Source organism: Homarus americanus, unplaced genomic scaffold (genome assembly GCF_018991925.1).
Source record: "Homarus americanus isolate GMGI-L3 unplaced genomic scaffold, GMGI_Hamer_2.0 scaffold54302, whole genome shotgun sequence".
NCBI classification, from domain to species: Eukaryota; Metazoa; Arthropoda; class Malacostraca; order Decapoda; family Nephropidae; genus Homarus; species Homarus americanus.
In genome coordinates this window covers 120,001-342,500 of record NW_024751286.1, presented here as the reverse complement: position 1 = coordinate 342,500, position 222,500 = coordinate 120,001, and the positions used below count along the sequence as shown (strand labels likewise).

General features: G+C 39.3%; 7 protein-coding genes and 2 long non-coding RNA genes across 29 annotated transcripts in view; 7 read left to right on the top strand and 2 right to left on the bottom strand.

The window, feature by feature from the left end:
• Positions 1–38, bottom strand: part of LOC121854589 (carbonic anhydrase 2-like) — a 5,706-nt gene extending 5,668 nt beyond the window's left edge. Inside the window, exon 1 of the mRNA XM_042349280.1 lies at positions 1–38. This exon is cut by the window's left edge and continues 37 nt beyond it. Coding sequence (XP_042205214.1) covers positions 1–18 — 18 coding nt within the window. The 5' untranslated portion in view covers positions 19–38.
• A 2,275-nt stretch (positions 39–2,313) lies between these two features.
• Positions 2,314–7,090, top strand: LOC121854592. The gene is made up of 3 exons (XR_006086581.1): positions 2,314–2,542; positions 5,459–5,553; positions 6,782–7,090. It is a non-coding gene; the product is annotated as an uncharacterized LOC121854592 (long non-coding RNA).
• A 3-nt stretch (positions 7,091–7,093) lies between these two features.
• Positions 7,094–24,382, bottom strand: LOC121854591 (elongation factor 1-delta-like). Of its 10 annotated transcripts, none has more exons than XM_042349282.1 (10): positions 24,281–24,382; positions 22,307–22,406; positions 20,660–20,725; positions 18,463–18,612; positions 14,197–14,271; positions 11,451–11,547; positions 9,153–9,328; positions 8,373–8,565; positions 7,963–8,078; positions 7,094–7,184 (listed from the first exon to the last, which is right to left on the bottom strand). In XM_042349282.1, the coding sequence occupies exons 2-10, from the start codon at positions 22,394–22,396 to the stop codon at positions 7,146–7,148; spliced, it is 1,002 nt and encodes a 333-aa protein (XP_042205216.1). In that variant the 5' UTR covers positions 22,397–22,406; positions 24,281–24,382; the 3' UTR covers positions 7,094–7,145. The 10 variants fall into 10 exon arrangements, with proteins under 10 accessions (XP_042205216.1, XP_042205218.1, XP_042205221.1 ...); XM_042349284.1 differs by lacking the exon at positions 24,281–24,382 and adding an exon at positions 23,906–24,028; XM_042349287.1 differs by lacking the exon at positions 14,197–14,271.
• A 2,710-nt stretch (positions 24,383–27,092) lies between these two features.
• LOC121854581 (respirasome Complex Assembly Factor 1-like) lies at positions 27,093–38,803 on the top strand. The gene is made up of 4 exons (XM_042349263.1): positions 27,093–27,312; positions 29,107–29,210; positions 34,040–34,169; positions 37,274–38,803. The coding sequence occupies exons 1-4, from the start codon at positions 27,202–27,204 to the stop codon at positions 37,313–37,315; spliced, it is 387 nt and encodes a 128-aa protein (XP_042205197.1). The 5' UTR covers positions 27,093–27,201; the 3' UTR covers positions 37,316–38,803.
• Positions 38,804–45,055: 6,252 nt separating this feature from the next.
• On the top strand, positions 45,056–95,659 carry LOC121854579 (zinc finger CCHC domain-containing protein 7-like). Of its 2 annotated transcripts, none has more exons than XM_042349262.1 (9): positions 45,056–45,200; positions 49,812–49,990; positions 55,841–55,966; positions 56,923–57,062; positions 59,487–59,635; positions 88,225–88,269; positions 89,149–89,324; positions 92,072–92,154; positions 93,649–95,659. In XM_042349262.1, exons 2-9 carry the CDS (start codon positions 49,888–49,890, stop codon positions 93,907–93,909), a joined length of 1,083 nt encoding a protein of 360 aa, XP_042205196.1. In that variant the 5' UTR covers positions 45,056–45,200; positions 49,812–49,887; the 3' UTR covers positions 93,910–95,659. The 2 variants fall into 2 exon arrangements, with proteins under 2 accessions (XP_042205196.1, XP_042205195.1); XM_042349261.1 differs by having other exon boundaries at positions 55,826–55,966.
• Positions 68,592–70,067, top strand: LOC121854580. Its single transcript, XR_006086580.1, has 2 exons — positions 68,592–69,264; positions 69,296–70,067. It is a non-coding gene; the product is annotated as an uncharacterized LOC121854580 (long non-coding RNA).
• Positions 95,660–110,145: 14,486 nt separating the features above from the next.
• LOC121854587 (ras-related protein Rap1) lies at positions 110,146–160,155 on the top strand. 8 transcript variants are annotated; one of them, XM_042349272.1, is made up of 4 exons: positions 110,146–110,432; positions 150,956–151,146; positions 155,093–155,221; positions 157,993–160,155. In XM_042349272.1, coding segments are annotated over exons 1-4 (567 nt in total). In that variant the 5' UTR covers positions 110,146–110,431; the 3' UTR covers positions 158,239–160,155. The 8 variants fall into 8 exon arrangements, with proteins under 8 accessions (XP_042205206.1, XP_042205211.1, XP_042205207.1 ...); XM_042349277.1 differs by lacking the exon at positions 110,146–110,432 and adding an exon at positions 128,563–128,726; XM_042349273.1 differs by lacking the exon at positions 110,146–110,432 and adding an exon at positions 141,041–141,125.
• Positions 160,156–161,079: 924 nt separating this feature from the next.
• On the top strand, positions 161,080–169,405 carry LOC121854585 (nuclear pore complex protein DDB_G0274915-like). Of its 4 annotated transcripts, none has more exons than XM_042349266.1 (5): positions 161,088–161,593; positions 162,091–162,201; positions 163,902–165,174; positions 166,771–167,015; positions 169,219–169,405. In XM_042349266.1, the coding sequence occupies exons 2-5, from the start codon at positions 162,091–162,093 to the stop codon at positions 169,237–169,239; spliced, it is 1,650 nt and encodes a 549-aa protein (XP_042205200.1). In that variant the 5' UTR covers positions 161,088–161,593; the 3' UTR covers positions 169,240–169,405. The 4 variants fall into 4 exon arrangements, with proteins under 4 accessions (XP_042205202.1, XP_042205204.1, XP_042205200.1 ...); XM_042349267.1 differs by lacking the exon at positions 169,219–169,405 and adding an exon at positions 168,167–168,355 and having other exon boundaries at positions 161,091–161,593; XM_042349268.1 differs by lacking the exon at positions 166,771–167,015 and having other exon boundaries at positions 161,080–161,593.
• A 12,436-nt stretch (positions 169,406–181,841) lies between these two features.
• The window catches only part of LOC121854586 (serine-protein kinase ATM-like), a 134,334-nt gene continuing 93,675 nt past the window's right edge, over positions 181,842–222,500 (top strand). The window contains exons 1-17 of the mRNA XM_042349271.1: positions 181,842–181,886; positions 184,759–184,846; positions 185,909–186,034; positions 190,027–190,156; positions 192,837–193,007; positions 195,461–195,714; positions 198,652–198,802; positions 199,044–199,246; positions 204,260–204,432; positions 209,013–209,147; positions 209,864–209,971; positions 212,557–212,665; positions 214,321–214,401; positions 214,576–214,660; positions 214,886–214,992; positions 217,342–217,578; positions 221,967–222,067. Of these exons, the coding sequence (XP_042205205.1) occupies positions 184,781–184,846; positions 185,909–186,034; positions 190,027–190,156; positions 192,837–193,007; positions 195,461–195,714; positions 198,652–198,802; positions 199,044–199,246; positions 204,260–204,432; positions 209,013–209,147; positions 209,864–209,971; positions 212,557–212,665; positions 214,321–214,401; positions 214,576–214,660; positions 214,886–214,992; positions 217,342–217,578; positions 221,967–222,067 (2,237 nt within the window). The 5' untranslated portion in view covers positions 181,842–181,886; positions 184,759–184,780. The remainder of the gene's footprint in view (positions 181,887–184,758; positions 184,847–185,908; positions 186,035–190,026; positions 190,157–192,836; positions 193,008–195,460; positions 195,715–198,651; positions 198,803–199,043; positions 199,247–204,259; positions 204,433–209,012; positions 209,148–209,863; positions 209,972–212,556; positions 212,666–214,320; positions 214,402–214,575; positions 214,661–214,885; positions 214,993–217,341; positions 217,579–221,966; positions 222,068–222,500) is intronic.

Below are 222,500 nucleotides of genomic sequence, written 5' to 3'. Positions count from 1 at the left end.
CACAAGCTGTTGGGACATATTGAGTTGAATGATGATGTCCCTTCAGTGTGGCGGCCTAATATACCACCACTATCACCACCCACCACCCCTTGACCTAGCCTATTTACATTATCTCAACCTTATTCTCAAAGAAACACTCGCTTTTCCCACCACCACACCCTCTAACCACCACCCACCGCCCACTAACCCTCTCGTGGCTGACCGCATTATGGACTGTGTGTATGTGTGTGTGCTAATAATAATAATAATAATAATAATATAAGGGCGAGGGCATAGTACCAGATTTCGTCTGTTGGTACATATATTCTTTCTCCTTCCTCCATATTAATGTTTAAATAAATTTTGTATTTGTATATTGTGTCTATTATTTACCTACAGTATCTACCGTTATTTCTTCCCTATTACTTGATACTATCATTACATATACCCACGAGCCTCCTCTCGTCACGCTACCAATGGTTATAAGTATTAGAGCAAAGAAAAATGTTATAAGAGGCACGGCCCTTATAGGAGAAGGAAGAAGTCCCCCAAGATCTTAAAGACGCCTCCATCGTCAATATTTATAAGAACAAGGGAGACCGGTCAGACGGTGGCAACTACCATGGGATCTCACTGCTGTCCATAGCCAGCAAGATTATCACCTGAGTCCTCCTATACCGACTTCTTCCTGAAGTGGAAAACTTCCTCCCAAATCCTCAATGTGGCTTTAGACCATGACGAGGCACCACTAACTTGATCTTTGCTGCCAGCCAGATACAGGAAAAGCGCAGAGAACAGTATCAATACTTGTAAATGGCCTTCATCGCCCTTACTAGGGCCTTCGACTCGGTCAACAGGGTAGCCATATGGTAAACCCTCAGTCGTTTTGGTTGCCCGCCATAATTTATCACCATTGTAAGGGAACTCCAAGTAGGCATGAACGTCAGTATCCTGCACAATGGCACCGTCTGAGTTCTTCTCCATCCAAACGGGGGTAAAACAAGGTTGTGCTCTCGCACCAACTCTCTTTTCCATTTACTTGGCTGCCTTCCTGACTCGTGCCAGTGCCAATTTAGACGACTCCATCAGGAACAAAGGTGCCGGCATGCTTCCATCTCTGAACTTCAGTAGGCACACGATCTCACCCTCATTGCTCACTCTGCACACAACCTACAGGGGATCCTGAACACCTAAACAGATGCGTAGGCATACTTCGGCCTTGAGGTGAATGTAAGACTCAGATTCTCTTTTAGTTTGCTCCTGGTTCAGTCACACCTCCACCATCCAACTAGATTAATGGTACTACACTCTCTAATATTACCCACTTTCAGTATCTTGACTCTCGCCTGTCCATCACCGCGAACATCAATAAAGAGGTTGAACATCGGATCAGATGTGCATCTCAAGCCTTTGGCAGACTCTGTACTCGTGTCTTCAGTTGTAAGGAGCTGAAGTTATCTACAAAGTTGCACGTGTATCATTCAGTGCTCCTCCCAATCCTGCTGTATGGCAGCGAGACATGGGTCACATACAGGAGACACCTCAAGGCACTTGAAAACTTTTACCAATGTAGTCTATGTTCCATCCTCCGAGTTCGTTGGGAAGACAAAAGAGCAAATGCCAGTATTCTCGCTGATTTTAACTGCAGGAGCATCAAGGCTACCATTATCCACGAAAAACTACGTTGAAGTGGCCATGTTGCCCACATGGACGACAGTAGACTGCCAAAACAGCTATTTTACTGTCACCTAATGAATGATGAACATAACGCTGTCTGGCAACAGAAAAGGTGTAAGTCTAAGGAAAAACCTGAAAAAGTACCAAATCGACTCGGGTCCCTCACCTGGGAGATACTCACTCCACATCCTAACGCTTTGAGGAGCACCACAGGAGGCGTCAATGCTTACGAGTTACCCCGACTGCATATCAAGGCAGACAAGAGCCAACGGCGAAAATACGCTCCTGCCCTAGACGTAGCCCCCCACACAAGCACCATCTGTGGACGGCCCTGCCGGTCCCGTATCGGCCTCTCGAGTCACCTCAGAGCTCACCAACGATGGTGACATCTTTAATAACTCATATCATTGTATCATAGCTGGATGATCATCATACTCAATTTTGAGTAACAGCAAAGTAGTACTGTAGTAGTAGTAATATTGGTTATTCGACTTATTACAGTATTTGTATCTTTACTGTTAAATAAATAACAGTGTTGGTTATTATTACAATTTTACAGAACCAGATTTAAGTCATTATCTATTCACCAATTAAATAGTCTTATATAATGTCAATATAGTATTGTCAATTATCCACTGAACATCATTCATTCCCAGTAGAAATCGCATTTATGTCTGGTATATGTTGTCGAAGGGCTTGGTTTGTAATCAGTTCTAGCTAGTTTACAAGTCCTTGCTCAGAGTCTATGGCCGGCGAGAGTCGCCCAGCCGAGACGAGGGTAGAGAGCAGTCATTAGGTGGGATCATGCCCAAGACACACGTCCTCTTGTCCTACTGAGAGTTAGTGTGTCCACCCCTAAGCAGCCTCTGTACACTCACCTCAAAAGGTATGTGTCTTCAGGAAGCAGAATGAACCACTGGAAGGAACTCTGTTAATTCTTTGGTTCAATTTTGATTTTCAACCCATAGACAAAGCTTCTTACAGCGCCAGTTAAACAACACAATGCCTAGTGTAGTCGCCGGGAGTGTCCTAACAGGTGGAGCTGTTCACGTCTGATGACTTTATACATAAATCACTAATGTGAGAGCAAGCTTAAATTATGATACAAACATATTATAAGATTAATACTGTAGAAAATAATATTTGGTTATTATACTTACTTATTGTGAGTAAATAAGAGAATCGTTATCAGGGCAAGTTACCACATTATGTTTGGTCATTGTTTGGAAATACATATTTATTGCAGCCTTTTTTTTTTACTCGTCAGACCTGTCATTAATGTTATGTTGTAATGTATCTGCACGTTTGCAATTTAGGAACATGCAAATATAAATTCGTTTTACTAACAATGATCAGGTTAAAATTGTTTACCTTAAGTCTTTCACATCTTCAGGTGTTATGATGTCTCATTATCTGGTGATGTCAAGCAAGGCAAGGCGAGTGTGCCCCCCTACAGCCATTACCTCTACACATTGGTGGTCCCGAGGTTATGTTGATTTTCATCCAGGATCTACTGTATAATTATCAGGCCCGTCGTTTCCTGCAGTTGTGTGTACAGTAACATGCTATGACACACACACACACTATATATATATGATAAGTCCAAATGCATGCGGCCTCAATATACTGTACACTCAATACTCCAATAGTCAAAAGAAATGGGACCCTGGACTTCCACATAGGAACAGGGAACGCTACCACGACACCACAGGGACTACAAAAACTGACGTAGACTATGTTGTTTATCACATAAAGCCTGGTCCTTCGTCTTCCAAAACAACATTTATGAAATCTTACCTAGTTCATGAACTGGGCAATTTATATGAAGAAAAAATATTAAAATTCACATAGGTACAAATAATTTTACTTTTATTTCACATTTACAACAAAAAATTAAATTGAGTAAAACAAATATTTTGCTAAAACATTAAAGACATCAGTCTGGAGGATACAGGTAGAATTCTTTATCAACCTTTTCATATGATTCATAGATAGGACATGCTACATCTACAGTGGCACTTTCTAAATCCTTCACCTCTATAGATACTCTGTGTGGGGGCAATTCCACAACTGGCTAGTTCACAAGCAGCTGCTTCTACAGCCCGTGTGAAAGCGAAAGCATAAACGCGACAGACATGCAAATGAAAGTAAAGTGACTTACAATGATTCTGTGTATCATGCTTAGTTACCCTAACTAGTGAAAACTCTTTTGAAACTAAAATCAATTGTGTGTGTTAGTTAACAACCAGATGATTGGCATTTGCTTTCATTGAAAATGGTTCCAAGTGCCATGCATTAAATTTCTTCTCTTATTTTAGTGGAATGTGTATTAGTATTTCCTTGTGCATTAAGGATGCTTCTAACAAGGGGCAATAAAATTTCACCTCCTGCTCCTGAACGATGGGGGTTAGATGACAGTCAGATTTAGCTATATTTAAAGAGGCAATAAGTTGGCCTATTGGCAAAAGTTGTGCATCTACACAACCCAAACCTGCAATCACTAAGTCAACTATGAATATATCATTGGTTTCTGTGAGAGCTTGGGTAGTTGTTTTGGCTGCATGCAAATAATCTGTAAAGCATACTAACCATTCTACTAGTGTAGGCATTGATCGAGTTAAGCCACGGATAATACGAGTTAGTTGATTAGTCTCGTCTACAATTGCATTCACCTTAGAGTTCAGAGACTGTATTACCCTATAAGACTGTGCAATGACACTTCTGCTTCATGACTGCTTGTGAAAATGCTTTCATACATTTTCCGGTGCATGATGCTTATAAGACTCTTCATCATACGTATCGTTCTGTAGCGAGATGTTTTGTTGAGGGGTTGTACTGTAGATATGTTTGGTTGTTGTCCAAGATCTTGCTGGTCGTGCATAGCTGCTTCACTGTGGACAGCTATCGATCTCAGGTGTACAGGTTGTGCAGCAATCCAAAGAGCTGCTACTTGACAGTTACGACATCCTCCACCACAAGTAATTTACCCACTGGGGAAACTAAGGGCCAAATGCAAGAACTGACATCGTGTACACAATGCTGTGGTATCCCGGTGGTTGTAATACGATGGAAGTAAAGTTTACCGATTATTCAAGAAGGGTCATGGTGGTTCCCAACCGTCGGGTGTTGTTACTACTTCATTGTGGTGTAATCAGATGATACCAACTGACGGAAGACGAGGAGGTTGGTATGCTGCGACCATCAAAACTTTGGCAGTGGCACGAGTTACCAACATGAAAAACTTGAATCCCAAGCTAAGGTGCACCTCATTTTCCTATTTTTTGGATTATAAGCCAATTCTGGGTTTGAAATATGATCACTTACAGTGAATATAGGTAAATAAAGCCTGTGACAACCATAAGGACATAGGAATAGAGTGTAATATCTGTTCCTTCCTTCTTTGACCTTATTAAATCTAACAATAAAGTATTAAGTTTGTCACCAACTTGGGGTTGGGTGAGGGTAATAAAGAGAACTATGGCCTGTTCTGTGGATCAAGTCAGTAGAATATAACAAAGTACAGTATTAGGTATTATAAGTAGAGGCTGGCAGATGTTCCCACACAAACATGGAATTCTTTTAAAAAGAACAATAAAATTCTTCATGTGATGTTCTATATGAAGGATATCTTATAAAAAATATTATTCCTTTGCAGATTTATACAATTCATGTGCATCCAATTCTATTTCTTTTCTTTTGGTTACAAAATATTGTTCCATCGTAGTGGTCATCGGGCGGAGGGGAGAGTACCACGAAATTCTCCCACGTTCCAATAATGAATCGCACTTTTTTTTTTTTTAAGTACCGAGTGCTTCTTGCAAAGCAACCATCGGGATACCACAGCATCGTGTACACGACGGCAGTTCTTGCATTTGGCCCTAACTTCCACTAATGATGGTAACCATTTAAGAGTTTAAGTACCTTATCTGTCCATATCCATTTATTAGTCCATTCATCGACTGGTAGTTTCCATGCAATAACTGTGTCACTTATACCTTCTTGAGGCTAAAACTGTAAACAAGTAGTAATTATTTGTGCTGGGTTCAAAATATAGTACTGTACAGTAATGATCTGTAAGCCTCAGGCACTCCTGAAAGTACAACCATGGGAGAAGTATCAATTTTTCACAGTGGATTATCTCCCTGTAGCTATTTTTCTTCCACTGTTATTAACAAATATCCTTCACAACAAGTAAATTCTCTTTTCACCTTAGTATTTGACCCTTTCTATCCAGTTGCCCAGTACAGTACAGTACTCTGAATCCTTCAGTTCTAAGGAAGAATTAGCTATGCAAGCAGAGGGTACTGGTTATGAATGACCAAAACTTGCTTCTGACAGTACATAGACCTTAACCTGGCGGTAGTTCGTGGGGAGGTTGTCTAACTAGCGGTCAAGAACATCATTTCAGTAGTAACGTCAGCTCATGGTTGAATGGGATAACTGCTTTCTCAAGTTAAGAGTTCCAGAGGCCATTTTCACAGTGGGTGTTAAACAGTAAAATTACTTGTATTACACTTCTTCACCAAACTATACTAATGATGTTCGTCTATATTGTAAGAGACCTCACTGGTTAACATTCATCCCTGACCATCCTGCCCAAACCTACATCCACCTACTACTATTATTATACATGTGTAATATCAGAAGTATTCATACTAATGTAAACCCATTTCCTATTCATCATCCCGTTTTTATTTCTTACAGAAGCACAAATTTCGACATATAATGACCATAATCTTCACTTAAATTATAAAAAATCTCCCATTTCATATAGGAGACAACAACTGTACTCGTGATCATTTGAACCTCCCTTACTCCTGTAATCCAAAGCTTGAATCTACCAACCATGATCCCATCTGGCATAAGATTAGGGTTCCATAAAACTCTACCTTTTTGTTTTATCTAATAATTCTATACTCTCACTTCTTAACCAAATTCAAAATTTAAAAGCATAAGTTCTTCCAACCACTTACCCAAAGTTATGATCCATAATGATTTTGAAGTCCGCAAGATACTTTGGTAAAAATGTACCAAATATTATAATTGACAGTGGTAATCATATGAGTGATAAGATTAGTGAAAGTAATTATGGGGAGCGATAAGAATTAACGTTGTTCTGTTACAGGCGAGGAGACGCTGGCGAGTCGGCTCGTGTCTTAATGAGGAACAAGACGTGTACAGTACATGATGAATTGGCTTGAATTTCACCCAGGCTCCTGGACGATAACACATGGCAGTACCCGGCAACTGATCGCCCTAAACACACCAGAGGCAGTCTGATCCAAGCCAAACCTGTAACACGTTTGACTATGATCGCCCGGTAAGGAGATTAACCGGCCACGTCAACTCCAAATAAACTGCATCGCGGCAGGTTAATCTCCTCACCGGGCTATCGTAATAATAATAATAATAAAACAGGAGATGAAAAATTCAATCGTACTTATATAAACTGACTTCTTTATTCAATTAGCACTGGAATGAATAGCATTTCAGACTTTGTTGAATGCAGCGATGTCAACACTCTGAACCTGTGGAAAAATAAATAAAAATTAAGGATTGATCGTGGAAACCCCTCTTCATAAACTGGTCAGGGAGGGGCCAGGAGACTTGCCACCCATAGATTAAACCCCTTCACAATACGGACACCACTTTTAATAATTGATTTGGCTAACGCAAGATCATTTTATTCAACTCAGAAAGGGGTTCATACACAAGGGGGTTAAAGGTTTTAACCCAAGCTTGAACCTAAACAGTGACAGATGGCACTATCAATTGGTACATCTCTCAACCTAAACCATCAACCTGGGAAATCCCTGCCAGTGACTGTCAGGGATGGAGTGTTCATATTAGAATACATTACTATTAGAAATCCAAGTATGGTGCAGTGATGTCCCCATTAGCCGGAACAATTGGTGCAGAACAACTCCGGGAATGAGCGAATCCGGGGTCATGAGACGAGTCTCTCAGAGCTGGAAAAAATCCCTCGTCCCCGGAATTTTCCGAGTAATGGAAAAATGCTCTTGGAAGTTCCAGAAATTGCCCATTACATTATCTCTCGAACCCGGAAAAATATCCCTCATCCCCTGAATTTTCCGGGTAACGGAAAGATTTTCTCAGAATTTTCCAGAAAATTTCAATTCCGGCTATCGGAGAGTTCCAAGTTTGAGTGATTCCGGCTAACAAAGATATTACTGTATTTGTATTCCTATTTGAATCCTCGGGTAAAGTATTTCATATTTATAGGATTATTAGATGAATAATAATTTTTTATTTACAGAAATAACCATACACTGGTCATCTACTTACATAGTTCTCTATTTCTTGAATCTTCTCACTTAGATCATCTATGGAGACCTTTTCATCTTCCACCGTACACAGAATGGAAAGTTTCTGAATTCCATAAGCTAATGGCACCAGTTTTGCTGTAGAATTACAAAAAGGATAAAAAGTTTTTTAAATAACAAGATGTGACAAGTGTCAAAGGTAAAAATCATTCATGAAAATTAATCAAGAAAAATTACGGTAATGGGCAATAAATGACGCCTACTTACATTCCTCCAATAAATCCACTGCTGACTACACAACTTCTCTGGAAAACTAAGTCATCTCATTTGATACTGTACTAGTTTTCTCCTTTTTAATCCTTTACATCCACTTTTATCATCCATGTTGCTTTAGTGTCTGATATTATTATGAATAACAAGAATCTCACTTACCAGCACCCCATACGAGACCGTCCATCACAATTTTACGGACTTCTGTTTCCATGACAAACATATCTGTCTCGTCATCCCAAGGTTTGCAATCAAGCAGAACTGAGGACTTTGCAATAGGACCAGGTTTCTTGGCTTTCTTCTCTGCATAGGCCTTTATTCGCTCTTCCCTTACGCGTGCTGCTGCTTCATCGTCCTGTTGATAAAGAAGGTTTTTGTGTATTTAAACAGCATTAAGATTACGGACCTAAAACCACCAACAATTTCATTAATTTCAGAACTTTTATGATTTTCATTAAATGAGGATTGAATCACTGAATCCTTATTTAAAGGCACTTTGACAAGCAAATGACCCAGGGGGCCAGGCCATGAGAGTCTGTCAATGAACAAGTGCAGGATCTCATGATAAGAATTCAATAATTAGAAAAAATATTCAACATTAACTACCCCACTAGCAGGACAAGGTTTTCAAACAAGATAGTTGCTTCAGTAAGGGAACATTCATTACTCAAAGCTCAATTTTATATATTGAATCCCCCATTGGTGTCAAGAACACAATCCACACTTACCTTTGGATCTGGAAAACATAACCCTGCCCCCAATCAGGTGTATAAAATTGAGGAACACACAGGTTTGCACACACCTCACTCCAAAAGATTAATAGCTTCAACAATCTTCCTCTTGGTCAATGAGGGTAATCCAATACTTCCAACAAAAGCATTATGTACTCAGGGGCAGCAAAAATGATACTTAATATAATTCTTATGGGAAACCACTACTCACCTCATCATCAGATCCAAACAAGTCAACGTCGTCATCATCATCATCATCCTCTGTTTCCATTGGTACGGGCTTTTTTGGAGAGGCAGAAGTTGGTGCTGTAGTGGTCTTGTCGTCGCATTCAAGCATTTCTAATCGCTTTGTTAGAGTTAGGATTGTCTGCTCCAGGGATGATACAGCTGGAAGAAAATGAAGTCAAGTTAAAAAGATAAATGAGGGATTGTTCTGAATCCTATTTTCTAACTGAACTGAGGCTGGGAAATTTATACAGACCACAAAGTCTACGGAGCTGAAAACTCTGCTTTCAAGACCTGAAACTGTGACAAGATATCTGAAGAAAAAATAAATAAATAAATAATAAAAAAAAACAGATCAACCTTCCCATCCTTACTGCATTACTTGAATGGAGGAATTTGGTATAAAAGTTCTTCATACAGAGAGAAGACTAAGAGCTTTTGCTGCCAAGTAAGCACATGCAAGCCTTAATCTTGTTTCGTTTTAACTTGAACGCATAACTACAAAGTAGAATCAATTGCCTCCATTTCATCCCTGTAAGCCATCCCAATGAGAAGAGGGAAGGGATTTGGGTCACCTGATCCTGGTTCAGTTACAAGCTATGATTTCAGGTTCAATCCCCCATCTCTAACTTAATGTCAGTATCGGGCAACTCCTGTACACTTAAGCAAGCTTGAAAAGGACAGCAGGAGTAACTGCCTGAGCTACAGCCGCTTGTGCAATATTGCACCCTACTCAAAGAGTAACACTACCTAATGACAATAAAGGTAGGACTAACCTTCCAGATTTCTGAGGTTACTCTGTAGTGCCAGATAATGTGAGGAGGGGGAAGACAAAGAATAACATTACTGTAATATTTTAGTTTTAATATATAATCGATTGTATTGTGGAGTTTTTTAGTGTAGTGGTTCCTTTTAAATGGATTTTTACCTTAACCGTTTCACATTTAGACAGTTGGACAAATCTCGCCCTATTGCTGGCTGATGACACACATATTGTGTCATCCCAATCTGGTTGCATTATCCATATCTCAACAGCCTGCTGGCTGACAACACCAGCGGTGTCCACCAAAACTTGGTTTGTGACCATACCTGAGACAAGCCAGCAAGAGGGAGTCAGGCTCTAAGTGATGTAGCCAGTGAGAGGGAGTCAGGCTCTAAGTGATGTAGCCAGTGAGAGGGAGTCAGGCTCTAAGTGATGTAGCCAGTGAGAGGGAGTCAGGCTCTTAGTGATGTAGCCAGTGAGAGGGAGTCAGGCTCTTAGTGATGTAGCCAGTGAAAGGGTTACCAATTGTCAGGATACTGGATACATAGTCTACCCAACATGTCACCAACTTATTTGTCAACTTACCACATCCGTAACCAACACTCTCCCATACTATCCAACACCTAAGCAAAGTCTGCTATCAGGAGAGATTTCAGGCTATATCATTTCTGACAGCAGACAGTACAACCCGAGCAAATATAGACTCACCTAACTCGACAAATTATAAAAATTACTTAGCCCATAATGTCCCACTTCACTATAAATTTCTCCTAGTTACTGGTGAGTATAAGATAGCATGTAGTAGTAGCTAAGAGATATGTAGTATGCAGCATAGTTTTCCATCTCATGCAAGCCAAAAAAGGGACAAAAAATTCAATTTCAAAAGGCTTCTCACACGATTGGATGTTTGTAAGCTTCGTGCATACTCTGATGGGAGCGCCACGAATAATCACGATAAAAGCAAGATAAACTAATGGCAACTCACTTTTGTCACATGAATGGTGGAAATGTTTAGCGGTCGTTGTCTACCAGCTAGTACACATCTGCAAACTCATGCTAATCAAAACAAACAACTTGAGGATTTATATGGATGAAACTGTCAAAATATATTAAGTGTTTGTTCAATACTGTGAGAAATATTCCACCAACTGCTTTCCTTTAGCATGTTTCTCCCAAGGACCAGTATTAAAACTGAATTAGCAAAATAAAATCAACTACATTTTTTTCTTTTATTGCAAGATTCTGTCAACCCTTGTGGTGCTATTATTGCTGTAGGATGATCATAAACATTTGCTTGTAGTCATTAAAAGCTGCATTTGACAATATACTAGTGCCTTGTGATGTTCGTGGTCAAGACGAGTGCTCTCTCTCTCTCTCTCTCTGCTTCTCAAATTCTCACACATTATTTTTTTGTGCACTGCAAATGGCTAAAGATCCCTCCAAAAGGAAATTAGTTTAAAAAAGTGATATTAAGTAAACATAGTTCTTTAAAAAAAAACTGTTAAATAATATTGTACTCACTTGATGAAAGATTTTTATTCTCCCCTTCTAGCTTGGTGATGCGGTTCAGAACATCAGAACTCGCTCCACTACCACCAGCAGAGCCCGAGTGACCACCCTGTAGATCCAATTTACTATTATATGACATCTCTTAAAATCTATGCTAATTATTGAAGATAAACTTTTGCAGAATAATACAGGATGCTCATTCAACTAACATGAGCAGTAATAGTGAAAAAACACCTCAATATGAAAATCACAGCTTGTTAAGTTATGCTTGCAGTTCTTAAAAGTAACAATCCTACATTATATACGTTGTAACTACATCTATGTTTCTATGATTACAAAAATCAACTCAAAACTGATAGTGAAGCATTTATATGTAATAGCAACATGCCATCCAAATATGCTGCTCCCATATCACACTCCTCATACATACACTTGTCCACATAGACATCAACTTAAGCCAATTATAATATATGGAATGTCCCAGCCTTGAACCCAGAACTATCTGACTATTAAACACATATCTGTTCTTTAAAAACTGACAACAGGAAAGTGACCAGAAACATTAGTCTGAAAATATGGGATTAATGTAGGTAATTAATTCACTACCTCCATATTTCATCTCTGCCATGTTCTGTACAGTAAAAAACAACACCAGAAGGCAAGATGACTGAAATAAGACAATACTACACAATAACTTTATATCAACATAAGAAAAAAATAAGTGGCAAAAGAGTAAAGGAAGATATAAAATAAAGAATAATTACAGCAAGCTTCTTTAATAAACTTAATTACATTTTATAAAGAAATCAATAGCAGGCAAAATCATCATTATAAATTATAATAATTTAAAACAACTTAAGACAAAAAGGAACAGATAATCCCCAATAAAATTATTCACAAGTGCATATATAAATACTGTATTATTAAAACTGAACTGGAGTGCACAAGCAAGCAGCAACAATAATAGAATTAGCACGTCCAAAAAAACTACCATACAGTATGGAGTTGAAGGCCAACACTGTTCATTATTCCTCAGACAGTTTGTATAGAGTTGATCAAGCAAATCAGAAACATTAAAAAGGGGAAGAAATGACACAGAAGAACATTGAGAATTTATTTCTTAATTATAATATATATATATATTATATACAATACAGGTATAGAGAATGCAACAGGAAGGGTTAAAACAAACAGCATCATTCCACACACAAACACACTTCTCACAGCCTCGACTTACATACAAATATAATCTCATATCTCTTAGTGATTACAAAACATCACACCAATTCACTTTACAGTATATGCTAAGACCAGTCATCTAGTGTGTTTCTATTAGCACTATGATTAATCCACAATACAGTCCCTAACTTACAAAACACCTCCAGTATAGTACAACCCTTCCATTGCTCTTCCCTCATTCTAATACTGTATTTCCAATCATCCACATCTCCCACCAGGAAGAAAGAGGTTGATGACAAGTCCAAAGGTCAGTTACCCCTTGCTCGGGTATTGAATTGAATTTCAACTTTTTATCTCTTACATTTCCTCACTATCTTAATGAGAAGTACTGTGCTGTACTGTGCTGTGCTGTACTGTACTGTACTGTGCTGTGCTGTGCTGTACTGTACTGTGCTGTGCTGTACTGTACTGTACTCTATAAAGGTATCTGGAGGAAAATTCTGGTGTCAATAAAATTAGGTTAAAATACTTGACCCTTAAACAACAGCAATTGTAAATAGATGAACACCTTTTGTTCGCAGCGACAGTGATCATCTATGAAGTGGAGCAATATTCGCATTCTTAAATTTCCGGATACCTCAATTACTACTGTAGCGCTTTTCAATTTTGCAGTCAAATATTCATATTTTGTGGCCGAGTGCCGGTTGCTACAGTATTTATTTACATTACGCAACAATACCATTTTTGAAATACATGTATTTCAATGCTCTAATTTGACCTGGCAATAAATAAAATAAGAGGCTGATCATGCCAGAAAATACAGACAATGTATCAATAATGATACAGGTTCAAAGATGGAGCACATGGCAAGGTCTTGATCCCCCTTCCTCCCACTTTGTCAGATACACCTATCTTCCCACCCATTGTTCATGGCTCTTGTTAAGCATACAAGAAATCATATTACACCACAGTATTCAGTGAAAGAAACTTGTCAATTTTACAAGAAAATATTCATAATTTTACCCATTTTTTAAAACCCTCAACTTTCCCCATTAGAGCAAATAGTCTACCTAAAAAACTCCCTATTATTTAAGGTTTAATTAAACATCCCTAATCACTGTACACTGATACTCCTCAACCCATTTTCATATCACTCTTCGTCCAGATACACCATTCACCTCTTCCACACACACTACAGCATCTTACCCTAAATTCACATGTCTCTTATTATGCTGCCCCTACCAGTGTTACTCACCATCTATAAACATCTGTAATCCTAAAACATCCCAGATCATGCAGTAACAGGCAAGACCTAAAACTGTTCATGCTGGTAAAATTAGTCTCTTTAACAATATGCATTCACCCTCATGCAACAGTGAACATGCTTGATGCAATTACAGTCCATAGCAAGTGAATCAGGTGTATTTATAATGCCTAAAGAGCTCAACTACTATTGGTCTCCAGTATGATGAAGAAAATAATCAGAAGGACCTAAAACAACATTACCCAGCACAAAGCAACAATGTACCTACAGAAACATGATATACCATTAAGAAGTTCACTTTGAGGACCTACTCACAGAGACAAGGGAATTCTGTATTTCTTGCCGTGCCTTGGCAATCTGACTGACCAGGGATCCTAGGCCCGAACCTCCCTGGGAGACACAGGAAACCACTGTTAGATCTTCAGAGCAAAAGCATATGAAAAGTGGCCTCTATTACCCTGAGGCAAAAAATGCACCCTACCTTGAGAATTATAGTAGATGAAGAACTGCAAAACATGGAAATTTATTTAAATTTTTTTTTCAAGAAAGACCATCTCTAGATAAACTAGTTTAGCAACACAATGGCAATTCTAGTGTTGTAAGTAAGATTTGATGAATGTGCCTGAAAAATTTTGATCTGTGTTTCTGTAAAGGTCAAAATAAAAATATAAAAATATATAAATGTAGTATACAGTACTGTGGATTATAAGCAATACTGGGTAGACTGACCTTAAAACAACCCACACGAATAAGTGCATTAATTCCATCCTGTTCTATGACACGTACCATCCTTTCATATGAGGGCAGGTTGCAGGCCAAGAGTTTTGTTGGCTTTTATCCACTCATAAAAATAATGGTTAAATCAAGGATAATTTATCGACAAAGGCAGCCAGCTCAAGATCTAATCCCTTTATCAAGATCCCTTTCAATAGACTCTTACAGATAACAAATACGTATACATGTAGCATTAGTTTGTGGCTGTTTGAAAAAATTAATAGGATTACTATATGCATTTGTCATTTCTAGAGACAGGTATATACAGTATGCAGATTTTCTCAAACTATGCGATATATATGACAACACTATGTAATTAATATGAATCAATCAATTTGCCACCAAAAATGAACCTCACCGGTCAATGATGCTCACCTTAAAATGAACGGTACAGAACAGAGAAATGCACAAGTTTATATAACACAAGTAAATGTGAAATTATTCAAATTTAAATCCTCCCTCTTCAAATTACACTTCAAAGCAATCTGGAATCATCAGTATTCAATATGTACAGTAGAAACTAAATTCAATTTCCCTTTAAAAACTGAGAAGTAAGGGTCTCTGTCAGTGTTTTTTCCTAAATACACTACACATACTGTGCAGGTAATCCACCTTTCTGCTCCTACCACAGTTCTGAAGTACTAGTACAGTGGTCCCTTGATTGACCAACGGTTCAATTAACGAAATTTCGGTTAACAAATTAGCTCCCATAAATGAACAAAACTTAGATTAACGACAGCCTTACGAGAAACACGCTTTGTTGTGTGCATCAGTTGATCGGCTAGTCCGACAATACAGTAATCGGTTCTATGTTTATATTCGTTTCCAGTGGAGTAAATATCAAGAAAGTTGTGCTCTTGAATATTTTTGCATTTTTTATATAAAATTGTTGGTCATTCTAAAAGTTAGTTAACATATTGATAATATATACAGTACAGGGAACAGTTTTTGTGTGCCCATCAGCTGATTGTATCACCCAACAACGCTTCTCAGCTTAACTTTGTTTACAGTGGAGTGAACATCCAATTTGTTGGTCTCTTGAATATTTTTGCATTTTACATTAAAATTATTGGTCATTCTGAAATTTAGTTCACATATTGATAATATACAGTACTGTACAGAAAATATTATGAAACATGAAGAAGGCATTAGAACCAATGCACTCTGTAAAGAATATGGCATGTCATCATCACCCGCCTCTACAATCAGCTGTTTGATATGTAAACAAAGCTGCCGGTAATACGACATACACACCTCAAAGTAAGTTAAAATATAGTAATCTATTGTTTTTTATTTATTATTATACAGTATACTGTACAGTACAGTACTGTATTTAGTCTATATTTAATATTTTGTTAATTCTATTACCGGTATACAGTACTTTGTATGTATACTATTATTGTGAGTTGGAACCAATTCCCCAATATCCCATTGAAATAATAGATTCAGTTAACGAAATTTTCGGTTAACGAACGAATCGAGGAAATAATTGAGTTCGTTATTAGAGGGACCACTGTACTGTATTCTCTATCCTCCCTTCACAGTTGAGGCCTTAGTGTCTGTCCAGCTTTTCCCTCCAAAATCCTCTTCCATATTGTACTCATATTAATATAAATCAAAGCTAATATAATTTCTCGATTGTGAAATTTTGATGAGTACAGCACTGTACATGATTACATAACATAATAATATACAGGGATCCCATGGAGGGTTGTCCTGTGGAGTGCTTTTGTACAGTTATACGGCAATATTAAAAATTTTGTATCTTGAAATGTACCTGTAATGTTGTTTGTAAATTAATAAAATAATGAAATATTGTAAATATGAACTGAAAGTTGCTAACACTTGAATTTGGCATCAATCCACGTGTCTCACTCATCTTTCCTCGCCAAAACCCTCAAGAGTGTGGGTAGTATGTGACGGAGAGAGAAAAACAGCAAGGAAAAATATGGGGGGTTAGTGAGAAAGTCATTTCTGCAAATCATGTAGAAAGGCAAAACTGAAGGTAAGTTAGTATCATTCACCTCACAATAACATAACTAACTAAATATAGCATTCCTTCTAGAGTACCATCAGTTAAGAAGATTTATGGAGAGAAAGAAAATCAACTACACACAGCTTAAACCACTGCACACCAGTGAATTTTTTTTTTAAACCATCAGCATCCAGGGTTCTCAAAAACACTTGAAATAAGAGACCCTTTAAAAATATAAGAGGTGCCAAGCTGTACCACTGGGGCAACTGGAGAGTCAAAAGCCTGCCATTAGGGGCAGGAGGGGGGGGGGTTAGTACATGTTTATCGGGACATGACTTACATAACTGTACAATGTCTGTGGTGTTCACATACATGCTTTATATTATGCAAACCAAATTTTAGCCAAGAATTACATAGACAACACAATTAAAGATTAGACACTGAAGTTTCAGACACATTTTGAGAACCCTGAACATCCATTGTGCCACACAAATGAAAATTTCAACAATAAAAAAAATATACTGTATATATATATATATATATATATATATATATATATATATATATATATATATATATATATATATATATATATATATATATATATATATATATATATATATACATAAAATAAAAAATTCCTAGGATATAATTATGTGTGAAACATGTCAGACTAAAACTAACTGGTAATGTTGATGGAGACCTCAACTTTAGTATGGTACTAACAGTGTATACCTCAAGGGGCCAACCAATGTTCAACAGTCCAGCTAAAATGACCTGCCTATTATACTTACTTGGGATCCAATGTATCATGTATGTCCATCTTGTCTTGGAAAGCTTAATAACTCATACAGGTTTAACCATTAATGAATCACACATTATTAACACACATGGATCTCATCATATTATTTATACCAACAGTGATCATGTCTAAAGGTACAGCTTACGATTTTTGTACGATAAATAAATGTCATATTCCAATTATGAGTTTAAATTGACAGACACCTCCTTAAGAAGTATAGATTTCTCCACTCCCTAGCTTACAAAGAAGATTTACAGTAATACAGTATAGAAGAATTAAGTCTAGATTGTAAAAGGGCTTTAAAAATGTCAAGTTTTGTACATGATAGCAATATATACTGTACTGGTAATGTGAGAAGTGTGTTAAACATTCAAAAGATCATTGTTTAAATTTGTCAAGTATATAAATCAAATTTAAACAAAATGACATCAATGAACAATCTATCACCAGACAATCTGTAAACAACAAAACTAAATAAACAATATTAAAAGAAAAAATCAATTAATGTTAGTTCATTGGTATACCATTGTGAGTTATTACACTCCGTTCACACCATCAAATATCTAGGCTCATTTTAATAAGTGAAATGAAAGAAATTGAAATTTGAGAAACCACATAACTACCAAATATGGCTTGACCCCACGGATCACTTTGGTTAGCAACGTGGCCTATAATCCCAAGACAGAAATTACCATCAAATACTTCGTATCAAAGTTGAATTCAAACCATTGGAACTGAGCTGAACTATCGAGCGAAAACCAAATTTGACACAGACAGGCAGATGGACAAATTCACTTTATATCCTTTCAAACTTTATTTTTATTTTTTATAATAATATCCTATTTCAGAATTTAACAAAAAACCCAATATATTTAACAAATGAAGGGTGTGTCAATTGCAGCTAGTATTAATGGACTCGTTGGTTTAATCGACACACAAAAACACGATCACAAAATGCACAAGCTTCCACATCAAGTAGCAATGTGACACCGGTTAAAATGAGCCTTGATCATGCCTTTCATCTGACAACCTCACTCTGTTCCTCTTGAGAGCATATGATGTGTGATGGTTCACACTCTTGAGGTATATTAATGGTAGAAACTTGTACTGTTTCCACACAAGAGGATACCATGTGTTGATGGTCGTCTGCTAATACTTCACCTTCATTATCCTCCCCACACTAAGGAATCGAGATAAAAGCTTAAGAATAAATGCAATTGAATTTTTTATCTATAGATTATGAGCTGCAAACCTGGTTCATTTTAAAAATTAACAAGAGATCCATGGTTAAGTCAAGCAATAAAAATTATCTTTAAATGTTCAACACTATTTCCCCACTGAATATACAATCTACAGTATAATTAGATTACACGGTGATCTTTCTCAGATGATTTGGAGGGGATAATGGCAGAGGTGGCAGGGACTGGTGGGTCAGGGACTGCAATGTTAGTGATTTAAACTAATGTATTACATCAAATGAGGAAGAGATAGGATGGTTGATAGGTCAGTGAAGGAATACTAGAAATACTGTAGGAGAGGAGTTGTAACAGCCAGCCCATTATAAATCCCCTGGGTTTTTTCTTGAAGACACCAGCAACTACACAACAAAATATAAATATGCCAGCACAAACACTCATCCTCACTGGATGTGATCTGCCTGTATGGGGAGCAAAATGACAGCTTCTCTAGTTATCAAATGACTCTGTTCACAGTGAGGTGCCTGTGGGAGTGAATGTTTCTTTTTTTCAGTGTTTCGTGAACCCACACTCTTTGGTTTATATCTTCCTCGTCCTAAAATATATCAATAAAAAACATATTTATCAAGGCAACGATATAATTTTAGAACACGTCCACTCTCGGAGCACATAAACAAAAATCTGCCCGTGTGGGTAGATTACATTCAGTATGGATGGGCCTTTAATCATGCAAAAGAAAGTCATCACCGGAATAAAAGAAAACAAGATATTCCTCTAAAACAGTGAAGTATCATTATTTGATTCCCTTTGCACACAAAACCTTAATTATACTGAAATCTACAGAAGAAAAGCAATTGCATCATTGCCAAATTACATAACAAAACTATCATAAAATACTGTACATACTGTATAACTGTACAGCATGTACTGTCTCCATACCCACCTACATGAACACTTCAGGTGCCAAATGCTTCTTAAAACACAATCATACATCAAATTAAAAGGCTGTACAAACTTCTCTTTGTACAACAGTGTTAAATAATGCTTCCCTCTATCCCATACAAATCAACTATAATCTGCAACAATTTGAATTTTAAAAAACTTGGGACAAAACTTAACCATATAAATTGTACAAATAGGAATAAATTCAAATAGAGCACATGTTGTTCTGAGCTACAGACAGCATCATTTCATGAATGAATGTAAAGTAAGCTGAAAATATAGTATTACAGTGTTTAAGTCTGCAGAGTAAGTCCAGTGTAATTATTTTGTTTAAGGAACTGTAAGCCTCTTATGATGATTGAATTTTTTGTGGTAAGTAAAATTGAACATCTGAAGCACCCTGCTTCTGCCCTAGACATTCACCTCATTGTGTTGAGCGAAAGGTTAGCAATATCTACAGTATCAATATTTTATGAATGTCAATGTAATTATCATGTACCCACTGAAGTCAAGGTACTGTATACACACACAATACAGTACAGTAAACCCTCCAGTTTGGCGAATAATTAGCGTTGAAAAAACTTCGCCAAACCAGAGGTCTTAATCCAATGGGAAAAAGCCTAATTAGTACCAAGGGGCCACACCTAAAGTCTCATTTTTTCCTATTTTACCCACATAAACCTATATTTTATTGCTGAAAGAGAATAATTTATTAGTTAATCAACATAAACATAGAAAACCAACCTTAAAATTAAAGTTGAGGAGCTTAATGTACACTAAGCTGGTATCTGAGTACTTTTTCATTTTCTTCCTAACTCGATATTCATAAGACTTTTTTGTCTTTGTTTTTACCCCAACATTTGAACCGCCCGGGCACTCAGACGGTCTTTGACCACCACTATAAAAAAAAAAAAAAAAAAAAAATGGGGGGGCCACAAAGACCAAGGTCACTCAAACAAGCAGTGGGATGTGTGTGTGTGTTGAATTAATGAATCCAACTCAACTATATTTTCTGTATTCCCAAGTGTTAGTCAATAAACAAATAATTCAGTTTACAAACTAAAGTTAGAGAATGTCTTTCAACCTTACCTTGGAAACTACCCCTACTGGCCTACCTGTGCAAGGTTGCCTCACACAGGGTGATCCTATGGCAGGCTATATAAAAATGGGAGGGATACTCTTTAGCTAACATGTAACATAACATTAAAGAGTAATTTCTGTATCACAAACATTCTTTAGTTAAAACAGTACAGTACCTGATAAATAACAAGATGGTAATTAGTAAATGCTACAGTAACACACAAGTACTCTATCTAGAATTTTATTTAATTATAAAATAATTAAAAAGAGGCTCTAGCTTGTTTGCCAGATTTACCAATGCCGTGGGTTGTTTTAAGGGATACAGTACCAGTATAATTTGACAAATACTTTTACAGCAATTTACAGATATGAAGGAAATATTCATGCAGTATATGTTATCAGCAGATTCATCCTCAAGAGAGATTAAGTCAGTTCCACAAATGCTTTTATTTCAAAACAGAAAACTAACTTGGCTTATATATCAACTTTAACAAATCTTACCTTGTTGCCCATGTTACCTCCTTACCAAACTTTCTCCAATTAGTTTCCAATTCTTTAATTTTGGTTTCTCAGTAACTGCAACATCCATTCTGCTGTGGATAGTTTAAACTCAACTAATTTCCCACCAATGTTGCTGTGCCTCCAGGCTCATTTCTTGCTCCTACTTTCTTCTTTATCCAATTATTAATGACCTCTCTACATCCCTTCAGGCAAAATACATTATTTTGGAGACAATGCTGAGCTACTCAGGTGTCCAATGTACACACTCAATAAAATCTTGCTCCACAATAGTTAAATACTGTAACAGCACAGGCAAGTTAAATACTGTAACAGCACAGGCAGTCTCACTATACACACTCCCACTACAGGTACAGTAAGTCCTCATTCAACGTTGCCCCCAACAACGTTGTTTCCTTATAACGTCACTACTCTTTAGACACCCATGATTCGGACAACTTCCCGCCGATTCGGTATAATGTCGTCACGGATTACTTTGTAAGGCGCATCATTCTCTCTCATCTGGCGTGCTACGCTTTCACTCGCGGAGCGTCACAGCGTCCCCAGTCTTTGTCTCTGTCTTTTCAGTGGAGGTAACATCTTGCTTGAGACTCTCTTCAACTAAATGCTTTTTTTTTTCTGTGTTTCCAAGCAAATTAGTGGTCATTTTGAAATTTATTTTACATATTGACAATATGTAATGCAGTGCAGTGTTGATTTAAAGAAAATAATCTTGAATTACACCAAGAGAACTAAAATTTATGGGTGAAATGGCACCATGAGGTGACTTCTCTTCCACCCCAATGCCTTCTCTTCTCCCTTTTCCTCCACCCCCATTCTAATTCCCATCATCATCATCATCATCCAGGAGCCTTCTACAAACACACCTCAAAGTAAGTGTACTTTTCTACCTTTTTTGTTGAATTTAGGCAATTTTCGGTGAGCTGGAACCAATTACCCAAATACCCATTGAAACAATGGTTTCGGTTAACGAGCAACCTTCTAGAATGGATTGTGCTCGTTAACTGAGGGACCACTGTAGTGCAATGGTAGAATTGGATCTGGGGCCAGCTAAATAACTGGTTAGAACATCAACATATGACCTAATGTTTATACATACAATAATTCAAATTATATATAAGGCACTACAACACCCACCTGAGCCTTGTTCTCATAAAACTGTCGCTCTGCATCATCAGCACGCCACTTGTCAAACCAGATGTTTTCGTGAGCAAGTTCTAAAGCCATTTTTGGTGTTCTGAAGAATAAAAAAATTATTTTAATACCTACAGTATTTACTTTTTTAATCTAAGTAAATTCAAAGTTTGTAATATTAATAGCTACCAAAGTCATTAACTTCCAATACTATACAGTAAAGGACTTATGGGAAGGCAAGGGATCTACCCTCAGTAAATTGAAATGGAACATTCTAGGATTATTGAATTCAGTGTTTTTAGTCACTACCAGGTGACAGACAGATGATACTGGACGTAAAAAGTTAATATGAATTACGTTAACCTTAAATTCACAGTAACTAGGCAAGTAATATCTCCATTAGCCGGAACCCCTCTTTACCAGAACCCTCTTAACCGGAACCCTCTGATAGTCGGAATTGAAATTTTCTGAGGGGCACATTTTCTGGAAAATTCCGAGAAAATTTTCCATGTACCCGGATAATTCCGGCGATGGGGGATTTTTCTCCCAGCTTTAAGAGTCGTCTCGTTACCCAGAAATATCTCAATCCCAGAAGCGCTCTGCACCAATTGTTCCGGCTAACAAAGATACCACTTTCGGCAGTTAAAACTTTTTGAATACAGGGGTACAAGAAAGGCTGATCTCTACCTCAGATTAGCACACATTCACCCCATCAATTGTAGTTTTCTCACTTGGGTTTTCCAGCGGGGTTTCTTCCCAAGAAATAATCTGTCAAAATCTTTTAAACAGGCAAATCAAACCTATCAAAAGTGGAAGGGCCAGGGATACGTAAGAATTGGATAGAATAATCGTGTTTCTCGTAAAACTCGTCAATAAACTTTAAATAGTCGTAGGAGCACAAACGACAACCAACCTCCACCACGGTCATTATGAAAGTGGTCAATGAAATTAAACTCGTACCCAGGCTGTTTCCTTTGAAAAAAATCAAATGCAATTGGTAGAAAAAAATCCGAGTGATGATATCAATACCTCATTGGCCACGAATGGATGACACTAGTCAATATTGCACATGCGTGATGCACAGATAACATCTCCTCACAGACGAAGACTGAAAACTACTTAAAATCAATTAAATTAAATTGTGTCGCCATTATCCATTTCCGCCTGGTATATATGGGGTTCAAAATGCTCAGAATAGGGATGTAGTTTATAACTTCGGGAGCGTTATGTCTGAAAGTAAAATAATACCGAAAGTGCAGTGAAATAGGGATATGGAATGCAGGCTTTAAAATAGTTACATCTCATTACATAAGTCTGATATTCCATCACACAAACATTGCACTACAAGTACATATTTCACACTATGAATATAAGAACATAAGAATGGAGGAAACTGCGAGAATAGAGTGAGAATATTGGCCAACTCATATACAGTTAGTTATGTTACCAGTATGACTAACATAACTACTTGATTATATGCCACCCAATATTCACTCTATTCATATATTAAAACCAACCTTATCCACGTTTCTCGTAATTGTGTACTAATTGACACTCCATCATATTAAACAGAAAGTACTTAGCCAATCAGAGCACACTCACGGTAAAATAGCCTTTGTAGGTGCCAGTCACGGTAAAATATCCACTGCGTAGGTGTAGTTCATTAACCACATACAACACACTTATCACCAAGACATAATTCGATTCTTAACAATAAAAAAAACTTAATTATGCATCTAAAGTTTGCCTTAGATCAACCATGTGTCCAGTAGAAATATTAATAGATATTTCTACCTTGATAAAAGTCCGGCGCAGATGATCAAAAATTCCCACTGGATATTACTAACTAATCATACTTCTCATCTACAAGAATTACTTAAGTCTTCATTTACTAAACACTCTTAGGGATTTAAGGAACATTAATGAGGATCTTGTTCTAAATCAGAGAGAAATAACTGAGGTTATATTGAGACTTACACCTAACAGACCCCGCGTGGACTAACTGGGGTGACGTGAAGGGTCGTTCCTCGCCCCTGGTCCCCGGTCCCTGTGTCCCCTTAACGTTAACCGGGAACTTCAAACTAGGTAATCCTCTTTATCCTCTTATTACTAGCCGGGCGCTCTTGCTTGACACACTTGCTCAAGGTATTGGATATTTGGACCCATATTATGGAACGGGGTGGTAATATCGACAATATTTACCTAGATTTTGCCAAGGCTTTCGACAGTGTACCCCACGAAAGGCTGAAAATCAAACTGGAAGGGTACGGAATTCGGGGAAATGTCCTAGCGTGGATAGAAGACTTCCTACACGACCGCAAGCAGTGTGTGGTGATTAATGGTACGAAATCATCATCTGTACCTGTCATAAGTGGGGTACCACAGGGTAGTGTATTGGGCCCGCTGTTGTTTGTTTGTTTCATAAATGACATGCCTGACGTTGTACACTCCTCCATACAAATGTTTGCCGATGTCGCCAAGTTATTTCGGGAAATTAAGAACCAAGCGGACTGTGAAGAGCTGCAGAAGGACCCCTGTGGGCTCCAGGAATGGCCGAAGGAATGGCTGCTGAGATTCAATGTCACGAAGTGTAAGAGGATGCACCTGGGGCGTACCAACGGTAAGGAGGCGTACCATATGTCCCAACGGGATGAAGAAAATGTACTAGTTGAGACTGTGTGTGAGAAGGACCTAGGTGTGTATGTTGACAATGAGCTGAAGTTCTCGGGCCATTGTGAGAAGAAGGTAAATCAGGCAAATAAATTATTGGGTCTTATAAGAAGGTCGTTCAGATATCTAGACGGTCCGTCCCTCGTGACGATCTTCAGGAGTGAAGTGCTTCCCCATCTGGAGTACTGTCACCCCATCTGGTCCCCGAGATATGCTAGGGACTGTCAGTTGGTTGAAAATGTTCAAAGGAGGGCCGCCAAACTGGTGCCTGCACTTCGGCATCTCAGCTACCCTGAGAGATTGGAGCGCCTGAACTTGCCTAGCTTATACTACAGACGGGCAAGGGGGGACCTAGTTGAGGTATAAGCATCTCAAGGGGCACTACTCAGTTGAGTGTCCTTACTTGGAGCTGGCGGACGCTCGCCCCACAAGGGGTCACAGCTCAAGATTGAAGAAGCCGCAAGTCCAGAAAACCGTGAGGGCAAACTTTTTCGGAGTGAGGGTTGTAAACTCTTGGAACAATCTACCAGAGAGTGTTGTGACGGCACCGAGTGTGAGCTCTTTCAAGACCAGACTTGACCAACACTGGAGCGGGTTCAGGTACATTCAGGAGCCGGTGCATGCCCAGTACTTGCCAACAGTGCGTGACAGAGACGTGACCGATCGCCCGGGTGGCTAACGAGCCGATCAGTGGCGAAGAGGATAAAAGTGAAAAGTAAAAAAAAAAGTGTTGGTCAAGTCTGGTCTTGAAGGGCTCACACTCGGTGCCGTCACAACACCCACTGGCATATAGCTCCAAGAGTTTATAATTCTCACTCCAAAAAGTTTGCCTTCACAGTTTTCTGGACTTATGGCTTCTTCAACCCAAAGCTGTGACCCCTTATGGGGTGGGCGTCCTCCAGCTCCAGGTATGGACATTCGACCGAGTAATGTCCTCTTGGACAGGGGCGTCATTTTTTTTTTGAGGGGGGGTTGCTGAAGGGGAACTTGCCCCCCCCCCTGCAAGACCTGGCTTGCCCCCCCACCCCAAGACCTGGCTTGCCCCTCCCAAGGGCTGTCTTGCTCTCCAAGGAAATTTTTAATTATATTTATTTTTCATATAGACGAATTTGGATTTGGTGAGAACTCTCAATGGTATATTTACTGTGCATAATTAAACAAAATGATAAGTATTCATCTATCTGTATCGTTCCCATTGCCTGTCATTTATAAACTGAATAGCAGCAAGAAAGTAAGTCATATTGCTAGCAACTACACAGTCCACACCGCCCAGATGCAAATTGAAAATATTAAACGTGTTGGAAGGTGTTCCCTCAGTTACAGGTAGTGGATTCCTCCCCTAGGTCAACCAGTGCCGCCTTACATGACGGAGGTCAACTATTAAGCCACGCCTACCTCCGCTATATAAGACTTGACCTCGTGGTGACCTACCTCTACAAAAGCACCGCAGCGGTCGGTAGTCAGGTCAGAGGGAAAACTGACCCAACCTTCTCACCTGGTTACAAATCTTCTTATTATGATTAGTAGGGTCATTACCTATACTTGACCTCTGTGGACTTGTTCTCACCCTCCTCTGTATATATATATAACTTGTTCTGCACTTCTATTTTAGTCTGTACTCACCCCTCAAGATGTGAATTACACGAAAGTGCTTGGGAACTTAGTGTTTCCTTGTGATTATCAGCATATATATATATAGAAAACTCCATTGTGAATTTCCCTCCTTACCTCCATCCTATATTGTTCGAGGTGTTTAATAACTGTTAAACATTGAGGTCCTGGTTTTATCATCTAATTGATTTAGAAGTGATTTTATTCTCATTGTATCCTTAATTTTACAACCTATTATTTATAGTTGGTCGATTTTTTTTATAATAGTTTGAAATAATAAATAAAATAATATGTAGTATTTTGTGTAGCCGGAGCAGCAAACACTGGCAGGAGAACATAGAAGTTTATGGAGAATAATTAGAAGAAAACTACCTTCTTTATCTCCGGCTGTTGTACGGAATGAATGAAATAAATTAAATAGAGAAAATAAATAAGTAAATGAATAAATAAAACATCTGTGGCCGTAATTAAATGAGAGTAGCTAGACATGTGTACGTGGGAAGGGTTTACTGAGACTGCTGGTAGTACTTAGCAGGCCTCCACCACACTACCACACTCTACCACAGCTGGCTGAATACCACTAGTCTCTATAAACTATTAAACATTAAGTAATAATTATGACAACCAAGACAAAAGCCACCCATGAGAGAAATGGTGTAGGTAAAAGTCAGTGTCTTGGTTCAGTATTAAATAGAGCTTTTACCAGCAACTCCCAATGGCCAGACAAAGTGAGTATAGTGTCTTCTCTCTACCCTAAAGCACGGGGAAATTTATACTAGTTCTCACAAAGTCAAAACTATGTGTTGTTTAGTGTAGTTTTAATTGGTTCTGACCTTGATATTGCCTATTTTTTTTTTTTTAGTTATCCCCCCCCCTTCTACCCCTAACATGATAGGGGGGGGATCCATTTCGTCACCAATATCAATTCCGTTTCGTCACCACTAACAGTCAATGGTATTAGAGATAAATTGTAAGTTATTATTTTACACAAACAGTAATTACATATGTATACAGACTACTGGAGAAGTATTGTGTTATTACTATACATGATATTAATATAACTACTTTACCTATCTGTAGTGATGATGGGTGGTGTTATATGTAGTGATGATGAGTGGTGTTATATGTAGTGATGATTAGACAGTAAAATAATAACAGTTTAATGCTAAAAAAATATACTTTGCTGTATCGTTGTAGTGAAACACACGGTGGAACTTACATACACCGTTAATGAACTATTGATGGAAGAAGAAGTTTTGGGGACTGAACAGTGAGGTCGGGTATGTTAGGTCATTGTGGTTTCCATTTTTGTGTTTTATATCATGATATTAAGTGTAGAATTAATTTCAACCAATTCGGACAATTCCTTCTGGCGGTCACCCTCTTCTACACCTTTACCAAATATAATTTTGTGCCACAAACTTAAGAGAATAAAGTATTTTTTGCTTTCTCTATATAAATGGAAGTACAGAATGAAATTTCATTTTCGAACTTAAACGAATCTGGTATTATCGTTTCTGTCATGCATTGAATTTTAGGATAATGAGTTAGGTTAGGTTGAAATTATGGTTATTGGTGTGTTTTGAACAACTTGAAATTAGTTGCATGACCGAAACAATAATTTTGTATTTTTGGTAGTAGTTTCTTTGGAGTCACAGGTTTAAGAGAATTTAGTTTTCTTTTTTGAACAGAATTGTTGAATTTGTAAAATTAAACTAATATGTATAGTATTGTAATGTCTCTTATGTTCCCTTTTTCAAAACACTGAGTAGTGAATTTTTTTATGTATTCGGGTAGATATTGCATTTGCCGGATAGTTTAGAAAATTCGGCCCAGATTATCCAGCCGGATAGTTTAGTTTGTGTTGTTTTCTGTATAATAGGCGAGGGTAACTACTGCACAAGCTTACACCTGCAACAGTCTAATGTCTTAGATGGTCATTCATCTCTCCATATATATATTTTTGTCCCTGTGAAACATTCAGGTTCACAAGGAATACTATTAACATTACCTTCTCCACGAGCAACTGGTGATGTACTGTACTGTTATTTCTGTCAAGTTGAGGCTTGGTCTCCTCTCTTTTTGTGTGAGAAGTATAAATCCTTGGCTTCTAATTACCCTTTTTTGGGGCTATTGTTACTAAAAGGATTTGGGAAATTAACTGATTGTTAATATTAACTGTGGCAATTCTTGTACTCATATAATTATACTATACTGTACTCAAAGCATATAGTTCTGGCCTTGGTCATAGAGTGGAATTTCAAGTGTAATCCTTCATTTGTCCTCCAGGTGTTTCAGGATCAAGAAGCTTATTAACCCCCTAGCAGGCAGGGGCAGGGGCTCCCTTCAGCCGAAAATCATTTGGTGTTAGCCAGAATAAAATATCTAAGGAATATTTTGCCATTTAAAGGGTTAATTGTTGATAAATGTAATACTTGTACTGTACTGTTTTAACAAATATGAATGACCAGTAAATATTGACAGGATGCAAAAAGATGACTGACTCCAGTAATTATTGACAGGATGAGTTCTTGGATGTGATATACTGGGGTCGACAAGTGCTGGGAATCGTGTTGGGGCTGGTGTGGGGCTTCATCCCACTCAAAGGCTTCATTGGTCTCTTTCTGTAAGTTGACAATTGTTATTAATATGTACGGGTATACTGTACCTACTGTACATATTGGTAACTTAGGTTGCTATTAAAAAGGTAGTTGCAGTATATATTGATAACATTAATCACTTTTTATCTAGTTTTAAGTTTATTTGTATAGAGCAGCTAGTTAACTGTAGTACAGTATCTCGGTCATATCACTTAATAACTTTTTTGTTTTTGCCAAATGAGATTATATTTGTACAGTCGTGGTCAAAGGTTTACTCCCAGTGGTGAAATTGAGTCACAGGAATGAGTCTCTGAACTGACTTTTTTTTTTATGGGAATTAGCCCACCCGGGCACAGGTCATCGACCCACAACGGGGCCTGGGGGCGGCGAAAAAATAAGAGTACAGGTAAAAAGAAATTAAAAATATAAAGAAAAAGCGAGAGATCAATCTCGACAACTACCATGGATCGGTTCTCAAGGAAGCTAGAAATTAGAGAACAAATTTGGGGAGAAAACCATAAGAGGGAAGTTTAGAAAGTAAATACTTGTGCCACACCCTGTCAAATGTTTTGGAGATGTAGAGGGCCAAGGCGAAAGAGGCGAGCAAGCACAGGGGCCAGAACTTCAGAACACGAGGGGTTATTCCGTCCGGTTCCATGTGCCTTACTCACATCCAACCTGGATAACACACCAGCAACCCTGCGAGTGGAGATTTTAGGAAAGTGCATAGGTTCAGTAGCAGGAGTAGGAGGGATAGAGTTTGAATCGTCTAAGATTGAGTTAGAGGAGAATAAGGTGCCAAAGAGATTGGCTTTATCAGGGGGAGAGTTGGCTATAGAGTTATCAGGTCGGAAGAGAGGAGGAATAGAGGGAGTGCAGAAGTTATTACAAATGTTTTGGTTAAGGACCAGAAGGACTTACTAGAAGAGTCAGTCAGGACAGCGGTCTTTCTTTTTATAAAATTCCGCTTCTCCCTTCGAAGAATAGCCTTACAGCGATTCCTAGAAGTAATGAATGAGGAGCGGGCAATAGGAGAAGGAGATAGTTTCATAACTTGATACGCCCTATCTCTCTCCCTGCATGCAAGAGAACAGGAGCGATCAAACCATGATTGTAAAGTGAAAGTTTTGGTAGAAGATAGTATAAATGCACTCATACCGCCCTGTATAACCCCAGCAATGCTGTCAGCACATACCGAGGCATCCCGAGTGGAGAAGCAACATACATCTCGAGGAAAGTCGAGAATTCTTGCAAGGATTGCCAGCTTGCCCTCCGAGAGTACCATAGTTGGTGCGGGTGTGTTGTTTGTCTACAGTATTTGGGGTCAGTGAAACTTCAGTTTGGGAGGGAGCAAACTTTTTACTATGGCTGTACATTTAGCATTTTATATTTTCTTTATTATAACATGTTAAGTCTTCATCCTTAACTAACTAACTATACTATTAATACAAGTAATTTAAGAGAATTCTGGGAATTTCAATGACCTTCACTTTTCAGTGTTTCCAAACCCCAGCAGATTATATATCAGATTTATATTTTCAAATTACACAATTAACTGTACAAATCAAACACTAAAATTCAAATGTTCGCTTAATAAATTCATGACTAAAACTTGGTAATGTAACATATCAAATTTAACATCATGCTTGTTTTTTTACAAGTTTAATTAATCATAGGTTTATGCTTTGTACCATAGCTGTATGATATATCAGTGCTATACAGTTTAGGTACAGTATAGCCAAACAGTTTTTATGAAATTTCAAGGAACAAACTCAAGAATGTAAAACACCCTATTTACTTTAATCATGTCTAATAGTAATGTTTTGGTTGGTGTTCAGCTGCAGACTGGTAATGATTGCTCCAGGGCTTGTAGTCAGGGCTGCCAAACATCCTCTCAGGGAAAAATGCTGATTTTAGATTGAGAAATTGCCAATTTTTGCCAGGCTTTTCCCAATCAATTTTTTTCTTCTTTTATTAAACATTAATAAGATTACCTGCAATCTTTACTGTTCAGTCACTGTGGAGTGGTGACCTCTGTGAGCCTGAGGAGGGTATATTAGCTGCAGCCCAGTTTACCCATGTGTTAACACAGTTGTACAACCAGCCGAGTGCTCTACTGTATGTGTAGGGTTAGAACTCTTAATCGCTTTACAATAGCAATAAGGACTAATCAAGTTATTTTATATTTATATTTTCCCTGCCACAAGAGACCTTAAAAAAGGTTTTCTCAGAAAGAGGAGATGCCATGTAAAGCAGGTTATTGTCCCATGTTCATCGCTCCTCTCACCAGTCTGGTTGTAACTTGGGACAACAGTAACAACCCACTTAGGTCCCAGCCACCTCACTGATGTGTGTGAATGTATCTCTCCTGCATATAGCAACTCTAGCTGGGATTAGATAAGTGAATTTGTATTTGCTTTGGCATTTGTGAAGACCAGTTTACAGCTTTGTCACATTGTCAGTATTTCTTAAGTTGAGACGGCTATCCTCTGTTTTTTAAGTCAAGAGTTTTGGTATGGCCCAATGCTGTTGACACTAAAGTACTGTACAGTGTCATGAGCTAACTCAGTAAATAAATTAGCCTCTTGTGTCTAAATTGTTTTTTTTTAATCCAGTTATAGATATCTGGTCCTTTTGTGAGAGAGAGAGAGAGAGCATTTAGTGCTGTTGTTCTAGCTTGTGTGGAGCTAACCATGATTCCATGCTGCCACCTTGATCACCAAAGAACTAATTTTCTCAGCAGCTCCAGTTTCACGGTTTTTGTGCCTCATGGAAAATTGAAATGCCCCTTCAGGGGATGCGTGCCCTTCGTGGTGTGCACGCCCCAAGTTAAGCCCCACAGGTTTTTAATGCACCTGGTGTGGTTTGACTGGTATACGGTATTCAAAGGTTTGGACACGAGTCCCCCACACGCTGTCTCCTCGAAGAGTATTCATAAGGTCACTTCGGTTCTTCACCAGGAAACTTGAGGGGGGTCTGTACATCAGTTAAATAGATTTGGGTTATACACTACAGTATAATGAGAGCAGTTTTGGTCTGAAATTATTTCCAATTTGTCACACTTACAGCTTCTTATAGTTTCACTACAAATGAATCAGACAAAAGTTGTGTTCTATGTGCTCCCCAGGTGCAGAATACTCATACAGTTAAGTACTTCTACCTCAAATATTCTTGTAACTGTTTAGCTAAAGCAGTGCATATGTTTTATAACCAATTGTGACATGCAGTTTAGTGAGATCAGCATCACTGTTTTATGGCCATTTTCTACACTTACATGTAGTAACTGTAATTACCTGATGGCTTGGTGTACTGTATAGTAGTGGTTGCCAATAAGCAAAGTTAAAACAAGTTTTATGGCTGGAGGGCCTTCCTGTCTCCAACTCAATTTTACATGGGAGTTTTAAGTGCTCTCTAAGTTGGTAAGGGAGGGTTACTAATCCCTAATGTAATCTTCTCTTATCATTGAATTCTAGTGTGCAGCGCAGATGTGAGTGGTAAGTGTAGGGCCGTGAAGTAACTTGTCAAGTTATACAGTAGTAATGAAATATATCAAGTGGACTTCAATGGTATATACAGTACAAGCTGTGCAACATCTTGTAAAGTACAGTATACTCTCGATATAATGGGATCCGATATAATGAACTCTCGATTTAGCGGAAGGAAATTTTTCCGTTAATTTTCACTCGATTTAGTGAACTAGTTTGCTAAATCGAGATAAATTCCGTTAATATGCTCACACCTACGGAGACACCTCAGACACGTGATATGTATATAGAAACATTATTCGTAGCTTACCATAAACTAGAGCGTTCGGTGTTTGTTTTAAATTTTTTCTATAATTTCCAAACTTTTTTCCAATTGATAGCTGTACGCTTTTGACTCTTCCCCCACCACTTCCTTTCTGAGACTTCGGAGAGACTTTCAGCATGATGGCTAAGCACAGTAGTCAGTTGACCGAGAGGTAGCAGTGAGCAACACACACGGTGGCGGCAGGACACAGACTGACCGGATGTAAACAAACCCCACGCGCCAAACAGCGCATTTGGCACTGAATTTAATGGAATCACACTAGATTTAGCAAACTAGTTCGTTAAATCGAGCGAAAATAACGGAATTTCGATTTAGCAGACATTTCGATTTAACGGAAAGGGGTGGCTCAAATTAATTTGTTAAATCTAGAAAATACTGCTTTAGAGTTGTGGTAGTGCTGTAATTCTCTACAGTATATCAGCGTGGGTTGATACAGTGTTCTTTGTGATACATTGTACAGTATATTCCACTAATCAACATCAAATTCATAATTTTACCAAATTCTTGGTAAAGAGATTAATTTTATTTGGAACATTGATGACAACACTGATGGTGGAGACAAAAGCTTATGTTTTATGTGAGGATGTGTTATGGTTAGGACAGTACTGTACCTCATTCTTCCATTATTCTAGTCGGCTTTCTCTGATGAGCAGCAGCTTGGCAAAGGAGTCACGTTAGAAATGCTGGATAGGCTCTGAAATCTTGCTTTCTAGCTAAGCTTGTAACTAAGTGGCAGAATAAATGAGTAGATTGACTTCGGAGTCAAGGATGACAGCCCATAACATTGGTGTAAGGCTCAACCCTAATTGTAAATGCTGCCTCTTTTAATTTTAGTCTCCATCTTCAGAGAGCAGTGGCTGTAACCCAGGAGGTAAAATGTGCTGTCAAACTCCAAATTTTGGCAGGTATAGTATAGGAAGCTACTTGGTTTTAGGCTCACACAGAAAGCAGGATTTCAGGATCAATCCTTCCTTTTGACAGATATTATAATGTACTGCACTAATTTAATTTTTCAACAAATATTATTCTCTAATTTTGTTTGCAGGTTTTGTGTTATTAATGCAGCCCTTATATACTTCTATGCATCAAGCTTCCAAGGTATTGATGAAGAAGAGTTTGGAGGAATGTGGGAACTTACCAAAGAAGGTTTTGTCACTTCATTTGCTGGTTTTTTGGTAAGGCTTATTGTGTATACATTACTGGATATTATTATTGTTGTACAGTCGTGTCGCATCCTACGCGGGGGTTACATTCTGAAGAGGGCGTGTAAAGCCAAAATCACGTATAGTCAAAATTACCCTTAAAAATCCCTTAAAATACAGTCCTGTGCCAGAGAGGTCAATGTGTAATGCTGGGTTATGTATCGGCGAGATTGCAAGACAGATGGGAGTCTCGAGATCGACAACACAGTGGTATGAAGAGTCTGGTAATTCAACAGGTCTTCCCAGATCAGGATGGCCTAGACCATTGGTTCTTAACCTTTTTAGGGTCATGCCCCCTATAGCAGTTGGTCCTCATCTCCACTCCTTCCTTCATATAAAATTCTAAATTTAAGAATTAAAAAACAATTTCCTCTTGAATTAAATAGGAAAATTGAGAAAGTTGTCGCGGGCGACTGGCACTTGAAACTGCTGCAGTCAGTGTTGACAAATTTTCAAATGTGAATCATCATACTGGAGCCTCAAAATTATCGTACACTTCCCAACATTATTACTACCTTAATTCAGTCAATTTTAGTGGAATTTTACATTTTGATTGACGTAGTTAACATTTATGACATTTTGAAGTATCTGTGGTGAGCGAGGCCCCCATGAAGATGATACACACCTGTTTAGGCCATTCCTTATTTTGGCTCTGGGTTCGCGCACACCTTGGAAATTACTCGGGGGCATCCCCTCCCCCCCGGTTAAGAACCACTGGCCTGGACTGACCAGCACAGCAGATGACGCGAGGATTGTGGCAGACATTCTCAACCATCCTTTCACCAATATGGTGGGCACGAAGGAGTGGCTGCGCTTGGAGGTCTTTGCTAGTACACTTAAGTGATGACTCCATGGAAGTGGGATCCACCACAGGGTCTCTGCTGTTAGGGAAAGGCTACAAGAACAACACCAGGTTGGGAGACTATAGTTTACTGATCATTATGTGGGGGACGACCAGGACTTCTGGACAACCACAGCCGTCTTCATTGCTGGAGACCCGATAACACCCGTTATGGCCGGCAGCGTGTTTATCAAGAAGCCATGAGCGGCCGCGTGACCGTAAACATATGGGGCTGGATCAACCTCAACAGTGTGGGCGAGTTGGTGGAAAAAATTTTTTCCTTCTGTTTGTGTTATAAATATATATATTTTTCTTTAGAGGTAACATGTTTCTTCCTGTCCTCATTTAAACCACTTTTATTTAACGAAATATTTAATATTTATTGTACTCAGTTCAATTGAAAAGAGATGAAACATAGTTTACTCTAACAACTTTTACCAATTGGAATATATGGCACACTTCCAAACAAAGTAACTTCACAGTCACCGTAACATAGTTCAATCTAAATCTTAGTCTGTCCTCTCACGGTACAAGAAAAAAAAGATGCAAAGTACAATGTAAGATGCTGGCTAGTATTCGTGGAGCCTTGCAGTGACGGGTTTATGATCGACGAAGAACCAAACTCGGCCGTGGTGCGTGGGTAGGCTTGGAAGTGAAGGTAAAGATGCATAGGGTTAAGTATTGTTTTCTTATAAAATGTCACCGACTTAACATAGAAAAATATCAATGACTATTCGATGGATATTGTTAAAGTGAATTTTTTTATTGTATATAGCGAGATGGTCTTAGTTTAAGACCATTGTTAAAGTGAAATATCGTCGAATGGGATATCCTATATCGAGGTTTACCTGTACTATAAAGCTATAAAATAAGAAATGTGAAGAGCATGGGTGTGTATTCTCTGTGGGTCGTGGTAGTAAGTGTGGAAGCAGTGGGCAGTTTGTCAATAGCGCACCTGGCAACTCGACTGGTTAGGCCTATTTCAGTTTAAATGTGCACTACACAATCACCTCTGCTGTAGGTTTACTTTATCCTCTTTGTCAAGTTGTTTTTAGCAGAGAGTATTTAGGAAAAATAATGAAAGTATAAAAAAGCTGAAGTTATACATGATAGTGCACATATTACATCGCAGCCCGGGTGGGATGTGCTGACCGACAGAGGCGCACCCCCTCCCCTGCTCAGTACACTCGGCAACTGAAGCTGAGGGTGGAAGTATCTCCTCCAGCCATATGCTCCTGCACTCACTGCTTCGTTCTTTTTTCCCCAAGGCCAAGCACGTAAAGTTAAATGTGTGTACGATGCAACATTTACTGTATGTAACTTTATACAAGATAATCTCCAATAGTTTTATAATGTACATCATGTATTTTTTTACTCCAAGGAAATATCAAATATAATTTACACAACTTCTTAAAAGAAGTACTGTGGAAAGATATGTAATTATCAAACAGTTTAACTAAAGTTACTAAGTAAAGGTTATGGCCTCGGTGATTGACTGTTGAGATCCCAGCATGCTGAGCCCCCCTTGACAAAGCCCTCAATTGTTGTTAAGTAGTTTAGCTGTACATTGGAATTTGCTTTTTGGAATCTGACGTGCTCTGGACTGCACTACCATTCACCAGAAATATTTTTAAAGGTCTGGAAAAATAAAGCATAGGTTTGGAAAGTTTGTGTGTTTGTAAGTGTGGTTGAACATCTGTGCATGGGTGTTGTACTGCACATATCTCAGTCGAGCCCTTCCTTCGTACATACATGTATCAGTGCATCTCACCTCACTACCTACACTCATTTACATGAACTTTTTTAAAAAATTAATAAAATTAAAGAAAATTCTTCTGAAAAGAACAACACTTGGTCAGTGAATGCTGTGCAGTGGTCTAATTAGATTTGCTGAAGGCCTAATGAGAGGTACTCCATCATATGAGAACTAAGACATCTTCAATAGAAAAGAGTCATTAAATTTGTATTTTAACTTGGAAATAAAACAATAATCTGTATCAGAAGGTACTCATTCAGTATTGTTCCTGGAGAGAGTTTTCAGCAAATCAGCTTACAACAGGGTGACGGTAAGTGATAAGGAGATGCCTTCCTAACATCATTATTTATTAACTTTGAGTGATACTGTACATGATGGCTCCATTTGGCTACTTGTACACTTAGACAACTGATTAATGAATTTAACCAGATTTAATACTGTACAGTATTTGCTTGGTTTAATATATTCATTCTATTTCAGGTCATGTGGATAATCCTGTATTCTGGATTACATTATGACTGACGGATCTAATATTGCAGTATACCGGTAATTTTTGGACCACACACGTCATCTTTTCTTCATAAAATTATTTGGGCCAAACAAATCAATATGAACTTATTAAATAAGAATTACAGATACTTGTACATCACTTATCTTGTGAAAGGTGATAGTCATTATTAAAATCCATATTGGAGATTGTTATTGCATTAGCATGAAAGACAACATTGTTGAAAGGTTTATAAAGTACAGTATGTGTTGTGTATCACTATTTATTTACTTGTTAATAAAAGGTAATGGAAGTGTATGATGCATAATATGATGTGTCCTCTTTACTTTATTTTGTTTAATATTTCATTTGTTATTTTGTTGTAAATACTGATTAAGAGTATCTTCAATATTAGCTTTATCTACGCTTGGTAAAGACTTGATAGTATAGTACAGTATAGAGGTAAACTTATAGTAAATAAGACTATTGATGTTGAGAGTTGTTATATGCATTGATAAGTATTGGTTGTATTATTATTATTCACCTTCTAAAATAACTAGACATATTGGTAGTGAATACATGTACTGAATAAACACTTGAGGTGATGTAGATTGTGTGATGAACACGGCAGTGTGTGTGAGACCTGGAGTGTTCCCTAGTTGTGTTATATCAGCTGGGTGTTCAGTGTATATCCAACATGGGGAAATACTCAGTGTTTATCAAGTATAACAACTATACTAAGTTTTTACTTCCAATAAAGATTTTAACCATCAAACATAATGCTGGTGTGTTAGTCTCTGGTAAGCATGTTGATCCCTTTGTGATGTGTTATATAACAGGTGATTGATGGAAATATGCAGTGGTACCTGATAATTATCCATGTCCAGTATTTCTTTCTTCCATGAACTAGTATGACTTAATTATATGAAGAGTGTACAGTACAGTACTTGAGGTGTTTTACTGGTAACTATTACAGTAATGGAAATAGACAAGATATTTAAACAATGCACTTGCTATATTTCATCAAGTTCAGTGAAGTTCTCTCCCCACAGTTAAAGTTAAATATTGACAAATTTATGTTTTGTCGCAGATGAAAGTTTGCTCCCACGGTGAAACCGAGTCACTGGAATGAACCTCCGAACTGACTTGCCCTGACTGTAGTCTGGTGCAGGTGTGCCGTTTTATCTCATTTGGGCTCAATACTGCTTCAGTTTAGGAGGGAGCAAACCTTTGAGCCTGACTGTTCATACTGTACCCTATCACAAAATATCTTCCATTTCATTACGTGTTGGTGAAAGTGATCATCATACACAACATTGTTTATTGCAGCTTGTGTATTAACATACACAGTGTATAATAAAGTTATATGTATATACACACACTTTATAGTTTGCTAGTACAGTAGGACACCACTTACATAGTATTTTCACAGAGCCTTGAGCTCCTTCCACTGTGTTTTAGTTGAATTACAGAAGTTCTTTCTATACCATTTTTATGGAATAAATCATGTGGAGTCAATGTAATTTGTTTGTTTTTCTTATATCATGATTAAAAGTTTTGATGAAAGAAGGTGTAATAACTTTTGTCTAATTGTTATGGAATGATGATTTAAAAATGATGGGAATCGGGATGAATTTGTAATGCGTTAACTAAACTACTGTACAGCCTCCACAATCTGAGTAACAACACAAATCTTGGAAAGAATTATTTAACTTTAAAAAAAGATATCTTTCATATCTTGCAGATCATTGTTATTACTGTCACGTCCAGCCGCGCTGCACTCAGTTTACGTGTGGCCATTATTAGGTGCAGACGTACCTGTTCTCTTGTGACATACGTAACACACATTGTGAGAACAATACTCAAGCAGTACGTTTTGGTAAAGCTGCTACGCCACCAACTGATCCTTCAGTCTCAAAGCCTGTGAAGTCTTGAGGTAAATCATTTAACAGATCACACACAGGTAAGTCTTCATCAACAGTGCTGTCATCGCCCTCCTGAATGTTGACACCACAGGTTACACCACACAGCCACAGGTAAGTTACACCTGTTCACACGCTCTGATCAAAACAAATCGCCCCGCTCATCGACGTTATCAAGATGGTCGCCAGAGTGACTATCAACTTGTACTATTGATCGTTATTGTGTTGAAATGTATCATTAATGTGTTGAGGTGTCGCATTTCATTACTGTCGTTATTGTGATGAATCGTTAATGTAAAACTCATTAAAGTTAAATATGTTCTGTGCTGTAAGACCTCCGATAATGACGGTTCTACTCACGACGATTCATATTTAAGACCCTGGTTAATTTAGGACCCAATTCAATTTATGCTATTACTTTCTTCGTATTTACAACGAAAGTAGAAAAAATTATACATTTTCATATAAATAACTAAATCCTGGTATGTATTATAAAAAAAAAAATGCCTTGTGCACGGAGGCTACCGGGCTTGTTAGTATAAACAATCTCAGCTGGCGGGCCCTTTGTTTTCACACCTGCACAGGAAAAGGAGAAAACTTTCACGTTTCTTACGGCATGTTTTACATCCCTATTCAACATGAGCAAGAAAGTAAATGATGGTAGTGTTGTTTCAAAAGCTAATAGAAAGTGTATAAGCTTAGTCGAAAAACTAGATGTGTTAAAACGATATGAAAAAGGTTAGAGGTCTGTCGATATTATATGGAGCAAGCAATGAACATATTTTCTGAAGTGGATCCATTAACAGAACAAAGCCTTAAGATTAAAATAAACAACACAAATGACCTCTACATAAAGATGTATAATGACAAAAGAAAGCAACTGTGCAAGGTTTTTCAACAGCTTTATTATTCGAAGGCCTAAACCAACTTCAGCTATACCATTAACTTCAGCATCATAAGCAGCTTCAACAACAGCTTTATGGAAAGCTACAGCTTCAGCCAGAGTTGAACCTGATGACGTCGTCATCCGAGTAAAAACTCACACGGCATCAATGGCTGTCTTTATGTTTTAGACTTTACCACAATTGGTGAGTAAAATTTTTGTTTTACAGTCATAAATATTATTTAAAACATATATGAAGAGTAAATAAGTGTTGCTTTCATATTCTTATGTAGAGAAATGACGATATGTTTTCACATGTACGCACTTATTGTTCATACGTTGGCGTTCCCAATCGTCTCACTTTATTTCTTTACCATTAGTGGTTAGCTACCTCTATTGTTCCATTTATTAACATTAAATGACATTCCTTAAAACATTCCCTGTATATATTAATTTTTTTACATTAATTCTACTGCAGCTACAACCAGGGTCTTATTTTCTTAATTTTCTTGTGTAGAACTACAGTGAGTTCTGCTATAACGCGTGTTTTGATAACGCGATTTATGAATAGAGGAACGATATTTGTATAACGCGAACGCTTGTTTGCTGTAACGCGATTTTTGCTTACTATTTCTCCAATTTTGTGGTATTAACTGTGAATATGGTAAAGAAGAATATCTCCAAGAAGCGTTCTGGTGATCGCATTCCCGGTGATGATCGTTAAAGAAAGGCTATAACACTTGAAGAGAAGCTCGATGTTATCAACCTCAAAATTACCCTTCTCCCCCATCAAGTTATATTCATATTTTTTCAAGGTAAAGTGTTGCATTTACTGTATGATTTCATTATTAGATATGAATGTAACATTTATTTAGACTGTGCTATCCTTTGTGTTAGGCTAACTACTAATTTTTTTCGATTTCGAGTAGTAATCTGCACCTAACCCTATTTTCTCCATAAGCCCTGTTATTTCTATAACGCGATTTTCTATAACACGATATTTTACAAGAACACAACTATCGCGTTATAGCAGAACTGACTGTATAGTCCCAGACACCTGAACATCACCATATAAAATATAATAACTCTGGTTTGGTAGCGATGAGAAAACGGACGCCTCAGATGGGAGACTCAACAAAGAAGGCATAGCTACATGTTTGTGGGCTATTGAGCGTAATATGAATAGTCTGATTTTACGTTAACTGACGTGTACGACCGTGGTCATTACAAGGGTGCCGTCCATTTTCTCTGACTTCCTGAAACCAACCTCTCTATAAAGTGAATTTGAATATGAGAGAGAACACCATTGTTTTGAGTCAACTTCGATATGTCTGATTACAGTTAAAGCATTCAAGATCCTTTGTGAGTGATGTTGAAAGCTTTAACTGTCTTTATTGTTATAACACTTGTTAAGTAAGTGAGTGTCGAGTCTGCCAGTCCGAATGGCATCCCATGATATTGTCCCTGGGGATAGCCATGAATTTCCAAATGCTACTGAAGTTAGATTACAGTGGTCCCTCGGTTAACGAGCGCCTCGGTTAACGAGTTACCTTCCATAAGATTCTTAACTTCGGTTAACGAGCAATCCCTCGATTAACGAGTTTCTTACAAGCCGACCTCAACATGTTTTCGCTTGCATTGGCGGTCCACCAGCTGTAGTATTAGTCCGCCAATACAGTAATCGGTTTTAGGGCTTAAATTCCTTACTATTTTAGTAAATATCAAGAAGTTAATACTACAGCTGTATTCAATAATTTTAAAAGTTTAATAATAAATTTTTTAGTCATTTTAACAATTATTGAACATAATAGAAGGTAATGAAACTAGTTTTATGCGCGCCATCCAGCCTCTCAACACACCAAACAGGCGTCAGTCTCTCTGTCTTTTCAGTGGAGGTAACATCTTGCTTGAGACTCTCTTCAACTAAACGCTTTTTTTGTGTTTCCAAGCAAATTATTGGTCATTTTGAAAATTATTTTACATATTGACAATATATAATGCAGTGCAGTGTTGATTTAAAGAAAATAATCTTGAATTACACCAAGAGAACTAAAATTTTATGGGTAAAATGGCACCATGGGGTGACTTCTCTTCCACCCCAATGCCTTCTCTTCTCCCTTCTTCTCCACCCCCATTCTAATTCCCATCATCATCATCATCCAGGAGCCTTCTACATACACACCTCAAAGTAAGTGTATTTTTCTACCTTTTTTTGTTGAATTTACGCAATTTTCGGCAAGTTAATCCTCGTCGTGTCTGACCTAACACCTGACCCACACCACATGAGCTCACTGGCGTACTTGTTTGAAGTTGTTTCCTTAATCCTCAACAGGTTACAGGTTGTGTGTGTGGCGGGGGGCGCATAGCAAGGGTGTAGCTCATGACGTGGCCGTGATGATGTGGGTCAGGTGTTAGGTCAGACACGACAAGGATTAACTTGCCGCCGATACAAAGGGATGGATTAACGTCTCCAGTAGCTGCAGATATGGGTGATGAGCAGACCCAAAAGTGCCGCCCGGGCGGATCGTCCCCGCCCCCTAGCTACGCTAGTGGGTCCAGGATATTCAGGAGCTGGTGCATGCCCAGTACTTGCCAACAGTGTGTAACAGAGACGTTGTAGTGGATTCCTTCCCTACAACCACCGTTGTCGCTGACTAGCCGACCTCGTGGTCTAGGTCAGCAACCAGCGCCGCCTTACATGACTGAGGTCAACTATTAAGCCACGCCTACCCCTGCTATATAAGACCTCTCCTTGTGGTGACCTACCTCTTTCTACCTACAGCCACCAGCAAGCAACACCTCCTCCTCCGCTCCTGCTTGGCGGCTCCCGCTCCAGCCGGCGACCATGGCGACCCACAAGCTGGTCCTCTGAGCACCCTCACCAACCAGCTCTCTCTACTCAACGCTTATAACCATGCTGCCTTCCCAGCACCAAGCTGCACTGTACATCCAATACAGTATGTAAACAGAGAGCACATTGTGAGTTTCCTTTCTCCATCTCATCCTGAGTGTGAACCAATATCCCGTACCCCACAACGTAACCGATCGTCCAAGCGGCTAACGAGCCGATGAGTGGTGAAGAGGATTAAAGTAAACGTAAAAAGTACGATATTTAAACACACTTGCTCAAGGTATTGGATATTTGGACCCATATTCTGGAACGGGCTGGTAATATCGACAATATTTACCTAGATTTTGCCAAAGCTTTCGACAGTGTACCACACGAAAGGCTGAAAATCAAACTGGAAGGGTACGGAATTCGGGGAAATGTCCTAGCATGGATAGAAGACTTCCTACCGCAAGCAGTGTGTGGTGATTAATGGTACGAAATCATCATCCGTACCTGTCATAAGTGGGGTACCACAGGGCAGTGTATTGGGCACGCTGTTGTTTGTTGGTTTCATAAATGACATGCCTGACGTTGTACACTCCTCCATACAAATGTTTGCTGATGACGCCAAGTTATTTCGGGAAATCAAGAACCAAGCGGACTGTGAAGAGCTGCAGAAGGACCTCTGTGGGCTCCAGGAATGGTCGAAGAAATGTCTGCTGAGATTCAATGTCACGAAATGTAAGAGGATGCACCTGGGGCGTACCAACGGTAAGGAGGCGTATCATATGTCCCAACGGGGTGAAGAAACTACACTATTTGAGACAATGTGAGAAGGACCTAAGTGTGTATGCTGACAATGAGCTGAAGTTCTCTGGCCATTGCGAGAAGAAGGTAAATCACGAAAATAAATTATTGGGTCTTATAAGAAGGTCGTTCAGATATCTAGACGATCTTCAAGAGTGAAGTGCTTCCCCATCTGCAGTACTGTCACCCCATCTGGTCCCCGAGATATGCTAGGGACTGTCAGTTGGTTGAAAATGTTCAAAGGCGGGCCACCAGACTGGTGCCTGCACTTCGGCACCTCAGCTACCCTGAGAGACTTGAGCGCCTGAACTTGCCTAGCTTATACCATAGACGGGCAAGGGGGGACCTAGTTGAGGTGTATAAGCATCTCAGGGGGCACTACTCAGTTGAGTGTCCTTACTTGGAGCTGGCGGACGCTCGCCCCACAAGGGGTCACAGCTCAAGATTGAAGAAGCCGCAAGTCCAGAAAACTGTGAGGGCAAACTTTTTCGGAGTGAGGGTTGTAAACTCTTGGAACAATCTACCAGAGAGTGTTGTGACGGCACCGAGTGTGAGCTCTTTCAAGAGAAGACTTGACCAACACTGGAGCAGGTTCAGGTACATTCAGGAGTCGGTGCATGCCCAGTACTTGCCAACAGTGCATAACAGAGACGTGACCGACCGCCCAAGCGGCTAACGAGCTGATCAGTGGTGAAGAGGATAAAAGTACTGTACAGTAGAATAAAAGTAAACCGCCTCAATCTTTGCTGAAGTTTTGACGTACCAGTTGGCTGAAAATGATATTTCAGGTTTTCTTTATCGGGAATTAGATTATCACTTAGAATAACACTTATTTCTTTAACTCTTATAGTGTAAAGACACTTGAGTTAAGAGTAAGAGAGAGAAGTAGGAAGTGGAGTATATTTACTCGGGCAACACTGGTCGGGACCCGCGCGCCAGTTCGTCCTGAATGACCCGGGAGCGACATGTTCGTACTGCTACTGACTGACATTGTCACTCCCACCTATCATACAAATCCTTAATATTTTGATTATCAAATATTGATTTAAAGTCAGTCACTTATCAGATTTTTTTTATTATACTACTTCTCACACGGATATCGTTAACAGTCTGTCCTCTAAATACATGTTTTGGTGAACTAATATGTACATAGACTACTTCTAACGCCTTACATTAATTATTCTATAATTTAAATCTGATACAATAATAATGTTGTACATGTTTTGGTGAACTAATATGTACATAGACTACTTCTAACGCCTTACATTAATTATTCTATAATTTAAACCTGATACAATATTAATTTTGTAACATCGCATCTTGTGTATAGTGAAGGAAATCGAACAGGAGGTGGCGGCGTCTTGTTAGCGTGTCGTGTGCAGCAGCGGGTGGTGGTGCCGTGTGCAGTGGCCGCCCTCACACAGTCACCCAACAGTACCTCCAGTAGCCTGACTGTGACACCTAACTCTTAATAACAGGTGAGGAACATCACAAGTGTTATTTATAAGTAATGTAAGCAATTATGCGGTAAATGAATGGTTAGTTGGCGGTGTGTGGGCCATGTGGATAATTGGATTAGTGATGGCAAGTGTATTAGTGTAATGTTTGTATATTGTTCCTCCATGTGTGTGGTGGTGGATAAATGGAGGCGCAAAATATACAGTGATGAAGGTAACGTGGTTGTGACCTCCTCTTTATACACAGTAAGTATTGTACACCAGTTATCTTCTTCTTTTAAACTGACTTATGTTGTGGTATTGTGGTAGTGACACTATTACAGCCAGAGGTGTAGTGTTAGGCCTTAACTGGGAAGATGTCTTTACACACCCTTACTGTACAGCCTTAGTGCACACAACTCTGATACAAAGTCAAAACTATGTCTTGTTTAGTGTGTTTGACCTTCATATCCGTCTGAAATTGCCTGTGTTTGTGTATTTGTTTTAGCTATCTGGGTTTGGGTGGGGCATTTACCGACAAAAATCATGGCCAAGCGAATATAATGTAAGAACATAAGAATGGAGGAAACTGTAGTGGGCCTATTAGTTCATACTGGGCTGTCCCGTTAACACCCAACCCCTATTGCACATCCAGCGTGTTCCAGTTAATGGTGATATTTGGTAACTTGTTCCATTCATCCACTACTCTATTACCAAACCAATCTTTACCTATTTCCCGCCTAAATCTAAATTTGTCTAATTTAAAACCATTGTTACTATTTCGCTCCTGGTTGGGTAGTTTGAGTACCTTGGAAATGTCCCTTGTTCAGCCCTGACTTCCATTTATACACCTCTTATCATATCACCCCTCACTCTGTCTCAAGGGAATGCAAATTAAGCTGCTTTAACCTGTTTCTGTACTCAAGGTTCCTAATGCCCGGGATAAGTCATTTCATTCTCCTTTTTTTGGATGACCAAACCTAACTCGCCATATGATGGAATTGCTTATGTCTTCCCTTATTGGCCTGGTTCTGGTTCATTGTCGGATTTGGGGTCTGTCCATATCGTCACCAACCCGTTTCTTCACTATTTTTAACTCGTTTCATAACCACTGCTTTACCCGTTTCGTCACCGTTTCGTCATGATAATAACTGTTGCTTGGGATAGAAAAATAGTAGAAAAACACAAGACAATTTATTTAAGACGAAAATAAAAAAAAAAAATTTAATACGCTTGCAATCATCTACAATACATTGGATCATGCAAGCATCTCAATAAGACAATTTATTAAAGACGAAAATAAAAACGTTAGTAAATTTTTACTTGACATGAGTCTCAAGCGGTTGACCAATGTGTTTTTCCAGTGTCTTTTGGTGTGTTTTAAACGAATCTCACCTTTTTGGCAGAAAATGCTAGTTTTAGCCTCCTCCCCCAACAATAATGGGAAATTGGGGTTTATGGGTGGGGGAGAAAACTAGTCATCTGTCCTAACAAAACCTAACCTAACTCCTAGCAGGGGCTATGCCCCCAGACCTCCTGAAGGCCTAACCTTACCGCCCCCAGACCCCCTGTAGGCCTAGCTTAACCTAACCTAAATGTTTCGGTAGTTGAAAACTTGGGGGGCGCGCCATGTCCGAAAGTACAATACCTTAGAAGTGGAAGGGCCAGGGATACGTAAGAATTGGATAGAATAATCGTCTTTCTCGTAAAACTCGTCAATAAACTTAAAATAGTCGTTGGAGCACAAACGACAATCGACCTCCACCACAGCCATTGTAAAAGTGGTTAATGAAATTAAAATCGTACCCAGGCTGCCAAATGTGATTGGTTGAAAAAAAATTTGCATGATAATATCGATACCTCATTGGTCAGCCAACATTGTGCATGCTTGATGCGCAGATAACATCTCACAGGCGAAGACTGAAAACTACTTAAAATCAATGTGATTCAATTGTGTCGCTATTATCCATTTTCGATCAGTGGTAAAGAGGTTAAAAGTAATATACTGTATACACGAAAATAATTGTTGCTTGAGATAAGAAATAAAAAACACTTAAGATAATTTATTAAAAGACGAAAACAAAAACATTGTTAATATGCCTGCAATCATCTCACTGCTCGGTGCTGGTGCTAAATCACCTTCATTTGAATTGAAACAGTTTATTTAGCCAGATAATAATAACATTATTAACATGGCTGAGCCAGTTGAGAACCTGGGCTCTCTTTTAGGGACCTGATATATACTATACATTTATCTTAAGGAAGTACAGTATTATGTAACATTTAGTATCATCTGGAATAGTACAATAGCATGGTGGTAATAAGAACATCTCATAGTGTTACCACGGTTATCACTTCAATATTTATTATTTTTATTTATTTATTATTTTTACTTATTTATTTTTTTATATATACATAAATTACAGTGGAATTGAAAAACAAATGTATAATGGTCTCTTAGGAGGCATATTTAGGGGTAAATTATAAGTATTTAAAGGTAAAATACTGTAGTAGCAACAGCCACTAGGTGAGCTATGACACCATCCCGGACTATTGAGTCTCGGATTAGCAAGGTCCAACCTGTATAATATACCTTTGGTGCTGATGCAGGTTATTATAATACATGTACTGTAGTTCACAACATTCTCTGGCAAGTTATTATTTTATTGCATAATAGTTCAAAACTCACAATTTCTGCCTTTAATTTGAGGCTGTGACCTCTTAATGTAAAGAAACCTTTAAACATAATACAGTATTTTTAGTATATGTACTGCCGAAGCAAGTACGTATATTATCTTTAACCCTTTAACTACGGTGACACCACCATTAATACCAGTACTGTACTATTTTATTTGGTGAACACCAGTCTATTTTATTTAATACATTTTTAAAAGTTTAATAAATAGCACCTGTATATAGTATCAAACAAAGACAGTCAATGAAAACTTAGTTTCCCAAGACTTCAGTAGTGGACAGCACGAGTGGGCACGGCAGAAGTCTGCAGGCCACCACCATGCTATTTCGTTATGAAATGAGAAACTTAAATCTGAACACCCGCAGTCCAGGAAGCAGTTGCTCAGACTCATACTGAGTAAATTTGTTAAAAAGTGGTGCCATAAGAATGTTTTTCTAGACAGGGTACTGTATTCCCGGATTTACAAAAGGGTTCTGTTCTGAAACATTTTGTAAATCAAAATGTGTGCTGAGAAAAATCCCTTAAAAAAATCGTAAAATGGTACAAAAGTTGTTTAATAAATAGTTTTAGTTTACACAGGGATTATACACCAATAATAAGTACTGTTCAGGTGTTCCTTAATATCTGAATGAGTTATTTTCATCTTGAAAGCCATCCATTTATCAATTATTTGGATAGTGAATACTGTAATGATATAATTAATGGGAAATACTCTTATAATAGGCTTCGGTGACTGACCAACATTATCTCTTCAGTTTGCTGTTTTGGTTTATTCTTTACACAATTGCTGAAATATTAAAAGATAATAAAGTAAGTAAGACATGTACAGTACAGTCAGTTGGTACAGTGTTGTAGGACAGTAATGTTTCAATCCCCCACTGGTACTGAAAGGTTTGGTAATTTACAACCATGCTGATATTTTTTTGGTGGTTAGAAATACTGTACAGTACTGTATGTCTATAGGGCACACCTTGCATTTAGAAGGCAATTGGTGTTGCCATGTGTGTGTGTACACCTTGGCACCTGTGTGTACATTATTTACCAGGGTGTTGTGTGTACACCTTGGCACCTGTGTGTACATTATTTACCAGGGTGTTGTGTGTACACCTTGGCACGTCCTCAAATATTTCTTCTAACATTCATGTTGACGTTTAAATTTTGGGATACATTATAGACATGAAGACTTCAGTAAGTCTGAATGAATGTTTGCATGAGTGTATGATCAAATATGGGAATTAATGAAATTCCCTGACACTGCAGTTCTCAACTATTTTTTATTTTTTTTTATTTTGGTAAAAATTTGATTTTAGATGAGAAGCTGAAAGATATTGCTTTCTTTTGCCTTAAGTAAAGCTTAAGAGAATTGGTTGATAATAAATTTTACATGATTTTTTTTTTTTTTTTTATGTGCATTAATACAATACTGTACAGTACTTGGTGATTTATTCCTGGACAGTTGCTCCATAGGCATGATTGATTGAGGAAGAACACTCGGGCATTAAGTACCTGTACACCTTTGAGTTTGCCGTGGTACTTGCCAGATATTGTAGTGCTCTTTTTTAAACAAACTTCATGATACACCTGCATCTCATTGATTTGTTCCTATACTGTATATACACTGTACTGGAGATTGTAGCTACTGATACCTTAAAATTTGTAACACTCATAGGCTTGGCATTTTTTCCTTGCCATTCTACAGGTGTTACACATTAAGGTATTCTCTGGTAGTGAAGATACTGTACAGTAACAAGGTCTCTCTCTATGGCCTTGTTCTATGCTTCAGACGTGCACTCGTAGTATTTCATCAGTTGTCGCCTTTTACTGTACTGGGTGCAGTTTTTGTCTTGCCCTATACAGTACAGTTTATCTCACTTGGATATTGTCATTTACTACTACACATTTGACCATCTGGAAAACCAAAATGTATAAAAAGGGTGATGGAATATTGTACCTTCCAGATTCTGCAAAACAAGTAGGGTGGAGGAGGAGCGTGTGAGGAGGAGAGTTTGAGGAGTCTCCATTGCCTGAGGTGTCATGTCAGGCTCTAAGTGCTACAAATGCAACCGCATGGGACACTTTGCTAGGGAGTGTCCCATGGGTAGTGGTCCCGGTCCAAGGGGACGTGGTGGTCCCAGGGGTAGGTTTTAAACATAATTATGGAGCTTATTTGATATTCATGTTGTCTTTTGCTTTAGCACTGTTAGCTATACTGTATAGTAAGATTGGCAAATTTGGTTGTTTAGTTAAATGAATGTTATGTATCATTGGTGTCTACTTTCTTGTATATTCTTCATGGTGAAATTCTTGTTAGACAATATACTGTACAGTAATGTGCACAGTCTACACTTGGGCAAGGTGTTATTCTTAATATTGGTTAACATACAATCACTAACTAATAATGTTTAGTTTTTTATTTTTATTGTTTTAATTTTGCAATTAAAATATTTGCATTAATAATTTTGGAAGTGAAAGGCAATGAACACATTCAAAATAGCCCCTTAGTCTTGTTTCTCCATCTGTCTCCCTTTCTCTTTCCCATTAATGTACAGTTAACATTTATTTGTTTTTATCACGTGTAGCTTTACTGTTTTGGTGCAACAGCAAGAAAATACTTTTTCGGTTGTGAAATTTTAATTATTGTCCACTTCTTGGATTTTAAGTTTGACTTGGCAAGTGATTGTTAATTATGTTCATCCACTATACCAAAGTGTATACCAACGGCTATAGTATATAATGGTTGCCCCTCGTGTAATGAGGATGGCCGGCCCAGGGGTCACTTAGGCGAGAATTTCTTTGAAGGTGTAGAAGCTGTCGCCAACACAACAACCACACCCTAAGTTAACGAGTTGCATGACCCAATGTCAAGGGATTGTCCAAGAAGACCGGGCAACTCGCCAACTATACCGGCTAACCATTACCCCGGAACACGATCCGCAAATCGATTAACATCCAGGTTCCTAATTACTGCTGGGTAGATAGAGGCAAATGGCATAAAGAAACTGCCCGGGGATTGAACCTGGGTCTGCCTGCTTGCGAGGCAAACATGCTGACCGTTACACCACAGGTCGCCACGCAGCATATGTATAACAATTGGAAGACTGGTTTGTACTGTACTTTGAAAAAGTCTCTGCAATATATAGTATTGAGTGTACAGTCAATCCAAAAATTATTTATATATTTATTTATTTATACACACACACACACACACACACACACACACACACATATTCCCCGACTTATGATGGGGTTAGGGACCCAAATCCAGTTCGTAAGTGGAAAATGCAAAAATATTACATAGAAAATCTAAAATGGGTGTCTCGTTTTCTTCTCAGCACCACAAAACTCTCACTTTTAAGCTTGCCAGCCATTTTAAAGGGAATTACAAATGCAAATTTTGTCAGTACACAGCGCAATCACTAACGTCGGGACTCGAAAATACTTAATTTAAAAAATAAAATTTGGTACGACTGTGGCGGTCACATGTCCGGGTGGTTGTAAACCGAGGAGTACCTATATATATATTACCGAACCCTATTTTTTCCCATCTATTATACAGGTAACTTGCGTTTTACACGCTTTTGATTTAAGCGTTTTTTTAATAATGCGATTGTTCAGTTAATACCAAAATCTAATTTACGCGCACCTATTTTTTAAATAAAGCCTCAAGACAGTTAAAATTTGCCGCGCGTATTCGCCTGACAGTGGAGTCACATGTGATGCCTGGTGAGGTGCTTGTAAGTTATTACTATAAAGTTGCAGTCATATCAACAATGATTTTAATATTATTAATAATGTAATAATAAACATTATTACTACTAATGATGAAGATAATGATGATAATGAAGTATTCTGTACAACAACTGTGACCACGTCCAGCAAGCTTCCCGGGTATCACTTTCTCAGTTCACACCAGCACTACTTTTTCTCTGCTCTCATTTGTTGTGTGTTTATCACGTACCTTTTTAGTGTTAAACGCTGTTTTCCCCGTTGAGCATGTCAGGAAAACGTCCATCTGCCTCCTCTGGGGCGCTTAAAGCTAAAAAGGCACGAAAAACAATCGTATTGGACGTGAAATTGAATGCGATCACCCGCCTTCAGAGAGGAGAGCGTGTGTTGGAGGTTGGCCGCGTGCTTGGTTTAAGTGAGATCACTGTTCGTACCCTGTGTGGTATATGATGGTTCCCCTAACCTGTACCATTTACATGTGTTCTTATGGGAAATTCTTTTTTAATTTATGCGTGTTTTAATTAAGCGGTTGTTTTCAAGAATGTAACCCCTGCGTAAAACGAGAGGTGGGCGTATTATTATTCATCCGAATATTCAATATTCAAGTGAGCTAACCCACACGGCTAGTGAGGAACGCCTGTGCTGTATACAATGTATATTCTTCTGTGTTGTTATTATTATTTGCTCATAAAAAAGATATAAGGTACTGCTGTACATGATGTACAATATATGGGTACTTGTGTGGGTGTCCTTAAACATTTCATTGTTCAGACACAGTACAGTATTGTACCGTACTGTCTTGGATAATTTGGTGTTTGTTTTGATATTCCACGTGAGTGTATATCATCAGCAGATATTTCAGATCACAATTCATGTGTTTGTTAAAGGTCTTAATTATTTAAATGGGTCATAAGCAGTGAACTAGTAGAGATATTTGAGTGTGAAAAGATCTATTTTTGTACAGAAGTATGTGCTACAGTTCTGTATTTTACTTCTTGACCTCAAGAAGTTCTTCGAGAGCAAAAATATTGAAGGAATCGCCAAAGTAGAATGCCTGCTACACGGAATTATCAAGATCACGTTCGCAGATATTGGACAGGCCAGACAACTCGTGGATAACGACACCGTCAACGGCATCTAGTTGCTCTCATTTGCTTATGGCTGGGAGTTATCACCCAAGAACTAGAACAATTACTAGACCGACAACTCGGCGTTATCAAGAGACTGTCCGAAACTACAGCACTAATCGGGCACCCCACGACCATGCCCAAGGAAGTTCAGTTGGCCTGGGTTACCATCCCAGTCAAGTCATGCATCAAACTTACGCACTGCTACAAATGCCAGAAATACGGACATACCGCACACAAGTGCAAAGTGGAGGAGGATGTATGCCCCAAGTGTGGAAATACCGGGCATCGCTACACCTCCTGCCCCAACCAAGAGAAGAAGTGCGTAGCCTGTGGCGGCCCACACTCCTCCGCCGACAAGCTAACAAATACTTTGTTGTCCAGCAGCCAAATGGCATTGCGATATTTTATTTATATTTTTTCTCATATTTACTGGTACTTAACTACAGTGCAGTATATACAGTGAAACATTAATTGGGGGCCCAGCAAGGTGATCTGGATTAGCCAAAATCCGGATTACTGTACATCCAGTTCAGGAGCACGCATATTCCCACCCTTTTTATAAGGCTTTTTGCCGCTAATCATCCACTCATTCCATTGTTCACGAGCACGATCCTTGAATGGTTTGTTTCGATAAACCGAGTGGTTGTACAACTGAAGTTAATCCACCAGGAATAACTGCAATGTCACTGTTGTTCCTCGCCATGCTGGTCTCTGTTCCCTCTGTTAAATTACTCATGAACATATCCCATACCAAGAGGTAACGCCATTTATGATCAATCCATAACTTTATTCTTTGTTCGTCTGTCCACCCTTTCTCGTTGGCGTGAACAAAACCTCCAGCCGGGGACTTGATTTTTGGCATTGTTTTCCTCTTGAAAATTATCATTGGGTTCAGCTTGGTTCCGTCTGCCATGCATGAAAGTGCTTCTGTAAATTGTGTGTCTTCATGTTCTGTTGTTTTCACTAACACTGCTTTTGCCCTTTGTATCAACAGTATGACTACCGACCATGTCGAAGTTCATGGGTGTTTCATCCATGTTCCCGATGTTGCTTAATGGATAACCGTGTTTCTTACGTTGTTGTATTACGCAGTGATGGAAGTTAGTAATTTTACAGTCAAGAGCTGCTGGTAATTTTTGCGCTATTTTTGTTTTCTGACTCCGTACTAGATCATTTCTTTCCATAAAATGGCTACATCATGAAGCAGTGGCTTTGAAGTCATTGCTGTGCTCTTGGTTTGCTTTAGCCCACTTAAGTGCCCACGGACCATGTCTACTGCATGCTTCTCTAGATTTTGAAAACTTTTGCCAAACTGTCACTCCCTACTGTACACGCACGGTAATATCTCCGTTAACCGGAATCCTTCAAACTCTGAATTCTCTGATGGCCAGAATTGTAATTTTCTGGAAAAATCCGAGAAAATTTCTGAGGCTCGGGGATTTTTTCCGGGTTTGAGAGTTGAAAATCGGGCGCAATTTTCTGGAAATTCCGATAAAAATTTTCCAGTGTCCAGAAAATTCCAGGGATGGGGGATATTTTTCCGGGTTAGAGAGATAATGTAATGGGCAAGTTCTGGAACTTCCAAGAACATTTTTACGTTACCCGGAAAATTCCGGGGATTGAGAGAGTGGTCTCATTACCCAGAAGTCTCTCATTCCCGGAAATGCTCTGCACCAATTGTTCCGGCTAACGGGATACCACTTGCATATACAGGTAACTCACGTTTTACACACATTTGATTTAAGCGTTTTGGAATAACGCTATTGTTCAATACCAAAATCTAATTTACGCGCACCTATTTTTTAAATAAAGCCTCAAGACAGTTTAAATTTGCCGCGCGTATTCGCCTGACAGCGGAGTCACATGTGATGCCTGGTGAGGTGCTTGTAAGTTATTACTATAAAGTTGCAGTCATATCAACAATGATTTTAATATTATTAATAATGTAATAATAAACATTATTACTACTAATGATGAAGATAATGATGATAATGAAGTATTCTGTACAACAACTGTGACCACGTCCAGCAAGCTTCCCGGGTATCACTTTCTCAGTTCACACCAGCACTACTTTTTCTCTGCTCTCATTTGTTGTGTGTTTATCACGTACCTTTTTAGTGTTAAACGCTGTTTTCCCCGTTGAGCATGTCAGGAAAACGTCCATCTGCCTCCTCTTGGGCGCTTAAAGCTTAAAAGGCACGAAAAACAATCGTATTGGACGTGAAATTAAATGGGATCATCCGCCTTCAGAGAGGAGAGCGTGTGTTGGAGGTTGGCCGCGTGCTTGGTTTAAGTGAGATCACTGTTCGTACCGTGGGTGTTCAGGTTTATCACTAGTCATAAAATGACACCAGAAATTTGAAAATTCTCTTTAATCACCAAATTGGTAACAGTGCTTCCCACCCTATATTTCAAGGAGCACAAAGTTACATAGATAGTGATTTGTTTTTGCAGAAACACCAATAAGATGTTGGCAGCATCACAAAGCATAATACGGTTTCCATTAAATGGGTGCTTTGCTACCTAACTGTTGTACAGTTTATTACAGTTTGATTTCTGGCACTTACTGTAGGCCTACCCTTTGACTGTACAGTACAGTTTAAGGGGCTTGTGTATATATGTTGCCACATGAGGTTTTCTTACATTCTACAATGGTGCTCTTGTATCTTATGTTTAGGTCACTTGAAAATATTTGCTAATTGTACATTTCCCTCAAATGTACACATTGTTATCCTCTTAATGATGGGTTATTGTGTCCTGCTAATACAGTACAGTACAGTAGTGTTTATTTTTAAAAGTTAATGATATATGTATCATATTGAGTATAGCAGTCACTTTACATCTTGGGTTAAGATTGTTAGATTTAGTTATTTCTGCCAGAGTTTTTTCTTCTTTTTAGAATGACAAGATTGCAGTTACTCTCTTGTTTATTAAAGGACAGAACTGCAGGTCATTCTTGCTAATAGTGTTAGGTAGATGCTGAGGTTGACTTAGCTAAAATTCCACACATTGTGATGTGCTTTTGTAGCACATTCACTCAACTGTGGTGCTTCTCACATATTACACATTATTCCTCCGTTATTAATTCTGAACTTGGTCACACTTTGTGACTTCAGACTTCTACTCCCTAGAAAAGTGCTACAAGTGCAACCGTCCCGGTCACTTTGCTCGTGACTGCAAAGAGGAGGAGGATCACTGCTACCGTTGTGATGGAGTCGGTCATATTGCTAAGGATTGTGAACATTCCTCTGATGAACGTAAGTCTTATTTTTTTCACCCAACATGGCATAGTATACAGTATAGTCTGAACATTTTTTAATCCTGGGGCATCAGTATCTCCTTATTAGAATAGTCTTGGAAACCTGGTTATAAGCTGTATTGGTGCTTGAGAAAGCAGCCTCTTTTAAAGATATTGTAATAAGTACAAAACGGGCAATGACGCATTATTTTGAAGACCCATAAACCCATGGCCCCGGTGGAAACAGTTATAATTGGTTATTCTTGTTCTGTCATATTGGTAATTTTAACTAATTTACAAGCAAACAATTAGATTAAATCTTTCAAATTCAAGGTACTGTATGTTAAAATTTCAGTACTGAACATTTCATCATAAAATTCCCATAAGTTACTGTCATTGCATTATACCCTGAGTGTGTCACAAGTTTCTCTACCAAAGAAACCAATACGTAGTTCATAACACCAGTGTCCTCAAACTTACATTATGGTATTTATTGACACCAGTCTTTACACTATTTACTCCCTCTCGCAGTTATAACCACCATAAACCACTCGACACCATCATTCACTACTTCCTGGATGTCCTTCACCTTTACTGTACTTTGTGTGTCCATACATCCCTTCATTAGTCACCCACCTGTTATTCATGATCCAGAATCAGAACTGAAAACTAGAATGCAAAAGATGACACACTTTGTTTAAGGTTGGGATATTTTTTGAAGGCTTAGAGATGTTCCAGTTACTTTATGTAAAAATGTTGCAGTAGGTAAATTTTCTTAAACGGCAGAATTTATGAAGTAACCTTTATTGGGTCATATTTAGGATTGCATAGAAAGTCTCCACACATGTGATCACACACAACTTTTGCTTTCTGTCGTCGTTTAATGAAATACTGTATTGTTATGGGGGGTTTCTACAAATATAGATACTTGAAAGTTAATGTAATAGGGTAATTATGATTTCTTCTTTTTTTCAGCTTCATGCTACAACTGTTCCAAGATGGGTCACATAGCTCGTGATTGTCCCGAGCCAGAGCGCACCTGCTATGTCTGCAACAAAAGCGGTCACATCTCTCGCCAGTGCACTGAAAATAAGAGTGAGAACCGTAATGCCAAGGTAAGCAGCGTGTAATCCTGTTTTCATTTTATTATATGAAATATTTCTTCATTTATGTGTAAATATTGTTTAAGGAATCCTACCCAATTGTTTAGATCTCCCACGTTTGCTGATACAGTTATTGAGGTGAATTTTGACGTCATGCCAAAATCTTCATCATCATCACTGTTTTATGGCCATATTCCACACTTGATGTGGGTTAACTGTGATTACCTAATGGCTTGCTGTAGTGTCCCTCTTGCTATCAGGCAAGTTTTATGGAGTGGGTACTGGGTACTTTATGTGGGACTTCAAAGACTCCTCTAAACCTGCAAGACAAGGTTGCTATTCCATGTGGTAATGAAAGATTACCTGCATACTTGGGTATGGAAATTTGGGCCACACCTTGTGTACCATTTTTTTTTTTTAAGATACTGTATAGTTTACTAGTATGTTAACCCTATGTATTACAGTAAAAAAAAGTAAAAAAGATAGTGGCATTACACTCACAATACCTATTTTCTGAAACCCACGATGAAGAATTTGGACAGAGCTCCCCCGTCAGTGCAAATGAAGCTTCAAGGTTGAAGTCTGAACCACCAAAATTAGTCTCATTGTTTACCAACAGATGGTGCACATTCCTGTACCATATCTCCACCTTGTAAGTCTCCTTCCCCACTGTCCCTATCACATGGTGCCAGATCTCTGCCCCATCCATAAGGCCAGAGCAGCCAGGGAGTGGTCAGGAGAACCTGCAGCTGCTGGACTCACCTAGCAAGGGCTATGATAGCAACCCCATAGAAAATATTTGGGCAGATAAGGTAACATGTGGGAGCCAGACAGGAACTCATGTCTACAGTATATCAAATTTGTATCTGGGATGTGGCAGGATGCTGATCAAGAATAAGTGTGGCCAGGAGAATATTAATTAATAAAAGCAATGTCATCGATCTACGTCTGGGTGGATACAATAATGTTTCTTAATTCGTTACCGTAGAGTTCGATACCTTCACACTGGTTACTTACAGGAGATTATGGTGTATCTACGTAGAAGTTCACTCCACCACCCGACATGCCATGATTTATACTTGATAAATGATGATTTAATAAGTTCCATTAATTTCCAACATCCATCTAAGTTATTGGTTACACTTTGTCTTAACCAATCAGTCATTACCTTTAGTAATAATAAGATAGGATCACAGGTACGGGCAGATAATTGCACTTACGGTACATTTATTTGTCAAGCTTCCATACAATGATTTACAATTTGCATGGATATATGAATCACTCACATTTACGCTGTAATGAAATTAATCTTGTAAATAGGGAATTTTCAACCTGGGGAGGCACATTTGACTACTCTACTATGGGTATGACTTAACAGAGCCTTAATTGCTCTTGTTGCAACCAGGCTTTCACACATGATCTTTCCACAGGGAATAACAAAACCTTGGGTTAGCACACACAGTCTCGTGTCACTGACAGTCCACAGGACGGGGTCGAGGTAAAGGACTCTGTGTAGCATCCCGTTCCCTTCAGGAAGGGGAGGTCTTAACTAACCCATGGTCTTGGGGATAATGGCTAAAAATGTGGTTTTTGGGGTGTGAGACACAGTGGACAATACAACACTGTTCCCCCCCCACACAATAGACTGACTCTCATGCCCACTAATGAAATAGTGATGACTGAGGCACGGCTTGCCTGGTGTCTTATCTCCCGTAAAACAAACAGTGGGGTTGGGTAGGCACAACGCAACCCATGACAAGCAAAGATAATGTTTTTATTTAATTCCGTGAAAGTAATATCTTGTTCATCCACCATTATGGGCAGGCCCTGGGTGTCAGACAGTTTCAGTTTGTGATGTTGTGTGATGAATGCCAATTAATTTACAGATTATTAACCATCACACTTTGAGGAATATATAATCCTTCTCTTGCATATTATTCTGTACTCACACTTGATCGCGTAGCTAAGTGACTGACTCCCAACATTGAGAAATGGTACACCATTTGTTGGTAAACAAGAGAATAATTTTGGTGTTCAAACTCAAACCTGGAAGCTTCACTGTAAGTGACAGGGATGAATTTTTGTAGATGCTGAGCAAAAAAAGAATAAGCCAGAATTATATGTGGATATTTGGGTACCTCCACACAATCAAATGTTAACTGGTTAATACAGTACAGTATGGAAATTCAAATTAGGTAACAGAATTGTGTGTGACCTTAAGTGTGTTACTGCTTAATCTCAATTTATTGAAGTTTGTTGTAATATTGTACTGTACTGAATATTTTGTTGTCTCTTACCTATATTATTTAACATTGTACACCTCACCATTTGTGGGAGTGATATACTGTTAAAGTGCTGGACAGGTTTTCTTCACTGGTAAAGTTTATGCATCTGAATTTTAAAATGGACCAAATTTCACCTAAATTATCATTCCAGTGTTACGTGTGTGGCAAGATTGGACATATCTCGCGCGAATGTCCAATTGGAGGAGAGCAAGAGAATGAAAAACGGTGCTATGTGTGCGGCGCTGGTGGCCACATTTCCCGTGCTTGTCCTCAAGGAGAGAGTGATACAACTTGCTACAGGTAGAGGAAATGCATTATTTTTTTATACTAGGGTTAAAAACTAGAGATAATTGTTTTCTAAATACAGTATCTGTTAAGAGGAGAAATGCTGTTAAATTTATTTTTAGGAAGTATTATAAAGGGGGTATGGATGTAGAGGGAAAATGTTGAGTTTATAGAAGACATGTCTAGAGAATAGGCATGGGGGTTGAGAAGCTAGTGAGAGTACACCTTGGGCGGGTGACTTGATGCAGTGTATCATGAGATTAGTTTTCTACTGTACTACATGTTCACCTTTTGTGGTCCAGTAGTTGTAGTAGGCAGAGTTTGATTGTATTTTTATTTTATTTTTTTTATTAAATAAGTTTTCAGGAGGAACAGATGTGGTACAGTAAACCAGAAGTATCACAGTTTGTTATTTCGGGGTTATCGTGGGGTGCTGGTGTTATTGTTGTCTGCGGTGTGGGAAATGGCTGTAAGAGGAAGAGACCAGCTGGTGCGGCCATTGTTGCCTCTCGGGGATGTTTTGGCTGTTGTCACTATTGGCTGTAACTGTCTGTGGATATCTTGGCTGTGAGTATGTGATCACAGCTCTTGTTTTCAAAATAAAAAATAAAAATAGTACAATATTGTGAATTTTAACATAAAATTTTAATTTGAAGTACAGTAAATAAAAATACAAGGTACCATATTATACTAAATGGTAAGAAAAAATATGGTTGACAGTAAGGGTAAGAGTATGTCATGTGTAAGGAGTGATCTTGTCCTTACTCTCAACAATATAACATGTAATCACAATTGTCTTTAAAAAATTTCCTATTCAGAAGAATTTAATGTTATCCAAATTGTGTGTTCAGTAAACCCCAGCTTTTGTGATCCAACCAGTACAATGGTTGGTGCTTTGTAGTAGCTTCCAGAAGTGTGAGTGACAGTATCTTGTGCCAAACTAACTTGGGAACTTATTTTTCTGTTTCTGCAATGCTGGAATTAATTATCACTGTGAAGCAGGCCATCATTGCATATTTATGGACATTTAGGCAGCAAATTTACAGGGTAGAATCTCAAGAGAGACTTGTGTCACGGGTATCTTAACTTGTGGATGGTTGTGCCATGTGCCTTTGCATGATGGCAGACCAGCAGCTTGTGTTCCTGCTATGTACTGATGCGTGATTCGGTGTGAATGTGCCGCTGACTCTCCCCTACTTGAAAGATACACGAACGCTTTCACCAAGTCATGATGGCAGCCATTATCCTTCAGATGGTTGCTTCCATACCCCTGTATCATCTGGTTGTTATCTGTGCACTTGTGTGACGCTTACATAATGGGGTAAAAAAATCTTGTATATGTACATTAAGTAACATCAGAAAAAAATAAAACTTTTACAAGCAACATTGACTACCCACTCCAGATATTTAACATGCTTTTAGATAATAACAGGTCTGCTTAACAATTGTGGACACATTTAGTTTGAGTAAATGGACAGCGACGCGAACATCTCTACGAACCGATCGGCCATTTGTAGCTTTAGACGAGGGACGTGGCTTACGGACCGGGTTAGCCCGGAAATACTATAGTACCAGCCACTGCTATGTACGACCTTATTATTTCCCAATGCAGAGAACATCTTAGAAAAACCAATATTTGGCTTCCCTGTGATAGAGCTGTAAATAACTTCATCTTGATACCTTTTTTGTTTTTGTTTTCTCATAATAAATGGCTTCTCTCTTAATGATTGTTATTGTTAGGTTACTATGTTCTGAGAGGGAGGAAGGAGAGAATATAAAGTGAGACATCGTCTTCAATACTACGCATTCTTTTATTTTTGAGTTAAATTCGGAGCATTCGACGTCTGACTTTCGTATACTGTAATTCGTACGTGGTCTCGGAATTTATTATAAAAGAGCTCGGGAATACCTCGTTATATAAAATTATAGAGGATGAGCTCTGCATATTTGGCTGCATGGGAAACACTCGCCATGCTGCACTCCACACTTACTTAGTCGGTCTGGTGTTTATTATTGTTGTGGTCGGCTGTGTGTTGACTCACTCCACCCAGTACATGGACGTGGGGAGGGAGGGTGCTGTAGCGCCCCAATATTTTGGGCGTAAAGTACTATACGTTGTAGCACAGAGTATCTAGGCCACCAGAAGTAATAATCATCACTCCCTGGTAACATGTGGTTCCTGCTGTGCTGGCCCAGTAACACCCAACAACCTTCCCCATTCATGTCAGGCCAGCCACTGTATGCTTCCACTATTAAGGTAATTCCAATGTTGTAGATTTTATTTTATTTATAGTGTAATTCATTTCATCTGAAGTCCAACTATCTGACTCTTCCAGGTATCCCAACTTTGTGCCCTTTGGTAAAAACTCTAATTTAGTCCAACAATCGGAAAACAACTGAAGTGTTTGTGTGACTAACACATGTAGCGCTGTAACTTCTTTTAAAAAAAATTGCTGTGGTAAATAATAAAATTGATACACAGCATATCATAAAGTACCGCAGCACATATTTAATGTACAAAAAATAGCTCCTTTCACACTCGACCATCATCTAAGTGACGCCATAGCTCAGCCAGGCAGTCAACCAGCTGACTGAGACTTGTGTGTGTGCCGTGACGTCACATGGGAGGGAGGGAGGCGCGTGAATCAGCCACGCAGTACAACTCACTGAGTGGCCTTTACATACGTTCACCTCACACACACACCTATGCTCTTCATTTTTCTTATTTTATACATTTACATTATATTTTCTTTATTTCTAAGCCACATTAGAGTATTTTAATTTCAACTCTTTTGCTCTTATAAAGAAAACTGGTTTACGAGGGTGGACTGTAATATGTGTTTATTTACATACTCAGACTTGAATTATACATAGAGAAAAGAATTACTTTTGTTAAAATTTATTCTGTATTTTGTATGACCAAATTACAGTAGTATACATAAGTGTTTTCTGTTATGTAATGTTTGCTTTCCTTCACCTCTGTCACCTACCATTCCTCTGTGTCACCTACCATTCCTCTGTGTCACCTACCATTCCTGTCACCTACCATACCTCTGTGTCACCTACCATTCCTCTGTCACCTACCATTCCTCTGTGTCACCTACCATTCCCCTGCATCACCTACTACAGCACTGCCATCTTCACCTGCAGTGCTGGTAAGAGTTACTTTTTGAAAAATAGTAATTACATGTATATGTTTATGGGCCGATTATTTATTGTTCTATGTGTGTGTGTGGGGCTATAAGTTGGAATTTGGGGTAATTCACTAAGGCCAGAGCCCCATGTACTGAGTTATCAAGGTTTTACTGTATCATATTATTTATTTTTATTTATGAAGAAACATCACCATAAGAGGCTGATCATACGAAAATATAACCATGAATAAATAAAAACAACCTGGCAAACATGGCAATGGGAAGCGCCTCCCCTCCCACCTGCACCTATTAGCTCTCTCTTGGCCTATATCATATATGATTCAACCATTACAGTATCCCCATTAAAGACAATACATATTCTGCATGAAACACTAGCCATTGTTTATGGGTTAAACAGAACAAAATATATAAAACAAGTACGTAAAGATGTTTTTATTTAGTGTATTAGCTGCTGTAGATGACACACTTATGTTCTTCAGGTACAATTCAGTTTGAGGCTCTCTTACACAACCCTGTGTGTTTATTATTTTGCACTTAAACTTTAAACTGTAATATTGGAGAACACATTAAAGGACAAAGCTTTGGTTTATGATATGGGTGTGAATGAAGCTGTGTGTGCAAAGATTGGTATTTTTTACTCCCTTGGAGCTGTGGGGGATTAGTGGGTCTCATTTAACTGACCTGACCTAACCTGATGCAGTGTCAGGTGGAGGTAGGGTGGGGAATTAGTGGTCTCTGATGGAATGCCAGGTCACCGTTTTTTGGATGGGGGGTTAGTGGGTCTCGTAACCTGAAGTTGTCTTGAATAAACACGAAACCTAAAGTATTTTAGGGGAGATTGTGATAAGTATAAATGAGCAAAGTTGTATCCCTTCAACATTACTTTATATAACATAAAATATGGAGTGAGAAAGCAGAAAGGTGTGGGTGATTAGAGAGATGGAGTGGAAATGAGTGTTGCCAAGCACTCCTCAACAACTGATTTTTAACTCGCTACCACACAGTCATACATGCAAATTTGTCTTACAATAAGACCTTCACTCATGCATGCTGTCTTAATTCCATTGTTGTGTGTGTGTGTGAAGGTATGGGTGGTGGGGTGTTGGAGGATGATGTAAGGGTGGGTGGTGATATGAGCTGTGTTACAGCAAAGACAGTGTGGCATTATTTTTCCAAGAGTACGCGATGTAGCTCGTAGTAGCTGTAGTTATTTACCCAAACGCCACGGTACACTTACAGTGTTGTTCATACTGTGAACATAATACAGCTCCTCCCCGACTTACGACCTGCTCGATATACATCCACCCGCACTTACGACCTGCCTCAGTCGTACCAAAATTTGGTCAAATTACGTATTTTTGAGTCCCAAAGTCAGTACACAAACAAAATTTTCATCTGTAATTCACTTTAAAATGGCTGGCAAGCTTAAAAGTGAGAGTTTTGTGGTGCTGAGAAAAAAAAGAGACCCCCATTTTAGATTTCCTATGTGTTATTTAAGCATTTGCGACTTACGACCATTTCGACTTACGACCTGGATGTCAGTCCCTAACCCCGTCATAAGTCGGGGAGTACCTGTAATGTATACTACTGTACTACTATGTTGTATATATTGTACTCACCATCAGATCCTGTCATCTTTAGCCTAGAGTAGGCAGACACTGTTCACTCAGCTGACTGTAATACATAACTGTAATCTCATCTTAACTTGTGGTGAAGGTTGGGTGGGAGATTAGTGGGTCATGTTACAAACCTGACCTGATGCAATGTCATGTCACCCATTGTTGGTTGGGGGATTAGTGTGTCTTATGACCTGAAGATGTCTTGAATGATATTATTGTTTTACCTATGAGGTATATACATAGTACTGTACTGTGCTCTGTTGTATTTGAAGGGTACAGGTATTAATAAGCACAGATTATTACATTAGACTCTGCTGCCATATGGCACCATGAAAATTGTGACCAAGTCCCAAGTTGCTGATATGACTTTCTGCCTCATTTACACACAATTACAGGGTCTCAATTGTTTCTTTTACTATTGACAACACAACAGACATGTATTGTTTCTCACTTGATTTTTTTTTCATTTTTGTAGCCTGCCCGGCTGGGCTACGGTATTTTGCGGCGTACAAGACTCACTTTTTATTTAAAAAATATACCTTGAAATTTACCATGTGTCTTCCACGACGCTAGTTGATGGGTTGTAGCGGAGGTTTTCTTAGGCTCAACTGAAATCAGCCCCTTACAAAGACTGTTATCTCATTACTTGGCAATTACAAGTATTCTCTGTACTATAAAACAATTGATTTAACTGATATTGTTGATATACAGTGGTCCCTCGGTTAATGAACACAATTCGTTCCAGAAGGTCGTTCGTTAACCGAAACCATTGTTTCAATGGGATTTTGGGTAATTGTTTCCAGCTCACCAAAAATTACATACAAACTAAAAATAAATGCAGTAAAGTACACTTACTTTGAGGTGTGTATGTAGAAGGCTCCTGGTTGATGATGATGATGATTGGAATTAGAAGTGGGGGTGGAGGAGAAGAGAAGAAAGTCATCCCAATTATATGGAAGGTTTAGATTCCGTACAATCTGGCCGTAAATCAAAATTTCATATAATGAATCTAATTTTCCCCAAGACTGCCACTATATAGATGGAGGTGGGTTCCTACACAACTAAATCTTGACTTTACACCATCACATATGCACAGCACAACAAACTTTATTAATATTGTTCTATCCTGAACATAATAATGCAGAAACAGCCAGTAGAAGAGAGGGGTGTGTAATAATAATTAACGGTTTATTGAAAGAGTATGGCAGCCGGAAGGCTGAAAGTACAGTTTCATAATTGGGGAATGGGTCTCTTGATTTACAAATAATATACAATTAACATAAGTGATACACATATGATATATAATAACTAGGTGGGGAGAAGCTCAAACTACAGGGCATTTCAAAACACTGACAGTGCAAAATGTAAGATTGACTGGGAGTGAATACACTGGTTGATTACAAGCTATTGATAATTTTTACAATGGTTGGGACAGGGCTGTTCTTATAGCGATCAGTTCGTGCTCGTATGGGCTGGATGCGGTTGTGGTGTAGATCAGCAATTCTCGGACGAGGGATCTCGGGTGGTAGTAGGAGCCGGTGTCGAGGATGGTGCAGAAGCTTCTCACCAAATTTACAGATGGGGTCGTGGTGATTGTCAGAGAGCCGAGAGGGTCAGTGTGTTGAGTGCTTCTTGATATGTGGAGTAGGAAGGGGAGAGAAAAATCTTGCATTCCCTCTTTTGCTCTTTTTCTAGGTGTAAACACCCTAAATGCCACCATTGTGTGGCATTTAGGGAGGAAAACCAGGTACGGGAGGCATAGGTGAGCTTGGGAAGTATGAATGTTGAGTAAACACTGAGGAGCTCGGGTGCAGGAATTCCGAGGGACTTGACTCAGCGGAGGAGGTGGAGACGGAAACTGGAGGATTTGATAACTTCACTGACGTGTGGTTTCCAATTTTGTTTGTTGTCTATGGTGACGCCGAGGAGCTTAGTGGTCTACAACCTGGAGTGTGTCAGGATCTAAAGTAATGGAAGGGGGTGGGACAACGCCGGAGGAGAGGTTGATGTGCATAACCATGGTCTTGGTATGGTTGATGATGTGGTTGTTGGTGGTCCAGTTTTGGAGACTGTTCAATAAATCCTGAAGGGCGGTATAGTCGGGAGCAGAATTGTTGACGCTGATACCAATGGTGGAGTGCGTGTGCGCACACGAGTAGTTCTGTACAAATCTGCATAACACACAGCCAGTGAGCTGTAAATGGTGCCATTACCACAGGTCATGAAGCTGTAAAAGTTGTGGAAAGATTATTTCAATACTGTAATTTAACTTAAATAGTATTATGTGAAAACATAAAATAAGAAAATTTGAGAACATGGGTGTACATGTGTAGGAGGTGAACATGTGTGGATGATGGTTAATTAATAGTGTGTCTGGCTAGTTATCTAGTTAAGACCTATTTCAATTTCAACACTACACCTCTGCTGTAAGTTTACTCTATTCCATTTGCCACTGATTGTTAAGTTAGGTTTATTAATATTTAAGACTAGCATAACATGACTTCTAAGACCAGTATGCTCTCCTAATGTGGTGTCACAGCGTTCACACGTCACCGAGTCAGCTGTGTTGCCCACTCTCACCATTGTCTGGAGGAAGCTATACTGTATTGTGTATATACTGTAGTACTGTATGTTCTTTTGTATTTTGTTTTGTGCTGTTTATAATTTTTATTGTTTATTATGGTAATTCTTATTTTACCATATTTTACGGCATATAAAACGCACTATTTTGTCTGAAAATGGCTAAAAGAATCCGCCTGCCTCCTATATAATGTTGTGGTCTCCCGTAGGGTAATGAATTTAAAAAAAATTAATTGTAAAAGCTGGATTTATAACTATAATATAATATAGTGTACTGACGATAATTCGAGAAGATTAGCATCCGTACAACAGACACCCAACTCTGCAGAACTAAGCAGCAACCATTTCTGAACTCATACTACAGTATCTATTAATGTCATACCAGCATCATTTATCTATAAGTACCTGATACAAATGAAGATTTACAGATAACTTTCTTTTCATATTTGTATCTGTTAACATCACTGCCAGCATTGTAGCCAGGTTAGACTCATCACTGTAACCACCAGGCCAAGCTGTGAGATGTTATGGTTGTTTTTCAACTTGAATTTTTGTGTAAATACGTGCACACACACACACAACCCCCCCTCCCCCTCCCCCTCCATGCACGCATCAGCCTGCATGCATATTGTGAAAAAGTTATCATACAGGCAGAGGGAATATAAATTTTTGTGCACATGAGTCAGTAGGCTCAGTGGGGGGGGGGGTGTTGCTAGGGAGTTGGTGGAGGTAGTGCTGGTCTGCATTGCTATGTCAAAGCAGGGAGTGTTTGCAAATGGCGATTGTGTTAAATTTTTATTTGGCCTTTATGGAATGAATTTATCTACATTTTTTATCTAGATTGTATACTAATTTCATTTGAAATAGCACATTGTTAAATAAGATAAACAAGGTAGGTAGTATGGTGGGAAAGGAGGTACACAGCAGTACTGTACAGGGAGTTGAGGGTTTGCTTCAGCCTTACCATGTAGACAGTTACTTTTACATCAGTGATAATATTCCTGACCAGCTGTGAGCTGTTATGGATGTTTTTCAACTCCTAATTTTGAGTAGATAGTTTTTTTTACATGCACACTTAATCTTTCATACAAAATGTACAAAACAATAAGATGAATAATTATCATAAGGTTAAAAAACATAAAGGGAATAAACTTTCAACATGTGTAGTGAAATGACAGTATTGATAAATTTTGTTGTCCAACAACCAAATGGCAATACAGTACTACACTACTTTTTTTTTCTATTATTTTTATTTATTCTTCACTTTTTTCTTTTTTTTTACAGGGATTAGCCCACCCGGGCACAGGTCACTGACCCACATCGGGGCGTGGGGGCAAAATTGTAATAATGATAATAATTAGTTCATAGTAAATAAAATTTATAATAAAAAATAAAATAATAATAACAACTGATAATAATAATAAAGAACCATAAAGAAATACAAATATGAAAAGAGATCAATAGTGAGAAACAATACAGTATATGTATGTTGTGTTGTCAATGGTAAGAAATAACTGAGACCCTGCAATTGTGTGTAAATGAGGCAGAAAGTCAGATCAGCAACCTGGGACTTGGTCACAGTTTTTGTGGTGCCATATGGCAGCAGGGTCTACCATTAGACAACACATTATGCTTCCAATATCTTCCCAGGCGGTAGTACCTCCCTGTTTGATGCTGCTTACTACTGTATACAGTATATTATTTTAAGAAAACTGGTTACAGGAGAAAAATAAATAAATTCTACTAAATATATACTCCTTGCTGAAATAGGGGGTGCATCTTATATGGCCCTGTGTCTTGTATGACGTAAAGTATGTTATTTTGGAGGGAGGAGGAAAATGTTAAGATTATTTTTATTTTCTTCTAAAATACACAAGTGTATTCAATTTTCCACCCAAAATTTCTGTTGTATAGCAAATCTTGCTTTCCGGTTTTTAAATTTTCGTCATTGCTCATCCATTTCCAGTGTATAGCAAGTTTTCATAAAACAGTCCAAAAATCAGGGATGACTGTAAATAACCGGTTGAACAGAAGAAATCCAAAGACCCGGTCTCATTGTGTAATCTAACTGAGGTACATTACCATTGTTTAACTGTTAACTGAGGTACAGTACCATTGTTTAACTGTTAACTGAGGCACAGTACCATTGTTTAACTGTTAACTGAGGTACAGTACCATTGTTTAACTGTTAACTGAGGTACAGTACCATTGTTTAACTGTTAACTGAGGCACAGTACCATTGTTTAACTGTTAACTGAGGTACAGTACCATTGTTTAACTGTTAACTGAGGTACAGTACCATTGTTTAACTGTTAACTGAGGTACAATACTATTTCTGACTGGTACCAGTAAGAGTTCACCTAAATGGAAAGTTTGAAGTGTCGTTTCATCTCTTGGATTGATGAAAATAAAATAACAAGTAATTATATTTGAGGTCAATATAAAAGTACTGTCATTAATTTGCATTATGAGTTGACAATTTTTTTCACCTTTGAGATGAGAATTTTGTGTGTCAGTACAGTACAGTGCTGGGGCTGCCCTAGTACTGTACTGTATGCAGAACGTTACTCTTATTGTCCCTATATGATTACTTGTTGTATTTGTTGCTCATTGTTTGAATGTCATGAAACAGTGGTGGGTTGGGGTGTGTGGCAGCAGAAGCAGTGGAATGCAGCTCAAGTTTTTACATTTAAATTTTTCCTTTTATTGGACTTCAACTGTTGCACCTTTTGAGGTTAGGAATGTCTGAAAATACTGTAGCCAAATTATGTCAAATTGCAAGTTATAGAGTTATGTATTATGAAGATATTACTGTAATAAAAAAAAAACATTTACTCATCAAATTTTTCAGGAAATATGGCTTTGATACTTAATGATTTATGGTAAGTGAAAAAAAAATGCATCTTGTGAATTACAAAGCCATTGGCCTCCTTCCATAAGCTATGTTTATTGCAAACAGATTGGGTTGTTTTAATTATTGTTGGCTAGACTTCACAAGCATAGGCATCTTGTTATAGACAAAAATATTAACTACAGTACTTTTTTTACTTTTTACAAACCTTTATAAAACAGAAATAAAACTACAAACCTGAATTCTTGTTTTCTCAAATCATAAATTTTTCAAAGGCAAAGTGAGATATGGATACAATACACTACAGTATTTGAAAAAAAAATGGATATTAGATCATTAGAGGTTCTAAAAATTTAACTTATGTTGGGTGTTGCTGCTGACCTACAGCTGTGTGTTTGAGGTCACTTGTAATTAAAGTGTCATGATGTTTGAGAGTATGGTTGTCTTAAGTGTATTTGTACTGTCTTTATATTTGTGAAATCATCACATAATATTTTCCTAAAGGTGTTCCATCAGCATCTATATCTTCCAAAACAAAATGTGTTGCTGACTTAACAAGAGAAAAAAATAAAGCAATTAATGTGTGGTGGGTAAAGGTGAAACACCTAGTAAGTTTAGACAAGAATATGGGATTGGTTTAATAACACTCCATGACATCAAAGGGTACACATGTTAAGGTTCTGTTTTGGTGCAGCAATAAAGCAAGAGAGAGGTGAAAGTTCAGCACAAAGTAATCTAAAAGCCCCAAGGTAATTAAAAATGTAATTACTGCACAGTACACTGAATATATACAGTACAATACACACATTATTCTTTTACAATGATAAATAATCCATTTTTTCTTATTGTTTATACTGTTTTCCAGTACAGTAAATGGAATTATTCGGTTTCCTGTTAGTTAAGTTAGTGTTATGCTTTATTCAGCAATGAGTAATAAGCTGCAGAAAAAGATTGTTGCATTAGTGGGAGTCTTTAGAATCAGGGATTGTGGAAAGACAAGAGGTTATGTTATGCTGCAGGACTGGAGGGGATAACATTAGGATCTGGAGTGAAGGAAAGAACTGTCGCAGAGCTCAGGTTTTGATACATCTGCTTTGATGTTGAAAGCAGAGGGAGGTGAGAGAGAGCAAATAAGGGAGTGTGGGTAAAATGAAATGGGTGGCAGAAGGATACCAAGGAGTTAGAAGGTATACAAGTAAACAATGGGTGAGTGTATGGAGCAGACTTGTGCATTAATGGAAGAGTTGTAGTATTAGTTTGGGGAAAGAACTAAGATGGTATTATAGTGCATATTTTAGGGATAGGTTGAGCAAAGAACTGGGGTGACGTGTTTTATCAGTAAGTTAAGGAGGCAAGGCTGATGTGGTTCAATGAGAGGTGATCAAGAGAGCCTAGGATGAACCAATCTTTGGGATGAATATCAAGGGGAAGACATGGTTGACAGAGAGACATGAGGCTCTTGAGAGTGGCACTTAAACTTATGGTTTGGCTATGAGGAGGATCAGAGTTAAGGTCTTCTTTTTTACGAGGATTAGCCCAACCGGACACAGGTCACTGACCCACATCTGGGCCTTGGGGGGCAAAAATGTAATAATAATAACAATAATAATTAGTTCAAAGTAAATAACATTTATAATAAAAAATGTAAAATAAAATAATAATAATAAAAACAAAAATTAAAAAAGATCAATAGTGAGAAACGTTATGTCTGTTGTGTTGTCAAAGTAAGAGAAACAATTGAGACCCTGCAATTGTAAACTGTAACCCAAGTTTCCTAGCCTTGATGAATATGATGTTCCACCAGTACATTCTAGGGGGAGAAGGTTCTTATCACTGTCAAGGTCACTGGTTCAAAGGTTGTGTAATATCTTTCTTTCACCATTCAACCTGATATTGTAGGAAGAGGAAGATCACTTGGATAAAGGTCTTATTTAATAGTTAAACGAGAATTTGGTTTTCACGTCATAATGTTAGTATCTGTTTACAGGTCATTTGGAGGTTATTGGGTTACAGTCAATGCTATTGTTATGTTTTTCAGGTTCTCTTCCTACAGTACTGTACGGTGGATTAAGATATAGTGTCTTTATAATTGAAAAGTTTCTTATTAACTATAGAGTACAGTACAGTGCTCCATATGTGGTGGCTGATGACTGTGTGGAAGTCGCCCCGAACAGTTGCATGGCTGCTACAAAGCAATAGCTAGCGCTCTAATGTTGACATTTGGGATAGGTTTTATTTCACCTTACAAATAACTTGAAAAAAAATTATTCTTCGCCTCTTTATGGTATGAATGCTTATCTTGTTCCTAGTTGATGTCTGCAACCATCATCCAGCATTACCACTGAATCTGCTTGTCACTGGGTGTGGTTGAGAGGTGGACTTATGGAAAACACTTGAGCACCAATTTTAAAATGGGTCTTACACTAAAATTATGCTGCTGCTGTTTTTATTGATTTGTGGACAATATGACCCTCAAATTTTTTGAGTCAGTTTGACTTTTAAGATCAAAATGTTAAACACGTCACAAGGAATCCTTTTGGTGCCGTCCTTGAAAATGGGTAGAGGCAACTCAATTCTTTGGAAAATGTCATTAAGATCCTTATATTGGACTGTATATGTCATGATGCTTGTTTGGTAAAGGATAAATTAACATTGTTTCATTGGTAATACAGTATAAGGACAGTTGTAGAGTACAGGTATCCCTTGGAGGTGGAAGACAGATGTTGTCTCATTAGTGGTGACCAATACTTGATTATTTGCACTGGGGACTTGAGGAGTGTTTGTTGTCTAATATTAAAAGTAGTACAAAAAAGATAGTCAAAAGTTGGGGATGTTGGCATGTGTAAACGTCTTCTGAGCGTTTATAGGTTAATCAGACTTCACGTTAACCTCCAACGTTATAATTCGGTCAAACTTGAATACAATTCATTTTAGTATTTCAAATAAATCATACATAGGCACTCCTAAATAAATGTTTAATCCAATATATGTTCACATAACAATCATAGCTATGTAATTAGTCTAATCTTAACACTTATAATGAGTACTTAATTTGCCATATTTCTATGTTGTCACAATGATAACTGATGCAATGGACTCGGTCTACCCGTCTAAACAATAAGTACACGTTAAACTTCCGTGTTGAAAGTCTCAAGAGAAACGGGTTAGGTGTTGACTCTATGATGGGGATAGCTACAGCGTCACATGCCCAGCCCTGGTTGGCCGACTTTGCTGCGTCAGGCGTTTATACACTAACAAGGTCCCCTTACTACCACCCAACACCTCACCTCCTCTGGGTCTCTCATCTCCACCATCTCAATACTCTATATACTGTTTATGGGCATGCACACCAAATAAACATGACATGACTTACAGCCTAACATAATGTTTGTTTTGTGTCATCCTACTCATTACTGCAAGTTTTATTCGCCTCTTGGCTCTTTTGTTGACATATTTGGTAAGAATCACCTGTGGAGGGCTGAAAATTTACCTGTGTGTTGCTTAAGGTATGATTTTATCGGTGAGTGGAAATGAGACCAATCCAACTTGCCATTGAGGAGGGCTGTCCTTTTAACTCAAGTGACCTTACCCAGATTGAGAAAGGTATTGGTCTTATGGGAAAAGGCGAGTCATTCAGAGATGGATGATATGCAGGAGACTAAGAGGAAGGTGGAGTGAAGGACATCTAGGAGAATGAACAGAGTGGCATTGTGTGAAGAAGGACTTGGTGCTGAAGGGTAATGCTTGGATCTAGCGGGGACATCAGATGGATATCTGGGGCTTAACGCGAGTAAGATAGTGAGTGGGTTGTGGCAGTCAAGTAGATAGTGCTACCCTCTTAACCTAACCTAAGGGTTGCTAGTTTGGTCATGGGGCAGCACCTGTTCACCCACCTGTAAATTGGTGTTCGAACTGATAATTGGAAAAGTGAAGGCAATCAAGTGTAGTGCAGCTCATGTTGCCTCCATGTGTACCAACATAATGTATTGGTCTAAAATTCCAGTATCCACACTACACTTAATGGGCTGTGGGACCCAGTTTTACCTTCACCATACAGTATTATCAGTCGTGTCTACTCGCACCTCTCCTCATTCTCTCCTTAAAACACGTGAAGTTATTATTATTATTATTTTTTTTTTTTAAGTCTTGTTTGTATACTAACAGTTGAAGTTCTTATTATAGGGGTGTTTTTGTTATCCATTCAACTATAGAGATATGATAGACTCATGATATAATAAGTTGGACCTCTTGGGACAATGAGGATTAGTGGGGCTTTTGGAAACTGTAACCATTTTTCTCTGACAACCTGGTTAGCAATTCTGAAGTTGGACTATATGGGACTCATGGCTGTCCAACTTATCTAGAATTCCGACTTGTGCCTCACCTCCCAGTAGGTGATTACTACCATCATTTTGCTGAAAAGTCTCTTCCAAAAACAGATGGGGGGGGGGGGTTGCTTACACTTACAATATGTATACAGTGGTCCCTCGGTTAACGAACACAATTCGTTCCACAGAGTTGTTCGTTAACCGAAAAATTTCTAACCGAATCCATTGTTTCAATGGGATATTGGGTAATTGGTTCCAGTTCACAGAAAAGTACATACAAAGTTAAAAAAACAAAACAAGGCAGTAAAGTACACTTACTTTGAGGTGTGTATGTAGAAGGCTCCTGGTTGATGATGATGGGAATTAGAAGTGGGGTTGGAGGAGAAGGAAGTGGGGATGGAGGAGAAATCATCTTTCAGGGGACCCATGCTTGATGCAGTAAGTCCATCAATAAAATTTTAAGTTCATTAGGTGTAATTCAAGATTATTTTATTTAAATCAACACTGCACTGCACTATATATTATCAATAAGTTAACTAAATTTCAGAATGACCAATAATTTTAATGTAAAAATGCAAAAATATTCAAGACACCAACAAAAATGTTCACTCCACTGTCAACAAAGCCAAATTGACACCTGGTGGCTGAGTCAAGCGGCTGATAAGCGCACAAAAAACTAGTTCCCTTAACTGCATATACTATCAATATTTTAACTAAATTTTAAAATTACTAATAATTTTAATATAAAAAATGAAAGAAAATATTAAAGAGCACAACTTTCTTGATATTTACTCCACTGGAAACGAATGTAAACATAACAGATTACTGAATTGGCAGACTAGCCCATCAGCTGATGCTCATAACAAAACGTGTTTTTCATAAGGATTTCGTTAATCGAACCTTTCGTTAACCGAAGGACCACTGTATACTGTATATTTAATTATACTGCATTTAGTACACTTGTATTTAGCGTGTACATTTAAATGTAGTTGATTTTGTAAAAGGTACTCCGCTTCAGCCCAAACTTCTGATAAATAACATTCATGGAGACCCCAGCATCGATTATGTCTCATATCTTCAGATTCTCTCGGTTGGTAGAGTTGTGAGCACGATTCCTTTTCTCCCAGTGGTCCTCAGTGGTGGTGTTTTGCTTTAGAGGCCATAATAATACACCAGGGAAGCAGTGCAGAATGAGCAATGGACACTGCTGCCTCATACAACTGCTGTGTGACAACCCCCCTTAATCCAGACCCTCATTCGGGTCGGCTCGTAAGAAACTCGTTAATCAAGGGATTGCTCGTTAACCGAAGTTAAGAATCTTATGGAAGGTAACTCGTTAACCGAGGGACTACTTTATTATTATTATTATCATCATAATTATTATCATTATTATTATCATTATTATTATCATAATTATTATCATTATTATTATCATTATTATTATCGTTATTATTATCATTATTATTATCATTATTATTATTAATTTTTCACCCCGATGTGCGTTAGTGTCCTGTGCCCGGGTGGGCTAATCCTGTAAAAAAAAAAAATAAAAAAAAAAAACATTTTTGAACTCTTAAAAGCATTACAATCTATTAATCTCATACCTGCAACATTTATTTTTCAATCTACAAATACCTGATACAAATAAAGTTTACCAATAACACTCTCTTCACATTTGCATCTATTAACATCGCTGCTAGCCAGGATAGACTCGTCTCTGAAACCACCAGGCTATTGGCCCAAGCTGTTGTTTTTCATCTCGTATTTTCGGGTATATATACGTAACTTTATTTATTTTTACCGAGATACGTGCATAATGTGAAAAAGTAAAAGAAATAATTGTCCGAAGGGCAAACACATAAAGGGAACATACATTTCTTTGCACACGAGTTAGCTGGTTTAGTGGGGAGCGGGTCGACGGTTGGTGGTGGGGGGGGAGCATCACCGTTGTTATAGTGAACAGGGAATACCTGTACAGATGTATATGCAAATGGCAGCTGTGTTAAACTTTCAATTGGCTTTTATTTGCTGGTTTGGCAATAGAGTATTTTTTGTTGTAACTTATTTACTGGTATTATTTTTATTTATTCCTCACATTTACTGGTACTGTATATGTATATTGTTTTAAGAAAACTATGGCCACAGGAGGAAAATACAGACACAAGTTTTTCCTGGTAAAATACAGTAGGTGATGTGTGGAGTCAGTGCAAGCACCATAGACAAATAGAAACACGGCAGAGAAAGGTGTGGTGTTGGAGAAGAGGATTGAAATCTGTACTAGTCGAATAATGAAGTCATACTCTGCATTGTGGAGCCCAGATGGGTGATGGAGAGCTGGCTGCCTTGGTGGTGATGGAAAGCTGGCTGCTTTGGTGGTGATGGAGAGAGAGTTGGCTGGCTTGGTGGTGATGGAGAGAGTTGGCTGGCTTGGTGGTGATGGAGAGAGTTGGCTGGCTTGGTGGTGATGGAGAGAGAGTTGGCTGGCTTGGTGGTGATGGAGAAAGAGTTGGCTGGCTTGGAGGTGATGGAGAAAGAGTTGGCTGGCTTGGAGGTGGTGATGGAGAGAGAGTCGGATGGCTTGGTGGTGAGGAAGGCCATCTTTCACGTTCTTCAGAGAGATGAATAAGATCACATTTATGAGTGAAGAATATAAGGTAAGAGTTGGCTATTGTAATAATTCAGCAAACACGACTACTGTACCCTGCACAAACCATAAATGTTTAACACAAGATTGAACTGTCAAGGTCATGACATGGTGGAGGAAAGAAAATTTTGTGGTGAAAAATTAAGTTGGTGATGCTCAGTGAGTTCATGTAGAAGAGAAGGTAGAAGGTTGTTAGGAGAATTGAGAGAAGAATGGAATGGTGAGGATTCAAGAGGAAATCAGTTGATGGATTTCCAAGAATGTCAAGTTTGAAAAATGGTGGGGAGAAACTAGAAACTTTTGGTGGCCATTTATGGTGAAGGAGAAGAACGACGCATGGATGAAGATGGACAGTTTGTCAACAGATGATGGATAATGGATACAAGAATGAGACATGAAGAAATCACTAAGACAGGCAAGAGATGAAGTGGAAGAATTATTGTATAGAAACTTTGATGAGGCATAGAGAAGGAAGATGATCAACTGCACGGCTTGAAACTAGGACGGATGAGGGAAAGATATTGGAAGTATGGGAAGAGTGAGAGTTTAGAAGTAGTGGTGATAATGTTAATAGGGGAGGAGACTTGTGTAACAATAATTAATTTAAGGGTAAGGAGGTAGCACTGAAATGATGTACTGTACAGTAGAGAGGTAATGGCCTAAGAGTGGGTGGAGATGATAATGGCTGTTAGAGTGCCAGAGGAGGAGTGATAGTTGCCAATATGGAAAAGCTGTGACATTGTGCAAAATCCAGAGAGCTATCTGGAGATCACACTGATAATTCTTGTGTTGAAGATGTTGGAGGAGAGAGTGTAAGGGGGAGAGAGATTGGAATTGAGTACTAGGGACCTTGGAAGTTGTAAGGAAGAGTTAGATGTAATGCTATTGCAGAGGTACCAGTAGCCATGTGAAAGAGGTTAGCAAAACATACTCAGGGTTAGTTGACTTGGAGGAAACTTAACACCGTACCCGAGGACGTCTGGTAGCATACAGGGACGGCGGCCAGACATGTAGTTGAAGGGAGTATTGAATATATCTTGAGTTCTGGCACTGTCTTGAGTCTTGTGCTTATTGTAGTTATGGAGCTGAGGAGTAGGAAATAAGGAAGGAAAGAACTACTCTAGTTTTAATTATCTCTAGATAACCCAATGTAGATTACAGAAGGGAGGTGCAACACCAGGAAAAGTTGGAGGGGTGTTGAGGTCTGTTTAGAAGATGTGGATTACCGATGAGTTTTGAGAAAACAGAAATACAGTGTTACTGTACTTTGTTGATGAAAATCAGGAATTGAACACACAGGTGGCAGAAGAGGGGGGGGGGGGTTAAGACCAGTTACATATGTAATGGTGGAGTAATATTGGAAAATGGAGGATAAAATGTGGAAGTAAGAAACGAACAGACATGTTGTGGTATGGAGGAGCGTAGCGGGAGTTACTGGTGATGAGATTGAGGAGGCAGCAGTGAGGAAGATATTGGCTAATTTACAAAGGGAGAGTGAAGAGGAATTAAATAAAGGCTGGTAGAGGTGAACTGAGATGGGCAGAGTATAATTTTGTAGTAGGTAGAGGAGGAGAGGCAGAGTATAATTATGTAGTAGGTAGAGGAGGAGAGGCAGAGTATAATTATGTAGTAGAGGAGGAGAGGCAGAGTATAATTATGTAGTAGAGGAGGAGAGGCAGAGTATAATTATGTAGTAGAGGAGGAGAGGCAGAGTATAATTATGTAGTAGTTAGAGAGAATGAATGAATGAATGAAGATTATGAAAGGATAGGAAAAATATTAGTTATGACAGAAACAGATAGCAGGTAGGGGAGTACTAGAGAGCGAGCACGGTGAGGGAAGTGTTAAATAATTGTCAGATTTAAATAGTATTTTTGCAGCATTATATTAATATAGATTATTGTTCACACCTTCCTCCTCGCCCCAAAAAGAATAGGATTTTATTTTTATCTTATGGTGTTTATTTTCACTCCATTAGAGTCACTATTTATTGGTGCAGGAATAGTAATCCATCTGTTATTCTGTATCCACTACTGTATTTAGCTTAGGATACAAACAAGGGCATTCTTTTTCCTTAATGTCATAACCTTAGAATGTTTCATGCTTGCTACTCACAACCACAAGTCACATGCTGTTTGTAACTTAATTTGTATCCTCTCTTATCAGCTAAGTTATTGATGTGAAATATGTTGTTTTTACAATCCCGACCCAAAGGATGTGTAGCATACAAAACTCATAACCAAGTTCAACGTCAAATGTCTTTCATTAGATATTGTACACAATGTTCGCTGAATATATACTGTACTGTACTCTACCGGTCTAAAGATTTCTCTGGAATTTAGTATGAATTTATATAATGACACAAGGATATATTTGCCCTGTCTGCCAGTACATCTCTCCATCAACCATAGGATTGGTTGTTCTCTGAATCATAAATTCTATTTCCACCTTAAAACTTAAAAAGCAAAGGTTAAGTTACTTTACCTGTCTTCCCTAATACAGTAAAGTATTGGAAGCAATTAACACAGTGTACAATATCAGTGAAACTCCATCTTCTGTGAATCATTAAAATACTATATACAGTACATTCTGTTGTCTGATGATAGCACATCCTGGGAGGCTGTTGTAAAGATCTCACTTTTTCTTATATTTATACAGTACAGTACAGTATACTGAATTAAGCTATTTGTTGTTTTATTGTATAAACTCCTGCCAGTTTCTCTTTCCTTATGTAAGAATGCCATACAATGTATTGTATGTGTATGTTAAAATATAGTATACAACAGTCTTGACATTAAATAAAATTAACCAAGACTTATCTTCAAGTTAAATACATACTGCACTGTACAGTATTAAAGTAAACATCAGTTCATAATACATATCTGACACACTTGTTTTTGTACAGTACTGTAATTATATTATAGAAATGTCAAAAAAAATTCACTTCATTAGCAAGCAATTTAGGATATTTGATGATGTTTATATATTATATATATTTCTTCATAAACAGTGCATGTAATGTATTGTATTGTACTGTATGAGGGAAAACTCTAGGTAAAAATAGGCCAAACTGGAAACTGTTTAGAAAGTTAGAGTAAGTTAAGATGTAGTCCCCTGCCTAACACATCATTATACAGTACAGTAGGTATAACATAATTGGGGGACTACTGTTTGCCATATTGTACCTCAAATTCACTCTGCAGTTGTCCTAAGAGTTATAAAGTAGCAAGGCTTTATTGTATTAATTATAATTAAAGTGGCTAATTGCATACAGTTTTTATGGGGTTGTACATTAGATTCTCATCAACTGTGAATCTACGTAATTTTAGAAACATTTATCTAAATATTAAAATTTTCTTTCGTGATGGCTGTTCTCCCTTTGATGGTTTACCTCTACACATCTTTCATAAGCGTGTCTTCAACTGTTAAGAAAAGACTGAAAAGAATGTTACTCCTGTCCCTAAACCTTGTTCATACTTTTTTATAATGACATTTTTCATTGGTTTTGTATTTGATAGCATTTTTCACAGTACAGCATAGTACCAAAATTACTCTGTCACACTTAAACCAGCTTAAACAGTACTATGTTGTAACAAATGTTCAGCATTATGCTTGGGTCCCCCACAGTAGCAGGTGCATTTATGTACAGTATGAGGAAACTTTTTCATACCTTACTGTAAATGAAGGGGTAAATTTCATTGTAATAGCTGACAAACATTGTCAGTGCTGTTACTGTTGCCACTATTTTATTTGTTATGTGTAACCTGACATCAGTGCTTGACACATGTGATCACTTAAGCAACTTACAAAATTCTTAAGTCGAAGTTTTAAATGCTGCTGCTGGGCCTTTTACATTTCAAACTCTTGGAGATATACAGTGACCTGTAATGTTTAGACAGGATTTTGCATTCGCCACCCTGCTTGAGTACCATAAATGGAACATGCGACATAGCCACGATAGAAGACTTTATGAGGTGTCATGCTAGTTTATTATGCCTTTATATGCATTTTCAGATGCAACCTGAAGGGCCATATGGCTCGCAACTGCCCAAAATGTTACATGTGCGGTGGCTTTGGGCATATTTCTCGCCAATGTGGGACGGTGGCTTAGACCGGCCCGACCCACTCCTGGTCTCTCCCTCCGAAGCTGTTGCTGCTGCTGCTGCTACCCACTACCATGACCCCCTGACATACACCATGGTGTAAACTGTGGTGCTGGGGCTGTTCAGTCCTAGCCTGGCTAGTCACTCTCATAGGGCTCTCCAGGCAAGAACTAGCTCACATCATGTACTCGGCAGGAAGCAAGTCAAAGTGTGTGAAAGATATTAAGTGGACAAATTCATTTATGTAATATTATTAGACAAAAGCCAGTGTAGTAGAAGAAAGGGTTTGAGGTGGAGCCAGATGGCAAATATTACATGCTTGGAAAATGCATGCATAGCAAGTGATATTTTGATCCTAGTGCTCCCAAACTTTCTAGACTTGCTGTCATTGGTGAAGTATAAGGTGGATAGGAATACCTCTGTTCCTAGTACCTGATATCTGAATTACTTGATCTTAAAAGTTGCATCTTTGTCTTAAGTTGATTTGTAGCTTTCCTAATGGAGTAAAAACAGTTGTCAAAGGAGCTGAGTGATGTGGAGGAGAGGGTCATAGGAGGTGGAGCTCTCAACAGCTCCTAAAATGGTCATTTTCAGCTTGCAAGGCAAGTGTAGCCAGTAGATCCTTGCATATTGAAACGTTTTTAAGAAAGTAATGCTGCAAGGGCTTCTTTGTTATTCCATATAGTCTCATCCACCTACATTGTTTGTTCATAGTTGTTCTTTGATAGTGATTAAAGACAATCAGATTATATACAATTTGAGATCAGGATCAAATTTCAAGTGTTTGTTCAAGTAATTAACAGTTTACAGCAAGACAATTTTTAGGATCATCTTGAATTTCTTTGTCGGGAAGTTTCATACTTAAAGTAATTTATCTGGTTTTAAAAGTTACTTTAATAATGAGCTTCTGGTTAAACAAGATGACAGTTCTTAGTTGATGTGACAGACTTGGTGTTAGGGGTGTAGGTGTAATTTTTGCTGTATATGAATTTACAGTTACTTTCATTTTGTGCTGATGACCTAATCATAATTTAGAAATGGTAAAACACGAGAATTTTCCATGGTAAATCTTCATACCATGTTGTTAATGTCATTATTGGCATTCTAGTCCTCAAGGTAACATATCAGTCATGCCAGGTAACTTGATCAAGATTTATTACAGTGCTGATTCAGACATTTTATTAGAAGCTAATTCTAAATCTGTCACACTTGTGAGTCACATAAAGTCATTTTTCAAGACTTTCTTTGAAGAGCTTAGTAGTAGTGTAGTAGTGTTATTCATTTGCCTTCCAGCATCAGTTGTGTAGGTGCTAGAGCCAGGAGGAAATTGGTTACTGATGAGTGAAGTGGTCATCAGCACAAAGGTGTTGCAAAGAGAAGAGAATTGTGAACACATTCATGAAATTGTCGTGGGAGTTTTTAAAATAATAAAAAAAATGAATCAAATAGAAATTTGTATAAAGAAGTAGAGGACAATACTTGACGATGACGACGGACTGTTCCGGTATTGGTTGGCACAGTCTAAGCACAGTAGTAGGAGATAGGACTACTAAAATGCCAGAATTAGAAGTAGGTGTTTACTTCACTCTTCTGGTTTGTGTGTTTTGGTGGTAAGCAGTTGAAGGTGAAGTCTTATGACGGTGATAACATAACATGGGAGGGTGTATAAGAAGGTGTAAATCCTGGCCAACTTGCTCATCCCCTTAGTTAAGATGTTTCGTGTTAATGAGGAGGAGAAGGATGGAGACGACAGTATTTGTCGGGTGGAGGGGTGGAGTGGAAGGGAATACTGTACTGTACTCACCTAACCTAATGCACTATTTCTCTTGAGTCTCAATTAGATTTTTTTTTTGAGGATTGAATGACAAGTATTGGCATGGGTGTCAAAGTGAGGTAGCTACCAGTACAAAGAAACATATTCTCTTCATACAATGCATTAAATGAGCCATTTTTCTTTGTGAACTATACTTCTTTTTCATTTTCTTAATATATACAGTACAGTATATAAAAAATATAAATTCGGGGTGTTTTATATTATAGTATAAATATTTTTTTATATATGATTTCCCTTCTAACTGAAAGACTTTCCCTGAGCCACTCTACCCTTCCTCCTGTGCCTGGGGAACCACTTACCTCATGGGTTCCTTAAAAGGTCACTATTAATGATCTTTCAACCAGTACCTGCACAGTCGCCCTTTTGTTGTTGTGAAGGAGATGTGGATTTGTGGGCTGACCAGCAAATGTGACTCTTGGAGACAGAGTAAAGAAAGCTCATTTTTTATTATATTTAGTATTCATAAAATATAATATCTGTATGAACCAAAAAGAAAGGCATCGGCTAATTTACATAAACAATGAAATTATAAGATTTAGAGGAAAATTTTTTCGTGTTTAACGGAGAAGGACCTTCATTTTTCTTTATACAGTATTGGTGAAAATGAGCCTTTTTGTGTGTGTGTTAAACCTCCAGGGGACTCATAGCTGATCATGACACATCTACAGTATATATAAAAATAAAAGTGAGACTATTTTGTTACTCTTGAATATTAGCGTTACAAAGGCGGAAGAAGAAGAAGAGCGGTTGATTACAAAGTCTTCTAGTCCTTAATTCCCACTACTGTAAAGTTATTGTTGTTCACATTTTTTACTCTGGATTTATGTGTGCATTGAAGAACTTAATTGTCCTCAGTGTGCCTGGTATTCAGCCTCAATAAACAGGTTCACATTGATATCTTGTCTACCATTTTATTATCCCTTTGTGTTTCTTTATAATTTATCTCGCCTCGTCTGCTTATCTTTACCTTCGCCCACAGCGGGTGGCTCGGCTACATGTACGACTAAGGTCTCCACGACATCCTCGGTGTAAAAATCTTGCCTGCAATACTTTGAGCTTTAAATGAATGACATTACCTACAGTTTTGGTTGTCACATAAGAGAAGCAGTTGCAGGCAGTGTCATGTGCTGTAACAATGAGATACGAAACCATTCATGAAAGATCACAGTAAATGGAAAACTGAAAGATATAATTAAAAATAGAGAAATGGGAGACAAAGAATCTTAAGGGATGGTCAAATACCAGTTATTAAAAAGAGTTGTAGGTAAAATTAAGTTTGTGTATTAGTTGTCAAGTCTTGTTTTAGTGATCTTTTCTCAAGCTACAACACCATCATTAAGTGGAGAGGCACCCCTCATTGTCACACTAGCTTGTTTGTGTGAGTGTGTGTGTTTTTTAATTGATGCTTAATGGACTTTTACTTGCTGTTCTTGCTTGACAGTACTGTACAGTATGTCAGTAATGCTTCTTCCAGTTCACTGTAGATCATGTACTTCTGTGTGTACTGTATTTTGCACTATAACATAATACTGTACAGTATTGACTCCCAGTGGTTCATCATTTCCCAAAGATTCTTGACAATGCTTCTAATACTTTGCTTCATATTTTTAGCTGAAGTACCTTGTTACCAGGCGTTGTTTGTGATGTTGCTTTAGGAATGTGATTATTGTTGTTTCATAGATTTCTGCCATTTACAACTTTACTGCCGGAACAAACTAGCAGAATTTTGTCTGATAAAGTTCATATTTAAAACACATAGCTTGGTATCTTATTGTGCACTGTGTTGGAAGCCTTCAGCTAACATAGCTGGGTATTTTATTGTGCACTGTGTTGGATGCCAAATTCTAAAATAGATATGCTAGGCCTCACCATTTCCTCTAATATGTCATGGAAGCCACACATCCTCAACATTGCTAAAGCTGCCGTCTGAAAGCTGGGAATGTTGTACTGATGCCGTAGCTCCTTCACTCCTGAGCAGTTGCTTCAAGTATATAAAGGATTCATTCATCCTAACTTGGAGTACTGCTCTCATATCTGGGGTGGCTCTTCAACTGTTAGATAGGGTGGAATCAAAGGCATTTCGTGTTATTAACTCCTCATTTAGTTAATAATCTTTCTTCCCTTTCTCTTCGTTGCAATGTTGCTTCACTCTTCTCTTTTACAGGTACTTTAACGGGCAATATTCGGTGGATTTGGCATCCTGTGTACAGCCGGCAAGGCCCTGGGCTCGTAACACATGTTTTACCCGTGGTATCCACTATTTCTCTGTGGATGTCGGTCACACTAGAATAACCCGTTATAGTACCTCCTTCTTTCCTCACACAGCCAAACTGTGGAATGCTCTGCCTTCTTCTGTGTTTCCATACTCATACAATGTCTCATTTTAAAAAGCTGGTTTTCCGGCATCTTCGTGGTGTAGGTTAATATAACCTTTTTCTTTTCTATTTTTTGTTTCTTTTTACTCTTATTTTTGTCCCCCAGGCCCCATTGTGGGTCGATGATCTTTGCCAGGGTGGGCTATTCCCCGTTAAAAAAAAAATGAATAAAAGTGCCCATTCAATCATCCTCGATATTCATTGATTTGGAATAACACGGTACCCTGAATTGTGAGCCAATATTTTATCACGGCTCAGTGATGGTCGGCGCCGCTGTGAGCGCAGGAATCGGTGAGTGAGGGATTTCCACCCCCACCCGCCAATTCCTGCGCTCACAGCGGCGAAGCGACGCTGCGTTGTATGCAGATCTAGTCTACTTGCTTTTATGTTTTGTATGATGATTTTATAGGTTATGAGTTACGTAGTGTTATTGCATATTGTATGATTTGACTCGATAAATCTGTTATGTTCTTTAATAATATTCCCTCTAGTATGTACATTAACATGTAGTATTAAAGAAAACATGTTGAACTAATGTGAAAAAATGTATGAAAATTTCACTCATCTAATCTATTTATCTAAACTAAAAAAATCAGTACATTATCAGAATTAAAAATACTGTATGTACAATAATTCCAAGATTTGACCTCGAGTTTGTGAGTTTGACCACCTTGCTGTCACCCACATGGAGGGCAAGTCATCTGTTCATTTCACAACCACACACACACTTTAATGTAATAGATTGCTTTATATTGGTTGGCTTGGCAAATTAACATTGGTCTCATGTATCGATTTTATCGTCTATTAAGTTTTTAATTTTTAATCGCACTATTTTATCGAGTTATTTGGTAGATACAGAAAACTCTTGAAAGTCCAGATTTCGGATAGTCGAACCCTTTCCAGGTAAGAAACAGTTGTCCAAACCCTTAAATATTTGTCGCTTGAAACTCCGCCTCGCACAGTCATTTGAAATTGCCGCCAGCAAGCAATCCCTTGGCCTCTTTCCTCCTTCGGACCGTGAGTGAGCAGTTTATTCCCCCACTCTTAGAATGGACTTGTCCATAATGCTGTACTGTGATTGGTTAGCTATAAGTTCAACACACATTCATTCAGAGATAAATGGTAAGGTTTTAGGTAAAATAATTCAAACAATGGTGAGGATGGTCCTCCTGGAAAGAGCAGAAGATGAGTATGTATTGCATCATCCATATGACTCGCACACACACTGGCACAGGTTCAGACACATTCAGGAGCCAATACTTGCCAACAGTACATAACAGAGACTTAATCAACCGCCCAAGCGGCTAACGATCCGATGAGTGGCAAAGATTATAAAAGTAAAGTACTAATTTAAGGATCATCGGGGGTTAATGAGTGGTTGCTTAGTTGCACAGTGGCCACCCGAAACTGGCACTCGGTAAAAATCCGGACCCACTTTCCCCCTAAATTGTCCAGACTTTTGAGGGTTTTACGTAGAAGTAAAATAATAAAAAATGTGGCAACTTTGCAAAAGTGAGAGGTCAGTTGCACAGACTGTGATTGGAGAAATTTACTTTGCTTATACTGTACATAAATATTTATGGCATGATGCAGCAACTGAATTTTGGTATTTTAAAACATACAAGCATGAAAACAATGTGTGCTTGTATTTATTATAAATACCAAGAGTTATGAACTGTATCAAGTGCCATAGGTATTTGTAAGCAGGGTACATGTTACCACTTGTGACTGGGCACACGCAACCCAGCCACACAGCTAACATGATGATATGTGTGAGCCATCTCGGTCCACCTCTACACAAGACCTCACCAACACTCGATACCCTCTTAGTTCTGAACAGGGTTTCCTATCACTCAAATTAGAATCAGTGTCAACTTACACATCCATCTCAACATTATCATTTCAACTCACTCTAGCCTGCATATGTCATCCTCTTTAACTGTCCATATTTCACAACATCACAATGCTCAGGCCAGTTACATCTTTCCTTTCACACAAGGAGAAATTCCTCTCAGCATCAATAAAGGCAACGGCTCCCCAAATTTCTTCAAGTCACTTTTGACTCTTGCAACTGAACTGGGTTTCAACACCCCACTCCAGCACTGATCATGTCACCCAGGTAACGGGTAATAATCCAGAGATATATACAGGGCCTAATGTTGAGCTTTTCCAGCTTTGAAATTTAACTGTGGGAGAAGATAAAATAGAGACAAATGAGAGCACTATATTGTGACTAACTTGTGGCCCTTGATTCTCAGTCGTGGTCATCTCCATCATCCACTTTCTATCACAGTAACTTCACCTACACCACTAATCACTTTGTTTGTGTTCACTCTCGAGTACAGTAAACCCCTGATTCAACACAAGATGGGGACTGACACTTCATACAAACTTACAATGTACAGTACAGTACAGTACAGTATAGGGTAGCAGACTACAGCCCCAAAACATACACAAAGGATTACTAAGATCACTTGATTTCACTTCAAACACGAATTATTTTACCTCAAATCACATTTTCATAGTTTATTAATAAATTACAGGTATAACTCACCTTTAATCTAAACAACTGCTCTGATTGAGCTCTGGGTCTATTCTGTACCATGCAAAATCAAACTTAACTACTAAATTGAAGAAAAAAGGAGTAATTTAAGGTGTCATGTTGCATCAATTGGGGACAATGTTAAATCAGGGGTCTCTGTATTCACTATGTTGCTCTCGAGTCAGTCAGCTGAAGTAATACAGTCCATCATGACTATACAGTGAAATTGTTCATTATCGTCACACCAATATCATCTGATGCTTTAACATTTCTGCAAATATTCGAGCAGCCTTTTAATTTTTCATATTAATGTTAGGTTTTACTGTAATATTGCAACAGGTGTAGTAAACTGTACTGTTCATAATTTAGTGGAAATTCGGTTGTAATTTATGTTGCTGGATATTGACACCCTTCAGCAGGGCTCGCTAAGTGAGTTTTATGGTCTGCAAACTGTTAATATGGAAATACTGTACCAGTTTAAAAGAAAAATTCCTTCAGGGTGACCCCGACATGATGTTCTAGTACAGTATAAGTTATGAATAAGGTTATTTTAATGGGTGTTTCTTTTTTCAGTGGTGTGAAACCAACATTCAAGCAAATTTGGCAGGATGGCCCCAGGTATGTAGAGTTGTAACAGAGCTTATTATACAGTACTGTATAAAAATAAACAATAACTGTACAGCATTTCATTGCAACAGATGCTGTTTGGGAATTTGAATGCAAGAGTTGGTGATGGAGACTTTGTTCAGGAATTATGTGTTGTCTTTAAAAAGAGAAGTTGGTTAAGGAATAAATTTATATGTGATGCAGTGGATGAGCCAATTCATATACCAGTACCAAGCTTATAGGTGTCTTTCCACGAACAAGTGGGCTATACAGTACAGTACTCCAGAAACCTGGTAAAACTAGAGATTGGTTCTCTCATGGTCCACCCACAGTTCCTGTATGGCTGATGAATCAGCTGCCTGAAGGTAAGACCTGCCATGTCATACACCACATAACCCAAGCAGGCTATGAACCAAGTGCGAGGCTGCTACCAATTATAAATATGGCGAGCAAAAAAGTGTATAAACTTTTATTCACATCTGCTCTAATAGTGCAAGAGGATAAATTTGGTACTGTACCATAATGATCCCGAATAAATTCTCTACAAAACAATTCCATTAAAAGATCCCCCTCCCAAAAAATAATATTTTAACATGGTATAATGATGAGGACACGATGCTTTTATCAAAAATAAATAAAAATAAAGAATTGTTGATAACGGAGTCCATAAAATCAGTTCCAATTAAGTTAGAAACACCATTTTTTTTACCCAAAGATCTTATCTAAAATTTGGTTAAATAAATATATTTTTAAAAAATCCAGATGTGTCATAACCAAGAAAGTGGAATTTTTCACCCTTAAATTATTACTGATATATGTTGGTAATTATTAGGACATGATAAGTGTAAAGAAACACACTATGTATACAATATTCATGTCTTTGTTTTACAGGTTTACTGACAGAAACTCACTTGAGCAGGAGTATGAAGCACGATGGAATTCCCTTTATGAAATGTACAAAAACAGGAAAATGATGTTGGAATCTGAACTACAAACAGAAGTGGGACAAATGGAGAGAAAATTAGCTATGATAAAACAAGAATATGAGGCACAAAAATTTAAGATGGGTGAGTAATTGTTCTTCAGTTTCTGTAATTCAACATATGGTTGGTAGGAAAGAGTAGATGTTTCTTGGTGATTTTGGCTGAAATATTGTCCAGCATGACACAGTAAGTTGTCTATTAATGACTGGAAGCCCTAAATTAAAGTGGGTGGAATTACTCTGATGATTAGCTCAACTCCTCTACAACAGCCCTGTTCCTTGAGAGGCTGTGAAGAATGGTAACTAATGAGTTGTGAGTTTCTTAAGCTGCCTGTTCATTATTTGTCATTCTTTGCCACAGAGTTGGAAGCTGGATCAACCTTAACAATCAGCGATGACCCTGTTAGAACAACATGTGTCACACACTTTGCTCATTTTAAGAATTTTGGTGCCTTTGGCTAATTATTTATTTGCTCTGGAGGGTTTCTGCTCTGAGCTATAAGTGATATCCCCATTACCCGGAACAATTGGTGCAGAGCGCTTCCGGGATTCCGCCATAATTTCCTCCACACACCATTCATGTTCCCTTCTGTTACTTCCTGCCATCACTTTCCAACGTTTTTAGCAGCGTTTAGTATATGATATCCACGCCAAAATTCTTTTATGGGTGGTTTTCCAGCACCAACTGTTTCTTCAATCAGTTGACACATGGCACGGCATAAATAATAGACCTTAAATGGTGATATAACGCCTTGGTCCAGAGGTTGAAGCATGGACGTGGTATTCGGTAGAAGAAAAACAACTTGTACATGTTCAGACAATTCATTTAGGTGAGCTGGGTGGCCTGAAGCATTATCTAATTGGACCAGTGCCTGGTGTGCTATGTTTTTCCTGGCACAATTTTCCTTTAACACTGAGCAAAAATATTTTTTGAAACTCAACAAAAAGCCATTGTCATCCATGCTTTACTGTTTGACAGCCAAATTACTGGTAAATTTTGTTTACACACACACACCTTTGAATGCTCTAGGGTTCTCAGAGCGATATATAACGAGAGGTTTGAGTTTAAAGTCACCTGCTTTACCACCTAAGAAGAGTGTGATACAATCTTTGGCTGCTTTGAATCCTGGAGCAGCCTTTTCTTCCGTGGAAATAGATGTCCGGGAAGCCAATATAGTCCCGTTTCATCAACGTTAAAAACTTGACTGGGCAAGTCACTGCCTTCCTCGATTATTTTGCGTAGTTCTTCTGGATAAGCAGCAGATGAATCACCACTTGCTGCCTCACCAGTGACTTTTAAATTATGTAACCCGTGGCGTTGTTTGAACCTAGCAAACTAGCCTCGACTCGCACTGAACTTTACGGTTGATGCACTTTAACTTATATTTCAATTTTTAAGATCATTAAACAATGCTAAGGCTTTCGTTTGAATAATAACCTTGCTTAATGGAGATTTCTGATTTTTTTTCTTCAGTCCATATACTTATATGTCTCTCCATTTCCTGCATAACCCCACTCCTGCTTTGTCAAACTTTATTGGCACTTAATGAAGTTGTAGACAGAGCGCTTTCTTTAATTTTTTCTTCATTCTTACGGATAGTTTTCACTGTTGATTCTGCCATCCCCAAAGCGCATGAAATATCCACAGACTTTTCACCCTTTTCATATCGTTTTAACTCATTTAGTTTCTCAACTAAGCTTATTCATTTTCTTTTAGCTTTTGAACCAGCACTACCATCACTTGCTCTCTTGCTCATGTTGAATAAAGACACGAAAATGCCCTAAGAAACCCGAGAAAGTTTTTCTCTTCCTCCTGTTCAGATGCGTGAAAGCAAAATGCCCGTTAAGCAGCTTCTGTTATGTAAGTAATGTTGGCATCACCACTCACCAGCCCGGCACTATCCGCGTGCAAGGCGTGCAAGGCGTGGTTTTATTTATTATTATTATTATTTGTGTGATGCATATCGGGATTTAGTTTTTATTTATATGAAAATTTACTTTATTTTGTTCTGTTTTCGTCGTAAATACGAATAAAATACCTGTGTAAATTGAATCAGGTCCTAAATTAACCAGGGTTTTAAGTACGAAACATCATTAGTAGAATCGTCATTATTCGAGGCTTTCCTGTACTGTACTGGTCAAGCCTAATGGATACTAATACGAGGTAAGAAACTGAGTCATTATTATTCTAACAGTCTTACTGTATAGCTGGCAGCAGGAACCACTCAGTAGGCAAAATTTACATGTGTTGTTGGTGATAAATCAGGTAAAACTAGAGTGAGGAAGCTCTGGAGTGTCAACATCGCTCTTGACAGGAATCATTTTTAAATGGGTTGATTCTGAAACCCCATCTTATAACAGAACCAGGAAAGAATAACCTATCCTTACTCTCCTTCTGAGGTCTGTGAGTTGTGAAGGATGATCCTGCTATGTAGCATAGCTTGACAGGTGAAGAACAGGTGATAGTGCATAAATTGTATGCATTTACAACTCGCAAGCTCCCTGCCTCCTTGGGTAACCTCTTCTTATCATGGATCAGTTAGGCTGATAATGAGATTAACCTCAACCACTTTAATTAGAGTCTCCTGGCCTTCAAGCCTTCTGGCTTTAGCAGGTACGGTATTGTCTTAAGTCAATCTCTCCGGGCTCTTATAAATGTGGTTTCAGAAAACATTGTGCACTCATATATGCACAGATACTGTACCAATTGCTTTATCTGGGTATGAAAAAGAAACTGTTGTTTTAATCCTGACCAATTTGTTTCTTGTAAAGATTTTAAGGTTAAATGAAATAAAAGATGATTCATCTGTCTTAACTGTTTAAACTTTTCAGGAATGATGGGGCCTGGAGAGCCGTCTCAGATGGGCAGACCTATGTGTGGTCCAGGTCCCCAAGGAAGCACCAGTAATGGAATGGTATATAGTTACATATGTTCAGTTTTGGTTTATATATATATATATATATATATATATATATATATATATATATATATATATATATATATATATATATATATATATATATATATATATATATATATATATATATATATATATATATATATATATATATATATATATATATATATATATAGTTCAAGTTTTTATGCAAATAGTAGGTGGTCAAACTATATAATATACTGTACAGTAAGATCTTGTATGTCGCGAGTAATATAGACTGGAAAAATTGCACCAAATTCAAATACATAAACTAATGGGAAAAATAACAATACAGACTGGCCACTTTACATCAACCTCTGATTTTCCCATTTATAACCTACAAATGATACACTTCCTGCCTTTATTGACTTGATTGTGCTTTCCGGGAACTAGTTTTTAGGCCTTCCTCAAGTAACCTAATCACACGCTGCTTATCCTGCATCAAGTACTTGGCAAACTTAACTCCCTTATGATAGTCCCATTTCTCCTTTTCCTTATTTGGCCGCTTAGGTGGGTCTGTCCCACCAGCACCAGTAGGACCCCCAGTAGAGGTTGAGGCCATTATCTTGACATAACAGAATTGGAGAAAACAGCGAAAATCACAGAGCAATCGACAGAAACCGCCCGATTCAACTGATCACGTGATGTAAACAGAGAGCCCTGGTGTAAGCCGTTATTAGTCCTCACTGCGCAACATTCTTTTTACTTATTCTTTTCATACAGTATTTATGGGTAACAGCTAAATTTGCAAAAAAAGAACAAAATTTACAGTGTTTCTCAAAAAACACTTCACAAACAAAAGACACGAATCAATTGAACATGTGATGTCAAACGTGAACTGTAAGCACTGCATAACCCCGCACCACGCTTAAAACGTTGGAGATGGATTCAAAACATTTAGGATGGAATCGCGCTATAGCCAACTTTCATATGCAAAGGTTCGCGTTTTACAAACAACGTTCCTCTGTTCATCAATCGCAATACAACCAATTCGCGTTGACAAAACACTCGTTATAGCAGAAATGACTAACTGGTATGAGGGCTGTGACGTCATTCAAGACGGTGGCCAACATTCAGCTTGCTGGATCTCACGTTCAGCTGGCTGGATCTTGCGAAGCTCACTATATTTTACAGCAAATATAAGGCTTGGTTACATTAGGTAATGCTCGCGAAATTCAAAAATGCGAAATGAAATCGCACAAAATATGAGATCCTACTGTACACACAATAATTTTAAAGGGTTAAAATTCATGAATTTCCATGGGTTATGTGCAGTGAATGATAGCTACCCAGCACATGCTCGTGGTAGGCTAACTTTACCAGTCAGCTCATTTATCCTGGGTCATACCCTTAGATTCTTATATATACAGTTGTTTGACTCCCGATTTTTCACTAAAAAAGACTTGAGTATTTTGTATACCTTAACCTAACCCTTTTAGATGTTGATATGATGGTTTTGCTTGCTTGTAGGACCACAGACAGGGAATGCCAGGTGATCGCTATGGAAGCCACTGTACAGGTATGAGGGACATGAGATTCCAGCAGAAAATGCAAAACGATTCCAACCAGAGAATGAAGGAATTATGGCAGCAGTTTAGCTCGGAAGAAGATCGCCTACGATCCCTGCCGAATAATTCTTTTCAGCCGGGTGGTATGGGCGACCAGCAGGGCATGAAGAGAAATGCAGGGGTTGGGTCTCCAGGTTTTGAAGTAAAGCGCCAACGTTATTGAGCTAATTACTCATTTTATTTCCCTTGCCGTAATTTTGGTGTCATGTACTGTACTGTACAGGATTTAAGGTGCACTAGTAATAGTAGTCTCTCCTCCAATTACGACGGGGTTCCGTTTTGACGACCAGGTCGTTAGTCGAACCGATGAAAATAATACGTAGTACAGTAGAGTCGGGATATATAGAGCTATATGTAACAAGTTTTTTTATATGGCGGCTACCAAAATTATCAAAATTTTCCAATATTTAGCGTCACATAAAGCCAAAAACGTATAAAGTCAAAAACACTCATGAAAATCCCCTAAATCACCCAAAAAATATGAGTTGAAAAAATTTACAGTACTTAATGTACTCTAAAAGACTAAAAAATTTATCTCTTGTACAAAATATATGATGTGTATATTCAAATTATTCGCTGTCTTGCAAGGATTCCAGCAATGTAATTTATATTCTGCTAACTTTAGTCTGTCACATTTTAAAAGATAAAAACTTTAAGCCTAAAAACCACAGTCACCCTTACCTGAAGTCAGAGAAGAGTTGATTTATTATGACAGCTGGGCCAGAGCCAGACAATGTTACCTAGTGGTATTTATTTTTCTGTCATATTGGGAGAGTTTACGTTTTTCTCTTATAAACTGTCAATGAATTGACATAAGAGGATATAATAAACATTGCTAGAATTCTTATAAGATAGTGATTAATTTGAATATAAACATGCTATAGTTTGCAATACACATACATATTTTAGTAATTATTTAGTACACTTGACTACAAAGGACTAACAATTTATCTCTTGTGCAAAATATGTGATGTCTATATTCAAATTATTCACTGTCTTACAAGGATTCCAACAATGCTATTTATTTTGTGGTAACTTTAGTCTGCACCATTCTATGTCAAGTTTAGTCACTTTTATTGGTCTCCAGAACCTAACCCTATTTTTCCCATTGATTACATGTAATTATATATAGCGATTTAGTATACAGCTCGACTGGGTTAGGGACCCAAATCCGGGTCGTAAGTCGAAAATGCGAAAATGATACATAGAAAATCTAAAATGGGTGTCTCTTTTTCTTCTCAGCACCACAAAACTCTCACTTTTAAGCTTGCCAGCCATTTTAAAGAGAATTACAAATGAAAATTTTGTCAGTATACAGCGCAATCACGAACGTCGGGACTCTTAAAATGTGTAATTTGAAAAAATTTTGGTACGACTGGGGCGGTCGTATGTCCGGGTGGTCGTAAGTCGAGGAGTAGCTGTATTGTGAACATCCTTGGACCCTATCTCGCTATACATCCCAACCATACTGTAATAATTGTAAAACTTTTACCTCTTTAATATACAAACTGAGCGGGATACGACGTGGATGCTGTACACACACGGCAGCGTGCCAGATGTTGTCTTACGGCGTCGTTAGACATTACGACCAAATGTCTGGACTCAAAAATAATGTAAAATATTTTATAATATAACGACAATGGCCGTCGTAAGTCGAGGAGAGACGGTATTCAAAAATTTTCTAAACAACCAGTTGGATGCAATTTAGCTTCATGTTAAACCTGAAGACTAACAACCAATTAAGTTATTGTGCTGTACTGTGTCAGAGGAATGATTTTTATGCACTGTACTGGAAATATTTGTACTGTAGTGTACAGGAATCATTCTGCAGTACAGTGCTGTATGCTAGGTTCATTTGAAGCATGTAATGACAAATGATTGTAAATTTAAAACAATGATTCCTAAAATCCTTAGAATTTTGTATTCATGTACTTTTTATCATGTTTATTTCTAACCTGTTGAATGGAATACAGGTACAGGGGGCCCCCCAAATTCACAGGGGTTAGGTTTTCAAAATGGCTGCAAATAACACTTGCTGACCAGGGAAGGGGGGGTGGGGGGTACATTTTTACTTATGTACAAAGAAATGTATATTCCCTTTATGTGTTTACCTGTATTGTATACCCTGTATATGTTTGTGAGTGTATACACACACACACACACACACACACACACACACACACACACACACACACATATATATAATACAATACAGGTAAAGGAAATTACTGTCTTTAGGGTGAATGGCTCCCTGTCCCAGCCGTGAAAATGCCGGCAACTTTAAAACTAGCCACAGACATTCTTGGGTACATCCAGGGTGTCATCCATGAATAATAGAGGACCGCAAAAAAAAAAAAAATCGCGAATTTGGGGGCCCCTGTATTTGAATAGCTTGAGTAAGATACTGTGTGAGGATGCAAGATCCATGGACCTACTTCTATTACTTAAGGATAGGTACATATACAGTAATGGTATGATCAAAGTTTGCTTCATTCATGAGACTGTATATATAGGTAAGATTATGTTAATGTTTTATGAATGTACCTTAACACAGTAGACCCGATACATTACAAGAGCGGGACCAAGAATTGTGTTATGTCGTACCGTGTGTTTCATTGTGAAATACAGTAGAACGTTTATTTAAAGCGATTCAATTTAAGATTATTGATTTAAAGAGACACCCACAATTAACGACAATGTTTTAATTTAAAGCGAATCTTTCCCATTTTGCACGAGTCAATCTGGCGCATCATATTTTAAATTTTGCGCCTAATGTTTCCCACCAGACGCGTCTCTGGACACGCCACACGGCTGCCCGCCACCCTCCCACACCCTCACACATCCTCAGTTCTCACACGAACGCTCTAGTGAACGGACATATTGTGTCACACTATATCCTACCACGTGCATCAACCATCGCCACTATGTCCAAGAGGCAGGGCCGGATTCAGGAGTGGGCAAAGTGGGCAGCTGTCCAGGGGCCTCCACAATCTGGGGGCCTCCACATATTACAATATTTTATTTATTTGTTTATTCATTTGGATCACTATCAATAAATATACAGTTAAGAAAAAATTCCTCAATGTTCTAATTTCCTCAATATAACTTCATATAGCTTCAAAATTTTCCAAAGAAGTGTTCAAATTTCAAAATTTTCCCGGGGGGCGCTGTAAGAACTCCCAGATGTTTAGGCTCGCTTCACTCGCCACCCCACCCTCTTGGGTAGTTATAATGAGGGGGGGGCCTCCACAAAGAGGCTGCCCATGGGCCTCCACAGGTCTAAATCCAGCACTGCCAAGAGACCAGCCACTACATCATTAACTAACCGAAAGGCCAAGAAAGCAAGGCAAGCAATTACACTAGAGCAGAAAATCAAGGTGCTGGAAGCACTGCAGCGAGGAAATGATGCTTCCTTCGTCCACAGCCACACCACTAGACAGTGCTGTGGATGACAAGCTGGTCGAGTTGGGTTCTGTATCTTCAGAGGATGAATTGCCTAACTAAAGTTGAGTGAAGATCTGTTTTTGATAGGATGAAGTAATTAAAAACTAAGTCGAGACGAAAGTTTAAGTACTGTTGAGTCAGATGAGACCACCGACAGGGTTGCCAGGCTCTCAAATGAGAAAAGGGTCAAACTGTACACAGTATATACTGTACAGTGGTCCCTCGGTTAACGAGCGCCTCGATTAACGAGATTTCGGTTAACGATTTACCTTCCATAAGATTCTTAACTTCGGTTAACGAGCAATCCCCCGATTAACGAGTTTTTTACGAGCCGACTTCAACATGTTTTCGCTTGCATTTGGCGGTCCACCAGCTGTAGTATTAGTCCGCCAATACAGTAATCAGTTTTAGGGCTTAAATTCCTTGCTATTTTAGTAAATATCAAGAAGTTTATACTATTCAATAATTTTAAAAGTTTAATATTAACTTTTTTAGTCATTTTAACAATTATTGAACATAATTGAAGGTAAAGAAACTAGTTTCTGGCGTGCCATTCAGCCTGTTAACACACCAGACAGGCGTTAGTCTCTCTCTGTTTTCAGTGGAGGTAACATCTTGCTTGAGACTCTCTTCAACTAAATGCTTTTTTTCTGTGTTTCCAAGCAAATTATTGGTCATTTTGAAATATATTTTACATATTGACAATATATAATGCAGTGCAGTGTTGATTTAAAGAAAATAATCTTGAATTACACCAAGAGAGCTAAAATTTTATGGGTGAAATGGTGCCATGGGGTGACTTCTCTTCCACCCCAATGCCTTCTCTTCTTCCTTCTCCTCCACCCCCATTCTAATTCCCATCATCATCCAGGAGCCTTCTACATACACACCTCAAAGTAAGTGAACTTTTCTACCTTTTTTGTTGAATTTAGGCAATTTTCGGTGAGCTGGAACCAATTACCCAAAAACCCATTGAAACAATGGTTTCGGTTAACGAGCAACCTGCTGGAACGGATTGTGCTCGTTAACCGAGGGACCACTGTATATAAGTCTATACTACAAAAAGGCATTTTATATATATATATATATATATATATATATATATATATATATATATATATATATATATATATATATATATATATATATATATATATATATATATATATATATATATATATATACACATATATACATATATATATCTATATACAGTATACTGTATATACATATATATATATATATATACACATATATATACATATATACATATATATATATCTATACAGGTAGTTCTGCTATAACGCGATAATTGTGTTCTTGTAAAATATCGTGTTATAGAAAATCGCGTAATAGAAATAACAGGGCTTATGGAGAAAATAGGGTTAGGTGCAGATTACTCGAAATCGAAAAAATTTAGTAGTTAGCCTAACACAAAGGATAGCACAGTCTAAATAAATGTTACATTCATATCTAATAATGAAATCATACAGTAAATTTAACACTTTACCTTGAAAAAATATGAATGTAACTTGATGTGGGAGAAGGGTGATTTTGAGGTTGATAACATCAAGCTTCTCTTCAAGTGTTATAGCCTTTCTTTTACGATAATCACCGGGAATTCTATCATCAGAATGCTTTTTGGAGATATTCTTCTTTACCATATTCACAGTTAATACCACAAAATTGGAGAAATAGTAAGCAAAAATCGCGTTATAGCAAACAAGCAATCGCGTTATACAAATATTGTTCCGAATTCATAAATCGCGTTAGAGCAAATTCGCGTTATCAAAACACGCGTTATAGCAGAACTCACTGTATATATATACATATATATATATAGGTTTTTTTTTTAAATATACATAGGTGTACAGTATTTATGAAAAGAATACAAATAAAAATAATAATGGACCATTCAACTTTTTGCAATTTATAAGTCTGTGGGGTACGTTATGTTTGGTTCACACTCAGGATGGGATGGAGAAAGGAAACTCACAATGTGCTCTCTGTATACATATTGTATTGGATGTACAGTGCAGCTTGGTGCTGGGAAGTGGCAGCGTGGTTGCAAGCGTGATGTAGAGAGAGCTGGTTGGTGAGGGTGCTCAGAGGAGGACCAGCTTGTGGGTCGCCATGCTCGCCGGTGGGAGCGAGGGCCGCCAGGCAGGCGTAGGAGGAGGAGGTGTTGCTTGTTGGTTGGTGTAGGTCGAAAGAGAGGTAGGTCACCACGAGGTCAAGTCTTATATAGCGGAGGTAGGCGTGGCTTAATAGTTGACCTCCGTCATGTAAGGCAGCGCTGGTTGACCTAGACCAGAGGCATACACTGGGGAATTCGCGGGGTCGGCTACTCAGCGACAAACAGCGTTTGTAGGGGAGGGATCCACTACAAGTCTATTACTTCTAATTTCCATTCATTTTCATTGATGTATCCAATACAGCGATACACACACCTCCAACATTTATTATTACTGTATATATTCTTGTATGATCAGCCACTTATGGTGTATGTTTTATCATTGATAATATAAAATATTAAATAATGTACGTACTATAACATGTATAGAAAAATGACAAAATTTGCGTGCTCCCCAGTCCCGGGTCCTCTGTGCGTGGGTGGCAAGGGGACGCTCGAGGTAACTTAGGTCGTAGTCTCGCGCAATGATTGGCTAATGCTGTCATGTAACCTCAAGGGACATCTGTAATTGGCTGATGCATCTTGTAGATCACCTCTCCCGTCACCCCAGGCTAGCATTAGGGCAAGCTTAATGCATAATTCTGTCACCAGTCCTACAAGGTTCATCTGTTGCTTGTTCCTGTTTTTTGTACAGTTTGTTGTGCAGTACTGTACAATTGCTGTACATAGGACTCAATCAATCTATAACACAGCGTTTAAGCTGTGTTAAGACGTCAACAGAACCAAAATGAACAAATGAACCTCAATACAGTACAGCACTGGAATTTTGGTGACAGCACGGGCCAGGAGGCAAGTTATCCACTTGTCCTCCCTCTACCACCTGTCATCTCCCCCAGCCTACGCACCCAAATTTAGTTTTGTACAGTATAATTCATATTCTATTCTTATAATTCATGATTCGGTAATTTATGAGGATGTTCATTATACAAATTATATAATGTTTTCTTTCATTTAAAATTCAGTAAGGAGTAAGAAGGTGAGGAGGGTGGGAGGGAAACTGACCGCACACCCCCAAAAAGGTTCCTTGTAGTCTCCCCATGCCTGTCATTACCATTGTAAAAAAATTTTACTTTGTTTTTTTTATTTACTAATAAAGATATGTTTACTGTAATAATCTGTGCTTATTAATACCTGTGCCCTTCATATATAATACAGTACAATACTTTTTATAATGTGTCAGTACTGTAATGATTAAATAAAAAACGTAAATTTGGCAATGGGTAAACTTAGCAGCCACCTACTCTCCTCCCAGTAGAGGGGTCTGGGAAGAAAAAATTGCCTTATTATTCGGTTTGTCATGTAATTTTGATATAAAATTAATTATTAAACATAATATTTTTTTCTAATGTGTTTAATACTTTATATTAACCAAGATAAAGCATACACCATAAGAGGCTGATCAAGCGAGAGTATATAACAATAAATGTTGGAGGTGTGTGTGTGTATCGCCTCCCTGCCAGCACCTTGCCTCACCCCTGCCTCCCTGCCAGCACCTTGCCTCACCCCTGCCTCACCCCTGCCTCCTGCCAGCACCTTGCCTGCCTCCTGCCTGCACCCTGCCTCCCTGCCCTGCACCTGCCTGCCTGCCTGCACCTTGCCTCCTGCCTCCCCAGCACCTTGCCTCACCCCTGCCTCCCCTGCCAGCACTTGCCTCACCCCTCCCTGCCTCCTGCCAGCACCTTGCCTCACCCCTGCCTCCCACACACAGCCCTTGCCTCACCCCTGCCTCCCTGCCAGCCCTTGCCTCACCCCTGCCTCCTGCAGCACCTTGCCTGCCTCCCTGCCAGCACCTTGCCTCACCCCTGCCTCCTGCCAGCAGCGCCTTGCCACACCTTGCCTCACCCCTGCCCCCCTGCCTTGCCACCTTGCCTCCACCCCTGCCTCCCCTGCCCTGCACCTTGCCTCACCCTGCCTTCCTGCCAGCACCTTGCCTCACCCCTGCCTCCCTGCTGCCTTGCCTCACCCCTGCCTCCTGCCACACCTTGCCTCACCCTGCCTCCCCTGCCAGCACCCTTGCCTCACCCTGCCTCCCCTGCCAGCACCTTGCCTCACCCCTGCCTCCTCCCTGCCAGCACCTTGCCCACCCCTGCCTCCCTGCCAGCCTCCTGCCTCACCTGCCTCCCCTGCCTGCCAGCACCTTGCCTCACCCCTGCTCCCCTGCCAGCACCTTGCCTCACCCCTGCCTCCCTGCCAGCACCTTGCCTCACCCCCTGCCCCTCCCCTGCCAGCACCTTGCCTCACCCCCGCCTGCCAGCTGCCTCACCTGCTCCCTGCCAGCCTTGCCTCACCCCTGCCTCCTGCCAGCTTGCCTCCACCCTGCCTCCCTGCCAGCACCTTGCCTCACCCCACCACAAGTCTGTACAAAAGATTGTATGTATGATGTGGTCGGGTATTAATTAATGAATAATAAACAATATTTTGACAATTGTAGTACTCTGCTATTCTTCAAATGACTGTCATTAACTATGCAATATTGCTTATTTATTATTTAATACCACAACATCACACCCAGACACCCATATTGTATGACAAATTTATGCGTGGTTAACTACGTGGTGGTGAATTAAAAGATCAGCTGTTGAGGAGCTTAGTGCTTGGCAACTCTGGTGCACTCAGGCGAATGGCAAGTTGTGAGGAGAGGGACGACCAAACTGGAGGTGAAAAAACACACCAAGATGGTGAAAAAACACACCAAGGATACGACAACAACAGCTAAGTGTACCAACCCTTTCAGTCCTTTGATAGACGAATTGGACGTGTTAGCATAGTCAGGGACAAGGCTGACAAAGAAGGTACGAAAACCTTAATTGTTGGCGATTCCCAGGTATGGTACCTGGACAGAGCTTTTGGTGGTAAAAATAAAAATAGGATGAGGGTGTGTTTGCCAGGAGCTGGGGTGGGGGATATAGTTGACAGGATGAAAATATCTTGTCTGGTAATGGGAACAAACCCATTATCTACCTCAGTGCAGGAGGCAATGATATTGGCCGGTGTAGGAGTGAGGAGCTTCTTGATAAGTTCAAGGCAGTTATAGAACGTATTAGGTCTAAGGGAGGGATCCCTATCATATGTGGTGTCCTGCACTAGGAGAGTTGGCAATGAATGACTGTCAAGGGCAGTTGGTGTCAACGGCTGTCTTGACGGATATTGCAAGTCAATATCAGTCCCATTCATTGACAACTGGGACAACTTCTACTGCAGAAGGGACCTTTATACTAGGGATGGTGTGCATCTGTCTAGGGATCACAAGATTTCATGTTGAGTATTACGGTAAGGACAGTGAGGCGTTGACATTTCTCCAGGAACACTGTGTGTTGCCAATTGAGGTTAAGTGCATGAACTGTAACCAACCCCGTAGCTCTCAAGCTGAGAAACAGCGACCTGTGGATGATGACCCCGAACTCGCAGTCTTCTGAGTCTAATTAAGGTAAGCATTACTGATTCCAAAACTTAAAATTTTAAAACCGCTGGATAACCGCAACGCTAATTTTACATAGGTTAGGTTAGGTCTTGTTAGGTTTGGTGTGATTAGCAGTAGAAATGAAGGTCGGATTCATTTAAATCACATAAAAAAAAACATGGGAAAAACATGATTTTAAATTAAAGAACAAGAAAAAACACAAAGATTTTCCTTTTTTTCGGTTTTATCTTAAAGTAATTATGAGGTGGCAAAATGCCATGGAACAGGCATTGGCAACCTTTCCTCAGTCATGGGCCGCATTACCATTTAGGTATTTTTCTGTGGGCCAACCCACCAAAATTCATATCCTACCTAACCCAAAATAATGCTAATATTGTATTAGCACTGAGAGTGAAACAGTTTAACGTCACCTCCACCTTACTGTTATGCCGAGGCATAATTTTGCATTATAACTTTGTAAACTAGGTGTTTTGATTGTTTTCTGTCCCATGCAGCAGTTATTTTGGCAAATTTAGTGAAATGTCCGTGTATATATTGATGTAGTGATTATGTAAGAATATTCCTGAATGTATTGCATCATTTTTGTTCTGATTTACTTATTATTGTAAGCCTCAATCAGAGCAGAACGCGTTGTGGTCGCTTTTCGTTTTCTGAGCCTAACACACACACACACACACACACACACACATATATATATATATATATATATATATATATATATATATATATATATATATATATATATATATATATATATATATATATATATATATGTGTGTGTGTGTGTGTTGATTGTGCTTATGTTATTTTCGCGTCGTATTTGACTTAATGAAGAAGGCGACATCATTGAGGTGCACCAGCTGCTGTGGGTATTTGGAAAGATGTGAACAACCCTTCACCGTGGCCGCACTCATCCCCCTGCCTCTCTCTCCTCGCTGCTCCTCTCACCTTTACCCTTTCTGTACTCACTCTCCCCGCTGCAACTGTGATGCTTCCCCTCCCTGGTGCTCTCCCAGCCTCACTCTCCCTACTCAAACTTTCATCATTCTCCCGGAACCTTCATGACCACGCCTCCACACAGAGCCTCAGTGAACACTGGCAGCGTATACATCATCACTCACTAATCTTATGAATGCTTCTGTTTGTAGACTTTTTTTTTCGTCGGAGGTAGAGTACACATTCTTATTCTTCCGTATACGAAACAACATAATCCTACTGTAGGCCAATCCTTAACCAGGAAACACAGAATTCACTTTAACTGTTGCATAATCAATGAAGAAATCTCATCAAGACTTTCCTGTCCTTATTCGACCTTCTACAGTTTTATTAGAATACTTCAAAAGAAATGTAGTTACGTACTTTTATATACAGATTTGCCTCTATGTGTGCACAGCTCTCAGATGCTGGTATCCCTTTCCTCACGATCAATTTTTAAGGGGTCAAGTAAGGGTTTGAAAGTTGGCAAGATACTCTTTTATGTAAGCTGTATGTGTAAAGAACACATCTATAGTGTGTCTATGGACATATATTCAGGCAGGTTGGGGAGAATTTTTTTTCGCATGTTTAAGTTTAGGGATCCAGAGTTGGTTTGACACTAATTTCCAAACCAAAAGACACACTGTAATCGTCCTATTTGCTAACATTAACACATAGGCTCCAAAAAACAGTAATATGCCAACTTTGAAATCCTGATTTGACCCCGTAACAAGTGAAACTATTGTACACCTCTGTATTTACCCGAGGCCGCCCTGTCGGCTCTTCCTCAAAGTAGGAATCTAATGCTTCTTGTTAAGCTCAATCGAATCTTACTTCATTTTATTTTGCTGCGGGTGATTCTGAATTGGTATCCGGCTTTAATACCGAATTTAGGAGGAGGATATATATATATATATATATATATATATATATATATATATATATATATATATATATATATATATATATATATATATATATATATATATATATATATATATATATATCATGTAGATCCACAATGGAGCGTGTGTTCAATAATATGAACAATATTAATGATAGTAATCACAAAACTTATCATAAAAATATAATTGATACTACTACTAATAATAATATTAATAAAAATATTGATAATACAGTACTGTACAGTTCGTCAAAAACTGTTTCTGTGGTTTTACCGCCTGTTGTACAATACTTGTTTTATGTTCTTTCGTAATAGTAATAACTTCGTTAAGCTGTGACAACACGGTTTTATACCAAACAAACTTGGTAAAGATGACAGAGGAATTAGAACTTGTGGGATTACTAGTCACCCGGAACCTATTCCTCGATAACAAACATGGGTGACTCGGGGTAATACAGCATCTCTATTACTATAAACTGCCCGTATCTTGTCGTTCACACAGCCGATGTAACTTTAGAATTTAACCCTTGTAATCATTTATATCTTGTGAGCTGTACAGTAGAGTCTGACCCCTGGGTGGGAGTGATGAACACTATTGCGGCCTGTATTCTCCATAGCTGAAGTGAGTGGGTCAGTGGTTGCGTCATTTCCTTATCCTTGTGTTTATAAATATGTTCGTCTTACTACATGTGGCCAAAAAGAACTCTTAACACATTTAATAGTTTAAAAAAAAAAAAGTTAAATACATCGGTAAACGTACGTGGCTTTCAGGTGTGAACACCGCGCTTGTTTCAAGACGCAAGGGAAGATTTCTTTTAGTTTCTTAATTCTGTAATGTCAGTCTATATCAGGTCATCCAGAAGACCATGAGACATTGTTCTTGCCATATTTAACAAAAGAAAATAATAATATTGCCCAAAATATAAGAAAAACCAGTTACATCACTTTCACCGGAGACGGTCGTGATCCTCAGCACCTAGAGAAACTTACTCTGCAAATCCACTTGCCCAGGGTACCCTTAGACATTCACCTTGCCATGTCTAGCAAAAAGAAAATCTGAATGCTAATAAACTCAAAAATTGACTTTATTTGCTCATGTCACCAGCGAAATGCCTGGCACTCCGCCCCTCCCCCCATACGAGACGTCAATCATCTGTCGGCCATTTATTTTTTAATATTCGGGTCACTTATTAATAACCCGAAATAGCCCTCCGAGCCATAATCCGAGCCATGTAAATTAAGATGAGATAACAAAGAAAACTATTATTTAAATATCCTAATAACCGGTTCCAATGGAAATGTTTATATCTTAAGAGACCGCCGTGTACCCCCAATGACGTCGTACCTTTAACGCCGAATATTTTTCGTCTCCCCATCGACCTTCACCAACTTTATCAAGCATTGCATTCCTACAATCATCCTCTTATAGCCTCAAGTATGGTAAGTAACGCACTTTTGTTTGTGATAGATAGATGCAATGCAACCAATATATTATCTAGGGAAGATATAAGATGAGCCAAATGTACCAGGTAGTTGCTGAGGCAATAGTTTACAAGTGTCATCTGTGACTCACGCTGATAATTACCATGGATAAAATTCTCCTACTATATTTCACTGTTTGGGTTGTTGTTGTTCCGGTTGTGTTTAGGTACTACCATTATTTGTAAGTTTACATTCGGTTACGTAAAATATTGTTTTAGAAGAAATGTTCGAACTCAGGGTTAGAAAAAATGACAAAATTGATTAATGATGTTTTCAATCACTCAATTTAAATCGTTTCAGTCCTATCATACATCACCAGAACAACAATAAACAGAAGTTAAATATACTATGGACAAATTTCTTAAAGAAATTCTCTGTAATAGCAATGCGGATGACCTGTTGATTTACATTTATCTTGGATAAGGCGTTCGGGTTACTAAATAGCAACCCGATGTTCGGGATTGATATTCTAGTTTGACGACATTCGGGCTTGCTGCCCCTAGTGTTTAAAAAAATGGCCATGTGACTGTCCCCAACTCACCACCTGACGCGCACGCGCGTCACTCAGGTGACGTCATTGAACGAGGCGGAACTGGAGTTTATGATGTTACAGTGATTTGTCCTTACTGTTTATAGTCCTTGAGCAGTATAAAGTAACAAGGTCGCTAAGAAATGTAAGAACATAAGACCATAAGAAAATAAGGAGTCTGCAATAGGCCGGTTGGCCTGTGCATGGCAGCTCCTGTCGAGAGTTACTACCACTCTATCACCCTTGAATCTATCCAGCCTCCTTTTAAAACGTTCCAGCTTTCCAGCACTTACTACAAAGTTGCTAAGCTTGTTCCACTCGTCCACCACCATATTTGTGAACCAGTTCCTTCCTATCTCCCTCCTAAACCTAAACTTATCCAACTTAAATCCGTTGCTCCGAGTCCTATCCTGCTCGGATATTATAAGAACTTTATCTATATCCCCTTTATTGATTCCTTTCACCCACTTAAATACTTCTATCATATCTCCCCGCACTCTTCGTCTTTCTAGGGAATGCAAGTTTAGTTTCTTTAATCTATCTTGATATGGAAGGTTTCTAAGTCCCGGAATCATTTTCGTCATTCTTCGCTGCACCGACTCCAGTGAATTGATATCCATTCTATAATAAGGGCACCAGGACTGAACCGCATAATCGAGGTGCGGCCTGACTAGCGCAAGATATAGTTGCAATAAGTCCTCTGCACTCTTATTACTTACACTTCTAGATATAAAACCTAATACTCTGTTTGCCTTATTTCGAACATTAACGCACTGTTTTCTAGGCCGTAGGTCCGGGCTTACAAGTACCCCCAAGTCTCTTTCACAAGTCGACTTCTCGAGGTTGATGTTGTTAAGGCTGTATACATTGACGGTATTTGTTCTTCCAATATTAAGTACGCTGCACTTGCTGGTGTTGAATTTCATTTGCCATTTTTCAGACCACCCCTGCAGTTTATTTAAATCCTCCTGTAGTGCATTTGCATCCTGTCCTGAATTAATCTGCCGCCCAATTTTGGTGTCATCAGCAAACTTGCTTATGTCACTGCTGATCCCAGTATCTAGATCGTTTATGTAGATTATGAACAAGAATGGGCCTAGTACTGACCCCTGGGGAACCCCACTGGTTACACAGCCCCACTCTAGTTTGTTATTACTAATGTCAAGACCGCTTTGATAAAGAAATGTATGTATACTGACGGAGAGTGCCGTACTTATAGTTTATACGTGAAATGGTTAGCATGCTCGCGCCTCGCAAACGAGAGGACACGGGTTTCGATCCCTGGGCAGGGTGAAATTATGGTCAATTTTCTTTACGCCATTTGACTTTGTCTACCCAACAATAATTGGGATCCTGGATGTTAATCGATTTGCGGATCGTGTTCTGGGTTAGCCAGTATAGTTGGCGAGTTGTCCGGTCTTCTCGGACTATTCCTTGACACTGACTGGGTCATGCAACTCGTTTACTCAGAGTATGGTTGTTGTGTTGGCCACAGCTTCTACACCTTAAATAAATTTACGCCAAGGTGGCCTTTGGGTCGACCATCCTTGCTACACGAGGGGCAACCATGTATACGTTGATGTATAATTACATTTCTACGTGTTATTGGTGTACACGAGGCAGGATACTGAGAGCTGCTGCTGTCACTTGTAATTGTAATTTTGCTGGTAATTCGCTTTCAGTTATGATCTGGAATGAATGAAGTACTCGTGTGTTGAGGCGTAAATGTCGTCTGCTGCCGACACTATTCATCTCCGTAATGGTAAGAATAATTATTGTGGAAAATCTTTAGGTCTTCATTCAAGGAAGAATATCTTGTTTTCCCTTTATGGGTGTATGTATCTCCTCGTTAATGTATTATATTTATATATTTATTTGACGTTGTATATAGAGAGGTGCCGGGTAGTGAGTCACGGCGTGCTGTGCGGAGGTCGAGTTTCAGGGGCGTCAGTGGGTGGCTTTGTTGTGTGGTGCTGGCGGGTGATGCAGCCATGCAGTCAGGGACGCGACAACTTACTGGCTATTACGGAATATCTAACCCGAACATGATACAGACCACAACAAACAGCTGAAACCTCTCACAACCCATTCCCGCTGGAGACAACCCCGCCTGTGACATTTTCTAAATCCTCCTCCGGTGTAGATCTGAGTGTTTACATCGTACTAAAACTTCCGGAATGGCCCAAAAAACCCTCGCAATAGTACCCAGACTAAAGTTGCTACATCTCACAAAACGCACCAGCCACTGTACTGTACCAGGTATTAGTGCAGCATACTGTACGACGTCCCCTTTCTTAATCAACTCTAGGATTATCCCCAGACAAATACAGTACATTATTTGGTCCCTAACTTTTAACAACGCTCTGCCGCCCCTCATACACCATTGAACATTCTTTTTATTTATTATAAGTCATGTTTGATGACGAAGTTTGAGTCACACGTGTGTGGGTATATGATATATCCAATCGGTCAGTGGTTCCCTTTACTGTGACCTGATGCCATAATAACTATCATCAATTGCTATCATAAAGTTGATGGAGGCATCTTTAGTTCAAAGACAAGTTTTATTGTTCACTCAACTCTTGCTTCACAGTTATAAACAACATAATTATAACCAGTGAGATGAGGTTGCTCCGGTGGTGCTGGACAGTGCCACCTGACACACCCGTCTGTTCCAGCTCTTGTTTACATGTTGGACAAAACCAGAGTTACCAGACTCGCGCAACTATGTTGTTTGTGCACTTTCTGGACAATCCTATGTTTTTGGCAGAATGCCTAATTACCACACACACAAAAAAAACACTGGGATAATTTATACCTAGTGTGGGCACCACTGCCAGTACTGTACTGAACTGTAGGTGGTGTGTCGTTTCTTCTGGAAACATACTGTAGTTATGTTGAGAAGCTTTAACAACTGTTCCCTCACATTTTACTGAATTAAAATAAAGTTGAAGAATACTGGAAATGAATGTAACTTTTCTTTCATTTTGTTAATTAAGTGAGGTGAACAGTGGGGCGCTGGTTGTACCACTTGTGTGTTGAAACACCCGTTAATAAATGTGTCGGCAACGCACACGTGTCCCCAACTTGGCCTCTTATGAGACTTGTTTGTGTAATGAGAGCTAACCACTGGAACACTAAGCTGGAAATATTCTCAGTAGTTTGATTCACCTTCGTTGGAAGTTGGAATGCCACAGAAATGACACAACAATGACGTCACATTGCTGACGTCACGCCCGCTCTACGCGGGAAGAAAAACTGGGAGCCCTATTCTCATTGGATTGTATTTTACTTATGTCAAGACTCAATTTTAACAGAAGAAACATTTGCACCATCACAACACTATAAAATAAAAGAGGAAGTAGTGAGTGCACGTCAGTTTAGCGAGGTCGACACTTGCTTATTACTCACTATTCGCACGGGCACTGTACTCACTAACGCTCGCATACGCTCCTACACACACACCCTCTCTACTTCTACGTACACAGTCTCCTTCATTCACGCCCAGGGTATAGAGTATCCCCAGACGCTTCCCCCCTGTACTCTTAGCCGTGAGTGCACGGGTAACTAAACTCATTATTTATTAGTGTGTGTGTGTGTGAATAAAAATTACTGGCGAGATAGTTCATACAAGTGATCCGCACTCTGCTTGTTGGGTATTACACCACTGCCCAGCCCATAACCTCCAGTGTTTGGAATCACAGTACAAGCGGACAGTCTTAAGGCAACATTAACAAGTAAGTACATATTTGTGCGTCGTTGTAATAAGTACAGCGTGATGGTGACTCGGTCTTGTAGTGTATGTTCTGGATATTACCCTTTGAATTATTATTTATTTTTTTTACAAGGGAGTTGCTGTTACCTCCAGAATGAGATAAAAAGTGTTAGATACTACTAACAATTAAACTTCTCATGAAAACTTAAGGCAATAATTCGTGTACATTATATACTAAAGAGCTAGTTGGAAAGTCCAAGAGAGATAACATTTTAACGTACCCAGAGGAAAGACCCCCCCCCCCCTGAGACCTACAGAACCCTAGGAATAATTTCTTAACTCCCAGGGGATCGTGGGGCGTCACGGTACAGTTGTTGGCTTTAGATCAAAATTTATAAAAACGAAAGTGTAGGTGAATACTAACCAACACTTCATACACAGACGTTACTTTATAGAGTTACGTTTATTATTTATAAGCAACACATCTGTGACATATTTTTGTGTGAATATATACAACATTCTGGAATAATATGGTTTTGTAAAGCAACAGAGAAACTACCTTTATGATGGAAATGAAAGACTAATCTTAAACGTCTGGCAGAAATTTGTTTTTTGCGAAACAAACACTGAGAAGAGCCTTGAGAATAATTCCAGGGAGATGAGAATGACACAGCATTCACTAAATAATTCCATTTCTTAATAGAGTCGAGAATGTGAGGTGTCAGCCACACAAAGGCCTCGTCCAACAAAGCCCGGATGCTGGGGAGCTCTGGGGGAGGGGGGGTTCTCACGCTCAACCCATGATAACTATCTCAGGTCATGTCAACCCTCGTAAACAATGACGCCCGGGCGCCAGAGTCATGCGGTAACTGTTGATAAGAGAACACAAAACTGGACCATTTAAGCGTAAACGTAAAGATAACATCCAGACGTCCAAAAATGGCGTCAAAATTTCATTGAGACTCTACCTTAAGGTAGCGAATATTTGGAATATTCTTGTTGGTCACAAAGTGTTGGTGCACGTGTGTCACAAAGTGTTGGTGCACGTGTGTCACAAAGTGTTGGTGCACGTGTGTCACAAAGTGTTGGTGCACGTACGTGTTGGTCCTTTTTATAGATATATATCACACAAATATATATAATAGTTCTGGAACTAATAAGTGGCTGGGCTGAAGTAAACACTGTGTTGGTTCTTCTTTATTGTAGAAAAATATAGTTTCACGGGTACTGAGTTCAGTTGAGAGTATATTGTACCTTCTCTGCTAAGTGAAGTGTCTTAGTGCACTTATAGGAGAACACTTATGTGAGGTGTTCACTGGGTAACGAGTGATATGAGTCTGCCCGCTCTCTCCTGCTCAGAGTGTGAGACGCAAGGAGGAGCGGGCGAGGTATTTGCAAGATCAACTTGACCTGTGGCTCAACTTCTGATGAAGTTACAGACCTCAGCAAGTATCACATGAACAACTACTGAGTCATTGTTGAATAACTTAGTGAATAATTGGGTATTATACATTTGGGTGAATATTTATAGAATGCAAATGATGCTGTTACACCGCTCGGCCACCTCCAACTGAGACCTCACGGTTTAAATCCTAGGTGTACCTCACCTTGTTACAAGAAGGTGTGCTTGAGCTAAACTTTTTCTTCGTGCACATGCTTTTGAAATTCCTTCCGAAAAGTCTTCTTAGAAACTTTTGTGTACCTAGAAGAAATCTTCCTGTAACAAATTATCATAACAATCAAGGAACTGATAAATATGATGGTAGGTATAATAAAACCAGGAAGGATTATACTGGAAGATAAATATAAAGGAAGAGAATCCTGTAAGTCAGGAAACTGTGTTTCATTAATATAAGACAGTGTGTACGTGTATGTGTGAACCTCTTTCTCACAGGATGTAGATGATTCATCACTATCCCCGAAGTGTGAGGTCAAGAGTGTGAAGAAATGTCCAGTGGCCATCTCACAAGAACATTTGGAGACTTAAGCACACACACACACACATACACGTACGCACGCACGCACGCACACACACAGATACATACATACACACAAAACACACATACACGTACGCACGCACACACATACATACACACACAAAACACACTTACACACACACACACATACACACACCCAAAACACACATACACACACACGCACACACACATGCACACACACACACGCACACACACACTCACACACATACATACACACATACAGACACACAAAACACACATACATACACACACAGACACACACATACACGTACGCACGCACACACACACACATACACACGCACACACATACATACACACAAAAAACACACGCACATACACTGCACATACACACACACTTCATTGACTTATCACATTTTCTTATAGTTTGTACCAGAGTTCAAATTCCTGTCATTTTCTCTTGGATTACACGAAAGCGCTTGGGAACTTCGTGTTTTCTTCTTTCCTTGTGGTTATCAGCATATACCTAGATCACGCGCACCTACAGTGATTTACTTGCATATATATATATATATATATATATATATATATATATATATATATATATATATATATATATATATATATATATATATATATATATATATATATATGGAGGAATTTCTTTAGCAGTGATAAGATTGGTCTTGACAGACCTGGTGAAGGAAGAAGGGACTGAACGGAACGGAAAGAAGTTGAGAGAGAAAGATGTAAGAGTGGCAGATAGGTGAGAGGTTAAAACTCTGAGAACGGAAGTAGTATGCAGCGCTGTCAAATACCCGAGGCGTATCGTCTGTTAACTCCACACACACACACGGAGGTTGGAAATATCAAGTCATTTTTTATATTGTCAAAGAAGGAGGAAAAAACGTTTTATTTGGGGCGAGAACCTGGGAATTCTTTGTGTACGAACAATATTGATGGTCCCAGAGTGTGTTATTGTCTATCTAAAGTGTCTGGTGTATGTTGAGGCAGAGTTGCTCCCTCCCTCCCACTCCGTCACCCACTTCACCTTTAACTCTTCTCCCGGTGTGGTTTATAAAAGTTTGGTGTGTGACTCGTACTTATATAGAAAGAGTTGTGAATTTTTTCAAATTCGTCGATGAATCACAAAAGTTTATGAAGTGATATGGTAAGGCAGTCAGTTTTATAATGTAGCGATATACGTTCAGGTAAACTATCAACCTTATGTTACCCTGTTATATCAAAGTTGACGTGTGGGAAGGGAGTATTTAATAGGACGTAAGAATAGATACGCTAGTGATGTGCTCTAGGGCTGATGTGTTGAGTGAAGCCAGGAGATGGGGTGTGTGCGTGACGCGACGGCTACACACAAGTGGTTCACTAACAGTGAGTGAGACATGCTTAATTTTCTTCCTCGCACGAAAATAATAATGTACAACAAACCTCCTTTCTTCCTAACATATTAAATAACTCGAAATACTTAACATACACACAGATATTCTAATAAGGGCAAAGGGAGGGTGTATGAGTGTAGTGTCTGCCCCCCCCCCCCTTGACCTTGATGCTCTCAACTCAGAGAAGGACCAGCACTGCCTCAACCCGCATCATCCGTCACTCTGAAACCTGGTCCTTTTATTGAGATCCTCGGGCGGAGTCTATATAATTTCTTGCTTTATTGAGACACTTACGTGAGTGTATAGATCACTTGGCCAGCCACATAAACATCAGTTTACCAGATGGTTTATCACCTGTGCACTGTACTGTCCTGTTCTAAGTACATAAATATAAAATCACGAAAAAATTAATAAAGTCCAAACTGTTGGGATTTATCGATAGATAATGTTTATATGGTATTTACGTAATGCTTAATATTCTTGGAAACAGAAAGTGGGGCGACGTAGAGAGAGAATGTATCTTAAAGGTTGTAGTTACAAGATGTCCCATGATAACTTTATCCAGCCATAACATGACATCCGCCCACAGTTCTTGACTTTCTGTATGTTGGGACACCTGGCGACATCCTCACTCACTGCTTACAGTGACTCTGTCTCCGTCACACTTATCCTGTTACAGTGACGCTCTGCCTCCGTCACACTTATCCTGTTACAGTGACGCTCTGCCTCCGTCACACTTATCCTGTTACAGTGACGCTCTGCCTCCGTCACACTTATCCTGTTACAGTGACGCTCTGCCTCCGTCACACTTATCCTGTTACAGTGACGCTCTGCCTCCGTCACTGATCCTATTACAGTGACGCTCTGCCTCCTGTTACAGTGACGCTCTGCCTCCGTCACACTGCGAGTCTTGTTACAATGACGCTCTGCCTCCGTCACACAGTCGCTGTTACAGTAACATTGGCACCATCACACTTCCTCTGGACAGTTGTCGTCACCTGGGCGTGATGGTGCAGCAAAAACACTGGTATACAGTAAGGTGTCGGTGTGGGCGGTGGTTCAGGGTGAAGAGAGAGAATAGTTCGACCATCGGTGTGGGCGGTGGTTCAGGGTGAAGAGAGGGAACAGTTCGACCATCGGTGTGGGCGGTGGTTCAGGGTGAAGAGAGGAACAGTTCGACCATCGGTGGGCGGTTCAGGGTGAAGAGAGGGAACAGTTCGACCATCGGTGTGGGCGGTGGTTCAGGGTGAAGAGAGGAATAGTTCGACCATCGGTGTGGGCGGTGGTTCAGGTGAAGAGAGGGAACAGTTCGACCATCGGTGTGGGCGGTGGTTCAGGGTGAAGAGAGGGAACAGTTCGACCATCGGTGTGGGCGGTGGTTCAGGGTGAAGAGAGGGAACAGTTCGACCATCGGTGTGGGCGGTGGTTCAGGGTGAAGAGGGAACAGTTCGACCATCGGTGTGGGCGGTGGTTCAGGGTGAAGGAGAGGAACAGTTCGACCATCGGTGTAGGCGGTGGTTCAGTGAAGAGAGGAATAGTTCGACCATCCACGACGGTGCTGTCAGCACTAGCTCATCACGATGCCCTAAGTGTGCCTCCTACAGCTGACATATTCCCCCACTTTCAAGGGGTCTATAAAGTCTATGAGCAGTTTAAAATATTAACAACTTCAGTTCTATAGGAGATAAAAACGATCTTTAAAATGTAATAGACAGATAAATTATTTAAGTTTTAACAAGAACAAAGAAATGTATTTATTGTAATTTCTTTCTTCTTTTGTTTCTAGATAATATAATCAACCCTACACTGTACGGAATGGCTTCAAAATCGTATTATGCTTTGTGGTGGTGGATATGTTGTATATTTAAATAAATTGTCTGTCTATTACATTTTAAAGATTGTTTTTATCTCCTATAGAACTGAAGTTAGTATCATTTTAAACTGCACACACACTGACACCCTTATAACGTGACCTGACCTAACTAATTCACTAAGCTCAATCTAACAACATAGTGATGTCGATGCTAAGTGACGTCATAGTTGGTATAGACCAATCAACGCATAGTATTTATTTGTTATAATTTGCTTCGCCAGGGAGCTAGTTTATTGGGCACTCATAGTATGTCCGCATACGAGTGGATTTTGACCCTAGTGGCGAGGGGTGAACGATTACGACAGTGTCAAAGGCTGTATATCATCATAACCTTTGACAATACCAACAGAAGGTGCAGGGAGCTGTGTCCACTGAATGCAGTAGCTGGCCGGTACCTGCAACAGGTAGTTGACGCGACAGAGTTCAGAAAAAGAAGAAAAAATTAACGCAACGCAACCTCTGTAATGAAAACGGAGCCAAATAAGTTGAAGCATGGTTGAGGACACAACAGGTGGCTGGTGCACGCCCCCCCCTCCCGCCACCTCCATCCGCTATTGACACTCACACATACTTTCATTTTTGGGGGAACAACAGAAACTTCTAAAACTTTGTCAACTCTACGTTCTTCAACACAGTATGACAGGCCCTTCACCAGATCTTATACAGCAGTAAAGACTATTATCACCATAGGAGCTGAACATAATATATAGTTTAATGCTTCCTTACATTTTATTGTTATGGCATTGTAAAATATTGTTGGAACATGTAGTCGGCTGCTACGAGCTGCATGGATGGCGGGGAAAAGACCTCCATGAGATAAATGACGGCAATAAACTCCATTAAGTCAATAAACAACTATAAGCCGCCATAACTACACAATATTGTTTACTTCATTGATCTAATACTATGATAGTTAATAGTGCATAGTTGGGTGGCATCCCACTCGGACGATTTTTTTTCTTTTTTGGTTACATAATCAGGTTAGGTTAGATCAGGTCAAGTTAGGTTAGGTCAAGTTGCTTAGTTCAGGTTAGGTTAGGTCAGGTTACGTTACAGAGCATAAAACATACGATCTATAGTTGTTGTGGTACAAGTGTGGTGTGTGGTGGTATTGGTTTAAGTGTGGTGTATGTGTAGTGGTAATGGTATAAGCGTGGTGGTAATGGTACAAGTGTGGTGTATGTGTGATGGTGATGGTACAAGTGTGGTGTATGTGTGATGGTGATGGTGAATGGGAAGGAGGGAGAGGCAGGATGTGGGTCAGCGTGGCACATCCTTCCCCACCGAGCACTACGTCACTAGACCGAGGAGGCGACACTCATGGTCCCTGTATTCTACGTGGTGGTGCATGCATATATTAATTCCTCCCCTGCCTGTAGTGATCATCTCACCAATGTAGAGAGAGCGGAGTGGAGGGAAAGATATTCATAACACGCTGAGGGAGGACACAGCGTTATCCATATGTCACCCAGATGGCAGTGTGTGGCGTGTTCATTACACAAACACAAGTTAGCCAGCTGGGATTTTACTCCGAGGTTTCTGTCTCAAGTCTTTAGTGGAGACACGGGGAGAGTTTCGTCAAGCTTAAGGAGAGCAAGGTTAACCAGTATGACCCTGGTGGAGGCAGTGGCTGCTAATTGAGGTCATGTTAGGACAAAATAAGGTACTGAGAGTGGCGAGCATGAACTTAGCATGCTTCCCGGATGGGCGCTGTAAACGCTTCTGCGCTTCACCTTGCACAGGATGTAAGGGGGTGCCCAATAAACTAGCCCCCTAGGGGACAATCTAAATCTAAATCTAGAGTGGCGTCAACCAAGGTGATATGCCCACACACATTATGGTCATGTTACTGAGGAAAGAACGCGTCTAGTTAAGTTATATAATAACTGGTGCACTTTCAAAAGAGATGACCGAACAGCTGGTACTAAATTACTGACGACTAAATTTATGTATAACAATGACATAAAGCGTTCTGAACCACCAAAGAAATCAAAGGATTATCTAGTACAGGATATTGTGTATAGTCAGTACTCAAGTTGAGGAATTGATCAAGTGTATGTAAAGAAACACGTACGTACTGTATTTGTTTTGAGCCTTTCGACTAGCTACACTACACACCTTCACCAGTGCTTACTTCTCCCTCACTAGCACTGTAGTAGCACATATAACCAACTATAGATGACACAATCAGAATCACAGTTTATTACGAAATACGAGTATAAGTCCCACGTGTTAACACTTTTAAAGGGATGTTTTGCCTTAATTAACCTACAGTAGATATGAACAAACACTTTTAAGACCAACAAGTTATACAGAGTAATTAATTCTCGGCCATCACATGTTGGGTCAAGCACAGAGAGTATCTGGTGTTAAGTGTTCATATCCCACACTGTGTTCCAGGTCACCTCATGATCCGGATGAGACAAACGCCCCTCCCCCCTCTCACTCACTCTTTCTCTTACAGCTCTGTAAAACTTTCTCCTATACCCCGGCGAGTGGTGGTGAGAGTCAAGCCAACACAAGTCCTGAACAACACAAATGTCATGTTTGTGAGATACGGTGGTTGCCTCTCATCCCACCTCCCCCCAACTTCCTCTATCCCGCCTCCTCTTCTTCCTCCTCCCTCTGCCCTACCCTGTTCCTACCCCCTCCCCCCTCTTGCAGGTGGTGATGTGGGAGGACTATACTACGTTATCTCCCCATCCCCAGTGTCTGGTGTACAATACTCGTCGTTGCAACCCTCCGACCTTCCCGCCATGTCCAGTCATTATCTCGTGTGTCTGCCGTGTGAGACATTTATAAATACCTCGCGTGTAGCTCATAGTTTATTATTTCAAAAAGTGTGGGAAGATCATTATAGCACCAAGAAACTGTTTATGAGTGTTGATGAATGAAACGCATAAAACAGTACAGTACAGTACAGTACAGTACAAGTAGTATACAGACAGTACAGTATAATGTAGTATAGTGTGTCATGTACAGTAGTATAGTACAGTATAGTGTAGTATAGTACAGTGTAGTACTGCAGTGTGTACAGTATACAGTACAGCAGTACAATGTTCAGTACACACAGTATATAGTATAGCATACAGTACAGTACAGAGCAGTACAGTACAGTACAGCATAATGCAGTATAGTACAGTGCAGTACTAATATAATGCAGTGTGTAGTGCATAGTATAATGTAGTACAGTACAATGCAGTACAGTATTACAGTACAGTGTATAGTAATGCAGTATAGCATAGTACAGTAGCATAGCATAGTACAGTAAAAGTGTACAGTGCAGTAGCAGTACAGTTCAGTATATAGTAGCATAGTACAGTAAAGCAGTATAGTGTAGTGTAGTATAGTGTAAATTAGTATAGTGTAGCAGTATAGTATAATGCAGTACAGTATAGTATAGTATATATAGGTATATATGTGTACAGTGCAGTACAGTACAGTGGTTACAGTACAGTACAGTACAGTAGTACACAGTTTCAAGAGGTTAATTTGATTTGAATTGAATTGAAACAGTTTATTTAGCCAGAAAAACAGATACAGAGTGGATAATAATAACAATATTAACATGGGTGAGCCAGTTGAGAACCTGAGCTGCACCTGATATATACTATACATTTATCTCAAGGAAGTATTATGTAACATTTAGTATCATCTGAAATAGTACAATAGCATGGTGGTAATCACTTCAATATTTATTTATTTTATTTATTTATTGTTAATGTTTATTATTGTTTATTTATATTATAAGTATATACATAAATTACAGTGGAATTGAAAAACATAAGTATAATGGGGGAGCAGTACTACATGGGGTTGTACAGTAATGAGGTTGAACAAGGGGACAGAGCTGTCAGGATTATGTCTAGTTGGCAATTATGTTTATTGCAATGGTAATTTCTATCTATTTACATGATAATTTCCGATAAAACGGTTTTGATGGTACAATAAAAGCAGGTACGATATATATAGTTCCAACTTGTACTCATAGTTCCAACTTGTACACAGTGTTCCAACTTGTACTCATAGTTCCAACTTGTACTCATAGTTCCAACTTGTTCACAGTGTTCCAACTTGTACTCATAGTTCCAACTTGTACACATATCTGATACAGTACTTACTAGCAGGTGTTAGTAAGTACAGTTGTTGTTTAGTAAAGGCTAAGTGTACAAGAGGTTATTAAAAGTGAGTCTCCTCCCATCTGCCCCCCCTCTTAACACGTCTTCTTTAGTGCTACCATCTCCCTCTTGGTATGGTATATCCTCTTAAATACCGTCTCCACCCTCTTGGTACCTCACTAACACACCTGTATCTTGCTCCCTCTTGGTGCTTCATTAACACACACCTGTATCTTGCTCCCTCTTGGTGCTTCATTAACACACACCTGTATCTTGCTACCTCTTGGTGCTTCATTAACACACACCTGTATCTTCCTCCCTCTTGGTGCTTCATTAACACACACCTGTATCTTGCTCCCTCTTGGTGCTTCATTAACACACACCTGTATCTTCCTCCCTCTTGGTGCTTCATTAACACACACCTGTATCTTGCTTCCTCTTGGTGCTTCATTAACACACACCTGTATCTTGCTCCCTCTTGGTGCTTCATTAACACACACCTGTATCTTGCTTCCTCTTGGTGCTTCATTAACACACACCTGTATCTCTAACATGTGAGTACTTTCAACTATAAAAATATATATAATTTTAAGTAAAGTACTAACACCTCCCATCCACCCATCTTGAATATAATATTTTCATCCCTAAAAAATACCTTTTCTTAAACGTCATAATCCCTAAAGTAAGATATCTTGTTCTCTTACTCCCTAAAAATGGCCTTGAACCCTTATAGAATGAAGAAGTAAGTGACCATGTTATTTAAAGGTGCAGTACTATTATTTAACTCTAACATACAATTATTATTGACTCATCAGATGTTATCATTACTCTGGTACGGCACACTCCTACAGAGATACACTACGGATCACCGGCTATTTTCAGCAAGCAACAAGTTGACGTGGGAAAAAATAGTTCGTTTCACACACACAATAGACGTCAAGAATACCGCTTGGGTCCTCGTCGCTATCTGAGCTGAGGTCTTGTGCACCCCACCTTCTGTGAACACACACTACTACTAATACTTTGCTGTCACTCAGAATCGAGTATGACGATCATCCAGCTATGATACAATGATATGAGTTATTAAAGATGTCACCATCGTTGGTGAGCTCTGCCGGTCAGGCTCAACACGTGCCTTCAAGAGCGCTACAGCACTCGGTATTCTCATTTTTTTTCACATTGTACTTGTATTATCTTGGCTAAATAATGTCTCGATGCTAAAAACACAGACTAATACGTAATAATGCACACAAATATACAGAGAGAGAGAGAGAGAGAGAGAGAGAGAAATCAAATAAATAACATGTTGAAGAGAAACCGGAAGAGAGGACGTACAGTTGTCATATTCGGTGATGTCACAAGAAACTGTGTCAGAGCTCTGTGTGTGTGTGTGTGTGTGTGTGTGTGTGGGTGGTGAGTTAAAGTATCAGCTATGCTATGTGGAGCGAGAGGGAACAACAGGTGGTCCTCCCCTCCATTCACACAATCATAGCTCCATTCATAGCAGCATTACCCCAGTTGTAGGCCACATGGCGGACGCTCTGAAGGCCGAGAGAGAGAGGCGGCGCAGGGGGCAGAGTAGACAGTCAAATGGAGAAAAGGAGAAGAAAGAGTAAGAGAAAAAGTGAAGATGACACAGAAAACATTGAACAGGAACAAGTGACGATAAACATTGAACAAGAGAAGATACAACACAAACTTCTCACAGACACACCCGAACAAAACACTAAACTATCAAAACATTATTGGATTGATCAAACCTTATATAGTGTTGACCTCATATTATGTTTCTTTGTCCAAAATGGTCATCAAGACAAACATCTATGTAGTAAATATCTGATAGGCTTGGTAGAGCGGACAGAGGCTTGTGTCTGTCTTGGTGGTTGACAAGCAGACGGAACACCATGCAACACTAAAAATATATCTTACTTATCTTTTAGAATGAGTAAGTTGTCAGGATAACAACGACATGGAGAGAGTTACAGTAGGTGTAGGCAGACTTCCCTCTCACCGTTACAGTGGTCAAAGAGTTCCTTGTTCCTTGTCTTGTACGTCAGTGTTCTCTATCCGGTTAACTTGCCGATCTGTACAAATTTTACCGGATGTTCGTTGTGTACTGGTAGAGACCGGATGTGTGTGAGGCGATGGAATATTAGTGATAAACATTATTTGATCAAGTCATAGCTTACTGTGACCTCTTCTAATGAAGTATTCTCTCAATTAATGTCTGCATCGCCATGGAATGTCCTGTACGGTACTGTACACACTCAACATTGGGAAAATAGTTTGGTTAGTTTATGTTAGTTTGTACCATAATAATTTATGGTGGATTATATTCTTAAAATTTCATTTCTATTTATTGTTGCCTTTGTGCGTTTATATACAACCAAGAAAATTCTACCTCGGATTATCTTGTAACACCCAGAGCCGTGGCCAGAAGACTGACCCAGTCGTCGGGGCTCTGTACAGTACGTGGTTGAGCGGGTAAATGGATTATTTAAAATTATAACTTCTTGCAGGCTGAATATATCTAAAGATAAAGTAATATTACTTGTATATCTATTCCAAAAGTTCTTCATTGACATTGAAGACCAAAACAAAACTTTTGTAAGTTGAAGGAAAAGGAGTTTATTAATCATTGCTTCTTGTTTGTGTAACAAGAAACAACAAGACATTTTACTAGGAAGAATGTGAACAGGTACGGTGGGTGTTGCCACGGCTGGTAAGCGCACGGTGCGCTTTAAGGCTTGGGTTGATCTACCATGTTAGAAGGTCAGCTGTGCTGTAGTTATTAACAGTCTGGCAGGATCCCTACACCGATAACACTACACTTCACAAAACTAATATAAATTGAATGTAAATATGTATCTTTATATTCTAGTACAGTATTATATATCATTCTTTCCTCTTGAAATAAACCCCACAATAAGACATAAAGCCTGGAGAACAAATCTAAACTTCTTTAGCAAAATAGCTCATCTCTGAAGACGACAACAATTGCCGCCAAAATCCCGCTGGCTAAAGACAGATGTTTCCAACCACAAAGATACCGGACACATACTGTACACTGCAGAAGGAAGCTCTTACTATACCAGAGCCATATAAACTCTTATTATATTAGCGTCATATAAGCTCTTACTATACCAGAACCATATAAACTCCTATTATATCAGCGTCATATAAGCTCTTACTATACCAGAGCCATATAAACTCTTATTATACCAGCGTCATATAAACTCCTATTATATCAGCGTCATATAAGCTCTTACTATACCAGAACCATATAAACTCTTATTATATCAGCGTCATATAAGCTCTATTATATCACCGTCCCATATAAATGCACTATACCAGAACCATATAAGCTCTTACTATACCAGAACCATATAAACTCCTATTATATCAGCGTCATATAAGCTCTTACTATACCAGAACCATATAAACTCTTATTATACCAGCGTCATATAAACTCCTATTATATCAGCGTCATATAAGCTCTTACTATACCAGAACCATATAAACTCTTATTATATCAGCGTCATATAAGCTCTTACTATACCAGAGCCATATAAACTCTTATTATACCAGCGTCATATAAACTCCTATTATATCAGCGTCATATAAGCTCTTACTATACCAGAACCATATAAACTCTTATTATATCAGCGTCATATAAGCTTTTACTATACCAGAGCCATATAAACTCTTATTATGCCAGCGTCATATAAACTCCTATTATATCAGCGTCATATAAGCTCTTACTATACCAGAGCCATATAAACTCTTATTATACCAGCGTCATATAAACTCCTATTATATCAGCGTCATATAAGCTCTTACTATACCAGCGCCATATAAGCTCTTACTATACCAGCGTCATATAAGCTCTTACTATACCAGCGCCATATAAGCTCTTACTATACCAGCGTCATATAATTATACCAGCGTCATATAAACTCTTATTATATCAGCGTCATATAAGCTCTTACTATACCAGAGCCATATAAACTCTTATTATACCAGCGTCATATAAGCTCCTATTATATCAGCGTCATATAAGCTCTTACTATACCAGAGCCATATAAACTCTTATTATACCAGAACCATATAAACTCCTATTATATCAGCGTCATATAAGCTCTTACTATACCAGAACCATATAAACTCTTATTATACCAGCGTCATATAAACTCCTATTATATCAGCGTCATATAAGCTCTTACTATACCAGAACCATATAAACTCTTATTATATCAGCGTCATATAAGCTCTTACTATACCAGAGCCATATAAACTCTTATTATACCAGCGTCATATAAACTCCTATTATATCAGCGTCATATAAGCTCTTACTATACCAGCGTCATATAAGCTCTTACTATACCAGCGTCATATAAGCTCTTACTATACCAGCGCCATATAAACTCTTACTATACCAGCGCCATATAAGCTCTTACTATACCAGCGCCATATAAGCTCTTACTATACCAGCGTCATATAAGCTCCTACTATACCAGAACCATATAAACTCTTACTATACCAGAGCCATATAAGCTCTTACTATACCAGCGCCATATAAGCTCTTACTATACCAGAACCATATAAACTCTTACTATACCAGAGCCATATAAACTCTTACTATACCAGCGTCATATAAGCTCTTACTATACCAGCGCCATATAAACTCCTCAACCCTATACTGGTTTATCAACTTTTTTCGCCCGTTATCTTTCGTCTTATCAGGACCTACCTGGTGGTTACGTCAGTGTCTCAACAGTACCCACTGTAATAATAATAATAATAATAACGGTTTATTTATAGAGTTGCAGCCGGTGGCTGAAAATATACAAACTTACATGTGATTTAGACATAATAATATACACTCAATACATTTACAGGGCTGTACAGTACATAAATCAGGAGTTGTTTATGGGATGGTGCTGTTCTTGTATCTATGTGTGTGTGTGTGTGTGTGTGTGTGTGTGTTTGTGTAATAATAATAATAATAATAATAATAAACCGTTTATTAATAGAGTTGCAGCCGGTGGCTGAAAATATACAGACTTACATTTGATTTAGACATAATGATAAAATGTGCATTGAATACAGTTACAGGGCTGTGTGTATATATGTGTGTGTGTGTGTGTGTGTGTGTAATAATAATAATAATTAACGGTTTATTGAAAAAATTCTGCAGCCCGAAGGCTGAAAATATACATTGGACATAAATGACTTATTACATACATTGGTGGTTTAACAAAAGCCTTCATTAAAGAAAGGTAAAGGAACACACAGTGAACATACAGATTAATGTAGGTGTTGAACAGCAAACTCGTAGTGTAGTAACTCCCTCCCAGATGGTGTTAGGAGGAACTCACGTGGTGTAGCAGTTCCCTCAGATGGTGTTATGAGGGACCTGGCGTGGTGTTGTAATTCCCTCGCAGATGGTGTTATGAGGGGCCTCACGTGGTATAGTAATTCCCTCACAGATGGTGTTATGAGGGACCTCACGTGGTGTAGTAATTACCTCACAGATGGTGTTATGAGGGACCTCACGTGGTGTAGTAATTACCTCACAGATGGTGTTATGAGGGACCTCACGTGGTGTAGTAATTCCCTCACAGATGGTGTGATGAGGGACTTGACGTGGTGTAGTAATTCCCTCACAGATGGTGTTATATGAGTGAGGTTTGGTCTAGGCCTTCCTATCGTAGACGGATTAACACATCGCTGGTTGTTGTTGGGTCTCACGGGCCGTTATCACTGGGTACCTGGGACCTCACTGTGTGAAGGTTAACTTGGGTATGACTGTTACTGTTGAGTTGTTCTCACTGACTTAAGCACTGTTCACCACTGTTCACCTCTGTTTAACACTGGTTCCGTTCCTTTCCTAAATGAAATTGTAACTTCTGGCGCACCTCGATTATCGGTTCAGTTTTGGTGCCCTTATTATAGAATGGATATCAATTCACTGGAGTCGGTGCAGCGAAGAATGACGAAAATGATTCCGGGACTTAGAAACCTTCCATATCAGGATAGGTTAAAGAAACTAAACTTGCATTCCCTAGAACGACGAAGAGTGCGGGGAGATATGATAGAAGTATTTAAGCGGGTGAAAGGAATCAATAAAGGCGATATAGATAAAGTTCTTATAATATCCGAGCAGGATATGACTCGTAGCAACGGATTTAAGTTGGATAAGTTTAGGTTTAGAAGGAAGATAGGAAGGAACTGGTTCACAAATAGGGTGGTGGACGAGTGGAACAAGCTTAGCAAGTTTGTAGTAAGTGCTGGAATGCTGGAGAGTTTTAAAAGGAGGCTAGATAGATTCATGGATGATAGAGAGTGGTAGTAACTCTCGACAGGAGCTGCCATGCACAGGCCAACCGGCCTATTGTAGACTCCTTATTTTCTTATATGTTCTTATGTCTGTGCGACTGAGCAGCCCTTTCTAGGAGCCATTCTGCTCACACCACATGTGGAGGGGGCTAGAAAAGGTGACCTAAAAACCCAACCCAACTGGGCAACCGCACCCAGTAAGGTTATCCTGCGGTCGAAAACAGTCAAATCACAGATCCAATCCAAAACAAACCATACAACCTCTTATGGTCGCTGAATTAAATGTCAGGACCCTTCTGGATACTGGCACAAATGAGCATCCTGAAAGAAGAACTGCCCTTGTGGCAAAAGAGCTGGCTAGGTGTAACATCAACATAGCAGCCATTAGTGAGTCCCGGCTCCCAGATGAGGGCCAGCTCACAGAACGGGGGTCTGGCTATACCGTCTTTTGGAAGGGTAAACCTGCTGCCGAGAAAAACCGCATTTATGAAGTTGGCTTTGCAAGCCGCCAACGCATCCTACACAGGCTAACTGAAACGCCTATTGGGATCAACGAGCGCTTTGTAATCTCGTGATCTTGTTACTTGCTCCATATACATGTTTCACTTGATACATCTCATCATGGTAAACTATGGATCGACTAGTGCCTGTTTGCACTAGTCGTACACATGGGTGTGGTGGGGGCGTTGCTCTCTTCAGACAGGATGAATGAACTACGTCCGTCGCGCCTGGATATTATAGTACCAACTGATGTGGAGGTGAACTTCCCACGCACGGTCAAAACACCCTTGACCTTTTATTAACTGACTTAGCAGACCTTGGCTTACAGACTTCCTCAGTGACCGACGTCAAACCATTCGCTTCCGAGGCGCTGTCTCCACCTTTCAGCCACTCACTTGTAGTGTCCCTCAAGGCACCAAGATGGGACCACTCTGCTTCCTCATGCTTATCAGTGATGCCCTGAGAGAAACTCCTGCTCGCTGGAAATATGTCGATGACTGCACTTTTGGGATCAGTGTTAACAACTCGGCTCCCATCTACATCGCCTTCCAGAATATATTGAACAGTCTCTAAAACTGGGCCACCAACAACCATGTCACCATTAACCATACCAAGACCATAGTTATTCACATCAACCTCTCCTCCGACCTTTTCCCACCTCCCTCCAATACTTTTGGCCCCAACACTCTCCAGGTTGTGGACTACACCAAGCTCCTCACCATCACTATAGATAACAAACTAAATTGGAAAACACACTTCAGTACAGATGTCAAATCCTCCAGCTTTCATCTCCACCTCCTCCGTGGTCTCAAGTACCTTGGAGTTCCTGCGCCCGAGCTCCTCAGTGTAACAATGTCATGAGTGTTTCCCGCCTGACGGTTCAAGCCAATCACAGGGACCTGTGAGGGTGAATGCCTTATGCCTGAACCAATAAGAAATCCTGTGAGATGTGACGTCATGAAGAGGTGACGCCCGTTTGTGGGCGATACAGTTTGAAAAACACAGTTCTGGTTTTGGAGAGAGTTAAGTGTGGGTGCGTGGGGGTGTCATCTCATATGGCGGAGTATAATGTCAGTACCTTTTAGGTTTTATCCGTTTCACGAAATGTATTGTGATTCATGTGACCCCTGGTTAGCTCGCTAGGAAGATAGGTTATTGTTTTGAAGTGTAACTGTTCATTTTGAGTAACGTCGTTAATAAACGAAGAACCATTATAATTAGTACACGATTCCCTTGTGTTGAGTAAAACATTGTCATGCATGAGCCATAAGGAATAACATAGTCCTATATCAGCCTATCCACCTCCTCAGTCTCCCCTTGGTGTGAGGGCCACTTCTTAACACCCGTCACCCCTCCCCTCAAACATAAACAAGTCTCCCAATCACATCATCTCACGAGTAATGAACAAAGGAGGAAAGAATTAAGAATAACGAACAGAGGACGAATAAAGAAGAAAAGAGAATAAAGTCTTCCTATTTCTCATGCTCACCTATGCCTCCCCTGCCTGTTCTTCCTCCTTAAATGCCACACAATGGAAACACCTAGAAAAAAATAAAAAATGCGGAAGAGGACATGCAAGATTATTCTCTCCCCTTCCTACTCCAAGAAGCGCTCAACACACTGACCCTCCCGACTCGCTCTGATCATCACCACAACCTCATGAGAAGCTTCTGCACCATCCTCGACACCAGCTCCTTCTTCCACCCAAGATCCCTCGTCTGCGAATTGCTGTTCGACACTACAACCAACCCATACGAGCACGTACTGATCGCTATAAGAACAGCCCAGTCCCAACCATTGTAAAAATTATCAACAACACGTGTGTGTGTGTGTGTGTGTGGTAGGCATCACAGTGCGGTAACTAGTAAGAGTAGTTGTTACAATAGTAGACTGAGAGGGGGAGGGGAGGGGGAGAACTTAGTACAGTGTGTGGTTTCCGGTGGCTTGTCGCTGCTCGCTGATGCCAGTCTTGTTGGTGCCGACGCTATTAACGCCACACTTTTAACACCGTGCTGGTTCACACACCACAACTTAAGGACTGTGCTGGTGCTGACACCGCTTCACTACCATCGCCTACTGACAAACACCAAGTGCCCTGACGCCTTCCAGTGCTGACCTGTACTGTACTGTACTGTACGTATATTGAGGGGCTATCCAAGCTCCTGTTCAGTATGGTATATGCAGGTAGAAAAGCAAGTTGTGTGTGTTGGCGGAAGTATATGAGAGTGAGTGAGACAATGTGGCCGAACTGACTGGTGATGACGCGGGAGGGAGGTGAATAGCCACCATCTTGACCCCCACACTGTCATACCGCAGTTCCTTGTATTCATTGACGATAGTAATATAATCAAAAGGTTGTGTTTGTCATTTGTGCCCTGATAACACACACACACATTTATACTTACAGCAGTTTCTCACACAGGACGACACTAGAACCCAATTGGTGTTGTGGGCAAATATTGTTATGTGTGTTATGATGTTTAACTTTGTAGAGAAGAGTGAAGCTCTTATAAGACTGACATTACTATGACATTACTACTATAAGGACATAACTTGATGTCTTATACTTGAAACATGTGAATAACAGCTACCGGTGAGACTTTACGTAGAGTTATGAGAAACTTCCATCAACCACTTTAGCTTTAAAATCAGTCTTCATTATAAAACGTTTCTTATTTTTACCTAATTTTTATTTTTTTTTCTGAGAATTTGCTTTAGTGTCATTCTTTACTTGATAAAATGGTGTGTGTGTGTGTGTGTGTGTGTGTGTGTGTGTGTGTGTGTGTGTGTGTGTGTGTGTGTGTCAAGCTGCTAGATGAACGTCACTGGCATCCAGATAGTAACATCCTGTAACGACTCTCTCTCTCTCTCTCTTATATACGTGTGTGGTCATATATCTATAAGAAGGTAACAATCTGTGTGAATGTATAAACGTATAGGTGTCCTGTGTTTATCTGGACATGTAAACTAATGTATAAGTGTGTGTGTGTGTGTTTGTGTGTTTGTATTTCAGCGTAAAAACTTGTACGCCCGTATACATGTTGATATACAGTAGTAACCTTTTGAAAGTTAATCATTATAACACACACACACACACACACACACACACACACACACACACACACACACACAGTAACCAGGTCTGTAACGAAACTGAATATTTTCAACGGGGACACAAACGGCAATAGTCTCCCGTTATCGACGCTAGAGTAACAGGGTGTCTCAGGAAAATACCATTGCGCAAAAGGTTATGACGTTGTGTGTGTGTGTGTGTGTGTGTGTGTGTCTGTGTGTGTGTGTGAGGTTTTGCGAAGTGAGCTTGAAATTGAATTGAATTGAAGCAGTTATATTTAGCCAGAAAAACACTGATGCAGAGCCGATATTAATAACAATATTAACATGGCTGAGCCAGTTCAGAACCTGGGCTCTCTTTTAGGCACCTGATATATACTATACATTTATCTCAAGAAAGTATTATGTAACATTTAGTAACATCTGGAATAGTACAATAGCATGGTGGTAATAAGAACATCTCATAATGTTATCACGGTTATCACTTCAATATTTATTTATTTTATTTATTTATTATATATATATATATATATATAAAAATTACAGTGGAATTGAAAAACTTAAGTATAATGGGGGAGCAGTACAACCTGGGTTGTACAGTAATAAGGTTGAACAAGAGGACAGAGCTGGATTATGTCTAGTTGGCAATTTTGTTTATTGCAATGGTAATTACTTATTTATTACATGATAATTTCCGATAAAACGGTTTTGATGGTACAATAAAAGCAGGTACTGTAAATATAGTAAGTGTTACAAGAAATATTAATACTTCGACAATAGATATTTTTTAAGAGATGATTTAAAGGAAGGGAGCGTAGTCTTTGCTCGGATGGGTGGGGGTAAGTTGTTCCACACCTTCACACCGTGATATTTTATGGAGGTCTGGGACTGAGAGGAGCGCATAGGGGGTGGTCTTAGTAGCTCTGGGTGCCTTAAGTTGTATCTCTGATTATTCCGGAACTGGAAGTAATTATTGTCAAGCAAGTGATTGATAGATTTGTAAACAAAGAGGGCACAGCAGTAAGTGTTAATATCTTCGAATTTTAAAAATTTCAATATAGCAAATTTTTCGTTTGTGTGATCTGTTTTTTTCAAGTAGGTCATTGTCCGTACAACTCTCTTTTGTGCAGTAACCAGAGATTGTGTTTTTGAAGAGCCAGAGGCCCCCCATAGTGTGTGACAGTGTATCAGGTGTTGGTAAACAAGATCATGATAGATTTCTTTCATTGCTGTGAGAGTGAGTGACTGTCGAGTGTGATACATGATACCGCACTGTTTATTGACTTTACTGTGAATGGCTTGTATGTGGTTTCTCCAGTTAAGTTTCTCATCAACAATAACTCTGAGGAATTTAGTATTTTGTTCGCGTTTGAGGACTGTATTACCAAGGTACAGGGGGTCCAAGTCTGGGGGTAAGTTTTTCCTTCTGTGAAAGATCGTGTAGTGGGTTTTCTCAAGGTTTAAGGTCAGTTTATTACGTATTACCCAGGTCCTGACTTTAGTTAATTCAGTGTTCATAGTTCTCATCAAGGAATGGAGGTCTGAGTTGCTGGCATAGAGATTACTATCGTCTGCAAATAAGTTGTATTTTATGAGTGAGTATACTGCCAGATTCTGGGGTCACTAATTCTAAAGGATAACTTAACTCTATTCTTAATTTTAAGGTCGCTGCCACAGACCCTCTGGACAGTATGTAGCCTGTTAGGTAGCGTGCAGAGTGAGCCAGGCATTGGGTTGGGTTTTTTCATTGACCAAATCGATAGTGGGAAGAAGGGTGAAACATCAAACATGTCTCAACTAATTTATTCCTTATAAAACATATTGCATCCCGTCAAACTACAAGAAGAGTTGGCCTTCCTCAAAAGAACAACTGTGATTTTCATTACACTACTCCTTAATACACGTCTTACATCAAATGAGTATCATTAACATATTCATTCTTCATAACAATCACTGACCTCGGTCATTCCTTCTGACTATACCACCAAGCACATCAGACTGCTCCACCTGTTAGAGTATAGCACCATATGTTACATTACGTCACCACATGTTACATCATAGCACCACATCCCGGGTACACTCCACACCTACAAGCATGGAACTCCTCGGTATTTCTAGGTACACATACCAGGTACCTCGTTCACACACTACTCTTGATGAGTAGAGAGGGGTTACTTCCCAAGTGACGACACCAGTACTTTTCCACGCCTGGTATTCTAGGTCGATCCAAGTGGCGACTGCGAATCTTCTCAAACATACTAGTATGTGCTCCTATTCCTGGGTGGTGATATGCAGGGATCCACAGGTTCACAGTGGAGGAACATAACGGTGTACAGTCACACCTCACATGGGGTGGCCCTCACAGTGTGGTCATGGCCGACGCCAGAAGACGCTCAGAACGCTTGATACCTGTGTTGGTGAGACGTCGGGCATCACTGAGAATAATGCCTGAGGGGCTCTCATCACCACACACTAGTACACTATGACTTCACTTTATAACATTAGGCAAGGTTTTAAGGTGTAAAATACTGCTAAATAAGTCTTTTTAGTGTTGCATGGAGCACGATGAAGGGCATTGACCTGTGTTGGTGAGAAACTGGGCGTCACTGAGGGCGATGCCCCGCGTCTCTCACTGAACTAGGCCTACAGTTTCCAATTTTTAATTTTCACTTTGATTTCTTATGGTTCTCACATCTCCATTTTTCTATCTATTGTGACCTTATAATTATATATCTTAATCCTAAATTACACAGTAAAGTAAGTCTCTGGTTTGACCGCTCTCGGGAAAATTAATTGGGCGATATCATTAACTCAAAACTGTAGCCCGGGGCACAAAGGACGTTACTTTGAACAAAAGCCGAACGTCAAATTTTCATGGCGTGGGCATATCCACTTCACTCAAAACTGTAATTAGGGATCCTCCCCTCACACATTGTATTCGTTGAACACAGTCATAAGATTCTCTGATCAATGTATAGTTCGTGGGTATACGTCACTTGAGATAACGAGGCGTATTGAGTTCACACCGATGCATACAAGATATTTCCTTTGAAGTATAGTTTCTGGATCACTTCCAACACTTCACATAGGTCTGATACATTTATCCTTTTACCAAATCAATGTTCTTTTATATTTTCATCTGATACTTGCTGTAGTTAGGTTCACTAATCGTTCACAGACATAAATAGAATGACCTTCAAACACGATCTACACTTAGCCCTTATAGCACACTAGTCCATATCGATTGGACTTTCCCAACCATCTTATTGACACCTTGAGTTCTCCTTAATGCTATGAGTACATAAACTTAATATTATATACCCGTACCTGAGTACAATTTGTAAAACAATTCATAAACACTCAGTAGGAGAGTTATCCTTTACCAACGTTTCCCGGTTTTTGATACTCTACAAGCGCGGTGGATTTGAATGTTATGTAGCGTAATATGAATCAAAGAGTTTTTAAGGATGACAATGATATGCGCAGTACATGAGCTGGCGTGGACTATGTCGCTTATGTACAACAAAAACAGTACTGGACCGAGAATAGAACCTTGGGGGACTCCATACAAGATTGGCGAGGAGTCAGATTGGTGATTATTATAGCAGACATGCTGCATCCTGTCGACAGTATTGAAGGCTTTCGAGAGGTCCAAGAATATACCACTGTGAACTGACTGTCATCAAAGGAATTTAAGATGTATTTAGTAAAGGATAGCAGAGCACTCTCAGTCGACCTTCTAGTTCTAAATCCAAACTGGGAGTCTGTAAAGATGTTATTGGCATTGCAGAAGGAATTTAGTCTATTACATGCTAGCTTCTCCAGTATTTTACTCAAGGCTGGGAGGACTGATATGGGAGGGTAATTCTTGAAGAGACCTTTATCCCCAGATTTTTTATATGCTGGGTGAACTTTAGCAATTTTCAGTTTATCAGGAAAGACACCACTAGTGAAGGAGGAGTTACAAATGTGGAGGAGAACAGGTAGTAATAAGTGGGCTACTTTCTTAATGATGCTCGTTGGTATATTGTCTTCGCCTGCTGCTGCATCTTTGGACATTTTTATGATGGCCAGTAATTCATCAGCTGTGACTGGGGATAAGAACAGCTCATTTTGCTGTCTGTTTTGCAGGTAGGCTCTAAATTCCTCATGGTGATCATGGATGTTCTCTGCAAGATTTTTGCCAACATTGAGGTGTGATGTGTGGTGAGGTGTGAAGTGTGGTGAGGAGGGGTGATGTGTGAAGTGTGGTGAGGAGGGGTGAGGTGTGAAGTGTGGTGAGGAGGGGTGAGATGTAAAGTGTGGTGAGGAGGGGTGAGGTGTGAAGTATGGTGAGGAGGGGTGATGTGTGAAGTGTGGTGAGGAGGGGTGAGGTGTGAAGTATGGTGAGGTGTGGAGTGTGGTGAGGAGGGGTGAAGTGTGGTGAAGCAGCGTGGGTAAGCTTCCTCACTGTGTACACTCACCAGAGCAATACACTCTATGGTCGCGTGACCACGGAACACGCCATAGTGTGATGTTCACACACACACACAGACGTAAGCTGTGATAAATTTATTCGTTATTTTCTTTACATCCATCGTTGAACATAGAGGATAACCTTACGTGTATCGTTTTACAAACAGGATAAAGAAGCACAGATGACTTTGGTGATTAAATAAGACCGGTTGATAAACTTTATTGTGTTTAATAATGAATAAGACGAGCCAGCTTGTGCTGTACACAGGTTCGGTCTACTCCAACTTGGATTTTTTTTAAATGGACGTAACTTTTTAATTTATAATGATTCTTATGTGTCTTTTGAACCTTTTTTTTTAACTTTTCTGATTTACTATAATTAGGTACATTAATTTTTTTTCATATACGAGGAAAATCCTTGAAAGTAATTGGTGAAGCCGGGTGACCTGCTGGTCGGACGTCAGTGTACCGGGCGAGCTGAGCTGTTCACGAGGAAAACCCTGACTTACATTTCCTTGATTCAGAATTTCCCAGATTGACGTCGAGTGTAAAGTTACTGAACGATAATAAAAAGAGAAACAAAATATTTATTTAAATCGTATTAGATAATGTCTTCAGCAATGGATATTAACACCATCGATTATTATTGCTCCACCGCGGCCTTATTTATCTACCACAACACATCTAATGGTCGCTGCGCCGACGGAAGGAGGATGGCGGCCTTTGGTAGTCTTATTAAGGGTTATGTTAAAGCCCAGTAATGTTCTGAGACCGTATCGCTCCTCGTGATGTTGCGTTTTACGTCTGAAAGAAGTGATCTGGGTTTACATTTTCTATCTTATACTGATTTTGAGTGTCTGTGAGGTTGTCTGCCCTGTCGTGTCTACTGTAGTTTAAAGAGCTTTCAGTCCCAAGGTGGTCACTGATTTGGTTCAGGAATAATTGTAGTCGCTTTCTGCGTTGCTCTTGTTTTGTAGTTATGAATGTGTCTCTAAAGATGAGGTGTTGTTTGTGTACAGCAGCTACATACTTCACCACATCTCTCTCAGGAAGATTTACAGCGAGTTCCTGTCTTTAATGATACAGTAATTCAGTGCATTAATGTTTTGGACAATATAATGACGATTTAGCATATTCTAGTTTAGGTACAGAGCTTTAAATTTAATTGAGGTGTGACCTAAATACTTGTGCATTATGAGTGATAATTATGTATTAACAGCTGTGATGTTGCTGTAACTTGTCTCATTATGTTTTTAAGTAAAACTTTAGGTGAACAAAACACTTGGCTGGCTGGACCTCCTGCTTACTGTTAGCTTCCGGTTTACGGTATAAATAATCATGAAATTAATCTAATTTAGTCTCATTATGCTCTAAAACACCAGACCCGGTACAGTAAGTTATTCCTCCTCCTCCCTCACACCCACAAGACTTGGCAATATTCTAGTGCTCCCCCCCCCCTCCCACTCACCCCCAGGTTATCATTAATCTTTTCTCAATTTCCTTGTTTAACCTTCGACACTTTCCTCCACTACTGTCCACCATCGTATAATCATATTCTCACAACTAGTTCAGAATAACAGTATTATTGTTCTTGTCCATTACTCCTCTACAGCAACCCGTTGGTTCATTTATTTCCTTGTTATTTCGAACAACAAACCAATTTGTACAATATTTCTCAAATAAAATTCACATTATGTACTAAGCAGTTATATCTGGGTATGGTGTTGGGGCACTGTGGTCTGGGTGTGGTGTTGGGGCACTGTGGTCGTGTGGTGTTGGGGCTTGTGGTCTGGGTGTGGTGTTGGGGCACTGTGGTCTGTGTGGTGTTGGGGCACGTGGTTCTGGGTGTGGGTGTTGGGGAACTGTGGTCTGGGTGTGGTGTTGTGGGCACTGTGGTCTGGGTGTGGTGTTGGGGCACTGTGGTCTGTGGTGTTGGGGCACTGTGGTCTGGGTGTGGTGTTAGCACGTAGGGTCTGGGTGTGGTGTTGGGGCACTGTGGCTTGGGTGGTGTTAAAGTACTGTGGTCTGGGTGTGGTGTTAGTACTGCAGTCTGTGGTGTTGTAGCACTGTGGGTCTAAAAGTTAGTACTGTGGTCTGGGTATGTGGTGTTGGGGCACAAAATCGGGGTGTGGTGTTGGGGCACTGTGTCTGGGTGTGTGTTAGCAATTGTGGTCTAAAAGAAACTGTTGGTCTGGGTGTGGTGTTGGGGGCACTGTGGTCTGTGTGTTGGGGCACTGTGGTCTGGGTGTGTGTTGGGGCACCGTGGTCTGGTGTGGTGCTAAAAATGTGGTCTGGGTGTGGTGTTGGGGTACTGTGGTCTGGGTGTGGTGTTAGCACTGTGGTCTGGGTGTGGTGTTGGGGCACTGCTGGTCTGGGTGTACAGTACTGTGGTCTGGGTGTGGTGTTAGCACTGTGGTCTGGGTGTGGTGTTAGCACTGTGGTCTGGGTGTGTGCTGGGGCACTGTAATCTGGGTGTGGTGTTGGGGCACTGTGGTCTGGGTGGTGTTGGGGCACTGTGGTCTGGGTGTGTGTGTTAAACTGTTGGTCTGGGTGGTGTTGGGGCACTGTGGTCTGGGTGTGGTGTTGGGGCACCTGTGGTCTGTGTGTGTTGGGGCACTGTGGTCTGGGTGTGTGTTGGGGCACTGTGGTCTGGGTGTAAAGTTGGGCACTGTGGTCTGGGTGTGGTGTTGTGCACTGTGGTCTGGGTGTGTGTCAGTACCGTGTCTGGGTGTGGTGTTGGGGCAATTGTGGTCTGGGTGTGGTGTTGGGGCACTGGTCTGGGGTGTGTGGTGTTGGGGCACTGTGTGTCTGGGTGTGGTGTTGGGGCATTGTGGTCTGGGTGTGGTGTTGGGGCACTGTGGTCCAAAAGGGAAAACCATGAATTGGGGTGTGGTGCTGGGGCACCGTGGTCTGGGTGTGGTGTTGGGTGTACTGTGGTTCAGGTGTGGTGTTGGGGCACTGTGGTCTGGGTGTGGTGTTAGCACTGTGGTCTGGGTGTGGTGTTGTGTACTGTGGTCTGGGTGTGTGAAGTTAAATACTGTGGTCTGGGTGTGGTGTTGGGGTACTGTAGTCAAAAGTTAGCACTGGTGGTCTGGGGTGGTGCTGTGCACTGTGGTCTGGGTGTGTGTTGGGGTACTGTGGTCTGGGTGGTGTTGGGGCACTGTGGTCTGGGTGTGGTGTTGTGGGCACCGTGGTCTGGGTGTGGTGTTGGGGCACTGTGGTCTGGGTGTGGTGTTGGGGCACTGTATCTGGGTGGAAGTTAAAGCAACAAAATGGGTGTGTGTGGGTGTTGAGCACTGTGGTCTGGGTGTGGTGTTGTGCGTACTGTGGTCTGGGTGTGGTGTTGGGGCACTGTAACTGGGTGCAGTTAGGGCACTGTGGTCTGTGTGTGTTGGGGCACTGTGGTCTGGTGTGGTGTTGGGGGCACTGTGGTCTGTGGGTGTGTGTGCTAGCACTGTGGTCTGGTGTGGTGTTGGGGCACTGTATCTGGGTGTGGTGTTGGGGGCACCATGGTCTGTGGTGTTGGGGCACTGTGGTCTGGGTGTGGTGTTGGGGCACTGTGGGTCTGGGGTGTGGTGTTGGGGCACTGTGGTCTGGGTGGTGTTAGCACTGTGGTCTGGGTGGTGTTGGGGGCACTGTGGTCTGTGTGTGTGTTGGAGCACTGTGGTCTGGGTGTGTGCTGGGGCACTGTGGTCTGGGTGTGGTGTTGGGGGCATTGTGGTCTGGGTAAAAGTTGGGGCACTGTGGTCTGGGTGTGGTGTTGGGGCACTGTGGTCTGGGTGTGGTGTTGGGGCACTGTGGTCTGGGTGTGGTGTTAGCACTGTAATCTGGGTGTAGTAAAGGTCAAATTCGTGTGTGGTGTTAGCACTGTGGTCTGTGTGTGGTGTTGGAGCACTGTGGTCTGGGTGTGGTGTTGAAGTACTGTGGTCTGGGTGTGGTGTTGGGGGCACTGTGGTCTGGGTGTGGTGTTGGGGGTACTGTGGTCTGGGTGGTGTTGGGGGGCACTGGTCTAAGGTGTGCGAAAATGTGTATCCTGGGTGTGGAAGTTGGAGCATCAGGTCTGGGTGTGGTGTTGGGGCACTGTGGTCTGGGTGTGGTGTTGGGGCACTGTGGTCTGGGTGTGGTGTTGGGGCACTGTGGTCTGGGTGTGGTGTTAGCACTGTGGTCTGGGTGTGGTGTTGTGCAATTCGTGGTCTGGGTGTGGTGTTAGCACTGTGGTCTGGGTGTGGTGTTGGGGCACTGTGGTCTGGGTGGTGTTAAAGTACTGGTGGTCTGTGTGTGTAAAGTTTAAAATGGTCTGTGTGGTGCGTTGGGGGCACTGTGGTCTGGGTGTGGTGTTGGGGCACCAGGTCTGGGTGTGGTGTTGGGGCGTTCTGGCCTGGTGTGGTGTTGTGGGCACTGTGGTCTGGGGTGGTGTTGGAGCACTGTGGTCTGGGTGTGGTGTTGTGGGCACGTGGTCTGGGTGTGGTGTTGGGGGCACTGTGGTCTGGGTGTGGTGTTAAAATGTGGTCTGGTGTGGTGTTGGAGCACTGTAACTGGGTGTGGTGTTGGGGCACTGTGGTCTGGGTGTGGTGTTAGCACTGTGGTCTGGGTGTGGTGCTGGGGGCACTGTGGTCTGGGTGTGGTGTTGGGCACTGTGGTCTGGGTGTGGTGTTGGGGCACTGTGGTCTGGGTGTGGTGTTGGGGCACTGTGGTCTGGGTGTGGTGTTGGGGCACTGTGGTCTGGGTGTGGTGTTGGGGCACTGTGGTCAACTCTCCGCCACAAAGTATTTTCACTCTACCATACCCCCACCAAGTCAGATTATCCTGCTTCATACAGTATAATATAATATCATCTTTGGTCAGGAGACGCCTTGGTGAATAGATCTTATAACAACGTTGGTCTCATCTCTCTCTGCGCCTTGATACAAGCCTTTACAGTCACAGCAGTTATCATATACCGTCACTCACCTCTTACCTCTCCATGGTTCAACACTTCCCATCATTATCTCTAAAATAAGTGAACAGTTTTCCTCGTATAGTTACTGGAGCATCACAATACCCCCATTAATCTAACCATTTTACCATCCTTGTTCCCTGACAACCTGTATCTCAGTATGTCTCCAGTTTCCAGCCATTATCTCAGCAACAAAGATAATGACTGTTGTATTAATGGGGAGGTTGAAAGCCTCGGTAATAAAAAAAAAAGATAAATATAATATTGACATTCTTATCATTCTTTTAATTCAAACGCCAAATTAGGGTAGAATTCCGGAATATCTGGAATGTAAATATCATTAGGTAGTTACTGCTTCAAAATGCCTGAATCATATTTCATTTGACTTGGACACTAGGAGATAGTTTCACAAGAGATGGACCGGTAGAGCCGCTCGTGTGTAAACTTATATTTCCTTCCTAACGTGACCATATAGAGAAAAGTATTATAATATTTTGACTGTATTGTTTTCTTGCAGAATGAATTATGAACAATATTCTTCTAGGATCCAACAAGTACACGCTAAGGCCACTCTTTCCATACAGATGTAATAAACAGGACAACCACACAGGCCGGCACCCAATGTTTATGGCACTTGTCAGGACCGGAGGGACACAATTAGTTACAGACCCAAAGAATAACATGTAAACCTATACTGTATAGGGTGAAAGCCCATACAGTGTGCCAACCAACCAGTGTAACAGAACATTAGGACCCGTGGAAAAAACCTACTCTGGTTGGAGCCTGAAAAGGCCTGTTTGACAACAGGATAGGCAGTGTTAGAAAAAGGGAGACAGTTTGGCTGTGGAAGTGTGAGTGGGTGGCCCGGCGACCGTCGATACTGGAGGCCCGGTAAAGGCCGATTCACATGACCCGTTTCTGTTCCGACCGTCAGGTCGTCGGCTAGACGCCCTCAACATTTCTTAAATGCATTTTAATGTAACTGTTCACACGACCCGTCATGCTGACGGCGGCAGGCGGCCAACAGCCGACCGACACGTCTCGGATTTCTTCTCGAGAAATCCTGGCCGGTTTGACGGCGTCAAATTGCAAATCTTTCTTTCGGGGATACTGCTTCTCGGCAGTTGGTGTTCATCTTTGCCAGGTCCATTTCGATTTTGTCTAGTAAATAATTAAACTTAGCCTTGGACATTCTGAAGTATTGGTAGAATTTTGCTTCATCATCTGCCAGTTCTTTGTAGAGGGTCCAGAATTCTCCCTCGCACTTTCTCTTTTTCTGTGACTGAGGTACCCATAACCTTTTCCTCTTTCCACGAACTTTTTCTTCCTCCTCTTCTTCTAGTAGAAGAGCAATTGCCGCCAAATTCTTAAGAGACCGACCGGCCATTATCCTCACACAACACTGAATGACGGTATCGGACGGACCGGGATTGTTTCATATGAATACACAACATTCTGACGGCGCCAAGCCGACGGCCTGACCGTCGGAACAGAAACGGGTCGTAGTGTGCACCTAAATGTTTTCCTGTAATTTTGCTGGTGTATAGTGATCTCTCCCCCCCCCCCCCTCACCGTATCTAGTTAGAAGTAGGACGAACGCAGGTAACTTCATTACACATCTTTGCTGAATAAACTTAAAAGGGCAGATATCTCTTTCCACTACCCTTCCTAACTAATACAAAGGGCTCCCAGTAGCAGATGGATGGCGACCAGAATATATATCTATAAAATAACGTGACCCCTTTAAATGACTACAGTACCGCCCCGACTGAGTAAAGGTAAGTAGACCACCAACCTTGTTATACAGACCAGACCAAGTAAATACCGTATTTCCCAGAAACTTAACACCTTAGTTAAAAGTCAATAGATAAGAGATTATCATGTGTACGTATACACTTCATCAGAGATAATGGAGAAAAGATAACAAGTTAGAGTAAACCCTGCAGTACTGTGGCAACCTCCCTCCCTCCCACACCACCTGCCCGCCCGTCCGCCCACCTGCCCGCCCGTCCGCCCACCTGCCCGCCCGTCCGCCCACCTGCCCGCCCGCCCAGTGCAGTGAGTAACAAGTAAGGAAACAAAAATTATATCGTGAGATCTTGAGAAAAAAGGCTTAATGAAAATATGTGGTGATAATGATCAACACTACGTCACTGTGTATAGGAGCGGGGTGCTATACACTCAACACTACGTCACTGTGTATAGGAGCGGGGTGCTATACACTCAACACTACGTCACTGTGTATAGGAGCGGGATGCTATACACTCAACACTACGTCACTGTGTATAGGAGCGGGGTGCTATACACTCAACACTACGTCACTGTGTATAGGAGCGGGGTGCTATACACTCAACACTACGTCACTGTGTATAGGAGCGGGATGCTATACACTCAACACTACGTCACTGTGTATAGGAGCGGGATGCTATACACTCAACACTACGTCACTGTGTATAGGAGCGGGATGCTATACACTTCTGTTGTAACTCTACCATACACTTGTTATAACTCTACCATACACTTCTGTTGTAACTCTACCATACACTTGTTATAACTCTACCATTGTACTCTTGTTATAACTCTTTGTTAACTCTACACATACACCATACACTTCTGTTGTAACTCTACCATACACTTGTTATAACTCTACCATACACTTCTGTTGTAACTCTACCATACACTTGTTATAACTCTACCATACACTTTTGTTATAACTCTACCATACACTTGTTATAACTCTACCATACACTTCTGTTATAACTCTACCAAACACTTCTGTTGTAACTCTACCATACACTTGTTATAACTCTACCATACACTTGTTATAACTCTACCATACACTTCTGTTATAACTCTACCATACACTTGTTATAACTCTACCATACACTTGTTATAACTCTACCATACACTTGTTATAACTCTACCATACACTTCTGTTATAACTCTACCATACACTTCTGTTATAATTCTACCATACACTTGTTATAACTCTACCATACACTTCTGTTATAACTCTACCATACACTTCTGTTATAATTCTACCATACACTTGTTATAACTCTACCATACACTTGTTATAACTCTACCATACACTTGTTATAACTCTACCATACACTTGTTATAACTCTACCATACACTTCTGTTATAACTCTACCATACACTTCTGTTATAACTCTACCATACACTTCTGTTATAATTCTACCATACACTTGTTATAACTCTACCATACACTTGTTATAACTCTACCATACCATATTAATATTTTTTTCTTTTTATAAACAGTATATGGACTAGACATTTTCTCTGCTTGTTCTTAGGTACTGTAGTCTCCTTCCCGAATTGCCTTTTAAAACCCATTAAAACCATACACAGTATAGTGTAATTGAGAAAAAGCAATAAAACTCATGTTATATATTATGAAAGACGAGAAGAAAGCAATAAAACTCATGTTATATATGATGAAAGACGAGAATAAAGCAATAATGATGGGGGAAAGGAGTGAGTCATCAGCCCGGCCATGGGACTGTACTTGGGTAATTTCTCTTCAAGGTCAACTTAAAAAGAAACCATAGCGTCTATATTAAAACTTCATTCTTTATAACTTTAATTAAATAATTATAATATATAAACATGGTTAATTATAGGTAATAGTGAGTGATATATATATATGTGGTGTGTGGGTGTGCGCAGCTGAGAACCATTGAGTCAGTTGAGGTTTGCCCGGAAGCGCTCTGGGAGAAGCCATCGCCCAAAATTGTAAATAATTCTTGATAACTAAGTGGGCTTCGGCCACTAGCTTTTTCTCTGTTTAGTTCTCTCAAAATCAGACAAAGGTAAGGCATGGCTGAGTTAGATATAAGGAGGTAATATGAGTTATAGACGTGAGTTTAATGGTGGTGAGGGAGCCAGGTGGAGGGGTGTTGGCATTTTGTGTTGCTGTTTGACTTAGCTGTTGCTGGTGTACGTCTGTTACTCTACTTTATCATTTGGTGGATGTTAGTGAGCTGGAAGGAGCTGTTTTATAGTGAATTGTGATTATGTAAGTGTTGTGCTTACAGTTACTTGTTGATCTGTGAGTAGCGTGTCTCATCATTTATTCTCTTGTATAATATTACTAATATAACTATCTGTCTCTCTTTTGCTTCATCAGTACTTTTAATAATTCACTTTGGAAACTTTTGTGTTCCTGTGAATGTTTTTATGTTGGTCAGTGTAGATATATTGTGTTGTGAATCTTCTATAACACACACACACACACCCACACACACACTATACTGCTACCACACACACACACCCTATACTGCTACCACACACACACACACACTATACTGCTACCACACACACACACACTATACTGCTACCACAATTAATCTAACCACCTTTCAACCCGTTTTAGTTCAGTTAGTCGTTAGATTCATTATTTCCTCCTATTATCACCATAATGGTAGTCTGAGAACAGCACTACCACTAAAAGTTGTTCGATTTTCATCATCTTTTCCACACATGTTCTTATCATTATAGTACGGTACCAGGTGAGCATTTTAAAAGAGGCGACATTTACTAGAACCTAGCCTAATCAACCAGCAAAACCTACCTAACCTTACCTAGTTTAATAGCCAATCCGGACCCCCCCCCCCCACCTTGCCATATTAAACAAAAGTATTTATGGTAAAATTATTGTTTCGGCCATCCACCTCTTTGTAATAAATGTCAGAATCGTCCAAGTCATCAAAAACCATCGGAAAAACATAATTTCAACCTAACCTAAACCTAATCACACTGGATGACCGAGACATGTAATACATAATTTACTTTTTGATATCTGGTCCCAAATGAAAGCCAATTTGTTGAAGAGTCAGGTGTAATTTTCTGTTTTTAATGGACGTGGGAATACTGTACTGTACTGTACTGGTCAGTTGTAACTAAACACGACACTCGGGGAGCGGTCCGACTAATTACCCAAATGTACCCAAATGCAGTCGCAATGAAGTCAAGTGATAATCCTACAAGCGTAAATCGGGCTGTGAATCACTTTTCGATTATTATTTGGTGTCATAAAGTCACAAAAAATTGGTAAACTTAATTTAATCTGAGTTAGGTTAGGTTAGGTTCATGCACTCGATCTATTAACTCAGATTAAATTAAGTTTTCCAATTTTTTTTACTTTGACACCAAATACTAGTCGAGAAGTGATTGGCAGTCCGATTTATTCATGTAGAACCATTATTTGACTTCATTGCGGCTACATTTGGGTAATTAATCGGACCCCTCGGGGAGTATTTATGGTAAATAATTTGTCTTCACGTACATAACACATTAAGACATCATTTTATTGCCATATTGTCATCATTTCACGGTTTTATTCTGCCATTTCCCTCATCCCCTGCCCACTACAAGTGATTTATGATCATAGAGAAAACTAAACGTATATAAAAAATAATTAGTAAAATAAAAAGTTGTCTTAAAATACTTAATATAGTGATGAGAACAACTTTGGAAAATCTAAACAAAAGGAACAAATTCTGTGGAAGCACTGTTGGCAGACATTACTGTTGTAACCTTCATTGTCCTGTGTCGGTACAGGACACCGAGGACAGCTCTAACATTTCATCACTAATTTGAGGAAATTTCTCCACAGAAGATAAAAGTATTCTTGCTTCGAGAAAATGGCAAAAAGTGCACAAGGAATATGCTTGGTGAATATATATGCCGGGTGTACTATGCTATCACTTAAAAAATTTTCCCAAAAGTAAAATATCGCTTTTATGAAAATAACTTGTGTAAACACATATGACAGATGCAGGGGAAACTTTTCGTTGTCAGCTCCCAGACGTAAATAATTGTAAAAATTTTAATCTGCAAGCCATTCCTCGTGCACTGTTCAAATTTGTCATATTCTCAAGGTAAGAAAGCTTTTATATTCTATGGAGAAATTTCTTCATTGATACTAAGGGGATGCTGTGGCCGTCAAGTATTTACCTGTTGATAGTACAGCCACTCCTAGACTTACAACCACCCGGACTTACGACCGCCTCAGTTGTACCAAAATTTTGTCAAATTACGTATTTTCGAGTCCCAACGTTAGTGATTGCGCTGTGTACTGACAAAATTCTTGTTTGTAATTCCCTTTAAAATGGCTGGCAAGCTTAAAAGTGAGAGTTTTGTGGTGCTGAGAAGAATAAGAGACACCCATTTTAGATTTTCTATGCGTTATTTAAGCATTTTCGACTTACGACCTGGATTTGGGTCCCTAACCCCGTCCTAAGTCGAGAAGTGGCTGTATTGTACGTGTGCGTTAGCTTGTTGGGCTGTGTTTGCTTGAGTACTGTATTGGTTAACATTATTTGTTTTCCATTGAAGTAAAATCAGTCAGAATATTTGTATTGTGCTGAGTTGGGTTATAGTCCAGATTAGTTGTTCCTTAATTACTGTACATACTGTAAGACATTACACCCTACAACATAATTGGGTAATTCTGGAGCAGATGGCTACCACCACAACGCGTTCTTCGATTTAATTAATTTTTTCCTTTGATGTTCTTTGGATGATGGTTATTAATAAAAATAAGACGACAATGCACAGAACCTCATAGAACCTGAACTAACCAACCAAAGAAACCTACCTGATCTTACCTAACTTCCTCGCTGATCCTCTGCCTCGCAGCCATATTAAACAAAGTACAGAACATTACTTACTTTGATATCTTTTGCAGTACCTATAATAAAAACTTTCTTTAAGCAGCATGGTGGTGGTTTTATATATTTAATTATTATACTGTAATTTATTTAATTTAGTTAATTTTTTTGAGAGTACACTTGGACAGAGTGACCTGCTCTGTCCGCATGCAAACTAAGAGCTGACGACAACCTGCATTTACTTTGTGGAGACGTCTTTTAAGCGTCATGATACATTTTTCACCGTGTTTTGCCCCGCAAAATCCTTCATCCTCTGCCCACTATATGTGATTTATGATAGTATATGGAGAAGTAAAAAAATAAATTCTTATTAATAATTAAAGTAAAAAGTTGTCGTATCACTTTTATTATTGACTATCACCCAAAGAATATGTGGAAAAGAATTAACAAATTTGAACAACTTTTTCTAGTGTTAGCCATCTGCTCCATGATTACCCAGTAATGCTTTCTTAAGGCCATTGCACATGTGCTTCCCAGACATTATTCTGGCAAGCTTTGTTCTCTACCTTCCCTGTGTGTGATCAAAACCAGAGGGTCCAGTCCTGGAGCAAACTCGAGTCAACATAAAAACTATTTCACCAGTTACTCTGAAAATTAATAATTCTTAATTTCTTTAAAAAATACACGAGAATAGTTCATACTACATTACAGTGGTCCCTCGATTAACGAACACAACTGGTCCCACAGAGTCAGTCGTTAACGGAAAATATCGTTAAATGAATCTATTATTTCAATGGGATATTGGGTAATTGTTTCAAACTCACAGGAAAACTACATACAGAGTACTGTATACCGGTAATAGAATTAACAAAACATTAAATATAAACTAAATACAGTCCTGTATTGTCTAGTATACTGTACAATAATATATAATAAACAATAAATTATCTAAACTCTTAATTTGAGGTGTGTATGTAGTATTCCCGGCGGCTTTGTTTACATAGCAGCAGCGCAAACAGCTGATTGTAGGCGCAATCAATGACGACATGCCATATTCTTTACAGAATGCATTGGTTCTAATGCCTTCTTCGTATTTCTTAATTTCTGCACTGTATATTATCAGTATGTTAACTAAATTTCAGAATGACCAATAAAATTATTCAAGAGCTCAACAAACTCGATATTTACTCCACTGGAAACAAATGTAAACATAGAACCGATTACTGTATTAGCGGACTAGTCGATCAGTTGATGCACGCACCAAAGCATGTTTCTCGGAAGGCTGTCGTTAATAGAAGTTATACTCGTTAGTTGAACTGAAAATCTTTATAAGAACCAAGTCGTTAACTGAAGTCTCGTAAATTGAACTGCTCATTAGTCGAGGGACCACTGTATTATATTTTATGGCAACGAGACGAAAATACAGTACTGTATTAAATAAATTTACATTTTGTACTGAAACTAATATCTGATTTGACTTCACCGTTTGTTTCGATGATTTGTCACCACACATCTACATCTCAGCTCCCAGGTCGTCGTTGCTCTAAGTTTTGATACTGGCTGCTTTCATTCCCTCTGGCTAAACATTGCCTCCATAATCACTTTAATTCTCATCCTGCTCTCTCATTATTAAAGAGCCATAACCAACGTATCCATTGCTAGAATAGCCCTCTCCTTGCTGTATGCCATCTATCTTTTATAGTTCAACTGAGCGTCGTCTGCTAGGTGCGGGAATGCTGACTGCTCTGCCAATTTAGGGCACTGTGCTATCACTTATGGGAAGCCTGCTCCACCAGTGGCACCCCGTTCGGGCAAATTTGATAAAAATTTTACTTCGTGGAATTGACGTAAAGCGCACACGCGATGCATTTTGTGTACAATAATAAATTTTTTATTTGTTCTGAACAAAATTCTACAGCCAATTCCTGACCTTCAACTCGGCCATGCCTTCCTCTCCACTTCCTTGAAGGCTGGATGGTTCCTTTCATAGGTTTTTATTTTGTTTTTTGATAAACAAGAAAAATAATAATTCACTGTATGGTAGCTCACCATAGGGTTTGTTAGGTCGGTTTAATTTTTAAATATTGTACGGATCCGTTACGTTATGTCAATGGCTGGTATATGTACCTCCACACTTAGAGTTAAGTAAACAGTTAATTTATTGTTAATTTTAGTACCTGGCAAGTGATTCCGTAAAGATGATCTCGGTTGTAATAAATGACAGTTAGTAAAATAGTAGTGTTTGGTTTGTTGAGAGTTCTATCTTAATACTTTTGACTGTACTATATTGTACAATCAAAGAAAACAGTCGTGTTACACCCTCCTTGCGTTCTGTTCTGAAACCCAATGAAGAAGAATTTGGGTGAAGTGACTGTGAAACTTAAGGTTTGAGCCTGAATGGGGAACCTTGCCAAAATTCTCTGTTTTGAGTTTCAGAAAATAAGGCACGGTGAGTGTAACATGACCCTTTTCTTTTGACTGCTGCAAGTCTAGGAGGAAGGGAATGAGTGAGTTTTGGTACTAAGAGTACTGTATTTACTCTACTACTGTAGGTTTATTAAGCATTTTTTTCAATAAGGTGGTGTTGGTAAGCATAAAGTTTGTATATTGATCAAATAGGGACTCATTGTGATGACTAGGTACAGTCAGCCAAAGATACGTCGACCCTCCACCCTGGCTCTCGTACTCATAATTTCATCTGGCAATACTTGGTGAACTGAGGCTGTATGTCATGGAGATTGTGATTATACTGGATCTATTTCCAACTGTATCACTCAGCATAAATATTAAACAGTCCAAAGGTATAATTTTTATAATAATAAACTGTTTATTGTTATTTATGATCATGAGAAGCTTCCAAATGTTTGTATATTTGCTTTAATAATGAAGAAATTATATTAATGACTTGGCAACTCAACTACAACCATGGCTGCCACAAGATTCTCAGATAAAATTTTCTTCATTATTAAAGCCAATATACAAACATTTGGAAGCTTCTCATGATCATAAATAACAATAAACAGTTTATTATTATAAAAATTATACCTTTGGACTGTTTAATGTTTACCCTGACAGTGATACAGCTGAAAATAGATCCAGTAATCACAATCTCCATGACATACAGCCTCAGTTCACCAAGTATTGCCAGATGAAATTATGAATACAAGAGCCAGGGTCTTTGGGTGACTGAGCAGTGTTTTGACTATTTACTTTACCAATTTTTACTCAGAACCTTGAATGAAAAGGTCACACTATGGTGTTTTTATCTTCAATTAAGTATTTGGTTTGGTATATATTTGGCCTAGCGACCTTTTCACGTTTTGTACTTCCAAACTCATAACATGAATTTTTTAGGGGGATGTTCAGAATTCCCTGATAAATTGTTACATTCTCTGATTTGGGGATGGTAATACTGTACCAAATTGATCTCAATGCATTTTTTATTCTGTACTTGTTTTATCACAATGTATACAGTAATGATATTTTTAATTAGTGTTGCTCCTTTTCCTTCAAGTATACGGTATGTTTATTAGTGAACTGAAAATGATGCTTGGCATACTGTAGGTTTAGTCCATGTACAGTACTGTAGTATAGAAAATATTTTAAGTATTAGCCAAGAGAACAGCAGTTTACAGAAGCAATTGCTGGAGCAGCCAATAGTCTGCGGGCCGTATGTTTGACACTGTTGCCTTAGTGTCTGGTACTGTACTGATTACCATTAGGCAGACTTCACTTCAAGAGGGCAGCCATTACACCATCACCCTTGTTTTAAGAGGATGATTCTTACTACAGTATTGTATATACTGTATCTAAATGGACCATGGTTGTTTTTGTCGCCTGTCTTAAGGACAACAAACTCCTTAGTAAGACACTACTGTATACTGTACTGTGTACTATACTATGAGAACCACCTGGCTGTAGGCTCCACCAGAAACTGGGATATCACGGTCCAACCTCCATTTATGCTTTCCATGGGCGCAATGACATACTGGTGAAGTTCTCATGTAAATCAGTTTAGTTCAGCTATCTTGGCCAGAAGTCCCCAAAACAAGAACATCTCTGGTAGAGTGAATATTAAAGTAAGGGATCATACAAATACCTGTACTGTAGTTACAACTATAGCTACATCATATTTTATAGTACTGTACTGTCCTTGGATGACCACTTTATTATACAGCACAGTATTGGGGATTAGTCTGGAAAGCACAGAAATATTTAGAAATCTGTAAATTTTCTATGTCTTGGAAAAGTATGATAAGTCTTTCATTACTTTTCATATCCATGTTTTTATGCTGTTATTAGTATTGGAGTAATATTTTGTGTGCTAGTTTATATAGCTTGCCAAATTTGCACCTGACTTGCAATATGTAGGTTGTGAGACTTTGTGGGGTGAGCATGTGTTGTGCATGACTGGAGCCAGGTTAAGGGGATTAACGAATTGTGGACTTGATGGTGATGAGTTGGGAGAGGACGGCTGCCATCTACAACTGTGCTAGAAGAGCTGTGATGTTGAGTAGTACACAAGTTTCTCGTGACTGTGCAAAAGTGTGTGTGTGGCCTATCATCTTGTATTTGTTGTAGAGAAGTGCATGATATCCAGTAGACTTGGAATAAGATTACTGACTGTTTGGCTGCGGATTTCAACCTGCAAGTTCTTACAAGTGAGAGATATATACTTGTATACCTGTACGTACAGCACTGTACAAGGTACCGAAGAGAGCACTAATAAGGATGCAATACAGTACTAATCACATGATAATTGTATTAAAATATTTCAAAAATAATTTTAATAATATTTATAGATAATGAACATTACAAATACACAAGTAATGTACCCACCAGTGCACTCAGTTGGCACTTGTGTAACATCACCTAGGGCCTAAGGGTTAAGCATATTAAGGTGTAGATGTGTACAGTATTGTCTTGGAGCAGGTTTCTTGAGTTGGTGACAGTGATTATGACCTTTAACCTTTGTATCAAGGTTTCTGGCATTTACCAAAAAATGGCCAAAATGGAATGTACTTTTTCCCGAGTTGTTTTTGTTGTGACTCAATTTGAGCGGAACATTAACACAGACTAGACTAATATTGTTCTGTACATCATTGGACTTGAAAAATGCTTATTGAGAAAGCTGTAGTTTTACTGTACCCAAGTCTTCTTCATTTGAACATGTTTAACCTCTTTAATGTACGATACTAATATTGTGATAAGGTAATTCATTATTGCCATTATTTGATTATTTATCTTATTATTCCCTCTCTTAGTGTCGAGGATGCGCGAATACAAGATCGTGGTGTTGGGGTCGGGAGGTGTAGGTAAATCTGCTTTGACAGTCCAGTTTGTGCAGGGCATCTTTGTCGAGAAATATGATCCTACGATTGAAGATTCTTACCGGAAACAAGTGGAGGTGGATGGACAACAGTGCATGTTGGAAATCCTTGACACGGCAGGAACAGTAAGTACACTACTGCACTTTACCAGGTTTAGTCAAAGTTTATTGGTGACTTGTAAAAACAAAGTTGTGAAATTTTCCTTCTTGTTGTCAATGAAGATATCACACAAAGAAATTGAGGGCTGTCTTTAATTCTGTACAGTGGGTTATTTCATGTCAGATCACTTCATCAATAAATAGGCTCTGAAATTTTTCCCTTTTGTTGGCACTTTAGAGGCAGACATATCAGTTTGCAGTTCAGTGGATGACTGTTTTGGATTTATGAGTCATTGAAGATCTTGCCATGTACAGTACTGTAGTGTATGGCAGTCACTGTCAGAAGTAATCCTGCTACCATACCTGAGAGCTCAAGGCCTTTCTACACAATGGATTACAAAGTGAATAGGGAGAGTTAAGGGTGCATGACCCTGGTAAGGTAGGAGGGCACAGGTTAGGGGCCACATACATAGGCGAGTGTAATTATGTGGTCTTAGAGGTTGGTGAATGTATCTTAATGATGATGGCCTTAATGAGCCTGGTAGTTGATGGGCCTAAAACACAACCAACCAGGAGGGCGGGTGTCACAGACTTAGCTATATATTATGCCTTTACTTGAGATTCTGGGGAGGAATGTGAATTAGTTTTTGGCAGGTAATGTGTCAGTAGAGTTGATAAGGTGTTTGGCTTCTGTGAGGGAAAGCCCCTGATATGACGACGTAAGAGAGGAGGGGGTCGTGGCCTGCTCACCACTAATAACACTAACAAGGCTGTTACTTGATCACTTCCATTTCTCGCCACTACCGTTTTTGAAAAGCAAATCACTATTAAGTGATAATAAATAAGAATGAAGTGTTGGATATAATGTGACTTGTCCACCCTGTATTATGTTTACTAGAATTGTGAAAATCAATGAGAGGTGATGAGGTGGTGGTGGTAGTAGTGGTGTTGGCCACTGCTCCACACCCAGCCCAGGATGGATGTTAAAGAACGTCGATTGGCGAGTCTTGGACAAATTATAGATTCGTGCTCGATGGCTACAACATGATAGAAATTGCAAGGGAGGTTGGGGTCACTGCGAGCCGTTGGTTAACCCGTTGAGAGGAGTCTGGGAAACTGGCTACCTTGAATGTTTTTAATGGTTTGCTCTCATTTGACATATTAAAATGACTATTTTTGGGTGTGTAACATAAACAATACTTGTCTGAACTCCTATTTCATATACTGTATGATATAATTTTAGGCCGGGGAGACCGCGATTGACAGGCGAGTAGGCCACTAGACGGGCTATTGAGATTCTGTATGACATGTGTTGGTAAATATTAAAGATAAACGTGATTTCCAGCTGCATTTAATATTTCTCCACATTAATGTTGTTATAAACATCTAATTACCATTGATTAAAATTTGACTAACAAGCTGAAAAAATGATAAGTATAAAATGGATGACACAATTATCATAAAATAAGGTTCCTTATTTATTTCTCTTTCAAGCTTGTAAATCTAAGATAATACATAGTGAAAAAAATACTTCTTTCCTTCTTTCATGAATTTCCGTTTTCTTCGATCCCTTCCTACTCTGATGAACAACTTCTATCGCTTACCCCCTTACCCCCACCCCCCAACAAACGGCCCTCGACTATTCCCCTTTCCATCCCACATGACTTACCATGCAGAAAGTACATGTTCAGGCACAAAGGTTAAGTGGAGTGGATGATCACTATTGACTGCGACTGTACTTGGTAAGATCGTTTCACATTTAGTCCTGTCTAGCCATGTTAATTTTTTTTTTTTAAGAATTGAACAATTAGCAAAGTTAAATATCTAATGAACCGGATTTTTTAAATCCATTGTAATTATTTTCTTACACTCTGGCCAATGAATGTAAGAGTTAAGGTGGGTAGTAGTAGGTTTTAGATATTTCAGATTTCCCAAGCTCCATATTGTTTATACGAGATGTTGTCTGTTGGCCCTTGACTACTATTGCGAATAGGAATATTGTACAGTATAATTTTGCATTGAAGCTCTCCCACTGTAGCACACATTACTGGGATGGTAAGACTGTACTTTTAAGGTATAGAGGGGCACCATCTGAATGGATGATGGATCTGGATTCATTTTCTTGGGAATTTTCTAACGGTGGACTTGCTTGGATGTCATAAAGCCGAGATTTTTTTATTAGCATTGATTGATTACATTTTCTCTATTAAAACCCTGCCTGATGTGCATTACAGGGTTGGGTTCACTTACAAGTACAGGAATCCCTTACTATTCAAATGCTGTTAGGTCCCTTAAAGCCATTAGAGTTTGAATGCAAAAAAATAATATAAATGGGAAAATGGGGTTTAGTTCCTGAACAACAACCACAAATTAGAAACAGAATAAAATATGTAATGGCAATGACTGTTATACAATGGGGTTAGGGATGGCTGGATGGTGGCGAGCATAAAACTAGTTTCATTACCTTCAATTATGTTCAATAATTGTTAAAATGACTAAAAAATTTAATATTAAACTTATGAAATTATTGAATAGTATAAACTTTTTGATATTTGCTAAAATGGTAAGGAATTTAAGCCCTAGAACCGATTACTGTATTGGCGGACTAATACTACAGCTGGTGGACCGCCAAATGCAAGCAAAAGCATGTTCAGGTCGGCTCGTAAGAAACTCGTTAATCGAGGGATTGCTCGTTAACCGAAGTTAAGAATCTTATAGAGGGTAACTCGTTAACCGAGGGACCACTGTAGAAGAAATGATTATAAGGAAAAACTAAGAAAATACATTTTTTACATCCCCATGAGTGAGAGTGTATCGTGGGGGATGAGGTGTTAATATCTCGGCCTCCTGCTAAGCTGTGAGCTGCGTTATTGTAATTTTTCAACTCGTATTTTCTGGTGGAGATTTTTTTACGTGCACATACAATCGTTCATACAGAAGTGAAAAAAAATTATAAAGGGATTAAGCATTTATTACGTGTGAGAACTAGCACAACAGGGGGAGTGGTTCTCTCACGACTGTTGTCTCGTGCTAGTGGCAAAATTACCAAATGGTAACGCAGTGTTTTTCCCTTCTTGTTTATTATTTTCATATATTCCTAACATTTACTGGTACAGTATATACAGTATTATTTTATGTACAAAGAATAGCTTCTTCCACACACAAACCATCTTCCTCTGGGCAACATGACACGTTTACCTGCTTAGCCTGGCAGTCACCGGGGACAGACAGAACCTCCCATGCATCCCGTGTGGCTTGCACGTGCTATCCCATTCCAATATTACTTCATCATATCTCTGAATATTGCGAGTTATTGTACATAACTTTTCCATAGCAGTAACAATGCAGGAAAAACATTCGAATAGCGACCATCAAAAAATTTATCTTTAGCCATTGCATAGTGGTAAATGGTGTGAGATTTTTATTATAAAACTGATCGAGTGTAAATTGATCCATCGTATAATGGTCATTGCCTTTATATTATAGGGAGTCCCCAACATAGGAACACCCGACCTACAGAGTCACAAACTGGTGCTACTATTTTCGGCGGTCGGCCTCCACCTCCTGTTAACAACGGTCCACTGGTCTGCACCAATTTACTTTGTTGTTTAACAGCACTTTATGTACAGTATTTACCTTATTTGTTATGTTTGGGATAATATTGTTGTTTTGTATGGCCAGGGTCCTGTTTTAACCTAATCTAACCTATGGAATTAACACTGTTCTGACTTACCAACAGAAACCAGGAGTGTAACTCGTCCACAACCAGGGGTCTCCTTTTATACGTAAAAGGTGTCTGTGTAATTTCACCATTCTGTATTAAGTTTATATAAAAATACATTTTGGGATCACACGAAGATTAACCACACTAACTTAACCCCCCAGGTAGCATTAAGGTAAAACTGTGGTGTCCAGTCATCAGGTGATTCATACTTTGTACAGAAGGAAGAGCTAACGTACTTTCATCTTTTAGGAACAATTTACCGCAATGCGTGACCTTTACATGAAGAATGGCCAGGGCTTTGTTTTGGTGTACAGTATCACTGCACAGAGCACCTTCAATGATCTGCAAGACCTCCGTGAACAGATCCTCAGAGTAAAGGTATGCAGATTTGGTTTGTTTTTGCAAATATCAGTCAAGTCATAATCCACATTTATGGTAATAGTATACAGGTTGTACCTCTAGTCCGGCATTATGTGGTCTGGAAACTCCCGTGGTCCGGAATGATTTTAGTTTGTCTAATAGGTAGATAGGCAGCTTTTTCTTTTTTTTTTTCTTCTTTTTTCTTTTTTTTTTATCTGAATTATTATTACTATTATTACAGGAGTATTAAATTTTTGCCCCTCAGGCCCCAATGTGGGTCAGTGACCTATGCCCGGGTGGGCTAATCCCCTTAAAAAAACAACAAAGCCGCGGGAAATTAAGGTTTGTTTACATCCGGCAGTTCGGCTGCTCTCTCTCTCTCTGCTTGTCTATACAGAGTACAACATTTAACCCTTCAATATATATGAGCAGTAAATAAGTGTTGCTTTCATATTCTTATGTAGAGTAATGACGATATGTTTTCACATGTGCGCACTTACATAAGCGCACTCACTTTTTTTTTACCATTAATGGTTAGCGACTTATATTGTTTCATTTATTAATATTAAATAACATTACAGGTACTTCAACAACCATATTAATTTTTTTACATTAATTTTACTACAGCTACAATCAGGGTCTTATTTTCTTGTTTTATATGTAGAACCAATCAGTCACTGGTTTTGTAAGCTTTAACATAAACAATGCCGGCAGCCGTCTCGTCTCCTCTAATATTCCACGTATTATTAATAAATTGTATTGTTAATTTTACACACACAAACATTAATTCAATAAAAACAAATTCAGAAACATTAATTAAAAAATATATATGAACAGTAAATAAGTGTTGCTTTCATATTCTTATGTCAAGTAATGACGATATGTTTTCACGTGTGCGCACTTACATACACAATCTCTCTTTTTTCTTTACCATTATTGTTACCTACTTCTATTGTTCCATTTATTAACATTAAATAACATTACTTAAAATACCATATTAATTTTACTACACCTACAACCAAGGTCTTATTTTCTTCAATTTTATATGTAGAACCAGTCAGTCACTGGTTTTGTAATCAACGAAAACAATGCTGTGTCATTTCCTCGTGTGTTTTAATATTCTACGTATTATTAATGAATTGTATTGCTCATTTTGCACACAAACACTAATTCAATAAAAAAGACATTCAGTAATAAACCATAATGAATCTTTTGTACATGAGAGAAATGACGCTGTTTACACGATTGTGCACGTCGTCTGCACGTTGTCAGGCCGTTCAAACCCGTCGAAATTCAAGTTTCCGCCGTCAAAATTTTTATTCATTTTTTTGTGTGTGTATTCCAATAAAATATGTTAAGAATTAAAAACTCGCAAAATTTGAGAAACTACTATACGATATTTAACCCTTCAATATGTCTTCAAAGAGACCATGATGCAGAGAAAGTGGTGCTAGTGCTTCCAAGCATAAGCACAAGTCACTATCTATCCAGGAAAAGGGTGAATTTCCATAGTCCGGCACCGGTCAGGTCCCGAGGTTGCCAGACTAGAGAGGTACAACCTGTATCTCATTTACATTTATCTTTTAATAGATTGAAACTATTATTTCCTGACACTAACTCAATCTCAGGATCAAAAGTCACTTTGTACTAAAACATTTTCCAGGTGTTTCTAGAATTAGGTTGACAGCTGACAAATGTAGCCAGCATCTAATCTCCTCTTGGTGAAAATGGCCATGGAAAAGGTGGACACATCTTGAACTGTCCAGGGTTAGAAGCAGATGTTAAACAATCCCGTTCATCAGTGATATTAAAGACTTCACTTCATTGAGCAAAAATAATCATTGGTAGAAAATTTTAAATGCATTTTTAGAATCTGTAGCTACCATTTGCTGTACATTTATTTCCATATCTTTCATTGTCATGAAAACCTTACAAAACAAAATATTTGGGGGAATTTCTATACAGTATACCTGTATAGTTGTGATATATACCTGTATATCATTTGGAAAGTGGAGGTACAATGTAGAGTAAAACTTGATGATTTTTTGATAGCAACAGTTTCAGAGAGAGACTTCCTGTGTGGACTTAAGGTTTGTTCCTCCTGTCTTACTCTAGATTCTAGAGTCTAGAACTTCTAAATTGTGTTCATAGGACTAATTGTTTTGCTCTTGGTGCTTATTGGTTCACTTTTCTAACTGAATTAAGTGTATGAAGTTGCTCACTCCCAGCATAGGGGAAATTGATCCTGAAATTTAATTTTATAGGGTAGAGTACCTGAACATCCCTTCCTCCCACGTGGGTGCTGGGATGTTTGGTCCTGATGCTCACACAAATATGAGTGAGCATACAGTACCTGTGTTTATGGTGGGCAGGCAAACTCATCAGTGTTCTTCCTTCTTTAGGGTACAGTACTGTACTGTCTGAACCTTCATCCAAAGTGGTTTACAACCTAATGTGACGGTGATGGATGTTATAATATTCCAGTTTAATATTTAGACCTGTCATAACAGCTCAAAATTTTATTGATGGGTTTATAATAATTTTTATGCAGGGTGAATATGTATGTGATAACCTACTTTCCGTAAATTTGTTTGACAGGTAACAAGTTTAACCTTTCATATACCTGTACTGTAGTGCTAATCTTTTTTAATTGTATCCTTTGTCCCAAGAGTTTTTATTGTCGGGTCTATTAATACGTGAATAAGAATTTTTTGAACGAGACATTCACTTCTCACTCGGGTAGAACTGATTGATGCTTACATTAATTTGTTTAACACTCTTCATTACAGGATACAGATGATGTTCCAATGATTCTGGTTGGCAACAAGTGTGACTTGGAAGATGAACGTGTAGTTGGTAAAGACCAGGGCCTCAACTTGGCTAAGTCCTTCTCTTGTGCTTTCCTAGAGTCCTCTGCCAAAGCCAAGATCAACGTCAACGAGATTTTCTATGATCTCGTACGGCAGATCAACCGCAAGTCTCCGGAAAAAAATCTGAAAAGGCCTAGTGGTCGTAAACCATGTTGCCTCTTATAAGGTTGAATATTCTTTCATATTAAGAATAGGTAAAGAATGTTTGGATGTTACGCCTTCATCCTCTCAGGTGTAAATTTGGTTTTGTTCTATTGCCAAGGCATGCAGCAAGTTAATCATTCCTAGGGACTTTTAGGTGTACTTATTGTGTCATCAGCAATGGGATATAAGCCAACCATTGACAAGTTCAGTTCATGGCTATAAGTGATTAAAGCATAATTTCATTTAGTACTATAAAGAATGCTGTTGAATGTTTGTATGTAACTGACACAGACAAAGCAACTCCTGGGGGAAATATGCATATCTTGTCAATAGAAACTTGGAATTGAAAAGGGAAAAAAAGGCTGGTGCCACACATGAACTCACTATTGTTTTGCACGCCATGATACGGTTTGTATAAACCTTAGAGATGTAATGGAGTTCCCCTTAAAAGTACTGTATAATTATGTGTTGGAAAATGTGCTCGAGCAAGCTAAAGATTTGGTACTTGAGAGCACAGTCGTGTTATTCAGATGTTTCATGAATGTGGTTGGTAGTACAACACAATATTTGATCTGCAAGAATGTGATGTAGGCATAACTCCTGTGAACAATATTTGATTTCTTTAGTCTCTCATGATTCATAAAATTCACTGAATATCCATGATTTTTCCAAATTTACACTAGTCTATTTTTTCTAGCACAAAATTATGGAATGTAATTGTTACTAATATTCAAGAGATGATTTCCTTTTACTTGAGAGACGTAAATTCCACTATCCATCCTCATTATACCATTTCATAACATTTGTAAGATATGCATTACAGGCATACTTTGAAGTTTGTACTAGGCCTCTAAACCTTATGAATTCTTGACCAGTTAATTTGAATTCATGGGGAATATTTTGTACCTTTCAGTAGCTTGTAGTTTGTTACCCGCGTAAGGTTAATACGCACAAGTTGCTTATGAAGGGACCCAAGAGGCAAACATCAGGTAGCAGGAGGATATTTTACAAAAGGTTGGGTTGAACATGTTGCTCCAGCTAGTTCTTCCTAATGCTGGGAGTGTATCAAATCATAAAAGATCTTACACAGCACCAATACTTATTTTAATAAGTTTTGTGCCAAAGTGAGTTTTGGTGAAGTGATATGAACAAGATTTGCCACTTCCTGGTGAACCTTAAAATGTGGAGAGGAATTTGTTGGAAATTGTTTTCCCAGTCTTGTGTATATCTTTCAGTGTTGCATCCTGGTAATGCCTGCAGTTTGATGTGGTGTTGTGTGCTAATTGTCAACTTGATTTCTGCTCTGCTGTCAACTAATTGCTTTATAAAAAGGGATTTGGATAATTTTTGCCTGGAACAGGCAAATATGTACATACCTTATTCTGTATATTATGTAATGCTAGAAACAGTTGATATAAACCCGACTTTGCAACCCCCGCAAGTGCGGCTTAGGATGTGTCGAGTGAGTTCAGGACAGCAGAAGCTCCAACATGAATGGTTCCCAATATTCATCATCACCGTTCAGGAGCCTCGCCTCTGGCCACTGCCGCTCACCACCACCCATCTCCATCACCACAAACTGTTCCTCCATAAATTGTGAATGTTGCAATGCAACGCTTCATAATATTGCAATTTACCAATGAATATTCAGTATCTTATACATTATTGTTTTCTACTGACTTTAATGCCAATCTTTATCATGTAAGAATATAGACTATCTAAAAAATAGCCCTAGAGATTTTAAATTTAATTGTGTAAGGATTTTCTAAGTAAATGTGATATGTATTTGCATTATTATTAGCAGATAACTCTAGGGTCATTTTAAGATTAAATTGGCTAGTAATCCATCAGAATATTAGCAGCTTTATATACTACTGGAAAAAGCTTTACTGTTTGTTTTCAATCTGATAAAGTGAAATATATATCGTGTACATTGTTCTTCTGATTTTCATTTTCATCCTGTTTGTTTTAAGGAATTGTACTAGCTTACAAGGTGACTATAGAACTGTGTGCTTCTCCTACCCTCTCAGGGGTAGAAATTCACATACGCCCCGTCGCCCGAGGCGATCAAAATATCATAAGGGCGACGAGCTTTTACTATTTTGCTGGTCTGGGATCGTCTGATGGGCGAGTGGGCCAATGACAGTGGTAAGACACACTCAATGTGTATAAGAGCTTCAAATAGAGAATACTATTAATGCTAGTTATCTTAATTGTATCACAGGTATTGCAAGTGGAAGGGATACCCATTTTCTGTATATAGCACTTTATACGAAAATGAAAATAAAATATACACTCAAATATAACTCGGATATAATGTAGTGCGATAAAACTGGACAAATGAGTTGGTGCAATGCCACCTAGAACACCAGGCCAGTTCAGGGATTGTATGACGTCACGCACAGATGCCACCGCTATTCATGTCGGTGTATGGAAACATTGCATTGTAATGAATAAACGCAGTCTAATTACGAAGACATACTATTATTATTGAGGAATTCACTTGTATACAAAATATATAAAAGCAATGACAGCGAAATTTAATACCTGAATGTATAATAGGCAAGAATAAAAACAATTGACAAGTGATGAAAACTGCCTTTCCATCAACAATCATGCCATTTATCAAAATATATATATATATATATATATATATATATATATATATATATATATATAGATAAAATCACACGGAAAAAGGGAAACAAGGGAGCACTGTAGTGGCTCCTCTCCCCAACTGAGCTCCGGCCTACCAGCCAATCACCGTACAGCTCCGCCGAGAGACTAGGTCTATGCGGTGGACGTAGGGGTACGATCACCGACCTAGTCTCAACCTTCAACCTCCAGCTCAGGATCAGAGCGTTTCACACCTTACCCTTAAGCCGCTGTGACTGGCCTTCTCGCTACGCTCACCCCAAATCCTGATCCTCGTAAATTGTATAAATACGGCCATGCCTGACCAGTCTACACTCGGCTACCGGCCCAGCAACATCTATCACAGCTCCTCACCCTACAGGACCTCTGAGCAAGCTTCTCCTTACCTAGTCACTCCTAAGCACTGCACTGTACAATATATATACAGAAAGTGCATTGTGAGTTTCCTTCCTCCATCCCATCCTGAGTGTGAATACAAACAAATTATACCCCACAGTACCTCCGTTGTTTCCCTTTTCCCGTGTGATTTTATCTTATCCACGCACACACACACTGATTAAAGTATAATTTGCTATTGTCAGACACGGAAATATTTTGTGGGAAAACTTGGGTTGGTAAGTGGAGTTTCCTGTTTGAGAGTGGCACCACTGTCTGCCCTGACACCTGACACTGACAGTTGGTCCTCAGCTGCTGGTCACTCTAGGGGTGTCTTCACGCTCTGGTGAGTTACCAATATTTTCCTACTTTTTCATCTCCAACAACATTTCTATATTATGATTTACGCCAAATACGACTTATAAACAAACTCTGTCTCTATAGTGTCGAAGGATTATTATTTTTTTTTTTTAATATAATGTGAGAGGATGTGCTTGTAGCCTTCAAACATCGCTATATTGTGATTAATTAATTTACTGAGCACCAGGCAGACATGTATAAAGATCTTTTATAATATAACCTTATCTAACATTCACTCTAAGATGACTATCTGTACAAATATTGAAGTAGAAGTATAGTTAACAGTATGACGCAATATTAAATAGCTGCCACATTATACCATCTTAACGTATCACTTAATATCCATTTACAAGATTACCTTAAGCAGTAAAAAAGTTTAAGGTAAATACTTGTCTTAATAAAACAATTAGTTCATACATCTAGATGCTTATATCCTCACTAATATAGTTTAGTTTGGTGAAATATATAATTATTCACTCACAGATGAGAGACATTACAATGCATCAGTACACAAGGTTTCAAGTCGTCTTCAGAATTGACGAAAATCCTGCCCTACCAGAGATGACCAGAATATTTGTGATAACTGCAATGGAGGTGAGGATTTTTACTGTTTTTAGTGGTTTATTATGGTCCCCGAGATTTGCTGGAGACTGTCAGTTGATAGGAAATGTGATATGTTCAAAGAAGGGCCACCAGCTACCCTGAGAGATTCGGGCGCCTGCAAAGTACCTATCTTAGACTACAGACGGGCAAGGGGGAACCTAATTGAGGCTTATAAACATCACAGTGGGCAGTACATAGAACAATCTGCCAGAGACTTTGATGTGACGGCACTGAGTGTGAGCTCTTTCAAGACCTGGGTCATAAACTCCTGCGGTAGTGATACTCTAAAGACTTACGAAGTCCACAACTCGATTTAAAATGAATGACTCTTCTTCGTAACTTATGGTGACTTTTGAGACCTCTGAGCTATTGTTTAGCGGAAATAAGGCCGTTTTCTCTACTATACTACCCATACTAAAACACAGAGTTGCTAGATGTACTTCACACTCATTAGTTAGAATTATGATTGAGAGAGAGAGAGAGAGAGAAAGGTGGTAAAATTGAAAAACTCGTCACATTTAAGAAAAAAAATCACAGGTTCTTGATTTAATACAATCAGTAGTATTATTTAAATGCACCTAACCTTAACATAACCTAACCTAACATTACCTAACGTTACCTAACCTAACCTAACATAACCTAACCTAACATTACCTAACGTTACCTAACCTAACCTAACCTAACATAACCTAACCTAACATTACCTAACATTACCTAACATTACCAAACCTAACATTACCTAACCTAACATTAGCTAACCTAACATTAGCTAACCTAACATTACCTAACATTACCAAACCTAACATTACCTAACCTAACATTACCTAACCTAACATTACCTAACCTAACATTACCTAACCTAACCTTAACATGTTATATCTAACTTAACCTAAACTTACCTTTCCGTACCTAACCTAACGTTTCTATTTTTGTAATGCATTCACAGAGATAATCAAAGGTTAAAATTTATTATAGTGCTACATTTATATATCATCAACAGATTTATAGATATATTTGAGAAATTATTATGAAAAAAAAATGTTATCTCTGCAAACGTATTTTTTTTAAAAAGTCGTTAAAATTTTTCTTGAGGTTAGGAAAGGCTGCTAAGGTTAGGTTAGGAAAGGCTGCCTAGGTTAGGTTAGCAAAGGCTGCTAAGGTTAGGTTAGGAAAGGCTGCCTAGGTTAGGTTAGCAAAGGCTGCTAAGGTTAGGTTAGGAAAGGCTGCCTAGGTTAGGTTGGCAAAGGCTGCTAAGGTTAGGTTAGGAATGGCTGCTAAGGTTAGGTTAGGAAAGGCTGCTAAGGTTAGGTTAGGAAAGGCTGGTAAGGTTAGGTTAGGAATGGCTGCTAAGGTTAGGTTAGGAATGGCTGCTAAGGTTAGGTTAGGAATGGCTGCTAAGGTTAGGTTAGGAATGGCTGCTTAGGTTAGGTTAGGAATGGCTGCTAAGGTTAGGTTAGGAATGGCTGCTTAGGTTAGGTTAGGAATGGCTGCTAAGGTTAGGTTAGGAAAGGCTGCTAAGGTTAGGTTAGGAATGGCTGCTAAGTTTAGGTGTGCCATCTTGATTCAAGGGTGTTACGGTTATTGTGACAGTGTAGTCTGGACTACTGAGTGGACAACAGTTGAACTGAAGTACCATTCACCACATTTTCAGTTGCTGTCATAAGTGAGTTTTATCATCATTGTATTTGCAGGAGTATGAAGGGACGTCAATGGAGGAACTTCGGCTCCATTACTACCAGACCAGACCAGTGTGTTGGTCACCTGAAAAAGACACCACCACCGGAGGATCATCTGATGCTGTTACTGTTACAGCTGATAGTACAGCAGCCATTACTGATACAGCTGATAGTACAGCAGCTGTTACTGATACAGCTGATAGTACAGCAGCTGTTACTGATACAGCTGATAGTACAGCAGCTGTTACTGATACAGCTGATAGTACAGCAGCTGTTACTGATACAGCTGATAGTACAGCAGCTGTTACTGATAAAATTTTTGGTTATCATCCCCCTTGTTACATTGGTAGAGCAGATGTTAAGGCTTCAGCTAAAGATATTCATACTTTCTTTGGTACAGCACCTGTTACAGACACTAACATAGGCTTTGGAAAACCTTCAGCTAAAGAACCTTTCTCTGTGTTTTGTAAAATTCGTGTTCGGTCATACGATCCCTCACTCTTTCATAATCCTGTTGCAACAAGAACCAGTACCTCCTCACTCTTTTATAGACCTATTGTAACACATACCAGTATCTCTTCATCCTTTTTTACACCTGTTGTAACAAGTACCAGCACCTCTTCACCCTTTTTTACACCTGCTGTAACAAGTACCAGTACCTCTTCATCCTTTTTTACACCTGCTGTAACAAGTACCAGCACCTCTTCACCCTTTTTTACACCTGCTGTAACAAGTACCAGTATCTCTTCACCCTTTTTTACACCTGCTGTAACTAGTACCAGTATCTCCTCTCCCTTTTTTACACCTGTAAGAAGTACCAGCACCTCTTCACCCTTTTTTACACCTGTTGTAACAAGTACCAGTATCTCCTCACCCTTTTTTACACCTGCTGTAACTAGTACCAGTATCTCCTCTCCCTTTTTTACACCTGTAAGAAGTACCAGCACCTCTTCACCCTTTTTTACACCTGTAAGAAGTACCAGTATCTCTTCACCCTTTTTTACACCTGTTGTAACAAGTACCAGCACCTCTTCACCCTTTTTTACACCTGCTGTAAGAAGTACCAGTACCTCCTCACCCTTTTTAACACCTGCTGTAACTAGTACCAGTATCTCCTCACCCTTTTTTACAACTTGTGCCACTAGTGTGTCATTCACAAGTCCTTCACCTGCTACAAGACAAGGATTATTTTGGTCGGTCAACCACCACTCTAATACCCAACTTTCAAAACTGGATACAGTGGCTGCGTGTACTCAGACGCCAACAGCATCACAGACATTATTTGAAGGTAAATATAGCATAAGGTGAGTGAGATATTTATTGTAGTCTCTCTCTCTCTCTCTCTCTCTCTCTCTCTCTCTCTCTCTCTCTCTCTCAGAGTTAATAAACACAATTCGTTCCAGAAGGTCGTTCGTTAACCAAAAATTTTGTTAACCGAAACCATTGTTTCAATGGGATTTTGGGTAATTGGTTCCAGCTCACCAAAAATTATATACAAACTAAAAATAAATGCAGTAAAGTACACTTACTTTGAGGTGTGCATGTAGAAGGCTCCTGGTTGATGATGGGAATTAGAAGTGGGGGTGGAGGAGAAGGGAGAAGAGAAGGAAGTGGGGGTGGAAGAGAAGACACCCCATGCTTCATGTTGCCATTTCACCCATAAAATTTTAGTTCACTTGTAATTCAAGATTGTTTTCTTCAACTCAACACTGTACTGCATTATATATTGTCAATATGTAAAATAAACTTCAGAATGACCAGTAATTGTACTGTAAAAATGTAAAAATAGTTTATGTTTAAGAGAGTCTCAAGCAAGATGCTTCCTCCACTGAGCAGGGACACACACTGAGGGCCATTTTGAGTGAGTCAAGTGGCTGTTTGGCCCGCTAAAAACTAGTTCCCTGTACTTCAATTATGTTAAATAATTGTTAAAATTACTAAAAATTTTAATATAAGACTTGGAAAATTATTGAATAGTACAACCTTCTTGATATTTACTCAAATGGTAACGAATTTAAGCCCTAGAACGGTATTGGCCGACTTATACTACAGCTGGTGAGCAGCCGAAAGCAGGCAAAAACATGTTGGGAAAAATTCGTAAGGAATTCGTTTACCGAAATTTTTTCGTTAACCGAAGTGAAGATTCTTCTGGAAGGTAATTCGTTAACCGAAATTTCGTTAACCAAGGTGTTTGTTAACCGAGGGACCACTGTATTTAGAAACCCATTATAAAAACTTGTACGGGGGTCTCCGGATTACGAAAGGGTTCAATTTCTGAGGATGCTGTGAAGTTGGATTTGTACATAAGTCGGAACACATGCTAAGTGTATACCGTACTTATGGAACAATATTTAAAATCCCACTTCAGTATATCATAACCTAAGTCCTTATATACATCTAAAATCACTTGATTTAAGACAAAAATAAAAATAGAATGACAAAGTACAGTAAATGAAAGTAAAAATTAAGTCAAGTAAATAAAATACCGGTATTGTAAATTTCAAGTTTAAAGTCGTTCGTGTCAGCGGGCGTTCGTAAGTCGGGGACCCCCCCCTTTACTGACCAGACTGGGTGTTTTGTGTTGGCAGTAAAAGCACAGTACTGATTTTATTACAATACTGTAAATATTATCTTGCTGTATTCATATAATTAAGTTGTAATCTATAAATATTATCTGACCTGTGTTATTTATATACAGAACAGTCTATGCTGAACCAATTGTAAACTTTGATGAGAATTTTTCTGAATGAATATTTATCCATCTACCCATCTGTCTATCCATTCATTCATCCATCAATCCATCCATGTGTGTGTATGTACAGTATCTATATATTAGCTATCACTGTTTGCATAATAAAGTGTTAATCTACTCAAACCTTTACAGGGCTCAACATAGAGGAACACATAACTTGCCCCATATGTTGCCAGATGTACCAACTTGAAACACGAGAACCTTTGGTGATGTCCCACTGTGGCCACACCTTCTGCCGCTGCTGTCTCCTCACTGTGGTTGAGAGAGATGGCATCACTTGTCCCACCTGCCACAAGCCACACAAAGGTCTTACTTTATCTGAGATGCCGGTCCTGTTTTCCATTCTTAGCATATCAGAATCTTACAGGAAAGTTAAAGTAAGTTTTGTGTGTGTGTGTGTGTGTGTAATAATAATAATAATAATAATAATAAACAGTTTATTTATAGAGTTGCAGCCGGTGGCTGAAAATATACAGACTTACATTTGATTTAGACATAATGATATAATATGCATTGAATACATTTATAGGGCTGTACAGTACAAAAATCAGGAGTTGTTTATTATTTTAACAATAGATGGGATGGTGCTGTTCTTATATCTATCGGTGCAGGCTCTTATGGGCTGAATTTTGTTGTAGTGGTGGACTGCGCAAGTTGGGTGGGGGGCTGCAGGTGGCAGGAGGTGGCGATGGAATGTGTGTGTGTGTGTTTTCTTTATACATAGCTCACTTAACCAAACCTCCCCATATTTCATCATATACAGTATAATGTTAATCACATACAGTAAGCCCTCCTCTAATGCGAGTTAGGTGTGTGCTGTGACGTCACATTGAGAGGGAGTGCAGCCACACATTTACATATACGTAGCCATAACCTACCGCCTCAACATACACACATCCCACACACATACTGTACACACCCAGGCTCTTCATTTTTCTTATTTTATGATTTTATATTATATTTTCTTTATTTCTAAGCCACATTAGACTACAGTAAACCCTTGTTATTTGCCGGGGTTAGGTTCCAAGGAATGGTGCGAATAGGCAAAACCGTGATTAGCAACTTGTATTACCTTGATGCACTACTGTACACCTACAGAGTAGAACGGTGATTTAATGCGAATCGATTTAAAATTATCGATTTGAAGCGACACCAACAATTAAGGATAACGTGTCAATTTAAAGTGAATCTTTCCTATTTTACGCTAGTCAAATCTGACGCGTCATATGGAAATGCATACTCCAGTATTTTACGTTTCCCGCCAGACGCCTCTCTGGGTACGCCACAAGGCTGCTCACCACCCTATGACCCCGCACGCCCGTGGCCCCGCATCCTCAGTACTCGCGCTGACGCTCTTGTGAACGGTGACTTGCCTAACTAAAAGTGGGTGAAAGAGCATGGTGAGTGGTAGAGATGGAGTGAGGGAGGCAAGCGGTGTGCGGCGCCAGCGCGACCACCCTCTCATATCAGCTGATCGCTGGTAAACAGACCATTTCGCGTCCCGTAATTTTAACTGTGTTTATTCTAGGAGATGGGCTGAGGTGCATCTGAGTAGATTCTCAATCGGGACAGGAGGAGGGCCAGTGATGCGAGGCAGCAGACAGTGCATTAACAGTACCATCCAGCTCTCAACTAGTCTTCAGGGAGTGTGTTGCATATATATCATTATGCCATATATTTGTCTCATATTTATTAGTTAATAAAAGTCATTCTAATATATTCTGTTTATCTCAAGTACCAAAATAATTGATCCCATTGAAACAATACTTCAATTAAGTACAGGAAACTAGTTTTTAGCGTGCCAATCAGCCACTTGATTCACCCAGAATGGCATCAGTTTGTGTCAGTTCTCAGTGGAGATAGCATCTTGCTTGACTTCTTGAACATAAACTATTTTTATGTTTTTACAGTACAATTATTGGTCATTCTGAAATTTATTTTACATATTGACAATATACAGTGCAGTGTAGTGTTGATTTAAAGAAAATAGTCTTGAATTGCACCATGTGAACTTAAAATTTTATGGGTGAAATGGCGACATGATGCATAGGGTGACTTCTCTTCCACCCCCACTTCCTTCCCTTCCCCCTTCTCCTCCACCCCCACTTGTAATTCCCATCATCAACCAGGAGCCTTCTACATGCACACCTCAAAGTAAGTGTGCTTTACTGCATTTATTTTTAGTTTGTATGTAATTTTCGGTGAGCTGGAACCAATTACCCAATATCCCATTGAAACAATGGTTTCGGTTAACAAAATTTTCGGTTAACGAACGACTCTGTGGAACGAATTATGTTCGTTAACCGAGGGACCACTGTACCATATTTTGCAGCATATATGACACACCCCCATTTTAGCAGGGAGTATTTAGGAAAATCTTTTGTGTGTAATGTATTTGGAAACAGTAATTTAGTTTATATGCCCCTCTAGTACACAATAATGTTGATCATGTGTAATGTTAATCATAAAATTTTTATTCATATATTATGTTAATCATATATAATGTTGATTCTATTTTAAGTTAATCTTCTGTAATGCTGATCTTATAAAAGTGGACTCAGTTTAGGTAACCTGTTGCAGGAAGAAGCAGAGAAGAAGTGATCAACACCCAGCTGTCCCTTGTCTCTCATGTAATGTACTGTACACTGAACCAAGAGTTGCTCTATAGACTGTTCCATCAAAACACTCGCCACAGTGAACAAGAGTTTGATATCTAACCCTTACAGGCAGCTAGGATTTCCCTACTCTGCCCCCACCTGTCTAAAATTAGAGTGCATGGAATATAAGATGTCCATCAATAATGGCCAGTCCCTGCAGTTAATTTCCACTGATGATCAGTGGTGGATCCAGACCGTCTTATATGACTTCTGGAAGTTGGTCGGAATTTGGGAGAGTATTAAAAAAAAAAAAAAAAAAAACACTCTTTTATTGTGATCAATAATAACCTCCTGCTAAATCTCAGTCGGCTAATCTTGCGCCCTGCTACGGAAAATTCCACGACCAGCCACTCCCCACTCCAGCCTGCCTGCACCCTCGCCTAATCCCAGTAGCCCAGTTGAACATCAACCCTTGGTGTAGACTGACCTAGTGTGACTTAACATATAGCTTCAGCAGCAGCTACGTCTGGAAGAAAGCAGACTACCACCAACTGTTTCTTTTCTAAGAGGTGAGTTAAATTATAAATACCTAAGTCATATACTCTTCAATTCAAGGTTTACCTTATTATTAAAATTGCAAAGATAATTTCTTTTCCCCATTGTAGCAACATTACTCACACTGGTAATCAAGCTCCCTTATATGGTTTGTGTACTCCCCATCCTTAGATGGAGCATTCTGTATATACTTTGGTCATAGAACAGGCAAAAATTCCTTAAAACTAGATAAACTTTTCAGAACCCCTCTCACAGATTGCTAATGAACAAGCACAAAATACAAGGACCATCAAGATAATTCACAGCTTCATAAAACATCAGTTGTAATGGGTTCATTGAAAGACTACTCCTGTGATTGACCAGCCAACCAAGGAAGGATAGAAACTAAACTCTACTCCGGTCCATCACCAAAACCATCATCCTTTGTGGAAAGCAAGGACTGGCCCTACGAGGACACAGAGGTGATGCCACCACTGAATCTGGAAACGGGAATCTTTCAAGTGCTGCTTGACTTCAGAGCAGAGGCAGGGGATAAAATTCTTAGAGTACTTTAAGAAGTGTCCTAAAAATGTTACCTATCGCTCAAAGACCACACAGAATGAACTTATAAATATATATGGCCAAATTATTCAGAAAGAAATCGTGGACAAGATAAGAGAGGGTGGTGGTATATTTGCTGTGATAGCAGATGAGGGTGTTGATGAAAGCAGTACTGAGCAGCTGCCTCTGTTCCTAAGATTTGTTGACAGTGAAAGACAGATCAGGGAGGAGTTTGTAGGGTATTATGAATGCCAGTCGGTTACAGGAGAGGCCATTGCAGATATAATAAAAAAAAAAGCTGTATGTGACCTTGGACTTGATTTCAACAAGTGTATTGGCTAAGGATATGATGTGGCTGAACTACTCCCAGCAACAGTGAGAAACTCGTAAAGTGAACAACATAACGTATGGGATTAATTGAAATAGAGACCGGGCCGACCCCCAAACTCCACTTTTTCAGACACAATACCTACGTTGTAGTAAAAATAACTTCTTAATTTTATGTTGGTATGCACACGCAATTAATAATTAAGAGAAATATCAGTAATATTCGGTTTTTTAACACATTAAGATTGTGAGAAATCGAAGGACTCCGGCGTCTTGGAGCGATGAGAAAACGGACGCCTCAGATGGGAGACTCAATAAAGAAGGCATAGCTACATGTTTGTGGGCTATTGAACGTAATATGAATAGTCTGATTTTACGTTAACTGACGTGTACGACTGTGGTCATTACACTCAAACATATTGGAACAGAAAATTATCTCTGAGTTTCTACAAAAAGAGTAGCAGGGTTATCCAAGTCATTTGGGGTGAACTCGTTTCTCCAGTCGATGTCGCCACAGTTAAAGTCCCCCATGATAAGGAGGTGGCTGGGGTTGAGCATCGCCTCGTTGTCTATTATGGCTCTTAAGTTCCTTTGATTTAGTGGGCCACAGTTTGGGGATCTGTAGATACACCCAACAATAAGTAAGTCCCTTCCTTTAATTTAATTTTACACCACTTGGACTCTTCAAAAACATCCTCTCCCTGTACCCTCGCCTGGCTGGCTCTAAGGTCTTGCCTACCATAGATAACCACTCCCCTCTTGCAAGTTTCTTGAGAAAGGTTCGTCAATGAGCCACGAGCCGGTGCATGCCCAGTATTTGCCAACAGTACGTAACATAGACGTGACCGATTGCCCAAGCGGCTAACGAGCCGAGTAGTAGTGAAGAGGATAAAAGTAGAATAATAATAATAAAAAGATATGATTAGGGTTTTTATTTATTTATTTTTTATTATTGGGCATCCCCCTACATCCTTGTCAGGTGAAGCGTTACAGCCCCAACAGGGAAGCATGCTGAGTTCATGCTTGCCTTTATGTCTCATGAGTTAAGGGCGTAGAAGCCTGAAGAGTCAGTGGTTTATGTCATCAAGTTATTGGAAGCTCCAACAACTTGTCCCTCAATGCGAATTAGCAACTTTCGACTTACACCAAGTACCTAGTTTACTGCCAGGTGCACAGGGACTAATGGTTCATGGTACTCTGTTTAACCCAGGATTATTAAATAAGTTAGAATTTTCCCTTTATATAATTTTTTTTTATAATTCTTTGAAAATTTTGATAAAATACGGGTATTAAGTGATTATTAAATCTTAATAGCAAATGTATTTCTCAATCTAATGTTAACTAAAGACTAAAAATTATAATATAAATTTGGATGTAAAAAACAAAAAATATATATTACAATAAATAAACTTCCATATAATTATGATATTAACGTAAAATATATTTAATCCTGGAACTGTAATATAAAAAAAATAATGTGCAGCTGTGCCGTTCGTGGTAGTTAGGTAACACTGCACCATAGGGACCCGTTCGTGGTAGTTAGGTAACACTGCACCAGGGACCCAAGCAGCTGACGAGTTTGGAGTCAAGGTGAGGTGTTATAAATTCCTCCTTTTCCTTCATTTCTGTTCATATATGCTCTGTAACGGAGATTATTTAATACCAAGACATTCATATAGAGGTATTGAGTAACTAATGACGGGGCATAGATCTGACTTAACTATATATTCCCTTAAGCTGTAGACGGTCGGTCACTACAAAACTTTTAGATGTCTAAATTTTACTTTTTATCTTCATCTGTGTATTAGTTTACAAGCTTTTGGCAGTGTTAATAGATAATCAACTTGTAGTACCTAGAGAAAACTTATATTGACGTGTTTGGTGGAATCACATATGACCTGAGCCGGGGGATGAACCTGGGACACAGTAATCAGTTAATATTTTAATGATATTGATTTAACCTTTTAAGGATGACACTTAAACTTTTAAGGACTAAAATTTAGGTAAAATTTGACTTGTTGCCACTATACGAAGTGAAAGTTGAAGCTTTTTCCTTTTTTTTAATGAACGAATTTGACCAACATTTCTGGTGCATATCAATAGTTTCTGAGATCAAACCCCCCCCCTATCTCACAATCTAGAGATTTGCCATAAAAATCAAAATAAAGTGTTCAAAATACATCGAGAACCATTGGCAAAAGTTTTCAACCTAACCTAACTGAGCTGGGGGTTCTGGGTGTGTACTCCCATTCATAATAAAATGTTAAATATCTTGCTAATATGTAATTTGCACCAGAAATTACCGATTGCACAATGAAACCTCTATTTAACGGACTATATGGTAAGGAAGTTCCATTATGTCAAGGGCCTGTTAGATGTGAAACCTCCATCCAATGGATTACAGTACAGTACAGTACAGCATTTGGATATAAAAGTATGTTATGGAGAGGTCTCACTGTAACTTGTAGTTATTTCACAAACACCGACACAAACTATTTAAAGATGAAAAACATTTTAATAAAATATATCAAGATGAATATAGTGCTGCTAAGGCAAGTTTTCGAAAAATGCCATAATTATTGTATAATAATCCTGTCAATCATTATCCCAGCATGGTAGGTGGGGAGGGCTTGAAGCAGAGGCAATATATGTACTGTATGGTACTGTTTATAACCAGTGCCCATAGTCACTTACGACTCACCATAAGTCCATATGATCAACCTTAAGGTTCAATGAGTGATTCACTAACATCTTATGATAGGGTTGAAAAAATCATTTGATTTAAATCAGATATTTAGAAAAAAAAATTCTGCCCCTTAGAAACAATTGTACTGTACATACAAAAATTTTTATCATTCCCAAACTGTACTGTTGTGTACTGTACTTGTATCAGTAGACTATTTAAACATGGTCATGGCATTATGCCCAGGAAAGTAAGGTACCCTATATTTATTGCAACAGCCAACTAAAACTGTCTGTTTTGACAAAAAATAATAATAATTCACATAAGCTTCTCCAAAGAACTCCTATTAAACAAGTGTATAGTAATGTTCTACAGTCAGTCCTCGACTTACGACGGGGTTAGGGACCAACGACCAGGTCGTAAGTCTGGACCTCCACCCGCTCTCTGCGTAAATGACCAAATTCACCACGTAATTAAAGCATTTCAATTCTGGCAAGGCACCGCGTAAATGACCAAATGCGTTAACCAAAACCGTGTAAATCCAGACTATACTGTATATGAATTTATTTCCAATGTATCAATATTAATCAAACATTATGTGTGAGCCTATTAGCTTGTACCGTCAACCGAGAAAAAATCCGACTATAGTACAGTACTGTACAGTACTGTACAATATGAATAACCCATTTTTTTAATTTTGTATATATATTTACACAGATGGGAGGAGAGGCACACTTCAAGGCACCTGACTGGCGCATCTATAAGGTTGAAAACGTACCCGAGTTGATGCAAGTGCAGCGGGCCCTTGCTTCACATGGATTAAAAGATCCTTGGCTAAGGTGAGTCTTATATACATTGTGAGATAACTAGTGTTGATAATGATATTGAAACAGTTTATTTAGCCAGAAAAGTACAGATACAGAGTGGATAATAATAACAATATTAACATGGCTGAGCCAGTTGAGAACCTGAGCTCTCTTTGAGGCACCTGATATATACTGTACTGTACATTTATCTCAAGGAAGTATTATGTAACGTTTGATATCATCTGGAATAGTGCACGTAACATGGTGGTAATAAGAACTATCAGAATGTTACCACAGTTATCACTTATTTATTTATTTTATTTATTTCTTATTATTTTTTTTTTACATTTATATTAGAATACTGTATACACATATTGAGGACAGTGCCACGCGCAATGGATAATGAATATCCATACTATTCCTGTACTTTGTCTTAATGACACTCATTGTTGAGAAGCCAGTCTCACAGAGGAAAGTCCATTATATAGAGGGTCGGTTAGGTGAAACCTCTATCTAATGGACTTTATAGAGATGAAAGTTGGTTATATCGAGGATCCATAAATATGTAAAAAAAAAAAATAATAATAATAATAAATCTAATGGACTATACAGAGAGCTAAATATGTTATGTGGAGGTTTACTGCCGTATCTGTTCTTATTTTGTATTGCAGAGTTTAATAATGTTGACTTTGATAATCCTCAGGAACGAAGTGTGGAGGTACGACCCCGGGTTTGGTACACACATGGGCCGCGTTAAATTGGCGCTCTTCAGAGGATTCAAGTGGGGATTGATCGCTGCCGTTGCAACTGTTGCTGTCGAGCGAGCACTTGGTGGGGGCCACGGTCATGGTGATCATCACTGAGTTAAATAATTTATGTTGGAATTACAGTACAGTTCCTTCTAGCTGGTGTTGTTAATTTACCCCAATTATATATATTGTATTGTAAAGGTAAGAGAAACAGTTGAAACAGAAGAAAGTCAGTCAGATCACCAACCTGGGACTTGGTTAGGATTTTTGTGATGCCATATGGTAGTAGGGTCTACCATTAGACAACACATTATGCTTTCCAGGTGGTAGTGCCTCCCTGTTTAATAGCTGCCTATTATTACCTACTGTTATAAATACTGTAGGCCCTTTTAGTAACAGTAAGAGACTAGTAATTTAAAATCTTAAAGAAAAGATAAGTGGAATTGTCGGTTAATATTTAAGTTTTAAAATGTAAATAAGACTTTGAATAATCATAATAAATTGTAATACTAAACTTTATTTTTAATTTTTAACCTTTTATCTTAAATGGATAACGGTTTAGATTTATTGGCATATACAGTAAAACGTCAATTTAAAGCGATTCAATTTAAAATTATTGATTTAAGGCGACACACACAATTAAGGACAATGTTTTAATTTAAAACGAATCTTTCCTATTTTGCGCAAGTTAATTTCGCGCCTAATGTTTCTCACCAGGCTACACGGCTGCCCTTCACCATCCCACATCCTCAGTTCTCACACTGACACTCTAGTGAACGGACATAATGTGTGACACTATCTCCTTCTCCATCACTCACACATCCCCAACATCAACCCACAAACCCCAACATCATACGGCAAAATAAACAATCAATACACACGCTCCCTCCAAAACCACCCACACACCCCCAACACCACCCACACACCCCCAACACCACCCACATACCTCCAACACCACCCACACCCCAACACCACCCACACACCATCAACACCACTACACACCTCCAACACCACCCACACACCCCAACATCATACACGCTCCCTCCAACACCACCCACACACCCCCAACGCCGCCCACACACCTCCAACACCACCCACACACCCCCAACGCCGCCCACACACCTCCAACACCTCTCTCACACATCTTGAAATTATCAGATCCCACTCAGGACGTGAGGAGGCTAGGGCAAAGGCAGGAGGACAAGCCCTGCCCCCTCAGGATCACACTAGTGAGTAAGGATAAGAAATGGGAAGTTATTCAGCAGGCAAAACACTTAGCAAGGAGCGATACATTTTGGGGCATTTTCATAAACCCAGATCGCACGGTAATGCAGAGTGAATGGCACAACAAACTCCTGGAGTCCTTGAAGGAGAGGAAGGAGGGGTCAATGAGGACCTGGGACGGATGTACTTGGATTATATACAAGGGGCGAGTAGTGGGAGCATGAGCGCCAGCACAGAACAATGGGACACCCGCCATCTGCTCTACCTCCCACCCAGGAGGAGGCGAGTGCCATGTAAACAATGTCATCTCTGACCACAAACCACAAGGGATACAGTAAACGAGGCAACTGCAGAGAATGGAGGAGGGCTGGAGACAATACCAAGAGCAGAGACATTACAGAGGATAATTTCCAGCTTGAAAGTCATGTACACTAATAATATGTTCCTCGACAAGAGAACAGAGTTTGTAACACTACTGAAGGTGTTCATAGTCATAATAGCGTGGTCAGTCCATTCAACACTTAATTATTTATATTATGCTACACCGCCCACGAAACATGTGTGAAACTTTTGAGTCCCCCAGTGGAGACGTCCGTTCTTCCCCTACTTCAGGGCATCGTAGTTCCTCTGTTTTCTCTCGAACTCTCTCAGGGACTAGGGTATTTCTCAGTACAAGTACGTACCTCATTTAGTGTTCGAGAATTGGAAATTGTGTGAGAATTAATTTATTGTACAGTAATTCGGTTAAACCTACCATGAGAAAATATTCTAGGTGTATAAAGTATATGTTGAAGGCATCATATATCTTTGTGTAGAGAATTTCGTGTTACGAGATTATGCTTTGAGTACTGATTCTGCCAGCTGTAATAAGTATGTTTTGTGTGTCCTTAAGCAAAGGCAATTCAAAACTGAAGTTATATCTTTTGATCTATGAACATCAGAGAATCCGAAGAGAGTAAAGAAAATGTTGTCAGTCAGTGTATTATAGAAATTAGATAGTGTTCTGAAATGTACGGTAAACACAAAACTCACTTATTGCTAGAACATAACGGAAAAGCTCAGTTATCTCATTGCGAAGCTCCGCCCACAGTACGCTGCCATTCTTAGTACTTCTTTTCAGTTTAATTCTTGTCTTTGAAAGCTGAGTCATTGCTTAGTTTAGAAACTTAACCTTAGAAAATTAAATTAAGCTCGTAAATTAATTTTTACATGCTGATGTATAGAGTAATGAGGTTTGTTGATATATCTGTGTAAGTTACGACTTGGTAACTCAGCATTGTGAGATGTTGGCTGGAGAGGAGCAAGGGACTGACCCTGACCTCACTCTAAGCCTCGACTCCAACGTTCACAGGTTCCTGTAGGCCAAGGGTGGTCATGTAGACCCAGGACGACATCCACACTAGTATTTGGAAATGGATGAAGGCCAGTAGGGTCAGACAGCGTCGCGAACACAGTTATGTGATGAGCTGGTCATCTGCTCTGAGGCCCTACAACATGCTGCAACACAACACAACAAGTCCATCATAATTCACACGGACTCGAAATCGGCCATGCAGGCGCTGCAACACAGTCAACCAAGAGACAATGTCCACATCTTAACCTCGATCCTCGCACAGCTACAGGAATTCCAAAGACATAACCGCCCTGTCGTCTTACACTGGATTCCCAGTCATGTAGGGATCGGGGGAAACGACGTGGCAGACAAAGCAGCCAAGGCAGCCACACGTTCTAGTAGCGTACACATTCAAGTTCCAGCAAGTGTGCAACAGATCAAGAATCACCCCAGAAAGACTAGCAAGCTCCACATCCAAAAGAGCTTCCTTCACGCATTCAACGCTGGTTCTCAATCAGCCAATTGGTACCTGGCGGCTACAAAAGGGGAACCACCTTTTGCAGACAAGAAAACACCAAGACAAACCCAAATCAGCCTTCATCGACTACGACTAGGGTACAAGTGCTCCTGGCAGATGATCGGAAATGACGTCATGGAATGCACCTACTGTCAGGAGCCAGCAGCCAACCCACTTGAACACTATCTCCTCGACTGCGAAGTCACACAAAGCCTCCGAAACAGAACTCAAAACTCCCAAGAAGCACACAACACCAGCGGCCACTCTAACCCGAAAGGCCCAAACAAACCACATTCACCACCTTCTCCGGGTCATCACACGATACCCACCACCCAGATAGCTTAGAAAGTATCCTCTCCCAGCAAGTGCGGACCCCAGTTCGGGGGGCGCGCCACTCCGAAACTGACCACGTCCAAGAGTGGGGGTTGGTGGTAAGCGTCCACTGATCGGGGGTACGCTCACACTTGCAACCTGCAGTATCCTTCCATATCTGCAGGTAGGACAACCTCCAATCCCAATCCGGTCTGGCTGCTCCAGGAGCTCCAGCCGGAACCACCGAACGGGCCGCCTATAGGCAAAGGCCCGTGTCGGACTACGGTCCGACAATCTCAACAACAACAACAAGCCAGGGAGGCCCTAACCCTCTCTCACCATGAACGGTTACGAGTTTGACAAGGTGGCGCGGATACGCCCGGTTAACCCAGGAAAATCCAAACAAATGATGGCCATTAGAACAAGCAGAGAAATAGAGATAATAAATAACTATGAACGAAAATGGAAGATAAAAACCAATGTCCAAAAACTCAAAATAATTCACATCCCAAAAACAAACCCCTACCCTACTTATTGTCAACAACCAACAAATACCATATGCTGCCAACAGAAAAATATTAGGACTCAAGATAACCAGAAACGGAATAATCCCCCACATCAATGAAAGAATAGCTATGGCAAAATCACAACTTACAAAGCTCAGAAGATTCCGCCAATTAAACACCAACACGCAATTGCACCTATACAAAGCACTGATCAGACCACATTTAGAATACCCTCCGATACCTCAGAACACAATCGCAAGAACAAATCAACTTAAATTTCAAGCAGTGCAAAATATAGCCCTCAGAAGAGCGGCAAAACACCAACCACCATACACACAAACAGCACAAGACATACACACAGAACACGGCATAGACCCACTCAACACCAGAATACACACCCAAGCAAATGCAATATGGGAAAAAATCCAGCAAGAACAGGATCCCATACTAAACCAACTGATTGAGGAAGACAACAACACATCGCACAGATGGTGGCCTAGAAGCAGAAAAAATGATAACTAAGAACCAGAGCCTCTATATACACAATAAAAAAAGAACCAAAAGATGGGCATAACTCTCCAGTCACACAAGGACCTCACAAACAAAGACCTAAATAGTTCACTAACACCCACAATAAAAAACTAAAAACGAAAAAGATGGGGATCATCCCTCCAGTGCCACAAGGACCTGGAGGGATCCGCCCCCCCCATCATAATATGCCTCAAGGAAACATCAAAAAGAACAACTTAGCTTAGCTTGGCTGAGACCGGCCTTCCCTAACCGCATGAGTCCTCTAATGCAGCACTGTTGACGGAAGACAAAAAACCCCGTCTCTGCAAGGTGGATAGCCCACCTGCTGTTAACCTCCTCCTCTATTTCCCACTTCTGAACTTTGCCTTGTACTGTACCCTTCTTGCACCCTCAGAGCTAATGCTCTCTTCTCTCCGTATCACCGACCGACCGGGAGGCCCTAACCCTCTCTCTCCATGAATGGTTACGAGTTTGACAAGGTGGCGCGGATACGCCCGGTTAACCCGACCTGCCCCAAGAAATTAAACCTCCTAGTTCTCAAGAAGTTCTTTGAAACTAATGGGATCGTGGGGGTTACCAAGGTGGATCGACTGAAGCTGCATGGAGACATCAAGATCACCTTCACCGATTATGGTATGCCCGTACAACTCGCGGAGATCCCCGACATCAGCGGCATCCCAATAAAAATGATTACCCACGATTGGGACAACCTGAAGATGGGAGTAATCTCCCACGCAGAAATTGCCCACGTGGACCAAAAAGAGCTGAACGAACTTCTCAAGGGACAACTCCTGTGTCAAGAAGCTGACCAACACCACTGCCCTCGCCGGACACCACGAAACCCTACCCAAGGAGGCTCAACTGGCGTGGATAACTGCCAGTCAAGCCTTACTGCAGACCAAAACGCTGCTACAAATGCCAGCACTACGGTCACACTGTCAACAAGTGTCAGGCGCAGGAGGACACCTGCTCCCTGTGCGGCAGCCCCGGACACCGCTACACCGTCTACCCTAACACAGTGAAAAAATGCGCTGCCTGTGGCGGCCCACATTCCTCTGCCGACCGGACCTGGCCCAAATGGAAGGAGGAATGCAGGATAGCCAAGGCTCGACTTGACAAGAAACTGAGCTACAAAGAGGCCCTCCTTGCTGTACACTCCCAAGACAAGAAAAAACAAGAAGAAAAGAATAATCAAGAAAAGAAGACCCAAGAAAACACGTTACAAAGAACCCAGAACACCACGAGACCCCAGGGGCAGAAGCCCACGTGGTCAAGCTCACCGTCTCCGACTTCTTCCACACCTACGAAAACCTAAGATACGAAGACGACAAAGAACGGGACCTAAGACACTTAGACGAGGAAGAACAGGACCCAAACACGACTGAATGGTCACTCCAAGAGAACAAGAAGAGGAGGAGAGCAAGAAGAAAATTAAACTTCCAGCTAACAAAAATACCAAGACATTTCCTCCAAACAAGAAAACACCACACCCAATCAAGCCGACCAAGTACTGAGAACCCATTGCCCAACCCAACACGCACCTGACGCTTGACCTGACGCTGGGTCCTGCCGCATCCGGGCGAGCTGCTGTTGCCTCCAACTTAAAACCAAAAATAACGCAAGCGGTGTTTAGCCACGGCACCTTTCTCTCCTTCTAAAATTCACTTCAATCCTCCCTTTATCCTTCCCCTGAACCTCCTTCCCCCCTGTCACTAGCATTTAAGTTAAGTCAAGCCAGGGAGGCCATTCTACTCTGACCTACTGGACCAACAAGACCTCTCTACAGCGCCTCACCAACCAGCTCCCTCAGAAAGCTCCTCGCCCAACAGGACCTCTGAGCAAACTACTCATCACCAAGTAACTCCTTAGCACTGCACTGTACAACAATATATATATACAGAAAACACATTGTGAGTTTCTGTTCTACCTCAATCCTGAGTGTGAGATATCTTACATGTACGTACGTTTGTGAGCCCATACAAGCTGCATTGTACATCTATTACAACATGTATACAGAGAGCACATTGTGAGTTTCCTTTCTCCATCCCATCCTGAGTGTGAACCAAACATCTCATACCCCACAACCTAATCCCAACATGGGACGGAATCCACACAAATTTGATACGAGAATTGTTCTCAATGGCAGTTATCACATTTCTTTTAATATCACATACAACTTTAGACATAGAACCTGACGGGCTCTTCATTGATTTCAAAGCACTTTGAGTGAAGTGCTGGTACTGTGCCATCGGTATTCCTGAAATGCTGTAAATTGTATGCAAATATTAAACAGTGAAAGCAAGGAGATTTTATTACAGTAGTAGGAGCCTCGAGCGACTAGAGAGGTATTAGGTAGTGCGTTTATTTATTATTTATATTCAAGAACTTAGAATATAAAAAATTATTTTGAAGTAATGTATTCTGTTCTTTTCTATAAGTGCAGCTATTTCTTACTGTAAACACTAGTTTATTATGCTACAAATTAGATTGTCATAGATTATGTTTTCGGATTGGCAACTGAGCCGGCCATCAAGGCCATGTGGCCCTGTCCCACTCAACTCACTCCAGGTAAACTAATGTGAAAATACATTATTAGATTTGAGAAAGAATATGTCCATGATTTAGAAAATATATTATCAACTGATTTAAATATGTTGGTTTGTAGATCTATGATTTAAAAAGAAATATTGACAAAGCTTAGTGTACAGATGGCGGTCTGTAGAGATGCTGTGTTGAGTTAGGCAGACAAGACAACGATTATGGTTGTCTCCTGAGAACTAGGCAGGATATGTTTGTTATAGTCTTGCCTGAGAGAAGCATACCTTAACATGTCAGTTCCCCATTTCGTATTAAAAGGTCAATTAAATATGAGTGGACCAATTAACAAGTAACATTGCTCTATACTAGTTCTGTAATGGGGTGACTGTTATCTATTATTTTACAAATAATTATATAAAGGAATAATTTATATTATTATAGCAACAACTATTTATTTACTTTAAATGTTGATGGTTTATATGTAGACTCACTCACTGTAGAGGGAGCTGTAAAACACATTGATTCATAATACTGTGTCTCATCTCTCCTACATAAACAGCCTTAAGGTATGAAGACACTAGACTCACTCACTGTAGAGGGAGCTGTAAAACACACAGGATTCATAATACTGTGTCTCATCTCTCCTACATAAACAGCCTTAAGGTATGAAGACACTAGACTCACTCACTGTAGAGGGAGCTGTAAAACACACAGGATTCATAATACTGTGTCTCATCTCTCCTACATAAACAGCCTTAAGGTATGAAGACACTAGACTCACTCACTGTAGAGGGAGCTGTAAAACACATTGATTCATAATACTGTGTCTCATCTCTCCTACATAAACAGCCTTAAGGTATGAAGACACTAGACTCACTCACTGTAGAGGGAGCTGTAAAACACACAGGATTCATAATACTGTGTCTCATCTCTCCTACATAAACAGCCTTAAGGTATGAAGACACTAGACTCACTCACTGTAGAGGGAGCTGTAAAACACACAGGATTCATAATACTGTGTCTCATCTCTCCTACATAAACAGCCTTAAGGTATGAAGACACTAGACTCACTCACTGTAGAGGGAGCTGTAAAACACATTGATTCATAATACTGTGCCTCATCTCTCCTACATAAACAGCCTTAAGGTATGAAGACACTAGACTCACTCACTGTAGAGGGAGCTGTAAAACACACAGGATTCATAATACTGTGCATCATCTCTCCTACATAAACAGCCTTAAGGTATGAAGACACTAGACTCACTCACTGTAGAGGGAGCTGTAAAACACACAGGATTCATAATACTGTGTCTCATCTCTCCTACATAAACAGCCTTAAGGTATGAAGACACCACAGTATTTGACGACGAGGATGGGATAACTTTGTATAGTAACATATAATAGTGACAGGTTGTGTAATTGGCACATTTAAAATGTATTGGCAATAATCTTGGTAAAGTGGAACAGATGGCTTACACCAGAAGGAGAAGTTCATTTCATTAATTTTGGGCAGTGGATAGTTTGGCGTAACGGCTAAGTTCCTACAAACGTTATTTTACTGTGAGTGTGCTCTGATTGGCTAAGTAATTTCTGTGTAATATGACTAGGGGTCCGCTCCCCGGCTAGGCCGGGAATCGAACCTGTGACATCTTGCTTGCCAGGCAAGAGCTACCTAACTTTCTCCTCCCGGCTAGGAAGTTAGGTAGTTCTTGCCTCGCAAGCAGGATGTCACTGGTTCGATTCACTGGCCGGCGGAAGTTGTTTGGACACTCTTCTTAGTCCCCCTGGTCCCTGTTCACCTAGCAGCAAAGTAGGTACTGCTGTAAATCGAAAGTTGCAAATTCGTATTCAGGGACAAGTTGTTGGAGCTTCCAATAACTTGCTTAGACATAAAAACCATTGACTCTTCAGGTTTCTACGCCCTCGACTCTTCAGGCTTCTACGCCCTTAACTCATGAGACGTAAGGCAAGCATGAACTTAGCATGCTTCCCTGTTGGGCGCTGTAATCGCTTCTGCGCTTCATCTTACACAAGAATGTGTGTGTGGGGGGTGCCCAATTAAAAACAAAAATTAGGTAAGGTTAGGTAGGTTTTGGTTGGTTAGGTCAGGTTTTATTAGGTTTTAGTAAATGTCGATTTTTATAATGCTGTGTGTGCTCCACCCTCGCTGCTGTGCTCCTCCCTCGCTGCTGTGTGCTCCTCCTCGCTGCTGTGTGCTCCTCCTCGGCTGCTGTGTGCTCCTCCTCGGCTGCTGTGTGCTCCTCCTTGGCTGCTGTGTGCTCCTCCTCTGCCGTTGTGAAGATGCTGATGCCGTCCCACTATGAACAAATGAATCCAGTGTTGACTGCTTGGTGCTACTCTTCTTCATCTCCTTATAGATCTCAGTGTAACAACCAAGACTGTCCTCAATGCTGTGTTGAACCTTGATGTTATGTGTATAAGGTCAACATTGTATATACAGTAAGCCTCTCTCAGTTCCTGTAAATTCAGTTGCCTCTGAAGATGTCTTGAATACAGACAAAAGCTAAGGTGCTCCAGTGTTTACTTAGTTGACCGAGAGTTAGCAGTGAAGAACACACGCGGTGGCCGCAGGACACAGACTGCGGATGTAAACAAACCCAGACGCACCAAGCGATGCGTGGTGCGTTTGGCGCTTGATTTAGCAAAAGAGTTCAGTAAATCGAGAGAATGTAACGGAAAGCTCGATTTAGCGGAACTTTTGATTTAACGAACAGGAGTGGCTTGAATTAGTTCATAAATCTAGAAAATACAGTACAGTATAGTATTGTATTTATAATACTTGTACAGGTATAAGTAGAATGGAAAAGTATTTTGATAAAGCTGTAATTAATTTTATTTTGTTTTACCGAGTTAGAAATTTCAAAGATTATCATTATTTCAGTTCCTGTACAGCTGCAGTAACAATGGCCCTGGAGGACATAAAACAGTGTTGCTTGCTGCTGGACTCCAATAGGGTCACAGACCGCAAGGTGAGGAACAGATGGAAGCTACATATAGCAAGCTTTATGTACATGGACTGTTGTCTTTATTGAAGTGTTGATACTGTAATCCTTAAATATATTTCATGCCTCCTATTGAAGTTAGGGAGAAATATAAATTGGTTCACTCTTTAATTTTCCAGGTGTTTGCCTTTCGAAATGTTATGTTTGGAGTATACAATCCCTCAAAAATTCTTTCAAGTAGCTTTATAAAGGTTTGTTTACATTAAAATACCCTGTACAGTCGACCCTCGTTAATTTGGACTAATAGGGGGGAAGGGTGTCCGTTTTAGCCGATTGTCCGAATTAACCGATTTAGGGGTTAATATTCCATTTTATTTCAAAGTCATTGTTTTCGTCACGATTTTATCCCACTTTCCACTGTAATACGTACGTAATTTCAGCAAAAATATTACATTTCCGTGAATGTATTATATCAAGCACAGTATGAATAGAATACCATTGTAATATAACAGTATTTTAACCGAAAACTACTAAAAAATCGAATAACATCTCAAGAACATCGGAAGGTTAGGTAAAGTCTTTTGTTTTCGTCATGTATTTTATCCTATTTTACATTGAAATACATCACGTTTCAGCAAAACTACTATTTATTTCCAAGAATATATTCATTCAGGCGCAGTTTAGGTAAAATATACGTGTGATGTAACAGTTTTTTAACTGAAAACGATTCGAAAAACACGTGCCCTCTAGCCCTGTTCAAGGAGAGGACTGGGAGAAGCTGTTTGGTGCTGCAGACGATGACAAGGAAAATGATTTGGATGAATTTTAATGAAAATATTCAGAAACATGGTATCGTAGTATTTATTCAAGTCAATTAGGATAGAATATTATTGTAATACAACAGTTTTTTAGCTGAAAACCAATCGAAAAGCGATTACGGTAACATCAAACACGGCTTAGGTTCGAGCAATTCAGATTTTCATGGTACGTATACGTATACAGGTGTAATAGATAATTTTCATTTAACAAAATATTAAGCAACGGTGTTTACGATGTATATTAATTTTATATCACTTCTCGACTCATCAGAAAGGGTGCGATCGGCTGCAGCATCTTTTAAATAATTCAAACATTGTTTCACATTTGGATACCAGGCCTAGTGACAGCTTCAACTGGGACCAAGTCTTCTTCAGTGTGAAGAAATACTTCCTCAAGGTTGGTGACGGTCAACACTGTATTAGTTTAGTTCAGCTTTTACACATTTTTAATAATAAATGGAGAGCTAGTTCACTTTTATACTGAAAATAGTTGTACAGTGACTGCACAATACATCTATAACTCTTAAAAGATGTACAACTTTTGATGATTACAGTGCAGTACAGTAAAGTATAGTACAGTGCAGTACAGTACTGTACAGTGTAGTGTAGTACAGTACTGTACAGTACAATGCAGTGTAGTACAGTACAGTACAGTACAGTGCAGTAAAGCACAGTGCAGTACAGTAAAGTACAGTAAAGTACAGTACAGTGCAGTACAGTACTGTACTGTACAGTGCAGTACAGTAAAGTGCAGTGCATTACAGTACAGTGCAATATAGTGCAGTACAGTGCAGTACAATACAGTACAGTGCAATACAGTTCAGTATAGTATAGTACAGTATTATACAGTTTAGTACAGTACAGTATAGCACAATATTATGCAGTATATTACAGTACAGTATAGTAGAGTACAGCATAGTACAATATAGTACAGTACAGTTTACTGGTAATGATTGGGTCCAAGTCAGTGCTAGAAAAACTTAGCACCTTATTTCTAAATCAGTACTATTCTGTACTCTACTGTACTGTACTCTATTGTACTGTACTTGGAACAAAAAGAGGTCTCTTGGAAAACATCTTGTATAACTCTGAAACTTCTCATAATAGCAATATTCTGCATACCTGTTCTGGTACCTAAGAGAACTTTTATTGTACTGTATAGTTTTGGGAAAGTTATGTCCATCTCCACAAGCTTGTTTATGACTTCTACATCAAAATTAATAATATTTTTGTGTGGTTTAGTGTAACAACCCACAAATGAATTGCAGTATAGTACATAAATTTGGCTAACAATCACTTAATTTTGAGAAATAGTAGACCCTTTGATATAGCACCTATAGTTTGACCAAAGCTATGAGAGAAAATTAGAGGTTCCGGTAAAGAGTCGCTGGTTAGGCTATAATTTTTATCACAAGCCAAGAGGCATATACAGTACAGTAATTGAAGCCAAATGCAACAATTCTTAGTTTGCATCGCCGTTTCAACTCCCATAATCCTTTAAGCTATCCGCCATCTTGTAGGTATAGACGCTATCATAAACAAACATGCGTACTCTGTAAACGTAAGTTCTACATAATGGTGAATTCATGTGTTGTCGGATGCCACAATACATCTAAGAAGAAAGACAAACCCTGATCATTCCTCACTTTTCCTGCTGTCAGTTATAATCAAGGAGATAAAACACAGGAATTGTCTACGAAGAGGAGGGATTTGTGGATTTCTTAGGTAAACAGAAAAGGGTGGTTGCCTTCCAAACATTTCAAGGTTTGTTCTGACCATTTCATTGAAGGTAGGCTACAGGCTTCTCCTGGACCGGCCATACAATTACAATGGGCACATTGTACTTCCCCACTTACCTTGACAATTAACCATGACTAATGGTGTGGCATTCACTCAAATGGCGAACTCTGCCGAACACTAGAATATTATCACCGAAGTTGGTACACTTCACTTCTTTAACCCATCCATAGATGAAAAAAAATTGTAAGCATCTAATGACTTGTATGCCCTGAGTTCATCAAGTGTATAAACACTTTTTTTTATAAATCGTGTAAGTTATAATGTCCATGTTCGCTATCGGTGGGAAAGTATCTGGGTTTATCGACCATCTTGATTTGGGAATTCTGTACGGGTCTTCATTGTCAACAAGTTTCAGTTTCTCCGAATGCCTTGTCTGTGACGATGTGTCTAAGGACTCGATGTATCCTTGTGTGTTTTCCTTATCACGACTCTCTTACTGGATAACATTGTAATATTGTATGTTGTAAAAGAAGCTCCAACAGTAAATAGTCGCGTCTAGTATGGCGTTGCATTATGGCAGTATGTGACGGCATGACAAAACTAAGAATTGATGGAAAGTATTTTGAAATAACTAGCCACTCTTGGCAACAAATCAAAGAACCAAACTGACATAATCCAAAATAAGGAGAGAGGCCAAGATTATGGAAAAATAAAAGCAGAGCAAAAAATATAAAAATTGAAGGTGGACAATATAGGAATGTACTGTACTGTATATGTGAGGGATGAATAAGTCCATGGGTTGAAATGTTACAGAGTGCTCAAATCTTACCATCACAAACCACCATGTGTAAATATTCTTGAGCCTGACAAAGGAAATCCAAGGGTCTTGAGCCAATAAAGGATTTGGAAGATATTAGAAAATTTATGATAGTACAGTAAACCCTCGATGACTTGGCATTTCATATAACTGCATGGATATGGTCTCGGAATGTATTAGTATAACTCGGGAAATGCCGAGATATATAAAATTATCTGGGAAAATCTCGTCATATTTGGCCACCTGCATCACCTACTATGCCTCTGTGTCACCTACCATGCCTCTGTGTCACCCAAGCCTACCCCATGCCTCTGTGTCACCTGCCACCTGCCCAGCCAGCCTCCACCCCATGCCTCTGTCACCCACCATGCCCCACCATGCACCTGCCTCTGTGTCACCTGCCTACCCCATGCCACCATGCACCACCATGCCCACCCACCACCTGCCACCCACCATGCCTCTGTGTCACCCACCATGCCCTGTGTCACCTTGCCCCACCCACCATGCCCACCATGCACCTACCATGCCTTGTGTCACCCACATGCCACCCACCATGCCCACCCCATGCCAGTCACCCACCATGCCTCTGTGTCACCCATGCATGCCCCACCTACCATGCCCCCTGTGTCACCCACCATGCCCCCTGGTCACCCACCATGCCTCTGTGTCACCACACCACCTTACACCCACTATAATGCCCATTCTTCACCACTATGCCTCTTGTCACCCACCATGCCCTGTGTCACCCACCATGCCTTGTGTCACCCACCATGCCCTTGTGCCTCCACCATGCCCTGTGTCACCCACCATGCCTCTGTGTCACCACCATGCCCTGTGTCACCCACCATGCCCCAGGTCACCCACTATGCCTCCTGTGTCACCCACCATGCTTTGTGTCACCCACCAATGCCTCTGTGTCACCTACCATACCTCTGTGTCACCTACCATGCCTCTGTGTCACCTACCATGCCTCTGTGTCACCTACCATGCCTCTGTCACCTACTATGCCTCTGTGTCACCTACCATGCCTTGTGTCACCTACTATAATGCCTCATTCTTCACCTGCAGTGCTGGTTAGGGTTACTTTTTTACATTTAGTAATTGCATGTAAACATATATGGGTCGATAATTTTTTATTGTTGTATTTTTGTAGGAGGAAAGTGCCTCGATAAGTCGGGATGCAGGATAACTCGGCAGGGCCAGAGCCCCGTCTGTGCAGAGTTATCGAGGGTTTACTCTATTGACATTTATTTCCAGTTTAGTTGGTCATCTATATTAATGTCAAAATAAATGAAGGTGTAATATGGCTAGATTGATTTTTTTATTTTGCCGCTTACAGCGGCTACTTTATTGTGCACCCCACACTCATCCTGTGAGCGGTAGCGCAAAAGGATTACAGAGGAGAGAATACAATGGGTCATAATAATTAACCCCCGTTGTCAGGATATTATGGCACTGAATGTTACACAGTATTTCAATTACGGTTAGAGGAGTGCATGTGTGTGTGTGTTTCTGGTGACATGGTTGATGATAATCCAATTCTGGAGAGTGTTTAGGATGCTCTGGAGGGTATTGTAATTTGGTGCCATTATTTTAATACCAATGGTGGATTCATCAACATGTCAGATGGAATAATTATCAGGGCTTCATGAATAGAGACATTCCATCACAGGGGGTTGTTGCAGGTAAGTAATTAAAAGGTGGAGATAACCCCTCAGAAGAACACGTCTTGGTGGCAGTTGATAGAGTAGTCTATAAGTTACTCATGATGTTTTAAGAATATGTTTTAGCTGTTATATTTTTTTGTGCTAAGGTCATTCATATCATTCTAGGAGTGCCAAAAACTTGAGGAAGAAGAAAGGAAAAAACCAGATGCTTCACAGACGATTCTTAAAAGCAGGGCCAATCAGAAATGTTGTGCTGCAGCTTTACCAAAGCTCGTTTTAAAAAAGTCTTCCCTAAGTGAGTAATAATAATTAACCCAACCAAATAACCACCAACACATTTTATTCTGATGAAAAGTGAGACCTACTGTTGTTTGCAATTTACTAAATGAAAAAAAAAAATATACAGTATATATATATACAGTATATATATATACAGTATATATATATATACAGTATATATATACAGTATATATATACAGTATATATATATATATATATATATATATATATATATATATATATATATATATATATATATATATATATATATATATATATATATCATGTAGATCCACAATGAAAACGTGGATAAGATAAATCTTGATAAAATCACACGGGAAAAGGGAAACAACGGAGCACCTTAGCTTTCGTCTTTATTCAAGACATCTTCAGAGGCAACTGGATTACATGGACAGAGAGAGGCTTAAATATACAGGGTGACCTTATTAAACATGAGGTCAGGTCATAATGATGTCATCCACTAATCCCCACACCAACACACACGTAGAGGAGCTTAAGAGAAGGGGGGTGACGTGACTAGTCAGGTCAGGTCAAAAATAAGGGACCCACTAAATAACTATCCTACATCTAGATCAAAGGTTTTCAAAGCATTTTTAACCTTGGGTCACTGACAAATAAATTTATGTAACATATTATCAGTTTTGAACTGACCATCACTAATGTTTATTGATTTTAATTCCTTAATCAAACTAGCTTCAACCAGAAGTCTTTCTGTTGACACAAGATGATTTGAATACTTCTAAGCTTTTTTCCCAAGTAATGGGATGATTATTATTCCCAACATGAACGAACAGGGCACTGCTTTCAGATGCTGTTCTGATATTGTACTTATGTTGTTTGATTCTGAGCTGCAGTGTTTTTCCTGTCTGTCCTACATAATTACAATTACATTTGCTACATGGAATATATTAAACACTTCCATTTACATTCAAACTTGGGCTATTTCTTATTAACATATTGGCAATGGTTGAGTGCCAGATAAACCACTGTTGACTTACATTCATTTAATAGCAAAATTTTCTGTATTGATTGACATTTAAAACCTAGCAGTCCTGGGGATTAAATTAGTTGTCCTATTTTTAATAATATGCCATTCAGCTGATAAGCCAAATAGTCCAGTTGCTGTGGTAAGATCTGTAAGTATTTTGTTGTGCTGATTGTGGCCTAATTTTCTCTTCTGAACCAAGAAAATTCAGGTGCTTTTCTGATTTATGGGGACTTGGATAATCTACTTTAAAGTTTGGCAGGTGCAAGAAAATTATTAATTCAGATAAAATATACACATTTTTTTATGGGATTAGCCTACCAGGGCACAGGTCAATGACCTACATTAGGGCCTGGGGATGAAAATATAATAATAATAATAATAATAATAATAATAATAATAATAATAATAATAATAATAATAATAATAATAATAATTAATAAACAATGAAAATTAATAAACAATAAAAATTTATGAAAAATTAAAAAACAATATTAAATAAAAATATAGTATAATAATAATAATAAGATAATAACAACAATAATAATAATAATAATAATAATAATACCAACAACAATGATATTAATAATAATAATAAAGGACCTTAAATAAGTAAAAAAAGAATGAAACAAAAAGATCTATGGTGATAAACAATGTATGTATGTTGTGTTGTCAATAGTAAGAGAAACAATTGAGACCCTGCAACTGTGTGTAATTGAGGCAGAAAGTCAGATCATCAACCTGGGACTTGGTCACATATGGCAGCTGGGTCTGTCACATTATGCTTCCAATATCTTCTCAGGCGGTAGTACTTCCCTGTTTGGTAGCTGCATACTATGTACCTATGGTTATCTGTAGAAAGAGGCTATTACAATACATACAGTATCTTGTTTCGTTACAGAGATAAAAAATTTCATTATCGGGAACACTTACAGGATCTTTGATTTATATGATCCCACACAACATAATTAACAATAAGGCAGATGCATAAAAAATGAGTTGCACCTCTGCACTAGCTAGTAGACGTCTACCTTAAGGGCTTCACACACAGGTACGGCTGACTGAACTTGCATTTTTGTAAACCAACTCACAGGTACAGGGGGTAGATGAGTAAGTTGACTTGGGGTAAGGTAGTAATGGTGGCGGGGACTGGTTAGAGGTGGTGCTAGAGCGCACAAGGATTTACAGTAATACTTATGGGTATTTTCGAGGTTTTACTAAATTTTTATTTGAGAGTAAGCTGCATCCCCACTTAACCATTTTTTGTGATAAATTTGTGTAACATTATTTTTGTTTAGGAACTCGACCCCCATCATTAAACCTGTACTGTGCTATAACCCCCATCATTAAACCTGTACTGTGCTATATATGGATGACTAAATAGAAGACTTTGTGATGTGGTTCACTTGTTGATAAATTAAAAAATATGGCTTAACTATTGTCAGTTTAACCTAATACTTAAATATGTTGATGGGGGACTATAAGGGAACAAGGAGACTCTAAATTACCTTTTGATTTATTTTTGAGGTCATTGAAAATTAAGTTGATTAGCAAAAAGTCGTGATTTTTAAACAAACACAGCCATAGTGGGAAATGTGTCATTATATTTTAATCATATTTTATAAATACTGGAATACTGTAGTTGTTTCTTTGTTGTTTTATAAAAATATTAAAAACAAATTTTCCCCAGAAACTCCACATGTGGCTGCTCACCATGTTTTAGACCTAGTACTGACAGTACTCAACAGAAGCCGACCCTATCTGCTTGAAAACTTTGCAGGAGACGTCATTCAAATTACACAAAACTATCTGTTACGTTTTCCTCAATATCATTTGGTGGTACCGGTGGAAAACTGGAAAGGTAAGAGAAAATGCTACAAGAGGTAAATCATGCCTACTGGCACTTCCAGATAGTATATTCATACACCAGTGCACACTAACTGTAGGATTTTATTGTGTGTATCCTGAGAATACCTCCTAAGATTTTAAGCTACTAATTTTTTTTTTTCCTGGGCTTTGGACCTAATATTTTATGGTCAGAAGAGGCATAGCTTTCACAAACACAGCTTAAAGTTTTTTTTTTTTTGCTGTATTGGATTAGGGGAGAAATATGCGAGTGTAATCTCTTTCGGGCAAGAATAATGTTAGTGACCTATATTCAAGGTAGGCTTGTTTAATGCTTCCTGAATAGAAAAGATGAAAATTTATAATTCTGTTAGACGATATGAATGCATTCTCTATCTTTAAAGAGTTATAACTTGTGAAAGGATGGAAGAGGTAAGATAACAATGATTTTCAGAAATGGAGGAGTGTGAGGAACAAAGGTGGGGAATGATGATGAACCGTGACTGAAGAGATTCTGGAATAAATATGGCTGGCTTGATAAGGAGTGACGTGTATTGTAACTGGGATTGAATGGAAGAAAATGAGAGTCATGAGTCTGGTTTTGATTAGGGCACTGGCCATAGCAATAGTAGTAGAAAGGAGACATTTGAGGCATGAACTGACATGATAGAGAGTGTTAAAGGAATTTGGTGTTCAAGTAATGATGAGGTAATTATCTTTTGCATTGTATTTTATCCAACAAAGGTGAGTAAGGTTGTGGTATTGAGCCCTTGTATGAGAGAATACTCCATGTTAGGCCAGGAGGTTTATGGTGAGGGATGACAAACACAAATAAAATATTAACGAGCCCAGTGAAGGAAGCTTTTGTGTGCACCCTGTAAAGAGTAACAGTAAATTTGGTAATATCAGGTTTAAAAAATAAAACAGTGGCATGTCCAAGACATTTTGGATGGGGTGGTCAAGGTGAGACACAGACCCGGTGTGGGGGGGCCAGGGCATATAAAATTTCAAATGAATGCCAGGCTATGGAATTGCGTAAATACAGCGGTTCATTGAATTTAATGCTTCAAGTTAGGTTTGTGCATCTTCCTATTGAAATAATTCATACATCAGTTTCAAAACTCATAACATTATCTATTTCCTTGTTTGAACTCAAGGCCAGGATGCTATAGGAGCACACAACACTAAAGTGTCTGCTATAACTATAACGTAAAATAGTACCAACTTAAGCCTGTTGGAGAATAAAGATAACTCAAGATGCTTCTGCTGTTCAATTTTCCACCTAATCATGTTTTCAGGGAAGAAAATATGCATTTTACCCATTCAAACAAGCCTATTTCTAACAAGTAATGTCCAAATGAGGTCACACCACAGTAACCTAATAATCATCTAAGAGTAATAAAGTTACATAGTAAGATAATAATCCACTTAACTCCATTTATTGAATATAATATGAAAGAAATATAAATTAAATTTTAATAATATAATGAACATTGTTCAAAATCACACCGTAATACAGTACATGAACACAAAAAAGAACATAGGTAAAGCTCAAAGCCACAACCCTCGTATTACAAAGCTATACTGTACACCTTGAGAACAACCTGTTGTCATGCTGGATAGTGAGAGCATTTTAATAAACTTGTCCATGTCTAATGACTTAACTCTTCTAGCCTCAATGTTGAGAACACTCAGGTTACTCAGTCTGCTGTCTGCCATAGTTGTGTGTTAACGGCTCTTTATGAGTTTAAGAGCTGAGAAGCTGCGCTCACAGGTAGCGCTGTTTACTGGGAGAGCCAAGGCAATCCTGCACAGATGAAACAGTTCATTAAAGACCTCTTTGTAGGGCTCTAGGAGCACCGTTAGCTCTAATACACTGGACAGCTTCTGCATTCCACTTTGAGCTTTCCTTTCCAAAATCCTCTTTCCTTGGTGCAGCTCATTGCTGAGATCTTCAACTTCACTCTCATAGATCTCTGTTAAGCAAAATACAGCTTCCTCCTCCAAGAAACTCTTGCTCTTCAGGTCTTATCACCATACGCATCTCACCACTTTGAGTGGGGGGCCACTCAGATTTCAGGGGGGGCTGTGGCCACCCCTTGGACATGCCACTGAATAGCAACATAATATTCTTTTTGTCATTTCAAGTTCATTATTGGTAAGCACAAGTCTGAACTAAGTAGATGATGTGATTTCAACAAGTTTTGGGATGATGGTTGAAATTTCTTTAGAAAACTGATTGTTAAGGCAACAAATATATGTGGACCCAGGATTCAGAAAGTTGATAAAGAATAACGTATTCGTCACCACAAGTGAGACCATTGACAATTTTGGCCTTGATGGATCACTTTAAGATTAGCCCCCCCCCACCCCCTTCCCAAGATACTGTAGTTTGAGGGTGGTTAAACTTTAGGCTTTAAGTTATCAAATAAACTAAAAAAAAAAATTAATGAATATTTATCTCCACAGATCTAATGAGAACATGCATATGGGTGTATGATAATAACCTCCCCAGTACTGATGCTCGGACCACTGTCAGTGTTATGGAAGGTATTATAAAGTGTTGTAAAATGAGAGGAATTCAACACCAAGATTTTGTCCCAACTAAAGTCTTAAGACCTATGCCATCATTTCTCAAGAGGGCTCTGGCAAACAAAAAATTGACATCTCATCATAATCTTCAGTCCAGTTTACTTAAACTTCTGCTCACATTTACTAAGGCTGTAAGTTTTTATATTTATTTGCCTTATGTATTTATTTATTTAATTTTATTATTCCCCCACATTTTATGCTTTCTGCTGCTGTTATGCTGTGTGGCTGAAATTAAGAATACACATGCATACAGACACTCCCTGCATTTGTTGTCATTCAATCTTATTGCCATAGTAGATATTTATGTTCTGCATATGGGATGAAAAATGTAGAGAACAAAAAATACAGAAATAAAAAAGAAATTTAAATGCAGTATAGTCTGCATTTACGCGGTCAATTGAACCCGTGGAGATCCGCGTAAAAAGAGAAACGCGTAAACGAAATAACAGAACATATGGGATTAATTGAAATAGAGACTGGGCCGACCCCCAAACTCCACTTTTTCCGACACAATACGTACGTTGTAGTAAAAATAGTATCTTGATTTATGATGGTATGCACACACACATACTATAGAAGAGAAATATCAATAATATTAGGTTTTTTAACACTTACGTTAGTAGAAAAGCTGGGTCGGCACACGTGGATGGTGGCTGGTTCCGAGGCAGAGGGCAGATTAGTTGCCCTCCGGTGAATCACTTTCACTTCACTACTCGCAGAGGTTTGCAGGACCTCCCAGACAAACCTCTCAAAGTCCATATCTTCACTGTCAGTATCACTATCACTATCACTGACTTGTGCTGGCTGTGGTTGTGGTGGGTTACGGGCAAGGAAGTCCTCAATACTACTTTGACGACTAGCATTGATGTTGTCGAGATAGATCTGGATATACGGCTCCATAACTTTCGTCAGAAGGTGGTTAGACACTTCATACCGATGCTTGTCTGGGTCGTTGTCAAGGATGAGCTTAATTTTCTCCCCTAACTCGATGATTTCCTTCACATTATCATGGCTTGGTCCAGGTAATTCAATGTTTTTCTCTGGTGGTGGGGGTCCCGCGGAAGCCATTGTGAGTTGTGAGGGGAATAGCAGGCACAAGAGAGAACTGTATACGCGGACTGAGAACAATGAGACAGGCCCTGCTAGGTCAGCGACTTCTACCCTCTGGTGGCAGGGCACATCATGTTACATTAGACCAATCACAGCTTGCGGCGGAGAGAATACGTGGGTGGTAAGGATGCGTGGCCCAATCACAGTCCGATACGTCACATGACATCAGCGATAACGTAAGAGCGGCCTAATGCGCACCACTCACCTCGCCGCTTCCCGTGTATGGTCGAGAATGGACCGCTTGAATAAAAAATGGAGTGGAGTGTCTGGATCTCCAGCCTCTCTCCGCGTAAATGACCAAATTTACCTCGTAATTAAAGCATTTACATTCTGGCAAAGCACCGCGTAAATGACCAAACGCATTAACCAAAACCGCGTAAATCCAGACCATACTGTACAAAATAAGTATTGGAAAGAACAGTACAGAGTTTACTCAGGTGGTTTAGACACCATTAGAGAATGATGAGTGAAAGATTGGTGAATAAAATGTATTATACAGAGGTGGACGGTAGGAGGGAGACAGGAAGACAAAAATGGGAATGGAAAGATGAGGTAAAGGACTAATATAGAAGCTATGGATGGACATCCAAGAAGCAATATTATGTGTTAATGACCAGAGCTTTCATTAAAATATTTTGGGGGCTGGATGAGCTGCTGATGCTAAGTTGTGTGAAGCAACAGACAACACTGGTGCTTTGTTTGATATTTTAATAAAAAAACTAATAATTTTCTCATGCTATGAATGATTCAGTGTTAAGGATTTCCAGTTATTTTCATAAAAAAATAACTATTGGTAAAGGCTTATAAATTTACTAGAAAAGTTTTGAACAAAAAATTATTTTAATTCAAATTTTGTTCTCATAGTGAAGGCCCAAGGAAAACCTTCTTATAATGATTACTTGTGATTATGAAGATATTCACAGCAGGGAGTGACTGGGGAGAGGTGTAAATGTTAGGGCATGTGAATGCTCAAATACGGCTCAAACAGTAATTCACCTCGGCTGGCTTCTGTGAGTCAGAAACCTGCATAAGTTGGACAAGCTCTGACTTAGGGGGGTTCTTGGGGTGGCAGTTGGGAGAGGAGTCAGTTTCCACATGTGCATTCAGGATTTTTCTGTATTTAGTGTTTCACTGGTGTATTATTATGGCCTCTAAAGAAAGAAAAAGTAAAACAACACCACTGAGGATCTCTGGGAGAAAAGGTGTTCAGAACTTACCAAGGAGACAGGCTGCCCGGCCTCAATGTTTGCCATAGCAATGCAGCTATGCTGCCTCCACCTACTCATAACAATGGTGCTCCCACACACTACTGATCCTCCCTTCCCTGCTCAGTGTGCCAACTCTGGCACATGAAGAAATGTTTATTCCCTTTATATTTTTTAACCTTATGATTATTATTTTTTTTGTTGCTCATTCTGTATGTAGGATTGTGTGTGCAGATAACTGAAAAAAATATGAATATCTAACTGAAATTAAGTATAAAATAATAATAACATAACATATAACCTACAGGTGGGGAACAGTTGAAAATTTCCCAGCGATGTAAACAGATGCAAACAAATGAAAAGTATCTGTAAATATTCATTGTTATCAGGTATTTGTATATTTAATGTGACATAAATATTGAATGAGGTTCTGTTCTTCATGTAACATCATAAAGAATGAATCTAGGGGTATGGTAGTCAAGGATAAAGCACGTACTGTACCGGGTAGCTCTCGTTCACCGAGTATATATGGTAGTAATGAGACGGGGAATATTTGGCGGGTATATGAAGGGAGGTAGACAGTTAAAGATGTAGGCTTACTTTTGTCATACCTTCACAAACTCTTACACTTGACTTGAAAATGTTCTTATTGAGGGTAACTTATTAAAGGATAAAAGAAAATTTTTAATTTAAAACTTCTTTAAAATATTTAGATTAATTTCATATTTGTAAACATGTATGTTTGTTCTTCAGATGGGAAGTGAATGGCGATATTTGGTGTGTAGTGTTGGTGAAGAGACACTGAATTCAGTATTAACCATGTGGGAGAGTTGTCCTTCTGCTCGTCAGACGCACTGGCTTGAGTATATCAACCTGCAGATACTAATACACTGTCCACAAAAGGGTAAGTTTACAATGATGTTATATTCTTCTCAATGAGAGTTCATTCATGAAATAAGCTAAATATTGGTCGTGAAGGAAACACCACTAAGAGATGGAACTTTATTCATGATGTTTCATCACAAGACTTTTTCAAAGGGATGAACCCAAAATACAGGTTACTGCTATTTATACCAAGAATTAGGATCTTGGTGGTGGGGAGAGCTATGTCACATAAGTAATATGTTAAAAAAAATTATTTTCAGATGGCAAGATGAGTGAAGAAAGCACTTTCATTCATGATTCTCCTAGATGGCAGCAGTGTCTGCACCACATCTATCAACTTCTAGTTGATCACTTAGATGAGATAGCACTGAAGAACAAAGTTACTCAAGGTTCTAGTTTAAATGCTAAACCTTACACCATACCTCCACTTCTGGTAACATTAATAGCAAGACTCTGTCACAAGGTAATTAGTGTGAACAATTACTCTCACTTTTATCTTGAGTGTATCATGTAGTTTGAGCCATGACCACCCAAGCTCACCATCTGGGTTAGTGTCATTGTCATCCATACTATCATTTTATCTTTGCTCTCAGGGCTAACATGCATTATATTTTTTACACTTAGCCCACCCGGTCACAGGTCACTAACCCACATGAGGGCCTGGGGGGCAAAAATGTGATGATAATAATAATAATAATAATAATAATAATAATAACGAACACAATTCGTTCCACAGAGTCGTTCATTAACCGAAAATTTCATTAACCGAATCCATTGTTTCAATGAGATATTGGGTAATTGGTTCCAGCTCACCGAAAAGTATATACAAAGTAAAAAAAATGCAGTAAAGTACACTTACTTTGAGGTGTGTATGTAGAAGGTTCCTGGTTGATGATGATGATGGGAATTAGAAGTGGGGGTGGAGGAGAAGGGAGAAGAGAAGGAAGTGGGGATGGAGGAGAAATCACCTTTCAGGGGACCCATGTGTAAAGGCCTGGGACTTAGGGATATGAACCCCTTGCCAGCCTAATAAGGATCTTATTAAAGGAAAGTTAAGAACCATGGTTTTCTGAGGGATAACAGACAACCGTTCGAGATAGACATTTCTTTACTATGAAAATAACACAAAACTCTGACACCACTCACACAAACATCAAATAACAATTACAGGAGTCAAACGATTACGGGAGTCAACAATTACCCGGTAATGGGGTCAACATTTAAGGGAATCAAACAATTACGGGAGTCAAACAATGAACAGATATTTCCTACGGCGACGGCCCTGTGGAAGGTTTTGGAAAGCAGTGATCCACTCTCGGGGAAGGTCAAGTCAGCTTCCTCATTTGGCGCCAGCGGGCGATGTCTCGCTACACAGGAGAGACACCGTGGCACAGACGGTGTGGAGGAAGTGGCTATGATGTGGCAGCCGCGGTAGTAGCTGGGATAGGTGTCCGGAGATTGACAGTCGATTTGTGAAGGTCTGGGTAAACAGCCTACGAGTCCAGGACCTGTGATGAGATCACAACCAGAATTTGAACAAACAGCGGGGTGCAAGTACAGCTGTGACTGACGGCTGGGTAGTGTCTGATCTGTGTGTCGAGGCAGCAGTCACGTTCCCACCTCCGTCTACCCTCCCAAGTGGGGGACGCGAACAAGCAAACGAGCGGCGGCAACCATCCTGCTCATAACAGCCCTGACACCATGCTTAATGCCTCATTTCACCAATAAAATTTTAAGTTCATTAGGTGTAATTCAAGATTATTTTATTTAAATCAACACTGCACTGTGCTATATATTATCAATATGTTAACTAAAGTTCAGAATGACCAATAATTTCAATGAAAAATGCAAAAATATTCAAGACACCAACAAAATAGATGCTCACTCCACTGTTTTCAAAGCTCAACTGACGCCTTGTGGCCGACTCAAGCATCTGATGGGAGCAGAAAAAACTAGTTTCCTCTACTGCATATATTATCAATATGTTAAATAAATGTTAAAATTACTAATAATTTTAATATAAAAAATGCAAAAATATTATAGAGCACAACTTTCTTTATATTTACTCAACTGGAAACGAATGTAAACATAGAACAGATTACTGAATTGGCAGACTAGCCCATCAGCTGATCAGCTGATGTTCACAACCAAACATGTTGTTCGTAAGGATTTTGTTAATAAAATTTTTGTTCGTTAACCGAATAATAATAATAATAATAATAATAATAATAATAATAATAATAATAATAATAATAATAATAATAATAATAGAGAACCTTAAAGAAATACAAAAATTAAACAAATATATTAAAAGTGATAAATAATATATGTACAGTATGTTGTGTTGTCAATAGTAAGAGAAACAATTGAGACCCTGCAAGTGTGTGTAAATGCTAAACAATGCTCCAAATTAAATACCGGTAAGTACATTTACAACCTCCAGCACTCTTCCTTGTTTACATTTTACTGATGTAATACTTTACTTTCAAACACTACTATACTATTGCTCAATCCAACATTTTACTTTGAACTTTTTTACATTGCAAATTTTATCCCAATAAGGTACAGTGAAACTCACATAAGGTAATACTGTAGCTGTCTCCTTGCAGTGTAAGACCGTGACTGTTTAAGACCATGACTGCTTCCTGGCCATGTACATTATGTTATAAAAAAATTGACCTATGATCACTGAGTTAAATTGAAGAATCTGTGGGTGAGAGAAACACTAACATGGTGTTTGATAGTACAGTAGAATCCCAGTTATCCAGGATCCAGGCAACCATAGATTCAACTCACCAGCACCAAAATGAAACAATAATAAAAATAAAAATTCCTCCTAAATCAGCGAGTATCATAAGTTTGAATACCACTTACAATGGGTTTATTACGTATTACCCAGGTCCTGACGTTAGTCAATTCAGTGTTCATAGTTCTCATCAAGGAATGGAGGTCTGAGTTGCTGGCATAGAGATTACTGTCGTCTGCAAATAAGTTGTATTTTATGAGTGAGCTGGCGTGGACTATATCGCTTATGTACAACAAAAACAGTACTGGACCGAGAATGGAACCTTGGGGGATGCCATACAAGATTGGCAAGGAGTCAGATTGGTGATTATTATAGCAGACAGACTGCATCCTGTTGGACAGATATGAGGTAAACCAATTGTGGGACAGGTCCCTAATGCTGTAATGTTCAAGCTTTGAAAGGAGCATGGTATGGTTGAAGGCTTTAGAGAGGTCCAAGAAAATACTGACTGTGAACTAACTGTCATCAAAGGAATTTAAGATGTCATTAGTAAAGGACGCAGAGCACTCTCAGTCGACCTTCTAGTTCTAAATCCAAACTGGGAGTTTGTAAAGAGGTCATTGGCATTGCAAAAGGAATTTAGTCAACTACATGCTAGCTTCTCCAGTATTTTACTCAAGGCTGGGAGGACTGATATGGGATGGTAATTCTTGAAGAGACCTTTGTCCCCAAATTTTTTATATGCTGGGTGAACTTTAGCAATTTTCAGTTTATTAGGAAAGACACCACTAGTGAAGGAGGAGTTACAAATGTGTAGGAGAACAGGTAGCAATAAGTGGGCTACTTTCTTAATGATGCTCATTGGTATATTGTCTTCGCCTGCTGCTGCATCTTTGGACATTTTTATGATGGCCAGTAATTCATCAGCTGTGACTGGGGCTAAGAACAGCTCATTTTGCTGTCTGTTTGGCAGGTAGGCTCTAAATTGCTCATGATGATCAGGGATGTTCTCTAAGATTTTTGCCAACATTAATTACATATTCATTGAAGTGGTTGGCAATGAGGGAGGGTTCTATTACAACTGAATCATTTATCATAAAAGCTGAGTGGGGGGGGCCAAAGGCCGAGTGTTCCTGTTCTGAATAGAATCTATGACATTCCAGGTTTTCTTACCGTCGTCTGATGCTGACTGGAGCTTATTTATATAATACTGTAGTTACGTCTGGCATTTCTAACTGCTTGAGTTACTCTATTTCTGATACTTCGGTAAGCATCGCCGAAAGTTATGGGTCTTTTTGCAAATTTCCTTTGGAGTTTGTGTTTTTCTTTTATCATTATCTTAATTTTGCTTGTGATATATGGTTTGGAAATGGATACAGTTTTCACTGACTTAGTCTTGAGCGGGAAGCATTTATCAAAGTAAACATTGAAGATGCAAGAGAAGTTGCAGCTGTTCACGTTAGGGTTGTCGGAGGAATAGACAAAATCCCAGTTAGCATTCATTAGGTTGTTTTAAAAAAGGAGCATGTTGTCGGTGCAGTAGGCTCTGTATTGTATTGAGACTACTAGACCTTTCAGGTCTTGTGGCTGTTACATGGCAAAAACTGGGGAGTGATCTGAGATATTGTTATAAATAATTCTACTTGCAAGATTGTTTGGAGTGTTGTTAGTCCAGATATGATTTATCACAGTGGCAGAGGTGGCAGTTACTCTAGTGGGTTTGGTTATAGTGTTGAAGAAGAGTTTAGAATGACGGATAGCAAGAAGGTCTAATACTGAGGTGTCAGTGTCTGATTTTATTATATCAAGGTTGAAATCTCCTGCAATGTAGCAACGTTTCCTCTCTGAAATTATGATAGTGATAAGCTCCGAAAATTTATCAAGAAAAATCTGACATTAGTGTGTAGTCTTCTGTAGATTACTCCTACTAGGATATTTCGTGTGTCGTTACGTAATTCCCTTTTAAAGGGTTGGCAAGCATAAAATGGGAGTTCTGGTGGTGCTCAGAAGAAAAAGAGACTCAATTACTTTTGAGATGAAAATGAAAATAATAATGCAATATGAAAATGAACCGTATTTCATTTTAGATTTTCTATGTATTATTTTCGCCTTTTCGACTTATGACCAATTCAACTTACTACCTGGTCGTCGGTCCGGAACCTCGTCGTAAGTCGAGGAGAGACTGTATTATTATGTCTAAATCACATGTAAGTTTGTATATTTTCAGCCACTGGCTGCAACTCTATTAATAAATCATTTACAGTATTATTATTATTATTATTATTATTATTATTATTATTTTTATTATTTACACACACACACACACACACACACACACACACACACACACACACACACACACACACACACACACACACACACACACACCCCAAAACAGATTCTGGGCTGGTGAGTGTCGTACATTTCCATTTCTGTACAGTATTTATTTTTATGCTACTTGTTCATTTATTACAGGTACCAGGGTTAGGGTTAATTAACACACCTGTTCTGTAGAGCAGGTGTTATCACAAATATTTTTATGGTCCATTAAGTTTGTTAAATTTTCCATTTTTTAACACCTGGTTCATTAACAGCTGAAGGTTGGTTATGGAATTGCAACAAAAATAAAGTTTGCAAACTCTTACTTCAGTTATCTTATAAGTAAGAATTGGCATATTAATCACTCCAATCGAAAGTGACTCATTCGTACAGTATATTGTTTGTTTGTAGATTTTTGAAGATGCCAAAGGATATGGAGTTCTCGATGTGACCCAGCTGAGCAGCATCCAGACCAGTGGTACAGTGGGCAACAGGCCTAACAAGAGAAGAAAAATTGAAGTAGGATTGCAACCTTTGGCATGCATGTTACGTGAACAGGGAATGGAACTCCATACAATTCCGTGGTAAGTATTAAAAAAATATATATATTCACCCTTCAAATGGTTGAGTACTTCAGTATTTGATCCTGTTGTCTCTCCAGATTAGTGAGCAGGTTAAAAGTTACTTTCTGTAGCATATCTCGTGCATGATTTGCAAAGGTGGGCGTTGCGGCACGGGTTGCAGCACAACTCATACGAGCATTTTCAAGCGCAAGGGGCCAAATTTTTCGTCAATAATTGAATTGTACGACCGCATAAACAAACGGGCATCTTTAGAGCCGCACATTGCGAAAATTTCTGTTTCTGATGGAATGATTCAGCGTACACATGATACAGGTCGGCAGCATATTTCTGAACTGTAAACCAGATGAGACCCTCACCACCCTCCCCCCTCTCCGTCACTCCTTCACTCCCCTTCCCTCACTGTAGTTGCCAGATTTCATCTTTCACATAAACTCTAGAAACTAGAGTTAATGTGAAAGATGATATCTGGCAGCTACAGTGAGGGAAGGGGAGGGAGGAATGACTCATATCATAACCAGTCAGGCAGTCAGTAGCACTGCAGTTAAGGCGTCAGTTTCTTGTTATTACTAGTATTATGGATTGTTTTGTGACGAGGCCGGCAGCAGTGATCCTGCCGACCAGGACGTGGACACGGAAGTTGAAGTGACTGAGACTGTTGACAGCCAGTCCACTGAGACTGAAGCCAGTGGCAGTGAGGAATTTTTTTTTAATTTTGTAATAAAATATTGATAATATTAACTTTTTTGTATCAATTATATTTTGTTTTACTTGTAAATAGGCAAATTTTTTTATTTTAGTATTTGTTTATTTATTTATTTTTTAAAGTTGTGCGTTGCGGTTGCACTTGTGGCACAACTATTTCAGCAGAGTTATGGTTGCGGAGCAAAAAAAAAAGTTGCCCGTGCCCACCTTTGATGATTTGAAGGATTTTAACCAAGTTTTGTACATGTGTTCCATGTGTAAGCATGATGAATTTAGATTTTTTTTAAATTGCCCATGAGGGGGCTAGTTTATTGGGCACCCTCTTACATCCTGTGCAAGGTGAAGCTCAGAAGCATTTACAGCTCCCATCTGGGAAGCATGTGGAGTTCATGCTTGCCTTTATGACTCATGCATTAAGGGCGTAAAAGCCTGAAGGGTCATGGGCTTTGTCAGCAAGTTACATAAAGTGACAGATTGATGAGTGTGTGGGGGGAAAATTCCCGGTACAATTTATCTGGTTATGGAAAAGTGTGGCAGGTCCCTAATAATGTCAAGTGCCAGGCCTGTCACTAGGAGGAGGGATATCTGGTCAGGGAGGGAAGAGGTGTTGGTAACGGCTGGGGACCTGTAGGAGGAGGTCATAAGGCAAGTGAGGATGTAGTGAGAGAGGGTGTGAGAGTCGGGTTGGCCACAAAGTTTACAAACAGTGCGACCAGGCTCAGGGTTGCCAATGTACTAGGCGTGGTGAAGTACAGTGGGGGTGGAGGTGATATGGTGTGGTGGGATGCCATTGATTTTAGGGTCAACAGTTCAAAGGTTGAGGTCACTGATTTTATTTGAAAATGGTTTCTGTCCTGTGAGCTGTGGTTCATTCAGTCGCTAAACATCATAAAAGGGCTTTTGATTTTGGAGTCAACAGGTCAGAGTTTAAGATCATTGTCAGACCATATTGGAAAATGGTTTCTGCATCATACAGTGGTTCAAAGGTTTAAGTTAAGTTTGATGCAAGAGTTCTCAATGTATACAAAAGTAAATCTTAATGATTTTTTGGTAAAGAGGTTGAAGGTGAAGATCATTAAAAAATTGACATGACACAAGTTGTCCATAGCTTATGTTGAGTTGTGTGTCATTCACATAAACTAAACATGAGGGATCGACCGTGTTTAAAATAAGATAAGATAAAAAATTCAGAGGTTAAAGTCATTAATGTACAGTTGTGGACAATAAGAATTTGATAGGCTGAGTGGGAGAGAGGTGGTGAATAGGAAGTAGAGACAGGTGGAAACTTAGCAACGTTGCATGTAAGTGGAGTTTAATTGAAAGTTTGGAATTTTCTTTTCACACCACAAATGGATTTGTTGTTTTCAGTTTAATTGTGAGGCAGGTGCAGGTTCCACTAACATGTGCTGTAAATAACTCCAAACCAGCCACAAAAATTATGTTAAAATTGAATGTTTGAGAAGACTTTTCACTGCCACCCGGATGCAATACTGTGAAGTCTCCATCTACATCCTCACCCTCCCATACACCCTGCCAAATTCTTTATGTCCACGACTGTACGTAATTGGGGAAATATTCATAATGTTGCTGTATCATTTGTGCTCTTGCTGACTCCCTGTATCTGGAAAATGCTCATTATGGTACCAGGCGGCTCACAGGTATTCTGAAGTATACCAGATGCTTGAAAGTTATTGATTACATCTGATACTCAAAAGACACCATAACTCTCTTGTATGTATACTCATAATGAACCCATGTGTCTCACAGGTGCTTATTATGACACCAGGTATTTCACAAATGCTTATAAAACACTGTATATATCATCAATCAATGAAGCAATCAATCAGAGTACTGTCATTAAATCTGAAGGTTGGCAACCACAGTCCTCCACTCTAAATGTTTTGGGGCTGTTTTTACTGACCCTACAAGATTTTGTATTTCTGAGGAGCCAATTTTTTATTTCTTTTATCCACCACAATCTCTGCCTTCCCCTGATCTTCCTACCGTCAACTTTGCCCATTAATATTTGTTATTATTCTCTAATCCCTAATTATATGACCAAAGTATCTCATTTTTCTTTTCTGTACATTTAAAGTATTTTTCTTGAAGTTTTTCTAATCTTAGTACTTTTTCATTAGTTTTCCTGCCAGCGTAGTTTATTCTTTGCATTTTCCTATAACACCACTTTTCAAAGGCCTCCAACCTCTTACTGGTGTCTGCTGAAAGTGTCCATGCTTCTGACCCATACACCAGTCTTCAGTAAAAGATAAAATATAATATATAATTTGTATTTTGACTTGAGAATAAAAGAATGTCTTGTATCGAAGGTGATGTCTCACTTTATCATTCTCTCCCTCCTCCCCCCACAGCATAGTAACCTTACAAAAAACTCATTATGAAAGAAGCCATTTATTATGTCCGCAGATGGCTGTGCTTCTCCAGTAACCATATAGAACAGGTTTATGGGTATGGGACATCAACATAGTGAGGGCATGCACGTGTTGGCAGGCCTGCTTATTCTAAAAATTTCCACTAGCCCATAATTGCTTTCAAATATGTGTGGATATCTTTTAAAACTCTTAAAGGCAGAAACAGTGGCCAAAGCATCAGCCAGCCATTCAGCCAGAGGGGATGGCTGAGGGGACCATTCAGCCAGAGGGGATGGCTGAGGGGACCATTCAGCCAGAGGGGATGGCTGAGGGGACCATTCAGCCAGAGGGGATGGCTGAGGGGACCATTCAGCCAGAGGGGATGGCTGAGGGGACCATTCAGCCAGAGGGGATGGCTCATTGCTTCAACACAGAAAAATAACAGGCTAAATTTATGCTTTACATTCCTAAATTAATACTTGCTTTTATATATCTGCTTTTTTTTTCTTGCTTGACAGAGGTATATCAAGGGTGGATGGGAGTTTTTTGGGGTGGCTGATCCCTAACCTCCCAAATTTGTTTTATTCTTTTGGGATTAATTGCTTTGAAAACTATTGACTCACTATCCATTGCCTTCACTGTCCGCATGTGTCTGTTATCGGGGAATAACTGTACTGTAGACTATATGTTGCACTGCACAACAGAGTAGTGAGATCCATCAGTCCCAGGTGCAGTGGGAAGATATAAATAATGTGTTTATAAAACATAATTTTTTTATATAATTGTTTAAGATTATAGGAACTAGAGGTAAGAACCTTGGATTAATGATGTTGCACTGTAAATGTTCATGACAAGGGAAAAAAATAAATATTTTAAACAGACAAAGGAGGAAGTTAAGACCGGCTGTATATATTGTAGAATTGTAGATAACAATAACTTATTTTTTAATGGAAACTTTAACTGCATGTTGGGACTGTGAATGACTGCCTCCAGTCAAGGGTTCCTTACTGTATCACTGTGACATACATTAAATATGGTATACTGTACTGGACACATTTCTTAGGTTATTTACTAGTGTGGAAAGATTCTTTTAAAAAATATTAAAAAATAAATACAAGAACTAAGAATTAATTTAAAGAATACTGTACCTAGAATAAAATTCAGGATACAAATATTATATACTCTGTATTGCACAGTTTCCTTTATGTGTAAGTTATAAAAGGAAATGAATGACATTGATTGAGGGAAGAGTTTTTACTGCTGTTGACTTTAGCTATCATCATCATCATCATTTTACGTCCATTTTCCTTGCTTGTGTGGGATAGATGCAAACAACAGGAAAAGGAATGTAGGAGTGAAAAGGAAAATATAAGTCTTCTGATTGTTACCATGAAACAGTACAGTAGTAAATTTTTATATTTTTTATTTTTATTTTTTATTTTATTTATTTTTTCAAAGAAACTTGTTTTGTTTTCTAAATGTTAATCTAATTTATTTTATTATATACAGGTATCAAATATTGCATGAGATGCTCAAGTCCTACACTGCTTTCTTTGACCAAGCTCGGTGTTCATTAATGTTGGAGTTGTTCACCCACAACTTATCTGAGTGCAGGAAGCCAACTATCCAGGAACATATAATTCGGTCAGTGTTTTATTTTTGTTGGAACATTCTCACAAGTCAGGTCACAGGTAAATTGTGTCTGTATATCTGTAATTTCAGTCTCATATAGATCCTCCTTACACTGGTCTCAAACATATATAGTACAGTACATATTGGCAGGTTCCTCTATTGACACATTCTTCATAATACTACTCCCTGGCTGTGTCCTCCCCTGTCTCTAGTTCTTCTCTATTCCGTCCCCAGCTACTTATTGAGTATAATTTTCTAATTATACAAACGTTTCTCAAAAATTATCCTTCCATTATAATTGTTACTCATGTAAGCTATCTCCTACACAATTACAGTCTTTAAACTATATTATGATAAAAGTATTATTCCATGGTATTTCCCTTCTACAACATGGCCTCAAGCTATCACCATTATCATTTGATGATAATGGCTCAAGCTATCCTTCTAATAATTCATGTCACTTCATACAACCTGGTATCATCAACCATCAGCATGCCAATCCTCCAAAACTGCTCAACACATCAGAAACACTTGAAAAACAAAAATAAAATGACTGATTGTGTTTGCTCTTGATTCCACCCACCATGTATGATGGTGGAAAAGGACTTAAAAGAATGGGGGAAAATTATTTGAATTGATATAAGTTTGTAAGTGGAAAATATTTGAATAAAATATTTGTTTGGAAAAGGGGAAGTTTCTTCAGTGAAGTAAGAATATTTATATTTCAGATGCCTTGAAGCTTTAGCTCATCAGTACAATAGAATTTATCCTCAAAATGACACTGAACATGAGTTAAGAATGGGCAAATGGACACCAGCTTGGGACTTGACTTTGAGGTATGTGTTTTACTATATGTTTAACCTCTTGGTCATCCGATCAGAGGAGTACAGTCAGACTTTAAAAATTTCTTCCTCCAGAATCTGTTAGTATCCCAAAATTTGCATGGAAACATCCCGCCGTCTGTTAGTCACTTGGTATAATCTTGCCAAGTGTTACTCACTTGTTTTTCTGGGTCAACTTGGTTCACACTCAGACAGATGCTGTCAGCTAAAATGCATGTGTTTGTATAATCAGAAACACATTTTTTTTTAAGTATGACAGTCTACCCTCAAGTCCGTGCTTTATTACCTTATAAATAGAGCACAGACTTGAGGGTAGACTCACATTTTTTAAAAACTTGTTTCTGATTACAGTGGTCCCTCGGTTAAGGAGCACAATTCGTTCTAGAAGGTTGCTCGTTAACCAAAAACTCTTTAACCGAAACCATTGTTTCAATGGGTTTTTGGGTAATTGGTTCCAGCTCACCGAAAATTGCCTAAATTCAACAAAAAAGGTAGAAAAGTGCACATACTTTGAGGTGTATATGATGAAGGCTCCTGGATGATGATGATGATGGGAATTAGAATGGGGGTGGAGGAGAAGGAGGAAGAGAAGGCATTGGGGTGGAAGAGAAGTCACCCCATGGTGCCATTTCACCCATAAAATTTTAGTTCACTTGGTGTAATTCAAGATTATTTTCTTTAAATCAACACAAATATATTTCAAAATGACCAATAATTTGACTGGAAACACAGAAAAACATCGTTTATGTTGAAGAGTCTCGAACAAGATATTCCTTCCTCTGAACCGATAAACAAACTGTCGCCAAGCTTGGTGTGTTGAGTGGCTGTTTGGCGCGCAAAAAACTAGTTTCCTGTACTTCACTTATGTTCAATAATTGTTAAAATGACTAAAAATTTTAATATAAAACTTTTAAAATTATTGAATAGTACAACCTTCTTGATATTTACTAAAATGGTAACGAATTTAAGCCCTAAAACCGATTACTGTATTGGCGGACTAATACTACAGCTGGTGAGCAGCCAAATGCAGGCGAAAACATGTTGGGAAAAGGTCGTAAGGAATTCGTAACCGAAGTGAAGAATCTTATGGAAGGTAATTCGTTAACCGAAATTTTGTTAACCGAGGCGTTCGTTAACCGAGGGACCACTGTATTTGTGAGAGGATTTTCCAATTATTAATTATTTGTATGTGTTTTATGTGTGTGTGTCTACACCTGTACACACACATACAGTATACAATACAGGTAAAGGAAATTACTGTCTCTGGAGTGAATGGCTCCCTGTCCCACCCGCAAAAATGCCGGCAACTTTAAAACTACCCACAGACATTCTTGGGTACATCCAGAGTATCATCCTCGAATAACCGAAAACTGCGAAGTAAAAATCCGCTAACTTGGGGGGCATATTGTAATGTAAAATTTGATTGGGTAAACTGTTTCATGAATTTATTAAAGAAGTCAATGACATCATTTCCTAGTCCTTACTGAGACATGGTAGTTCTCAGAGCTGAATGTTAACTGCTTGGGTGCTTGTTTGTGTGGTGGGGGCAAAGACAGACAGCTACCTGCCGTCGTGAGGGCGGACTTTACACCCTTCACCTTGTTCTTAATGGTTTGTGCTCGGAATTATTGTGAACTTTTACATTTTTTAACAATAAACGTATATGGACACTTAAAGGGATTCGATTAATGGCGCCTTGTATTATGTTGTTCCAGTCATATTCTGTCATGGGGGGATTCCCAGTTCACATTGGATAAGGAACTCGACATTATTCATGTGTTTTATGATAATTTTATGTTGCTGATGGAATTTAATTTGTTTTGCCTGTTTTTAATATGGAATGTTTCCCTGACTGACTTAATTTTTTTTATCTCCATTCATGTCTAGTGGTTCTGTATTCTTTCTATTAAATTAAAGGAAGACAATGGTTCTTTCCCAACCTGGTTTGTTCATTTCCTGATGGTAGGGACATTCTTCATGTGGCAGTCCACTTGTGTGATGAAGCTACTGCAATGGAAAAGTTTGAACAGTATTTGCCATAAGTTCTCCTCTGCCTTTTGGGGGTGTAGGGGGTTATGGTGGCTGGGGACTTTCTTAAATTTCAAGATGGCAACCTGTCAGCTATGTAGGACTGGCTTTCTAATACTGTACCTCCAGCCTCTACAGGGAGCCTCCCAGTTTGCCCTTAAGGTAGTAGTTGTAAATGGGGAGGGATGAATGACCATATGATCAGTCCTGGCTTAACCCCCTATGTATGGGGCTCCCTCCGAGCTGAATAAAATTGTCTAGCATTAGCCATTTAAAATATTGAAAGTTATGTCCCCATAGTGAAGGGGTTAACTTGGTTTGTCTTGTGGACTCAGTCACAAGAATGGATTTCAAGATTAATCCTCCATATTTGTCTGTTCAACATGTGACTGTAAAAATTTAAAACAAATTGAATAGCACAGTAATTTGACCTAATATGATATATTTACTTAGTATTTTCTGTTTTACATTGTTATAGCAGGTTTTTTCTTTTTGATGAAAAGAGACTGGATCCTTGTAGTCAGGTTGTTAACTTTGTAATTTATCTTCAGGTTAGTGAGTGGTAAGCAGTGCACACAGTCTGGCTTAGAACTATTACAGTCACTGATGGAGACTGGTCTTGTTAGTCCCACTTCATCTGTCTTCAAGCTCTTTTATCAGGTACAAATTTAATTATTTTTTCTACTAATTTATCTTGAAGAAAGCATTTCTTAACATTATTTAATGTTGGTACAGTAAGTCCACGCTTAATGTCGTCCCACTTAACGTTATTTCGGTACTAAGTCGCCAAATTTTAGAGATCAAAAATTCGTTTAATGCCCCGGTGATCCGATACCACTTTGTTTGCGTCGTCACAAACTACATTTTACGGTGCATCACCTGCTCTCATTTGGCTGCGCTGTTCTCTCTCGGCTTGGCGCAGAGTCTCAGTGACTCGCCACCCTCCTCCCCTCCCACCCTCCTCCTCCCCTCTCACCCTCCTCCTCCCCTCCCACCCTCCTCCTCCCCTCTCACCCTCCTCCGCTCCCACCCTCCTCCTCCGCTCCTGCCATACTCCTCCCCTCCCGCCATCTGCCTCCTCCGCTTCACTACCCACCACACACTCGCTTTACCACCTCTGCCCATCTGTTAGTACCAATACAAACTTAGTAGTTGTATATGTATGCATTATTTTCTATACAAATGCCAATGATTTTCTGTATATGTAATGTATTTCACGGGTCAAAGGGAGGCTGGGGAACGTAACTCCCGTATTCTATTTATTTCCTTTGGGGAAAATTGATCAGCTTAACGTTGTTTCGTATAACGTCGCATTTTTAGGAATGTAACCCCGACGTTAAGCGAGAACTTACTGTACGTATTAACTTGTCATGTTTTAGGGAGGTGGTGAACTGGCCCTTTAACCGTTGATTCCTTCTGGGTTAATGAGGCTGGAACATGTATATTATATAGTGTTTTAGTAGCCAAACACAATTGTCTGTTATCTATTTATTTAGGGACTATCTCATATACAGTTCCAAGTGTATATCACCGTAACTTAATCACTGTAGCTATGAGTGTTAAGATGAGGACGGAGGCTTTATTAAAGAGCTCTTCTAAATACGTCCGGTTGGTGTAAGGTGTTGAGTGACAGTAACCAGCTTTTAAATGCTGACCTTAACAGTCTTAGGGCCGCACCTCAAGGAACTTACCCATGACGTGGTGTGACCATGTCACCCCATAGCCAGTGGAAAGTTACAGGTGGTGATATGATTATATAAACCCAGTGTACTGCCCTGACATTTATATAAGAACTAAGGGGCTAATACAGTGGTACTTTTGCTTAGTACACAACAGTACAGTACAGAGAAACACATTTTTTCTTAAACTTACTGAAAGTGAGAACTTTAATGCAGTATCATCTCATTATTAAACCTTTGTGATGTGAAAGAAAAGTTTTACTTACACCACAAATAATAACAAACCCCACAATGATCTTGTGCCATTTTTCAAAAGAGTTATTTGCTAAAACCTTTGGTCATTATATAGAACATACAATAAACCCCCACAAATTTGGACTAATATAGGGAAAGAATATTTAGATTTTTGTCAATTTTTGATGTTTCCAAAAAAAAATTTCTTGAGAAGATTGTTTAATTTTTTTGACCAAATTAAGTGTACATGGGATGAGGGATATTTTTCCAGGTTCGAGAGATTATGTAATTGGCAATTTCTGGAACTTCCGAGAACAGTTTTCCATTACCCGGCAAATTCCGGGGACGAGGGATTTTTTCCGGCTTTGAGAGAGTCGTTAATTTATTTTTATATTTTTTCAGGGTTATGTAGATATGAATGAAACTGCACTGTCCACCCTTCTAGTTGTGTTTTCCTTGGTACCACTTCCAAAATATTTTAAGGTATTTAATAAGTAACTTGTCGTGCTGTGTCCAATATAAGATACCTTATAAGATGTCATGATTTCATATTTAATGTATTAATTAAAAACACCTTATGATTTACATGAACACTTGTATATAATGTGACAGAGATAACATTATGTGCTTCTTCATCTAATATTATACATCTTGTAGATTGAGTCAGCTGTGTTGCTTGAGGATCAAGTGAAAGAGGCAAGAATTAACCTTCTTCACATGCTCTTACCAGTTTATTATGAGGGTATGTTTTTATTGCAGCTGTCTTGCATAATTCTCATTGTAGGTGTATCCTCTTTCTTTGGGTGTTCTATACCCCTTGATCAACCCCACATAAGAGTTTAGTGAAAATACTGGTGGAAAATAGACAAGATGTGTGTGTGGTACTATAGTTGAAAAAAAAAATTGCTTATGGATAAGATAGAAACATCTTTGTTAAATTTACTAACTATTATATATGAATTGATAGGTTGTGGGGTGACTGGATCTATGGTTTCTGTTGCATCACTACAAAGTCCATCACTTCTCGCCCAGATTTTATTACTGCTGAAACACAGAGATCCAAGGTTTGCTCAGGTAAGAGTTACATTAATGGACTGATTTGATAATAACTCAACTTCTTATTTAATATATTTTGGTTATATTTCCACCACAAAATATTGCTAGATGAATTATAAACACATCTACATTTTGAGGGGGTGGAGTGGCGGTATGGATACACCATCTACCTCTTTTCCTAAGGGTAGTTGTTTCGATTCTAGGGCACTCCCATTCCACCTGGCTGTAAATATGTACAGTAGGGTCGGGATATATCATGAGATAGGGTCCAACGATGTTCGCTGTATACTAAATCGCGATACTGTATATAATTACATGTAATCAGTGAGGAAAATAAGGTTAGGTTCTGGAGGCCAATAAAAGTGACTAAACTTGACTAAACGAATTTATTTTCTTACTAACTAAAGCACCAATGAACAATGGAACAACAGACTGTTTCAATATCAAGGAACACTCGACTCGGCAACTGACTCACCATCCTGGGAACGCCAGACTCGGCAGCAGACGCCACCCTCACTTGAAAATCCCACACCTCCATAAACGTACACCAAATATATTAGTTACAGTATTAAATCTTTTCCATTAAGATTTCCATTATCTTCACTTCACCTTTCACGTGGGTGAACAGCCATGGTGGCGCCCCTGGTGAGCAAATAACGCATTTGTTTGCTATGGCGGTACACTTGAAATATTTCCTGCCCGATTTCCCTTGTGAAATAAATAAATTTATCGTTATATATTGGAAAATGGCGATAATTTTGGTAGTCCCAATACAGTAAAAGTCCAAAAATCCGGATGCCAGAAATCCGGACCACCTGAGAATCCATACTTTTCGAAAACACTCAAACTTTTTTTAATTTAGCGGGCTTTTGTGTGTATTTGCGCATGCGTGAGTGCCACAGCTGCACAGCGAAAAGCGACCAGCCGGTCGCCACTTTAAAACGAGCGATCAAACTGTGACAACGTATGTAATTTTGAGTCCTACTCTTTCCATTTACAGAGTACAAGCCCATAATAATGGCTCCTAAAGTAGATAAACTTCGTTGTGTGAAGAGAAAGAAGAACACGTTGAAATTGAGTGACAAACTTGAAATAATTAAAAAACTAGAATGTCGTGTGAGCAATACTGTTCTAATGGAAACATACGACATTGAAAAGTCTACAATTTATGATATATAAAAGGCAAAGAATAAAATACTAGAATTCACAGCTTCTTCTGGGCTTTACAATCAAATTGCTGAAAGAAAAAGTTTACATTGGCCAAAATTAGAAAATCTTGATAAAGTGTTGCACGAATGGTTTTTGTTAAAACGATCAGAAGGTATGGCAATTTCTGGGCGGATGCTTGTGCCAAAGCAAAGTCTTTTAAGTAGCAAATGAACATTGAATCAGAGTGCTCATTTAGTGATGGATGGCTTAGGAATTTCAAGACTCGTCATGGTATTAGACAGTTAGATATTGCTGTACCTGTTCATCTGTTCTTTATTCCTCCTTAAAATTGAATTTTAAAAGTACTGCCCGAGAATCTGGAAAATCCGAAAATCCGGACCGACCCAATCCCCAAGCAGTCCGGATTTTTGGACTTCTACTGTATAAATATAAATCTTTATAAAAAGTCGCGCTATATCCCGACCCTACTGTACCATACTTTACAAGTTGGGGAAGTAAAGGCACTGAAGTGTAGTCATAAACACTTTCTTTGGAACGCCAAAGGCTTGTTCTAGTGTACAGTGTTTACTTTATTGTCACTGTCCATGGGACCCATTTTCACTTTTGCAGTTTGAGGGACATCTTGTGGTTTTTTAATGGTGACTTTATGCCTCAGTATGATGGCAGAAAGAGCAGCAAGTGTTTCCCTTGCCCATCTATACACAAGAAAGTACTAACTTTTCTTAAACATTATTGTACATGCAGTCCTCAACATGGCATGCACAGTCATACTGAAGAATACTGACAGTGCTGTTATATTTATAGGTATACTGGATATCTGAATATAATCTTTGATAGTACTAATCAAGTTGTATGTGAACTTAATGACTGTGAAATAGTTCCCTGTACTGCATATATTATCAATATGTTGAATAAATGTTAAAATGACTAATAATTTTAATATAAAACATGCAAAAATATTATAAAGCACAACTTTATTGATATTTACTCCATTGGAAATGAATGTAAACATAGAACAGATTACTGAATTGGCTGAGTACCCCCTTAGTTGATCAGCTGATGCTCAAAAAAAAAAAATTGGAGTAATTTAGGGTGTTGTGGTAATGACATAATTGATGTTGTTCTTTTTAACTCTGCATCATACTGATAAACTTGTACCAAAAGTTTAAAGTGATTTTATTTCATTTTGTATTACAGAATGAAAGGAAAACATTAATTGAACACAAGCAGAAAATATCAAGTACACAGAAAAACTCGGGATTTCTCACTCGCCTAGAAGAGAGTTATCGTCTGGCTACATTTTTATGTGACTTACCAAAGAGTCAGCACATTGGTAATGACTCTATCCAATTGCAAGCAAATTTTAAGGAAGTGAAGAGCCTTCAGAAGGAGGAGCAACAGATACTAGAGAGAGTGATAACTTTTATTGACCAGGTAAATGGAACTCTTAAATTTCCCCCTATATTGTGCAGAAGCTGAATTATTTACATATTTCTTTATTACTAAAAATTCTTAGTCTGTGTTCAATCTGTCTGCTTGATTGACTTGACTTTCTATAGGGAGTCCTAGAAATGATGTCTAGAAGTATGGATGTGATAGAGTATGCACTGCAACAAAGGTGAAGCACTTCTGTGATGATCCTTCAAGCTGTGCTACACAGTGCCTAGTCTATTTTGGGATATTATCATTAGAAACCATTTTTGAGGCACTGTTGATACATGAAGTGGCATATACAGTAAACCATCAAAAGTCCAGAAAATCTTTGAAACTTCTGGGAGCCACTGTGCAGCCACTCATTAGCCCCCCGTGATGACTTTTAAATGTCATATATGTTTCATGTTACATTTTTCCTTTATATATAGTATATTGTAGCACAGTTCATTAAAGAGAATATATTTAAAATATATATATTACTTTATTTCTTATTAGAATATATACTGTACAGTATAGTCTGGATTTACACGGTCATTTGAACCTGTGGGGGTCCACGTAAAACGAGAAATGTGGAAACGAAATAACAGAACATATGGGATTAATTGAAATAGAGACTGGGCCGACCCCAGACTACCCTTTTTCCGACACAATACGTACCTTGTAGTGAAAATAACATCTTAATTTTATGATGGTATGAACACACACATAATATATAAATAAAAAACTACACTACAGTACAAATATAAAGGTGTTTAACACCTATGTTAGTAGAAGAGATGGGTCGGCACACGGGAATGGCGGCTGGTTCTGAGGCAGAAGGCAGATTAGTTACCCTCCGGTGAGTCACTGTCACTATTATTCACAGAGGTTTGCAGGGCCTCCCTGACAAACCCCTCAAAGTCCATATCGTCACTGTCACTGACTTAGGCTGGCTGTGGTTGTGGTGGGTTGCGGGCGAAGAAGTCTGTAATATTACGCTGAAGCCTAGCATTGATGTTGTCGTGATACATCTTGATATATGGCTCCATAGACTGCAACAGGAGGTTATTGGTAACTTCATAGCGGTGATTCACTGGGTCTTTTGAAAGGATGAGCTTGACTTTCTCGACATACTCGATTGCCTCCTTTACATCACTATGACTTAACTTTTGTTCTTCTTTTTCTGCTGTACCGCCTGCAGCCTCACTGACGTCATCATCTTCCAGCATCTCGTCGGCAGTCACCTCAGGTTGCCTGATTACCTCCAGGATGTTGTCGTTGGTGGTCTCGGAGAAGCCTGCAGCTCTAACACTCTGTGCAGCTTCTCTTGCAAGGTCCACTGCCACTGCAACAGACTGAGCCTCTCCAGCCTCAGGTTGCCTCTGCCTCCCACCTGGGATACCTTGCAACACATGCCGTCACGCATGACGAATCGTTGCCACAGACAGCTGCCCCCAGTCCTCCACCAAGAAATCAACAGCTTTCTTGAAGTTGAATTTCTTCCAAAACTGTTTGACTCGCACTTCATGCTCCGCCAACTCTTCTTCTGGATCCTCTCTCTCGCTATCTGTGCCACTCAGATGGTTCCGCAATTCCTCCTTGGTGTTGGTTAAGTCATTAAGGAGCCGAAACTTCTTTGCTGAGAAAGCAGCCTTGACATTACAAATTAATTCTTGATCCATGGGCTGGATTAATGACTTAGTGTTAGGGCGAAGGAAGACCACTTTTACGTTGGGGTGATGATCCAGCAATAGGGGCGAGTGTCCTGGTGCGTTATCAAGGAGCAACAAAATGTTAAATGGAACATTATGTTGCTTGCAGAATTTCTTGACGTCAGGAACGAAACAGTCGTCAAACCAGGAAACGGACAGACCAGTGAACATCCACACCTTCCTGGAGGTTAGCCAGTGGACATTTAGCTTGGTCATGTCCACGTTCTTGTAGGCGTGCGGCTTGCGGGCTGTGTGGATCACTGAAAACTTGAGCTTACAGGTACCGGAGGCATTGGTGGTGAACAGGACGGTGATCTGCTCCTTCTGCAACTTCCGGCCCCGACACTTGCTGGCAGACTTGACTATGAAGGTCTTGAATGGTAATTTCTTCCAAAAGAGCCCGGATTCATCCATGTTAAACACCTGGTCGTCGGTGTACTCTCCTTCCTCCATAATTTCTCGTAAGAATGGTGAAAATTCATGGCGGCAGCATGGTCAGCACTAGCTCCTTCACCACCAATTTCAATGTTAGTTATTTTGTGACATTTTTTTAAACCCTTGCAGCCACCCAGCGGAAGCAGTGAAGTGTTTGGGCTCTGCAATTTCCATTTTCCGCACCACTGCTACGTAAAGTTCTCGGGCATACTCCTGAACTGACCGCGTGTCCTGTGCCACGTTCCTTCTCGCCTGACGAATCAAGTAGCTCACCAATAAACCCTCAGTCTTGAGCAGCACTTTATTCTGACAATATTTCACCATTGAAGCACCTGCAGACTATGTGATGCTCATGTGTTCTTTTATCTTGGCGGCATCCTTCTTGATCGTCCGGATCGTAGATTCGTTCACGCCATGCTGGCTCGCCAAATCAACTTGTCTTGTTCTTTTCTTCAACTCCTGCACGATTTTGTATTTTACTTCATAGCTTAAAGCGCATTGTATCTTCTTGGGCTTGGGGCGGCTTGGTCCAGGTAATTCAAGGTTTCTCGGGGGTGGTGGGGGTCCAGCAGATGCCATTGTTGAACAGATTAGCGGGCACAAGGGAGAACAGTATATGCGGAGACTGAGAACAATGAGACTGGCGCAGCTTAGGTCAGCGACTTAATCCCTCTGGTGGCAGGCCACGTCATGCTAAGTTAGACCAATCACAGCTAGCGGTGGAGGGAGGTAAGGATGCGTGGCCCAATCACAGTCCGATACGTCATATAACGTCAGCGATAACGTAAGAGCGACATACTGCGCACCCTCCCCGCGGCGCTTCCCGTGTAAGGTCAAGAATGGACCGCGTAACTAATAATTGGCGCGTCTCACGCCGCTTGCCGCGTAAATGATGGAATTTACCGCATAACTGATAATTGGCGCGTCTGGTCATGTTCCACGTAAATGACCAAACGCGTAAATCCAGACTATACTGTATTGTCCTCAATGGGGATACTGTACATTAGTATAATCATATTTGATATAGGCCTAAGGAGAGTTAATGGTTACAAGTTGACACTTGTGTAAACATGCTGGAGGAGGGGGGGGGGGTGGTACTGGTTGTTGCTGCGTTCATCAGGTTTTTAATTTATTCGTCATCATATTCTCGGATGATTAACATTATATTGTGTTTGTTTCATCATAAATAATATAACACAGTGTTAAATATTATAGAAAAATATGATATATAATTTGTATTGTCTTCAAAATAAAAGGAAAAGCTGAATCAGAAGGTAATCTCTTCCCTGACAGTTTCTAACTATTTGTTGCTACTTTTGCATTTGTTTTTATTTAATCATTATTATATTCTCATGATCAGCCTCTAATGATGTATGTTTCATCAATAATAATATAAAATATTAAATAATAGAAAAAATACGATATATAATTTGTAATTTTACTTTAGAATAATATAATCGGAGATGGACTGCACCAGGTGTGTCTGCTTGGGTGTGTGTGTGTGTGTGGATGATGCAATGTGCTCTCGTCTTCTGCTCTTCCCGGAAGGATTACCGTCATCATGGTTTAAATTATTTTTCCTAAAATCTTACCATTTTTCTGTGGCTGATGTGTTGAAATTATAGCTAACCAATCACAGTGCAGCATTTTGGGTGAGTCCATTCTAAGAGTGGGGGAATAAACTGCTCATTCACTTGTTTGAGAGGAGGAAAGAGGCCAAGGGATTGATGATTGGCAGCAATTTCAAGTGACCGCGTGCGGCGGGAATTTCCAACAACAAATATTTAAGGATTCTGACTAATGTTTCTTGCCCGGAAAGGGTCCAAACTATCTGAAATCTAGATTTTTTAGGGTTTACTGTAGTTTTTAACAAGCTGGTATGCTTAAGGCAAAAGGATTATCCTTAGCTTCTCTTCTTTTTCTGGTACAGTACAGTGGCAGCTGAGAACTGGCATGTTTATGAGGTTAGGTTGTGATTAAGAGTCACATGTACTCAAGAGTCCTCATAATTAAATGGGGAAATTTGTTTGGTTTATGAGAAGTTTGCTTCTCCAATTTTTTTCTTCTAATTTGTTGTCTAGGATGTAATCTAACTACAGAATGTGTTGAGTTTTATGTTACACTTTTAATTACCATTACAGTCAATGAGTCCACCATTGAAAGCTCTTACTTTACTTCAACATTTAGCCTTGATCAGCTTTCATAATCTCTTAAAGAGTTTTGTATCATTTTGTTATTGAAACAAACTGTATCTTTTATCAGGTGAACAATGAGGATTTACTTATCACTTCTAGTGGTAGACAAGTTCTGCTTCAAGTGACTGAGTTGATCATAAATATGCTGCTTCATTTTTCTGACCAAAGGTAAGGGATTCTTTTGTATTCCTCTTTTACTAGTGTATATATGAAATGCATTTTTCACCTACTTACATGTTAACTTTACAAACCTGCTGCATAACTTTTGAATTCATCATCATCATCATCATCCAGTGCCAGATTTAGACCTGTGGAGGCCCATGGGCAGCCTCCTTGTGGAGGCCCCCCCTCATTATAACTACCCAAGAGGGTGGGGTGGCGAGTGAAGCGAGCCTAAACATCTGGGAGTTCCGGGGGGAGCTGTAAGCCCCCGGGAAAGTTTTGAAATTTGAACACTTCTTTGAAGAATTTTGAAGCCATATGTAATTATATTGAGGAAATTAGAACATTGAGAAATTTTTAATTAACTGTATATTTATTGATGGTGTACAAATTCCCAACACACACACACACACACACAAGTGAGACATGACTGGAGTCA

Excerpts from the sequence above, each read along its gene's own strand:
- LOC121854579 (XM_042349261.1), top strand. The coding sequence starts at position 49,888 with ATGTCAGGCTCTAAGTGCTACAAATGCAACCGCATGGGACACTTTGCT. Across the intron at positions 89,325-92,071 it reads GGCACAAAAATTTAAGATGG|GAATGATGGGGCCTGGAGAG; the intron begins GTGAGTAATTGT and ends TAAACTTTTCAG. Across the intron at positions 92,155-93,648 it reads GAAGCACCAGTAATGGAATG|GACCACAGACAGGGAATGCC; the intron begins GTATATAGTTAC and ends GCTTGCTTGTAG.
- LOC121854591 (XM_042349282.1), bottom strand. The coding sequence starts at position 22,396 with ATGGCTTTAGAACTTGCTCACGAAAACATCTGGTTTGACAAGTGGCGT. Across the intron at positions 14,272-18,462 it reads CTCAAGAGGAACAGAGTGAG|GGAGGTTCGGGCCTAGGATC; the intron begins GTTGTCAGATGA and ends TGTGTCTCCCAG. Across the intron at positions 8,566-9,152 it reads TGTTTGGATCTGATGATGAG|GACGATGAAGCAGCAGCACG; the intron begins GTGAGTAGTGGT and ends CTTTATCAACAG.
- LOC121854581 (XM_042349263.1), top strand. The coding sequence starts at position 27,202 with ATGACAACCAAGACAAAAGCCACCCATGAGAGAAATGGTGTAGGTAAA. Across the intron at positions 27,313-29,106 it reads ACTCCCAATGGCCAGACAAA|GATGAGTTCTTGGATGTGAT; the intron begins GTGAGTATAGTG and ends AATTATTGACAG. Across the intron at positions 29,211-34,039 it reads GGCTTCATTGGTCTCTTTCT|GTTTTGTGTTATTAATGCAG; the intron begins GTAAGTTGACAA and ends TTTTGTTTGCAG.
- LOC121854587 (XM_042349272.1), top strand. Across the intron at positions 151,147-155,092 it reads TCCTTGACACGGCAGGAACA|GAACAATTTACCGCAATGCG; the intron begins GTAAGTACACTA and ends TTCATCTTTTAG. Across the intron at positions 155,222-157,992 it reads AACAGATCCTCAGAGTAAAG|GATACAGATGATGTTCCAAT; the intron begins GTATGCAGATTT and ends TCTTCATTACAG.
- LOC121854585 (XM_042349266.1), top strand. The coding sequence starts at position 162,091 with ATGAGAGACATTACAATGCATCAGTACACAAGGTTTCAAGTCGTCTTC. Across the intron at positions 162,202-163,901 it reads TTGTGATAACTGCAATGGAG|GAGTATGAAGGGACGTCAAT; the intron begins GTGAGGATTTTT and ends TTGTATTTGCAG. Across the intron at positions 165,175-166,770 it reads ATCACAGACATTATTTGAAG|GGCTCAACATAGAGGAACAC; the intron begins GTAAATATAGCA and ends AAACCTTTACAG.